Source organism: Canis lupus, chromosome 8, assembly GCF_011100685.1.
Source record: "Canis lupus familiaris isolate Mischka breed German Shepherd chromosome 8, alternate assembly UU_Cfam_GSD_1.0, whole genome shotgun sequence".
NCBI classification, from domain to species: domain Eukaryota; kingdom Metazoa; phylum Chordata; class Mammalia; order Carnivora; family Canidae; genus Canis; species Canis lupus.
Genome location: NC_049229.1, coordinates 53,893,230 through 54,141,910, shown reverse-complemented (window position 1 = coordinate 54,141,910; position 248,681 = coordinate 53,893,230). Strand labels below are relative to the sequence as shown.

General features: G+C 41.2%; 2 protein-coding genes, 3 long non-coding RNA genes and 1 other non-coding gene across 10 annotated transcripts in view; 4 read left to right on the top strand and 2 right to left on the bottom strand.

Annotated features, from left to right (window-relative positions):
- LOC102153790 overlaps nt 1-9,554 on the bottom strand; it is a 16,507-nt gene extending 6,953 nt beyond the window's left edge. The window contains exons 1-2 of the long non-coding RNA XR_005362907.1: nt 9,363-9,554; nt 8,995-9,218 (exon numbers count right to left, since the gene is read on the bottom strand). This is a non-coding gene — a long non-coding RNA (uncharacterized LOC102153790). The remainder of the gene's footprint in view (nt 1-8,994; nt 9,219-9,362) is intronic.
- Nucleotides 9,555-9,751: 197 nt separating this feature from the next.
- Nucleotides 9,752-66,609, top strand: SEL1L (SEL1L adaptor subunit of ERAD E3 ubiquitin ligase). Of its 2 annotated transcripts, XM_038545485.1 has the most exons (22): nt 9,752-9,939; nt 15,473-15,510; nt 16,338-16,569; nt 33,252-33,419; nt 35,405-35,510; nt 36,497-36,659; nt 39,348-39,401; nt 39,492-39,551; nt 41,271-41,352; nt 41,710-41,864; nt 45,631-45,687; nt 48,311-48,379; nt 49,785-49,862; nt 50,946-51,008; nt 52,570-52,657; nt 52,982-53,130; nt 54,105-54,270; nt 54,843-54,917; nt 55,859-56,031; nt 59,755-59,883; nt 62,001-62,075; nt 62,444-66,609. In XM_038545485.1, exons 1-22 carry the CDS (start codon nt 9,870-9,872, stop codon nt 62,651-62,653), a joined length of 2,460 nt encoding a protein of 819 aa, XP_038401413.1. In that variant the 5' UTR covers nt 9,752-9,869; the 3' UTR covers nt 62,654-66,609. The 2 variants fall into 2 exon arrangements, with proteins under 2 accessions (XP_038401413.1, XP_038401414.1); XM_038545486.1 differs by lacking the exon at nt 62,001-62,075 and having other exon boundaries at nt 9,754-9,939.
- Nucleotides 10,336-10,464, top strand: MIR8884 (microRNA mir-8884). Its single transcript, NR_128843.1, has one exon. It is a non-coding gene; the product is annotated as a microRNA mir-8884 (primary transcript).
- An 8,205-nt stretch (nt 66,610-74,814) lies between the features above and the next one.
- On the top strand, nt 74,815-84,604 carry LOC102153667. Its single transcript, XR_005363636.1, has 4 exons — nt 74,815-75,014; nt 75,136-75,259; nt 77,577-77,696; nt 83,861-84,604. It is a non-coding gene; the product is annotated as an uncharacterized LOC102153667 (long non-coding RNA).
- A 2,163-nt stretch (nt 84,605-86,767) lies between these two features.
- Nucleotides 86,768-99,205, bottom strand: LOC102153608. Of its 2 annotated transcripts, none has more exons than XR_005363638.1 (3): nt 98,989-99,205; nt 87,593-87,770; nt 86,768-87,256 (listed from the first exon to the last, which is right to left on the bottom strand). It is a non-coding gene; the product is annotated as an uncharacterized LOC102153608 (long non-coding RNA). The 2 variants fall into 2 exon arrangements; XR_005363637.1 differs by lacking the exon at nt 98,989-99,205 and adding an exon at nt 97,808-97,962.
- Nucleotides 98,388-243,263, top strand: STON2 (stonin 2). 3 transcript variants are annotated; one of them, XM_038545480.1, is made up of 9 exons: nt 98,396-98,515; nt 108,323-108,411; nt 131,903-132,174; nt 133,952-134,227; nt 151,456-151,653; nt 182,127-182,297; nt 227,423-229,261; nt 234,625-234,827; nt 236,435-243,263. In XM_038545480.1, exons 3-9 carry the CDS (start codon nt 132,087-132,089, stop codon nt 236,516-236,518), a joined length of 2,859 nt encoding a protein of 952 aa, XP_038401408.1. In that variant the 5' UTR covers nt 98,396-98,515; nt 108,323-108,411; nt 131,903-132,086; the 3' UTR covers nt 236,519-243,263. The 3 variants fall into 3 exon arrangements, with proteins under 3 accessions (XP_038401409.1, XP_038401408.1, XP_038401410.1); XM_038545481.1 differs by lacking the exon at nt 108,323-108,411 and having other exon boundaries at nt 98,388-98,515; XM_038545482.1 differs by lacking the exon at nt 182,127-182,297.
- The last annotated feature ends 5,418 nt before the right edge of the window (nt 243,264-248,681 follow it).

Sequence of the window (248,681 nt, the reverse complement as noted above, 5' to 3'; positions counted from 1 at the left end):
CTGGCAGATGGCATAATCCAAAGTCGGGCCCAGGTCTGTTCCACAACATGGCTTTTTTTTTTCTTGTAACACATGGGACTGCTCACTTAAGTGCATTTTTTAATTTTTTTTTTTTCAAAATGAAGTACAGGCTTATTCCAGTTTCAGTTCCAGAACACTGCAATAAAGGGAATATCACAATAAAGCAAATATTGCAATAAAGTGAAGTCAAACGAATTTTTTAGTTTCCCAGTGCCTATAAATTATGTTTACACTACACTGCAGTCTATAAGTGTGCAACAGCATATGTTGTAAAAAATCTACATATTACCTTAATTTAAAAATCCTTCATTGCTAAAAGATGCTAGCCATCCCTGAGCTTTCAGTGAGATGTAGTCACTGATCACGATCACCGCATCAAATGTAACAGGCACATTGTGAGTGCACGACGAAAAAGTTTGAAATGTTGTGAAAATTACCAAAATGTGGCGCAGAGACACAAAGTGAGCAAATGCTGTTGGAAAAATGGTGCTGATAAATTTGAACCATGCTGGGTTGCCACAAGCATTCACCTTGTAAAAAAAATATGCGATATGTGTGAAATGCAATGAAATGGGATATGCCCATATAGCTTAGTTTCCTATTGCTGTTTATTACAAACTTAGCGACTTAAAGCTACACAAATTTATCATCTTACAGTTTGAATGTCAGAAGTCCAAAAATGGACTTTACAGGGCTAAAAATCAAGAAGTTGGCAGGGCTGTGTTCCTTCTGGAGGCTCCAGGGGATAATCTATTCTTTGCTGTTCCTAGCTTCTAGAGGCTGTCTCCGTTCTTTGGCTTATGAGCCAGGCACTCTAACCCTGGCCTCTGTGATCATATCTTCTTTTTCTGATTTTGACCTTCCTGCCTCCCTCTTGTAAGAATGCTTATGATCACATTTAGGTAGGACTCGTCTGGAAAATCCAGGAGAATCTTCCCAACTCAAGATCCGTAACTTACTTACATCAGCAGAGTCCTATGCCTTCAAAGGTACCACCCACACAAGTTTGGGGATTAGGAGCATCTTGGGTGGGGGGAAGGGAGGTGCATTATTCTGCCTGCCAAGAGGTATAATTTACATACATTAAAATGCATGGATCTTGAGGGCATGGTTCTTTGAATTTTGACAGATATGTACCTGTCACTCATGTGACCCACATGTTAATTGGACTACAAAAGATTTCCCCTTACCCAAAAGTTCCCTCCTGCCGCATCCAAAATAGCAACTGCTAATTCTGCTATTCTGAATGCTATCACTACAGGTTGGTTGCAACCGTTTTTGAGCTCCATAGAAATGGAATCATAAAGGATTCTGGTTTCTTTCACTCAGCATAATGTTTTTGAGATTCATCCATGATATGTGCGTATCAGTAATTTTTTCCTTTTTGTGGCCAAGTGGTACTCCATTGTTTGTTTATCCATTCACCACAACACACACACACACACACACACACACACACACACACACATATTTCCCAGCTCTGTCTGCTAAGAGAGTTCAGATACGTTAACACCCCAGTAGTAATGAGTACTCCTGGAACATGAACACCATTATCCACTGAAAGAAAGCAAGCCTGCTCAGAAAAATGGTTAATTCAGGGCTGGATCAGGGAAAGCAGAAAAAAATATAAATAGTGCAAAAGTGTAAGGATGTGCTCAAAAAGATACAGGAGTCAGTTTGAAGGGGTACCTCCTGGCTAAATCTGAGATAATCTGAGCATCAAAATAATAATGATAGTAAGGATTTTTATAACTTACCAGGTAAAGAACGAATGAGTCTATAACAATGTAAAGTAATCAGTTAAATGAACAATAAATAAATAAGAAAAAAGCTAATCATAAATGTAGAAGAAATGATAGAATTAGAAAATCACCATTTGGCAGCTGTCATAGTAATTATTGATTCAGGCAAAAATCATGAATATACATGATAAAACTACTGGGTAAATGTTTAAGGAATAATGAGGTATTTACATAATCTCACAATATCCTCTTCAAGATACACATTAATTACTAAAGTCAATGCAGTGGAAACACCTTTTTAACCAATTGACCAATATTATCATTGCCAAGATTTGGAATAACCAATAGCATTAGGCTCCTGACATGATCCACTAAGAAGAATTCAACATCATTTCAGTGATAGTCTCACCAAATGTGCATAACCTGAATCTAATTATGACACAAATTGATATTAGGGTACATTCTATGAAATAACTTGCTTATATACTTAAAAGCTGTTAGTATCAAGAGGTTCAGGAACACACACACACACACACACACACACACACTCCTTCAGGAACTGTCCCAGATTAAAGGACACTAATGAGATATGACAAACTAGATGTACTCAATGATCTTGGATTTTCTACTGTTAGAGAGGACATCATTGGGGATCCCTGGGTGGCGCAGCGGTTTGGCACCTGCCTTTGGCCCAGGGCGCGATCCTGGAGACCTGGGATCGAGTCCCACATCAGGCTCCCGGTACATGGAGCCTGCTTCTCCCTCTGCCTATGTCTCTGCCTCTCTCTCTCTCTCTCTGTGACTATCATCAATAAATAAAAAAAAAAAGAAAGAAAGAAAGGACATCATTGTGGCAAATTGGCAAAATATGAATAAAGTCTTTGGATTAGATGAGAGTATGGAATCAGTGTTAACTTTGTAACTCTGACAACAGCTCTGTGGATACGTTAGAGAATTCCTTGTTTTCAGGAAATACTAACATTTAGGGATAAAGAAGCATCGCACCTGCAACTTATTCTCAATTGTTTAATTATACACACATTTTTATGCATATATGAAATATGTACCTACTAATATGTGTATATTAAAATAGATAGTAATTATTATTAATTTATATTATATTATATATTATTAATAATATTAATTATTATTAATACATATTAATTATATATTAAGATACATAACACATACATTTCTTTTTTGTCAATGCAGCCCTTCAAGTTAGATTTACGTGACATCAACGTGGCATAGCTGGGAGTCTATTCCAGAATAGGTAATGATCAAAACCCCTATTTTGCATCATAAATGTTTTCTAAACTTACATCCAGTGACTTGTATTTATGATAATATTGTTCAAATATTTTAAGGATCCTTATTTGAAGACCCTTCTCGTAGGATCTTACCAACTCAATTTTGCACTTACCACCTCAATTTCTAACCAGTGTGTGAACTTCCACTGAATAAAACTTTTGAGTACAATTGTCTTAATTGGTTACCTTAGCATTATATCTAAACCATTAATAAAGAGGTTTATGCAATTATTTGTTCATTCTCATGCAAGGGAGGGGAAGGCCATTATCTAAGCCACACTTCAACAGAGCCAGTCTCAGAGTCATAAAAAGTAGCATTCTGACTACCACTTAATGTTGACCTAAAATCTCTAAAAGTAGCATTCTGACTACCACTTAATGTTGACCTAAAATCTCAGATCTCTAAACCATCTGGCCCCAGACACTTCTCTGACTTGTCCTGCTCCCTTTCTCCTGCCATCTCCTTCCTCATCTGCTTCAGCATCCAAAGGGCTCCTTGCTGTTCCTGAAGCATAACAGACATGCTCTTGCCTTAGAACTTTTATTGGGGCTGCTTCTTATGCTTGGAAGGCTCTTCACACCCACATTTTTTTATTTTTTATTTTTTAATTGAAGTGTAATTAACATATAGTGTTATATTTCTTTCAGATGTTATGCAAATCAAAACCACAAAAAGATATCCCCTTACACCTGTCAAAAAGACCAGATCCACTCCCACACCTTCATGGCTCATTCCTAAGTCTCTGCTTGAATGTGAGCTTTACAAGGAAGCCTTCCCTTACCTTCCTGCTTTCAATTTAAATGGTAGTCCCCACCTTACCCCTCAATACCCTATCCCCCTTCCTTGATTGTTTTTTCTCTACAGTACTTATCACCTAATAAATGATAATTTACTTATTTATTTTATTATTTTTCTCCTCTGGCTGGAATGAACACTCTATGATTTTTGTCTGTTTTATTGATTGGTGAATGCCCAGCACGAAGAACCCCATGTGCCTCCCAGTAGCTGCTGAGAAAAAAAAAACAAGGAGTAGCCCCTGACAATAGGAGCTGGCTTGGCACTAGCAACCAGGCCATGTTACTCTCCTCTTGGACATAAATGATCTCAGAATACCAACCACCGACTGGTTACTCTGAAACGAACCAAATCATTTCACAATTTTGTTTAAGCACAAACAAGTTCCCTATGCCACCCACAAAGTAACAAACACTTCTTCTTCTCTGGGCTAAAATAACTACTGCTTCTTCACCAGTGATATTTTTTTTTTTTCCATTCTTGTCTCCTCTCCTTTAAGGTGAGGTTTACTGGTTGATTTCTACCAAATCATAGAAATCAGGGGTACCTCCTCAACAGAATCCCATCTAGAGCAAATGCAGCTTTCCTGGATCCTCCTGCCAACTACCCAATCAAAGCCCAAATCCTATAATAGGTTCTTTCTAAAGCCTCCTTCCTGAGACATGCCATGCTGTGTTCTTCCTTATTGCAGAAAGTACTAAACCTAATGTGTTCAACTATGGGTGTGTCCCTGGTGGCCTTTGGCTAAATGGTGTTGACAGTGCCCAGAAAATATTTGTTGAAGGAAGGAAGGAAGAAGTTTGGGCTATCCTATGACTATGTTTTTAACCCAACATTCACTGATTGAATCCATTGCCATCTACTCAAGACTTAAGTATTCCAAATTTAATGGGAGCTGTAAGCTATTTATCTCTACCTTATAAGGTTCACTTAATCAAGTTCTTATTGAAATTTAGTTTTAATCCAGTCTCTCTCCAGAACTGGTAGTTACAAATCTATGAAAAAAAAAATAGATCAAAAGTTGCCTGTCCACTTATTCAGGGTATAAAGGTATCCTGGCCTTTCCTTTATCTGACATGAGTTCACACTGCTTAGAAAAGATAGCACCAAAATAAATGTCCCCCAAAGTAAATGGTAGAGATTGAGCACACACACACACACACACACACACACACACACACACACACACGCTGCACATATTCATTCTATCAGCTTCAAAGTTTAGGTATTCTGAATCCTGTGCTCTGCAGTTGGGATCTACACTCTGACCGTTATGACAATTATAATTATAGGAAGTTACATATATATTCAAAGCTTATTTAATTACTAATTATGTACCTGCTATTTACAATACAGGAATTATTGTTAACACAATGAAGTATAAAGCCATTGTCCATTTACTCAAGGAGCTCAGAATGTACATGAGGAGATGCCAGGTCCTATCCTATGATACGGTGAAAGGATTTCAATTTTCATTTATCCATGACATATGAACACAAAAATAAGGGCTTTAATTCACCTCATCCGCATCAAAGAAAGTACATTCTTCTCTAAGCTCTAAGGGGGAAAATATCCTGCTCCTTGTCTCTCCTTAATCCTGCCCTGGCAGATATGTTGGTACAAGTGTTGACAGCCTGTGCACATGGTCAACCAAACATATGCCTAAGAATAGCACAGGAAAGGATATTCTTGACTAGAGTTAGTGACAATCACTGCATTCTCAAGAAAAGGCTCTGGGGGCTTGTCTTACCATACTTATGCAAAGAGCAGACTGGATTTATGTCCTCAAAATTTTCAAGAGGTTCTCAATATGTGCTGATTGCTTGATTCATGTCAATGGGATAAGGTCATCTCAGGGTCATCTGGATGAAAAGGCACTTATTATCTATCTCCATTAAGTTCCTATGCTGTATTATAATGCAGAGCAAACAGGTTTTCTGCAACTTGGAAATCTATGACAGTAACCCAGAACACTGATATGGACAAGTTAAACAGAATACAGACAGCTGAGCAAATATTAAAGAAGTCTGTGAATTAATAAATAATATTAACATTTTGTACAAGTAGAGTGAGTACATAAGTTTAACTGGGAATGTTGGCAGGAGACCATAAGGAATGTACACTTGGCCTAGATAAGGCCATGGAGAATTCACAACTTTTTCACTAATTAATCATCATGCAATCTAGCAGGCTGAAAAATAAATCTGATTTTCCCACACAATGTTCTAGACCTGGTTTGGAGACTTGGAATTTCCCCAAACAGTCAAGGTCCTAGGAGCATTCTCAGAAGATGTCAATTATTCGTTCATTGGCTAAGGACAATAACTCTAGCAGCTCTAAACTCTTTCTAGTTTAAGGGAATAAAATTAATTTTATTCATCTATGTACCAACTAATATTTCAATTTTCTTCTTTGCTTCAATCAAGCAATCAATAAGAAATAATATTTGCAGAGCACGCTATAATTAAAGAAGTACTTTTTCCCTGCATATCCCTTTTGAGATATGAACTTCACAACACATATGGTGAAGAGAATATTATTAATGTACTCATTTTACAGAGGTACAGAGGACTGAAGTAAATTTCCTATATACTAGAGGTACAAATGCTTCATAATATTTCCTTGTAAGATATTTTAAGATTAAACTTATAACTTGGGGTGTCTGGATGACTCAAGTCAGTGAAGCATCTGACTCTTGATTTCATCTCAGGTAATGATATCATGGTCTTAGGGTCTGCTTGAGTAACTCTCTCCCTCTTCCTCTGCTCTTTCCTCTGTTCTTTCTCTCTCCATAAATAAATAAAATCTTAAAAAAAAAAAAAAAAAGACTAGGGATGCCTGGGTGGCTCAGTGGTTGAGCATCTCTGCCTTTGGCTCAGGGTTTGATCCCACAGTTCCAGGACTGAGTCTCACATTGGGCTTCCTGCATGGAGCCTGCTTCTCCCTCTGCCTATGTCTCTGCCTCTCTCTCTGTGTGTGTCTCTCATGAATAAATAAATAAAAATCTTAAAAATAAATAAATAAAATTTTAAAAAGATTAAACTTATAACAAATAGCAAGTACTTTAAAAATCTTATTAAAATATAAGTAAGACATATCTATCAATCAACATAAATTATCTAGTGTTAGTAGATGGTAAGTCCAATGCTAAATACCTATATACTGAATTATGTAATTGTCTCTGGCTGCAAAGAGTCTACATCCCACTTAAAAGGCAAGTTTGTGAGTATCCTGTAAACACGTAGAGAAATAAAGAATAATGAGAACTGGCCTAGTCAGGAAAGAGGCTCAGCCAAGATGAAACACAAGTGAAAATGGGAAGGATGCCATGGTTGTGGCTCAGAAGAAGCAAGGGCAGTGGGGAGAGGGTAAAGGAGCCTGTGACAAAGCAAGAGTGTATTCATGTGGAAATCAGGAAAGTAGTCAGAGATGTGGGAAATTTGTTTATCTACCATCCAGCAGAGGGTCTTAAATATATGAAGTGCTTAGGAAAGAAAAAGATGGAAAGAGAAGCTGAGTCTCAAGCAGTGAACATTCTCTAGTCTGTCAATCAAATAATCACTGCTTTTCTTGTAGAAGGCAGAAATTTCTTCCCAGTACTTCCCCAAGAAAGTAGAACTGTCAGCACAAGTTCCTATTTTGTCAGTTCAAACATTTTTTGATTCTATGACAAAGGCAGTCATTGAAAATTTTGAATAGGAATTTTAATCTAATTTGAATTGAATTGAAATTTAATTTTAAAAGCAAAATCATTCTGGCTGTTATATGGCTTTAGCAAGAATGAAGAGAAAGTGATGTTGGTGAATATAGCTAGAACTCAGGTGCATGGGGAAGGTAAAGGAAAGTGAGACCCAGTAGGGAAGTTTCCAATGAGAAGAGCAAAATGTTCACAATTACAGGGGTGGGTACCTAGCTGGCTCAGTCAGTAGAGCATGCAAATTGTGATCTTGGGGTTGTGAATTCGAGTCCCACATTGGGTGTAGAGATTGCTTAAAAAATAAAACCCTAAAAAAATAATAAAAGAGTAATTACATAGCTCAAATTGTGAGCACGTGATGATTGATAAGATGAAAAAGGGAAGGAAGATGAAAAAGGGAGAAAATTATGTCATATTTTACTCCATGATTTAAAATCAGAGGGACTCTGAGGACACATTATTAGTGACAGAAATAGAGATGAGGGGCGCCTGGGTGGCTCAGGGGTTGAGTGCCTGCCTTTGGCTCAGGTCTGATCCTAGGGTCCTGGGATCGAGTTCCACTTCAGGCTCCCCGTAGTGAGCCTGCTTCTCCCTCTGCCTATGTCTCTGCCTCTCTGTCTCTCATGAATAAATAAATAAATAAAATCCTAAAAAAAAGAAATAGAAATGGGTGTCAACAAGGTAATAGAATAATAGGACAATATTTTTCCTTCATCCCCTCTGATGTGAATGTGGAACAGCAGTTGATGTTTGTTTTTTTTTTTTTTAAGATTTTATTTATTTATTCATGAGAGACACACACACACACAGAGAGAGAGAGAAAGAGTCACAGAAACAGGCGAAGGGAGAAGCAGGTTCCATGGAGGGAAACAGATGTGGGACTCGATCTGTGGGACTCCAGGATCAAGCCCTGGGCAGAAGGCAGGCTCTAAACCGCTGAGCCACTCAGGCGTCCCGGGTCTTTTTTGATTTTTTTTTCTAAGCAGTTTTTTATCCTTGTCCTTTTTTGGAAAAGAGGACTTTCTAGCAAAGAAGATGGAAGAAAATGCCTGGAGGTTAGATTATGTGGGCAGTGTGGACTTTTCCAGAACCCTGACCTCAAACTGAGCTGAGGATTGAATTCAACTCAGTTCCAGAAATGAGCTGAGGGTGGGTGGACGCTAGGGGAAACAGAATGGCACAATTTGATGAAGGGGCAGGAACATGAAGCCACTTCCCTGCTACCCAGTGGGAGCATGCCTGGGGTTGGTACTTAATACACAGGACCTTTTCCTTCTCTGCAATGCAATCACCATCACCTCTACCTCCAAATACATCAATCCAGCATTCCTAAAGTCAGTCATAGAGAAAGAGAACAGTGTAACTTAGAAAAAGAGAGGGATGTTTCAAAGTGTTTTTGCAAAGGCACGTTTCCCAGCAGATTATTACCTGGTGGCCCTGCCTAAAAACGAATACTAGCATTGAGATGATCTGCCCTGGATGGGGTTTCTTTCCTTTTGCTTTGTCAGGAAAAGAAAAAGGGAGAGCGAGTTCCACTCCGGTTTCCACGAATATGGCCCTGTTCCATCTAAGTTCCAAAAAAATACTTGGAACGCAGTCCAGCTGTTGTATTTTCCCTCCATGCTGATATCACTGTGTTCAATTCAAATTTTCTAAATAAAACAAAGAGCGAGAAAGAGCTTTAACACATTACAAACTCTTAAATGTGTGTTCTTCGATACATATTTTGGCTCCATAAAAGGGGGAGGAGGGACGCGGGTTCGTAGCCTTGACTTAACGTCCAGCCCAGGTGTTACCTAAGTTCTCTTAACTTCAACAGCCACCTGCACATTTAAATCTTGCTCCACAGCGAACTACGTTTCCCGAGAGCACACGTCGAAAGAGGCCCTTGAAGTGCATGCTGGGAACTGTAGTCCGGAGGTGACTTTCTTGTCTTCCCGGCCCTGGACTCACGCCCCGATTCCGGGACGGTCGAACCCAGGATCTACCAATTAGCTGGGGCCATGTCGGTGAGGCCGTGGTCCAATCGGGAAAGCCGGTGTGGGAACCTCGCAAAGCGATTGGTCAATGCTTGACCCCGGGGGCGGGGCAACGAAGTGGGCGGGAAGACTGCGGCGATTGGGCACAGCGCCCGGGGCGGCGGGCGGGGATTGGCTCCGCACTAGGGCAGGGAGGCCTGGGAAGGGGCGGAGGAAGGCGACCAGAGCAGGAAGAGCAGCGGCGAGGCGGCGGCGGTGCCTGAGTCGGTGGTGGCAGAGGCGAAGGCGACAGCTCCAAGGGGTGGCAGCGGCCGCGCGAGCAGGATGCGGGTCCGAGTTGGGCTGACGCTGCTGCTCTGTGCGGTGCTGCTGGGCTCGGCCTCGGCGTCCTCGGGTCAGTATCCGCCCCCTCGGACTGGAGAGGCCGGGAGCCACCGCCCCCCCCCCCCGCCCCGCCCGGCCTCCATCCCGGGGCAGGGCCGCGGGGGCTCGGGCTGGAGACTCACTCTCTCTGGTCACACCTCGCACTGGCCCGTCAGTCGCTGTCGTCCCTCGGGCTTTGGCTGGCCTGGGCGAGAGGGGGTGTTGAGGGAGCTAGAGAGGGGCGGCAGGGAAGGGCGGCCACCCCGCCCACACCTCTCCTCTCTTAACAAACTTTACGCGACTCCCCGCGAATGGGGACCGGACTCTGGGAACGAATCCCGACAGCTGGCCGAGATCCACAGGGACACCCAAGCCGTGCTGGAACTTCCTCAACTCTCGGACCGCTTCTGTGCTTGGGATTTGTAAGTGAACTGATGGACACACCTGGGGTCATCCCTGAGCGGAGCCAGGTCCATCAAAACCAGGATGTTGACAGTGGTTTGATGGATTTGCTTAGCACCCGAGGTGGCCCCTTGCCTCTTTGTTTAAAAAAATGAAGACTTCTGATGTGATTGTGTCCACTCTCTACCCCCTTTTGAGCAAATATCCCCGAGGAAGTGGTGTTTATCGCTGTCACGGGGTTTCTGAGTTGCCCCATGCTTGTTGACAGAAACTTTGTGATTTTTTTTTTTTTTTGAGAAAATCTGGGTCCGTATACATTCTTAAAATGGATAGCAGCTGATTTTCTCTTTTTTTTTTCTTTTTCTTTTTTTTTTTTTTTTTTTTTTTGGTATATGCGTGTGCTTTTGAATTGATTTTCCCAGGTAGATTAATACTATGGTTCTGAAATGTATTTTTTTCCTTTTTTAAGAGTTCAGTCTGCCGACCTCTGAAAACTTCTATTTTGAAAGTGTTGATAAAAAAAAAAAAATTTAAAAAAGCACTTAGTGTTTTTAAGTGTTGGTAAAGAAACAATTAGTACAATAAAGCTTTTGAATTTTAATCAGTTTGGTTAACAAGACAGCTGTTCTGTGGCTTTAAATTTTTTTGGAACAAGGCAGGGTATAAATGTCAACTCCTTTTTTTTTTTTTTTTTTTTTTTTTTCCCTTCAACAGAAAATTTCCCAGATGGTTATTTGAATCCCCAAATTATCTGTCCTAGTTGTAAGTCAATGCTATAACGTCATTCTGTTTCTAAAATAAGAGGTCTAAACCTAAAATTCTATCCATATTGTGGTTTGAGATACCATTTCAAAAGCAACAAGCATATGCTAGTTACTTTACTGCCAACATCATGCTTTGGTCTGCCTTCCCCCTTTTTAGTGATGGTTTGTGTTCATGACCACATCTTCAAAGCTCTCCATAACTCTTGAAGCACCGCTACCAATTATTTGACCAAAGGAAGTATGAAAGGAAACTGTTGAGTGTAACGGATAGAGTACCTGATGGACCATAGACCACTTGCATCAGAATTCCTTAGGAATTTGTTAAACACGCAGCTTTAGGTCGGGAACAGGTCAGGGTATCTCTAGTTCAACAAGCATCACAAGTAATTCTTCACACTATAGTGTGAAACTAAAATATAATTCAATTTGCATAATTTAAAGAAAATTAAAGCCCTCAACACTTTCCTGCATCTTCTGTTAACTAGATTTCATATACCAAAGAACTTCATGTCGGTGTAGATGGTACTTGAAGAAGTCATTTAATCAACAGTTGGACTCTCTCAGCATGTTATAATAGAAGATTATTCATACCAAAGTGTTAAATCTTTGGATTGTGTTGATGTTAGCAGAGGACTGGGTTCGAGAAATGTCTGCTCTGATTTCCACTGTAGTTCACCTGTGCTGAAGCCTTTCTCTGGCAGAGGCAGGACCCATACTTAGCCTGAACGAAAAACAGTAGAGATGTGCCTGCTGACAGGTGATAAAGGCACTACTGTGCTCACATGAAGTGCAATTACGGTAAAGCACCTACGTGAGGTAAAGCTTTAGAAACTGAGTACATGGATTTTCAGTGGACTTTTTTTACTCATTAAATTGCATATTTATACAGAAAGTCAGCCTGATTATTAGTTTAGATTTAAAGATTTGCTCCTATTTAAAAATCAAGTCCTGGGCCATAATTTTGCTTTGACTTAAAGTTTAAATATTAATGGTTACCCAAGGGAAGTTGTATTTATTACCAGGTGTGCATTTATTACCAGGTATAATTCCCAGCCAATGAAGGGAATCTTGACTCCATCACTGTTAGTAGCTATTATTTCATACCTTGCTTTAGAGGCATATAAAAATATGACACTTTTATTGGAAAAGTTTTCTTTTTCCTGTGCATAAAGAAGACTAAAAGTATATTTCTCCATTTTCTCAGTAATGAAAGATGTTATAGTTTTTCTTTTTTATTCTTTATATATTTTTAAAATTTTTTATTTAAATACAATTTGCCAACATATAGTATAACACCCAGTGCTCATCCCATCAGGTGCCCTCCTTAGTGCCCATCACTTAGTCACCCCAACCCTCCCACCCTTTTCCCCTTCCTCAACCCTTTGTTTGTTTCCCAGAGTTTGGAGTCTCTCATGGTTTGTGTCTCTCTCTAATTTTTCCCCACTCAGTTTCCCTCCTTTCCCTTATAGCCCCCTTCACTATTTCTTATATTCCACATATGTATAATTTTTCTCACTTAGAAATATATGTTGTCTTATTTTCAGCAGGAGGAGACAAATGGTTTGCTTTTTTTTCTTTATGCCAAACAGTGTTACAGAATCTTTTAAATTAGGTTCTCTGCTAAGTATTTCAGGTAATAGTTCTATTATCAGATATTCAAAGAGTAAATTTCAGATTGCAGACAGTATTTAATTTATTGTCCTTTTGTTCCTTAAAACATTATTGTGAGTCAATAGGGAAGATGGTGGTATTCTCTTTTGGCAGGTTGAGAAACAGGAGGCTGACCAACCTTGCTATATTGAACCACGTGTATACAATTAATATGTAATGAAGCCAAGGTTTGAACTTAGCTCTCCAGGCTTCGATTTTGGAGTAATTAAAAATCAGTATTTTAGGATCTGCACAGATTCAGTGGTAAAGCATAGAACGGGATGTCTGCTCTCTTCAAACTCTTAGGACTTCTGTGTTTGAAGGTCTGTCAGTCTGGTTTACGTGACAAATTGGAAAATGAATTTGTGTTGATTACTTTTCCCTGAAAGAATATCCCTGGTACTTTTTTGCAGTTGAGCTGATATAATAAAAATGAAAGTTGATCTTTTTCAAAGGAAGTTTTACAATTACTAAAGTAATATAAACCGTTATAATTTGGATGTGATGCTGTTGAATGAGAATTCTTTTGCATTTTTTCTTTGTGTCTATTCTGCTAAAAGCATTATTTTTATTTACACATAACTATTTATACATGACTTTTATTTACATATATACATACATGAATTTTTCTTCACGTCTGTATTCTGCTAAAAGCATTATTATTTTCTTTATATATATATATGACTTCCTATCGGAAGTTTCTTGATTATAAGCAACTTCTATAAAAGTGTTCTTGTGAATGAATATATCAGTTTGAAAGAGAAAATAGCTTATGCTTTAAGACTACCATCTGGAGTAGACTTTCCCAGTTTAGTAAATGAGAAAGAATTCTCTTATTTACCAGTAACATTAGTATATATTCCTAGTTTGAAGAGAGAAGAGACAGAAGCATGATGCAATTCATGTGAAATAACCCTGTTGCAGGTTTCCAGGTCTCTTGGAGTTCAAAAACACATTTTGCTACTTGAATGTCTAATAGCTTGTAACATCTCAAATGTACATGTTTTAAAATTTATTTATAGGTACTGCTTTATATACCTATTAGCTACATGTGTAATCTGTTGTGAGAGACAAGGTACTAAATTTCATGATTTAAGTGATTAGTAATTTAAGAGTTCTGGCTCATCTAAAGTTTGGGGATATACTGTATACATTTATACATTTAATGTCTGCTCTTGATAGACTAGTTAATGTTTGTGATTATTTAAACACATCCACACATAAAACTTTGATATATAATAGAGATGAATTTTTTTCCTGTATCCAAAGATTTACTGAGAATGGAATTTGAACTGTCTGTAAGAATTTGGGCTTTTGGTAAAACTTGTGAAGAAATCAGCACTATGAATGATTGTTAATTAACTGCCATCACTACTTAAATGTTATGGGTTCCGTGGGACTAATACCTGCTGTACCCTTGATTCCCCACCCATCAGAAATAAACATATTTGGAAGGTAGCTTAAAAGTAGTAAATGTGAAAGCAGCTTAAGTGTTCTTTGAATTGACAGCACTTTTCTTATATGGCAAAACCTCACTGGTAGACTAGTTTTCTCAAATATTCAAAAGAAACAAATGCTGTGAAATAGTGTTGTGTTATTTTACACATAATGAGTTGGTTATACTTCTTAAAGTTAGCTCACTACTTTGATAATACAAATTCCAAAGGGTGTTTTTCTTATGCTTGAAAGAGTTACAAGTTATGAATAATATTTAGGATGTAGCCATATGAAGTAAAGTTAAATGGCAACTCAACACCAAGTTTTCTGGCAAAAAGCACATGGTTTTATAGCATTTTGTCTACTGGTTAATTTCTCATATAGCTGATGAGCTTATAACTGAAGCCCACTCCTGTATAAAATCAGATAATTTTAAGAATAAGAAGGAAACCTAGAGATCATTTGGCAGTTGTTGTTTTAAACTGGCCAGGAATACAATGACCAAGCATTTACACATGGACATTATGTTCAATGTATTTGTATAAGATCAGGAAAAAGAATAACAAGTCCAGAATAGAAGTAATAGCAGAAAAACAGAATAGTAGAAGGACTATTAACATAACTTGGACAAAGCCAAAGCAGCAGATATGAATTTGGAAGAAAGGTGTAACCAGGGGCTGAAGTTATTATTCATTGAATATGAGATATTGATTACTTAATAGGTCTCATATGAGTGAGTACATGATGGTATGGTGCTGCTTTTTACTTTTATCTGGTTAACTCTTCAGTAGAGTAGAACACAAATCCTAAATATCTTAGTCTAGCAACTCTCTCACATGATAGTAATTGTTAGTGTCTATCTTTCATAAACAATAAAATGCTAATCACTAAAATAAGCTAAGTGACTCCAGATTCTAAGCAAAGGAAAAGAATAGGTGGAACCCTGAACCACAAAATCAGATATTTATTTTTATAAGTTTAGTAACTCAGTAGTAGACTAAATGTGAACAGTTTTGGATGGTATCTGAAGAAGTGTCTGGTGGTAGTGGTAGTGGTGGGTCTTCCTATACATAAGACAGGTGAAGTTAGTGTTTTCCCTGGGAAAAGAGGAAGAACCACCCCACATAGCCCCTTGTTTTCCTTTTACCTAATCTTTTCTGAACAGTTGTTGAATACAACCAATTTTTAGATAATTCTAGATATATTTATCAAGTGTCTAATTATTATTTGTTGTATTTATCAAGTGTTTTAACAATATCTGTGATTTCCTAACAAGAAGGATGACAAAATTGTCTTAAAATCTCTTTACAGATGAAGAAGGCAGTCAGGATGAATCCTTAGATTCCAAGGTGTGTACTAAAATTTGCCTTGACCAGTATTTGATGCCCAATTTAAAAGCATGAATTATTTGGCTTAGAATAGGAAATCCTATTCCCCTGTTCCCCTTTTGGGCAACAGAATTGGATTAAGAGAAAAAAAAAAAGAAAAGAAAAATGTAGCTGGTATCAATACACTAGTTCTTCTGGGGGTGGGGGGAAATAACTGACCTGTAGGAAAATAATAACTATTTTTATTCAGAATGTTAGTTGTTAGGTTTAGTTTTAACTTGAATGTGCTGCGTATGTAGGAGCCTAAAGGCAATAACATTTTTACTGCCTAGTGAGAGATCAATTTTATTCCTATGTTTTTAGTTTAATTTTGAAGACTTAACCTCTGCCATTTGTTTTCACTTATATCAATTTTTATAAATCTGTTGAGCTAATGCATTTAAATTGGTTGATTCAGTGAATAACACTTTTTTATCCAAGGAGACCATTCAGTTATGATTTCTGATCTCTAGATTTGAGGGAATATAGATAAGAAACAAAGTTGTAGCACAGGGCTTTCATAGTGGAAGTATAAGCTATGTTGGGAGTTTATAGGGGACCCTAATCCAGGCCTCCGGAGTTAAGGAATGCCTCCTGGGGGAAATAACATCTACGTTGAAATTGGAAGAAAGAATCAGGTTAGGCAAGTGATGAAGGCATGTGATAAACACATACCAGAGTTTAGAGAGATGAGCAAGTATGGCACATTCACAGCTGAAGGAGATCTATCTGGATTAGTAAAAGTAATCAGATTAGGTTGGAGACAGTCCTGATACTATTTGAAAACTAAAAATACTTTATATTCTCAGACTCCTTTGCCATCAGATGAGTCGGTAAAGGACCACAGCACAGCGGGCAGAGTAGTTGCTGGGCAAATATTTCTTGATTCAGAAGAATCAGAATTAGAATCACCTATTCAAGAAGAGGAAGATAGCCTCAGGAGCCAAGAAGGGGAAAGTGTCACAGAAGAAATCAGCTTTCTAGAATCTCCGAATTCAGAAAACAAGGACTACGAAGAGCCAACAAAAGTACGGAAACAAGGTAGTCTGGACATTTTCCTTGCTTTTGCCTAACTTAGGAAGGAGACAACTGAAATCTTAAACTAGCATACAAAGATGCAGAAGTCTGGTCTTATTGATTATGAAGCACATGTAATGTGTAGAATATAGTATGACTTCCTAGAAAGTTTTTTTAAGATACTATTTATTCATAAGAGACAGAGAGAGGCAGAGACCCAGACAGAGGGAGAAGCAGGCTCCATGCGGGGAGCCTGACATGGGACTCGATCCCAGGTCTCCAGGATCACGCCCAGGGCTAAAGGCAGCGCTAAACCTCTGAGCCACCTGGGCTGCCCACTAGATTTTTATATGCCAGTTATTCACTTAACAGATTTGACCCAAGTTATGTAAGCTGAATTTAATCATCAAAATTGCATTTGTACTATAGTAATATCCTAACATCCTCTTTTCATACTCTAGTATGTAATTATCTGCCCAAGTGGTACACAAAATGTAAACTCAAGAATGATAGTCTAATATGCTACCCTGGTTATTTTCAGAATTATGTTAGGATTTTTACTGCTTTAACCTTCTCAATCTCCCTAGGAAATTGATGTAGTTGTTTATCTAACATAAACTTTGATCCCCTTTCTAACTTTTTACCTTCTTGACACTCTCTGTTTTTAAATTTAAAATTTCTCTTTCTCACAATAGAGTGTGCTAAATACCTATCCTTCTAAAAATTAATTATTAATCCACTCCGCCCTGTTTCACCAACCTTCTGTCCTTTGTTTATTATTTCAAAGATCACCCACTTAGTATTCTGTTACTGCCACTTTTGGAAATTGATTAAGATTTTACCTTTCAAAAATACAATTTTTTTCAAAAGTAGAGTTTTTTTATTACAAATATCCATGCCCATGAATAGATAAATCATGTCTAAAAAAATTTAAAGTATCTTAATCCCATCAACTAGACATCAGAGATATTAACATCATGAAGAAAACTCTTTCAGGCTCTTTTCTAAATGTATAGTTTTAAGAAGACTAAATTGGATATATTTATATATATCTTTTTACAGCCCGCATTTTGTGCTTAACAGTTTATCTTGAACATTTTCCCAATCATTAGTATTATTTTACAATTTGATAGTTAACGGCTATCAAAAATTTTACAGGTGGGGCAGCTGGCTGCTTCATTTGGAGAAGCACGTGACTCTTGATCTTAGGGTCATGAGTCCAAGCCCCATGGTAGGCATAGAGATTACTTAAATAAATAAAACTTTTTTGAAATTTACATATAAATATACCATAAGTTAGAAATAGATTGCTTACTATTTTTTTTCTGTGATATCATTTTAGATGTACCTTTGTGCATACCTATGAAAATTTTCTCAGTTTTTTAAAGTAAATTTGCTGGACTGAATGTAAAATTTTAAAAGACATTTGATCCCATACTGTTAAATTATTCTTCAGAAAAGTAATTCTGTTTACTTCATTTGAAACAACTCCTTTTCCTGTGCCTCAGCCAATTATGTATTACCATTTTTAAATTTTTGCCAAATACTATAGTTTAATTCATTCTTTTTAATTTTTTATGAAGGAGACTTCAAAACAGAGAAGGGTATAATGACCCTCTGTGCCCATCATCCAGGGTCAGTAGCCATTCACATTCTCTCTTGCTGCATCTCTGCCACCCCATACACATCTTTTTGCTTTCCTAGAGTATTTATAGCAGATTCCACATTATTTCACCTGTGCACATATCTCTAAAAGTGTCTTTTCTTTTCCCCAACGAAATGACAATGGTATTTTAACACCCAGCAAAATTAGCTATGATTCCTTAATCATCCAGTCTCTCTGCAGTGTTCCCTGTGTTTCAAATATCTTTTTAGAATTGATTTGTTTAAACCAGTATCCACACTAAGATCTTTGGTTTCTCTTTATCTGTAAAAGTTCTCTTTTGTTTTTTATTTCATTTTATTTGTTAAAATAATGTCCCTTGTACTATACAATCTCCCACATTCTGGATCGAGCTGGTCATATCCTTGTCATTGGACTTCTTCCACCATCTGCTATTTAGTCTGTATGCTGGAAGTTAACTCTAGAGGCTGAGGTATGGATGTAGCTGTTTTTTTGTTTTTGTTTTTAAGATTTTATTTATTTATGCATGAGAGGCATAGGGAGAGAGAAAGAGGCAGAGACACAGGCAGAGGGAGAAGCAGGCTTCTTGCAGGGATCCTGGCATGGGACTCAATCCTGGGTCTCCAGGATTCCACCCTGGGCTGAAGGCGGCGCCAAACCACTGAGCCACCGGGGCTGCCCTGTCGCTCTGTTTTTTTATTGAGACTATCTCATAGAGTGCTGTGTACTTTCTATGACATTACATCCAGAAGCATAAAGGATCTGGTTTGTCCCACTTCTGGTAATTGATCAGTGAGGCTGGGTCCTGTCAGCCTGATCCAGCCATTCAGAGTACCCTCACTGATCTTTCACCTAGAGGTTTTGACAACCATTTGTTGGCTGGGTCCATTATTTCTTTAGGAATTGCAAAGTGATGGCTTTCTAGTGTATAATTCCTCCAGCACGTGTTACCTAGGATTCTTTTATAAAGACAAACTTTGCCTTATCAATTATTTGCTTGTTCTGAAACACAGTCCTTACAGGCAGGATAAATGCTTGGTTCTTTCCCTTGAAATATTTTCAAATAATTTGATGCCCTAGCAACCTCCAAAGGAGGCCAGTAAGTACATGTTTGTTTGTTTGTTTGTTTCTGTTTGCTTCTGAGCATCATTCCAGATCCATGGGTTTCACGTATATTTGCTTCACACAGTTGCAGTCCTTCTTTTTCATTGCTCAGTTATCCCATTATTGCATACTGAGAGTCCCTTCAAGTCCATACTTTTGTTCTTTTGACTAATCATAGGTGACTTTTTAACTTTTTTCTCTTTAGGCAAGATGGGACATCTTAAATTCATCTCTTTACATTTCCTAATCCAGAAATGAATCAGCCATTTCTAAAAAAAACAAAAACAAAAACAAAAAACAAAACAAACACCCAGATTCCTTTAAGTGTGAAATTGTATTTAGACACTACAATCTAGGCATCAGTCTAGACATCAGGGACATGCATTGACAACTGAGTTGTCAGTACTGGTAGCTCTTAAAGTATCATTCATCCTAGTTCTTCCAGTTCAAATGAAATACTGTGAGAAAACCCAATGGGTCAGATTGACAAACTGTGGACTCTAAAGAATCAGAGATCTGGGCAGCCTGGGTGGCTCAGCGGTTTAGCACTGCCTTCAGCCCAGGGCCTGATCCTGGAGACCTGGGAGTGAGTCCCATGTCAGGCTCCCTGCATGGAGCCTGCTTCTCCCTCTGCCTGTGTCTCTGCCTGCCTCTCTCTCTCTCTCTCTCTCTCTCTCTCTCTCTGTGTCTCTCATGAGTAATTAAATAAAATCTTAAAAAAAAAAAATCAGAGATCTTAGTACCAAACTTGACTAATATTTTTAGAGATATAGGTGAAGTGTTAAGAAGTCTGTGACTGCCAGCACTACTCCCAGGTCCTGCTTACCTCAATGAGGATGTACCCTGGCCCAGATTTTAACATATGAGGCTTCTAAACGATGCATATGGAATGTCACTTCGTGAAAGGGAGCTGTTTCCATTATGAAACCTCTCCATTTTATTCTCTGATAACTGCATAGTTTGTGTGATATTTTCTAGGAAGTCATTTGTCATAAATATATACCTCCCGGGTTTATGTATAATGAGCATTCTAGACACACAACATACATCCTGCTAAAGGATTCCATAGGTAAGGAGGACCCTCCTGGTAGTAAATACCTTTAGTGTGTCTGCCAGAAAGTCTTTGGTCAGCATGTTTCTAACATGATTCTAACACATCACCTCTCTGTTTATGTATAACATAAATTACATAGGCATGGCTTTGTGTGCAGTCCCAACTACATTAGAACTGGGCAGTATGAAATTTAACTTCTAAACTTGCTTCCTTTGTTGGCCTTTCATCCATATCTCTGCCAAATTGATCTTCCTAAAACCCAAAATCCATAGCTTCCCTATATGCAACCCTTTATTATCTCCCCATTTGCCTGTGAAATGAAACTCCTTAGTATGATTCCCAAAAGCTTCCACGTGCAGTATGCCTGCTGTCCTCTGTACCTTCATCTCCTGCATCTCTGCCCAGGACCCTCTTGCAGCTATATCAGACCCTTCACCAATCTTCAAATACACCATGCAGTTTATGCCTCTAAGTCTTTGTACAAGTTCTTCCTACTGCTTGAATTACCTTCCTCACCCCCTTGCCCAAGTTAATTGTATTTCTACTTATCTTTAAAGATGAACATAAGTTTCTCCTTTTTGAAGCAGATCTGAACCACCCAAGGGCAGTTGAAGAGTCTCATGTCTGTAAGAACTTCCTGCTTGGTGTCCCTGCTCTCCTCCTTTCCCCCTTATGTCAGTTCTCTTAGCAGCCAGACAACTTTTCCTTTCTGTTTACAGCCTCCAGTGGCTTCCTATCACATTCAGAATGAAGTCCAAAAACGCCTTACATGATCAAGCCCCTCTGACTTCATCATCTGCCACTTCCTTTCACTCACATGGCTTCAGCCACACTTGCCTTCTTGCTGTTTGTTGACTATTTCAGACTTAATTCCACTTGTGTCTGGGATTCCCAGGACCACACCTCCAGCTTGATGATTCTCTCTGAGACTCACAGGACTGAGCATGTAGTCATACGTACAGCTATGAGTTATTACAGCAAAAGAACACAAAGCAAAATCAGTAAAGAGAAAGGTGCATGGGTGAAGTCTTGGGAAAACCGGATACAAGCCTCCAAAGGTCCACTTCCTGGGGAGTCACACAGAAGATATTTAATTTACCCAGCAACAAGTTGTGACAACATGTGTGACATCCTACCTACCAGGAGCACTGATTAGAGACCTAATATCTGGAGTCGTTTTAGGGGCCTAGTCATGCTTATTAGCACATACCAAAATTTCAGACTTACAGAAGGAAAGCAGGTGTTCACCATAAACCATATTGTTTGTACAGTTGGGATGAGTCACTCATAACAGGGTAGTGGGAACTCTTCCAAAATCTTAAGTTCCCAGTCTCTAGCCAAGGGCTAACCTAATACACCTTTTCAAGGACAGAAGTTTAAGCCTGCTATGTGAACTCTTCTCTGCACAGTCTACCCCCTGGTCATTGGCCATCTTGTCTTTACAGCACAGTTACTCTCAGTAAGACCCAGACAATAAAGAGTGGCCAATCTGCAATACTGATTTCAATTATGAGTCCTGGACTTAGCCAATTAACAAATCCCATTAATCATAAAGGCCTGCCTTAGCCAGATGGCTTCTTCCTTAAATATCTATATTAATTTTTTTACCTAGGCATAAGCCATCATTTCTATCCCAGCACAACTGGCCAGTAAGTTGAAACTGAGGTGGTGGTGTGATAGTCAGGGAGCACGTTAAAAATACAGTCCCAGAGGGCACATGTGATAGCCCTAGAAACAAAGAGTTTACCATCATTGGGGCACCCCAAGCAAGACATATGTTAGGCAGGATAATGTGGCCTTCTACCATGGCTATCTTGTCCTTGAGTTTCCAGTCCAAGTAATTTAGTTCAGTTTTTAGTTTCAGAGAGACTGCCACATAGTTCCAAGCAGTTTTGTTGTCCATAACACCAGTTCATCCACCTCATGAGTGTGGACAACAAACATCTGGAGGTTTTCTGCATGGTAAGTGCAGAGGCTGAGCCACCTCCTGCTGCCTCATAGCCCTGTCTGGTATGAGCACAGGCTCCTCAATCTGAATCACTCTCAATAGCTTCGAAAGGTACATGGAGAGTTTTCCTTTGGGAACGGGAAGAAGCTTCCAGAAATAGTTTCAAAAACCAAACATCATAATTCCTTTTTCCTTCACTGGTGCCTCTCCAGGTGCAGGGGGCTTCAGTTTCTTTCCCTTGGTTGTTACAAAATCAGTGTTTCTATTCAGTAATCATAATTTTATATTTTCTCAGTCATCCCCTACCCTCATCCAATCCTTTTGCTTGAAGGGATGCTGTATGAGGGGCAAAATATCTTCACAGAAAAGTATTTTTATACAGCTGAGCCAGAAAAACATCATGTTCAAAAATTGGTCAGGACAAAAATCCCGAATTTTCAAAAAATTTCAAAGTGGGGTTATGTAACCTCGCACCCCTTTCACCCTGATCACTTATCCAGTAAGCAGTCTGGAAAAGATCATTCCCTCTCTAAGGACAACTGCATTGAATAATCAGATGGCACTAAGATGTATGCAGGAGAGAGAGAGATGAGGGAAGCAGTCAGGTAATCAGTCCCTTGTTGGAGATGGCAGCTCATGAGGAGAGCCAGACACAAGTTAAGACCTGTTCCATGGGGGCCAGTAGTCCCTCTGTCGTTCGAACTGTCAGGAGCAAATAGAGGGTCACAGTCCCTGTGATGTATCTTCTCCCAAATTACAGCTTCAGACAATAGTTAAGAATATGGTTAGCCTCTGTAGCAGAAATACAGAGCCAGTCAGCAGCTTGACTTCAGACGGTCCCATCAAAGAACAGCCCTGTCCTGTGACCATTTGTGTGTGACTCAGACAGTCCAGCCAGGCAGGCATTCACAATTTTTCTCACAGTATGGGGCCCCCCAGAGAGGTGGCGTAATGTACGGAGGTCAGAGTCTGAGATCTGTTTGTTGAGCCTGTGCCTGCTCTCGGTTTGGTCCAGCTCACATGGAGGCAGGAAGCCTATGCCAGACAGCATCACGTTTTACCTTAAAATCAAGTCCAAGCAAATACGATCTATGAATTCAGGATTTTTAGAAAGCCAGGGGCTTTTTTTTTTTTTTTCCAGCAGCAAAGGCAAGATGCTGGAGGGCCATAACATCCAAGTGGTATGTGAGGCTGTGCCACGCCTTTGTCTCGTCAGCCTTTGGGCTCCCACTTGCGTATGCAAGCTTGCCCTGTCTCTCTCTCTGTTTCTCTCTCCCTGCCTCCACACACATATATGCCCATCAGGCTCTAAGGTCAGTACTCTACCTTCAGAAGCCAACTAAAACCTCTGTAGGACTCCAAAAGTGTGTTTCCATCTGTAGATTACATCTGTCCTCTTGTCTCCTTTTCTACAGGGCTGCACTAAGCAAACATCCATATCTTCCATAGCAAAACCCAGCAATTACAGAGGCTTGTTCTGTACTCAAGAGTTTCAATTCTAACCCGCCCACTGGCGGCAAAAAGCAAGGAAGTTTGTCCCACTAACACATTTCTTTTTTGCAGCTTCCCCTGATCAGGATGATTCCTCAGGCATGTAAGCATTTAACATTATCAATTTTTATCATGCATGCATTTGCAATAACCAGGAAATACAAAGCCACTAAAAGAATTACTTTTTTTTTTCTTATTGCAAATTTACTGGAACTGCCAGGAAGTAAATTCAGTATTTACATGTTAACTTTACAGCTGCCAGGGAAGATCCTGGCTGGAATGCAGGGGAGGAAGGGGGAGTGGGGGAGGCCATTGCAGCAACAGCTAGACTAAAAAAAAAAAAAAAAAAAAAACCTCCTGGAGAGCAGGCTTCTTCTCTTTTCTTTCTGCTTTATCTAAAATTTTACTCCAGCCCTAGTGATGTGGGAAACAAAAGCAAAAGAAAAATTAAATTTCCTTACTACTTATAGCCCATTGACAAGTCCTTGAAACAGGCAGAGTGACATTCTTCTAGGAACTCAGCTGCCTCAATGTTCATACTTTGCTAAGGGCAAAAGGCAATCTTAGCCCGACCCCCAGAACCCTGTAAGTCTACTTAACATACAAAAATGCCTTTGGAAACTTCCTTTATCTCTACTTCTCAAGATATATGTTGGCAATCATCCCCCAACTAGATGACCCACTGATATACATCTGAAAGATCTCATGACTCAGATTTTATTAGACAGTAATAAATGACCTTCTCCCCCCACCCCCACAACAGCTAGCCCCCTCCAGGTCTTGGAAACCTTGCTTCCAAAATTCCTGAGAGACTTATGCTCTCCCTAACCCCCTCCCAACTTGAAAGTCTATCATGGGCCACTCCTGGTGACCCTGGTGCAGTTCTTTCTGCTCATGGTCCTGTCCTCTTGCTTTAAAAAACCACCTTTTTGCACCAAAGACATCTCAAGAATTCTTTCTTGGCCATCGGCTCCAAATCCCAACATCATTCCTACATCATTAGGACCTGGTTTTACTCCCTCTTAACCCCGTCTTCCCTCTACCCCACTTGGAGGAGAGAGCACTGTAAACTTTTAACATTTTTGGCCCACTTACCTTTGGGAATTTGGGAGCCCTTTCTCCTATCTGGCGGATAAAATAAAACCCAAAGGCATCACTTTAGCCACCATGGCCAAAAGCAACTAGCCTACTCTCAAGCAGAGAGTAGGATCTATCATTTTCAGGTTCCACCATTAACTTTTACCTCTCACAGCACACAGCTCAGCTGCTGCTGCTGCTGCTGCTGTGTACCATGGATAGCCCTGTAACCACCTGACCACCAGAGATTCATCATACCCTGTCCCCTACCCTTCCTTTCCCAAACACTGCTTTCATCATGTTTCAGTGAGTGAGTGTCAGCCTAGCAAATCCTACTTCTGATGCTAGCTGACTTCAGAGGTCCCCAAGACCTCCCCAGAATCCATGATTCTCTGGGAGGACTCAGCGTACTGCTGTACTCACAGCTTTAGGTTGTTGTAGCAAAAGGATACATACAAAGCAAAATTAGCATGGGACAAAGTCCAAAGGACACAAGGTTTCCAGCAGTACTCTTCCAGGGGAGTCATAAAGGAAGTACTTGATTCCCTTGATTCCGGTAGCACATGTGACATCATAGGTGAAATGTAACCTTCTAGGGAAGCTCATTAGAGATCCAGTGCTTGGAGTTTTTAATGGAGACCAGTCATGTACCCAGTCTCTGCCTGGCATGTATCAAAATTACAGGCTCCCAGGAGGAAAACACATGTTGAGCATAAACCACATTGTACAGACAGTTTAGGCACAATGAGTCGCTTCTCTCAGGGCAGTGGGAACCCTTCCAAAATCTAACCCAGATTCTAGCCAAGGACCCACTTTTCAAAGGATAACAGCTATGCCTAGGGTAACTGTTTTCTGCACATCATCCCAATAAACATTTTTTGAAAATGAATGACTATCAAGAGGGGAAATGATTATGTGGTAGTGTTTCCTACTGTAGAATACTCATAGTTTGGTTTTTTTTTTTAAGATTTTATTTATTCATGAAAGAGACACAGAGAGGCAGAGACCTAGGTAGAGAGAGAAGCAGGCTCCATGCAGGGAGCCCGATGTGGGACTCGATCCCAAGACTCCAGGATCATGCCCTGGGCTGAAAGCAGACGCTCAAACACTGAGCCACCCAGACATCCCCTCATAGTTATTTTTAAAGGAACATTTTTATTGCAGATAACAAAATCCATCAAATGGTGGCAAAAGCAAAGGTTTCTTTTGGTTTCATAGTTCAGGGCTTGTGCCATCAAGGACTCGAGCTCCTTTCTCTCCTATTCAGTCTCCTTGGTAAATTAGCTTGATCTTCACGTTTGTTCCATGTGGTCACACCTGGTGATGGCTATCCCTCCAGGTCCTGGGTCCTCAGGAAGAAGTGATACCTGCATCAGAAGGGCAGGAGACTCCCCTAGGAGCCATCAGTAAAACTTCCAAGACAGTCACTTGACCATCCCTACAAAATCCATGATTCTCTGGGAGGACTCAGCATACAGCTGTACTCACAGCTTTAGGTTGTTGTAGCAAAAGGATACATATAAAGCAAAATCAGCATGGGACAAAGTCCAAAGGACACAAGGTTTCCAGCAGTACTCTTCTAGGGGAGTCATAAAGGAAGTACTTGATTCCCTTGATTTCCGTAGCACATGTCTACACAAGATGAGGAAAAGGCTAAGAATGGACAATCTGCAGTCTGCCACCTGGAACAATGGTAGTGTTAAGTGAAAGTCACATTGCACATAATTCACTTAGAATGACCCTTGTGTTGGTCAGGGTTCTCCAGAGAAATAGAACCAAAGGCTATCTGCTGGCATGATTACTTCTTGGTCTTTGTTCTGTTAGACCTTCAACTAATTGAATGAGGCCCACCCACATGGAGGGTAGTCTGTTTTACTCAAAGTCCATTGATTTAAATGCCAATCTCCTCCACAAACACCTCATCCAGAAACATCCCAAAATAATGTTTAACCTACTATCAGGGCACTGAGGCCTAGCCATGGTAATGCACACAATTAACTATCACAGTTCCCTTTTGTGAAAGAAAGGCCTTTTTTCCCCCATGAATTAGCAAGTGAGAAGAAAAATTAACTACTTTTCTACTAACAGCGGTTACCTCGGGAGAAAAGAGGGAAATAAGCAGAGGTGTCTAATGATGACTGTGATTTTTCTTTAATTTTGTATACTTTGCTAGCTTGGATTATCTTTGTTACAATAAACACATTATCCAGATAGTCTTAAAAATAAAAAAAGAATTAAGTCAAATAATGAGCCTCTTGGCGCTGTTTCGAATGACTAAATCCTGCTTAAATTGGGTTCTGAAATAAGCAAGTTGGTGGAGTAATAAGATGGCATTGCTGCATCATTGTTACTTGCATGGGGGTGGCTGGGAATAAACCAACCTTACTTTAGTGATCAGATTTAACAGGAAGATAGATGGTTAAGGACACAGACCATTCCCTACAACGGGTGCCAACTTTAATGAATAAAGGTTTTGTTATTGTTGTTTCCTTTATTTTGTTTTGTACAGTTGTGTAAGAAATTATTTTTGCATTTAAGAGACCATCTTTGTGGAAAAGTGCACGAACGGGGGCCTTTGAAACTCTAAGGACTATCTTTGAAGCCATTATTTAGAGAAGCTCACTCTTCTAAATTGCAGTTTTCCTGAGCAAGTTTCTATCTGTATGGTTTCTGATAGTGCCTGTCATTTAAGTGTCATGAAGCTTGTCACTTTTTTCTGGGCACACGGGCCAGTGCTTGCTTCTATTTCTACTTTAAAATGATTAATTTCTCACAGAGAGAAGTGAGCTCGTAAACTCTGATTTTAACTTTTTGTTCATTCTCCATGTTTACATTTCATTCTTCTGAAAATTCTGTTTTAATCCTTAAGCAGGGCCTCCCTGCATATAGTCCACTTGTCTTTCCTTTGTTCCTTAACATATGTAATTTCTCAACTGTAGTTAATAATTCTCAGCATTGAGTAAAAGCAAGCTCTTGTAGCAAATTATATAACATTGGTATTTTCCCTAAGAGATTGTTATCCCATATTTCCATAATAAATACCTCTTTATTTGCTTTGTCTCAAATATGGTTTTTACTTTTTTTTTTTTAAGATTTATTTATTCATGAAAGACACACAGAGGCAGAGACAAAGGCATCTTTCCTGATGGTTGAGTTTTTATCTTGGTGTTTACTAAAATTGATGAACACTATATGACAGTTGAGGTTGATCGCTTTTTAACATTAAATGATTGTATTATAACTATTTTCTACTGTAAGTGTGTTTTACTAAAATGCTACTTACCGGGCAGCCCTGGTGGCTTGGCAGTTTAGTGCTGCCTTCGGCCCAGGATGTGATCTTGGAGACCCAGGGATGAAGTCCCACGTCAGGCTCCCTGCATGGAGCCTGCTTCTCCCTCTGCCTGTGTCTGTCAGTCTGCCTCTCTCTCTCTCTGTGTGTGTGTGCGTGTGTCTCTCCTGAATGAATGAATGAATGAATGAACAAATAAATAAATAAATAAATAAATAAATAAATAAATAAATCTTTTTAAAAAATTAAAATTTAAATAATGCTCCTTACCTTTTATGTTTGGAAGTACAAAATTGCTTCAAACAAGCAGCATGATTAAGTAGTTTTCTTATTAACAGACCATTCATATGAACTTACAGATACAATATCAGTCTTTATTGGCAGTGTAAATCCCCCCAAGATGAGAGAAAATTGCAAAGCTAAATCCCTTACTTTTGTTTTTATGGATCAAGAAGTTGATATTTTTGGGTTTTGTTTTGATCTTACCATTAGAAATGAGGAAAAGATAGTGTCTATTCCCAGGACATTTAACTCAGTTCATATAGCAACATTCTAACCACTGTTGCATTGCTTCCTCTCTCTTGGGATTCCTTCCATCAGCGTTCATATATGCTGTAATAGTTTATATTTTAAAAACCAGAACCCCTTCCAGTAACCACCTTACTCCCCTTTGTAGCATCATTCTTTGAAAGATTTGTCTGTATTCACTGATTTCACTTCCTCTCTTCTCATTCTGTCATCTGACTCCCATGATGCTCAGGTCCCCTCAAGACCTGTAAATCCACTTGATGCCAGTCATAATTTTCATTGCTGGATAGTTGGCCAGTTCTTGGTCCTCATCTTACCCCTCACATTTTTTTCCTACTCTGAAGATGCTCTCATCACTTACCTGTTGGTTTTCTGGAATCTATCTGATCTTGAAATACAAGGTTACCCTGACACCCAGCCTTTGATCCTCTGCTCCTGTCTATGCCAGGTTTTTAGGTAATGGCTGCACTAAAGCTGATTTAATCAATCTCCTATTGTTAGACTTTTGAGTTCTTGGTTTTGTATCTTTATACACAAATACATTCTTACACACATCTCTTTGTATCCTTATGGGAGCATTTCTACAAGTAAACATCCTAGAAGTAGAAAAATGTGATCCAAAGTATGGGCTGTATAAATTCTAATAGGTATTCCTAAAAGTCCCTTTTTAAGAGGTTGTACTGATTGACACACTCCTACCAGCAGTATGAAAGTCCCCATTAACCTGTACCCTGGCAACACTGAATGACTTCAGGTTTCGGATTATTGTTTGGGATTTCGTCTTTCTTTTTTTTTTTTTTTTTTTAACTTTTCCTAGTTTTCTTGAATGATTTTTTTTTAAGATTTTATTTATTTATTCATGAGAGACAAAGACTGAGAGAGAGAGGCAGAGACACAGGCAGAGGGAGAAGCAGGCTCCATGCAGGGAGCCCGATGAAGGACTCGATCCCGGGACTCCAGGATCACGCCCTGGGCTGAAGGCGGATGCTAAACCACTGAGCCACTCAGGGATCCCCTGATTTTTTTTTTTTTTTAAACTGGCTTTGCAAGAGCAATTTTTAAAATATAAACAAGAATAAATATAAAATTTTTAAAAATAAAAGGCGGGGGGATGTCTGGATGGCTCAGCGGGTAAGCATCTGCCTTTGGCTCAGGGTGTGATCCTGGAGTGCTGGGATAGAATCCCACATCAGGCTCCCAGCATGGAGCCTGCTTCTCTCTCTGCCTATGTCTCTGCCTCTCTCTCTCTCTCTGTCTCTGTCTCTGTCTCTCATGAATAAATAAAATCTTTTAAAAAAAAGTTATAAAAATCTTACTGTCAAGGTTTAAATGGATTGTGGTACTGTGTCATTATTATAGAGTCAAAACATGATTCCTTATCTAGAACTGTGATCTTTTTTACAGGAAGGTGCAAAATTGGCTTAATGACAGATTTTTTCCCCCTTTCATTTTTAGAGTCAGGTTTGACTACTGGCTGTCATTAACTTAAATTGCATAATCAGTCAGCTTCATTGTGCCAGAGCAGTAATTACCATTGTTTTTTAAACTAGTACTATTTTTGTGGCAGTTTTTAAAATGATAGCTTTGAAATTCTTGCAGAATCTCTCCATGGAAAGAAAATTAACTGAAATTAACACTATTGTGAGGACTTGAGATAATTGACTTGGAACTTGCAAGTCCCAGTCAGTAACTTTGAGAAGAATTTAAAACAAGTTTAAAAGGTAGTAGCAACTTCCGGGTTGTGATTTTGCTTTGAGAAGGTAACTGAGAGATACAAGTTTTCTTCTGATTACATACTAATAAACATATTTAGACCAAGTTTCACTCTAAATTGGTGAAGCACATGCACCCTGGGGATTCTTTCTACTTAAGTTAGTGCTGAATCAGCAGTAGGTTAAAACCTTTTGTTGCCAAAAACCTTTGGGTTCTTTCCAGTTTCTTCTGGTATATACTTGTATCACATGAAAGAATTCTTGCGTATACTTGCATCACTTAGGACACTGGCAAACTAGGATCTTATGGCAAGCTATTTGTTTTTAAAACAAAAATGTCTATTATAGAAAAAAACAAATATTTTTTTAAACTATTATATTATTTTAATTTGAAATTCAGATTTACAAACTGCTATTTTACAGGTACTATTTTTTTTCAAGCAAATTTGAATCTAATAGCAGTCCATAGGAGTGCCTTTTTTCAAACTCTGTACTTAAAATGACCCCTCTGAGGTCATTGCTAAAGGGTACTTTGCTTATAAATGGTACTAAAGATCATTTCTTATAAACACAGATCAAAGTATTTGCCTCTGGTTAGTGATTACCAGGATGGTGAATGACACTTACCTGGTGGTAAACCGTTTCATAACTTACTGAAAATAGCTTTCATAACATATCTTAGTATGAATTCTTCTTTGCAGTGGCGAGAAAGAGCATCCATTTCCTAGCCTTTCAGAGCTGGAGAACCTGTGATAGTAACAGTACCAACTCTTAAACACTTATTACCTTAAGTGGTAGGCACCATGATGGGTCCTTTATATATATTATTTACGTGCATCTTTATGAGTAACTATGCAGCAAGGATTGTTACCCCTATTGTAGATAAGTTATCTGCAAATGATTTTATAGATAAGAGGAGAGGTTAAGGTATGCCTTGGTAGCTCAGTGGTTGAGCATCTGCCCTTAGCTCAGGGTGTGGTCCCAGAGTCCTGGGATCGAGTCCCGCATCAGGCTCTCTACGGAGAGCCTGCTTCTCCCTCTGCCTAGGTCTCTGCCTTTCTCTCAGTGTCTCTCATGAATACATAAATAAAATCCTTTAAAAAAAAAAAAAAAGGAGCAATTAACTACTTTGCTCAAAGTGTACAGCTAATAAGTGGTAGGGTTTGAATCAGGCATTCTGAATCCAGAGCTATGCTCTTAATCACTAAGTGATGATGCCTAATTAAATTCTCCATGTAAAAGCAACCCTTGGAAGTTGATGTATACTCACACCTGTTTATGGTTCTGGGCTCAACCCTGGCCCTCTGGTCTTCTCATGAACTACTCACTTGGCGCTCTCAAGCTTACTCTTGGCTTCCAGTCTATGAACCAGAGACCTTTCTCTTTGACTACAGCTGAAAAGATGTCTAAGAGTCTTGTTTTTTGGCTATGTTTTTTGTAGCCACTTTGAATGTAGCAGGATCAAAGCTTCACGTTTCTCTGCCCTGATCCATTTCATCCGTACCCAGTAACCTACTCTTTCTTTAGTGTTCTCCTAGTGAGGACAGCCATCCCCTCACTTCCTGAAGCCTAATACCTGGGAGGCTTCCATACTCTTCCCCTCTCACCTGCACATCTAGTCAGTAAGTGGGGCTGTATCTACTTCCTTAGCATCACTTGAGTACATCCACTTCTTTCATTCCATCATCCTCTTCAGGCTACCATGACCTCTCGATTAGACTAGTCTCACAACTTTTAAACTGGTCGCCTTTGCACCTAGCCTTGCTTTTCTCCAGTCCATTGTCCCCTCTCTTAATAAAAGTGAAAGTATGAGCATGTCACTCCTGTTTAAAACTCTTAAGTGAGTTTCCAGTGTTCTCAAGATAAAGCCCAAACTCCCTAATTAGATTTATCAAAATCTTTTTAGTCTAGCTTCTTTGTGCTGCTCTAAGTGTAACCTCTTGTGCACTTGGGCCTGCACACTGCATGTTCTAACATGCTGAACTTTTTGTATGTTTTCTAAAGTGCCATGCTGTCATTCATTTGCTTCTTAGCGCACATAATTCCCTCTGTTTACGGTACCTCTGCCACGCCACCCTGAAGCAGTTCATTCACCCTCTGCTCCTACATATCTGTGAAGTCCAGTGATAAACCTCAGTTCCTGACAGGGGAGGCTTTCCTTTCCGTAACACGAGTCACATTTTTGTTTAATGTCTCTCTTCCTTGCTAGGCACTAAGTTGTGTAGAGCAGAGACCTGTGCTCCACCTCATTTCCAGCACCTGACACAATTCCCAGTGCCCAAAAGATACTCAGAGCTTAAGAACAGATTAGAGATATGATCTCTACTTTTAAGAAGCTCAGGGTGTTGTGAGAGCAAGAGTATGGTTAAAAAAAAAAAAAAGAACCTCAGATATGGTAAGTGCTCTGAAAAAATGCTGTGGGATCACAGAGGCGTACATGAATGATGAACTTTATCTGGGGGAGCATTTTCCCTGAATGACTTTTTACTATTAAAGAAACTGACTTATTACATTCAGATAGAAAAAGGGGGATTTGTGCTGAGCAGTGGAGTTGATTTGGTGGCATTTGCCTTATATTTTGCTTGCTAGTTGGTCAAGAGTTTTATAGTAGACTTCTAACATTATAAGGTTATCAGATCTCAAGACCTTCAGAAATTCTAAAGCTGGATACAAAGCTGTCATGTACATGAAGCCAGCCATGTTCACTAAGTTGACCCGCCCTTAAGTCATCCTAAAGAAAATTGATGCTGACCCTTTCATGTTCCCCATTTCAAATCATGTAGTTTTGTCTTCAAAATCTAATGATTGAAATTCACGGTATTAAATCCATAGATACCAGAGGTGCTATTCATGTTTAGAGGTTTTTCTTATCTTTTCAGCTCTGACCGCCATTGAAGGCACAGCACATGGGGAGCCCTGCCACTTCCCTTTTCTGTTTCTGGATAAGGAATATGACGAATGTACATCAGATGGGAGGGAAGATGGCAGATTGTGGTGTGCTACAACCTATGACTACAAGGCAGATGAAAAGTGGGGCTTTTGTGAAAGTAAGTATTGCTCAGTAGGAGGCGTGTCCACATTGCTTTATGACTCATACAATTTTAAGCCTTTTCCTAGCCATCCTTTTCCCACCTTCATCAAAAATGGTCAGCATCGACATAGTTATAGTCTTACAGAATGTACTTAAGAACAGGAAGCATGCAGTATACTGCCTCCCAGGCTGTCACTTGGGCAGCTTATCACATTCATGTTTTATTTAGAGATGATTTTCTTTTGGTGTGCATACGTTGTTCTGGAAACCCTCAGGCAGGCTGCTAAATAAATCAATGTAAAACATTTTTTGGCAATAAGGAAAAACAGAACATTATGCTAAAGGTTAATTAATAGTGCATAGATGAAAAATAGATAATACTTTTTTTTAAATACTTTGAATGTGCTGTGCTAAGGTAATTTGACAGATATAGTATATTTATAAGATAATTTGATGGATATAGTATATTTCACTGCCCTAAATGTTAGTATTGCCTCTAAAGGCAAGCTGAGTTTTTGGGAAAAACTTAATTTTTTTTTTTTAAGATTTTATTTTTTCATTCATGAGACACACACACACACAGAGGGAAAGGCAGAGACACAGGCAGGGGGAGAAGGAGGCTCCATACAGGGAGCCTGACGTAGGACTTGATCCCAGGACCCCAGGATCAGGCCCTGGGCTGAAGGCGGCACTAAACCACTGAGCCACCTGGGCTGCCCAACTTTCTAACTATTAAAGAACAACAGAAAACTTTGAACATACCTCTTTTGATACCAGATAACATTTTCAAAATAATAGCTCTGATAGAATATTTAGGCATTCCTTAGAATAGCATCAAATATAGTCCATCTTTGGATGTGGGCCGGTACGATTAGGTACTCTTGTTTAATATACCAAATTTTGCTTTTCTATTACAAGAAGAAGTCACTTCTATTTCTATAAAACTCCTAACAAAATATTCAAATGTCTCGTTTTGTTTTTGGTTTTGTTTTTAAGATTTTATTTATTTATTCACAAGAGACACAGAGAGAGAGATAGAGGCAGAGACATAGGCAGAGGGAGAAGCAGGCTCCATGCAGGGAGCCCGATGTGAGACTCGATCTGGGTCTCCAGGATCACACCCTGGGCTGAAGGTGGTGCTAAACCGCTGAGCCACCAGGGCTGCCCTCAAATGTCTCTTGAAGAGTTTTAGATATCTGTTAAAATGCTTTATTACAGTAGCAAAATAATATAGGGGAAATCTATACCAATGCTATGATTTTCTATGTCGTATCAGTACTTAGGGAAAAAAGAGAACTTGAATATTAAATCAAGTTCTATATTTAATAAAAATCATTTTTTTTCAACTAATTTTCTGTTGTGTAATAAATCAAGTATTTCCTTCTTGTAAAGATGGCGCCTTTCAGGTGAGGCTAAAGTGTCCTTTGACTACAATGGTCCTTCAGTTTTAGCTCACCTTGCTATATAATTAGAAGGCTCTGCTGGAATTTTGGTTGACTTAGATGAAAAATTTAGAGTTACTAGCAGAAAAGCAACTTCCGAAAAATAGGTTGATACCCCCTTTCTTAAAAGAAAGTTGTTTTAATGAGTTTTATTTAGTTTTTTTTTAAGTCTTAACTTTAGTCAGATATAGGCCACACATAAAAGCAAATGTCCTTAAAATCATTGGGGGGATCCCTGGATGGCTCAGCGGTTTAGCACCACCTTCAGCCCAGGGCGTGATCCTGGAGACCTGGGATCGAGTCCCAAGTCGGGCTCCCTGCATGGAGCCTGCTTCTCCCCCCTGCCTGTGTCTCTGCCTCTCTCTGGGTGTCTCTTATGAAGAAATAAAATCTTTTAAAAACATAAAAATAAAAATCAGACTGGGAAATAGTGAAAAATCATTGTGTTGGTATCAGTATCTGGTATCTTTCACCAGAAGAAAGAATATATACTGAGTTTTGACAAATAATTGGTATAAGATTAAACTCCATTTAAAAGCATCTGACTTTTTGTTTTTAGCTGAAGAAGAGGCTGCTAAACGGCGGCAAATGCAGGAAGCAGAAATGATGTACCAGACAGGAATGAAAATCCTCAACGGAAGCAACAAGAAAAGCCAAAAAAGAGAGTAGGTAGCACTGGTCCGTCCATTCTGCTTCTGACATAGGCCACTACTCAGATAAAAAAAAGTGCGAAGTACTTGTTTTAATACACTGCCAAAGACAGAGGATTTCTCTTAGTTTGTAATTTCAGAAGACCTAATATGACCTATGGACATTAGGGCATTACTTTTATCAGATTTCAGCTCATTGGGCTAAAAAGATTATAAATATTCATCACAAGAATGAACAATAAGCAAAATGGAAATAATTAAAGCTGTAATAGTTTCTAAGAGACAAGAATATGTATACTCTTCAGAATTCAAAATGACATAGAACAAAAGGAATTGTTGTCAGGTGTTTTTTCTGTTTTTTTTTTTTTATTTTTACTTTGTAATTGTCTTGCAGACAAAAACTAGAATTTAGGAATTTGGAAAGAATATAAAATAAGTTGTCTGTCTTTTAACATTTTATGTCCTTAATTTCAGCTGACTCTTGTTATAGTCTGTACAACGATTTTAAAAGGAAATTGCAGTGTTTATCATTGGATTATGTACTGGATACCACAGTATTATAATTCTTTAGACTATTCTAAAATATTGAAATAACAGAGCTGGTACCCTATGTAAAAACAAAAGTAGCCCAGAATGTTTTCTGCATATTATAAGTAACACAGGTTAATGGAAATCAAATATCACAGGGAATTCTATAGAATGAGGAATTGTTTATTCTGTGTTTTAATAGATTTTGTTAAAATTTTTTTAATTTAAAAAAGTCTTTTTCAATTTAAGTTAAATTTTTTTTAAAAAAGTGTTTTTTGTTTTTTGTTTTTTTGTTTTTTTTTAATTTAAGTAATCTCTACGCCCAGCGTGCCATTCCAACTCATGACCTCGAGATCAAGAATCCCATACTCTTCCAACTGAGCCAGCCAGGTGCCCCAGATTCTGTAAAAATGTTAATAGCAGTCCCAAAATATTTCTAATTTGTTTTTTTTTTTAATTGCTTATGTTTAAAGAGCATATCGGTATCTTCAAAAGGCAGCGGGCATGAATCATACCAAGGCCCTGGAGAGAGTGTCATATGCTCTTTTGTTTGGTGATTACCTGACACAGAATATCCAGGCAGCCAAGGAGATGTTTGAGAAACTGACTGAGGAAGGCTCTCCTAAGGGACAAACTGTAAGTGTACTTTCACTGCAGAATCTCTTGGCATACAGCACTTGTTTATTTTCATAGCAGCTTACTCTTTATGCTCTGCCTTTCCTTAATAAATAAGGCTAGAAGGTAAAATACCTTTAAATACTAATTCTGTGGCAGACCATTTTATCAATCTTGGACAGTCTTCTTCCTCGGTGTGAGAACACTGTGGTCACCTAAGGCACTTTTGCAGCTGTATCTTACCACAATTATATTTGTAGTTTTCCAAATTCAGTCTGTAAAGAATGAAACATAAAGGTAATTCTAATTTTATCTGAACTCACTCCCCATTGCCTTTCTTCCAAAGTTCAGATGCTCCAGCTTTTGGTAATCTTGGTATTTAAAAAAAAAAAAAAAATATATATATATATATATATTATTACATATGTAGTACATGTTCATTACAGAAAACTAAAAAAAAAAAAAAAACCTAAGAAAAATATCATATCTATACCACCCAGACCTGAACATTGGTTACATGGTAATACATGCACATCTTTCTTGACCTTTCTCTTTGTGTTTTTATACATGTAAATTTTTTATTAAAATAAGATGTCCCTGTCTGCTATTCCATTACTTGCTTTTTCGATGAATAGCCCTCACCATTCCATCCCAGTAAATGGAATACCCATATAATCTTCATAGGGCATTGAACCAAAACATTTCCTTTATACCTATTTCATCCAAAGCAGTATTCAATCCAGGACTAGACATTCTGTTTGGTTATTATTGCTAGCATAGTCCCTGCCTTTCTTTCTTTCTTGTCTGTGTTAGAGAGAGGGCCAGTTTTTCTGCAGAATGTCTGACTTCAGTTTGCCTGTTTGCTTCTTCCTTTTGTCCTTTTGTTTGGTACTTCATCATCTATACTTCCTATAGAGGATATCACAGCTAAAAGCTAATGAACTCAAGTCAAGTATTTTTGGTCTAGACTGCCTTATGCATTCCATATCACATCACACCGGTTGATAAATAATATCTGCTTGATTCCACATTGGTAATAGTAAGATTGACACCTGGGTTTAGAGGGCCACCACATTTATTTTAAATGCTCTCAGTAATTCAGGTTTATTGATGGTGTGGATTTTGCTTAAATATAAAATTTCTAGTCATAGTTAGAGGAAGGCTGTTTTCAGACTATTTAAACAGTACTATAGGAATTATAACCATTGTTTTCTGTAGGTCTGAATACCTAACCAGTCTAACTCTTAATTTAACACAGTCTTTGGGGATCCCTGGGTGGCGCAGCGGTTTGGCGCCTGCCTTTGGCCCAGGGCGCGATCCTGGAGACCCGGGATCGAATCCCACGTCAGGCTCCTGGTGCATGGAGCCTGCTTCTCCCTCTGCCTGTGTCTCTGCCTCTCTCTCTCTCACTGTGTGCCTATCATAAATAAATAAAAAATTTAAAAAAAAAAAAATATTTTTAACACAGTCTTTGTTTAATTTATAAACAGGTTATATCTTAATTGCCCCCTTTGCAGAATTTTTTTCCTTTTCAGTATAACTCAATTTATACAAATTCACACATACATTCTTTATTCTGTAGACACATTTGGCCCTAAAGAATGGTGGTACTTCTTAAGCATCTTTTCCCTCTAGTAATAGCACCCTACAATGCCGGTGCTTTATATTGCATATTGCAAGCACTCTCTCCATGGTAATTACTTCTAGCTGATGTAACAGAGACAGCCCCAAAGTCACAGTGGCTCAACACTACAAAGAAGTTATTACTTGTTCATACCAGGGTTGATGCAGTTCCCCTGCCTGTGGCACTCTTCCCAATGGTGACTCAGCCCAAGGCTGCTCCTGTCATATAACTGCACTATTTCAAACCTGGGACTTTCAAGCCTTTGGGAAGAGAGAAGTGAGGGCTGGAGCATTTCTGGAAAGTTTTTAATGGCCAGGCCTAAAAATAGCTTGCATTTCTCTTTGCCACATCCTCGACACATGACCCTACCCAAGGACAAGGTACTGGGAAATGTAGGGGAGCTTATAGATTTTGATGAATGCTGGCATGTGCCACACCTGCCTTTCTGACTTCAGCTTATGCTTTCCTGTCATCAAGGGCCATCCTCAATAGGCAAAGGGTTGAACCTTATCGATTCAGTTTGATTGGTTGGAGTTCTTTTATTTGGGCGGGGTGGGGATTGTAATGCAAAATTGGGTGTGCTTCCGTATTATCAAGTGACTTTTCTCTGTTGACCCTTTTGAGGTCACCTTTGCCGCCACTTGTTATTCTAGGATGTTTATCTTAGCATTGTGTCTTCTCCTTTGACAGGTCATGTGTTGATATAATGATAAAGAGTTTGGTTCTCATAATAGCTGTTGATCAAGATAAAGTAAAAGCCAAAAAAAAAAAAAAGTTAAAGCCATATTTCAGTGTGCTTCAGCTTTGTTGTTCTAGTTAATATTTTATTAAACTATCTTTAATCTTCAAGCTAAACTTTTTGATTTACTTAAAGTTGTATTTTATTGTGTCATTTGTAAAACCTTGAATGCTTTTTTTTTTCTTGAATGCTTTTCTAAGGTTCTTTAATTCCACATTTGTGCATACTTAGTTCAAGTCTTTCAGTAGCTAAAGACTCTTGAATCTTTTCATCATTCATAAAACTATGTCTGTGCTGGATAAACCTCCACTAGGGAAGAATTCTTACTTTTATCATTTTATTTCAGGCTCTTGGCTTTCTGTATGCCTCTGGACTTGGTGTTAATTCAAGTCAGGCAAAGGTAATATTATTAAAACTTTATTGTATACTACCATTTGAACTGGGTCAGTGTGTTCCTGTGTTCAGTTAAGCATATTTTGTTCTTTCACAGGCCCTAGTATATTATACTTTTGGAGCTCTTGGGGGCAACCTCATAGCACACATGGTTTTGGTAAGTAAGACTTTGGTAATGTTGAGTGGCAGAATTTTTGGTTCATGAAGGACCACAACTTTTCTAGCTTTCATGAAGGAGGTGTACTTATATTCCTTAAGATCTAGTATTCAGTTGAACATTCTTCAGATTCTTGTTAATGGGTATAACACTTGGATCTACATGCGGATGAAAATTTGTACACTCCACAATTTTTCTTTAAAATGATATATTTGAGGGACGCCTGGGTGTCTCAGCGGTTGAGCGTCTGCCTTCAGCTCAGGGCATGATCCTAGAGTCCTGGGATCGAGTCCCACATCAGGGTCCCTGCACGGAGCCTGCTTCTCTCTCTGCCTATGTCTCTGCCTCTCTCTGTGTATCTCTCATGAATAAATAAATAAAAATCTTTAAAAAATAAATAAAATGATGTATTTGACTGATTACCCTTAAAATAGAGATGTGATAAATGGCTCATTTATTTTCTGTAAGTTGGAATTGTTTGTCAAAATCATTTCTCCATCTGAGTTATCAACAGATGTTACATTTAAATTGATTTTACATTGAAAATTGATTAACGTCTTACATTTAAATTTACACAAGTCAGGAGATCATTACAGTATAGGAATTACTTAGAAAGGCACTTACCCGTATTGGTGTTAGAAGGAGAGTTTAAAGGAGATACTACTGAGGGAACTAAAGCAGTTCTTGGAGGATAAAGAGCAGGGAGTGAATACGAGTGGATGGGCATTCAGACAGCAGGGAGCAATACATACAGAGGGACAGTGATGAAGGAATATAGTACCTGCAAGAAAATACAAGCTTTTTAGTGTGGTGAGAGAGTAGAATGCCAGGAAATTCATCAGGAATCACGTAAATGGGCTGTACATCATGCCAAGGAGCTTGGACCCCATCTATGTCAGACATAAACTGCTAAAGTAGTTTAAGCCAGTGAAAAACAAAGATGTTGCTCTAACTTTCTGAAACATTCCTCATTAATTTTGAAGGTTTTTTTTTTTCATCTGTGGTAGCATTTATTCCTCAATTAATAATTGGAAAGTTCTTTTTAGATGAATTTTCCAGAAGTTTAAAGCATATTTTTATATGGCAAAAGTATGTTCTATATTTTTTACAGGGATTTTTTTTAATTTACCAATTCACTTAAATAGTGGCTACAGAATATGAACATTAAATATTATACACATTATACAGTAGTGCCCTAAGGATTGTTAAAATTTATAAAGCTAAATGACTCAAGAGATCCACTTTTTGTTTTCTGTTCTTTATAGTTAGCTATCTTTCCCCCTCATTCTGAAATCATTTTTTGCTCATGTTACTGTGTCTGCTCCTAGTAGTTTCTCATCTTCCTTGTTTTGCTAAGTTTTTGCTGCTTTGCTGGTTTGATGGGTTACCCATATTTGTTAAAATCATGTCTAAAATAAGATTAGAATGTAGTCTAAGCAAGAACCTAAGTAATTTTCTTTTACTTCACCTATGAAGTTCCTAGCATCTATTTTGATTTCTGTGGGAGCATCATTATTTCCTAGTTCTTAGCTATAGTCTGATTTTTGGAGTTAAATAAGTTACCTCAGAACCTAAAACTCAGGATAAAAGAAGTGGTAATGTACTGGGATCAAGGGACTGTGGAATTACATTCTGAGTGCGGGTGGCTTTATTCCTTCCAACAAGAATGCCAGTGGAATGTGTGAACCTGCAGTCTTCTCACTAGAACTTGTCTCACAGGGTTACCGGTACTGGGCTGGCATCGGAGTCCTCCAGAGTTGTGAATCGGCCCTGACTCATTATCGTCTTGTTGCCAATCATGGTATCTATTTATTTTGCCTTTCACCTTATCAAAAGAAACAAAAAACAAAATGGAATTAACTTTAAATACGTCTACTGTTGTACTACTTGAAATAATCATGACGAACTCTCTTAAGTGGAATGATCTTTACGCTAATTGACTAAGAACTCCTTTGTGTGTGTGTGTGTACACGCACACCAGTGCATGTGCACTTTGGATTTCACTTCTTAAATATTTTGTAGAAAAGACTGGGCTTGTATAGATTACTATTTTATAATCTATAATTTCTATTAGCATAGTGTCTGTCAACATTTGGCAGCTGAAATTCTACTTCCTTCTTAACTTCCTCTGTGTTATTACTTCATCCCCCTGTTTCAGTTGCTAGTGATATCTCGCTGACAGGAGGCTCAGTAGTACAGAGAATACGGCTGCCTGATGAGGTGGAAAATCCAGGAATGAATAGTGGAATGCTGGAAGAAGATTTGATTCAATACTATCAGTTTCTAGCAGAAAAAGGTGATGTACAAGCACAGGTATGTGTTTTTTTTGTTTGTTTGTTTTTTTCACAGGTATGTGTTTAAACATCTCATGGCATCTCTCACTGCATTATATATTACAGTCTTGGGGCAAGCACTTGCACTTACGTCCATAAGAAACATTTCCATTGCTCTGAGCCATTATTAATTGTGTATTAGAATCACCTGAGTAGCATTTTCCTAAAAGTACCAAGAGTCCCATAATATCAGGACATTTCTATTTGGATTCATCTAGGATGTAGCCTAGGCCTTGAGTTCATAGAAGCTGACCAGGTGATTGCACCACAGTTGAAAACTGCTGCTTGAACAGAGCAGTGTCCTACTGATGATGAAGGCTCTTACTGGAGTCACCAATGATGAAAACTGTCACTTTCAACAAAAAGTCTCTGGAATATTTGGAATTTCAGATACCCATCAGTGCCATTTACTGTTCATGTTCCTTTGCTCATCTTAGACCATAATTTCCTCAAGGTGTCAAGGACAGAAGTAGCCTTGATTAATGTAAATTGTATAGTATATCCATGAAAGTACCATGTATAATTTGTTATTTCATGGGTTATTTGCTGATCTTGAAATAAAAAGGAGGACTTCAACATTTACATTTTTTTCTATGCAGTTTACGGATCTTTTCTGATATAGAAATATAGAAAGATAAGCATTAGATACTTTTTGAGAACAATTGATTTTAAGACTTAAGGGAATCTTAGATTTAAAAAAAAAAATTATAGCGAAAGATCCAAATCCTAGTTTGTGGAGATTATAATAAAGTTATCTATCTAATTAAACATCTTCCTTTTATATCAAAGGCCAGTTAAAATTGAAAACCATCTAAATGCCCCAAAATAGGGATTTACTTCAACTGTAGCACTTCCATGTAATGGAATTTTATGCAACCATCAAAAATTATGTAGAACACTACTTACTGTGGAAAGCTGACTTCAGTGTATTTGGTGGAAAACTCAAACTAAAAACTCCATCCGTAGGTATAGTATATCATTTTGTCCTTTTCACTACTCGAATTACAACCTTAATACAAAAAAGTACATAAATCTGAATCATACAGCCCCCTGAATTATCACCAGATGAACCTTCTCTGAAGCATAGCTAGCATCCAAGAAGCCCCCCCTCCTCCCCATGGGTTGCCCACTAAGCTGACTTCTAATACTATGGATTGGTTTGGCCTGGTTTTGAATTTTATGATAAAAAAAAAAAAAATCAGGGATGCCTAGGTGGCTCAGCAGGTTGAGTGTCTGCCTTTGGCTCAGGTCATGATCCCACGTCTGGGGATCAAGTCCCACATCAGGCTCTCTGTAAGGAACCTGCTTCTCCCTCTATGTCTCTGCCTTTCTCTCTGTGTCTCTCATGAATAAATAAATAAAATAAATAAAAATAAATTTATTCTCATGAATAAATAAAATCTTTTTAAAAAATTATACAGCATTTTTTTATATCAGCTTCTTTTGCTCAGCATTATGTTTATGAAATCAGCCCATGTGTTTTCATGTAGCTGAAATTCATTCACATACATTACCCTATAGTATTTCATTGTGTAAAAATCCCACAACTTATTTACCTATTTTACTCTTCCCAGATTTAGGCTATTCCAAATAATGTTCTGTGCATATTCTCTTGCATGTCTTGTGCATCGGTACTATCTGGAACTTCTATAACTTCATAGTTCTTTTTTTTTTTTTTTAATAACTTTATAGTTCTTGATATGTGATAGAATATGTTCTGCTGTCATAGTTTCATTATATTTAGCTCTAATTTTCAGTGTGATTTCTTCTGACCCATGTGTAATTTTAGAAGTGAATTGATTAGTATTCAAATAAATGGAATTTACTACTTACCCTTTATGTTGATATCTAGCTTAATCCACTGTGTTCAGAATATGCTCTGTATGGGTGCCTGGGTGGCATAATCGGTTAAGCATCCAATCCTTGGTTTTGGCTCAGGTTGTGAGATCTAGCTCTATGTCAGGCTTCACACTCAGCACACAGTTTGCTTAAGGTTCTCTCTCCCCCTGCTCCCCTCCCCCGCAACGGGCTCACTCACACAATCTCTCTCTTTCTCTTTCAAATAGATAAATCTAAATTTGAAAAAAAAAAAAAGAGAATATAAGAATATGCATTATATGATTTCATTTGTTTGGGATTTCCTGAGACTAGCTTTATGATCCATCACTTGGTCAGTTTGGCCAAATATTGTGTGCTAAAGAGAATACAAATTTTTCAGTTGTTGGGTATAGTATTCTTAATGTGTCAATTGAGTTATGTTTTTAATCCTGTTGCTCAAATCTTGTGGATCCTTACTGAGTTTGTCTGCTTTTTCTTTCCAGTGCTGAGACAGTATTGTTTAAATTGCCCACTGTGGTGTGGCTTTGTCTCCATCTTCTTGTATTTCTGTCAATTTTGATTTATGTATTTTTAGGCCATGTGGAATGTATATAGACTTAATATTGTTATCTTTTTGTTAAACTAACTTGCATATCATGAAACTTTTTTTTTTTTTTTAAGAGTTTATTTATTGGGCAGCCCCGGTGGCTCAGTGGTTTAGCACCGCATTCAGCCCAGGACGTGGTCCTAGAGACCTGGGATTGAGTCCCACGTCAGGGTCCCTGCATGGAGCCTGCTTCTCCCTCTACCTGTGTCTCTGCCCCCCACCCTTTCTCTCTCTCTCATGAATAAATAAAATCTTTTAAAAGAAAGATTTTATTTATTTATTCATAGAGACACAGAGAGGCAGAGAGAGAAGGAGTCTCCCTGCAGGGAACCCAATGCAAGACTTAATCCGAGGAACCTGGGATCACACCCTGAGCAAAAGGCAGACACTCAGCCACTGAGCTACCAGGTGACCCATGAAACATCCTCTTTTATCTCCAGAAATGTTTTTTGCTTTAAATTGTATTTTGCCCGATACTAGCTAGCTACTCCACTCTCCACTTTCTTTTCGTTAGTATTTACATAGAGTGTCTTTTCCATCTTTTGTATTCAACCTCTTATGTTTAAGATATGTCTCTTGGGAACATTATTGGCCTACTTTTATTTTTTTATCCTTTCTGACAGGCTTTTAATTAAAAGTAATGAATGATATATTTATATTTTCTATGTTGCTTGCTTTCTTTCATTTTGATTTTTCATGCTCTTTTATGTCTCCTTTCTTACCTTCTTTTGGTTTTAGTATTTCTGCTATTGTACCTCCTCCCTTCTACTAAGGTAATAGCTGGACTTTGTTTTTACTACTCTTATCAAAGTCTAGTATGAATGATCACTTTTACCATTTCTTAGACAATGTAAACCTTAGAGTACTCCGTATGTGTTTTAATTCTATATATTTTTGAATCCCACAAGATATTCTTCTTTTATATAGTCCATATAATTTAGATTTACTCAGAAATTTAACTTTCCATTGTTCTTTAGTTCTTACTGCATCTTCAGACTTGCCAAGATAACTTTCCTTCCTCCTAAAGAACATCCTTTAGTAATTTCTTCAGTGGGTTCATTGGTGACAAATTTAATTTTAGCTTGCCTGAAATTGCCTTTATTTCATCTTTATTTCAGAACTATACCTTGTAAATAAAAGCAAGCATTTTCAGTTTTTAAAAAAATGTAGGTTAAAGTAATATCTTCAGGAGTTTAAACTAAGTCTTCACTTTTTTGGATTATGAAGAAAAACCTTTTTATGACCAAATAATTTCTTGTTGTTCTAACTTAATGACACTGGATGGTACCATTTACTTTTGCTCTTTTTTGTTAATTTTCAGGTTGGTCTGGGACAACTGCACCTGCATGGAGGTCGTGGAGTAGAACAAAACCATCAGGTAACTTTTTTGTTCCCAGGACTTCGCACTCCATGTTGTAGAAAGAAATGAAACTCTAGATGTAGTTCTTGTTAGTCAGTGGTAGCATCAAGTTTGTGTTATTTAGACAATCATCACAAATGATCTTTCAAGATCCGACCCCTGAGAAAGCTGAAGACTAAAAATGTGATTATACCTCATGGTGGAGGGAAGGGTTTTTTAAATTCTGAAACCTATTTCTCAGTATTGCCAAAAATATATACACAGTGTCTTGGTTTCCTGTAGGTATATGGTTTGAAATAGGTCTTAAAACTCCCACTGGAAAATATTCCATAGAACTAAGGAAAAGTCATTGTTGCGTTTGTGACAAGTTAGAAGTATTACAACCATAGCAGTTACATCTCTATCTTGTCACTGACCTTTGTGTGCTTTATGCCCTAAATCTCCCTCATCTCTTCCCTTGATTCCATCAGTATGCCTACCACTTGTGTGAGTCATCTCCTGCTTGCATTTCCTAAGCAGGAGCCTATGCAAACCACACACCTGATCCTATGGTTCCCATGCTTCAAGCTCTTGGTCCACGATTTCCAATTGCTTAAAGACCAAAACCTTTAACATGATTTCTAAGATCTTGTACCAGTCTGTTTACTTCACCAGACCCTTTCACAGGCACATGGACCTTTTTTCAGGTCTTTGTAAATATGAAGAACCTATCTGAGGACTTCTGGAATGCGAGTCCTTCTGTCTAGAGTAAATATTATCCCATCTCCTTAACATAGCTAATTCCTACTCTTCCTCCAGAATTCAACTCCAGTATATCTTCCCCTAAAATGTTCCTCTGGACTCCTAACTCCACTCCAGGACCAATAGGTCACGTACCACAGTTACAGTTTCTGAAAATCTGTACTGCCCTTACCCGTTGTAAATTCACTAATTATGTAATTAATTATTATTATTTTTTCTCTGCTAGAACTTAAGTTGCAAAAAAGCATGGACTTTACCACTTTATTCCCAGCACCTGACAGTGCCTGACACATAATGAGTTCTTGATAAATGTTTGTAGACTAATAAAAGTGTTACTGTGCTATAAGTTAAATATTCTAATTAAGGTTATTTCATTTCCATATCCCATCCACTTTAAGAATTAGATCATAACAAAATACACTTATCACTTAAAACTATACCAAATATCGGGACACCTGGGTGGCTCAGCAGTTGAGCATCTGCCTTTGGCTCAGGGCATGATCCCATGGTCCCAGGATCAAGCCCCACATCGGGCTCCCAGAGGGGAGCCTGCTTCTCCCTCTGCCTATGTCTCTGCCTCTCTTAGTGTGTCTCTCATAAATAAATAAATAAAATCTTTAAAAAAAAATTATACATGGGCAGCCTGGGTGGCTCAGCGGTTTAGTGCTGCTTTCAGCCCAGGGTGTGATCCTGAAGACCCGGGACCGAGTCCCACGTCAGGCTCCCTGCATGGAGCCTGCTACTCCCTCTGCCTGTGTCTCTGCCTCTCTCTGTGTGTATCTTTCATGAATAAATAAATAAAATCTTTTAAAAAATACTATACCAAATATCTATATGCATATTTTTTAATTCAGATGGCATTTTGACTGCTTTCATTGTCTTTAGGTCATTAAGATCTATCTCATTAGGCCAGATGAACTGGTTAATAAAAATGTCAGATGAGAGAACAATTCTGGATGGCGAGTTTGCTACATATCTTTTATACAAGTTTTGGGATATTCTTGGTGTATGCTGCCTACTTGTGAAACACCTACACAAGGATAAATTTTTTCACCAGCTTCTCAGAAGGAATAAAAGGAGTTCCTAGTACATAACTGCATTGATTCAACAATAATTTGAGTGCCTGCTATGTGCCTCTTTACTGCTAGGCATTCAGGATATAATGCTAGACAAAATAGCTTTGGTCTCTTTGTCCTTACAGAGCTTCAAGTTTAATAGAACTAGAATATTATATATTTTTTAAGTGATCACACACCAGCAAATATGTAATTGTGATTGTTGTTACTAAGGAGAATGAAAGGGTCCAGTAACAGGTTCATCAGTGGAAGGTAGCAGTTGTCTCTGAGGAGAAATGGGTGACATTTAAGTCAAGGGTGGAGGTAAGATCATTCCAGGCCAAAAAGAGTGGTATGTGTGTAGGTCCTGAGGTGGGAAGAACCAGAGTGCAGAGAGCAAGCTGAGCGGTACTGAAATAAGCTGTGTCTGATCCTGTCACTATATCCCCTGCAGAACTTCAAGGATCTGTAAGGACCAGCATGTTAAGTTTTTTGAACTGTTGCTTTGGGTCACTAAAGACTAAAGGCAGGAAGACCAAGGAGGGGAGTGTCCCAGAAGTTCGGGTGTGAGATAATGTAGCTTAGCCTAGAATTGTGGCAGTAGAAGATCATAGGTAGATTCAAGAGGAATTTGGTGATGAAAGTTACAGGACCCCAGTGATGGATTGGATATGGGCCTGAAGAGAGGTGGATACCTAAAGCACCCAAGAGATATAGCATGTTGCTATTTAAACTGAGATACTGGAATATTACAAGATTTTGTAAATGTTCCTGAAATGATTGTTTTGGTGAAAAGCCAAAGGCAGATTCTATAAAAATTAATTATTTTAATTCTTTTCTCACAGAGAGCATTCGACTACTTCAATTTAGCAGCTAATGCTGGCAATTCACATGCTATGGCCTTCTTGGGAAAGGTACTGTACATCCTGTGAACGTATTATGCAATAGCAAGAGGTGTTTGCATAATAAGCACATGTTTTAGTTAGGACCTACAGTTTACTAAAAATAAACTGAAGTAAAACTTCCAATACAAGGATAATTGTCTCTTGTGGTAAGATAAGTGTTATTTTGAGGTGTTTTCTCAGGTAACATGAGAAAAACAGCATTTCCTCATCAGTATGGTTGAAATTAGCTTTCACTGAGCTCCTACTTTGTGTGTATTTTATGCAGTAATGAGGAATTTATTCTTCATGCTGTACAGGTTTTTTGCTAAGTCAGTCATAATTGCTTGTTTTCTTCCATGCTGAATAGAGGCAACTAGAGTTTATTGGAGTTTGTCTGCAGACTTTAATTATCTTAGTGTAATGGCTGTCACCTACTGGTCAATGCAGTTCATTTCTAAGCAAGGAAACACGGAAGTCTAGAGACCTAGCAAATAGATTCTATATGACATGGTACAGTCTCAGAACTTCCTTTTTCATTATTTTGAAAACAAATACAGTATAAATCAGTGGATATTTTCATCCATAACCAAATCCTAAGGTTAGGATGCTCAGGTAGAGTAAATCTGTCACAAAGATTCTTGGAAATAGAAAAATTTCATTAGTATTTGCCACATAATCACAACCAGTTATTTCGGGCCTGAGAACTGTATATGTAGACAGCTGAACCATTATAGCATTGAAATTGGTATATTCCCCATTTATTTTTGTTAATCCTTTAAGAACTGTCCATTCTAGCCCTTTTGGTTCTTGCTCTGAATTCCTAATTAACCCTATCTCAAAAAAAGATGTCCATTGTTGTTTTCTTAATGTAGATTTGGATGAAAGCAGTCTTGGTCATTCTGTTCTTCTTTCTCTTGGCCCTTTTATCATGTTCCGTACCTGGTACTCTGATCATCAGTGCTTGAAACCTTTTAAAATAACCTTTTAGTTATTTTCCTGAACTTAAGATCTACCCTGTATCTTACCCTGAGGGAAATAGTGATAGAAGAGAAAGGGGACATGGGCATTGCCAAAAGCACTCCTTTCTCTTGTATAATCAGTGACCCCAGGCAGATCATCACCCATTTGACTACCCTGGCATAGAGAGAAAAGATTCACCTTGAGTTAAAGGTTTCTTCCTCCTGAGATTGATCTGTGACATGATTTTACGATATTCATGTTTATGGAGAAGTCCTAAATTTGTTATGACAAAGAGTATATAATAATAATGTTTACTTTTAAGGTTTTGCTTTTAAATCAAAAATATCCTATGGGGAATTTTAAATTATGTTGAAAGATTTCATGATACCTAACAAAAACCAGAATGAGATGACCTAGAAATACATTATAGGCAAAAGGAGTATAGTTCTTAATAAAATTAGGCTCTGTTTTCCAGATGTATTCAGAGGGAAGTGATATTGTACCGCAGAGCAATGAGACAGCTCTTCACTACTTTAAGAAAGCTGCTGACATGGTAAGACCTCATGACTCAGTGTATTGAAATGTGTGCCATGTTATTATTATTTTAATAAATAGGTTTATTATACAGAAGGATTAGTCATAACCAACTCATGGCCTCAGATTATTTAAAGCACTTATGTAAATGTGATTTTTGTGGGAATGGAGTGGTTAGGAATAAAACCTTCCTGATAAAAAGCAATTTATTTGGCATGGGGGAACCACATTATTGAATATTAAGCCTCTGTTTCAATTTCATTGAGAAGTTTCTTCACTGGGGAAATACTGATTTTAGCAATGCAGTTGAGATTTACCATAATTTGCCCCATTTGTATTGCAACTTGAGGTTTAAAACTTATGTAACTGGGTACTTTCAGTAATCATAAATATAAAATTCAGGCTTTCTTTGGCCCAGAGAAGACTATGTATGAATATTTAAGACCTGTATGCCTCCAATGTGTACGCTTATCTCCTTGCCAACTGCTTTAGTTCCAAATGTCAGTTGAGTATTTCCCAAAGGAGTGCTGTGAGACTTTTGAAAAAATGCCTCTGTCCCCTCTGAGTTTAGGTTGAATTTTAGACTTTTCTCTTTCAGGTCTCAAAACAATGATTGTCTTTGTTCTGTGCCACTCCAGTAATCTTAAGTGTATCTTTTCCACCTGATTCCAATATTGCTGTCTTACATGGTTGTTGACTTTACACCATGGCATCTTCCATCTTTATCGGGGAGGGAGGTTACCAATGAAAACCTACCCCAGGAGTGACCTACTTTTAATTTTAAGAAGAAGAAATACATTAGTCATGTTTTCTATCATAAGCTCATGGAACAGATGGTCATAAGGTAAAGTCACTAAAATTTAATTCTAGGTAAATGTGTTATTTCCTCTTTTTCAGCAAATTATTGAAGACCTCCAAAGCTCTAAAAGTCAGTATTACATTTAGCCTGATGGGAAAGAAAAGTTTGAATTGAAAACTACAAAGACATTTTTTGAATATGCTTGTAAATTATTTCTTTGGTAGTCATTTAGTCTTTCCTTTTATTTTATTTATTTATTTATATTTTAATGAATCCTTTCACTCTTTTGTCTCTGGTTTTCAGGGCAACCCGGTCGGACAGAGTGGACTTGGAATGGCTTACCTGTACGGGAGAGGAGTTCAAGTTGTAAGTTTTGAGGCTAGCATTCTGACTTAAACAAGCAATCAGCTAGTGAGGTAGGGAAGTGTAACTTGCTTCCAGCCTGGATGAAATCCTTCCTTTATAACCAGAGCTAAACCTTTTCCTGTTCTCTGGGCTTGACTCCCTACTACCCTTCACCTGGTACCCACCATAGTAACTGCTTTCTTTGAATGGCTCTGTCTCTGGCACTTTCTCTAAAGAGATGAAGGTGTTTCTCATTCTTCTGTTATGTTCTCTACCCTACCTGTGCTTCCACTTCTCCAGGACTTATCCCTCCCTACTTCTCTCTTTTTTTTTTTTTTTTTTTTTTAAGATTTTTTATTTATTCAATTGAGAGAAAGCAAGTGAGAGCCTGAGTAGTGGGGAGGGGCAGAGGGAGAGGAGAAGCAGACTGCCTGCTGAGCAGACTCAGGACCCTGGGATCATGACCTGAGCTGAAGGCAGATGCTTGACCTACTGAGCCACCCAGACACCCCTCTCCCTGCTTCTTCACTCAAGCCTGAGAAAGTGCTTGTCCCTCCCATTTAGGAGAAGAAAAACTTTCTGTTCTATTCTTTGCCCTTCTAGCTATTACCTCTCTTCTCTCCAGTCCTCTACAAAGCCAGATTTCTCCAAAGAATGAACTATATGAGTGGCTACTACGCATTATTTATCTCTCAACAGTCAGGCTTTTGCCTTGTGTAACTGCTCTATGCCGGTCACCAGTAACCTTCTAAAAGTCAACTCCTGTTGACATTTTTGGTTCTATGTCACTTGAACTTTCCTGGAATTCTACAAGTTCTCTTGGTTTTCCTAAGCCATTGCTTCTCATTCTGTACTACTTCCTCATGTTGGATGCTCCTAGATTCTCATTGCTGCCCTCTTCTCTTCTCTGTATGATCTCTCCAGGTAAAATGTTTTTGATTCAGGCGTGAAACGAAGAATTAGGTTTAGGTTCCTAATCTGTAGGTGTTCACCAGCTCAGAAGAAAGTAGTATGTTCTTATTTTGATTCCTTCTAGTCATTTTAGGACACTAAAATTCAGTAGTGATCTTTGTTTTAATTTTTTTCTATGGATACATATGATATTTGAAGTCTAATAATCATATAGTGCTTGATAAGCTACATAGGGAAAGAATGAATAAGAAGAGAATTTTCCTTATTTAATGTTAGAAAAATTGAGGTTCAAAAAAGATTTGTTGATTATAGGAAAGATTACAACTTTCTTAAGTCCTGGTCTTGTGTTCCACTAGTGTGGTGTAGCCTTTCTGACAGTGAATATATTATTTCACAAAAACTCTGCTTTTCTTCACAGTTAAGACCATATAACTATATAGTTAACTATATAAATAACTACTTAACTATAGTTATAGTCTTAACTATTTTAATTCCTCTGTGACTTAGACTACCATCTATATATTATTTAAAAATTATGATAGTCTTTTTAATGATTCTTTGAGAATGCCTTCTATGTGTTTTGTTAACTCTTTTAAATGAATGACTCTCCTGAGTATATCAACCTTTTGAGCTCTCTCATCATGTGATCATGTAACCTCTTTTCCTGCAGAATTATGATCTGGCACTAAAGTATTTCCAGAAAGCTGCTGAACAAGGCTGGGTGGATGGGCAACTGCAGCTTGGCTCTATGTACTATAGTAAGTAACGTTGGAATTAAACACTGTATATACCAAGATCTAAATTATTTATTTTCAACTAGATGCCACTATGACATGAAATGAGAACTATTACATTCTGGCTGATTAATATTCTTCTAATTCTATGCTTTGTGCATCTTGTTTTTCATTATAAATTATGTTAATCTGTATTAATATGCTAATCTATATTAGTAAGATTCGCATCTTTCCTGATTAAGAATTCTCAATTTCATTTCATTTTACTCATTATGTAAGGCTTCTCTGATGCTTCAACTAAATCTTATTTAAGGCTATTTCTGACCTTTCGTGTGATTTTCCTTACAGATGGCATTGGAGTCAAGAGGGATTATAAACAAGCCTTGAAGTATTTTAATTTAGCTTCTCAGGGAGGCCATATCTTGGCTTTCTATAACCTAGCACAGATGCATGCCAGCGGCACAGGTGTGATGCGATCATGTCATACTGCAGTGGAGGTAAGGGCTTTCCTACCAGCTTGTACACAGGAAATTAATTTTCCCAGATTAATTTTAATTCTGGTTTTCTTTGCATGATTTCTTCTTGAGTAGAAACACACTCAACCTATTAGTTTTGATACACTGAGGGAAGATTCTGAAGGCCTGTATGTCATATGTCACTATCATGCTTATTCATTTCATTTGTCTCTTCCCACTAGAATCTGCATTTATAAGGACAGGTGGTGTTGTTTGCTGTCTCTTTAGCACCTAGACAGTATCTGAAACAGCACCAAAAAATCTGTGTTGAATGAATGTTACAAAGGGGAATGCTGATGTCTCCCAAAGGGAACTTTTCCTCTTTAGCTGTCTCATAAATGGCACTTCAGAGTGGCATTTGATGAATGCCTGGCACAGTTTCTAAACCTCTCTGTGCTTCATTTTCTTTGGTTGTAAAATGGGGCAGCTAATAGAACTTACCTCATAGAGTGTCCTCCATGACCTCATGGGAGCCTTAAAAGAAGCTCTGTACAGGGATCCCTGGGTGGCGCAGCGGTTTAGCGCCTGCCTTTGGCCCAGGGTGCGATCCTGGAGACCCGGGATCGAATCCCACATCGGGCTCCCAGTGCATGGAGCCTGCTTCTCCCTCTGCCTGTGTCTCTGCCTCTCTCTCTCACTGTGTGCCTATCATACATAAATATTAAAAAAATTAAAAAAAAAAAAAGCTTTATACATACTGGACATAAAGCACTAGAACAGTGCCTGGCAAGGGTAATGGTATGTAACTGTTCACAATTATTTTTATAAACCTCGTCTAAAGACTAACTGAAAGCTTCAAATAAATATCGCAGACTTCGTATATGTTTAATAAAGCTGCCAAAGATTCAGAAAGGTAGCTTAATAGTCACTTGTAGCCAAAGTGCAGAACTGATTTTCTGGCAGATGTTCCTTATTTTCTTACCGGGTTCTTTTTTTTTTCTTTCCTATTCTCGCAGTTGTTTAAGAATGTGTGTGAACGAGGCCGTTGGTCCGAGAGGCTTATGACGGCCTATAATAGCTATAAAGATGGCGACTACAACGCCGCAGTGATCCAGTACCTCCTGCTGGCCGAACAAGGCTATGAAGTGGCACAGAGCAATGCAGCCTTCATTCTCGATCAGAGTAAGGTTCAGTGTGGGCCTGCCTTGGCTGTAGAATATCTCGGGTAACCTGTTTGTGCTTAAAGAGAAAAGCCACAAAGAAACTTCTTTATTGTTGTAAATAGACCATAACAACACAGGTGCTCAAGTAATTTCCCTCAGCTCCCTAAGCCAACCAAGTTAGTTTAATATGTTAGAGTTGACAGTAGAAATGGATTTGCCATTTGTCACAAAATTAACTGCTTTCAGTAAGTCCATTTTTCAAAATACAGCAGGTAGAAGAACATTGCTTCTCCAGTGGTACGTAGATCCTTAGAAGTGGCTCAGTAGTTAGTCTCCTAATTAGTTCTGTGGATACAGCATTTTGCAGCAAGTAGTGTTGTCCTGGATGGAGGCAGTGATTCCTTTAAACTCAGTATTTTATTCTCATACTAGTTTAACGTCAATACAATGTTTTCTTCATTTAACTTTTGTCATATCACAATTCTTGTTTAAATTATGTTCTACATAGCCACCCTGACTTATAAATGAAGCCTAAAAGTCTAGTGCCTGTCCTTAATTGCCTGGTATGTATTTACTTCATCTCCCCCATAGGGGAAGCAACCATCGTGGGGGAGAACGAGACTTACCCTAGAGCTTTGCTGCATTGGAACAGGGCTGCCTCTCAGGGTGAGTGGCCACTGCATTGTAGAGAAGAGTTCCACCCATGGACTTTTCTTTACTGTTTCCATTTTGTTTTCTTATCTCAAAAAAAAATTAAATAATGTCATTCATCAACTTAAAATTAAGCAGACAGACCAACTATTGCTTAACTTGTTTGCATCAGGACTGATTTATTCTTTTTTTTTTTTTTTTAATTTATTTATTCAGAGGCAGAGAGAGAGAGAGGCAGGCAAAGAGGCAGAGACACAGGCAGAGGGAGAAGCAGGCTCCATGCGGGGAGCCCGATGTGGGACTTGATCCCGGGTCTCCAGGATCACACCCCAGGCTGCAGGCGGTGCTAAACTGCTGCGCCACCGGGGCTGCCCAGGACTGATTTATTCTTAAAACAGAAGTTCCAGTCCCTGGGTTTCTGAATTGAATTGCCAGGTCTTTGTACTGGACATTGATATCATGTTATGGCTTATTCTTTGGTTTTTAGCTTGAGACCAGTATTCTGTGTAAAATGAGAATTGAATAGAACGTATAACAAAATACTAGCCTAAAACCCCAAAAGATTTTAACCTTTCTCACATACTCCTTTCAACATTGCTTGGCTGTCCCTTCTTCAAACCCAAACAGTGGTCCAGTTGAACCACTTCACAATGTAAATGGCATGACAGACTAGAATATGTTCACTTGAAGAATATTATCATGAAATAGGGATTACCACCTACTTTGTTTTACCCTTCCCTGACTATTACAAAGCCTTCTTCAGAAGAGCAACACCTCTAGTTTAAATCTTTATTGAATTTATAGCTTGGCTGAAGGATTTGTTGTAAAGTTTAATGTACTGCAAATTAGAATTCTGTTTTATGTATGCATGTTAACAGGAGGAGAAATAATAGTAGTTTGGTCTGTTTTAAACACCCTTTATTTATTGGCAGTTTTGCATTTAATTTTTGTTTAAGGCTATACCGTGGCTAGAATTAAGCTTGGAGACTACCATTTCTATGGCTTTGGCACTGACGTAGACTACGAGACTGCATTTATTCATTATCGCCTAGCATCTGAGCAGCAACACAGTGCACAAGCTATGTTTAATCTGGGATATATGCATGAGAAAGGACTAGGCATTAAACAGGTGAGCGGGGATTCAAAATAAATGTCTGAATGATATAATTGTGATTTGGGGGAATCGTCTACATTTTTATTAGAATATAGGCTTTCTTTGGAATGTGCTCAGATGTTAAGCACTAAGTAATGAGACAGTTTTGTAATTTTTCAGAAGCTGATCCTTACATCTCTCTTGTCATTGGACACATGCCTGTTGCTGTCAGATACACACTGCTAGCTATATTTAGGATAGTAAGCCAAAAACAGATTCATTTAAATGGAACTCCTTGTTTGAAAAACTGTCCATCTCCAGCCAAATTCTGTTGTTTCTAAATTATTGAGAAATAAATTAAGATGTTTGCATTGATAAACATATTTCTAAGTCTATGCCTTCTTAATGAATTATAACTTTCTTTAGACCCCATGGCCTTAAGTTTTTGCCTGTATACCCTAAGGGAATTTTGAAAAACTGTGTTTAAAAGCTGTGCTTTTTAATTTGACATTGAAAACTTTTCATTGTAAGCTCCACAGGATATAAATTCTAGCTATTCTAAGCACCAGTAGTTTTTTTTTTTTTAATATTTTATTTATTTATTCATGAGAAACAGAAAGGAGAGAGAGAGAGGCAGAGACACAGAGGGAGAAGCAGGCTCCGTGCAGGGAGCCTGACGTGGACTCGATCCCGAGTCTCCAGGATCACACCCTAGGCTAAAGGCGGTGCTAAACTACTGAGCCACCTGGGCTGCCCACACGAGTACTTTTTAAAATAAAATGACTAAATTACTCTAAATAACAAAATTTTGATACCTTCATTTTTTTAAATACACAGCAAGCTCAGCAAGCTCATTAAAATGGTATCTTTTTTTCTTCCTGAGTTTATATTTTCAGTCCATTATTCCCCTAGCATTGCATACTAATGCAGTGTTTTTAATGCTTAGCTCCTTTATTGATCACTGGATCATACTTATTTGAAACAAAGTATGTTAAAAAAAAAGTATGTTAAACTTTAAATTTTATTTCCTATATACTCTAAGTGATAAGAAAAATTCATGAGATATTATTAGTCATAAGTTGGTTAATTATCAATACAGTATTGAATGAATCAACAGAATATAAATTTCACTAAAATTTTACTTTTTGCGGTAGTTATTGAAAACATCTTTTAATGAGATGAATGGAGCATCTTCTAAAAATTAGTTTAAGAATCACTGAGTAGATTAGGCATTAATTTCATGTATCATTTTTATAAATGTATGACTGGAATCTTGTTCATATAAACAAATTTATGGAATGGGAAGAATCTTCCTATAGCAAGTTCGCTTAATTCCTTAAACTGCTTTACGAGTATGTGCTGTCTTCTTTTGGGCTGCAATAACAGAATACCGTAGATTAGGTGGCTTAAACAACATAATTTCTCACAGTTTTAGAGGCTGAGAAGTTGAAGTGCAGGGTGGCTGTGGATTTGGTGTCTGGTGAGGCCCTGCTTCCTGGGCCAGAGACAGCTGTCTTCTAGCTTTTGTCCTTACCTAAGGAAAGAGCAAGAAGGAAGCAGCAAGCACTTAAAGACTCTTAAGGATGCTGATTCCATTCATGAGAGCTCTGCCCTAATAACCTCATCTAATGGTGGTAACTCTCAGAGACCTCACCTTCTAATCCCAGCCATCACCTGAGGGAGTAGAATTTCCACCTAAAAATTTAGGGAGGACACAAACATTTAGTCTATAACATATGCCCCAAATCAGAGTGATTCACATTATTTTCAATGATCTATCATTGACAGTTTGGTTAAGTCCCCCTTCAATCTTATTGAAAGCAAAGAATTGGAAACTAGAGGGTTGCAAAAGATGTATTCATCCCCTAGTTACTGGAGTTGTTCGCTTTCTCAGTTTCTGGGTGGAGTGCCGAAAGACTTGACCAAGGTTGATCAAATAACTGATTCTGTTATAACTCTGTCACTTAGAGACACTCTATTGACCTAATATACTTAAGGGCAAGTTGTTCATTTTCATTTTGCTAATGCACTAAGTTTTTGTCCAAGTGCCTTTTGTTTTACCACATTTGCATATTAATGTTTTTAATTCCAGTATGTATAGTTTTTTATTTTACACTTATATTAATATTAGATACTTGAATGTAGTTTTATCAGGACTCTGGAACTGCAGGCAAAGTGCATTCAGCTTGTAGGTGATCTCTACCATATTATTGAGTTACCGAACGAAGCCTCTCTTAATTGTCAGACCAGTCAGTCAGATCAGATTTCGCTTCTGTCAGCAAGTCTGACTTCATTTTTTTTAATTCCAATAAAATTAATGTGTTTGATGACTAATATAAAGATTGCACATACGTTATGGTTTTTATGGAATACACTTCATAATTTACGGAAAGCAATCAAAATTAAAGTAATAGAACTCTTAACAGTGTGTTTTTATAATAGATCAGAAGCCAAGAAAATTAATCAGTGTGCATTCTCATAATTTAATTTGTAATATGTATAGCTTATATAAATTCTTGAATAGATGACAATGATAAAAAGCACAGTATTTCTTTTATAAGAATGCGAGTAGGGAACTATGGAATGCAACTTTAAAGAATAATTAATCATGTATTAAAATCAGAATGATTCCATTAGTTTTTACAACATTATGATCTCCTTTTCCTATTTTTTCCCATTTTTTAAATAAGCATTCATACTACTGAAAACTACTCAGTCCAGCGTCTAGTACAGCTAAAAGAATATTAAGGATTAAATGATTATTGTTTATATAGAATAATTTGGGATGTAATTAATAAGATTTAGTTACCCTGTTAAATCACTTACACAAAAGTTGATGTTATCACATAAAGTTTGATCCATGATCTTAAAAAATGTGATAGTCCAAAAAAAGAAAAGCTTGTTACATTTTTTGAAAAATCAAACTATACTGTTATTGTTAGTACAGAAGAAATCCTTCTTTTTAAGTAATGACACACTCTAGTGACAGTTTAGGGAATCGTTGAAAGTAACTGCTTATATTGAACTATGTTGGGAAAGTTCTTAATGTTTAGCCTTTCTTTCCCATGTTTCATGGAATTCTTTCCTTGGAGTTTGGTCTTCTTTGACAATAGGGCATGGAAAAAGTGAGGTTGTAAAATGAAAATTTCACAATGTCCTACTGTGCCATTCTGCATTTATCTGTATGCAGAACACTCTAGTCTGGGCCAGAATCCATATGACTTGTTTCACCTTTTACAGAAATATGTCTAAGGCAGGGAAATGCAGAATGCAAGTTCCTTAACACTCTCCATGCAAGTACCCTTTGAAAAATTGTGAGCATGTTACCAAGTTTGAAAGATCACTGCTCCAAACTGAAACCAGAAATCGCTTATAGTGACTGAAATTTTAAGTAGGAAAAATTAACTTGAGACTTATAGGTCACCCCGGGAATCTTCAGATAAACCTGTTATACATAGGTAGGTAGCTGTATGCAGCACATATACACAGCAAAGAGGGTGTCAGACAGGAGGAACATGAGTTAAACTTTAATACTTTTCAGCTAAATTTTTCAAAATTAAGCAGTTAGATAATTAAAGAAATATTACCCAATTATAGGTTGAGTTTTTCCATTAGGTAAGGGAAATTTTAAAATGAAAACTTGAAAGGTGAAATAAATGTTCTAAATACATAAATTGATAACTGAATATATAAACTAAATAATATTATTTTTACTTATTTTAACAAAAGATGAATTTTGGTTTATTACCTATATTATAGGATATTCACCTTGCAAAACGTTTTTATGACATGGCAGCTGAAGCCAGCCCAGACGCCCAAGTACCAGTCTTCCTAGCACTATGCAAACTGGGTGTGGTATATTTCTTGCAGTACATACGGGAAACAAATGTAAGTGTTCCATGCCCTTTTTTTTTTTTTTTTTAAGATTTATCTATTTATTTTAGAGGGCCATAGAGCATACATGAATGGCGTGAGGGGGAGAGAGATAATCCTCAAGCAGAGCTCCCACTGAGCGAGGAGCCTGATGTGGGGCTCAATCCCAGGACTCTGAGATCATGACCTGAGCTGAAACTGAGTTGGCTACTTAACTGACTGAGCCATCTAGGCACCCCTCCGTGCCTCTTAATTAAAATATAAATGATATAAGCTGCTCAGTCTAGAGGTTTGTATTTTAAAAGTTCAGGGAGAGGGGAGGAATGTCCTGCAAGTGTCTGGTCCTTTCCCTTCTTCCCCCAAGTGAAGTACGAGGGGACTGCATCAAGTGTGGGGTGAATGTAGCCATAGAGCAGTATGTTTGGAGGTAGGTTCCAGGTGCTAAAGCAGTTTTCATTGATGCATGTGTCTTCTGGGCTAGAGAAAATGGGACTAACCCTTGGCAATTTGAAACAGTAGCTAACTAAATTCAGTAAACAATAAATCAGATGACTGCCTCCAGTGACTTAGACCAGTCCCTTAAAAAGAGAATTTTTAAAAAGGGAAAGAAGTAGAACCTGAAAACCTGCCCAGGCTGTTGGACTTCAAATTCTTCTGATAGTGTGAAACTTGTTTAAAACAGCACCAGAACTTTCTTCTGTACAAATACCTTGAACTACTTAAATAGCTAATGTTAGAACCCGAATAAGAGGTGGGTTCCCCATCCCTTTCAAAACTACTGAGCTTCGTTATCCGTATTTACAGGTAAGTGCCCGTGGGGTCTCCAGTTTTACATTTGGTTTACCTATACTGCCTTATAATGGATTGACTGGTATGGGATTTAACTCTGAAAGTCCTAAAATGTCTGCAGAAACAAGGGCTATTTAAGTTTAATTCACTCCAGACCAGAACAAGATGATATTTTAACTACTTGTTATCATTGTTCAGGATTGGTTGATACACCATTTCAGCATTAGGTTCCAGAACAGGCTTTTCATCCTGTGCGATACAGATATAATTGGGATCCATAGTGCTCCTTTTTGCAACTCTGTCCTGCACTACCTGAGGTCCTCCATGCATGGCGCCCCAGAGGACTGGAGGTGTGGGGCTCCGCCCTCCCAAGTGCTTATACATTTGTAATGGTAAATTTAAATTTATAATCACTTGATAGCATGAGCCGAGTGCTGTACCCTCCACTAATGGAAACAATCATTGTTCCTTTAACTGAAAAGCTAACAACAGTGTAGCAGCCTGTGCTCGCCCTCTCTCTCTCTCCCCCTCTCGCTCACTTTCTCTCATGCTTGTTTCAGTCCCTTGTCTCTCACAGTTTGTAGGACTAAGAAACTGCTGATGATCTAGGATTGGGTCATGCGATATGCCATACTAAGTGCATTGTCTTGTTTTTTTTTTTTTAATAAAGAAGTATAAAAAAGAGAATAAAATGCTCCAAAATCTTACCACATAGCTATTCCAACTAAAAAAAAAGAGAGAGTAAATAAGTATTGATGGTGAGAAAGTCAGACGGTACAGAAAACACCGAATCTCCTATCACAGGTCCCACTCCAGGAAACACAGTTAATAATTTCTTATAATCTTTTCCCCAAAAAATTTAGCACCTGCACCTGCAAATATATATTATGAGGACCTTTTATTTATTTTTTTTAAGTTTGTTTTTGGTTTTTTGTTTTGTTTTTTGAGAGAGAGAGCATGAGCAGGGGAAGGGCAAAGGAAGAAACACACTCCCCACTTAGCAGGAAGCCAGACATGGGACTTGATCCCAGGACTCCAGGATCATGACCTGAGCCAAAAGCAGATGTTTTACTGCCTGAGCCATCCAGGTGCCCTTATGGGGACCTTTTTAAATATAACTTTACTTAAATATAAAGAATTATATCTTATGTTTATTTCCTTTGGAGGTAGGTAGCAGTCCACAGATACCAGAAATGACTTAAGTGACACTAAAATGAAGTCTCCTAGACTAAGAACATAACTATCTTTTGAGTTTAAATTCAGATGTTAAATATTTAGTGAAATCCTATTTAAAAAGCATTAGTCATGCAGCTCTTAAACGTTGGAATTCCTGCCATCTCCAGTTACATGAGAGAAGTGAAGTGCTTTGCTGTCATCAGAACAGGACTCTTCAGCTGGTGTGCTGTCAGAACAGACAGGTAACAGGCGGCCAAGGTACTGATTGTTGTCCCCCCTCGGCTCTCCACTGTTTAGTATCCCGTGCAAGTATTTTCTGTGAGAAATGGTAGAAAATGAGTAGATTGGACTACTGATGGAAAGGAACCCTGTCAGACACTTTGTAGCACCTACTATGACAAAATAATAACTCTGTTCCTGAGGCATATTATTATAAAAGTTCCTGAAGGCTTTTTAAAGCTTTTTTGTTTAATCACATTGCAAAATGTTCCTAAAACCAATTACTTTAATAAGTTCCGTATTCATGTATAATTTGTGATGTTACTTTTTTCCTAGTTCCTTCCCTGACATTTTAGTGATCACAGTGTTTTTTATTCTTATTCTCATTAAGATTCGAGATATGTTCACCCAGCTTGACATGGACCAGCTTTTGGGACCTGAGTGGGACCTTTACCTCATGACCATCATCGCGTTGCTCTTGGGAACAGTTATAGCTTACAGGCAGAGGCAGCACCAGGACATGCCTCTCCCCAGGCCTCCAGGACCACGGCCGGGGCCGCCACAGCAGGAGGGGCCACCAGAGCAGCAGCCACCCCAGTAACAGCCACCATGTCCAGCCTTGATCAGTGACAACCAAGGATATTGTCTGCTGAGAACACTTGCATTTGATTTAGAACTTCGGATCAGCGGTCACCTCCTGGAAGAGGCACAAGAAGCATTGAATTCCTAAAGCTGCTTAGAATCTGATGCCTTTATTTTCAGGGATAAGTAACTCTTACCTACACTGAGTTGAATGTTTGTTTCAGTGCCGTGTGGAATAACAACTCTCAATGGCTTCCTCTCCCGTCCCCTTTTTTTTTCTGGAAACATGTGAGACACTCAAATGTCTGCTGCACCCAGCTGTCTCTCTCGGGTCCTTTTCAGTCATTCTCTCAATGTGCATAAGTTCTTCTATCAACCACCTCTAAGGTCTTGTGCATCAACACTAAAAACTGATCACTGTAAAAAGGAAAAACCAGTTAGTTGCAAGTTTAACCTTAACATGTTTGAAAGTCTGAAAATAGAACTTGCCTTTTAAGTAAAAAAAAAAAAAAAAAAAAAAAATCAAAGTGTTTCAGAACTGCAATAACTGAGAAACTTTTACCAATCCACATGCAAGTATACATATTGAACATATTTGTTATTTTAAAAGGGAAGGCGGGGAGGTTTCTTATTGATGATTGTCACACTTTATCCCATACTTCTCTCCTTCACAGACTGAAAGGCGTGTTAAAGAGTTTTATGTGAACCTCACTTCTCTGGAATGGAATATATAAAACATTGTGAACTGACTCCTTGAGCTAACATGTGACATTGCCCCCACTTACTCAATGTAATTTGCTTGTTTGTTTTGAGTATACAGAGCCTTGATCCAGAAGCCAGAGGATGGACTAAGTGGGAGAAACTAGAAAACAGTGGTAAAGAACTCTAGGTAGGGTACCAAGATGATAGACACTTTTCCCCCAAAGATGAAGCATTTGTTCCCAGGATCTCACTTTGTATTTCTACCACAAAAGAACAGATCTCACCCCCCTGAAGTCTTTAGATCTGAAATGATATTGCCAGGATGTGGCATCGAGTGACTCCCAGTATAAAACAAGCTCAGAGACTCTAAGATGCATTAAACTCAGTGGTTGAGGAAAGCCAAAGCCTGTTCATACTGTTCAGGGTGATTTTTACTTCAGCAGTTTTCTATTCCGGTAGAAAGTCAGCCACGTCCTTAGCTGTCATATTCACCAGCTTCCAACTGGTAACTTGAGGAAGATCAAGGCTGTGCCCCTTGAGAATTGCCTGGTTAAATAGTGTGGAGCACAGCAACAACAAAGAAAAGCGAGGACATCACATATCATACAAAGGAAGAAATTTAAACTTAAGCCGAATTTGTATTTCTTTTTATTGTCAGATGGTGGCATTCACCAGCCTACATCTAGTCTGAGACTACGTTCTTATCTGAGCAGGCTTTCTATGCCTCCTGACCTCAACCTGTTTATAACAACCTTTCTACTCTTGCTCCATAATCCCTCACCTGCCAGAAAACTTGAAGAGTGTATTACCTGTAGAGTTGCAAGACTTTGGTTTTTGAAGTCGGCATTGTATTTAGAACTAGAGTTAATTAGTCTGTGATGAACATGAAGGCTTTGAATGTGAAGTCGTAGGCTTTCTGTGTGTGTTTTGGAGGATTACGAGAAACCTGGTAAGCAAACTTGACTCCTGTTTAATTGCTTCCAAATTTGAAGAGGTGGCCACAGAACCATGTGTGTAAAAGCTTATCTGAGAGGTAGCAAGTCTGAGCCTCGAGAGCATCGTGTTGTTTTGGGCAGCTCTTAGTTAGACAGCTTTGACCTCTTACCCTGAGATTCGAGTGCAGTTGACCTTTCCCCGCCACCCTTCATAGATGAGGATAGTTCACAGGAGCGGCCACATTTCATTTCCAAGGAACCGTTTTAATGTATTTAAATGTGTTAAGACCCTCCAAGATGACTGAACTTCCCTTTCTCCCCCTCTAGCCATCCATCTGATTTTTTTTAATCTCTACCTTTACTTCCCTCCACTCGTGCTTTGAAAAGACATTTCCTAAAGCAGTGTGCACTACCTGAAGCCAGATGGGAAAGCGCCGTCGTGCTCTTCATGCAATAACAAACTCCCTGTTCGTTTACCACTACTTGCCGTGTCCTTTTTATTACTGATATTCCAAGCAGCCTCTTTGTGGCTTGTTTCCACTTCCTGCTTGACCCCCCACCCCACCCCCGGGTCACTTGCTCCTGGAAATTTGAACAGTATATTTACAAATACCTTGCTTCCTCCTCGTTTTCTGTTCATGGGACATAATACCTAGGCAAGTAGGAACTGGGTTTGGTGTTTCTCCTAAAATAATGCTCAATACTTACCTAATCAAATGGCATCCATTTGAATCAAATGACAGTAACTAAAGCTAGTTAATGTCAGTGACATTAAATTAACTCCGGGATTCAGGAGTTTTAATGTTAGAATTTAGAGTTAGCAGATTGAGTGCAGCTTCTCTTTCTCCGTGGTAGCCTGTCTCCTGACCCCTCTAGCCTGTCTTCCTGCCTTCGAAGGTGAGGACAGTAGTACTTAGCTTATATTCTCCTCTGCGTTCGGTTTGTGGTTAGTCAACTATTTCAGTCTTGAGACCATCCCTTTGCTTCTGTTTTATGTTACAAAGGTAGCATTGGTGTTTGGGATTTTGTTTTGTTTTGTTTTCTTTCTGTGTTTGAAGTTTTTGTTTTCTGAATAAGGCTTATTTTATTTTTGGTTAATATTCAATGGCACAGAAAAAGGAAAAGCCTTTTTTTCCGAACTTCCTTATTTTAACACTTAAATGAGATTTACTTTGAATCATTTACTGTAGTACGCTTGAGGATTTACCTTGTGCATATAAGGTTAATTAATTTGTGGAAGTTTTACTGCTAAGCTGAGCTAGCTCTGTACCATTGAGAAGTTGTCGAAACTTCTGTGATGATCTGGCCATGATCTGATGCTTTATTTAATTAAGGAGCTGCTGTTGCCTCCAGGAAACTTAAGTATTTTGTATAGGATTTTTTTTTTCTTTTGCTTCATTTTTCCCTCCTTTCTTTGGTTCTCATATTTGTTCTTCAAACCAGTGTTTTGGAAGTATGCATGCAAGCCTGTGAGTGGAGACCACAACTCTTCATGTGTGTAGTATATGTATTACTGACTAGTTCCATCTGCAAAAAAACTTCCTTTACAGAGGTTTGGACTAACGTTTCACATGCACATTTCAGAACAGTGTCAGATAAACAGCCCCTATACCTGCCAAGAAGAGCAGTGTGGGCTTCTTTTGCCCTGACGACAGCTAGTATTTGTTCTAGAAGTGAATTTAATATGTGTTGCACAATATTGTGACCAGAAGAATGCAAGCAATAAGGCAAAAGAAACTTCTGTTTTCATGAAAATCTTCATCCTCAGTCATTGCTCTCCAATATAAGTGAAAATACAAAATTTTTGAACACCACATTATCTAAGACACTACCTGATTTTTCAGGTATAGTAGTTCTTGATGCTAAATTTCTCCTTTCACTTGGTATTTCAAGAAAGTCTAAAATATCCTGAGTAAAAATGATTTGTATTTTAAAGTGACTATTTGCAGAAGCAAAACTCTGTTTGTGTGTGCATGAGGATGTCCTGATTATGTGCAGGAAGTCATCTCACATGCACTGTTTTTCCTGTCTGAATGACAGACAAGCTGACACTAGTCTCTTTGATTTAAGAAAAGAAATCATAATGTCAAATACGATCAAGGTATAACCACTATCAATATTTAGGAGAAGTTTAAAAGACCATAAGCTGGCATTGGAAGGAACACCATGGTAGACTTTTTTGTAAATTTATTTTGTATTTAATTAAATACGGTATAAAGGCTGGTGAAGTGTAATATAATTGTGTAAACAAATCCTGTTAATAGAGAGATGTACAGATTCGTTTTGTACTGTATCTTGAAACTTGTGAAATAAAGAATCCACCTCTGGTTATCCTGTATGCCATAATGTGCCATGACCAAGCATCTTTCCAGTCAGATTCTTTTTTTAAATCTGAATGACTCAGTTTTTGATGGACCTTTCTGAAATTTTAGAAGCTTCTGGGGACATTCATTTGGGGCAGCTTGAATCGATCTTTCATTTACTTTTAACTCCAAATTCAGATTTTTATAAGTTGAATTTTGCCCTAGGGACAAATGGATTTGATAAGAAATGTTACTTTTTTTTTAACCTTATAAAATCCCCACAGTAAGTCTAGTTGCCATCTATCATTATTATTATTGGCTATATTATTGGCTATATTTCCCACGCTGTACATTATATCCTCGTGACTTTTTTATAAGTGGAAGTTTGTACCTCTTAATCCCCTTAACCTATTTCACCCTGTTACCACATTTTAAGTAATCTCTGTACCCATCATGGGGCTCAGATTCATTAGACCTAGAGTCATACGTGCTCTACCAGCTAAGCTAACCAGGTATCTATCCCTCATACAACTTTTTAAATCTCAGGTCTTTGACCTGAATCAACCTGTGATATATGAAACGTATCTAAAGTTGGTTTTATTCTCTGCCTTCTCAAAAAGTTTTGAAGAGAGGATTTACAGAGCCACACACAATAAAATTTACATGGATTAAGTAAGCCAATCAAGGTAAGGTGGAAGTGAAAAACATCAAACCAGGAGTGAATTTAGCACACAAAGTGAATGTTAGAAATAGGCTACAAATCTGGCCCTAACTTCCTAGCAGCCAACTCAAAGTATATGAGCTAAAATTTTCCAGCTTAGAAGCATCAGATTCTTGGATAAAATGTCTGGATGATGCAGATTGTGGCAAATGAGAAATTGGATCTCAAATTTTGCTTCTGGGAGCACAGCCACCCCGCATGACCTTGACTGACCTTGAATATAATTAATGTTGTGGGGAAATTGGACATCAGAGCTGTAACATCAGCAGTATTACCACTTTGGTTGGTTAGATGAGCCTTGACATTTACTAATACTATGTAACAGCATATATGTGAATGAATATATGCAAGTAAATAATTAGAAGCAAATTCTGTAGTAGAAACCATAAAAAAAAAACTTTTTGAGCAAGGAAAACGAGCTTTAGAATCTACCAGTTCAAAAGGAGGTACTATTGTGTTATGGGTCCTGTATATTTCTTTCCATGCCATTTTTCTACCACTTAGAACGTCATTAGTTTTAACCTTATGATTGGATCCTGAAAAATCTACCAACCTTGTAATTTATTGTTAGTATTACATTTATTGTTACTATTACATCAAACTCTTGATTCTCATAGTGGCCAAGTGTTTTTGGTCTGGATTAATTTCTCTTATGCATTACCTAGTAATGCTGGATTATTCATTAAACTATTAAAACCCCACATTTTTTCTCATAGAAAAAAAATTTTCTTCATATAGAATATGGTCAGTTGGCTTCAGAACATTCATATAAATATCTTCTGTTGTTGCTCAGTGAAGTTTTCCTTTGCCTTCTCTCTACCTCTCAGTAGATCTCTGTTAACCTGTCAGGATCGAAAAGAATGTCTCAGGAGTCTTGTGAGTGCTGGATATGAGGTTCAACTATCCTAAATAAGGATTTGAACTTGGAACATAAAAACGTCATTGACGTTTTTCTGTGATTCAAGATTTAAATGTGAACAACAGAAACCTCCATTCTCGGAAACAGATTTATTTCAAGATCTGAAAGCACAGCTGTGAGTTTCAGAGGTGGCACATCTGGGTTTCCCCGCTCATCCCCCAAGCCCTTGTCTGTAGTTTTTATACTCAGAAAAATGTCATTAATTGAATCTTGTTTGTTCTAAATGAAATCTTAAAACAAATAGAAACCAATCCTGATTGGGAAGAGGGACAAGAGGTAGGGAAATCATTCAGCTGGTCTTCTTACCCTTATGTCCTAGTAAAGAATTGACTTGAATTTTTCCAACCTACACAAGTATGTTATTTTCTTTTCCATACCATGTGGACAATGCTCTTTGGCTGGCGACATCTTACATGATGCACAGAAACTGCCAGAAAGAGGTGAAAACAGTGCACGATTTTCCTATAGTCTCTATTTTTTACTCTAAATTTAAAAAGTGCCACACTGGATCTGTGAACAGCAGCTCTGAATTCAAAGGCAAGAAAAAAAAGGAACTGAAGAAGGCTTCAGTTTGCTTACTTGCTATCTATAGAAATTTAAAAGCAATTAAAACTACATAACAGACTTGACTGCTACTTTGTGTCGTCAGGTTTGGTAAACCAAAGAAGATCCTACAGGTCTCACCAGACACAGTAAAGTAAGCTGGGAAAAGACATTGATGCCTTAAAGCAGGGAAATCGAAGAAAGGCCTAAGAACTAGGATGAAACCCCAACATTAATTACAGAAAATTTAAACTGCATCCCAGCAATGCAAAAAAGGGGCTTTTTCATGATGAGTCACCGTTCCAGTGCAAGAGTTATGATGACAGGTGACACAGATGCATAAAGGAAGGGTCCCCACATACAGCCTGCGTGGCCTACAGGTGCTTCCTGCATCCCCGGCGGGTTCTCCCATTGCCTCTCCAAAAGGTGCACGATCCCTTCGTAGAAGAGATTAGTGATCAGTCCTGACCACACCGAATGGCCCTGGGGTGTGCAAGAAGAGGGTAAGGGCGCCATCACCTTCATAAGGGAAGAGTTCTGCTCTTGTCCCCACAGCGGGTGGGTGGCCTGGAGCAAGCCACTCGCTTTACACATGCACCATGAGACAGGTTGCAAGGGATGCTCGTGACGGTGCCGTCCAGCCCTTTGGAGGCCTTAAGATGCCAAAAGCAATTGAACTGGCTTATTTTCCCACTGACATCTGATTCTTACAGAACTTCATGGTAGAAATGACATATTCCATTGACCTAAAGTGCTTAGCTCCAAATAATGTACGGGCAAAGTCATCCTTCATGTTAAAATGTCGATCTTAAAGTTTATAACATAGGGTCTCATTCTGTCATTCATGTAACAGCCTTTATTAATCACTATGGCCCAGGCACTGAAATATACATTGAATTTAAAGATAAGATCAGGCCCTTGGGACGCCTGGGTGGCTCAGTGGTTGAGCACCTGCCCCGGGCTCAGGGCATGATCCGCGGTCTCAGGATCGAGTCCCACATCGTGCTCCCTGCCTGGAGCCTGCTTCTCTCCCTTTCTCTCTGTGTCTTTCATGAATAAATGAATAAAATCTTAAAAAAAAAAAAAGGCTCTTGTGCTCTGGGGATCACCACCAAACACCATTCTGACCACAAAATGTGAATATATGACAGGCGCTGAATACTTCACATGCATTAATGAACTTAATCTGTATTATTCATGTCATTCCCTTTTAACAGATGAGGAAACTGAGGTCTAGGCTAAGCCATTCGCTTGAGGCCACTGGAATTCAAATAAGAGACTTTCTTAACTCTAAAACCCAAGTTCTTAAGTAGAGTGCTACACTGTCTCCTAAGCGCAGCTAGGGAGGTTTATAGTGGAGGTATGAATCATAGCACTATAGGCAACAGGAAAAAGAAACCACCAAATTTTGCAATGTTCTCCAGTTCACGTGTCAGCCTAGTTCTGGTCCCTGTTAACAAGCTGCTCTATTTTCAGCACGTGTTGTTTAAAGCAGTGTCTGCAGGCATCTACTGCTGCTTACAAATGTAAAGGCATGAAGAAACATCTAGAGCACATTGAGGTTGGCTCAACTCTGTTCCTCTGTGTCTGGGACTTCTGCTGGTGTGGCTTGAATAGCCTGTTTGACATCTTCCAGGCCCAGAATATCTAAGACAGCTCCTTCACACCTTGTGCCTGGGCTGGGCTGGCTAGAACAGCTGAGCACTGGCTAGTGTCACCCTCTCCAGGCACAGGGGTCTCAGGGCCCAGAACATCCCGAGAGCCAAGATGGAGCTGCAGGACTTCTTAGGACCTGGCCTCAGAAGTCCCCAACATCACGTCCACTGCATCTTATGGGTCAATGAGTCACCTAGGCCAGCTCAGATCCATGGGATGTGGGGCTGAGGGATAGATGCCACCTCCCACTGGAGAATCAGATGGGTGGACAGAGTGGGAAGGACCTGATGGTGACCATCTTGGAGACAGGCTGCCATAATCACACATTTGTTCTCCTTCCTGACATCAGCAACCTTTGAATTTAATAAATAATCTGCTGGTTATGGAAATATCAGTGTCTGACTTGCTTTGGATTAACTTCTCTGTATACAACTCCTGCTATTAATTGTGAGGAAACAGGGTGACACAATCAGACATCAGACTCATCCTCAAGGACTTCATTTAAAAATGGCCTCCAATGGGCGTTTGGGTGGCTCCATCGGTTAAGTGTCTGCCTTTGGCTTGGGTCACGATCCCAGGGTCTGGGGATCAAGCCCCATATTGAACTCCCTGCTCAGCAAAGAGCCTGCTTCTCTCTCTGCCTGTGCTGTTCCCCCTGCTTGTGCGCACTCTCTCTGTGTCAAATAAACAAATAAAATCTTTAAAAATAAAACTAAAAAAATAAAAATGGCCTCCAAGAGCTCACAACCAAAGCTGTTCTTCCTGATTTTAATTTTTAAGAGCTTCTATCACCGTGGATGGTCCTACCTGATTTGTCTACAAATTTAGGATAAAATGTCTGGATTTTATTTATTTAGGATGTCTCCCACATCCACTTTCCTGAAATAGCTGAACTGGTGAACAAGATCAACAGAGCCAGGAGAGGAGTGTGTGCTCGTGCAGTGTCCATACCCAGCTTTGTTCAATTCCTTGCCCATCCCCGCATTAAGCCTGGCCCACCTCTTGTGCATCCCTCCATATTTTCCCTCCACAGCAATTCTTATCATTGATTTTTCGCAGCAGTTGTTCGATCTTGGTCTCCCTGTTAGTAAATTTGAGGAAGACAGACATGCGTCCTGTCTTACCAGCCTGTGCCCTGAGCCTGGCCTGATGCCGAACACACAAATCAATTGGGCTAATGTTTGCATTTGTGGATGGACTTTAAAATAACATTATAAAAATCTGTTAAGATCCAGAGTCAGCTCTTGAGAAAACCTGCTTCAATGCAGATGTACTTGAAGGGTTTATTACTTGGGTGATTTCTCCACTTGGACTAAGAGTCCCCTGCACCCCCCCACCCACCCATCCCCATTCCCCTGCTCTCTTCTCCCCCACTGCCACACAGGGAGGAGGAACCCCTGCTAGGAAACGGCTGTTAGGGGAGGGAGAGCAAGTGGGTGCTTTCACGGCCTGTGGAGGCCCCACCAGGGGCAGCTGCTCTCCAGACACAGGGTGGGAGGAGGCCACATGGAAGGTGGCCCCCCGAAGTGACGGAGCCCTTTGCGAGTTGAGAAGCAGGAAGCATTAATACAGAAGCCACACCGCTTCTCGGACGGTGGACAGTAAGTTGTGCTGGGTTAGAGCGCAGCTGCTCCAAGCCCCTTCTGGGGTTGTTTAATTGCTATTCTGGGGACCCCTGGGTGGCTCGGCGGTTGAGCACCTGCCTTGGGCTCAGGGCGTGATCCTGGGGTCCTGGGATCGAGTCCTGCTCAGGCTCCCTGCATGGAGGCTGCTTCTCCCCCTGCCTGCGTCTCTATCTTCCTAATATCTTTTCTTTTTTTTCTTTTTTTTTTTTCCTAATATCTTTTCAATTCCTTGAACCAGTCAGATTTACTGTAGCTCCCTAGAGCTAAGGCACTAATCCCTCTCAGGCCTTTTTTTTTTTTTTTTTTTTTTAGTGTAATTTTCACAGGAGGTTTTATTATTGTTTCTATGTTGGTCCTAAGTATTTTTGCAAATGCACAGAGAAAATAAAACTAAACTCCTTGTTTAAATAAATAGATAGATAAATAAATAAATAAATAAATAATAAATAAATAAATAAATAAATCTCTTTTTTTTAGAAAATTGCTCTTCTGTGGCTCTCATAGCTAACCATTTAAAAACCTGAAGATTTTCCTCGCAAAATTACGACTTTGTAGTTACCACTAGAGGGCGCCAAAGGGCTACATCTGAGGAAAGGGAGAGGAAGGGGAAAAAAAAATTAAGTTTTTTTCTGGGTTTAGGAGAAATTGGAGAGGCTTATCCTCCTCGGCTTCTCCCAACAGAATCCTTGTAACTGCTGGAAGCACCGCAGAACTTTAATCACCACACCTGACCAGCATTGTGAGTTATGACATGTTCACAGAGTTTTCTTTTTCTTTTTTTTTTTAATATTTTATTTATTTATTCATGAGAGACACAGAGAGAGAGAGGGAGAGACACAGGCAGAGGGAGAAGCAGGCCCCACGCAGGCAGCCCGACGTGGGACTCCATCCTGGGTCTCCAGGATCACGCCCCGAGCCAAAGGCAGGAGTTTAACCCCTGAGCCACCCGGGTGTCCCTTCACAGAGCTTTCTTGCTTGTATCACCGACACAAGGCCGCTGTGGCAGGTTCAGTGGTGGCTCCCAAAAAGACATTTTCATGTCTTAACCCTGGCACCTGTGAAAGTGGCCTTTTTTTTTTTTTAAAGTTAAGGATCTCCAGATGAGATATTCTGGATTATCAGAGCAAGCCCGAAATTCCATGACAGGTGTCCTTTTGAGACTTGACACAACCCGAAGAGGAGAAGACAGGAGAGAGCCTGGGTGAGGACAAAGCAGAGATTGGAGGGATGCAGACACAAGCCAGCAAGTGCCCAGAGCCATCAAAAGCTAGAAGAGGCCAAGGAACAATTCTCCCCTAGGGCCTTGCGGGGAGCCTGGCCCTGCTGACACCTTGATTTTGGACCTCTGGGCTCCAGAACTCTCAGACAATAAATTTCTGCTGTTTTTTTGTTTTGTTTTGTTTTGTTTTGTTTTTTAAGATTTTATTTATTTACTCATGAGAGACACAGAGAGAGAGGCAGAGACATAGGCAGAGAGAGAAGCAGGCTCCTTGCGGGGCCCAATGTCGGACCGGATCCCAGGACCTGGAGATCAGGACTTGAGCCGAGGGCAGATGCTCAACCCCTGAGCCACCCAGGTGCCCCACATTTCTCCTGTTGTAAGCCACCATGTTTGTAGTAACTTGTAACAGTCCAGAGAAACAAATAGTCACCCCACACCACGTATTCCATGTAGGAGTGACCTGGTCCCTCCTACATGGGGCAAAATTTTGTGGTTGTTGGGGAAGGGAGAATGTAAAAAAAAGTGTCAGATATTACAATGAATTGTCACCCTCCACAGGAGCACAGCACATACACCGATACACAGGGTGTGTGTCGCATTAAGATTTTCATGGGGAGCTGGGAGGGAGACAATTAGGAAAAAAATACTCTTTAAAAAGCTCCAACAAGGAATGATAGTTTTTGAAAAGTTGAAAATCACTGCCCTACCCCGATGCTGCACATACATCAGCACTACTTTTACGTGTGGGGATGACGCCTGGAAAAATTAAAATGTCACAAAAACAAAAAGAAAGTAAAAAAAAAAAACAAAAACCCTAGAACCTATGAGGCATTTTAGACTCTTTTCTAGCCCCGTAAGTACACATAACGTACGTGTTAGGCACACAATAAAACACTGAAAAATCAAGCTCACTGCCCTTAATAGAGACACAGTCCCAGAAGGGACAGACCAGGCCGCACTGCCAACCCAGGGGCTCAGGGGCTTGAGGGAGGTGCGGCCCCGCCCCTCCTGCCTGGGGGAGGGGATGAGGGAGGTGAGGCCCCGCCCCTCCTGACTGGGGGAGGGGATGATGGAGGTGAGGCCCCGCCCCTCCTGCCTGGGGGAGGGGGTGAGGGAGGTGAGGTCCCGCCCCTCCTGGCCTGGGGTAGGGGATGAGGGAGGTGAGGTCCCGCCCCTCCTGACTGGGGGAGGGGATGAGGGAGGTGAGGCCCCGCCCCTCCTGCCTGGGGTAGGGGATGATGGAGGTGAGGCCCCGCCCCTCCTGCCTGGGGGAGGGGATGAGGGAGGTGAGGTCCCGCCCCTCCTGGCCTGGGGGAGGGGATGAGGGAGGTGCGGCCCCGCCCATCCTGGCTGGGGGAGGGGATGAGGGAGGTGAGGCCCCGCCCCTCCTGCCTGGGGGAGGGGATGAGGGAGGTGCGGCCCCGCCCCTCCTGCCTGGGGGAGGGGATGAGGGAGGTGAGGCCCCGCCCCTCCCGGCTGGGGGAGGGGATCAGGGAGGTGAGGCCCCGCCCCTCCTGGCTTGGGGGAGGGGACGAGGGAGGTGAGGCCCCGCCCCTCCTGGCTGGGGGAGGGAGGTGGTAACCAGGTGACCCGCCCTGATAGAGGAGCTGGAGCCTAGAGGACACGTCGGAGTCGGCCAGGAAGGGGAGGCGGGAGCTGGAGGCCGAGGGGACACCCCCCATCTGAAACCAGACGCTTCCTCTGTGCTCCGTCACCTCCTCCACCCTCTTCACTCCTGCTTTTAACCACGCGGGGTAAGGTCTTCCCGTCGTGCCATTCAGCATCCCCCTGCCGTCTCGGCTCCCCCACGTCCCCGAGTACCAGGCTAATCTTCCTCCCACGGTTTGCCGCCAACACGCCTTTCCTCTGCTCCAGAACCCTCCAGAGCTCGCCCGCGCAGGGCCCGCCCTCCCCCCGCCTGCCGCCTGACCGCCCACGACCCCGCCCTTACTCCACCGTCTACCCGTCCTGTGTTTTCACACACACGGTCACACCGCAGGTAAAAATATGATCACACGGACACCCTTTCTGTGACTCCAGCGCCCCCCTCCACCCCGCCCCAGGGAGAACCCTACACCCATCCCAAATTCCTTCGCTCAGATTCTCCAAGGGGGTGAGGTCCTTGCCTTGGGGGAAGAGACCATTGAAGTTTCATTGTCCCAGGGTCTGCGAAGCTTTTCCAGTGTGTGTGTGTGTGTGTGTGTGTGTGTGTGTGTGTGAGAGAGAGAGAGAGAGAGAGAGAGAGAGAGAGAGAGAGAGAGAGAGGGAGAGGGAGGCGGGGGGAGAGGGAGCTTCATTCCCAGGGCGCTTGCAGCCAGATGGGCAGTGCTTGCTTCCACCTGCATGATGGCAGGGGTTAGAGGTTCAGAGAGAGGGAGGAGGCACCCCAGAGATTGAGATTGGCAGAGACACTTGAGAATCCCAGAATCGCAAATCCAGAGAGGGTGAGTGACTCACCCAAGGTCACACACCCAGGGAGGCAGCTTTAGGAACCAGATCTCTTGTCCGGAGCGGACTCGGACGCGGCCTTAGAAGGTCCTGCTAACTAAGGCGGCGTCTCCTGTCTCCTCCAGTGAGGGATGGTGCTTCCGTGGGCTGGGGGCCCCTGCCCCAAAGTGCTCGGAGCCACTCCCCGTGGAAAATGGGGCCCTGGGCTCCCTAACACTCCCTGGCTCCCGAGCTGCTGGCCGTGCGCCCCCCACCCAAGGACATGTCCCCGAGTCAGCTCCTCCAGCCGGCGCACAGGGACACAGGCTAGGGGTCGGACCCCAGGCGGTACTTCAATTGGTCCCCTCATCATCCCTATCTAGTCCCTTGTCCCTGGTACTTGTCCTCCTGCTTTGACTGCTCTCCATGAGTCATCTCCTGAGAAGCCCCCGAGCCAAGGCTGGATCCTCTGCAAATACAGCTTAGGTTCTCCAACCGAGGCCCCCGGGCCCTCGAGGGGCGCAGGAGGGTGTCCCTTCACCCTCACCCACAGTCATCGTTCCACCGTCCAGATTCACCAAGATGACCATCAGGGCTGTCTCCTTGTCCCTCCTGTGCCAGTGCGTGGTTTTTTGTTTTTTGTTTTTGTTTTTTTTTTAAACACTGAGACACAGAAGCAGGCACTTGGTGTGGGTTGTAAAACAATTTCAATCGAAAATACAACTGGAAGAAACAAAATGGGAAATCTCACGCATGTGCCCTCGGGAAGACAAAGCTTAGGGAGGAAGAGACAGATTTCCCCCAAGTGCCTGATTTACAGGAAAGTGATAGAATTGGAACTTTCTCAGATGAGAAGTTGATCAGAGTTTGTCCCATCTCAAGCCTGGGAAGTTTGACCAGAGGCGTGAGCAGGAGGTGACTAAGGGGGGGGCTGTCTTGAGCTGTGTGTGTGACTGGACTAGATTTGCCGGCTCAGGAAGCTTTCAAAGCTGGTCTCCAATTTTTTTTTTAAACAGACTTCAACTGAGCTCTCCCCTCTATTTCCTGCCCACGGACACAGCTACCCACCCCAAACCCCAATGCGCTCACCTACAGCTTGCCACAGTTTGCTTGTCCCGAATTGAGATTCTTCTGCTATTCCCAAATAAACTCATCTTTTTAAGCTTGCCTCAGTTTACCTCTTTGTACACAGGAAGTATCTGTCACTACAGTCAATTCAGAATGGGAGAGAATGTCTGCCATATAAGATGATCCCATTTTCCCAGTAGGAATCTTCAGAGCTTCTGTGTTGTTAGCTTGCATTTCTTCTGAGTGCTGGTGACCATCTCTGGGAGCCATATGCAGTTCTTTGCTCTTGTTCATCATGTCGTTTGCTCAATTTTCCAATTGGGATTGTTCATCCTTATTGATTTTTATGAGTTTTCCATCTATTTAGGAAATTAACCTCTTGCTGTGAAATGAATCGCAGTCTTTTTCCCACTTTGATATCTGTTGTTTGTGGCCATGGTGGTTCTGGTCATCAAACTTTTTGTTGTGGAGTCAAATGTACCAATCTTTTCCTTTATGGCTTTGGGGACTTGAGTGATTATTAGAAAACCTTTTTCTTCTTTTTAAATGTATATTTCCAATGAATAAAGACAGAACGTCTTAGAAAATATGAGCACTGATTAGGACTAGACCAAGACCCTTGGGCACCCTGGGTAGGCTAATCATTGACATAGATCAAGCTAATCTTCTTTAAATGTTTGTTCAAATTTATTTATAGAATAGGGTGGAAGGTGGAGAGGGCAAAGGTGGGAGCCAGGTCAGCCTTCCCCCCACCATCTTGAGCTGTCCAGTTCACACTGAATGTGCATAATTCATATGGGAAGTATGCTCTACGTCAACAGGACCCTCTTTCCTGGAAGGCAGCTGGTGGCCCCCAGGACTCCGGGACCAGGTACTATGGATGGGTGAGGGGTCCTGACCCTCTCTCCAGACATTCCTCAAGCAACCCTTCCAGCCCCATGGTAAGCCCTCCCTGAGAGGAATTCTTAGAAACACAGTGTGCTTCATCTGGTTGCATTTCACGGATGATTTTTAGCCTTTTGGTGACATTTTCTTGCCCCTTGGGACTTGAGGGATATGCCCCCCAGCCAACCCTCCAACCTGGTTGAATGGAAAGAATAGATGTAGGTCAGAAGCAGGAAGCCGATTCAGCCCAGGAGGGTCGGGCAAGGGTTGGCAATGGTCTGCGAGGAGGAAAATGAGTCTTACGGACTGAGAAAGGAAACAGCTGGGTGTGGTGAGGGAAATAGCTCCCTCCTCTGTCTGTGCCCCAGAAAGAAGATCCAAAAGAAACAAGGAGACTCACATATGTGTGAGTCCCGTATGTCTTCAGGGGATAAATGCTATCGTGTGTTATCCAGCCCTAAACTGGAGAAGGACCCACCCCCAAAAACTTTTTTTTGTTGGTTTTTCTTTCTTTTTTTTTTTTTTTCAATTTCAGCTTTATTGATCCCTAATTGCCATATAAAATTCTAAGATATTGGAGCACTTGGGTGGCTCAGTGGTTGAGCACCGGCCTCTGGCTCAGGTAGTGATCCCGGGGTCCTGGGATTGAGCCCCACATCAGGCTCCCTACATGGAGCCTGCTTCTCCCTCTGCCTATGTCTCTGCCTCTCTCATGAATAAATAAATAAAATCTTTTAAAAATCTGAGATATTTAAAGTGTACATGGTGGTGATTTGATATTCGTATTCATTGGGAATAGACTCCACACACATCTCATTAATTAATATATCCATCACCTTGCAAATGGATCTCTATTTTTGTGTGTGTGCAAGAACATTTAAGTTCTTCTCTTAGCAAATTCACGACCCCTTCATGCCTCTTTTCCTCAAAGAATGCCAGAGAGGTTAAGAGTTATCCTAAACTGTTATTGGTGCCAAATTAGCAGGGAGGAATAGGCTTTGACTGAGTGACATTTGTGAGGACTTTTTATAAAATCTAGATACTCTAAAATCAAGAGAAAATTGTGCTAATATTTCCAATGTTTCTGCATCAGTAAAGAAAGAGGCAAGATTGTCACTGGAAAGCTATGTTCATTCATGCATCCCATGTCCCAAGCCACACACCGACAGTAGAGCCTGAGGGAGGCTCCCGGGGTCCTCATGCTCCAAGGAGAGTAGGATGCTCCTGGTCCAGACACCAGCAGCCTCAAGACTAATCTCAGACAGTCACACTCGTCCTCCTGCCACTAACATCCCAACTTTGCTCCAGCATCAATATGCTGAGTTCCAGAAGATGTTCCACGTCAGGCCTAAGCCAGTCATGGCAATCCTGTGGCCTGTTGACAACAGGGATTGGAATAAGACAGTGGTAGTGTTTCTCCAACTCTTTTTCATTGTTGGTATCCTAAGGAACCATTGTAGATTTGTTCTTCTCCTAATCACCTGTCTCCACCCTCATAAAATGTTAATACCACCCATGTACTGAATATGTGCTTCTGTACTCTATGTATACCTGCGCTTTATAAGTTGAGGAAGATTTCTTTTCCCCTGCCAAGAACACATTGTCACCTCTTTAGGGTGAGAATGTGTGGTGTAAGGGATTACAACAAATATTAGTGATAGCAGAAGATGAGAAATCACTTAAACGTCCGTTGGTAAGAACTGGTTGTACAAATTATGCTACACCTGAGAAATATGGTGCCGTGTAACCACAGAAAAATTAGGAATCCTTCTAGATATTAATACATCAAGATCTCCAAAATATATTAAGTGAAAAAATGCAAGGAGCAGAATGTTTACCAATGGTGCCATTCTTGTAACAATGGAGAGGAAGAATGCATGTGGGTGTATGTGTGCCTAAAGGAGCACAGGAAAGAAATATATGTGGCACTAGTGACATTGGTGTGCTTAGAGGAAGAAAAAGGAGTGATGACAGGATACAGATGGGAGATAAACTTTTGACTGTACACCCACCCAGAGCCATGTGATTATGCTGCCTCTTCAAGCATTCCATTAAAAGTTGAAAAAAAAAAAAAAAAAAAAGGAGGCGCCTGGGTGGCTCAATTGGTTAAGCATTCCACTCTTGGTTTTGGCTCAGGTGGTGATCTCAGGGTCCTGGGGATGGAGCCCCATGTGGGCTCGGCACTGGGTGGGGAGTCTCTCCCTCTGCCCCTCCCCCGATTCATGCTTGAGCTTGTACTCCCTCCCTCTTTCCCTAAAATAAATAAATAAATAAATCTTTTTTTAAAAAAGTAGAAAACACCTGGATTTAAGTTTTGGGTACCTCTTCTTTAAGCATTAGTGCTAGCACCCCACTTTTACTTCACCAAACGAAGGATTGTCGATTGTCCAAGTAGCTGGATTTAAGGATCTGCTAGAACAGCAGGTGGCTTTTGTCTCCATATTCTGTTGCTACAACACCAGAGTCAGATTTTGTCCCCATGGGGTTTTCCATGACGCCTCCACAATTGGAAGAAAACTCTGTGTTGAGCTCCAGAACGGAGCTTCCTGGACTTGCCATTTTCATCCCTCTGCTCAAGCACAGAGGTAACTCCTGCATGGCCAGGTGTTAATCCCCACTGTGGCCTTACACACTGACTCTTCACACTCATCACAGCAACTTCTGCTCTTGGGCAAAGAGTCCCTGCCTGATTTAGTGAATAGTCTGCGGCCAAAATTTCCCCTAAGCACTCTTGCCTTCAATGACCCATTTCCTAGGCATGGAATATCATAAACCAGTGAGGAGCTCTTTACATATTCACGTTGCTGTCATCAAGGTGCAATTGGAGGACACCCTGTGAGGTTCTTGTCTGAATTTAGTCATCAGGGTGCCATCAACAGGTGTTAAGTGAATGTTAAGTATGGATTCATGCACTCAGCGCTGATTCCATTCTTTTTCTTTTTTTTTTATTTTTATTTATTTTATGATAGTCACAGAGAGAGAGAGAGAGAGGCAGAGACATAGGCAGAGGGAGAAGCAGGCTCCATGCACCGGGAGCCTGATGTGGGATTCGATCCCGGGTCTCCAGGATCGTGCCCTGGGCCAAAGGCAGGCGCCAAACTGCTGCGCCACCCAGGGATCCCTCCATTCTTGATAAAACCCATGGCCTAGTCCAAAAGCCACTTCTAGGGCATTTTGTTGATAATTAACTTGTTTAAAACCATGAGCAAAATCCAAAAAAACATAGAGTAACTGATTCTTTTCACAGTATGTGGATTCCCTATGAATATGGTAGTTTGTCCACAGTCAACAGTGGTGACATCACTGTGTTATTATTGTTGTCATATCACTTTGAATTGGTCAATATTTTATTTTTTAAAGATTTCGTTAGAAATATTTTTAGAAAGAGAGAGAGCATGGGGTGGAGACAGAGGGAGAGGAAGAAAATCTCCAGCAGACTCCCCGCTAAGCAAGGAGCCCAACCTGGGGCTTGAGCCTACAACCCTGAGATCATGACCTAAGCCCAAAGCAAGAGTAGAACATTTAACCTACTGAGCCACCCAAGTGCCCCAATATTTGATTTTTTAATGCTTGCAAATATGGTCTTCAAAAATAACTCAGTGCTGCCACCATAGATTTGGTGTAAGGACCTAGATCTTTCTCTAGTCAATGTAGTCTGGCCAAGAGTAGGGATACAGTCTGAGGATCTGCAGGTGGAAGTCAGGATGTGGCCCCTCTTATTGGGGGGGTGGGTTAGTGGGGTTGTGGTAGGTCAGAAGCACAGGGCTGGTAGGGAGGGAGAGGTCATAAGGGGTGTGTAGTTAGCAGCAGGGCAGCCGACCTCAATAGGTCTCTCTTGGGTGATGGAAGACCTAGTTCCCCATGTCAGCCTCTGCGGTCATGGTTAATGACTAAATGGGGTGCAGTGTGTCTCCAGCACACTGCAATAGGCACCAGTCTGAAGCCAATCCACTTGCTTCACAAAGGGTTGCTCTTTGTCCTCACCTAACAGCTCTTGCTGGTGTCCAGAACCCCTAGAGATTACCAAATTGTAGCATAACACTTTTATTTTTAAACATTTTTAAGAGTTTATTTATTTACTCATAGACACACATACACAGAGAGGCAGAGACACAGGCAGAGGGAGAAGCAGGCTCCGTGCAGGAGCCCGATGTGGGACTCGATCCCGGGTCTCCAGGATCCCACCCCCGGCTGCAGGCGGCACCAAACCGCTGCACCACCGGGGCTGCCCGGCATAACACTTTTAAAAGACAATTCTTATCAAATTAGCTGTTCATTGTCATTTTGATCCCTGGAGGAGAATAGTTGTATGTTTGATAACAGGAAGTCTCCCATTCCTTTGATGCTTATGAGATCTTGTTCAAACTTCCAAATGGAAGCAGATTTAAATGAAAAGGTAATATAGCTTAGATTTGTTCTGGAAATAATGAAAAAGGAATTCATCATTAGGCTCGGTGGGTGGGGGGGTCTCAGAATCATACCAGAAAAGGCTGAAGCATTAGAGAGCCTAAAGGTCTAGCTAATTGAGATTGTAAGTGCAGCTGTTGAAGATGAAGCATTAGCCCTGTCATTCTATAAAAAGACAAATCTCTAGGCCAACCGTAGCCGGGAGAAGCAGGATATTTGATTGACAGCCTCACTAGGGCTGTGTGGTTTGAGGGGGAAAGAAAAGGATTCAGGGCAGGCAAAAATCAATAGATTCCATTACAAACACCATATTTATTTTGTGCTCTTAAACTTTTTTTCCCCCGGGCAATCAACAATATTCATTCAAGTACCCAGAATGTCCAGAGCCTTCAATTAAGGGTTCAGATCTTTCCCCTTTGAGGAGCTGACAACCTAGCCAAAGAATAGACACACTCACACACCCACTAGTAAACTCAGAAACTGAGATATGACCAAGTACAATCATACACACTTTAAAAATAATAATAAAAAAAGAAGACATATCTGAAGCAGAACCTGCAACTATTCAGTTTGTGACTGTCCCTCTGACAGTCTGAGATAAAAATATCTACCTCAATGAAGCCCAACATTTTGCACTATGAGGAATCCATTTTTTTTAATTTCAATGGCCTTTATGTAAATAGTTTCATATTTCTGTATATTCAATTCGAGAACTAGGTAGGCCCACCTACGCATTTACAATAATGGGTGGCTTGCAATAACCCTGACTTCCACCAGGAGGCGTCAGCACACATGTTTTTAACCACGAGTCTACAGGATGGCACACTACTTAGATGGATGATGTGGCTTCTAATAATGCTCTTAATTTGCTGCCAGGTCTCTCTTCACCATTCACATAAGAAATAAGGGGTGGATGGGGCACCTGGGTAGCTCAGTGGTTGAGCGTCTGTCTTTGGCCCAGGGCGTGATCCCAGGGTCCTGGGATTGATATCCCCTTTCCGGCTCCCTGTATGGAGCCTGCTTCTCCCTCTGCCTGTCTCTCTTTCTCTGTGTCTCTCATGAGTGAATAAATACAATATTTAAAAAGAAAGAAAGAACAAGTCATGGAGAGATCAGTGGGATAAAAAAATATGTATATAATAGGCTCTGAAATCTAAAGACATGATTCTGGTTCCTCCTCTCTGTTTGGGGCTCTGTGATCTACACAAATTATCGACCTCAGATTGAAACAATGGGCATCATAATAACCCATGCCCTGCCTTGTTCCTAGGGTTGTTCTGAAGAAACAATGTCTTTAACCTGAAATATTATTCAGTTTAACCTTCTGCAAAAATCTCACGCCTCAGTTAACAATAATGAACGCTAAGTTCCCCTTTAGGGACAAATACGTTGTAGGTGCTACACAATTGTTTGTTTCCTGTCCCCTACAATGACCTCCCCAGGAAAATCAAAGATCTAGATCTGCACTGTCCAGTGCAATAGCCATTTGCCTCATGTGACTACTGAACATTTGGAATGTGGCTAGTTTGAGGTGATGTGTGCTGTCAAGTGTAAAATTCACCCCAATTTTCAAAGATTTAACATGAAAAATAGATGTGAAATAGTTTAGTAATAATTTTCATTTGATTATATGTTGAGATAATATTTTTGATATATCAGCTTAAATAAAATGTTATTAAAATGATACTTGATGAGATGAGCACTAGGTGTTATATGTTGGTAAATTGAATTTAAGTAAAATATATTTTTAAATAACAAAAAAATGAATGTGATTACTGAAAATTTTATTTTATTTTTTATTTATTTATGATAGTCACAGAGAGAGAGGCAGAGACACAGGCAGAGGGAGAAGCAGGCTCCATGCACCGGGAGCCCGACGTGGGATTCGATCCCGGGTCTCCAGGATCGCACCCTGGGCCAAAGGCAGGCGCTAAACCGCTGCACCACCCAGGGATCCCCTGAAAATTTTAAATAAGGTATGTGACTCATGATATTTTCGGTTGATGGTCTTGACTATGCAGGTTTTTCAGCTTCTATCCTGCTATGAGGTTCCATGTTTCAAACATAAACACTGTGAGGTGGGGAAAGAAGTTTCAGGGAAGCTTGGGATTTAGCTATTCTACTCCTTGGAAACTACCCTTCAGAAACACATGCATGGGTACCTGTACAATGAGCATATGTTGTAGTATTATATATAATTTGAAGAAAATACTGGAAACAGCCTAAATGTTCAACCACTGGGGGCTGATTAAATAAACAGTGGTACATCCTTGTATTGGACATGGGCAACTATTAAAAAGGCAAGACATTTTCCATAAGAACCACCTGCGATGTTGTACCTAAAGCTAACACACTGTTATATGTCAACTGTATCTCAACTTTTAAAAATTTAGTTATCTCTATACCCATCGTGGGACTCAAACTCATGACTCTGAGATCAAGAGTTCAGTGCTCTTCCAACCGAGCCGAGCAGGTGCCCCTAAAACTTTAAAAATAAAAATAAAATAAAATAAAATTTAAAAAACTACCCAAGACACTTATTAAAAATACAAATCCCCTAGGGCAGCCCTGGTGGCGCAGCAGTTTAGCACCGCCTTCAGCTCAGGGCCTGATCCTGGAGACCCAGGGATCAAGTCCGGCGTCAAGCTCCCTGCATGGAGCCTGCTTTTCCCTCTGCCTGTGGCTCTGCCTTTGTGTCTCTCATAAATAAAATTTAAAAAAAAAACTACAAGTCCCCAAAAACTTCTCAGGCCTCTCTGGGGAGTTCTTTCTTTCTTTCTTTCTTTTTTTTTTTTAAGAGTTTATGTATTCACGAGAAACACACACAGAGAGACCCAGGCAGAGAGAGAAGCAGGCTCCATGCAGGGAGCCTGATGCGGGACTCGATCCCGGGACCCCAGGATCACACCCCGGGCCGAAGGCAGATGCTCAACCGCTGAGCCACCGGGGGCCCTTCTCTGAGGAACTCTGACTCAGCAGGTCCGGGGTGAGACTCTGTGCTTGAAAAGTTCCCCCAAGAAATCCTGATTTCCAGACACATTTGCAGACGCACTAAAATATCTTGCTCGTGCGTGATGGAAAAGATAATCCAAGGCAGCGTCTAGAAAAACATTACGTGAGCATCTTTGTTTAGGAGACAGTGACAGCACGGACACGTGTAAGCGTGCGTGTGAACCCTCGCGTTCGTGCACAGCTAGGGTCCGCGCGGGCCGAGCGCGGGGCCGGGGCCGGTGCAGGTGCAGGTGCAGGTGCCGGGCCTGCCCCCGCGGCGGGAGGCGGGCTGGAGGGAGGGGACTTAGTCTCCGGCCTCGGCGTCCAGGCGTCGTCTCCAGGGAGGAGGACCCCAAGCGCTGGGGCGAGGCCGGGCGAGGCCTGCAGGCGCGCTCCCGCCTGGGCCCCGGGGTGCCCCGAGGTGCCCCGAGGTCCCCGGGCCCTTCCGCCTCGCAGCCTCTCCTCCCTCCGCCGCCCGGCCGCGCGGGGGCGCTCGAAGCCGGCCTGGGCTCGCGACCCGGGCGAGGGCTCCGCGCAGCGCCGCTTGGCCGAGGGGAGCCGGGGCGCCGAGGTCACCGCACAGCTGCGGACTATTTCAAGGAAACAGGTGGCCGCTCTGGCCTCGTCCGAGGCTGGGAGTTTGCTGAGAACAGGCCATGGCAAGGGCGGCCTCGGGGCCCGGCCGCAGAGCCTCTGTCTGGGAAAGGGGAGCGCAGGGTGACCCCTCAGGAGCCTGCAGATCTTCCCCCCCCCACCCCGACCCACCGCCCCCCACGAAGGGCGGTCTCGGCCCCGGTGACGCAAGCAGTCAAGGCTGGGGAGGGATTTCGCGGTCCTCTGCAGGGCTGGAATCTCTGGGGCGAGGCCTAGGCATCAGCATTTTGAAAGCTCCCAGGTGATTCCAATGTGCAGCGAAGCTGGGAGACAAAGGTCCTACCCTTGCAATTAAAGTCCCTGGAGCCTATGAAGAGAAAGGAAGGAAGGGAGAGAGAGAGAAAGGAAAGAAGAAAGAAAGAAGAAAGAAAGAAGAGAAGGAAGAAAGAAAGAGAAGAAAGAAAGAAGAGAGAAAAGAAAGAAAAGAAAGAAGAAAGAAAGAAAGAAAGAAGACAAAAAGAAAAAAGAAGCCAGAACAGAAGCAGCAAATCCCCACTCCAATGCATAAAAACACGAAAGTAACGACAAGAAAAAAGAAAAGAAAAGAAAGAAAAGAAAAAAGAAAAGAAAACAAAGAAAAAATAAAATCCCTGGAGCGGGGCCCCTGGGTGGCTCAGTGGTTGGGCACCTGCCTTCAGCTCAGGTCGTGATCCCAGGGTCCGGGATGGAACCCCACATCCGGCTCCTTGCAGGGAGCCTGCCTTTCCCTCTGTCTATGTCTTTGTCCCTGTATGTGTGTTTCTCGTGAATAAATAAATAAAATCTTTAACAAAAAAAGTCCCTGGAGTTGCAGCATCCCCTGGAAGACTGATAGGCAGAGTCTCAGGCCCTATCCTGGACCTAGTGATTCAGAACTTGCATTTCCCCCCTGAGATCCCAGGAGATCTGTGGGCTCTTTAGGGTTTGGTAGGGCCGGGGGATAACACTCAGGCTCTGGGGGCTTGTAAAAGGTGCACAACGCTAGCAAAACCCTTGAGTCGTGTGGGTTCCTCAGAGGCCCGTCTCTGAGCTTCCTTCTCCTCACCCATAGAATGAAGATAATAAACACTCCTTTTAGACTGTTGTGATGATTAAGTTTGACAACACCTGTAAAGTGCCTGGTCCTCAGCACTCAGTAAATACGAGCTCCTAGCTGGGTTTGTACTGTTTTTAATCCTGAAACAGAACCTGTTCAGTTGGCCGCCCTGGTATGAGCATATGCCGGTCATGCTTCTTGTCCAGCTCATCCCCCATCCCACCAGCATCAAATGTCTTTTCCCTCCAGGGACTCAGACCTGGAGACCAGAAAGTCTGTGGCTCAGTTCAGACAGTCTCTGATTCCAGAGTTGTTTTTCCTGTTGAAATCATGTGATTGCTCCATCATCGGGAAAAGAAAAACAATAAGAGGGAGTAGGTTCTTGTAATTGCCATGGAAGCTGCAAATGTGAAGCTTTTCTGAGCCAGCTGGAGAGGAGAAGGGTTTGGGGAAGGGGGTTGCCAAATCTCCACCCTCCTGGGCTTCTTGATTGCAGATTAACCCCAGATGGAGTGTCTGGGAAGCTGTGTGAAGGCTCTCCCGCAGGATCTGGGGAACGATATGCCGATAAGGACAAGTCATGTACAACATTAAGCAATCCTGTGCTTTCAAGGCTAGTGCAGCTTCATCCAATAACGGTACTGCTTTGTTTTTTTAAAAAGGACCGTTCATTCGCTTAATTAATTAAGCATTTTCTATGTACCAGGCATTGCACTATGTCATTTCATCATCAAGGTTACCCCTTGAAGCTGGTACTACCTTCATTTTATAGGTAAGAAACCAGGCTCAGCTGTTTGATTCAAAGGTCACCCAGTCACTGAATAACAGACTTGGAATTGAGATGAAAACTTTCCTGGACCCTCAGCCCACTCTGGTTCACTTTACCTGACTGTTGCAGCCATGAGAGCTGGAACTCTATCAAGTTAAATGGAATTGTTTGTTATCCTTGGTGTGTTTTCCTCCAGGGGTCTCAAGGCACCACCTCCTCAAGTCCTCTGCAAGTCCCTTCATCCTCTGTGGGGAAGGATGTCAGTTCCACTATGAGCCACAATTCTGTATTTGTCTGCAAAATATAAGAGTTTAAAATCATGTACCTGACTCTCTTTCAACTTTCTGTTGAAGAAACATTTATCAGGAATGTCAAGAAATAGATAACTCAAAAGGAGACAGCAGTCCCATTTGAAAGATGGGAGCATGAGAGAATAAGCCCTGGCCCTGGGGGAGTGGAGAATATGTAGTGGTTTTATGGGTCAAAGGGAGGGATTTCAGGCAAAGGGGACGGCATAGGCAATGGCACAAAGACATGGGGTGTATGTCTGTTTTTTTTCCCCAGTTACTAAAAGAAGAAAAAGAGGCCCCTTGAATAAAAGCCAATTCAAATCTTGCTTTGATTTTTTAAAAAAAATTTTATTTATTTATTCATGAGATACAGAGAGAGAGAGAGAGAGAGATAGGCAGAGACACAGGCAAAGGGAGAGGCAGGTTCCATACAGGGAACCCAACGTGGGACTTGATCCTGGGTCTCTAGGATCATGCTCTGGGCTGAAGGCGGCACTAAACCGCTGAGCCACCCAGACTGCCCTGCTTTGAATTTTAAATGAATTCAAAATTATAATACTAATAGTATTGAATAATTTCTTCTTCTTCTTCTTCTCTCTCTCTTTTTTTTTTTTTTTTAGATGGAGCAAGGCAGGAGAGGTGCAGAGGGACAGGGAGACAGAGAATCTTAAGCCCACTTGGGGCTTGATCTGATGACCCTGAGATCATGACCTGAGCCAAAATCAAGAGTCAGATGCTTAACCAACTGAGCCACCTACGTGCCCCAGTACTGAATAATTTCTAACACCATATGCCAGCTGCCATTTTAAACACTTAATGTACCTTAACTTATTTATCCCTCGAAAGGACTCATTTTACAGATGAAGAAACTGAGGCACAGAGAGGCTAAGCAACTTGCCAAGGGTCTTAAAACCATTACCTGACTGACCCAGGATTCCAACCCAAGTCTCCTGGCTCTCAAGTCTGTGCTCCTACCCACCTGCCATGTTGTCTCTCAAATGTTAGGTACCCTAACATATCAGTGTAGCCTCTGTCAATCTCATTTTTTTTTTTGTCAATCTCATTTTTAAAAAGATTTTATTTATTAATAATTTATTTATTTATTTATTTAAGAGAGAGAGCATGCACACACGCACAAGTGGGGGGAGGGGAAGGAGGAGGGAATCTCAAGCAGGCCCTGCACTGAGCACAGAGCCCTCAGGGCTCCATCTCACAACCCTGAGGTTATGACCTGAGCTAAAACCAAAAGGTGGATGTTCAATCGAGAGTCACCCAGGTACCCCTCTACCGATCTCATTTTGAAAATGCCTTCTTGTTATTTCTAGTGTAGAGCAGGGCTGTATACCAGGAGATCTGTAGGTCTGCTACAAATATCTGTGTAGTAAAATAAGAATAATAGCTAATATTTATCAAGTACCTACTATATGTTAGGAACAGTGCTAAGATCTTTTTTTCTTTTTAAGATTTTATTTATTTATTCATGACAGACACAGAGAGAGAAAGAGAGGCAGAGACACAGGCAGAGGGAGAAGCAGACTCCATGCAGGGAACCCAATGTGGGACTCGATCCCAGGTCTCCAGGATCACACCCTGGGCCAAAGGCGGCACTAAAACACTGAACCACCGGGGTTGCCCGTGCTAAGTTCTTAATAAGTATCTCCTCATCTAATGATCACCCAAATCCTCTAATGTATATTATTATTATTATTATTATTATTATTATTATTATTACCACTTTATAAATATGGAACTGGGGCTCAGAAACCAAACTAGCATCCTACAGTTGGGAGGTGTCAGAGCTGGGTGTCAATCCCAGGCTTGGTGAAACCAGAGTTCTCCCTTCCAAAAATATTCCCATGGTGCCTCTTTATCTTGGGACAGGGGTTATTTAGCTTTCCTCCTTTTTCAGTTTTCTTATATTTCAAGTGAAATTAATAAAAAATAACAAATATCTGTGTGCGGTTGTATATACCACAAACAGTTCTCAGCAGTCCAATCTCATTTGACTCTCACAGCAACCTTATCAAGGTAGAAAACACATCTTCCAGCCAGGTCTTCTCTTGAACTCCATAGATCTAATTACTGAATTCCTAGAATGCTATCTCTTTCAGTGTTGACTCCTGCCTGCACACACCACCCACAGTGGGGAGAAGAGGATGGATGAGAAGAGCACAAGGAACATCCATCCCTCTTCTATGTGGCTGAAGACTGACCAAGGAAAGCATGATGTCACTACACTGGCCAGAAGTAACCCCAACCAGAAGGGCCTCTGGCATAGTGGAGCTGGAAATCCCTGGGAGGGACTCACCAACCCTGAAAACCTGGTGGGCAACCCATGGAGAGGATGGGGTAACTGCTCTGAGTGCCAGCACAGAATGGAGAATGCCTGCCCCCACTCCAGCTGCTCTCAGGTAGACTAGAGGCAGCACTGAGGCTAGAATATGGCCAGTCAAGACCAATGCATGGGCCTAACATGAAATTCAAGCCAAAATTTGGCAGAGAAGTGTCAGTAACCCAGAGCCCTAAATTCATCCTGTGTATGATGTGAGAGTCACCCCAAATCAGCATGCCAGCACCATTCTGGCAGCCCAATTTTGTGCAATCCTGCAAAGGAGGTAACACAGAGACCAGTGAAGCAATCTATGGTTCAGGTCACTCTCCTGGATGGAGAATCCAGCCATAGGCAACTAATGAGATCACATAGTTATGAATCTCAGAACTTTTCCTGGCCTCTGATAAATTCCATGTGCAGAACAGAGGGCCCAAGGGTGCCCAAAGCAAGAAATGGTAATGTGTGAAGAGGTACCACATTTGGGTCCTTGCCTAGGCTTGGGATATCCCACCTAGAAAATCCTGTTAGCCCAGTCAGTCTCCAGCAAAAATAGGAAAATTATGGGGAAAGCCAGTGATCCATTTGCTTGTCTTAGGGCAATAATACAAGCAATATAAGTACTTTTCACAATTATGGAGAAGTCCTAGATTGCCCTTGTTTTACTAGCCTCTCTTGAAGCTAGGGATGGTCATGTGGCTCAGTTCTAGCCAATGGGATATAAGGGGAAGATTACCAGATGGGGAGAAAGGGATGTTTGAGGAAAATTTTCCTCCCTGATAAAGGAAAACTTCTTTCCCAGTGCAATCCACTTTCTTCCTTTCTTGTATGTGCTCTTCTGAAGATGAGATACCTGGAGTTGTGGCAACCATATTGTGTTCACAAGCCAACAAGCCAAGATAAAGCCAAAAAGCCAAAGGTGGAAGAGCAGAAAGAGCCTAGGTCCTTTAGATGTCACGGAGCATCATTCCTTGGGGCTGCCATCACTGAGGCTGTTCATGTCAGATATTACCCGTTTTTACTGCTTGAACCATTATAACTGGTTATTCTGATACTTGCAGCTAGAAAGCATTCATAAGTTAAATACTGGCTATAAGCATCAAAGTCCAATTCAAGAATGGGCTAGACATTGATGTCCAGCATGCCAAGATTGAAAGAATCTCTTTTGAAAAGGAGCTTCCAGGTCTAGAAATGAGATGAATATGCAGATATGATCCCATGATGCATAGTAACATTAGAAAAAGTGCATACGTTCAATCAATTACCTAAAAGAATTCAATCTTATTTAGCCAAGTATGATTCCAGTTGGGCATTCATGGATGGTGTAAAACCTTCCCTTATGGATCTACCTTCTCACTCACAGCGATTCAATGACAGATAAGACTCCTAAAGTCCCTTCCCTCCCAGATCTCCTTTTTTTCTCTGAATATCCCTTCCCAGTGTTCCTCAGTGTTGTCTTCTGCATATCCAGGTGTGACCTCCTCCTTGGTGGTTGCTGTTTATGGGGTCCATTTCTGGCTGGGCAGCAGAAGGGAGTTCTTGTAGTTGGCAGAATTTTAAAGTTCTTAGGATTCAACTTGGTTAAAAAAAAATTCTCCATAGTGGAGAAGCTGAAAAATAAAAGCCTTTTTTTTAAGTCCCACTCAATATTGACTTTACTTAGGGCATTCTGTCAATAGGTTGTTATGTTCTAAGTTTCCCTTCCCTTCAGGTGGTAAATGGGATAATCAAAACAGGCAAAGAGGACAGAACCGTATTTCTCACACAAAAATGTCAAGATGGCAAAGATACTTGCTGGAAATGGGGTCCAGTGTTACAAGATGCAGGAAGGCATAAAAGAAGGGGCACCTTTGTTGGCTTGGGAAGTCAGGGAAGGCTTCACAAAAGAGTAACATTTGTGTTGGGACTTCAAGGATGATTAGGAATATATTAGGACACTGGGTTGTAAATAAACTCAACTCGAAGTAATTTAGGAAAAAGATTTAACTGTAAAGATGTTGCATCTCTTTCACAAAATAACAGGAAAAGATGAATGACTTGAAAGAAGGAGGGGCAAGGAAATAGCTGGTCTGCAGCACAAATAGAGTGGAGAATCCCTCTCTGTTTTGCTTGCTTCTGTTTCTCTCTGCATCTTAAAGCAGGGAAAGAATGGCTCCAATGTTTTGCTCTTCATAGGAAATTCTCAGGAACTCTGGCTGGTTCACCTTGGTTTAGCTGCCCACCTGTAAACCAATCAGCTGTGACAAGAGGTGTGGAGTCCTGTGAGAACTTGTTAGTGCCTGCCAGAGACACATGGGTGAGGCAATGGAGGAAGATCCCCCAGAAGAAAGAGGCGTGTGTTTCGGAGGGAATTCTGTTGTAGTTTGGAGCTGGTACGTCATGTGTTGGGGGTGGGGGGCGGATGGGGTATCTGTAGGGTACCAGGCAGATAAATAGAAATGAGCAGAGACAGGAATGAAAGTTGACAAGATGGGTGTAGTTGGGGAGCATGCCATGTAGAGGGAACAGCACACAGACATGAGAGTCTATGGTGCATTCTGAGAACTGCAAATAGTTCAGTATTAGTGGAATAAAGTTCGAGGAGGATGACAAAAGTTGAACGTGGAGAGGTAGGCTAAGCCTGATCCAGGAGGATCTTGTATCCTATGGTAAGGAAGTAAGATTTCTTCCCTTTGGTAATGAAGAGCTATCGAAGGATTTTTGAATAGGGGAGAGAAAGAATTACATTGAGTTAGATCATTCTGATAGCTCTGAGAGGGATGGATCAGAACAGTGTTTACAAATATGTTGTACCCAGCATAAGTAGACTTTATTTGGTGCAGAAGCTGTTGTAAGTAGAATGGAAAAGAGACATTAAATTTCATTGGCTGTTGTCCTAAGTTACTCTTTTTGCAATACTTTTTCAATCTGTTTGATTTAGCCAAGGAGAAAGGATCAGTTTGGTGCTGGTATGTCTTTAATTACTCTCTAAGTCTTGATAATCTTTCTCTTTATGAAAGAAAGAGCAGGGCCTCAAACTCAGAACTTTGAGAGCCAACAATAGCTAGCTAAGATTAGATAATGTAGTTTTACTTTCATTGTACTATTTTTGTGATTAACATTCTATTTATGGCAAGTGATACTAGTTTTACATGGATGATAATGAGATAAAAACTCCTTTTCAATGAAGTTGAGCAAGAGGAGAGTCAATGTAAGGAAACAAGGACATAATAGTGCAGATGATGCATGGATATGGAAAGATTGGTGACAGTAAGGCACAAATGACTGAGATTTGGGATACACTGAGAAAGAAGAGAAAATCAAACACAAGAGACTGGTAAGAAGGATATTGCAATAGTAGAGGTGAGAGACTTTAAATGCCTTCAGATCTGAGAGCCTGATCTTATATTTATTTTGGTTTGCACTCAGGAATAAACCTGGAGGGCAGCAAGAAGACTGTCCAGTTAGTACCCTTGTCAGCAATGCAAAACATTGTCACAGATGTTGAGCTGGATCTTGATGTTAATTCCTTCTTTCAAACTCTGGTCCCCAAAACTTCTCCTGATATACTACCCAAAATCCAATTTTGGAAGGTGGGTGGTATAAATGAGTACATTTTTAAAAATGTTTTTTAAAAGACCTTTACTCTTCCTTCAAGTTCCTTTAGCTTAAATGTCACCTCCTCTGAGAAACCTTCCCTGATTTCTCTGTATACATCCAGCTGCTCCTTGCACTGTGCTTCCAGTGAACCTTCCTATGCATTTAGGTCAAACTTTGCAGAACAATTTCTTTGTGTGCCTCTTCATTAGGCTCTAATCTGTCCAGTGACCCTGTCTTTTTTTTTTTTAAGATTTTATTTATTTATTTATTCATGAAAGACACACACACATACAGAGAAGGACACACACACACACACACACAGAGAGAGAGAGAGAGAGAGGCAGAGACACAGGCAGAGGGAGAAGCAGGCTCCATGCAGGGAGCCTGATCCCAGGACCCCAGGATCACACTCTGGGCCAAAGGCAGGTGCTAAACCGTTGAGCCACCCAGGTGTCCCCCATCTTTCTTTTTATCCACAGCTCCTAGGACTGTTCTGGCACAAAAATAAGCAGGAGATCAATAAACATTTGTGCAACAAATGAATCTTGCTGTGTGGACACCACATTAAGGAAGAACACTTAGTCATTACATTCTATCGATTTCAAATTCAATGAAAGTTCAAAGAAGTGAAAGATCAATATGAACTGGAAAGAGTATTGAAGGAGTTAAAGATGTTACAAGGCTTGGGTTGGAAACAGGAAATCTAAATAAAGATTCCTCAACATCACTTCAGCATCTTAATAGCAAGATTTCCCACTCCAAAGAGTGTGTGTGTGTGTGTGTGTGTGTGTGTGTGAGAGATTGGGGGGAAATGCAGGCAAGGAAGTAAGGAGCCAGGTCCTTGTGAGGGATTTCTCTTGTCTCTTCTCCCTGTCTGCCTTCTCAAGACCAACCCTTTGGAATTTGGCTGACGTTGTCCATGATCCGTCCTCTTTACAGAATTCCACAGAGTGCTTGGTCCATAAATATTTGTGGAATGGAAGCACCTCGCCATAAAGACAAAACTAAATGCTGTATTACTGGCTGAAGTTCATTAAGAGTTCATGGAAGGGGCAGCCCCGGTGGCGCAGTGGTTTAGCGCTGCCTGCAGCCCTGGGCGTGATCCTGGAGACCCTGTATCGAGTCCCATGTCGGGCTCTCTGCATGGAGCCTGCTTCTCCCTCTGCCTGTGTCTCTCCCTCTCTCTGTGTCTCTATGAATAAATAAATAAAATCTTTAAAAAAAAAGAGTTCATAGAAGGGAGAAGGGTGGGAACAGTGAGATCTTATTGAAGGATTTCTAGTGGATACAGGCTTGAGTCGGGCTATGGAACATAAAGCCATGGACTCTCCCACTCTCATACCCTCCAGTATTTTTCCACACTCCCAGTTAAGATGACCTCAGTCCTCTACATCAACAAAAGCCACACTGCCAGTAGAGTAGCCACTAGCCACATGTGGCTATTTAAATTTAAATGCAGTTAGAATTCAGCTCTTCAGTTGTCCTAACCACATTTCACATGTCCATTAGCCACATGGGCATAGCGGCTTCCATACGGAATAGCTCAGACAAGGAACATTTCCATCAGTATAGAATGTTTGATTGGACAATGCAGGTCTAAGGAGTAAATCCCCTCTGGGTTGCTGAAGGTGAGAGCATGAGAGAGAGAGAGAGAGAGAGAGAGAGAGAAGAGAGAGAGAGAGAGAGAGAGAAGTCAACTTTTAACTGTGTTTTGCAGACTTTTCTGCTCCTCCACACTTTTACACTGTTAGCTACTAACCTTTTAGGATAATTATTTCCTTCATTGACGGTTTCCTTGAGTGCCTGCCATGCACATGTTTTGTTTTGCTTTTTACAACTCAGTGGTTTATAATACATTTACAAAGTTGTGAGCTCATAACCACTATTTAATTCCAGAACATTGTCATCAACCTGAAGGTAAACTCCATATTCACTAAGCAGTCGCTCTCCAGTTCTCCTTCCCCTGACCCCTTGGCAACCATGAATCCGCTTTCAATCTATATAGATTTGCTTATTCTGGATAATTCATCTAGATGCAAACATATAATATGGGGCCTTCTGTGTCTGACTTCTTTCCCTTAGCATAATGTTTCCCAGGTTCACCCACAATGTAGCATGTGTTAGGGCTTCATTCATTTTTTATGGCTGAGTAATATTCCATTGTACAGATGTGCCACATTTTGTTTACCTATTCATCAGCTAGTGGATATTTGGGTTGTTTTGATTTTATAGCTATTATAATATTGCTAAGAATATTCATGTACAAGTTTATGTATGGTCATATGTTTGAAATTCTCTTGAATCTGTACCTAGGAGTAGAATTACTGGGTCCTGTGGTAACTGTCTAACTCTTTGAGGAACGGCCAAACTATTTTCTAAATCAGCTGTATCATTCCATCTTGTGCACATTTGAGACCTTATTCTTCTCTTTACCTGATGATGCCTAATATACAGAAACTGCCTATTCACTATCAGACTGAAGGATGATCACTTTGACTCACATCAAACATCCAGCCAGCCTGGAATTGGAGGATGCCCTGTTGAACGGCAGAGGGGTGTGACCCCGGTTTTCTTAATGCCCCTCTATTACTTGTATTACCTATAACTGAACCATCAGTTCAAGTTTACTGAGTACTTACTACTGAGTTCCAAGAACTAGGCCAGGTATTGCTATTAATTAGTTGGAAGGAGGGCCATGTAAATGGATCACTAGAATACTGTTGCTTTGTGCTGTAGTGAGACTATATAACAGGGGTGAGGAGATCACTACCTCTGCCTGGGAGAGTTAGTGAAAGCCTCACAGAGGAAAGGACATTTTAGTTGAGTCTTGAGTGCTAAATAGAAGTCACCAGAGAAGAAATGCAATGCAGAAGGCACAACGTAGCAAAGCATTTTGCGAGATGAGATAGGGGACAGACAGATCCGAATGGTTCCTGCCCACAAGAAGACTCCAGAGTGAACATAGTGGAATCCACATTCTTCTTTTGATTCTCATCCTTCAGGAGGCCAAGTTTAGTGGAATGCAACCAGGTCTATCAATTTAAGAAATTATCTTGGGTCAACCTAGTTCTCCAGCTAAAATAGCTTTGCTTCTTTGGAGTGATAGGGTAACCAATCCAAATGGAAATTCTGCTTTGGCAAAAGCACAGCTATGAAAAGTGAGCAACTGGAATGATGATGGGTTGATGTCTCCATGTGCTCCTGCAGCTTGGAGAGGGATGTTGGTATAAGAACCTTCCTCACACAGTCTATTTTGCTCTGTTGTTCCTATTGGGTGGGGCTCCCCCCATGCCAGGTCCATCTTTTCAATATAGAGTGAACTGATCATTCGTCCATTGATATAAACTGGGAAAACGAAGCTAATTTCCTCCTAGGGTCTTGAGCTCCTTAAGCTTACTCTAGGGTAAAAATCAAGCTGTACAAAGTAGGTCAAACTGGTCTTGTCTCCAGTCTTTCTCTCCAACCCAAATTTCTCACTCTAGAGTTCTGCCAACATAGAAGAATAGAACTAGAGGAAGTACTTGTGGGACAGTGGTTACATATTTGTTTCAAGGCACCCATGCAACCAACGTCAAAGGTGCTAAAATATAAACTGTGCTACTTGTTTCTACTCACTGTGGCCTACGGATGCTTAGAGGGGGCTCCTTTTATGGGTGGTAAAACAAAGTTCTGGCAGCACCCTGATTGAGACTGGTTGTTCTTATTCTTTAGAAAGCCCCAGTTCAGGTGAGACAAAGTGTTGGGAGGTAAAGAACTACGGGAGAAGAAACGGAAGAGGAGAACAATTTTAATTCCCGATGCTCTCTCTCCATTCTAACTTGTGCCTCTTAACTGCAGCGTGGAATGACTGCTGGTGTGTCTTCCAAGATGCAAATGTCTCACACTCCAGACCGACGGCACTTGGCCACACGTTTCACAGGACATGGGACATCCCTAGGTCGGCTGTTTCCTGTTTTTCTGTGTTAATAGATGCAAAGCATTTAGGAAAGTGCTAGGCAAATAATATGTGCCATGGGAAAAGTTAGGATGACTATTATTATTATTATTATTATTATTATTACTATCAGCTTTATTATTCAGCCTTATCTCCCTAGGTGGGTATTAAGGTCCTTGTAAAGGAAGATCTGACTCACCATCTTTCTCGCTTCTCCTTAATTTAATGCGATTAGGACCTCGCACAAGTTGCTTCCTTCTTTTGCTGAGTCTGGCTGGACCACCTGGAGATAGATCGTGCGTCCACACACACAATTTGGCGCCCGCTGTTTACAAGCCACTGTCCTACGCCTTTTTTTTTTCTTTTACAGCAAAAAGCATAAAAATGAACACGAAGTCAAAATCCCACGTAGGAGTGAGGCCCGAGGAGCAAGGACCCCCCCCCCCCGCCCCTAACCCCGCCAGCCCCGGTATGGGGTATGGGAGGGGTCCCAAGGCGATCCCCACTCTCCGCCACCCGCAGGCTCCTCGCGCTACTGCTCGGCGCGGGGCGGCAGGGGCCCGGCTCGGCGCCTGGGTCTCCGCGGGGCGGTGCAGCCGGGACGCGGGGCTACGGCGCCGCGGGCACCGGGAGCGGGTCCAGGCGGCGCCCCGCCCATCTCCCCGCCCCGGCTCCCGGCCGTCCAATCAGGGCGCGGCTCGGGCGCGCGCGGCGGCCAATCAGGGGCGGCGGGAGCGGCGCCGGGAGCCGGCGGGCGCGGAGCGAGCCTAGAGAGCCGGGAGCAGGCGGCGGCGCTGCGGCGCGAGGGAGGGCAGCGGGAGCGGCGGGGCCCGCCGAGGATCGCTCCCCGGGCCGGCCCGGCTGCTCTCCCGCGGCGGCCCTCCGGACGGTGCAGGCGGTGTCGCAGGTAACGGCGCCCGCGCTCCGCGCTAGCGGGCGAGCGTGCCCCGCCGGTGGGGCCCCGCAGGTGGAGCGGGCGGGGGCGGGGGCGGGGGCGGGCCGCCGCGGGGTCCTAGCGCCGCGGGTGCCGCCCCTCGCCCCGCGGGCCCCCACCCCTCCGCGCGTGCCTCGGTCGGAGCCCGGGGGTGGGGGGGGCGCGACATTTCCACCAGCCGCTGGCGTGCAGGGGCGGGAGGGGGTGAAGTGAGCCCGGCCGAGGCGGGCGAGGTGGGGGGGTCGTCGGGGAAGACACCTGCGACTCCCTCACCCACACGCGGACGCTGTTTGCCGACGGGTGTCTTCTCGGAGGTGTGAGTCCCCGCGGCATCTCTATCGGCCCGAGTGGGGAGGCGGCAACAGGTGTCCCCGGGGACAGTGCCTTCCCCCTCCCCCCTTCCAGCCCTCCCCGCGCGAAATCCCGGCCCTGGCGTTGCGCCTCACCTTCGGGGTGTCCGGAGACAGGACCCCTGCCTGGCCTCTCAGGCGCTCTGCCCGCTGGACAGCGCCCAGAGGCGGCTGGACCCGGCAGACCCGGGCTTTGGATGGAGTTTCCTCCGCGCGTTGCCAAGCAATTTGTTGGACACCCGCCTCTTGCTGGGTAAAGAAGAGTTGAAGATGAAAGAGAGAAAGAGAGAGAGAGAGAATGTGTAAGTGCATCTGTTGCCCCTGCTGAAAGGAGCTCCCTGAGGGCTGTGGGTGAATCATTAACCATCGTCTTGTGCAGCAGCTCCTGGCCTCTGTAAGGGACAGACTCTCTCTCTCAGGCAGGTCCTTCATGCTCCATGTGCCTCACTCTACTAATCTGTAAAAGGTGCAGATAGATGATTGCATTTGCTCCATAGCCTTGTTTTGAGGATTAAATAAACCACTGCGGGGGACAGGGGTGTGGGGGGTGGGGGAGGGGGGAGGGACATCCAACACAAAGCTAAGTACCCAGTAACTGCTGGCTCTTACATCAGATGTATCCTAACTGGCCCGGTGACCATTTGGAGCTCTGAACTCACAGGGGAAAAATGCAATCATTAATGTTACCTTTAAAGGATCCATCCTTTGAGGGATTAAAAAAAAAAAAAAACCTGTTGGAACGGTGGAAGAGATAAATGGACTCCAATTAGTAACCGAGAAAAGCGTTGTAAAGCTTGAAAAATTTTGTTTTGGATTGTTATGAATGTTGCATGAGGAGAATATCTTGGTAACTTTGTTGAATGCTCATCTTTGATTGGTATGACTGATGGGGGAGGACTTGAAGGTTCTTCTACTTTCCAGTCCTCGGTTAAAAGAGTTTAAAGAGAAGGGAAGGAGGAGAAAAACAAATAAAAAACCCAACCACACGACAAAATGCCAGCAGCTCTTAGAAACCTAAAATTGTAGTTCTCATGTTAGGCAGTAATTCCAGTGTCTGACTTGGGTGGTCTACTTCAGTTCTTTGCCACTATGTCACTTTTCTACGCTTTTCTTGTTCGTTTACCTAAAATATCAATGTGTGGCTGACTTCCTTGGAATTCTGAACTTAGCATCCTACTTTATGACAAACCTGAAAGGACCCATCCAAATGTTCCATAGGGCAGTGTCAGTGGGACTCTGCCTGTCTTATCACACCACACTACCTGGGAAAGGTACAAAATGCACATTTGCCAGGAGCCTTCGAATAAATCCATCCACTTAGAGAAAGTGATTATCTTCTCAGGGGGTAAGAAGCCCACTTCCAGATGCAAGTCTTTCAAGTGTCAAATTAATTCCACATCCTTTTAAGTTGTTGATAGGGAGACTTTTACTGGCTCAGAATGGGAGGATCTGAAAGCTTGCTGATGGAGGAGTGAGGGGGGTGTGTGGGGCACAGGAAGGATTGCTGAGCTCAGAGCCAGACCCACACTCTGTGAAAACTCTGTTTCTGTGGCCCATGATTAGGAAACCTGGACAAGTTGCCTTGCTTTTCTGAGCCAAAGTCTCTCACTCTGTAAAATGAGGGCTCAGTTTTTTTTCTTTTCCTTTTTTTTTGAGAGGAGTTGTTCTAAGGATAGTACTAATGAATGGAAAGTCCCCAGCAAAGTTCCAAGGACATAGTTACAGGCCTGTAGCATCCAAAGGGGATCCTGCAGGTGGGAGTCGATCTGTTATACCTAGGAACAAAAAAAGACTTGATTGAGAGGATAACACCTGAGCTGAATATAGAATGATAAGCAAGTTTCTTATGAAGATAGGATTGAGGTAGGATTGGAAGGAAAGAGCAGAGGAGAGAGACATTCCAGACAGAGAGGCAATGGGAGACCAAGTGTGCTGTAATGATCAGCTTAGGCAAAATAACAACCCCCGTATCTCAATGGCTTACAAGGTTTATTTCTCACTTATGCTGTATGTCCAGTGCAGGTCAGTGGTTCTGCTCCTTATCTCTTTTCATTCTGAGTCTCCCAGAGGCTTAAGAAACAGCCTCTTTCTGGGACAATACCGATCTCATTTATGGGAATGGGAAAAAAGAGAACATGATAAAACAAAAATGTGGCATTTAATACCTGCTCAGAAGTAGCAGATTACTTCAATTCTTATGCCATTGGCCAAGGTAAGTCACATAGCCCAACCCAGTGTCAGTGGTATGGGGAATGGTTTGTTTTGAATTGCAGACAGTGAGGCATGGCTGAGTAGAAGGGACAGTGCAGAAGTGACAGGACCAGGGAGGTGGCCCAGAGCAGATGATGAAGGGCCCTGGAACATGTGCCAGGGGTTTGGAACTTTATCTTATGGGCAAAAGAGCAGCCACTGAAGGGTTTTAAGTTCGGATTTGACACTCTCAGATTTTTCGGGCCAAGCACATGTCTCTAGAGACAATGTGGGTCGAAAACGAAAATAGGTAAAATTAAAAGTGAGAGATGGTGGGGCCCTGAATGAATTCAGCAGCCTCAAATCTCCCTATCTGTGATGTGCCTTGAGATTCCACTGATATGAAAATTATTCCCTTCTTTGTAAGTCCTCTTCTCCTAAAATGCAAATGCTCTCATCCTAAAGTCATTAGTTCATAATGTCACCTAAAGCAGTGTTTCTCAAACTTCAGTGTGCCTCAGAATCACCCAGAGCCCTTGAGAAAAACAGATTTGTGGGTCCCACACCTAGGATTTCTTAGTCAATACGTCTGGGGTGGCACCTGGGAATTAACATTTCTGACAAGTGCTCAGGTGAGGCTGATGCTGTCGGCCCAAAGTCCACACTTCAAAAACCATGGAACTAAAGGGAGAAATTAAAGATGTGATTGAGGGAAAGGCCTGAATAGAAGGGCCTAATGGAAGGAGGAAGAGTCTGGAAGATTGTAGCATTCTCCATTTGACGGATTTGCTGAAGGCTGGTAGTGGCAGTGGGGTCTGTAAGAGTGACAGAGTCTCTGGGTTTATATAAAATTGCAGATATAATTCTCATCCTAAGGAAATGAAAGAAGCTCGGATTCACAGAAGAAACACATGTGCTACTTTATCCCCTCCCTTTGTAATCCTGCCCTGACTCGCCTCCCCCATCCCCCCCCATCAGGGAGCACACACCCTTTTGTTTGGCTCCAGACCTCTCACTCAAGTCTGTCAGCGAACTCCAGTCCTGATCCATCACAATTCTTGTCATCTCAGTTTTAATTTCTTCTGGAACCAGGGTTTGCCCACTGGGTGGACATCTGGCTGAATTTTAAAATAATCGGACCAAGAAATTTCTTGCTTCACTTGAGGTCATCTTCATGAATAAACATCTGTACCATATGATCATGCAAACTGTGATCAGCCCTCCCAAGATAAATAACCCCTTGAGAACTCAAGATGTCCATAGTTTAGCTTATACTAATGGGTGGAACAAGTCGCAACAATTCCTTTAGCTGTGACTCACCACTCCTGTAATGAGAGAGCATTCCAAGAATGGACGTGAAGGAGAAAATATGTTGGCATGTACAATATGACACAAGAAATAAAACATAGTGAGGGTTTGTTTTCTTTTCACTATGTTTTTCTCAATTCTGGGTGTAGAAAAAGTCTAAGCTCTGCCCGGGTTCAGATAATCAGTGATATGCCTGCTCACACCATGTGAATACATGAAATACTTTCAGAGTCAGCATTTTGAATGCTAGCCAGCAGGTTACAGTGTTTGTTTCAAGGTGGTATGACAGTAAGAGGGTCCACTGGGGTGTGGGTAGACTGTACTAGAAATTATATGTGTATGAAATTTGTATAAAATAAGAAATGTCAGGGTGAGCCCAAACTATAAAATGAAGTAATATTTGAAAAGACCCTTTTCCTAATTGAGATTTGACAAACCACATCTAGAAGAGGTGCTTTCTGAAACAGGAGAATTCCCTAGGATTCTGCATACCTCCCGAGGTGGGTGAGAAAGTTTGGAACCATGACCTCTGACCAGGAGGCCTTAGGCCATCTCTGTTGGTCTGATCTGTTTCCCTCTTCAGGTAATTTTGGAAAGCCAGCTGTTTCACTTCCTCCTGCAGACTTGGCCTTCCCCTGGTCAGCTCTACAGTGAAACCCTATAGCTCCCTCAATCTCACGTCTCCAGGAAACTTGGGTCTAAAGTTGCAAAAGATGTAGCAGACAAAACCCCAGGCCTGAGTGAGAGTCAGTGAAGGAAGGGACATTTAAACTAGCCAGTAGGGATCTAAAATACTGAACATATTCATTAGAAAATGTTTTTTCCCCATTCAATAGCATTTATGAGGTAATTTGATATTAAGAAAAATGCACATCAAACCACGACATAAATAGCATCCTCTCTGTGTTTATGTTGAATAAATGTTCATTGTGTCATATATATATATTTTTTCACATCTCTAGCAGTTTCAAGAGGTAGGTTTCTTGTGCTCTCACTGGTTTTTGGAAATGGGATTAATGAGAAACAGTTGGGGCAGCCCAGGGGGCTCAGCGGTTTAGCGGTGCCTTCAGCCCAGGGCCTGATCCTAGAGACTCCGGATTGAGTCCCATATCGGGCTCCCTGCATGGAGCCTGCTTCTCCCTCTGCCTGTGTCTCTGCCTCTCTCTTTCTCTCTCTCTCTCTCTGTGTCTCTCATGAATAAATAAATAAATAAAAATCTTAAAATAATGAGAAACAGTTGGTCAGAGTTCTAGAGCCAGATAAGAGGAGGGCAAGGTTGAAAACTCAAAAAGCCCTTTGAATTTTTTATTCATTGTGTATACCTCCACCTTCCCAGCTGGCCTCAAGCTAACCCCGCCTTGTGCTCTGAGGTGGCTTTACTAACAGGTACGAGAAGGTTAATGTTCTTTGTGCAATATCCTCCTCATGAGTGTAAAGCTACTTTGCAGATTGCTGATGGCCCAGTAAAATCTTTGAAAGGTGGCTTCTTGGGAATGGCATTGGACATCTTCTGGGTGCAAGGCTCTGGGGAAAATGTGAGGAATTCAGAGAAGTGTGATGCTTATTCTTTTGACAAAGCCTCTAATCTGAAAGAGAAAGGGCATAATATTTCTACAGAATTAATACTAGTTAGATAACAGGTTAACAGTATAATCAAAGGGGGCACCACATGCTGTGAATTCAGAGACAGGAAATCTTTTTGGGGTTGTGCTGGGCTGGGAAGGTTCATGGAGGAGCAGTTGTGCTGGATTGGAAGAAGAAATAGAGTTTAGGTGCACACAATGGGTTTTAGAGAATGGGCCCCAGCAGGGTCCATTGGGTCTAATGGATCTGCTCAAACTTACTTGTTCCAGGTCTGTAGCTAGACTTCTGTGTCTGGAATGAAGAAGCCAAGTAGGAGAGGACAGGGAAGTCTGAGGTTAGACCACTTCTTAAAGTCTTCCTTTCTTGACTGTCATGTGATTGTCTAATTTTAATATTCTGATGGTTTGTAAGCACATCCTGAAAAATGGAGCCACTTGGTGATTTGTGAGCAGATGAGTAACTCTGGACTCTAACTTGACCTCTTGACACATTCATTTTATTAATAGGGAAGCACTTTGGAGCTAAGGATGTCAAACCTCTTTATAAATAAAACCTAATCCTATCATAAACTCTTTCGAACTGGCAGGCAGTTGGTCTCGCTCTGCTTACGGAATGACCTAGGAAGGTCAAGCAGCTTGTTCAAAGTCACACAGGAATCCCCTGGCACTTCTGTGCTCACTGGTCCCGCCTCCCCTGACATTTGGTGGTGTCTCACTTAGGTTGCTTTACAGATATTCACAGGGATGGGGGCATGAAGCCCTTGGGGCCCCTTCTATTTAATGAGGGCTTTCTCCATCTACTCTCATATCCCATGGAGGTCCTCAGCTGTAACCCCAAAAGACCCTTGTTAATTTTAATTTGGGGGTGGGGTAATTATACCCTTTTCTTTCAGGCTTAACCCTGGCTCTCACTGAAAGAGGTACCATTTTCATGCTGTGGGTCTGTGCGCGCGCGCGCACACACACACACACACACACACACCATCTGAATGAACTGGCATTCTCAGCACTTTTTGTGCCAAAAGCCAGCCAGTATAGCAGGATTATCGGTGGCTTTCAATCTGCCTGAACTTTGAAGTGAGACACCAGACCCTTGCCAGCTTGATAAAATCACTCCATTGGTTGCCCTTTGAAGTTAGCTAATTGCTTAAAAAAAAAAGTGAGATACTTAAAATGAAAACAGATTTTATTCCTTTGTTTGCTTTAGAAACTGAATATGTTTGTCTGTCTTTCTTGAGTTTTTAAAGGAGAAAGATTATAATACCATAGTTAAGTGGATAAGGCTAGGGGGATCCATAGCTGGTGGTGACCAGCCTTTTCACTTATACATTATTTAAATGCATGAGACAGAGCCATCAAAAATACAGTTTTGCTTGTGTATTTCCCAGTCGTGGCCAAACATAAAGTATTAATTTTTTCTACAACCTTCCTTGTCCCTACATTTCCTTCTACGTAAGACTCTACACGATTGAAAGGTATGAACAACTTTTGTTATTGAAATTATCAAAATCACTCTCCGTAGCCGCCATTCATCGAGTTTTACTGTGTCCCAGGTCTTCTGCTAGCATTTGACTCCACATGATCTTACTTCATTTCCTCCTCAACTCTGTGAGGTCTGGAATTAGTAGTATTGACAGGGTTAAGTAATCTGTCAGAGGTTGTAATGGAGATAGGGCCCCACCTGAACCTCTTAGTTCTAGAAGCTGTGGCTTTAGTCACTATTGTATCTGGAAACAAAAGGAAAAGTGCTCTAGAGAGTTAACGGGGGCTACCCATGCACAGAGATCCTGCTAGAAGGAAAACTGTCCTTGTTTTTGCTCTGTTGGTTCACATTGTCAGCAGGGCTGTTGAAGTTTGCTTATACCTCTCTTTTCTTCTCTCAACTTCACTTGCTTCTCTTCTTTTTACCTATTTCTTTCTCAATATTTTTGGTATTAGAGTATCATCTAAACTGGGGGGGAGGGGGGCTGTTGGGAGGATCCATTTGAGTAAATTCAGCATATCCCAGTCACTCACCAGCAGCCTCATTGGCCCAGGTGGGCAGAATCATCCACAGCAACCCCTCCAGCTGTACCATCCCTTGCCTTTTGGGGCCCTGGAGCTCTCCTGCTCTGCTGTCAGTTGGGGTTCAGTTCCTGATTCCCGAGCAGGCCTTGCGGAGGCAGTTCCAAGGAGGCAGAGTCATTTGCTGTCATTTGCTGTCACTTGGCTGTCACTTGAGACTTGGCTGAATGACTTGGCTTATCACAGCACCGTGCCCATGGGATAAGGGGCTTTGGTCTCTTGTCATTTGGTTACCAGCTTCCTGTGAAGAGGACAGAGAATGTGCAGTCAGTCCCAGCCCTGAGAAAGCAAAGTGCATTTCTGTACTTACAGAGGGAAAAGTATGTTTCATAGATGGAGCGTGGTGAAGTGGTTAAGAGCATGGTCTCCAGAGCCAGACAGACCAGGTTTGAATTGTGGTCTGTTTAACTTCCCTGTGTCTTAGTTTCCTATCTATAGAGTGGCAATAATAATGGTGCTTCCTTCAGAGAGTTCTTACTGAGGATCAGATGAATTCTTTAGATGTAAAGCCCTTTGAGACCAGTGTCTGGGAGATAGGAAGCATTGCACAAGTGTTTTATCAAGTAGTACGTAAAAAGTGGTAGGGGAACATCATTGTACATTGGTAGACAGTGCTCTGATGGATGAAGCTCACCGAACTGCTTTTGGAACGATGTTCCTGACAGGGGAGCTTGCCATTTTAAAGAAGCATAGGAGAAATCTATTTGTATACTTGTCTTTCTGTAAAACGAACATGAGAGAAAACTGTGTAGGAGGAAGAAGGAGGCCTGGGGTGCCTTGAGGTTTTTGACCAGTCCTACTGCAAAGACAGAGCTGCCATCATGTTGGGTGGGGAAGGCTTCTGGTAGAGCAGCTGTGGAGGGAACGTAGCTGTTCAGTTGTGGATATGGACCTTTGAGAGGCTTATTAAACATGGAAGGGAAGGTGCTCAGTGGGCGCCAGAGTCAAAGGAGAAGCCAGGGCTGGACACATCTGCAAAGGAGAAGGCAGGGCTGGACACATCTGGACAGGGCCCTGGGGGGTATTCTAGCTCCAGTGGAAAAGGCAAACCAGCTCTGCTTTTCCAGTGTGTTCTTTTCTTCATTCACTAGTGTAAATGAACTATCATGCTAGTGTGTCCTTTGGAGAGATTATCATTTGAGCTCTATAATGCTTGGACTTCAGAGTCCATAGACCAGGGTCAGATATAACTTGACCTCTTCCTACCTTGGTGCCATTCGGCAGGCTACTTAGACTTAATCGTCTTGAGTCTCAGTTTCCTGGAGATGGGAACTGGTAGTAAAAATGCCCATCTCAGAAATTTGAGAGCTCAGTGAGTGCAGCTTTATCAATGCTATGAGGCTGTTAATTGCTTTATCACTGTAAAATTCTCCTGTTCAGGCTGGCATGTTGGAAGTGAGGAGTGGTGACAGCTCATACAGTTTTAAAACCCTTTGCATTTCCCCTGAACCGAAAGCCACATTTTAATTTAACCCATACTGCTGTGGTTTTTTGGTTCTTCCTGAAGGTAAAAGAGGTCAACAAGGTACTGCAATAAATTTTGCACACATATGTCAGCCATGTATGCTTTCTCTGTAATTGAAACTGCACCCAGAAATCAAGTCTGGCCTGTGTGTGTGTGGCAGTTGGTTACGTGAATCGCAGATACATAAGCATTCAGAGACCTGAAAACTGAAATACAGAGAAAATGGATATCTTGGCCTTGACAGCATTTCAATATTGTACACTATACATACACTAACCTCATATATGCCCTTCGTCCTGTGAGCCGGGTAAGAAGGCTCTCGCTTTTTTCTAGTAAACTAACTGATCCTTCCCTCACTGTTCTATTTATTTTTTATTTTTATTTTCCCTCACTGTTTTAAACTCTAACTGGACACTTGATTGGAAAATGCATCCAAGACACTTGACTTCACTCAAATAGTAAAAAGGCTCCCTGTCAGACCTAAATAAGAATCCAGAGGCAGGGAGAATCAGATTCTGCAGTCTTTCTCTAGATTCTCTAATTAGCATGTCTGCTATGTTTGCATTTATGGTTTATATGCTTTGAACTTGTGGCTTTTCTCTTTTGCAAGAGTTACCGTCAGTGAGACATCCACCAAGAGAAATATAACTATTAGTGGTGGCAGGACCAAATACACATCACGATGTGGTTGGTTTCTAAATCCCTGCTAGAAATTTTTGAGAAAACTTCTCCAGATGGAGGTGGGTGGTGTGAGGACTGAAGCAGAAAAAATAATAGGAAAGAGCTTCCAGTGATTAAATTTTTCTTTCTGGTCTTTCAGGTTGAGGAAGTGAAGAGAATAGCCGTAAACGGTGGGAAATTTCCATCAACTTGGAAAAAACAATAGAATAAATAATTCTTGGCCACGAGGTGAGAGCCCAGAGAGTCACAAGGTCAAAGGATCCTGTCCCATTTGTCTGTGGTGACAACCTCCCTCCCCCCCTCCAAAAGGAACGCCTCACCCTTAAACAATGAAGTGTCCCTGGGAAGCTGAGCAAGATACATGCAAAGGGAATTTTTTTTTGTAATAATAAATTTATTTTTTATTGGTGTTCAATTTGCCAACATACAGAATAACACCCAGTGCTCATCCCGTCAAGTGCCCCCCTCAGTGCCCGCCACCCAGTCACCCCCACCCCCCGCCCTCCTCCCCTTCCACCACCCCTAGTTCGTTTCCCAGAGTTAGGAGTCTTCCATGTTCTGTCTCCCTTTCTGATATTTCCTACCCATTTCTTCTCTCTTCCCCTCTATTCCCTTTCACTATTATTTATATTCCCCAAATGATTGAGACCATATAATGTTTGTCCTTCTCCGATTGACTTATTTCACTCAGCATAATACCCTCCAGTTCCATCCACATCAAAGCAAATGGTGGGTGTTTGTCGTTTCTAATGGCTGAGTAATATTCCATTGTATACATAGACCACAGCTTCTTTATCCATCATCTTTCGATGGACACTGAGGCTCCTTCCACAGTTTGGCTATTGTGGCCATTGCTGCTAGAAACATCGGGGTGCAGGTGTCCCGGCGTTTCATTGCATCTGTATCTTTGGGGTAAATGCCCAGCAGTGCAATTGCTGGGTCGTAGGGCAGATCTATTTTTAACTCTTTGAGGAACCTCCACATAGTTTTCCAGAGTGGCTGCACCAGTTCACATTCCCACCAACAGTGCAACATTCCCACCAACAGTGCAAGCAAAGGGAATTTTTATAAATCACATCATTTCAGAAGTTCAGCAGTAGTTATACTTTTTTTGTATTTCCCAAGTTGTCTTTAGTGAGAGTGTGCTCCTTTTACTATAAAATATATACGTTAGAAAAAGAGATGCAAAAAAGGGAAATTCATGAGGAGCGTGTAGGTGGGTGAGTTGTCACGGTTTAAAAGTGCTGAGTTGCTTGCATTTTATGACAAGGATTATTCAGTTGTATAAGTGGCAACACTTCCTAACTTATTTGCTCTCTTAATTTACGATCTTCAAAAAAGTGTGGGTGTCAACAGTACCTGTCACCCATCAGGACCCAAGACCCTGCTCTAGGAGAGCAGAGTCAGCCCTCAGTCAACAGATGGTTACTTGACTCTTGCACTGTGCCAAGCCCATCCAGTGTGGCTGCATTCCTGGCCGCAGTCCCCAGCAGTTGGAGACACTCTTGTGCCCCTGCCTCCCCTGCCTTCATCCACAAACACGAACTAGGCATGTTTCTTGTTGGTAAGGGGCCTGCAGCATGAGGACAATGTCACCATCAGCCTGGGGCTCTGCTGTAGTTGCTCCCCGAGAGGCCTGAGTTTAGCATTAAGCTGGCTTGTTTTGGTTTATATGCCTGCGGTCTGTTTGTTGGAGGAAGAGAAAGGGGAGGGATTCTTAGAAAAGGGAAGGAGATATCCTTTGCGTTACTGAAAACGGAAATAAGGAATTATCAGTTCAGGGTCAGTGGAAGCCACAGTGCCTGGCTTCCTTCTGCTGTGCTCTTCTGGAATGATTTGGTTTTGTTTTGAACACTCTGCAAGTGACATGAGCTAGATAGATTGTTCTAGGGTGGAGCTTTCAGCAGGGAGTCCAGGGAACCCTAGGGGATTCATGGAGGGAACTTTGCCTGTGAAGTACCCAAAATTATAAATGCATTGCATGTATATTTATTGGAGATGAGGGTCTGTGGCTAAAATTATACACCCAACAGGTCCAGAGAGCCATACTTTCTTTTTTTTTTTTTTTTTAAGACCAGTTCTAGAGGGGCGATGGTCAAGTTTGAGTTGTACATCTTGGCCTTGATCCTAACTAGAGAACTGTTTCTAATGGATGACATGTGCATACAGTGGAAGTATTGGTGTAAATGTAAAACCATCGGAGGTACCCATGGGAGCCCTTGCTGCAAAAAGGTGAGGGAGGTTTCATTTCTTCAAGTGCTGGAAAACTGGAAATCTAAAAATGCACAATCCCTGCAATTCTGTCTAATGCTTCCCATCCTCCTCTTTCTGTTGTCCTTGAGCTCACATTGAGCTGCCTTAACTCTGCATTAACTGAAGAGTTCGCCTGTTGAAGTGAACACCAATATCTCTTTTACTTGGTCTTCCTCTGGGTTCTAAGCAAATTAGGTTGATATTGTGATGGTAGGTTGGATTTGGTGCAGGCCTTCATGATGGTGACGAGGGCAAGCATGGACAGTGACCTTCCGAGTAGCTGTTTATCTGGTGCCCTGCACACAAATGTTGACTTTCCCACCCTTGCTTCTTGTCTATCCTCACATTGTACATTCTCTTTAGGTGACCTACTCCAAACCCATGGCTATCAATGACCTTTCCGTCTGTGTTATTAATACTTATTTTTCATCCGAGTTCTTGGTCACTTTAACAGGCCCTAAGACATCTCAGTGTGCTTGTCCCAAAGGCCCATCAAAATCACTGGGTTTAAAACTGATGTCATCATATCCCTACCACCCCCCAATCATTCTTCCCCATGAAGTCCTTCTGAAGGATGGTGGATGGCCAGAAATATACCTAGTTTTCTAGAGATCTTTTTTCATCCACCTAGCACATCACTACTCCCTCAACCTAAGTAAGCTTCAAATAGACTTCATCCCATGTCTTGATGAGCTTACATTTTAAATGGCTCATAAAAAAATCCCTCCTTTTTATCCTTTGTCTTGCAATGCCTGCTCACTGTAATTATTAGCCAGTCTTCCCACCCTCCAGTCTGTCTCCCTCATTGCTTCCAGAATGATCTTTTTGAAATACGATTGAATCATATCATTTTCTCATTTAGAATTGTTTAATTGATCTTTGTTGCCCTCATGACAAAACCCAGCCTTCTTGGTGTAGCTTACAAGGCCCTGTGTGACCTGATTCCTAATCTTTCCAGCCTCTTGTCTTACTACCCTCCCGGCTGATTTCTTCAGTTAAACTGAGCTGCTTGTATTTCAGAAAACGCAGCACGCTTTCATTTATCTCCTAGACTGTATGAACATACCACATTTTATTATAGCTGTTTTAAGTGAGGAAACTTATAAGAACTATTACACATCAAGGTTCTAAGTCATGTACAAAACACTCTAGCTCTGCATCACCCCATCCTTGCCTCCTGCCCTATTCCTAACACCACCCGTGAATCTCAGGCCATCCCTGAACTTAAACCTCATTTCTTAGCCTCATCTTCATCTCAGGCCGTGTCTTACTCTTATCTCCAGATCCAGCCCCATCTCTGATATATACATACTCAAGGGTTTGGGATCAGTGATGAATGACGATTCAAGAATGGGGCTGGGTGGGAGGGAGGTGTGGGGATGAACATAAGAGACAGGGATGTCTGTTGCACATATTTTTGGTACCTAACTGGTTTTGCATGGTAATGCACCTATTTAAACATGGTTAAGTAAAATGGCACCTTCTAATTAACCATGTTGCATTGTTCTGTTGTTATAGATGCCATGTTGCCATCTTGAGATCTCCTTTTTCCTTGCCCCCAAGTAATTTCTGTTCATCTTTCAAGCCTCTGCCCAGGTATCACCTTCCCTCAGTTATTCTTCATGAACCCTAAGATTGGGCTAGGTGCCACTCCTCTGTGTGCTTATGGTGCTGTTGAATTCTTCTGGAGTAAGCTGATCATATTGTATTGTGATTATCTTTTTATTTGCCTGTCTGCCTCTCCAAGGCAAGGTCTGAGTCTTAGTCCTCTCTCTATCTCTAGAATTTCACTAGAATATGGCTAGCAATAGGAGATGATGAAGAAATCTTACTGAATGAATGAAGAATGTATGAATGGATGATGTCCTATGGCAGTCAGAATTCTAAGAACCTGCAAAATCTCAGTGAGCACAAATAACCCACAGTCCAAAAATATTTATTAGGTCACCTCTTCCATTTTCTCTGTATGTGGGAGAACATACCAGTACTAGTTCCTAGCTAGGTTTAGCCTTCCTCTGTTGGCTACCTCTTAGGCACCACCTCAGATTCTCTTAGCTCCACTTGCTTCTGGGTTTCTTTGCTGACCAGCCCTGCTGGACTATACCATTTTACCATCCAAGGCCATGTTGGGCTTACTCCCACCACTTTTGGACTCAGATAAAGCATCATCCTGCAGGGTATGGGATCTAGCTTTCCTGTCTGATGCTGAAGGAGCCAGACAGTATACCCCAAAAATATGGGAGAAGTTAGGTCACCACAGAATGTACTGTGGCCCAGTGGGGAACAAGAAATAGGCAGGAGATAGCAGATATTTTCCCTCTTAGAGCACTGCTCCCTTTGATGGAAACTTCTGGGAGGCTACAGTCTCTACCAGCCTCTCTGGGGGTATCCAGTGTGACCAAGTGAGAAGTTTTGTTTCTTGTGAAGGTGTGACTGGTCCTACTCCACTTCATATTTGATTTCAGTGTCTCATTTCCTTTTCTAACTCCAGCTTCCCTGGGATTGCCATTAAGCACTGGTCTAGAAGCTTAGTTTCAGGCTCTGATGTCTAAGGAACCCAGCCTAAGACACATTCAAACCTACCATTATTTTCCTAGAGAAATAGGGGCCACTGTAGGTGGAAGAAGAGGGAGGAGCACTATAGATCAGATAGTCTCCAGTGTATGGATCTGACAGGGCTTAGCTGGGAATCTGAGCCTTCAACCATGCATCCCCTGCCCTCCCTTCCCATGCAGCATTGGCTGCCCTCATTTAGGGGAACTGGACAGATGAATCCATTAGTAGTAAAAGACCCATCATTTGAAGCATGTGGATCTGGTCCCTGTGTAGGCTGGCCATCTGTTCCATGATTTCCTGTTTTTAAAAATCTTTCTAACAAAAAAAAAAAATTGGGGATCCCTGGGTGGCTCAGTGGTTTAGCGCCTGCCTTCAGCCCAGGGCGTGATCTTGGAGTCCCAGGATCAAGTCCCTCATCGGGCTCCCTGCATGGAGCCTGCTTCTCCCTCTGCCGGTGTCTCTGCCTCTCTCTGTGTGTTTCTCATGAATAAATAAATAAAATCTTAAAAAAATAAAATAAATTAAAAAATTAAATATATCTTTGGATGTCAGTGATGCAGCAGAATATTATACAGCTGAGAAAATTGATCCAGTGAGGATGTATGTTATATTCTGAGTTTAAAGCCGAGCTTCACCACTTACTGCTTGTGTGGCTTTGAGAAAGCTGATGCAAGTTTCAGTTTCCTTGTCCGGACGTAGGCATTAACAGGAGCACTCTCCCGGAGTGGCTGCAAAGATCAGATGAGATAATGCACAGAGGCCCTCAGCACAGAGCCCTGTAGGGTAAGCTGCCAGAAGCTATTTGCTAGAGTTATTACTATTCTGTCTTTAAAGTACAGCTTGAGAGTGATAGTTAATTTCTGTATAGGAAACAAATTTAAGGGGATATTTTTTAGCCCTTCAAGGTTTTATTTGGTTTCCAAGAGGTGTTTTCTTGGTAAATCTCAGGCCAGTTGTAATCTTGCTAAAACAGGTGGGAAGACACGCTAAAATCCTTCCACAGAAGCAGTGTTTACCTGTTACATATTTTATTTTGTTGGACGTGTGAGAATCACATATGGTGTGAGACAAGTTGAATCTATTTCTGGTCTTTCAGGTATTTTCAAGGTTGCAAATAAGTTTCTATTAATCCCAAATTAATGAATTTGTGGAAACAAAAGCAGAAAGGTTTTACAACTGTGCTGTGTTCGTTCAGAGAATTTGCGGCAGGGAAGATCCCAGGAAATAGCCTGTTGTTCCTTACTTATCTGGGGTGAGTTTCAGTTTGTGCCAGGTGAAAAGAAACGTGCTTCTTTCATTGAAGCTGGTAATGGGGATTAACAGTGTGTACACTGGTGATTTTTTGCCTTCCTGTACAAAGTTGTATGAAGAGTCATTAAACTTTAAACTGTAATCACGGTTTATTATTAACTATTTACAATGGGGCTTCGAGTCTAGCTGCTTTTTTCTGTTCCACAAACACTTGTCGCTTTCCTTGCATGTACCTGGCCTTGAGCTTTGGGAATAAGGTTGACAAAGGACAGAGACCATCCCTCCAGGAGCTGACACTCCAGTTAATCTTCTTAGGGTCAGCAGTGACCATGCAAGCACCCATAATGTCTCTCCACAACATTAGACACTAGAGAAACCTACCTTCTGGAGAGTTCTCTTGCTTTCATGAACCCAGAGGCCTCTGGTTTTCCTCTTAGTTCTCTTGCTGTCCAGCTCTCTCACTTTGAGCATCTCCATTTTTTCTTCTCACCTCCCTGTTTCCCCATAGGTTGGCCCTTTCCAAGACTCAGCCATCTTCTTTTGTCTTTTTCCTCCTCTGTTGATAACCTGTTCCCTCGCTTGGCTTCATGTATCATTGTGTGTGTATGTGTGTTTGTGTGTGTGTGTGTGTGTGTCAAATCTAACTTTTTACCCCTGATTTTTTTCTAGGCCCCAGATCTCCATTTTCTGTACTCACCCTTTTGTTTCACAATCCTTGAATGTTAGCACATTCCCGAAGAAAACTCACTGCCCACCTCCACTCCCAATTAATTGCATGTTCCTCCTTTCCTTAGGGTATTTCTCAGGCCCATCTCTGCCCTCAGTTTGGCTACCATCCTCCTCATCACCCAGGCGTCATTGTATTTCCTTTCACTGTGGTTTCTTTTGTTCTGCTGAATGGAGAATAAGCTCAAGGATTCCTATAGCTGTAGGCATGTACTTCCGTCTTCTTTCCCAGTCAGGGTTTTCTCCTGAGCATTTGACATTTCCCTGCTTTTTGTTAAGTGTGGATGAGTGCTGGAAAGATGTGTGTGGAGCTGCTGGATTGCATGGCTCTAAGGGCAGCATTCCCATAAAGAGGCACCATTGCCATTGCATTGCACGTACGTGAATGGTGCCTCCCAGAGCTGTGCAGCGCAGTGCTGCAGGGGTGTTAGAGCGCCAGGGGATGGAGAACTGGTTAGGGTTTCTGGGCAGGGGGAGGGATGCTGACAGGTAGAGTGGCAGGGAAAGAGTTAAGGGGAGTTGGCAGTGCAGCCAGGAGGAAAGTCGTATTTCTATGAAAGAGGGGATATATGGGGAAATAGTTTTTCTCTCCGTCCTTTACCTGAAAGAATAAATCTCTGTTTTTCTCGGCAAATCTGCACTGAGCTGACTTCATTTAGAACCATTCACCAAGCTTGAGATCTGTGGTTTAGAGCTTAATTTTCCTCTAATTCTTGTTATTCTTGATAGAGGGAACATTTGTAGGAATTTCTGAAATGAAGGTTCCACGTTGCTACCACTGTCCCGATAAATTGGGATAAACCTAGATTCTCTTGGCACAACTGGACTCTTTTAGGTAAGGTCTCCTCCATATGGCCCAAAGGGATTGGTGACAGTGCTGGTCACACTGCTGCCCCATTTGCTGAAACAGTCGGGATGATTTGGACACACCAGAAGTGGGAGGAAACAGGTAGCAGCACTGTCCACTGTTCAGGGACCATCGGAGCATCTGTCCAGGCAAGTTGCTGTCTTCACTTGCACAAGTTGTGCCATGCATCCTTCACAGACACTGCTCACATGGGTGAACATGTGGATGGAGTCCTAGAGTTGACCTGTGTGATGTCCCTGCCTCCCTACCTTCTCTTGGTAGGCATTTCCAGGCCAACTAATGCCTCATATCCAGCTGGCCAGGCCATTTCCTATGTCAGGCTGAAGCTCACAGCACTACTTCCTTTCCCCCCCTAAATTTCTAAGGTCTCCCCCTTCCTTCCACTTTCACTTCCTGAGTGCCATGACCACAGGAATGAAATCAGCAAGTTCTTGCCGTGTCTCTGCCAGGCTAACTCCTACTCACCCTTAGTAGAAATAATGATGGTAATAGATAACATTAATGGAATGCCTTTTTTTTTTTTTAAAAGATTTATTTATTTATTTTAGAGAGACAGAGGACACACGTGTGAGCAAGCCAGGGGGTTGGGGCAGAGGGAGAGGGAGAGAGAGAGAATCTCTAGCAGATTCCCTGCTGAGCGGGGAGCCCTACTTGGGGATGAATCTCATGACCTCGAGGTCCTGACCCGAGCTGAAATTGAGAGTCAACACCCAACTGACTGAGCTGCCCAGGCGCCCCAATGGGATGCTTATTATTCCCTGAACTGAAAGTCTCACATACAGTATCTTTTTTCATTGTCATAGGACTCTCTGAAACTATTAGGTAAAATTCATATTTAGAGAGTTTGAACCATGATTCTCCTGATTATAATTAACAACGAGGGGCGTGGCCTGCCTGACTGCAAACAGAGCTTGTGCTCTGAATCAGTGTGCAGTTCATCTTCCTAAGACCCATGCTTGATATAGCCTTTTCTAGGAAGCCTCCCTAGGCTCCTTTGCCCCTGTGACCCTTGGTCATCCTCCATAGTAACCCATGCTGTCATTCAAGTTCAGAGCCTCTCAGAGGTAGTGGAGAGAGACCTAAGTTCCTTCCTTTTTCTGAGGTTCCCAATATTTTAAAGACTGAAGAAGTCCCAAGACAGAGTCAGAAAATATGACTTTTCTTGTATATTTGCATTTAACCAAATTAAAGCTTTTGATGCATATTCATACACAGAAACCCACAATGAAACGTAATTTTGCTACGCATGAGCTAACTATAGGAATTATAAATGCTGGCCATTAAACCCTCTAGGCAGAATGGTTTGGTCATGGGGCATGAATTGAAGATTGTAGGAGGCACCTCTTTCAATCCTTTCAGTATAGTCCCATGACTAAATGTGCCTAAATATGTGCTTCTCCTTTTAATAATATTAAAGTCCTTGGGGCACCTGGGTGGCTCAATCAGTTAAGCATCCAACTCTTGATTTCAGCTCAGGTCTTGATCTCAAAGTCGTGAGTTCAAGCCCCGCATTGAACTCCCACTTAAAAAATATACATACGGGATCCCTGGGTGGTGCAGCGGTTTGGCGCCTGCCTTTGGCCCGGGGTGCGGACCTGGAGACCCAGGATCGAATCCCACATCGGGCTCTCAGTGCATGGAGCCTGCTTCTCCCTCTGCCTGTGTCTCTGCCTCTCTCTCTCTCTCTCTCTGTGACTATCATAAAAAAAAAAAAAAAAAGAAAAAATATACATACATTCAAGTCATGAGTATGAGGTTGTTGACTAAGTGGCCTTTCTGGTTTCTGTAATGTGTATTTTTCTATCCCTAAAACTATCACAGAGTCAGGGGCTGGCATTACATTGTAGGCTCTCAATTCTTGTTGGGTGACTGAATGAGTCCATGATTGCTAAAGAACAGTCTGAGAATTTAGAATGATTTTGGAGTCCTAGCACTACCATTTACTAGCGCTGTGACTTTGAGCAAGTTACTTAATCTCTCTGTTCTCAGCTTTTGTCATCTCTCAAGTGGTGATATTACTAATAGTACCTACTGCGGAAGGCTGGTCGGAAGAACAAAGGAGGTGGGTGTGCCTCATCAGATGATGGAAGTGAGCTTGCCCCCGAAGAGTGCTTGGGGCAGGGTGGGGGTGGGGTAGGAGTAGGTCTGCGGGCACCATAGTTAATAAAGGGAGAGCTCCTGCAGCTGCTGCCCTGCCCTGCCCTGCCCTGTGCTGAGCCTCCCCAGCCGGCCATGCAGAAGACTGATTGGTGGCTCCAGGGGAGCTGCCAAAGCATCTGACTGTTGTCAGGGCCCTCACCCTTTCCTCATTCTGCTGCTTGATTGACAGCACCGTGCAGACCTTACTTTTGGAATAATGCTGCAATCTACTGACTACTCTCACCCACATTGTCTCACATAATAATTATTCAGAATTGTAAAATTGCCTGTGGTTTCAGGAAATTCCTGCCTTTGTTATAACATGCCTGGTACCTGCCCCTCTCCTGCTGACAGAGTTAGCACTGAGGCTATTTGCTCCTGGAATTGCTGAATTCTTTAGCAGCATTTTCTTCCCTTCCTTTTTTCCCCCTCCAAACCTGGGATTCCAAGCATCTCATGAAGAACATTCTATTCTAAACTTTTTCTGTTACCACGTGGCCAGGTATAGAATGGCCTGGCTTGTCCAGAACCTCTACCTCTTGCATGCCCACGTGTAGAAGAGCAGAGCACAGCAGCACTCCCTAACTTGGGCTCTCTCCTCTTTGCTATGTGGTTGGAGTCACATAGTCCTGGGATCTGAGTGGAGCTTTATGGTGTGCCTCCACACTGCCAACACATATGAGGATATCGGCCACCTTCATCTTTGGCTACATTTCTCTCTAGATGATCCAATCCATTCCGTGTACTGACAACTTTCTAGTTTACATCTCTATCCCTGAGCTCCAGATTTGCATGTTTACGCAGTTGGCATCTTTCTTGGATGTCTAATAAGCATCCCACATGCATCACATTTAAAAATAAATATTTATTTTACCTCTAAAATCTGATTCTTTCCCTCAACCCAGTCAATAGCAGTATACCATCCAACCCAGTCCTCAACCAGAATCCATGAGTTACTACTCCACCTTTGTTCTCCCTACATATGGCATCCATCAGAAACCTGTAGTCTCTACCTCCAGTATCTATCTCAGATATACTGCATTGTCTCCATCTTCATTGCCCTCACCCAGATTCTGGCTATTGATTTTTTTTTTTCAGGATAAAAGAAATTACTTTTGTTTTCAATTACAGTGTACTAAGTGACATTAGTTTTATGGTATCTTTATTACCCTATACACTTATAATCAGTAGTAAGTTCTTAATGCTTTGACAAAAAGCTTTAAAGATCACAAAGCAATCATATTTTTCCTTTTTTTAAAGATTTTATTTATTTATTCATGAGAGACACACACACAGAGAGAGAGAGAGAGAGAGAGAGAGAGAAAGAGACACAGGCAGAGGGAGAAGCAGGCCCCATGCAGGGAGCCTGACATGGGACTCGATCCCAGGTCTCCAGGATCAGGCCCTGGGCTGAAGGCGGCGCTAAACCACTGAGCCACCCAGGCTGCCCATATTTTTCCTTTTGATTATGAAAATTGCTTTGCATAGCTTCAGCTTACATGGTCATTTTTTAAGAAAAAAATAATTTAAAAAATTGTGTTCTAATACATATAAAATTTACCCTCTTAACCATTTTTAAGTGTATGATTCAGTGGCCTTAAGTCCAGGCACGTTTTAGGGCAAGCAACCTTACCATCTATTTCCATAACTCTCATCTTTCAGAACTGAAATTCTGTACCCATTAAATGCTACCTTTCCACTCTCCCCACCCCACTCACTTCATCCTCTAGCAGCCACCATTCTGCTGTCTATTTCTGTGAATGTAACTACTCTAGGGACCTCATATAAGTGGAATCATATGGTATTTATCCTTTTGTGAATAGGCTTATTTCACTTAGCATAGGTCCTCAAGGTTCATTCACATTGTAGCGGAATTTCCTTCCTTTTGAAAGCTGAATAATATTCCATTATATCTAGATACCACATTTTGGTTATGCATAACTCCACGGATGGGCACTGAAGTTGTTTCAGGCTCCCATTACCTACCCACTTTCTTTCTTTCTTTCCTTCCTTCCTTCCTTCCTTCCTTCCTTCCTTCCTTCCTTCCTTCCTTCCTTCCTTCCTTCCTTCCTTCCTTCCTTCCTTCTTATTAAAAAGATGCATTTGTTTTAGAGAGTGTGCAAGTATGAGTGGAAGGAAGGGAAGTGAAAGAGAATCCCAAGCAGACAGCCCATTGAGCACAGAGTCCGTTGACATAGGGCTTGATCTCATGACCCTGAGATCACGACCTGAGCTGGAACCAAGAGTTGGACATTCAACTGACTCTGCCACCCAGGTGCACCTTCAGGTTGCCATCATCTTTCATCTCAACTATATGAAAGATTCCTAATTGTTCTTTCCACTTTCACTCTTTCCCCTTCTAAACTGTTCTCCACTCAGTTTCTGCAAAGGTGAATTAAATTTTGTTGTTCTTTAAATCCTACATTGACTTCTCATTGTGCTCAGCATAAAATCTGAACATCTTGGCTTGGCTTGCAAGACCCTGTGTTCCTAAAACAAATTGCCTTTACAACCTGTTCTTAGGCTTCTGTCCTCCTTGCTCTCACTCTGCTCCCAGTTCAAGATTTTTCTTGTTTGTTGGTTTGTTTCTATCTCAGACTCTGCCTTTGGTTCCCTTTACCTTGAATACTTTCTACTTCTTGTCCAGTCATGCTTGGCTTCTTCTCATCCTTGAAGTAGTAATTAAATATCACTTCTTTAGAGAGATACTCTCCTGTCATCCTAATAACTAGGATCCCTTGTTATTCCTTGTCTTAACCCTGTATTAATTTGTAGGTATTTTACTTAGAGTAGACTTGTTCCATTCTTTTTTTTCCCCCTCTTGAAGGCAGGGTCTGTATTTAAAAGTCATTTACTTTTGTATCCTGAACATCTAGCAGGTCTTTGCTAATAACAATTTGGTGGATGAATTAATAAATATCCTATTTTAAAAAAAGTTTTAGGGACACCTGCTTGGCTTAAGGTGTGATCTTGGGGTCCCAGGATCAAGTCCCACGTTAGGCTCCTTGTAGTAAGCCTGCTTCTCCCTCTGCCTATGCCTCTCTCTCTCTCTCTCTCTCTCTGTGTCTCTCATGGATAACAAATAAAATCTTAAAAAAAAAATAACTTTTTGGAGAGAGAAATCCTATGTAGTATGTGCCAAAGTGCTACATGAATAAATTTGTGTTCTTTTGGTATTATATTATTTTTTATTTATTCCCTACTGGGGATAACAGTTGATGTCATTTGAAGTTCAGTCCCTTATCCATACTGGGAAGTTATTTTTAAAAAAGGTTTTGTCCCTCAAGATTTGGAGCTCTTGAATAATTCTCCTCCCATTTTAAGCCCACAAGATGAGTGGGTTCTCCATCCAGAGCATCACAAAGTTGAAATTAAGGGTCAGCTCACTGTATGCTCATTTGGAACTCAGTCTTCTTCAAGCATATGCTTGTTGTTGGTAGGATTCAGTTCCTTGTGGTTTTAGGATTGTAGTCACCCTGTGGTCATCTTTGTGTCAGCAATGGAGAAACCTTCCTCTCACACTTTGAATCTAACTACTTCTTTTGCTTGCAGTGAGAGAAAACTCTGCTTTTAGTTATCCTAAGGTTAGCTGTTTAGCAACCGTAACTGCTAAAGTTACAGATCTGCAAAATTTCTTTTACTGTGCCGTATGACATAATCTTGTGAGTCGAACAAGGTAGTGGAGATCTTGGGGGTCATCTTAGAATTTAGCTTGCCACATTTAATCTAGAATTGCATCCATCTGCATGTATCAGAAAACCTGATTATAGTAGTTTAAATACAAACATTTTTTTCACATAATAAATATAGAGATGAATGATTATAGATACTGGATCAGTCTCAATAATGTCAGGGCCAATGACTATAGTTTTCTTGTCCTTTCATTTGCAGTTGCAGTGTGATTATCATAGTTCCCCTCATCATGACCATATTCAAGATAGGAAAAAAGAGAAAGGGAGAAGGATTGGGGCTGCATGAGCATTGTCTGTTTACTGCATGGAGATGTGTAATGCAAAGCAAGAAAAAGTGAAGACAAAAAACACTCTCAGAACTTCAGTTCTCCCCATACCTCCCTCTATATCTCATTGACCAGAACTTGGTTAAATGGCCACCCCTTGGTGCAAGGGAGATGGGAAGGCAGGAATAGAAACTTTTTTGCTTGGCTTAACCAATAACAACCCATCCCCTGGTGCTGGATCAGGAGAAGAAATGGATGTTGGGGATCCAGCTAACACATTTGTTATACCTATTTTCTGAAAGGCAGAATGTGGTGTTGTGGGAAGAGTACAGAAGTTAGAGTCATGAGACTTGTGATCCTTTACCAAATCTGTCATGGTTCACTGTGCGACCTTAGGTTAGTCAAGCAACCTCCCTGAGTCAGTTCATGTCTCTATCAAATGAGAAAAATATGTTTTACTTATCTCGAGGTTATTGTAAAAATGAATTGAAATCAACCACGAAGTTTTTTGCATCCTGGGAATATATGTTAATTGTAATTTTTTGGTCAATATTTGGTATAAAAATAAGAGTATATTTCTTTGATTCCAAGAAATGTGTGTATGTGTATTTGTACATATGTATGTATAGACACATATACATGTAAACATACATATTTAAAAATATTTTATGATCTCTAAAATGAGATGAGATGCATTTTATAATCAATGGTATCTTAGTTTCAGTGATGTATAATAATATTTTGCTTAGCTTTTTGTAGAGTCTTAGGTTATGCCAAGGAAATATGACCACCATTGGGACTCTAAAGATTCCTATAGACTCCTTGGCAACTGTCAGTCTTTTTTTTTTATTCAAGATTTTATTTATTCATTTGAGAGAGAGAGAGAGCATGAGTGGAGGAGAGAGGCTGAGGGAGAGGGAGAACCAAACTCCCTGCTGAATAGGGAACCTGACACGAGGTTTGATCCCAGCACCTGGAGATTATGACCTGAGCCAAAGGCAGACACTTAACCTTCTGAGCCATCCAGGTGCCCTGGCAACTGACAGTCTTATGATGGAACATGTCAAGTGATTGACTTATGGCTCTAAAATACAGATGGAGAGAAATTACACCAACTCCCTACCTTCATTCAGGATTCTTCATACAGTATTCCTATTCCAAATATGAAACTAAAGTAAGCCAAGATGAGTTTACCAAGATGGAGTAAGCCAGGACCTCCTAAGAGTTTGAGGTACTAGAAAGTGTTCTGCAAACCCTAAAGGGTGACCTTCTGCTGAGGTTATTCATTACATTCTGAATGTAACATACTGTTCAGGCACCTGGGAATGTCCTTTAGGGTCACTGCCTCAGGAATGTACCAAAGATCAGATACAACCTGTGTTTCAGGCCAAGTGTGACATAGATCCTTGACTCTGAATGTGGAGCCATGGAGTTCTTTAATAACACAGCTATCAGAATTGTTTATTTTGAAGAAAAATCACATCATAGAATATTTGTAATTATAACTTTGGGATATATGTATTTATATATGTGTGTATGTGTATAATATAATAATGTGACTTTAGAGAGGACAAAAACAGATATCTAGGGATGGGAAATTATGGTGTATACGATTGAAAGAGAAATAGGGGTGAGTTAGTTCATGGAGAATCACGGATACATACCGATGTTAATTAAAATATGATTTATGTTCCTTTTGGAGTTCTTATGTATGGTTTACTTGAGGCTGGGGTGTTTATTTTATTTGCCAATTTGCAGTGGACGAGGAGTAATCAGGTTTTTTGTTTTTGGTAATTTTTAAAGATTTATTTATTTATTTAAAAGAGCTTTTATTTATTTATTTGATATAGAGCCAGAGAGCATTAGCAGGGAGAATGGCAGAGACGGAGAGAGAGGGAGAAGCAGACTCCCCATTGAGCTTCCCAGATGCCTCAAGAATAATATATTTAAATGGAAGAAGAGATGGTAAAAAGATAGTAGCGCATACAACCAAAGCTACTTACCTTTTCCTTTTGGGAACGTCAAAGCACCTGTTAATTAAAGAGTGTGTATGTGTGTTTGTGTGTGTGTGTTCTGATTCTGTTAAAATGAACTCTCTTCTCTCCTAAAGGAAAAGACTTAAGAAGAAGGAAGAAAAGCAGTGTTCCAAGTCTTGAATCTGATATAGGTCTTTGTCATAGGGTAATTGTGCCTTCCGGGCTTCTGTTTATTCTGAGAAATTACGAAACAAGTGGCATGGTTACTTTAACTTCATGATTAAATCTTTGTGATTTCTTTAGTCCACTGTGACAGAAGTCTCCGAGCACAAAACCATGCTTGATATTATTTTGTATCATACATTACACATTCTGAGTGCAGAATAGATGTTCAGGAAGTTGGTTGAATGTCTTGCTTTAGAAAAAAACCTTTGCAGAAATACATACAATCTATGCAGTCTTAGTTTTTCATTCTTACTTTCTTCCCAGTTTTCTTTTTGACCTTGAGATACTTGTCTTTGATCAGAAAAAGGCTGAGGCCTTACTTTAGGGTTTGGAATTGGCACGAGGATCTAGTTTGAGATGTTTCTGCATAAACCCCAAACAGATGGCTGGATAGTGTTTGCCAGTAGCCTCAAAACCCAACAAGCGGATGCAGAAATGTCCAAAGTAGCTATCTAGTTGAATACATATGGCAAAGAGATATAAGGGGGAGATGGCTAAATTCTCAGATTTAAATAACCTTTTGGATCACTAACCAAACAAGAATTTGTTACACTATTATGAAGCATAGCTAACCAAACCAAACATTTTCTCAGCTCTGAAGGGATGGAATTAATCCATACAGCTATATGAAACCCTCCTTTCCTTTACATATGATTTATGAAAGTTTTCTAAAACTTTTAACTAACATTTCCAGGACATCACTATACAGTCACCCTAATTTAGATGATCTGAACTGGACTCTTTCTCTTTTTAAAAATGATTGTCAGAGGGAATGTTTCCCGGGAAGATTTCCAATTTGGGCCATAACTGGTAACAAACTAGTCCTTGTGCATTGTACTACCATAAAACTACTGGACAATGTATGAGGCAACTATTTTCAAGTATTGGTCAATGGAAAGCACAGTATTTCAATCCTGAGAGAAGGAAAGCTCATGAGATGAGCCTGATGATCACTTTGGCTCTCTTCCAGGGGAGAGTTTCCTGATGTAGCATTGTATGCTGAAGTCTGCACTGAGCACAGCAGTCCTGCTGAGCTAAGGAAACAGATCAGAGTCTGGGGCAGTTGAAGCAGCTGGTATCTGCTGGGCAGGGCATTAGAATATAGAGAGTAGCAAGAGGAAGGGGGGAGCAGAAGTGTGTCTGGGTATACCCAGGGAATCCTTGGCCTGCCTGGAGTGCGCATGTACAGACAAAACCATAGGAGATTTACTAAAAGTGGTGGCTTCTAGGTTGAGAATGGAACAGAAATAGTAGAGATCAAGCAATACTAGGAGATGTTGGCAGTGTAGCCCAGCCACATTGGAAAGACCTTCTTAACACATTATTAACATTCTAAGCATTCAGAAGAGACACAAAAATTTTATGTCTTAGGGGTAAGGAACATGCTTTCAAGCAGGATTGATAAAAATATTTTGTAGAGTTAGGTAATTATTTTAGGTCCTGTGAGCTATACAGTATCTGTTTTAACTGCTCAACTTTCTATTGTAGAGCAAAAGCAGCCATAGACAGTATGTAAATGAATTTGCATGGTTTTGTCTCAATATAACTTTATTTGTGAAAAAAGGCAGAGGGCCAGCCTGTGTCATGGCTGTAGTTTGCCAGCTGCTCTAGAGTAAGACCTACTCTAAACCCACCCTAATTTCACCCTGTTGAAATCTGCCGTGGATATTGAGTTTGGAAGTTGAGTTCTGCTGCTGTCAGAGGGGCTTAGGAGACATCTTCTTTGGCTTTTTACCAATCCATCCAACAAAGTGGAGACCAAGCCCATACAGGATGAGTGTGAGCAAGCAGGTTAACTTCTGACAAAAATCAACTCTGCAGAGGAAGATCAAATCCAGAATATGTTCAGTGTATCATCAACAATTAGTAGGTATGCAAAGAAATAGGAAAATATTAATTTTAATATTAAAATAATTTTAAAAAGTCAACAGAAACTAATCCCTAAATGGCCCAGATGTTGGATATGGCAGACAAAACCTGTAATACAGCTATTATAAATATGTATAAAGAACTAAAGGAAAATATTGTTATAAGGAGTAAACATATAGGGCATCTCAACAGAGAAATAGAAACTGTAAAAGAGTCTAATAAAAATTTTAGAATAGAAAAGTTGAATCATTAAGATGAAAAATTCACAGGATGAGATTAACAGGAAATGAAGATGATAGAAGAGTCAGCGAACTTGAAGAGAGATCAGTAGGAGAGGAGATAAAGCCAACTCCTTATCAGAAACAATAGAAACCAAAAGTCAAAATATGAAAGGAAAGGAAAAGTCAACCTTAAATTCTATGTCTACTGAAAAATATCCTTCAAAAACAAAGATGAAATAAAGAGTGGAGTATTATAGAGCCATGCTGTTCAGTAGAAATAGAGTACAAACCACATACATATTATTTTAAATTTCCTGGTTGCCCCATTTAAAAAATGTTAAAGGAAACAGGTGAAATTAACAGTATGTTCTATTGGGCCCAATAAATCTAATATATTATCTTTCAACATGTAATCAATGTAAAAATTATTAAGTAGATATTTTACACATTTTTGTACTCTCTGAAATCTGGTATATATTTTATACTTAAAGAACAACTCAGTTTGGACTAGCTACATCTTAATATTACTTGGTGTCTTGTGGCTACTGTGTTGGAATTGGATAGCAGAGTTTTAGATCAGAAAGAAAAGGAAATGAACATGTTGCCTATGTCTAGAATGTTCCTCAAGCTATCTTATATACAGCGTGTAAATTAACCTTAGCAAAACATTGCCTGCTCGAAACCCTGAGGAGTGGTAAAACAAGTTAATTTGCTCATTCACTAATTCAGCCATTTACTCAATATTTACAAAATGCAAGACCCTATTCTAAGAGTAGAAGACATCGACAAGAAAACAATCTAATCCCCTTTCTCAGGGAGCTTACATGCTAATTAGCATGAGAGCTACATTGGCAAATAATGTCATTATAATTTGATAAACTAATGTAAGTGAGACACTGTAAGTACACAGAAGATATGGGGGATAAGGGGCAAGTGGGATGAAGGAGAGTCCAGGAAGGGTACCATGTATCAGAGTTCTTGGTTGTAAGCAACAGAAACTGACTCTGCCTAACACAAGGAGGAAAGGAGTCTATGGCTCTGAGGGGCCATTCAGGGGTTTTTAAGCAGAGCTGTGGCATGGGCATTTCAGCTTTTAGGAACAACACTCTGGCACAGTAGATTGGGTAGTACTTTGGAGGGATGTGACCAAGAAGGCAAGGAGAAAGGTAAAACGCTGGTGCTTATCTAGGTGAGAGACAGTGAGCGGCTGAATCAAGGCCCTTGGGAATGGAAAAGGTAGTTTCAAGAGGTCAAACTCATTCTGGAATGTAGAGCTGTCACTGTTCTAACGCCTCCTTTTCCAGTGCACTCAACACCACGCCTACCATCTCCTCCCATAAACACAACATAACTCACTGACATCTAAACATGCCAGTCCTGCTCCCCCTTCCTAAAATGGCTTTGCCCCTCCACTGTTTTGCTCAGAGCCCTCCCTTCCAATTTAAGGGGTAGCTCATGACTGCCTGCTGCTCAGTAGTCTCTTAATTAATTCCTTGATGCTCTGCAGTTATTGTTTTGATGGATAACCTGTCAAAATAGGTTAGAGAACCGACTGTGTTATTGTTTTATGTGGCTGCCATACCCCTCTGCCATCTGCTGTAAGCTGCTTGAGGCCAGTGATGCTGTCTTGTTCTCCCTTGTGCCATCTGGCCCTAAAATGGGCCCAGTACAGAGAGCTCAGTACACATTCCTGATAATGCTGGCCCCTGACATCGCCCAAGACACTGGGGTCCTATTGTGGCCGATGGTTTCCATCTCTAAGCTTCTTGTCAGTGCAGTCTGAGGAACATTAATCTCGCATAGGCACATTTCTTCAGTCACTCTCCACTCTTCAACCTTAGGTAGCTCCATTTCCAACGGAACTGTTCTCAGCTGGTAAGGCTACCAATCCTCTCTCCCCACATTTCCTCCGTAAGCACCTCAGCTTTCATCAGACTGACCTCTTCACTGGCCTAGAAACAAGCCCACTTATGATGATCCTCTGTCCCGAGTTGTGCTCAGATATTCTTTCTCTTCCCTTCTGCTGGTCCAGATGTGAGGATATCCTTCAAATCCTAGAAGTCTGCTCAGTTCTTTACGGTTCCAGCCCTTGCAGATCTCTCTATGGCTAAACAGCATTTCTGGTGTGTCCTGCAGCAGGATGATTTCCAGATTTGTTGTTTGCTCTTCTTTGTCCCCAGCTAGATTGCAAGCTGCTTGAGGGTCACTATCTCAAAGGGTGCTTAGTATATTTCCAAACACATAGGGCTCTTGAATGTGTATCAGGATTGGCACAAAATAGATCCATTTCTAAGTGACTCCCATTTTATTAGCCAACTGTGTTTTCCATCCCCAGATTTTAGTGTGTAAGGGATGCTGAGAAAGAAGCTGCTCTCTGAAGTGGCAACCCAGAGACTTCAATGAAACTTGTAGTGCCTCTTGGTCAATCCTGCTGCTGATACTGAGTCACTCCCCATTTGTGGTGATTTTAAACCTCACTTTATGATTCACATTCTAAAAATGGGGTGAGGTTTTCACAGCGAACCCAATTCCAGTGTGAACTTAGCCTCACAATTATTGGGTTCCTCTGTGGTTTCCAGCTGCTAGCATAGCACTCTGCATGGTCAAGCATCTTGTGGCTTATTGGATATGGCTGTTGTCATGGCAAGTACCCAGAATCCATTTCACAGAATTATGATAGAGGGATCCCTGTAATAAATTTGTTCCACTAGGCTTTTTTGGGAATGCTTATTATCTGTAACCAGTCCATCTCTGGACCTGGGATGGACAAGCTAAGGAAGTGTAGGTAAAGCTTTGGGGCTCTTCTTTCATTCATGCTTTGAGTAGTAGTCTCTGTTCCTCAGCTAGACTGTGACCTTGTCTGTAAAGAGGAGGTCAAGTGCTTGACTCCATATAACATCTGGGAGAATTGCTCTAAAAATGATTGAAAAGAGAAATCCCTAATGCCAGCATATGTAAATGACAGAAATGGGGTAGTTTTATGAAATTTGTATTCTAGTCCCAAGACTTCCACTAATGCGCTGTGTGACTTCTCGCATGTAATTTAACAACAGCAGCGACTGCTATTGCTGACATTCATAAGGAGTTTGGACTGGGGCCTGGCACATAGTAAGACCTCTATGTTACAGAGGGTTCATTACTCCCAGTACTAAGCACCCTGTGTATATCCTCTCTCTTAATCCTTAAAATTATGAAGTGAGTCTTGTTGTTCCTACTGTACAGGGGTGAAATGAGGCTTAAAGGCTGTATAGGATTCAAGTCCCAGGCCCATGCTCTCATCCTGTGTTGCTATGTTTGATTTCCTTGGGTCTCCGTTTACTCATCTGTGAACTTGAGAGTTGGACCTTTGGTCTTTAAAATCTTTGAGCTCTAAAATTTCTCAGTATTTGTCCCATTGCCTTCACCCTTTTCCTTCTCCTCTCGTCCCCTCCCCCACCCACACTCATCTGTGAATTTTGCTGGATTCATCATCACGGGGTCAGGAGGATGTTTTTCCCATTGAGCTATGACGCTTCATGTGTCAGCACATGGACTTGTGTTGTGGCTTTTTGTTGTTGCTGGACTTGGCTTACATGCTGCTGTTGTAGGGAGAGGAGGAGCCTGACTCTACTATTCTGCTGTCTTATCTTGGCCTGCAGCCACCAGCACACTGAGCGACCTTGATGTTTGATGGGACTTGAGAACAGCTTGAAGGGAGAAGTCCGCTGGAGTCAGCTTTAGGGTCTTTGAGCTCTGTGTGGTTCTCTGATGAGGTCTGGTTTTGGAGCACTGTATTCTCCAGGCTGTTTGCATACGTCTGGTCCTATGGTTGGTAAGAATCTTAGGAGACGGACTTGGAAGAGAGATTTCCAGGCTTTCCATTCTCTGCACAGCTGGAGTATCCTGGCAGATTTCCACATGGGGAATTTCGCAGATTGTTTCATTATGGTTCTGTTGTAATTGGTGTTTGTAAAGTACTTTAGTTGGGGGAGTTTGCATATATTCTAGTGGTTTGTTTTGTTTTGTTTTTGTGTGTGTGTGTTTGTGTGTGTCTGTGTTCCAAAGATCAGAGTGTTTTGGCACTAGAAGACCTAGGTTTTAGGGTTGTATTGATCACTTCTTAGCTTGGTGCATCTAACACACCTGATGTTATGGCCTCTAGTTGATGATTCTGTGGATAAGGTCTTAATCATGGAGGAAGAAGAGTCCTATTTGTCACTATCCTGGAATGTGTGAATTCTTCCAGTTATAAGCCAGGAGGAAACATCTTAGGGCATCAAACAAGGGTCTCAAAACAATGAAGGTGATGGATAAATCACTCCTCTCACCCCAAATTTCTTCATCTGTGAAAGATTATAGTTATATCTGCCTTACTTAACTAAAATGGCTATCAAATCAAATGAAGTATGGTATGAAAATATGTTTCTGGGGGTGCCTTGGTGGCTCAGTTGATTAAATGTCCAACTCTTGGTTTCAACTCAAGCCATGATCTCACAGTTGTGGAATTAAACCCTGAGTTGGGCCATGCTTAGTGAGGAGTCTACTTCAGATTCTCTCTCCCTCTCCCTCTTATTCACTCTCTCTCTCTCTCAAATAAATAAAATATTTTAAGAAATATTTTTAAAATATGTTTCTAAAAATTATAAATGTATGAAAGCAGTTATTTTTAGGCAGTATTATACAGGGGAACTGTTTTAACAACCAAAAAAGACAAAAACTATTAAATATTTCTATTCTGATTAACCCCAGCATAGATTATTTATAGCAGGTGATAACCTATACTAAAATTTCCTCAACATTTTATTTTATTATGCACCAGTCAGAAGGATATGGGTTAAATTATTCTAGACCAAAATGAATATTGTAAGTATTCCATTAATAAGAACTGATATTATTCAGGGCAAATAGTAGCTCTTTTGTGGAAACATTAATTTTTAATTGATTCAGATTTTATTAATTTATCATAAGACCAAGAGCTAGGTTCAAACTGTAAATGGACATTAATAGTACAAACAGAATTATGAGTCTATTAAGTATCTTTCTATATACATAGAACATAATTGTAATGTGAGTAAAGGCTAGACTTTTATGTACTAATTCAAATTGGCCTAGATTGAAAACGTGTTTTTTTGACTCACATTTTATAAAGCAAATATTCCCTTCCCCTTTACTCCAAATGAACAAGATGATTCCATTTCTATTTCTCTTGATTGGTAAACCATGCTTGGAGGTACCATCTGGAGATAGTTGGGTTTCTGCCAGGGATTTAAATCAAGCTTGCAAAGAGCTACCTGCCTAAGGCAAAAAGTGCTATGATTTAAGAGGAAAGAACATGCTTTTATTTTACCATCTAGTAAAAGAGAGTGAAAGTACTTTGAAAAGTTTTTTGTTTTGCAACAATAGCCTTATATTATAAATGAAAGTATTTCCAAAATATAATAATTGGGGAAATTTGGGAATCTGATTACTAAAATTTGCGTGATTATTTACAAGTCTGATATGAAGTCATATGCAGAGATCTTGATGCTAAAGGCAGATATTTCTGTATAAGAAGCGGCAACAAGACAGGGCAGAGACGAGTAATACAAGTTGAAAACACCCAGACCTCCTCGTGGGCAGTGTTGAAAACCCTGGACCTGTGTGGATTGGAGATAATGTGATAGTTGTCCTTTTTCATTTTTATTATTTTTTTACACAGATTTCTGCTTGGCAGATTAGCCAAAGGCAAGAGGAGCTAATCTATGTTCTAAGTCTGCCCTCTGCAAGACCCTTATAATAGAGCCGAGGCCCGAAGTCCACTGCGCCACCATACCTCCACCCCAGACATTACTCTGGGGTCTGCCTGAGACTGTCGGTGTGAAGATGACCAGTGCCTTCCTAGCATGACGACCTTGGACCATGTGATCGCTACCCACCAGTCAGAGTGGGTCTCCTTCAATGAGGAGCCACTCTTTCCTGTCCCATCTGAGGGTAAGAAGTGCAGCAAAGAGCCACAACTGTTTATAATGACTTCTACTTGATCATTCTTTGGGTGGGATCTTAATACGTAAAAAAGAGCCAGTTTGTCACTTTCCTCAAGTGCAGATTTTTCCACTTTTGAAGCCTGGGGTAAGTATTTTAGGAAACTTAGAGTCCCAAACAAGAGGGCCTGGAAATACCAAAAGTATTGGTGCTTTCTTCCAAGGAGCATAAACTTTGTATTTACAAAGTACGTCATACTCAACCTTATAGGGTCCTACTCAACCTTATAGGGTGTTACTCCCAGCAGCAATTTGGATTTCCTCAGTTTTTAAAGCATAGTTGTGAAGCGTGACAGGTGCTAGAGCCAGATTGCTTGGGCTTGGATGCTGGCTCTGTCACAGCTAAGTGATGTGCCCTTGGGTAGATGGTTTATTTAACCTCTCTGTGAAGTAGCTTATCTGTGTAGTAGGGGTAATTACAGTACCTTTCTCAGGAGGGCTGTGAGGATTAAATGAATTAATATATGTAAAGTGCTTAGAACAGTGCCTGGCACATGGAAAGAACTCAGTTAATTGCCATCCATGATTATGGTGAAGCTGGCTAAATTGACTTCTAGGGACCTGCTGCTCAGGGATGAAGGTCAAGGTAGGGGACAGGAGATATTTGCAGAGCCTTGTCAGGTGAACCTGCTCCACTGCAGCTAGCACTGCTCAGCTTCATTTACAGCACCTGGAAAGTGTGAGTTGACAGGTGAGCTGTCCAGTATGGTGGCCATGTGGCTATTGAGTCCTTGAAATGCAGCTAGTCTGAATTGAGATGTGTTTTAAGTATAAAATACATCGAATTTCAAAGACCTAGTGAAAGTAAGATAATTCATTAGTAACTTTTATATTAATTATATGTTAGAATTACAACTTTTCAACATGCTGAGTTGAAATTTATATTACTAAAAATAATTCACCTCTTTTACTTTTTTCTTAATCTGGCTACTAAAAAAATTAAAATTACATATGTGGTTCAGCTTTTATTTCTGTTGGGCAGTGCTAGTCTAAAGCGTTTGGTTACGTGCAGGTAGACTAGTTTGTTTGGCTAATGATGGCAGAAAAAAGTTTTATGTTAGTACCTTTATTTTTAAAAAGTTTTCATATAATAAAATTGACCTCTTTTGGCATGCAGTGGTGAAACTTTAATCGATTTGTGTAACCACCGCCACAATTAGAATATAATTATTTAAAAAAAATTTTTTTTGAAGGCTGTTAAGTATCCTAGGACCAATAAAGTGCTAGAAAGGTAGGGGAAGAGCCTCTGGGCCTCATTCAGCTGGATCGTCAGTACAGAGTTTGCACCTGGCAGTCCACAGACATGTATAGTTTGGACTGCATGGAGTTTGAAGTGTGAATTTGAATGTGAATGTATTTAGTCCAGACAGAAGCTCTCCTGTTCAGCCAAAGTCTCCATCAGTCCCTGTTGCCTTTTGCTTTTCTCCTCTAAGCATTTTTGTGACCGCCTATCAGTGGAGTAGATGCTAGGATAATAGTGAATAAGGCTTCCAGTCTCAGCCTGCCTGGGTGCTGTTTGTAGGCATGCTGAGGTTATCCTTCGTATATACAATGTTAGGAAAACACTCCGTCAGCGTAGAGACAGGTGGGCGTGAGTGTTTCTGCACTCACCAGAATGGTACGTCTTGTGGTCACCCCTTACCTATCCTTGGATTTTCCTTCATGAGACAGTTTTGAAGAGTGGGCTTCCTCACATCATTGATGGTGGTGTCCGGTATCTGTTTCAGGGGGCACCGAAGAGCATCTCCCAGCACTGTCATCCTATTCAGACCAGTCTGAGAGCTCCTCCGGGGAGAACCATGTGGCGGATGGAGGCTCCCAGGAGCTTTCCCACTCAGAGCAGGATGACTCCTCCGAAAAGCTGGGCCTCATTTCTGAAGCAACCTCCCCTCCTGGGAGCCCTGAGCAGCCCCCACCTGACCTGGCCTCAGCCATCAGCAACTGGGTTCAGTTTGAAGACGACACCCCCTGGGCTAGCACATCACCGTCTCAGAAGGAAACAGGTGAGACAGGTGGGAGGTTGAGAAGGGTTTTGGCTTAGGTCTGTGCTCACCAGGGGTGCTTTTCCAGGAGAGATCTACAGGGTTGCCAGGATTCTACTTTTACCAGAACCCTTTGGTGGCGGCCCTACAGGAGAGCTGGTGGAGATCTCATCTGGCTTAATTCTACAACTAGGGTTTGTTATTCAAGCATATAGAAGGATTTATGTGTTCTGGACCATTTCTAGCCTTCTGTACTTGTGCCTGGATGTTGACCTGTCTTTGGAAGTATGCATATTTATTATCTATTAGGTATTGGAATTATGTTTGCTCAGCACCTAAATTATAAGCTCCTTATGAGCAGAAATGAATGTCTTTCAGAACGTGGACCACCATCAATTTCTAGAGTCACTAGGTAAACATGGATATTCTTGTGTCCCAGACCCGTTAGATCTAAATTTTCAAGAGTGGGGACTGTCCTTAATGATAATTCTCTTATATTGTGGCACTTAAATAGCCAGAAGCTACCCTGGGGAGCTTAACAAAGCCAGAGAATTGTTCGTCCCCACCCTGCTCACCTGGCTGCTGATTCTGTTGTGTACCAAAGCATGCCAATGCTGACTGGATCACTTTTGTGACCATCTTAGTTCCCTATGTCCTGCATAACAAATTACCACAAACTTAATGGTTTAAACAGCATAACTTTATTTTCTTACAGTTCAAAAGTCTGTAGTTCGAAAGTCCATGTATTGGACTTGGTGTCACTGGGCTAATTCAGAGTGTTGGCAAGGCTGCATTCCTTCCAGAAGGCTCTAGGGAAGAATCTGTTTTCCTTGCCCTTTCTAGCTTTTGGATGCTGCCCACATTCCGTGGCACATGTCCCCTTCCTCTGTCTCTAAAGCCAACATTGTTGCATCTCTCTGCCTTTCTTCTGTAATCACAGCTCCCTCTGATTTCTGCCTACCTCTTCCACTTTTAAGGACCTTGTGATTACATTGGGCTCACCAAGATAATCCAAGATAATCATTCTAAGGTCCTATACTCTTTCATATTTTTAAAAGATTTTATATTATATTTTAAAAGATTTTATTTATTTGATAGAGAAAGAGAGAGCACGAGCTAGAGGAGCGGCAAAAGGAGAGGGAGAGGGGCAAGCCGACTCCCCACTGAGTGTGGAGCCCAACACAGGGCTCAATCTCAGGACACTGAGATCATGACCTGAACCAAAGTCAAACACTTAACTGACTGAGCCACCCAGGCGTTCCTATATTTCTTCATATTTAAACATCATTTTCCCTTGTTATTTATCATTTGGTTGTGGTCTTCCTCAGAGCTTTTGTTCAGTAGTGCCCTAGATCAGTGGTGTCCACTTGGAGAAATCTGTGTGTTGGCTGGATGGCTAGTTCTACGAAATGAGTGGTCATCTGATTCTTTTTAGTTTTTAGTCTAATCTGACAATATAGAAATGATTTGTCCATCAATGTCTCATTCGTCCACTCTAAAAAATGCTTCTCTTAGTTTATTAATTTCTAGCAAGAAGACTCTGGACCTCTTTTGGGCTACAGCTTCACCCTGTGTGTATTAAGTAAACTTTTTCTAATGGACAGCCCATGAATGAATTAGAATTGGAGCAAGGGAGGTTCCCTGGGTGGCTCAGCGGTTAAGCGCCTGCCTTCGGCCCAGGGAGTGATCCTGGAGTCCCGGGATTGAGTCCCACATCAGGCTCCCTGCTTGGAGCCTGCTTCTCCCTCTGCCTGTGTCTCTGCCTCTCTCTCTCTCTCTCTCTCTCTCTCTGTCTCTCATAAACAAACAAATAAATAAACAAACCTTTAAAAAAATAATTGGGGCAAGGGAGATACTTGATGTGCTGTATTTAAATGTGCTGAAATCAGGAATCTGTTGGTGAGCTGTGAAATATATCGGTGTGTCTCAATGCATGTAGGTGGCGAAGTTCAGCCAGAAATAAGGAAAATCTGTAGAAACTGTTCATGGCTTCTGCTGTCTTTCTAGCCATGTCAGTATCACCAGAACAAACCGATTCTCGTTCCTATAATGTAGTTGCAGTTTCTTTGTTTCTTCCTATTCTATTCCCGTGTCCTGTTTGCTTCTGTTACGTGCCTAGCACTTTCTAGTCAGACATCTCTATGTCAGGAGAAAGAGGAAAATATCTATTTTAGACTTGGGGGAAGGGAAGTTTCCTCTACCCTCCAAAATTTCTTCTGGCTGGTCTAAGACTTCAGTTGACATGAGACAGATTCATAGGAGAAAAGAAAATATAATTTTGTACTTTGGGAACCCCATGTATAAAAAAGGTTCATAGGCTGGTAAAATGAGGTGTATGTGCCATCCTGAGCTAAGGAGTGGGATAGGGGCCTGAGGCTTCAAAGGAGAGGAGGGCAGTTCCCAGGACAGTAAGAAGAGCAGATGTTTGGATGTTTGCCCTGCCATGCAGATGGGTCACTCAGATAAAATTTATCTGGTAATAACCCTTATTCTGGGAAAGATACTCCAGTTAGACTCTAACTAGGTAGTTAAAGGAGGGACAGTAGTTTCTCTCCAGCCTGCAGGATCTCCGTTGCCTTCAGCTCAAAATAGTCCCCATGCCAAGGTGGTTTTGGGGAGACCTATTTTGAACCCCTTCAGCCCTGTCCCATGCAGCTTCTTTGTGAATATTTTTTGATGAGACGATCATGATCTTGACCTAAAAAAAAGAGGGAAAATGGGATGGATTAATGCTATTCCTCATCTGGATTTCTGGAAGCAGACAGTGGAACCTTCCATGGCCAGCTATTCCATACCTTCACATCTAGGCGTGCAGGGAGAAGCTGGGAAAGATAGCAGATGTGTGCACACACGTGGAGTAGTTAGGTGGAAAACTGTTTTCTGGGATACTCCTTTTCCATCCCCCCGGGTCCCATTCCTGCACTGTTCACAGTTTTTCTGGCAGATGAAGAGCAAAAGAAGAAAAAAAAAAACCAACCAACCAAATAATCAAAAGAATTTATTTTTTAAGCTGTGCCACCTACAAATAAAACCAAGGGAGTGTTGGATTTTAGCCTGGAATGGCGTTGTACTACTTGCCCAAATTAAAATGCAAGGAGGCTGGAGGCACAGTTGAGTAAGGGACTCAAAGAGACTGTCATTTGTAGTAAATCTCTTATTTTTATAGCATCTAATCATCAGAAGCTACACTGGGGAACTTAAATAAGCCAGGAAGTCGTTACCCCCTACCTTGGTGACCTGGCTACTTATTTTATCTTGCACTGAAGCATACCCAGGTTGATTGGATAACAAGGAGCAACAGCTGAAGGGGAAGACTACTCCAGAAATGTTTTAAATCCATCAGGGCAGCAACTTTGTTTTGGATTTTGAGTAAGTGCCATTGTGGTTGGTCTGGAGAAAAGGAGACACATCATCTCTCTCAGAAAAATATGAATAAAATCAGTCAATGGAGTGACAAAGTCTTTTTGTAACCACACTTAGAAGAACAATGGCTGGCGTCAATTATTTGGACCTGAGGATGCTAGGAATGAGGAGCAGATAAAATCATGCCCTCTTTGTAAATATTATTTCCTCCATTAAAACCTCTGAAATTTGGTGGAGACCAAATGTGAAATTTGTATCTCTTTGATTTAACAAGAACACTTTGGCTCAGACTATGTTGATAAATATTCTCTTTAAAAAGATTTTTATTAGAATCTTAACTGCCAAATACTCAAATTTAAGACTTAAAGTAGCCACAAGAATACTGTTCCCATCTTGGTCTGAAAATGCCGTGTGATTAAACTGGGTTACCCAGTGAAAAATGTCAAAAAATTTAACTGAAAACGTGTTTGCTGAACCTCAAACCTTAATGCATAGATATTCTGCTAAACCTTTAGAACAGCAGCAGAACCCAGCAGATCTAAAGTATTGAAACAAGCAAAGGGAAAAAAAACCTACTAAACTTCTGGTGAATCTTTTCAAATCAAAATTGGATCTTTATATTGTTAAGAAGTATTTTTGAGGGCAGCCCAGGTGGCTCAGCGGTTTAGTGCCGCCTTCAGCCCAGAGCCTGATCCTGGAGACCCAGGATCAAGTCCCACATCTGGCTCCCTGCATGGAGCCTGCTTCTTCCTCTGCCTGTGTCTCTGCCTCTCTCTCTCTCTGTGTCTATCATGAATAAATAATAAAATAAAATAAAATAAAATAAAATAAAATAAAATAAAATAAAATAAAATAAAATAAAATAAAATAAAATAAAATAAAATAAAATAAAAATGTTTGAAAATGAGCCTAATCCCAGGTGGTATTTTATTCACATTGGATCTCTTAGCAGTCAGTAGTGTTTCTGAGTTTCCCTGGTGGCAAAAAGTTTTCCTAATTTAGTATTTTTGTCTCCTCTGTTTTAAAATTCCACCATGTAACAGGAAGAATGTAGCAGTCAGCTTATATATCACCTAAAATCTTTTTTTAAATAATACATTTATTTTTTATTGGTGTTCAATTTGCCAACATACAGAATAACACCCAGTGCTCATCCCGTCAAGTGCCCCCCTCAGTGCCCATCACCCATTCACCCCCACCCCTAAAATCTTTATAAAGATCCTCTCAAGGCAAAGGCTGATTCCATATATGTGCATTTTACAAGTATATGTGTGTGCTTAGAATATGTTTGCAAATACATGCAGATAAATTGACTTGAAAGAGGAAAGTTCATTTCCAAAATTAAAAAAAAAAAAATTATGGCACTATTTTCAGCATGAAGCTTCCTGTTCACTCATGGTGTTATGTGCTGACCTTCCTCCACAGACATGGATGGCAGTTTTGCAGCAAGGCCAAGGCTGAATTTGACCCATTATGCAGATGCTGCAGGATATGCATAATTACAAACAAAAAAATTTTCATTTCCGGAACATTTGTTCCACAGCCCAAGCAAAACACTAATATTCCCTTGTGCTTCAAATGTCTTCCCCAAAAGCTTGGGCTAAGGCCTTCCCATTGTATCTGGAGAAGCTCATTATCTGGGACCAGAGAAAGAGCCACTTGTTTGGGGGAAGACCAGAGATGATGTCAGCCATTTAAGAGGGAGGCAGGGGTGACAGCTGAGAGACTTAATCCTGAAGAAGGCTAGCCCAGTGGTTACTTTCTATGATACTTTTTATTCTGGCAACTGAGGGTGAATTGGTGGGTGGGAGTGGAATAAGAGTCCAACCATTTGGTGAATATGTAGCAAGGCGCATTGCATTTGGCATGCATATGTATTTCCCTGTTCAACAGAGGAGGTTTTATTTTCTTTTAATACCTTGAATTGTTCTCTGCTTTTAAGAGTAATTAATGACCTTTCCGGAATCCATCTCAGCCGCTGATGTACTGGGGGAAGGATTCTAACAAAGCCCTTCTTCCTTGGGGCCTGATGCCCTCTGCCCCTGTCCACTGGGCACCACTCTGCTCCCATCACTATCTCCTGCTGTTCCTGACAAGTCCATTTCTGCTCTTGCTGTTTCCTTGGCCCCTAACTCTTCCTCTACATGTTTACTCAGAGCTCTGCTCAAGCATCATTTCTACCTGCCCCAACCCCCTAGCTTTTTCCTGCATTAAATGTCTTTATAGCCCATGTTTTGACCTGCAATTACGGTTATATATTTGTTTGCTTATAGTCTCTCTTCCCCACTAGAAGAGAGAGATGTTGTCTGTCTCATTTATTTTCTGCCCAGAATGTGGAGCATGGAACTTAGTAGATACTCACTTAGTATTTGTTGGATTAATGAATGAATAATGAATGAATGAGTGAAAGATGAGCTGTTAGGGAGAACTTGAGGCATGGCATCCTCAGTGAAATGGCTTTTTTTTTTTTTTTTCCAAAAAATAGGCAAAGAAACTAGCCTAGCCTCTGCCCCATCATGCCCTTTGCTTAACAGCTATCATCAATTTTGATTTCCCATTATTATACACACAGTGTGCACACACAAACGTGCATATGCATAGCACAGAGATACACATATGCACATAATATACACACATAGTATATGTGTATAACATGTGCTTACATATACATGTATAAGTAATATATGCATAACATAGAATTATGATACATATACAAACATACATATTTCTCTCCCTGCCGGGAGCTGTCTTAAAAAAAGCACAATTAAAATTGTCTTATATTTTTGTCATATTTGAAGCTACCATTATGCCATCTGGGCAGGGGAGAGGATCTCTTGAAAATGATTTCTTTCAGTTATCTAAAAGGGACTTTAAAGCATTTTTATCAGAACCCTAATATTTTCCTCTTCCAGAATGTGCTAGCTCATCCAGGGGGGTCCTTGTGACCTATCTTACCCTCAGCACAGGACACAAAACACAATAAACTGCCAAGCATGCATTAATTAACTAGTTCATTCATGCAAAAAATACTTAGGTGCTGGGAATGCAATTATGAGAAAATTGGCCATAGTCCCTGCTCTCCCCACGCTGAGATTACCTAACGGTTGGGCAGTCTGTTGCTAGTGAAGCTTTCTGGGGCTTCCTCTGAACCGGTCCCGAGACAGCCGCTTGGTATTGCCAACTGTGAGCAAGCAGGTAGCCACAAACGAAGAATGGAATTAGATCTATTTTATATTAATGGATGAGCATGTTTACAGCATTGGAAAAATCATATAGCCCTAGTGATTAGACATCAAAGTTAAATAAAGGATATGGCATCAATGCATATAAATATTTAAATTTTAGTCTATTTAAGATCTCAAAGAATAAAGAAAAATATTGTGTTTGTTGTATTAATTGTTTTAGGTGACAGCTTGTCACTTTATTATTCATTTAACCAATGGTGCTTTGTGGTAGTCATTGTTCAGGGCACCTGGGATACAGTCGAATATTCTGGCCCCATGGAGCATACTTTCTACTGGAGAAGCCATACCAGAAACACAATAAAACTGTAGATATAGTGTGTTAGTGTGGTTTGGTTAGGAAGGAGAGAAACATGAGGAAAAGAAAGAATGGAGTGAGGGAAGATGTGAAGTTTTACATAAGATCGGGAGTGAGTCTCTGAGTGTTAACTTTTGAGTGAAAGCATGAGGGAAGTGAGGAGTGCTCCTTGCAGAAATTGGGGAAGGAGTTGTCCAGATGAAAGGAACTGCAAATGGCAAGCCTCTGAGGGGCTGCAGTGTCTGTGTTGGTGGTATGTGACTGGAGTGGAGTGACATGGGGAGAAGGGAAGGGGATGAGGCCTTAGGTCATGAGGACTTGAACCATGTAGGTGCTTGGAGGGCACAGGTAGGACCTTGGCTCATACTCTGGATGGTGGGAAGCCATTGGAGGGTTTTGAGCACAGACATGGTAAGGTCTGACTTTGATTTGAGCGGGTAATTGTGTGAAAGCTGTATGGCTGCTCTGTTGAGAACAGACTGGGAGGAGCAGGACACTTGGGGAAACAGGGTGACCCAGTGGGAAGCCTTTGTAACCATCCAGAAGGAATGGTTGTTCCATGAAAGGGCTATGCAAAAATGACCTCCAAAGGCCAAAGGAGCCCTAAGGCCCGAGAGAAAGGCCAACAGGTCCACCTTGACAGGAAATGGTTTATTAAAGGAATTTAGAAACAGAAGCATATCTTGGGCAACTGCAGGTGTAGATCTCTGTGACCTCACTTCCCATAAGACCTCCTTTTGTAGCCCTAAGAGGTTAGGGAATAATGTGGGTAGGACCACCCCAGAGGGAATGTTTGAGAGTAGCTGTGTGTCACAGTCATTTCTCCTGTGCTGATTGGGGACGTTTTGCCTCAAGGGTGAGGTTAGACGGGAAAGAATGTTGGGGGTTGGGGCTGTGCTTAAGAAGGCTTCAGGTCATCAGGCAGATATGTCCACAGATTTATCTGAGATGGCGTTAGTCTGGGTCATACAGCAGTGTCTTGAGTCAAGGTGGTAGCTTGGAGAAGGTGGGAAGTGATTGGAGGTCATTTATCCATTGTATTACTGTTGGATATTTGCCTTGTTTCTACTTTTTGGCATTTAAGAACATGTTTCTATGAGCATCCCTCCCACCCCCCCTTTTTTTCCTGTGAGCATTCTTTTTTTTTTTTTTAAGATTTTATTTATTCATGAGAGACACAGAGACAGAGAGAGGCAGAGATACAGGCAGAGGGAGAAGCAGGCTTCATGCAGGGAGCCTGTGGGACTCAATCTTGGGACTCCAGGATCACACCCTGGGCTGAAGGTGGCACTAAACTGCTGAGCCACCCAGGCTGCCCACCTGTGAGCATTCTAAACACCTGGTGACCAAGAGCTAGTGGTTTTCTTGTATAAGAGTCAGAAGGGACTTGCTAGACTGTAGGCTGTTTATCCTCAACTCGATCAGATAATACCAACCTATTTTCTAAGATGGTTCTAGTTTACTCTATCAGCCACATATAAGAGATATTGTGTCACCACTTCCATGTTTACACTTGAGATTGTCATACTTTTCTTTTTTCCTTTCTTTTTTAATATTTTTTCTATTTTAGTCATGAAGCGGCATGGAGAAAGGGAAGGGGAAAAGTAATGATGTTTCATGCGGTTTTAATTTGTATTTTCCAGATTGACTTTTTTTTTGCCATTTGGATTTTTTTTCTTTCATAAAAGTCCTATTTGGGTATGTATTTTTTGGCATCTTTCCCTTTTTCTTGCTGACTTCTAGGAGTTCCTTGTGGATATGATATCTGGCAGGATCTCCTACACATGGATGTAGAATAAAGTGGATGATCTTTTCACTCTCTTTATGGTTCCTTTTGTAAAAAGAAGTTCTTAATTATAATGATAAAAATTTTGTTTGTTTTTATGCTTAGTGCTTTCTTTGTCTTGATAAAGGAAATCTTTCCCTACCCTGAAGTCATAAGCATATTTCGGTATGTGTCTTTTTTTTTTTTTTTTTAAGATTTATATATTTATTTGAGAGAGAACACACTTGAATGTGGGGGGAGAGGGGCAGAGGGAGAGAGACAGAGAATCTTAAGCAGACTCCACACCAAGCTCGGAGCCTGACGCAAGGTTTGATTTCACTCATGACCCTGAGATCATGACCTGAGCCAAAAGCAAAAGTTGAACTTTAACCGACTGTGCCAGCCAGGTTCCCCTAAAATATTGCTAGTGGAGCCTTTTATACTTTGATATTCAATCCACCTAGAATTGATTTTTCCATTTGGTGTTTTGTAGGAGTCTAATTTCATTTCTCTCTATATCATATTTTATTATTTCTATTATTTTATTCATTTTAACATATATTATTAAAATTCTACTTTGTTTATATCTAAATGGTATGATTCTGCTTATTAATAGGAAAAATATGCAAGGATTTTGATTTAGAATGCAGTAAAATCTATAAACCAATTTGTGGAGAATTAACATCTTGACAACATTAACTTTCGTAAACCCTAATTATATCTCTCCATTTATTTTGATCTTCTGTACAATCTGTTAATAAACTTTAAGAGTGTCTCCTCTGAGGACTTTTGTTACATTCATTACTATATGTGATTGATATTTTTTGTTGGTTTTATAAATACTATCTTGTTTTAAGTTTAATTTTCTATATATTTCTTGTTTTCATAAATGCAATTATTTTTATATATTTATTTAAAAAAACACAAGTACTGGACACCTGGGTGGCTCAATGGTTGAGTGTCTGCCTTTGGCTCAGGTTGTGATCCCGGGGTCCTGGGATTGAGTCCCACATCTCCCCATGGGGAGCCTGCTCCTCCCGCAGCCTCTGTCCCTGCCTCTCTCTCTGAGTCTCTCATGAGTAAATGAATAAAATATTTTTTAGAAACCCATACAAGTACTGTGCTAAAATTATTAATTTGGTAATTTATTAGGGTTTCCTGGTTATTTTCTGTACATAAAAACATCATCTACAAAGATAAGTTTTGTTTTTTTTTCACTCCTTTTTACTTCCTGCGTTACTGTGTAGGTTTTGACCACAAATAGGATGTTGAGTAGAAGTGGGAGAAGTAGGCACCTGTCATCTTGATCAGGATCTCCAAGGGAAGGCTCTCCAGCATTGCACGATGTTTACCATAGGGTTTTAGGATGAGCTCTACTAGGTTTAGGGAGCTCCTTCTGTTTCTAGTCTTCCAAAAGTTACTACCATGAATAAATACTAAAATGTATTCAGTGCTTTATCTATATGTATTATGATGATAATATGGTCTTTTATTCCTTTAATGTGTTATTATGGTGAATTATATTAATTGTTTTAGTAATGTTAGCCCACACATTATCAACAAGGTGATACTACCTCCAATGAGGCTAAAAATAGTTTTGGGGGACAAAGAAATCTTACTCTTTTTATGTTTACAGCATAGTTATTTATATAGTAACATGGTAGATATACAGTATATCTGTTCTATTAAAATTTAAAAGGGAATTGATAAACTAGACCTCATCAAAATGGAAACTTTTGCTTTATAAAAGACCCTGTTAAGCGGATAAAGAAAGAACCTACAGACCCAGAGAAGATATTTATAAACCACATATCCAACAAAGGACTAGTATCTAAGATATACAAAGCAACTTCAAAACTCAACAGTGAAGAACCAAGCAATCTAATTAGAAAATGGGCAAGAGACATACCCATATGTTTCACCAAAAAGGATATACAGATGGCAAATAAGCACCTGGAAATATGTTCAATGTCATTACCAATAGGGAAATCCAAATAAAATGAGTTGTTACTACACCTGTATTAGATGACTTAAAATAAAAATAGTGGTAATCCTAAATGCTAGTGAGGATGCAGAGAAAGTAATTGCATGTTCAGTTTTATTTATTTATTTATTTTTAAAATTTTTATTTATTTATGATAGTCACACACACACACAGAGAGAGAGAGAGAGAGAGAGGCAGAGACACAGGCAGAGGGAGAAGCAGGCTCCATGCACCGGGAGCCTGATGTGGGATTCGATCCCGGGTCTCCAGGATCGCGCCCTGGGCCAAAGGCAGGCGCCAAACCGCTGCGCCACCCAGGGATCCCTGCATGTTCAGTTTTATAAGGAACTGCCAAACTATTTTCCAGAGTCATTGTTACAGTTTACATTCTCACCAGCAATACATGAATGATCCGTCGTATGATCCAGCATTTATCCTAGAGAAATGGAAACTTCGGTTCATACAAAAACCATACATGAATATTCAAAGCACCTTTATTCATAATAGCTAAGAACCAGAAACAGCCCAGATGTTCTATGACAGGTGAATGGTTAAACACTAACTGTGGTTAGTCCATACTGTGGAACACTACTCAGCAATCAAAAGGACTGGAGTATTGATACGTTCAACACCTTGAGTGAATCTCAGAGGCATTATGATGAATAATAAAAGCCAATCCTAAAAGGTCACATACTGCTTGATTCCATTTTTATAGCATTCTTGAAATGACAAAATTATAGAAATGAAAAACAAATTAGTGGTTGCCCTGGGTTAGGAACAGGGCATGAGCGGAAGAAGTAGAAATGAATATAATAGGTCAGCATTCCTTGAGGTGATGGAACTTTCCTACATCCTATGATGGATACACAACCTACACACTGATAACATTACATACGACTAAATACATGCTTAAGTACATGTAAAACTAGGGAAATATGAGTAAGATTGGTAGATTATATTAATATCAATTTCCTGGTCATGGTTTTCTTTTCTTTTTTTTTTTTTTTTTTTTCTGGTCATGGTTTTCTACTGGAGAGGGGAGACTTGAAGGAAGAGGATGATTGGCAAAAACAAAACAAAACAAAACAAAAAACACATTAGTGGGGCAGTAGTGAAAAAAAGTCGAGAAATACTGTGTTAAACCAATCTTGCATTCACTGGATAAGTCCAATTTTGTCATGATGTAATTTTCCTTTTCATCAAGCTCTAGATTCTCTTTGATAACAATTTATTTGGGATTCTTGTATCTATGTCCATGATTGAAGTTGACCTGCATTTTGGAGAATATATGTATAAATCAGATATACTTTGTCAGGGTTTGATGTCAGGAAATGCTAACCTCACAAAACAAGGTGATGAGTGGTCTCTCTTTTTTGTACTCTGAAAGATCGAAATTTTTTTTTTCTTGAAAGTTTGATAGAACTTTTCAGTAAAACCACCGGACCTGACATTTCCTTATGACAGTTTAAGGATTGATTCACTTTACTTGATGATTATTGGACAAGTTAGATTTTTAACTTTCTTCTTGAATCAGTTTCGAAGTTATAATTTCCTAGAACTTCTACAGTTTAATCTTTTTTCAAATGTATTGGTGTAAAGACTTTCATTATTTCTCCTCATTGCCTTCTAAATGTATATGGCATTTGTAATTATGTATCTTTTTTCATTAGTGCTTTTTTTCTTGATTTTTCTTGACAATTTTTCAATTCTATTACAAAGTCATCTTAAAGAATTTTTTAATCTATGTACTTTTTAATTTTAATAACTTCTTTTATGTTTATTATTTCCTTTCTAATATTCTTTATTTTGCAGCTCCTTTTGTAACTTGGTAAGTTGGAAGCTTATTGCATTAAATTTCAGTTCTTTTTTAATATAAGCAATACCACTGTCCCTGATGGTACTGCTTACTTGCATTCTTAAAGTTTTCACATATACTATTTTCATTATTGTTGTTATGAATATTTTCTAATATTCATTAATTTTTCTTCTTTGACCAACAGATCATTTGAAAGTATGTTTCTTAGTTTCTAAATTTTTCCAATTGTCTTCTATCTAGTTTATTTTTTTATTTTTTATTTTTTTTGTCTTCTATCTAGTTTAGATAAATAGATGCTAGTTATATCTAGGTAAGTGGTTTGGATGACTAGAGACTTCATTGTATTGTGATCAGTGTTCATGGTCTGTTTGATACTTGTTTTTGTTATTTGTTAAAACCTGCTTTTTGGGCAGCCTGGGTAGCTCAGCAGTTTAGCGCCTCCTTCAGCCCAGGGCCTGATCCTTAGAGGCCTGAGATCGAGTCCCACATCAGGCTCCCTGCATGAAGCCTGCTTCTCCCTCTGCCTGTGTCTCTGCCTCTCTCTCTCTCTCTGTCTCATGAATAAATGAATAAAATCTTAAAAAAAAAAACACCTGCTTTATATCATAGCATGTGGTCAATTGCCATAAGAGTTCTAGATGTGGGTGATGAAGAATATGTATTCTTCATCTGTTGGTCCATGTATGACCATTAGATCAGCTTGTGCATTTGTAGTTTATATCTTGTTTCCTTGCTGACTTTTCTCCCTGATTGATCTATCAATTATGAGAGAAGTGTATTTTAAAACCTCCCATTATGGTGAACATTTCTTGCTTTCTGAAGTTCTGTCAGTTTTTGTATTAATAATTGTGAGACTAAGTTATTAAATATATGCCAATTTAGAATTATTATCATATATTTCTGATGAATTAAAATATGTAATTTTGTTGTGATCCTTCCTAGTTAGTGCTTTTTGCTTTAAAGTCTATAGGCTGGGCAGCCCGGGTGGCTCAGCGGTTTGGCACCGCCTTCAGCCCAGGGCCTGATCCTGGAGACCTGGGATCGAGTCCTGCATCAGGCTCCCTGCATGGAGCCTGCTTCTCCCACTGCCTGTGTCTCTGCCTCTCTCTCTCTCTCTCTCTCTCTCTCTGTGTCATGAATAAATAAATAAAATCTTAAAAAAAAATAAAGTCTATAGGCTACAATATATCAGGTTTCTTTTCATTAATATTTTGTCTTGTATAGCTTTCTCATCCCTTTACTTTCATCTTTGACAAATCCTTGTATTTTACATTTGGCTTTTATGAACAGCATATTGGATTTCATTTGTTTATTATAGGTTGATAGTCTTTTACCTTTAACTGGAACTTTTAGTCCATTTACATTTATTATCAAGGACTGATACAGTTTATTTCTATAATCTTATGTTTCTTTTTCTCATTTTTCTTTCCTTTAGATTAACTGTAGTTTTTGTTTGTCTAAATTATTTTTATTATTCCCTTGATCTCTGAAGATCTTCTCACTGAGTATATAATCCTATTTAAGTTATATTTTCTGTTAGCTCATTGGAGTGTTCATTTGGCTTCTCTTATTGAGAAGGTGGTACTCAGTCTAATAATCATTCCTTTGAAATTAATCTTACTTAAGGTCTTCTGTCTTTGGTTTTGTATAGTTTTGTCTACTTGGACAGTTATTTTTGGTTACCCTGCTTGAGATACCGTGGGATTTCTAATCTGACAAACAAAATCTTTCATAAATCTGGGAAATTCTCAGCCAGAGTTTTTTTTTTTTTTTTTTTTTTAATTTTGTTTTAAATACTGCCTCTCAGTCTCTCACTTTTCTCCTTGGGAACTCAGGTTATATAAATACCTACAAGACCTTCCCACTCTGTCTCCAATGTATTTTTTTTTTTCCAATGTGTTTTAAAGATTTTATTTTTAAGTAAGCTCTATACTCAGCATGGGGTTCAAACTTTACAACCCTGAGATCAAGAGTTGCATGTCTATGGATTGAGGCAGCCAGGGACTGCTCCCATGTGTTTTAATCTATCTTTCATGGTTTTATCTTTGTTTTTCTATGCTGTCTGGACAATTTTATATTTACAGGAAGTAGTATGTTTCTTCTCCAGAAGCTGATTTTTGTCTATGTGTTCTTTTCTAATATTTTCATTTTTCTTTCTTCTTTTCTTGTTTCCACAAACATAGTAAACAACTTACATTTTCTGCTTAATAATTCTAGTGTCTGAATTCTTTGCAGGTCTGATTCTGTTTGCTCCCCTGCCAGCCTTCCTGGCTATCTGGATTGTGATTATGGCAACTTAATTTCTTATATATTTCATGATTTATTTTATTTATTTATTTGTTTATTTTTACCATGTGGAACTGAGGAACATTCTATCTGGGAAGGCTGGCTTTGAGGTATCTTCCTCCAGAAAGGATTAGTATTTGCTTTTCCCAGGTCCCGGGGGCCACTACCAACCTAGGAATACTTCATCTGTGTTCTCAGACTGGAAAGTTTTCAGACCACACAAGTAGTTTTAGCTGTAAGCCCCTATGTGGGACACCTTATAGTTATAAATTCTCAGGAGATTTCTTTTCTTTGCTCTGTACCCAGGCTTAAGGCAGACAATTTTCTTTGCTATCCTTAGCTTGGGGGTGGGGTTTATTCCTAATTTACCTTTTAAGTGATCCCTTTGGATAATCAGGCTTCATGCATCACATGTTCTGTTAGATTTCCCATCTTGAGGTAGCCCTAGGTTTCCCTCCCCCTTTTGCCTTTTTTACAAGACATTTAAAAACCTCAAACTCAAGAGTCTTCCTGGTTTGCTCAAAAGCCTCAGAGTCTGAAAATCAGGTTGTGTGCTCTGTTTACCATTCTGGGTTGCAACTTGAACTTGGTCTCTGATAATTCTTTACTTTCTTGCTCACCCTGGAATGTATTTTAAATAATGTTATTACATTTTACCTAATATTTTAATTTTGTTTTCCCAGTGTTTGAAGTGTCTAATCCATTATACTGTAGGTAATAGCAGTCCTATAAAAAGGCTTTACAAATTCAGCTTTGCTTTTGGCTTTTTGGTTGTTTATTTTACTTTTTCTTCTTTAGCCTTTTGAGTTTTATAGGTACAAGTTTAGTCTTCACTGTCTATACTTAGCATAGAGTGTTATGAGTGATTTCTAGTGCTTCTATTGACATAACCAGTAAATATTTGTTAAGCATCTATTTATACCAAGCATTATTCTAGGAATGGGGGTGCATAGAAGTCAACAAAATGGACCGAAATCCCTGCCTTCCCCCAAGGGGCTTGAATTCTAGCGGGGATATATAGTACATTATGTAGCAATAATGCTAAGGAGAAATGAAGCAGAGGAGGAACTTTGCATCTTTGGAGAGAACAGCCTCAGGATACTTTACTGAAAGGGTAACGTTTTTAGCTAAAACAGCAGGGGTGAGCTGTGAGCACTCTAGAAAGAGAAGATCTGTATGTCTTATCAATTTCTAAGAGAATACAGAATGAAAATTTTCTGTGGTTTCATATTTGTTCCATGTCACATATATTGCTTATTCTTTTCCCTTAATTTTCTTTTAACCCAAATTTTGCTAAAGCCAACTCTACAATTTTGGTTCTCCAGCTAGGAGAACTAACACTTTTTTTTTTTTTAAAGATTCCACCTATTTTATTTATTTCTGAGGGAAGGAGGAGGAGCAGAGAGAGAAGGACAAGCAGACTCTGTGCCTAGCAGCGGGCCCGACCCGGCTCAATCCCAGGGCCCTGAGATCATGACCTGGGCAGCAATTGAACACTCAACTGATGAGCCACCCAGGCACCCCCGAGAACTGACCCTTCTTGAACAAGCTACTTAACCTCCAGTGTCAGTTTTCCCTTGTGTCAAATAAGACCACTGCCTGTGTCTTAGGATTAATGGTGAAATGAGGTAACATTTGTAAAAGTGTTTGAATTTCATGAGGACTCAAGAAATGCTAGTTCTTTCTCTTCTATTCTTCCTTCCCTATCCACACTCCTTTCAGCACTTGTTTTTAGTACTTCTCAATAAATTTGCAATAAGCTCCTTATGCAACACCATGGAGAAACCATGTGGCAGGTTATTAACTGAAGACAAATGAGGAACATTAGAAAACTTCATTTAAAAAAAGAAACTTTCCAAAGTGGTTTCGAAAGGCTGAGTTTGATGGTCAGGGTTCAGGGGAGAAAGTCAGGGCCTGTGCATTTTCCCCTGGAAGTTCTTATTTACTGTATCCTAGATCAGCAGCTCCAGGAAATCTCAATTTGTGTATGTAGCAGCCCACAGACTCTCCATTTATAGTCAACTCAAGCAGGGGGCAAGTCACATTCCTAGGCAAACATTTATATACTCACCTATACCCTCTTTCTGATTTTGCAGTGTAATTTGATGAGTTTTCTTGTGATTGTTGGCATGCCACTAAAAATGGAGGCAGGGTAAGGGTGAAACTGTAGGATTCATGAAGTTTTGGTTTGGATGAAGTGGAAATCGCAGTTTAGAAATAGAAGTAGAGCTGAAAATCACTACTTTTCGTTAGATTTTCTTCCATTTGAGCATCGTGAAACCCCTTTTTTTGTGGCACTGGTTTTAATACTGACTCCCCGTGAGCTCTCAGTGATTTTTCCCTGTCTGTCGTAAGTGATATTTCCATCATTTCCTTGCCTTGCATGGCTGTTGAGATTTCATAGGATCTGAGCACCATCAAGATAAGACAAGCGCTAAAGATAAAGAGAGCACAACTATTTATATGACATGCTTTTGTTTTTGGTCTGTCCCCAGCCCTGTCACTGACCATGCCCTGCTGGACGTGCCCTTCCTTCGACTCCCTGAGGAGATGCCCTCTGACCTCTGAGAGCAGCTGGACCACACATTCTGAAGACACCAGTAGTCCTAGTTTTGATCCCTCATACACAGACCTGCAGCTCATCAGTACTGAGGAGCAGATGAGTGGAAAGGCTTCCCAGGCTGACTCAACTGGTAAGATGGAGCCCAGAAAGCTTTGCATATCACTTTTGGTGACCTGTTGCCACTCTTAAAATCTCTGCTGCCAGCTTTGTTCACAGAATGAGTTCAGGTGTGGTAGTCAAAAATTAGAATATAGAGTGGTTCAATATTGCATTAGGAAAGAACACGTAAAAAAAAAAAAGGAAAGAACACGTACACAGATGGACGGGTTGGTTGGCAGGGTGTTAATATTGGGAAAACATTTGATATTATATCCTAATGTGCTGTTTTCTATTCAGTACAAATACTGTTCCTTGTCAATTTGCTTTCTCCTTGGATGACTGAACTATACATAATATGCACAAGGCTGAATCTTTCATTCACTTACCTGTGCACCTTCCCTTTTTAGCAAGAGGGAGGTAGATTTAAGCAAAGAAAAAGCAAATGTTATATGAAGCAGAATGAGAGTCAGGACTCAGCCACTGTGTCCAGACTACAGATCTTTTGGCAGTTATGTTTATTCTGTTGTGCTTGATTCGAGCTATGTGTCAGTCTGAAACATCCCCTGGTCTCCTTCATTAAATTTTTAGTATGTGTAAGAAGGAGGCTGCCTGGCTTTGCACGTAGACTACGGGCCTGCTAACAAGCACTGTACGGGGTTAGATTTAGGATGGCATTGGATAGTGTGTTCTTGGGGTTTTGTTTATTTGGCCCAAGGGATTATTTTCCTTTGAAAGTGATAGAGTTACAGATAATTGCTCTGTGGATGAATGTGCCAGGTGTGTCCAGCAATATTTGTTTTTCTTTCTCAAAAACATTGTTTAGGAATTTGTCTCAGGATCGTTTTTCATATTTGGGTAACATTTGCTATTTTGCTGTGTGTTATTGGAGGGGTCTACACATAGAGAAGGGGATTTCTTGCAGAGTAACAGGTTCAGACAGGATTTGGGTTGGTATTTGATAATACTGCAAAAAATCCTAGTTTATCACAGTCTCTCTTCACAAGCCTCAGTTCCTTATAGCATTTTGTTTTCACACACTCTCCATTCTGGTTACTTTCTGTGGCTTATGATCATGGTCAGTGGCTGAAATGTGCCCCTACAATCCCATCTCCACTGTGGGGAGCATTTCATGGTGGGAGGGCACCATCAGAAGCCAAGGCAGTTAGGAATGGACTCACCGTCTTCTTCCCTCTCCTCATTCTCAAGCACCTTTCCCGGCCCTTCCGTGGGGGATGCATGTAACACACTGGTTAGGAGCATGCAGGCTCGGGTTAGACTGCTCAGATCCTCAGTCTTCCATTTAGCTGTGTGACTTTGGGCAAGATCCTTAATAGCTTTGTAACTCAGTTTTCTCACCTGGGAAGTGGAGATAACAACCTACCAAGTTGTTGTCAGTTCCAAGTGAGGCAGTTTATGTAGAACAACTTACACGATGCCAGACACAGGATCTGCGTGGTTGTGGTTTCTTCCCTCTCCCGCCCTGGGGTTCATATTGCTTGAGAGAGTTGTAGGTGGGCTCCTCGCTGTGAAAAAGTCAGGATCTCTAGGCTCAGCCTTTTTTTTCCCCATGACCTCTCTACTTAGATGAAAATTGCTCCAATTTCTAGAGGTTTCAGTGATGAACATCAGAGTCCTACTCTGAGCTGGACATGGTTAATCTGTCTCCAATGCTTATAATTATTTTCAGTAATTTCCTGAAGCCATACTAACAGTATTACATTTCCCAGTGAGTAAATCTCTTCCCTCATTGTTTTTGGTCAGGGTCCTGGCAGGAGGCAAATGGCATCTTCAAAAAGGTTTATCAGAAGAGGGTTTAATGAAAGGACTACTTACAGAGGCAGCACAAGCTAGAATCATGGAAGAGGCACTGCCTGACAGGTGCTGTGTCTATAGGAAGGATAGAAATTTGGCAAAGTGGGGAGTGAGGGGAGAATGAGTGCCCAGATCTTGTGCTAGTGTTTCCCACTGGCAGATCCCAGCTGACAGTCAAAGGACACGGGGCCCTGGTAAGGCAACCCACTGAGGTCAGCCCACAGGCCATAGAGCTGGTGGAGAAGAAGGGGAGAATGGATTTGGGGTGAGGGTAGGGATGAAGCAAATGGAGAATAGCCAACACACTTTCGTCTCCACCAGGACCTCAATGGCCTGTAGCCCAGGGTGTCTCTGGAGAAGCAGAGGTAAGACTAGGACTGTGGAACAATGAGTGATGCTTGTAGTTCTCTCCTTCAGTAGGACACAGTTCTGTAGCTACGGGAGGCTAGAGGTGTGGCCTTTTGGCAACCGTCCTTTTTTACAGAAGTAATAATAATCGCAGCCAGCACTTTCTGAGGGTGTGCTATGTGCCAGTAAATGATGTGTATCATCTCTGGCCTTTACAACAATCCTGTATGACAGGTGTCTCTCTCCCCATCTCCTAGTTGATCCTGCCTGGAAGGTTAAGATGCTTGTCTCAGACAATATCACTAAGAAATGGATGAATGTAGATTTCAACCAAAGTTCCAAAGCCTTTTCTCATGATTCCCAAACCTGGAGGTGCCCCCAGAGTCATCATGTTTATCATTTTCCTGCCTTACCTTCCAGACCTTCTGTACAGATAGGTGTAGAGGATGCATATAATTATATACACATATTTTGCCACCGAGTTTATGTTTTTTTTAAAGATTTATTTATTTATTTTGAGAGAGAGAGAAAGCACGCATACACGAGAGGCAGAGGGAGAGAATCTTCAAGCAGACTCCCTGCTGAGTGTGGAGCCTGACTCACCACCCATGAGATCATGACCTGAGCTGAAGCCAAGAGGCAGACGCTTAACTGACAGAGCCACCCAGACACCCCGACCATGGGGTTCATTTTTGACATAAATAGAATCAAAAGGTTTTTAAATAAGGTATATTGTAAGTGGAATATGAGGAATAAGTTCATGTTTAGCAGATACGAATGCTTCTAGAGGACTCCTGTGTGCCTACAGTATTGTGTGATGTAAACAAGTTTCTGGACACTCCACTCTGTAAAGAAAACTCCTTATTTTTAAGTAATCAGACAAAGGCCCAGGTTGGCCCAGAGGAATGCCTCCATCTCCTTCCCACCTCACCTCCACCCACTCTTCCAGGCCTGGAAGTGGCAAGTGGCATGCCTTGGGGCCCTGCAAAAATGAGAGTGAGGTGAGTGGCCCAGGCTGTGTGAACAGTGTCTGGATGCAGCTTCAGATACAGAAACGCCATGAGCCTCTTTCTGAACATCTTGACTATGTAGTTAAGGCGGAATTCTGGCTTTGAAAAGCCTCTAACTCATCCTGGACAAGGAAAAAAGAAAAAAAAAAAAGCTTAGGAGAATGATCAATTATTTCTAAACTTGTGGCATTTATTTTTTATTTCAGTAGTAGGGAATTTATAAATGCTTTCATTTGAGCTAGTGAGAGCTTCAAAGCAATCTAGACACCCTTGAAAGCCGCCCAGTCAGGTGGCTGCCTGTCTACCACCTGGCACCAGGCTGTGCCAGTGGCCTACCTCCTGGAAGGGTCTGCCTGGAGGCTGGATGATTCAGTCAGGGTAAACTAAATCCTCATGAGGGTATGGGGCGGAGTCTGGTCTGTCTCTCTCTCTGGGCATGTCCTTTCCCTGGGACCACCATTCCTCATCTGTGAACTTGGGCTGAGTACCCCTCCCAGACTGGGCGACAGGATGTGTGTGAGGGTGCTTCATGCAGTGCAAAGTGTGGCAGGAATTTTTTAAAAATCCTAATTTGATAGCTCTGGGCCTCATTTCCCTTTGACATGGGAAATAAGGATAATCACTGGGCCAAAGAGGACGCTAAACCATACACCTGAGAAGGGTTTTACGTTTTTTGGAAGCGAGCCATGGGGACACGCAGAGAGGTGCTGCCGGAAAAGTTCAGTGTGGGTGCTTTGTGTAGTAAGGGCTTGAGGGGCCTGGGGAGGAGCTGCCTCGGGGAGACTTTTGGTGTTTATCCCCCCCCTACCCCACACCTTTTAGCCTTGCAGAGGGAGGTGGAAGGTGAAGAATGGCAGCCTTCATCAGGAGCTCCAGCTGGCCTGGGCTTTCCCTGGAGGCACGCTGTGCGAGCATGTGGCTGGGGCAGAAGCTGTGATTCACTGCCTGCGTGCAGAGGGTTATGGGGGCCCGGGCCCAGCCTGTTTACCTTGGCCTTGTTGCTCTGCACTGGGTTGTGGCAAGCCGCAGACTCCTCCCTGTCATCTGCGGCAGGACTTCTGCAGAGATTTGGCAATCCTGATCCCCAGCATATTTGTGGGAGGGAAGGACTCTGTGATCATCCCACACTTTCTTCTCCTTTTCTCACCAAGGGAGTAAATTAGGAGGAGGAAGGCAAACAAATCCCCTCACCCTGGTCACATCACAGATGGTATGGGGCAGTGCTGGAGAGCCTGTTGGTATTTGCTCTGGGATTCAGCTCTCCAGAGCACATGGCAGGAGAACTGGGAACAGGCAAGATCTTTAATAACACGTGTTTCCTCTCTCATCCCTTCCTCCCCCAGGGGCCCCCTTTCCCTGAACGACAGGCATCCCCTGTCATCTTCACCAGACAGCATAGCTCTGTAACACCACTAGTTTTACATGGGATGATAAACAGGAAGAGTATCGAGGGAGTAAAAATAAGCCTCTGAAAGTCCATGGAAGCAGGAAAGGGAAAACACAGAAATGTTTGCAGGAGCACAAGCTGTTGTTAAGTGGTGGGCTTCCATTTTGGTTTTCTTTTACATACAAGATAAGTGGAGAGTTTAAGTGTAGGATTAACATGCTCAGGCATACGTGTACACCGAGGAATGTCAAGCCTGGGTGAAGCACATAGCAGGTGTTTAATAATTGTTTGTTGAATGGATTCTTGAATGAAAGGAGTGAGACTGCAAGGGGTGGGGGAGAGTCATGTGCATCCCAGATATCTGAGTCCCATTTGGGTTTTTTTTTTTTTTTAAGATTTTATTTATTTATTCACAAGAGACACAGAGAGGGAGGCCGAGACAGGCAGAGGGAAAAGCAGGCTCCCTGCAGGGATCTGGAGGCAGGACTTGATTCCAGCACTCCGGGATCATGACCTGAGCCAAAGGCAGATGCTCAACCACTGAGCTATCCAAGTATTCCCCCCCAAAATGGGTTTAAGAGCCCAGCCTTTTCCCCAAGTGTATCCCATTTAGCAGTTCAAGAAAAACCAGGATGCCAGGGACCAATATGTTAGGTCATGCTGTGCCCCCTCTGTGGGAGATTCATAGTGAGTGTTAGATTATTAAAGACTTCAGAAAGTTCCGAAATTGGTGTGCCTGGGTGGCTCAGTCACTTAAGTGTCTGGCTTCAGCTCAGGTCATGATCTCAGGGTCTTGGAATCAAGCTTCCACATCAGGCTCCCTGCTCACTGGGAAGTCTTCTTTCTCTTACTCTCTTTCTGTGATCTCTTGCTCTCTCTCAAAGAAATAAAATCTTTAGGAAAAAAAAAAGAAAGAAAAAAAGTTCTGAAATTGTGTGTGGGTATGTGTATGAATCATTCCTATGTATGCATAAATGCACATAATTTCTGTGTGTACATATACACATGTATATTTATGTACATATGAAAATACTTTAGCTTTCCATTAGCCCATACTACCTACCTACCTGGTCAGATCTCAATGTTCAGAAACCCAAACATACATAAACTGACAAATTTGACTTGGGAGTTCATGCCATTGCTAAAGTGTTGGGAAACCAGAGAAACCAGAAAAAAAAAATTCGTTGAATTGGCCCAGATTTACAAAGTTAGCCTTATTGTGTCTCATGCTCTGCTACAACTCTTGTCCTTTTTTTTTTTTTTTTTTAAATTCTAGGTTCAGCAGACCCAAGGCTACACTTTGCCAGACTTTCTTTGTACTTAAACTCTTGTGGGCTTTAAAACAAATGTAGACCATATGTTCTTGATTCATTTACATTTAACTGATCACCGTAGAATTTTGCCACAGGAGTAGGATATCCCCAGGGATTTTGGACTCTTTTTATTTATTTATTTTTTTCCCCTCAGAAACAAGTGTTTATAGTAGGTAGAAAATGATGGACAATTTTTGGGACAAGAACTTTTTCAATGCTCAGGAAGTGTCTCTGGTCATTGTTAGTTAATGACGGCGGGGGAGCATCATCAGGGCTGCATGACTATAAGATGTGACATGTTTCTCTATTGTTGGTTTTGTCTTGGTCCTCTGCAGCGGGTAGAGCACCAGACAGGAATCAGGGGCCGAGATTCCCAGTAAACGGTAATTATCATTGTGCATGATGGGGTCATAGTGGGGGGCTTTTGTTGTTCTCAAGACACATGCATAGTTCATGACTTTTTTTTTTTTACCTTGAATATATTTTCTTGGAAGACAAGAATAAAGTGAATCTGTTTATAAAATTCTTTTGCCTGGCTACAAATTTCAGCAGTAGTCATCATCTTGCTACACAGTAGTCCCCTTTTCAAAATCAAAGAACAGTAGAACATTTTTAAAGGAACACATTATATCCTTTTCCTCTTTCATTAATATATATAAATCTGGCCTCATTTCTGTCCTTAGGGAGCTTCAGGATCCTTGATACTCTTATCTCCATTAAGTTGTGCATTTTGGAATTTAATCAGTGCTAAAAAAAACAAACAAAACCTCCAATGACTAGTTTCTTTTCTTTTTTTTTTTAAAGGTTTTTTTTTAAAATTTTTTAATTAATTAATTAATTAATTAATTAATTTATGATAGTCACAGAGAGAGAGAGAAAGAGGCAGAGACACAGGCAGAGGGAGAAGCAGGCTCCATGCACCGGGAGCCCGATGTGGGACTCGATCCCGGGTCTCCAGGATCGCGCCCTGGGCCAAAGGCAGGCACCAAACTGCTGCGCCACCCAGGGATCCCCAATGACTAGTTTCTTTGAAAGTTTCTCCAGAGAGGTTCAGAAGTTTCTCAGAAACACAAATGTTTATTGAGTAAAGCTGGTAGTTTACCAGTTGTTATGAATACAAAAATGAGTAAGTTATATGATAACTGCCTACAAAGAACTGGTAATCTGCAAACAGATTTTTTGCCATTAAAAGGATTTTCACACAAGGGTGCCTGGATGGCTCAGTCAGTTAAGTGTTGGACTCTTGGTTTCAGCTTGGGTTGTGATCTCAGGGTCATGAGATCGAGCCCTGAGTCGGGATCTTTGCTCAGCCTGGAGTCTGCTTGAGATTCTTTGCCTGCCCTTCTCCCTCTATACCTTCCCCTGCTTGTGCGCTCTCTCTCTCTCTCTCTCAAATAATTTTTTAAACAAAGATTTTCGTATATAATTTTAAAAATAGTTTCTATTTATAGAATATTATGTGCCAGGAATGTGCTACACACACACACACACACACACACACATCATCTCATTTAATCTTCACAATCAAAAGTAGATATTGCTACCCCCACTTTATGGATGCAGAAATAATAGCTAAAGAGGTTAAATGGCTTGGCTAAAGCCATGCAACTTAAAAGGTTAGTGTTGGGCTTCAGTCCAGCTCTCCCTTCTCTGCTCACCCACCTGGTGCCCGGAACCATGAGAGGTGGTGTTTATGACCTAGGAAGCTGTGCAAAGCCATTACAGAGAGCCCTTTGCAGACTGACTCCTGCCTCTTATGTGCTCCCAGGAGCTGAGTACGAACCTGCCCTGTCCACACATCTTGTGGGCCAGGAATGACTTGTTCAGGGGTCCCACCTGACCAACGCCTTCTTGGAAGCAGGAACCACATCGTGATCATGTTAGATTCCCAGCACGCTGCCTGGCACATTGAAATTCTACAGTGGATCTTTGTGGAAGAAGTGAACTATCCTGGTATAGAGCTGCAAGACCGTTCTTCCCAAAGCTGTTCTCTGGTTACCGAGGCCGAAGTATGTTTGCTGATTGAAAGGTGACTTCATGGTGGAAAGGAATGAAAAGAGAATAAGTAGGAGCAGCTAGTGTGGAAGGACACCTCTTTTCCTGTGTTTTCAGATGTTAGGCAACTCTCCACTTGTCTCATTTTGTTTTTCCTGTTCTGTTTAGGGGGTTACTATAACCTTTTGAATGTTTTTTAAAAATTGATGTGCATGGATGTGCGTGGGTATGGTGAGGGGCGCTCCCTAAGTTGGGGGTCTCAGATTCTCACCTACTGTATGTTTTCTGCATGTCCCTTCCCTAGTTAGCCCCCTCAAACACTGCAAAGATGGTGAAATGAGGAAGGCTTTTCTGTAGTAGCAAAATAGGTTCTTGGACTGTTAAACTAACTGTGTGGAGCAAAATCTGAGAAAGAGAGGTAGTGTTTAGATGCTGTGTTCCAAGGGGAGTCTGGGGGCTCAGTCAGTTGAGTCTGTTTTCAGCTCAGGTCATGATCCCAGGGTCCTGGGATGGAGCCCAGGTGCTCTGCTCAGTGGGGAGTCTGGCTCTCGCTCTCCGTCTGCCCCTGCCCCCACTCATGCACACACGCACGCACTCTCATTCTCTCTCTCTGTCAAATAAAATCTTTAAAAAAAGATGCTATGTTCTAAACAGGGATTCTAAACTAGATAGATATCGTGGGACTACTTAATTAAAAACTTGTGGCCTCCAACCAGAGATTCTGCAAGTCCCTTCTAGACTTGCTAAAGCACTAATCCTAAAGATGAGGTGACAGCTGAAATGCTTTTTATTGATTACCTTCTGTGGTGTTCTTTTTGGTCTTATGATCCTCCTTTTATAGATGAGGACACCAATGCCCAGAACTACATGTTAGTTAAGTGACAAAATTGAGATTGACACCCAGGCTTGTCAACATTCTATAGCTCTGCCTCTCTTATGGCTGAGCTCACTGGAAGAAGTACTTCATTCACGTCAACCAGTCCTATAGGGCAGAGTTTAAGATGTTGTGTTTCTTCAGTTCCAAACAGGTGATCAAAACTGGATCTTTGCAACCATGTAGGATCCAGAGGGTCCATGAATTTGGATGATAGGTCTTTATTGTCTCTCACCTCTAGGGAAGTTAGTGAAATGAGCATTTCCATCAATTATGGATGCAGGCCACAAACCGCAGTGGTATTAGCAATACCTCCCACTTAATCATCAGCAGAAATCACAAGTGTTTCCATAGTACATTTAAGTTGCGACAGATATCACAAAGGATTGCTTATTTCATTGTTCCTTGGAAAGCATGGTAGGTATTAGTTGTATTACTGGTAGGGTTAACATGTTGCAGTAATCTAGGTAACATATCTGGTGGCCTGGTCTAGGGCACTGGATTAGGGTAGAAGAAATGGAACAAATGCAAAAGACATTGAATATTTAGAACAGATGGAAGGAATCCCAGTCATGCTGTTTCCCCCATTATGCTTCACAATGTTCCATTTCTATGTCTTTACTTACTCTTGCTTTTTACTCTGAATAACTCCTTTTTTCCCCCGCATATGACAAAATCCTACTGATTGTTTAAGATGAAATTCATGTGAGGTTTTCTCATGTGAAGTCCTTACTTTGTATCTTGTATGGTCCTAAAGCCTGGGCATTGCTGAGTGAACTACCTGGAGTGAGTTCTGTCCTGAGCTTTACTCCAGGCCACAGTCCCTGTTCCACCTCTTCTTTCTGGTCTTAGTGGTGTGGTTCTTTCATCTCCTGACCAAATTCAGGTCCTTGAGGCCAACAATGACATTTTCATTCTTGGATTGTCCCAACAGTCTGGCCTCTAGCACAAATGCCTGGAACATCCACCTGGAGGTGTGCAGGGGATGCTTTTAATCATCTCTCTCTTTGCTATGTTGCATCTGCATGATACGCTTGCCTCTGACCTCAGAAAAAAAGAAAGGATGTTATCTCCCACTTTAAGTAGTTTTCCAGGTGAGGGATAAACATCACTGATTTAAAGTGCTTGTGTTGGCAGCCCAGGTGGCTCAGTGGTTTAGCGCCGCCTTCAGCCCAGGGCATGATCCTGGAATCCCGGGGTCGAGTCCCACGTCAGGCTCCCTGCACGGAGCCTGCTTCTCCCTCTGCCTGTGTCTCTTCCTCTCTCTCTCTCTCTCTCTCTCTCTCTCTCTTTCTCTGTGTCTCTCCTGAATAAATAAGTAAAATCTTAAAAAAAATAAATGAAGTGCTTGTGCAAATCACTCGACAGGCTTTGGAAAGAATTATGAGCTATGCTTTTTTCAGGTAATAAAACTCGAGCACAACGAAGTATCAGTGGACACAAAATGTTCAGACCATGGAGGCTGGTATGCCATGCCCTTTTCATGTGTTCACTGTCATTAATCCTGAAGCTTTCTGGAAATGGATGTCTTTGTATTTGTCTAGGCTTGTAATAATTGGTTTCTTTATCACAGACCTTAACAGAAGAACTTTAAGAGATTACTTAGTAAAATTTCTTCATTTTATGGGGGAGAAAGCCAAGGCCTAAGTATTAGCAGCAGGCCTTATAATTCCTTGTCCCTCACCTACCATTTGAATTATTATTTTTAAAAGATATTTATTTGAGAGAGTAAGCGGGTTGGGAGGTAGAGGCAGAGGGAGGGAGAGAGAGAACCCCAAGCAGACTCTTCTTTGAGCGCAGAGGACCTGAGCCAAAACCAAGTCAGATGCTTAACTGATTGAGCCACTCAGGTGCCCCCTTAAAAAGAGATTGGCCAGGTACAACTGGCTATTTTTTATTTCATTCCTCTCTGAACGTTTCATCTTATTTTTTTTCTTTTTCCTGAATTAAACAATGGATCCTCTTTCATGAGGGTGCAGCTCACTCATGTAAAAGTTCAAAGCAGTGGAGCTAGTAGAGATAAAAGCCCTCAGATCCAAGGAACTGGTTTTGTTTTGGGTTTTTTTTTTCTTCTTAATAATTTTGGTATGAGACGTGACCATGGCAAGTCTTTTGACTTCCAAGCCAATGTGTTTTAGATCACACAACTCTTTTCTTGGTCCCGAAGTCTGGGTGGGACAAGGTCTGGGTCTTTGTGGTTCTCTTTGGGGGCTCTTCTGCAGTGAAGATGTGCTGAAGTGCTTCTCTCTTTACACATCTGTTCTCACCCACCTGACTTTACTGCAGGGGCATCTCTTCCTTCCATTTGCAAATTCCTCAGAGCTTAGAACAGCTCCTTATTAATGTTTTATTAACATAGGCTTTCTTGGAAAATGGGAGTTAGCTTTTCATGCTTGTTTCAAGGGAGAGAATGAATTCTCAGCTTAAGTGACGGAACAGATTATGGGTTAAGTGAGGAGACAGATGATGCTACTTCCTATAAAAGGGCAATTGCCTTAGGTAGAATTCACATCTGCCATGAGCCTCAAGAACAAATTCATGTCACCACCTTGTGGTTCATCTAGAAACAGAAGTGCTAAACACAAGGTTATAAACATCAACAAGATGTCAGCACTTCCCCCAAAATAAAATAAGATAAAAACTGAGAGAGAGGCAAACCAATAAGACATGCTAAACTCTAGGAAACAAACTGAGGGTTGCTGGAAGGGAGGGAAGAGGGGGGATGGGGTAACTGGGTGATGGGCATTAAGGAGAGGGCACATAATATAATGAGCACTGGGTGTTATATGCAAATGATGAATCACTAAATTCTATGTCTGAAACTAATTAAAAAAAAAAAAAAAAAGACGTTAGCCCTCCCCGGTGGCAGCACCAAGGGTTGCTCATGGGCTCTTTTGCTGTGAAATGGACAAATTTTTTTTTTTTAAAGTCTTATGTGGAGCACTATGTGTATTAGTTTACTAGGGCTGCCATAGCAAAGTACCATAGACTGGATGGCTTAAGCAACAGAAATTAATTTCCTCATAATTCCAGAGGCCAAAATTCCAAGATCAAGGCATCAACAGAGTTGGTTTCTTCTGAAGCCTCTGTCCTGTTTGTTCAATGTGGTATTATCTCTGAGTGTGTCTGTGTCCTGATCTCTTCTTTTAAGAATGGTCATACTGGTTTAGGGCCCACCCTTAAGACCGCATTTTAATTTAACTACCTTTTAAAAGACCCTATCTCCAAATAGAGTCACATACTGAGGTTCTAGGGGTTAAGATTTCAATATAGACATTTTGGGACACACAGTGCAGCCCATAACACTATGCAAACATGACTTAGAAGTCTTCTCCTTTCCCTATAGCAAGATACACAGATGGACACTATAAACCTGTCCTCTCTGGTCTTTGTGGGGCTACCATTAATTAGCAGGGCCACTTGCTATAGAAACTGGAGTTTGCATCTGATGCTCCACTTAGAGCTACATCTCTCAGCTGTAGTAAGGAAAAAGGAGTTGGTTATGCTTAATAAATCCCTCATGGGGTGCCTGGGAGGCTCATTTGGTTTGGCATACGACTCTTTAATTTTGGCTCAGGTCATGATTTTCAGGGTCATGGGATTGAGCTCAGTGCAGGTCTGCTTGAGACTCTCTCTCTCTCTCTCTCTCTTTCTATAAATAAAATCTTTTAAAAAAGCCATCCAGGGGCCCCTAAATAAAGTCTTTTAAAAAATTGCTCACTCACCTATTTCACCTGCTTATCTATGGAATGGCTCAGTGGGTCACCAAGGAGCAGTTTGTTCTTCTGGACTCATTGGCCTGCACGCCAGTTCAAAAGTAAATGTGTTAGTTCACAAAAGAAGAAATGCAAAGAAGTAATATGAAGAGATGATTGATCCCCATTCATACAGATTAAACAAGAATGTCGCCTTGATAGGATTTAAGTGATTGAAAGCATCTCATCTTGGGAGTGGAGAGTTGGGACTTTGCATGCCAGGAGTGTGGAAAGACCTTCCTAGCCCTTGGTGTCAGTTTATTTATTTATTTATTTATTTTAAAGATTTTATTTATTTATTCATGAGAAACACAGGGAGAGAGAGAGACGCAGAGACACAGCAGAGGGAGAAGCAGGCTCCATGCAGGGATCCTGACGTGAGACTCCGATCCCAGGTCTCCGGGATCACACGCCGGGCTGCAGGCGATGCTAAACCGCTGCGCCACCTGGGCTGCCCCTTGGTGTCAGTTTAAATGTCACACTCTGTAACTCTTAGTTTATCCCTAGGAAATAGCTAAGCATGTGCCTGGCTGTGCCATGCAGCACTGTTTACGTTAGTAAAAGCAAACAAAACCCAAATAGCCAGCCAAATAATCAAAGTGGGAGCACCTGTGTGGCTCAGTTGGCAGTGTACCTGCCTTCGGCTCAGGTCATGATCCTGGGGTTCTGGGATCGAGTCCCAGATCAGGGGGGGTTTGCTGCTCCTTCTACCCTTCTCCCCTGCTTGCAATCTCTCTCATGGTCTCTCACTCTCAAATAAATAAATACAATATTTTTTTAAAAAGCAAATAAAGTGGAATGCTATGCAGTCATGGAAAGTGTCTCAATTATATCGTTAATTGAAAAAGATGGGTTGGAGAATAGAATGTATAATCATTTTGCTATGTTGGCCTATATATAGTTGTTTGCTGTATTAGTGTGTGTACATATGTATAAGTGTGTGTGTGTGGGTGTGGGTGTATTTCTGTTTCTAAGTATATAGAAAAAAGTTTAATGAGATATATCCCAAACTGCTAATATTGATTATTTCAGGGACTTTTCTTACTATGTTTATTTCTGTAGGATCTGAATTGTGTATAATATTCATAGATCACTCTAAAAAATGAGAAAAAATAAGAACGAAAATATTTCCATTTAAAAGATTACATATGTTACTGGAGCTATTTAAATTTTTTTTATGATTTGTCTATTTGGGGGCAGGCTTATTTGTGGGGGGCTGTTGAGGGCTGGTCTCTTTGCTTTGGGGTTGAGGGTAGGGAGCTAGTATTTTAGATATTGCCGTCATGTACTTTTCACCAACATAATGTTAGTTGCTTATTCTTGGCAGGAGGTAGATATAATGTAATGGAAAGCTATAGTTCTCTGGGTTTGATAGAGCAGAATCAAACACCATCTCTCCTACTCTCCTGTTCTGTGATATTCAGCAAATTATTTAATCACATTGACTTTTAGTTTTTCAACTACACAATGGAAATAATAATGGTAATACTGAGCTTGCAGGTTTGTTCTGAGGGTTAAATGAGACCAGGTACATGAAGTTCCTGGAAGATAATAAGGAGTGGCCATTATGAGATAGCAATATAATGTAGTTTTCAGAATTCCCCATGTTTAAGAGCGAAGATTCAGTCTGTGGGAAGAAAATTTCTTAAAGTTGTGAAAAAAACAGCTAAATCAAACCCCAAATAAGTTCTTCTTAATGTCCTTGGCTAGTTTTTATAAAATGCCTTTACAGAAAGGCAGTTTTCTTTTATTCTTTTAGATCCCATTGACTGAAGGGTGGGCTCATTCAACATGCTTTTGTGCAACCACTTGGGTCTTTGGCTTTTTTTTTTTTTTTTTTTGGTAGAATTTAAATCAGGAAGAAAAGCCCCCCTCCCCCCAAGGGATGGGAGGGAAGGTGGGGAGGAAGAGGGGAGTTAGGGAGCAATCACCAGGTTTACTTTCATGAGTTGTTCCCCCTGCCCCTTCAGGATTGGCTTGTTTGTACAAATTGGTTGCCTCAAGCAACACGTTATTAGTTTGAGCCAGAATGTATCCCGGGAGACTTACTGCTTTCCCTTTGCCAAGTAATTGTCCGTTTCCCGCAGAGGATGCTGGGATTGTGGGAGCATTTTCCACTTTGGCATATTTCAATCCAATTCCCCCCCCCCGCCTTCACTGCTCTTTGCAAGGCACTGTGTCATTTCACTGCATTCAGAAAGCAACCATTTGTGAGCTTTTAATGTTTTTTTCAACTCCTAGATTTTTTTCCTCCTCCCTTAAACACATCAATACTGGTGTCAGATTATATTACTGGTCAAATATTCACTGTCTCTCTATGATGTAGTTCCCTGCCCACCTGCCCCCAGCAGGATGTTCCTGCCGGACTGACATCACGCTTGGGCAGTGAAATGCAGGTGGAAGTGACACTTCCGGCATCGAGTTCTATATGCTTCCACCACCAATCCTTTTTCCTTTGTCAGACTCATCCACATGCTACCCTTAGACCCTGGCTTGGCTCCTGTTTTGGTGCTCCTCTGGCTTCATGTGTCTTCAGTCCCCATCTTCTAGAGCACAGTCCCTGTACCCAGGACTCCAGAACCCTCTTCCTAAAACAGCCACGAGCCTGTGTCCCAGCTTCTTCCTGGACGTGTGCCCCTAAGTACAGCCCACACGGCAGATCGGTGCAGCCCCAGGTCTACAGGGGCTGGGAATAGAGCTTGAGTGTGGGGACAGGGGTGGCCTTCACAGTGCAAGCTGGGATGGACAGGAGGAGGAGGAGGAAGGCAGTAGGCCTCAGGCAGCGCCACTTCCTCCTGCATGATGATGCTTCTGTGTCGAAACCCCACGGGGTCTAACGAGTTATCATTCCATCTTGGCCTCCTGGGGTTGTTATGAACATATATTTGTCAAGGAGGATAGGACATACTTCATTTAACAGCTTTTACATTGGGCTGTACTCTTAAATACTGAGACATATGTTCTGTTAGCCAGCATCTGAGTTCTTAGGGCAGTGCCTGCCAATGCTTGGGATGAGTCTGATGTTCTTTCTAGACAGGGCCTGCTCTTTTGGCTTGGTCCTTGGAATGATGTGCAGCAGAACTGAAGCTAATTCTCAATGGATGTAATTGGAGAGAGAAATCCTTGTAATTGTAAGCCACTGAGGTTCTGGGGTTATCTATTAAGCATCTAATTTAGACTAAGGTCACTACCTCCAAAATGAAGAGGTGACGTTCGTTGAAGGTGCCTGACTTCACCCACTTTAAATATGGTATTGGCACAACTTTTTGTTACTATATGCATCGTAGTGCTACCCACGAGAGTCTGGAGGAAATCCCAGGAGTTGAGTGGGCACATAGCAGCCTCATACTTGCCCATTACTCTCATTGGTGCTGCTGAATTACTAGCATTTGATGAAATTTGAGGCCCTTTTTTCTAGTAGTGATGGTTTGTGTTATCGATACATCTGTCTTGCATCACTTCCCTCATGACCCTCCAGATACTGAATTCAGGGCCAGACCTTGGGAAAAAACTTATAAAATGAGAACATACAAATGGAGCCCCTAACATAAAGAATAGTGGATAGTATTTTTATTTTTTAAAAATGTGTCCATTATCAATGAGTTTACATTTGAATGTACTTACCTGTCTCCCATCTTGTACCAAGAAGAGTGATCCCAATGAATGGTTTCTAGAAGATATCTACTCAGATTGTATCAAGTATGAGGCACTTGCCGAAGCTAAGAATTAGGTCTTTTTTTTTTTAATTTTATTAATTTATTAATGAGAGACAGAGAGAAGGAGCCTGATGTGGGACTCGATCCCAGGTCTCCAGGATAACGACCTGGGCTGAAGGTGGCGCTAAACTGCTGAGCCACCTGGGCTGCCCCAGAATTAGGTCTTTCTGAATCAGAACAAAGAAAAGTCACCTGGACCTCACTAGATAAGTAAAACCATGAACTTGGCCTTAGGAAATCAAATAGAGACATTCGTAATAGCAGTTATGATAATTATATTGTTGTAGGTAAAAGACACACTTGTTTTCAAAAAGCTTTCAAATACATAATTTTATTCTTTATTACAGCCTGTGAGATAAGCAGAAAAATCTCCTTTTTCACAGAGGAGGAAACTAAGGCCTATTAATTTTCAATGATTTGCTCTCTGTTCTGCTACCAATATTAATATTGGTATTAGGAATACTAACACTCCCATTGATTTATTAATATGTATTATATAACATATTAATAGTACACTTTACATTATACTTTATATGTTTTTTTTTTTAAAGATTTTATTTATTCACAAGAGACACAGAGAGAGAGAGGCAAAGACATAGGTAGAGGGAGGAGAAGCAGGCCCCATGCAAGGGAACATGATGTAGGACTTGATCCGGGGACTCTGGGATCAGGACCTGAGCTGAAGGCAGATACTCAACACTGAGCCACCCAGGCGTCCCTACACTTTATATGTTTAATATATATTATATGTTGATGTATATTAATAATTAAATTCTATAATATCCTTGTCCAGGAGACTAACTGCTTTAACAAGCCGAAGACTTCAGTGGTTCTGCACAGTTTCAAGTTTATTTCTCTGACACCACTGTGAATGCAGGGTGGGGACCGACTTCAACGACCCAAGCTATTCTGTGTCCTCAGAGTCTCCTCCAGTCAGGTGGTGGGTGGGAGGTGGAGATGCACGTTCTGTTGGCAGAACTCAGGGCCTGGCCACACCTTACAGCCAGAGAGGCTGGAAAACGTGGCCCATGTGGCCAGAAAACAGAGAACAGCAATATTCATGAACACAAGAAGTCTCTGCCGCAGAAGTTACAGAAATGCATATAATTATAGGGCCCCTGTTTAAGATCTATATAGCATTACACTTTCCCTCCAGCTTTCCTGAGAAATAATAGACAGACTGCACTAACCATACTTACAGTGTACAGCATGATGAGCTTTGACACACGTAGACATCTGCGAAGTCATCACCATAATGAGGATAATGAGGATAATCCACCATGCCCAGTAGTTCCTCGTGTCCATTTGTGATCCTCCCTTTCTCACTGTCTCCCCACCTCTTTCCCCAGGACACCTACTCTCTGCTTATGCAGATTTGTTTCCGCTTTCAAGAATTTTGTAGCAATGGAATCATACAATAGGCTCTTCAATTTGGCTTCTGTCACTCAGCATAATTATTTTGGGATTCATCCATGGTTCATGTATCAGTAATTCATTCTTTTCTATCAATGAATAGTGTTCCATTACATTGATATACTACAGTCTGTTTTCAGACAAACACATGAATGCAACTTTTCAGTGTTGAAAGACCTATAAGTCATTCCATCTTGAGACTTTGCCTGACAGTCTGAAAAGGCTAAAGATGCCCAGCCTTCGTTGGGTAGGTCAGAAAGATTAGCCCCAAGTGTCTCAGACCTAACCTTAGTCTCAAGAAAAGGAGGAGTAGATTGAACAGGTGCTGTGCTGTGCTGTTCTTTCTTTCTTTTTTCTTTTTTTATTAAGATTTTATTTATTTATTCATGAGAGACACAGAGATAGAGAGGCAGAGACACAGGTAGAAGGAGAAGCAGGCTCCACGCAGGGAGCCTGACGCGGGACTCAATCCCAGGTCTCCAGGATCAGGCCCTGGGCTGAAGGCAGTGCTAAACCTCTGAGCCAACCGGGCTGCCCTGCTTTTCTTATTTTTGAACTTCAGGTTGAGTAGACTGTTAATCAAGGACTGAAAACCTAAAGTAGACCTAGCACTGTGCCCTGTGGCCTGTAGCCTGGGGAAGAGCAGAGAAACAAGACGGCTAATCCCAGAATCTGATAGTCTGAGACCGGGACTGTCATTTGCTTGTCCCCTGGTCCTGGAGCTGCCATCCATGCTGTGTTCCTGGTTCATCCCGACGTGGCACGGTGCTGCCGGTGTCCCTCATGTGTCCACAGACCTTCTGTGATTCCCCTGCCCAAACTTTGACTTCCTTACCCCAACATCCATGACTCACTCACACTGGGGTTTAACCTTTCCTAGCCTCAGCATCTCACCTATAACACGAGGTTCACAATGTGCATCAGGAGCCGTTTACTAAATGAAGTATTTCTTTCATTGAAAGAAAAATAAATTATTATTATTATTGAAATAAAAATTAGGTGAAATATTACAAAATACTTAACCCCATGCCTAGTGGATGGTTCTTGTTAAAAAATTAGATATTTCCTTTCCTCCTGCCCTTCCTCCTCTCCACTTCTGCTTCTGGTCTTGTCTTCTTATCTTCCCTTTCCAGTCTGTTTTTTAACCGTTTCCCTCTATCAAATGTACTGTCCATCCAACCCAGACTTTTTTTGTTCCCTAGGCATATACCCTTTGTTTATCTCCCTTTGGACCTTAGTTTACAGTGTTCCTTTGCCGTGGGTTCAGATAGTGTTCCTCTGTCAAGGTCCAGCCCGAGGGTACCTCTGAGAAGCCACGTTTGATTCCTCTTCATGCTCCCCACAGATATCAACACCCAAAGTGGGAGTCCCTTGTCTGCCACAGCAGCTCCACTGTGTTCCTTACCACTTTCTGCTTTATCATATTCATCCCAGACTGGCCCACTTGCTGTGCCTCAGGGCTCCTCAGGCAAAGTCGATGTCTGATTCATTATTAGATCACCCCAAACACATTGCCTGTAATAGTATCAGTAAATATTTGACTGAAAGACAAAAGTCAATAGTGAGGAGACAGTTCCCCAAGGCCCACATGACTCAAGTTCAGGTTCAGCCAAAGCTCATTGAGCATCTGCTGTTTACTAGGCACCATCAGATACTTCTACATACATTGTCTCATCTGAAGCTCATTACAGTTCTCCCCTCCTCACACTAACTTCTAGTTAAAACCTTCCCAAGGGAGCAGCCTGGGTGGCTCAGCGGTTTAGCGCCACCTTCAGCCCAGGCCGTGATCCTGGAGACCCAGGATTGAATCCCACATCAGGCTCCCTGCATGGAGCCTGCTTCTCCCTCTGCCTCTCATGAATGAATAAATAAATAGAATCTAAAAAAAAAAAAAAAAACCTTCCAAAGGTTCCATGACTTCTTCAACAGCTGCCTGCCTCCCTTCCTGTCACTGATGGAGCTCCACCACCTCTTGGTCTGATGTCTCACTCAGCCCTGCTGTTGCTGATGATCCATCGATGGTCAGAGCTTTCTACCCTGCTCCTTTGGCTTTCATTCATTCACTCGCTAGCTAATGCATTCATACCCTCCACCCTGAGCCGTCTTACAGTTTTCAGCCCTTGCTGCTGGTGACGAAATAGTCCTGGCTTCTCTATCTGTATAGTGTGCTCCTTATAATTCCTTATCCTGAGGGATTCTGATTGCCCTGCTCTCTCTGTAGCTCTAATTTCCTGAACCTTGGGAAGACTGGCACAACCCCCATTCCCCTGCATTACTTTCATGTCCCTTTTGAGCTGCTGTCATTCAATACTTTTAGATGAACCTCCAGGGCCTAATTGTACCACTGTCTCCCATTCATGCACATCACACAGCTGACTTTGGCCCTTGACTTATATCCTCTCCAAGCCTGTCTTTCCCTTAATAATATTTCCAGTCTTCTGGAGTCATGGTATAGTGAATGAGCATGGACTAGGAGTCAGAAGAGCTCATTTGGAGTCCTTGCTCTCCAGTTTAGCAGTGCTAAGACTTTGGGAAGTCACCTTGCCCCTGTAAGCCTCCGAGAACATCTAGCACACGGTGATAGCGATACACACTCTACCTGACTACCTCAAAGGGTTTATTGAGAAATAAAGTGAAGTATGCAATGTCAAGTTACCTTACAAACCATGAACATTTTGTAGATATCAGCTATTACTGGAAATTGCCCTATTAGCTATCCTACGGCATGCCAACCTTTGGATTTCATTTGCAGCTGGAACTTCTCTGGGTGATTTTCTGACCTCACTTGCTTTCCAACCCATGCTGGACCCCAAAGGCAGTTTTTTTCTTCAATACTCTACCAGTAGCCTTAGAATTCTTTGACTCCTTGACCTTCCATCATACCCCTTGGACAGTTGTCAGTCCTGGGTGACACCTTCCAGATCTTCCTGTGCTGCTGAGCTCTGCTAAAAACCAGTCTTGAATTGACTCTATTGCTCATCAAGAACCTTGCTTCTTCAAGTACCACTTCCTTGCATATTGTAATCTCTTTCCCCTATCCCTAAATTCTCTCTCCTAAATATACTTCATTAATTCCTACTTTTTTTTTTTAAGATTTTTATTTATTTATTCATGAGAGACACAGAGAGAGAGGTAGAGACACAGGCAGAGGGAGAAGCAGGCTCCATGCAGGGAGCCTGATGTGGGACTCGATCCCGGGTCTCCAGGATCATGCCCTGGGCTGAAGGCGGCACTAAACCGCTGAGCCACCAGGGCTGCCCAGTTCTTACTCTTAACAAAAGTTTGTTCAGTCTCATGTTGACATTTTTTGAAGGACCTGCTTTGATTAAGTTTCAAGTCCTAGTATAAATTTTGGCAGGACTGACTCCATAGTAAGTCCAAGAATATTATTTATGAAGCTTGTGAAACCCATATGCGTGGTCTGAAATCCTGGTCTTCCTCCAATTTACATCTTCCCCCTCCCTCTAGCATCTCCTTTGTAGATGCAGGATTTTTCATGTGGCAACAGGACTGACAGTCCAGCTATGTCCACAGTACCAAGAGAAAGAAGAGCTCTTGAGAAGTGAAACGGGCTGTTCTTCATGCAGAATCTTCTCCCATCTCTCCAGACCATCCCTGCACATCTCATTAGATGGAGACAATAGGAAACATTGGGGTAGAAAGGGGCATACTTGGTCAACTTTTAGGACTTTCTTTCTTCCAGTTCTTATTCTCTTTTTCCTTGCCTTTCCATTGCTACAGAGACTTGGTTCTTGGATTGTGTCTTAGAGAGTGTCTCTAGTCAGTCTTCATACGGGGAAAGGCTCACCATTTTTAGTGCTGACTTGTAGTTAAAATTGGCAGCAAGTCCTTTAGGGGAGGGGAGAAAGACATTTTTTTCCCCTAGTTTTATTGAAAAATAGTTAACATACATCACCGTGTAAGTGTAAGAAGTACCGCATGATGGTTTGATGTACATAAATTGTGAAATGCATACTACAGTAAGTTCAGCTAACATCCATCTTCTCGTATAAAAGGAAGAAGAAAGAAGATTTTCTCTTTGTGATCAGAACTCTTGGGATCTGCTCTCTCAGTAACTTCCCTGTATGAGTGGTGTTAGTTCTTCTCACCGTGTTGTGCATTACATCCCTACCACTTACTGTAGCAGTGAGATACATGGCTTGGAAGTGGCAGCACGTCTTTGTTAGAAGAGCAGCCTGGCTCCCTGTGGCGGCACACGGTTGCTGTCGGGTGTTTCCAGACTCCTGGTGTGTTTGTTCTTCACCAGTCCTCCCTCTGCTCTGTCTCTGCCTTCTGCCTGCCACTACTTCCTTGCACTGCCTCCCTTGTGGAAGTAACAACAGCCCCCGTGCTTCAGATCTCTGCAAGACACCTCCTGCTTTCCTTCCAGATGCCCACAAAAGGCATTTGCTGGAAGATGGCGTCAGGCAGCTAAGCCTTCGAGCCCAAGGAGGTCCAGGGCCTAAAAAAAGCACCATCTGTATTAGTAGCACAGTGAGAGCCATGACCTGCCAACCTTCCCCTTCTGCCCATTGGGGACCTTGAGGAACTTCTCTCGGAAGTTTGGTTTTGTTAGGCCCAAGGGCTGGGAGAAATCTGGTCACCTTCCCTAAGGGCTTATAGCCTCATATAAGGCTATGGCCCATATGGGCCTCATATATGTTTATGGCCCATTTTATTGCTGACTTTTGGGTTCAAAGGAGGATCTGCTGTGTTGTTTGAGAATAAAAATCAGTCTTTTTCAGACTGCCTTGGAGTTTCTTCCCAGGGAACATGACAGGCCAAATCTTCATTAAGCTGTTGAGGAATGAAGGAGGGATGGGCTCCATTTCTCCCTTCCACAGTGGCTGGCAGATGTCAGGCTAGGCTGTGTGGGCTCCTGGGAGCCTTTTGTTTGGTTTCTATGGCTGTCACCTCAATTAGCTGCCTGTGCATGTAGAGGAGGGACGATGCAGCTTTTCAACTTACTTTAGGTGGCTGCAGCAGGGCTCTCTTTTTCTCCTCTGTCCAAGGCTGGAGATACGCAAAGAGACCAACTTGGTAGGATCATTTGAGTCTCCATTCAAAAATCATTGCTTCACTGGTGAGCAGTGATGGCTTCGGTGTGGAAGAAACATGGCTACGGCCTATCGGTTTTGCTTGCTCCTGGTTCTGTCAGCATATCCCGCAGAAAGTCTTTGCTGGACTCACTAAAGGCATGAGATCCAATCCTAGCTGTGCCCTTTCTGGGGAGTTCCCCAACCACTGAAACAGGTGTGGGGTGACCTGGGAGGGCCTCTGAATGTAATAAACAAGAGTAGATGTAAAGAGCCCAGCACAGTGTCTGGCACGTAATAACTCCAACCCACATTTCCAAAGGTGTGTGGGGCCGAATCCTCCCCGTTGCTTCCAGCAAGTATTCGAAGCATCTGTGGCTGCCACAATGGAACAATAAAATTCTAAACTCACTGAGAAGGCTTTTATCTGCTTCAGGCATCAGTTGTACACATGCGCGCACTTACACACACAGGCTCACATCTGTCTCCTGGGCACCGATGCCTCTGATGCCTCGTAGGTGGATCCTTTCGTCCCACTTGCATGTTTTGCTCTATGGTCTAGGTGGTGCCATTTCAGGGTGGACCAATAGGAAATGATTAAGCAGACCCTAACAATGAGCAGGACGCTAAGTCACAGTCTCTTCTGCCTCTCTCTTTGCCCTAACATAACCCCCGGGCAACTTGTCATGGCTTGTTTTCCAGAAAGGTGGAGAGAAGTCAGTTGCATAGTTCCATCTGCAAGGCCAGCTAATCCTGGGGCATGGTGGGCTTTTGAGTGGGTGCTAACAGATGGTATAAAGGGAAATAATTCCTGCCCTGGGGGAGCTAATCTGGGAAAATAAAACTAGTGCATCTGAAATAATTAGTTACCAGTTAAGTGTGAAATCATGTGTTACTGACCCTGTGTTAGTGTGCAGTGTGGTGGGGATAAATTAGAGAGCAGGGCTTTCTCCCCAGGTGCCTAGCACATTGCCTTGTGGAAGGATTGAGCAGAGTTGCAAATATATACACATGTGCTCATTAAGTAAGTAATAACAAAACAGCTGCGTGTGACAGCATTCCCAACATCTTTTCAAAAAAAATTAGATCTGAGGGCACCTCATTGGCTCAGTGGTTGAGCATCTGCCTTTGGCTCAGGTCGTGATCCTGGTGTCCTGGGACTGAGTTCCGCATCAGGCTCCCTGCAAGGAGCTGGCTTCTCCCTAGCCTATGTCTCTGCCTCTCTCTGTGTGTGTCTTATGAATAAATAAATAAAGTCTTTAAAAAAAAATTAGATCTGAGTTTTAATCTTAAGCATTTTACCGTAAAACATTATAACGTTAAAAGACATTTTGAGGAAATAGAAGAAGCCGTCCCTAATTCCACATCCCTAATGCAGTTAACTTATCAAAGACTGGAGCTCATTTTTAGTTTCTCCAGTGTCTAGCCCAGTGCCCAGCACACAAAGGGGGCTCAGTGAATGTTTGTGAATGCTGCCCCCCACCACACACACCACTATTTTGTATCCTAGATATCCAGCCAGCGGTTTTGTAAAGGGTACCAAGCCAGGCTCTCTACTCCATCATTGCACTGACTTCTCACAGTGTGAGGGATGGTATGCTGAGGCTCGGCTTGGTTAGGCGAGTAGGGTAGGTGCTTGGGGGCATCACTGTTAGACCGTAGAGCCTTCCTAAGATACAGTAAGGAGAGAAAGGCAGGTGCCTAGGCTGGAGTGCTTCCCCCGCCATGCCTGCCCGGACAGCATTGCGTCCCCTTCCTCCCACTGCCAGACTCCACAAGGAGCATGCTTATTCCCAAAGTATCATTGTCAACAAGTTCCATGACTTCTGCCTCCCTGCTTTTCAGGTAAAGCAGGCTTACCTGTTGGTACTTGTATAGCTTTGAAGAGTCAGTCATAGATTCAGTTGATGTAAGATGAATTAAAACAGATCAGGTTCTTATGTTTAGGATCTCCCCCCTCCTTTGCTGTCTTTCTCACTAGACAGTTGAAGCCACACGGAGGGTGATGGGTCTATAGCATTGGTCTCAGTTCACCGGACGTATTGGTTTCCTAGGGCTGCCATAACAACTTATCACAAACTGGGTGGCCTACAACAAGAGAAATTTATTCATAGTTCTGGGGGCTACAAATCCTAAACAATGTGTCAGTAGGGCCATGTTCCCCCAGACAGCTATAGGAAAGAGTCCTTCTTGCCTCTTCCAGCTTCTAAAGTGGTTACTGGCAATCCTTGCTATTTCTTGGTTTATGGCTTCACCCTGTCTTTTTCCCCTGTGTATCTTGATGACTTTGGTCCCTTCCTAAAAGGACACCAGTCATTGGATTTAGAGCCCACTCTAATGCAGTAAAATCTCATCTTAACTTGACTACATTCTCAAAGACTTATTTCCAGATAAAGTTACATTCACAGATCTGGGGCTTAGGACTTCAGCTCACATTTTTGTGGGACACAGGTGAACCCATTCCACTGAATGAGCCCTTAATGCACTTCATGTCATGTCAAATATGACAGTACTGGTATATTTTTATTTTGGTAAAAATCAACGTCTTCTTGTAGTTGAGGTCATGCTCACCTCTCTTGTCCTAACCCCGTGGGTTACTAATGGTACTTATTTTTAAAAGAGCCAAATGGAATAATTACCCTGGGAGCAAATAATTCCCTTTTCCATTCCTGCATAAATTCATGAGAGAACTTTTTGTATCCCCAGCATCTTGAAATATTGAAGCATCATCAGCTGGGGACACAGTAAAGTCAATCAAGACTATATTTATTCACTCCGCATTTATTGAGCTACTGCTGTTTGCCAGGCACCGTGCTAATTATGGAGGAGACAATAGTGCAGTTAGTAGTAACTGTAATTTCTTGAGCATCTACTATTTTTCAGACACTGGAACAGGCTCTTTGCATACTTTATCATGCATCCTCACAGAAGTCATACGGTAGGAGTTATTATCCCTACTTTAGAGATGAGAATATTGAGGCTAAGAATGCCAAAATCCTTGAGCAGAATCCTAGAGCTCACAATTGAAAGAATCACATTTGAATATGAATGATGTACTGTGGACCAGTCCTTCTCTACCCTTTTTTTTTTTTCTTCTCTACCCTTTGAAGGTTTCTGAATACTGTTTCCCAGTTGCTTCCTCCAGAAATCTAATTGGGCCATTTTTTAAAAATTAAACTTTAAAATTCTCTTTTCAAGATTAGTGAGATATGTAGAATAGAAAGGAACTGATACATTGTCCCACACTTTATGGACAAAAATAGAAGTAGGAAGTACATGCTTTCATTTCTATCAATATAAACTTTTAATAATAATAATAATAATAATAATAATAGCATCCTAATTAATCAATGGGGAAATAATGGGAGAAAATCATCGTTTTCTAGTCCTCATGAAATAATATCTAGACACTGATTCTCAACAGCTGCTAAGTGCCCAAAACCAGAGGTTATCAAATATGAGTTACTTCCTGATGGAAGTACATAAGAACGCCTATCAACTATTCTATCTAAAAATCAAATAATGAATTTGATCAAGTCCCTAGATCTAATTGTGAATTCACAAGAAATATAGGGGCAGAGGAACATATTAAATCACACCAAATCAAAATGTGATTGTGGGACAATCTGTATGATAAAAGAATTTTATCCAATAAATTGCATGGAAAAACATAAAGGTGGAAAAGAAGCTTTAGATGAAAAAAAGACAATATTTATAAATCAGTTGCCTAATTGTTTGAACAAAGTACCAAAAAAAAAAAAAAACAATCTTTAACAGATTTGGAGAAATTTAAATACTGACAGGATATTGGATATTAAGTAATTATAGTTCCCTTTTGGATGTCATAATATTTTGGTTATGTTTAACACACAGAATCCTTACCTTTTAGAGATAGATGCAAAAACGTTTATAGATAAAATGATATGATCCTGGGAATTTGCCTCAAGATAATCCAGAGCAGGTAAAAAAATAGGTGAAACAAGATTTGAATGACTTGGTAATTATCGAAGCTGGTGATGTATATGTGGAGGTTTGTTTCACCTTTGTCTCCACTTTTATCTATGTTTCAAATTTTTTATAATAAAAAGTTTAAAAATAGTTTTTATAATTATGCTAAAAGTAAGTAGTTCAGAAGGTCTGATAAAGCAGGAAGAATGGAGGAAATTAAGGAAAATGTTTTCCCCTGAAAATAAGCTGGTCCATTTTATGCTAGCATTGCGCTCACCTGCTAGTTAGTATCCTGATGGACCTACCTTGGAAACAGCTGCTGAGTAGGCCATGGATCATGAACAGCAGAAACAACTTGGTTCCACTTTTAAAGCAATTACCACGCTCCACCACCAACACATTTAGAGAGCCAGATGCAGTGATGGTCACTACCTGATATTTATGTGGTGCTCAGCTGTTTACAAAATGTTTTACAGTTAATCTTCAATCACAGCCTTACGAGGTAGATGATATTTTCCTCATTCAAGAGACCAGGAAACTGGAATTCTGACCTAGGACTTCATCAGAACATAAGTAGACTGACCCAAGCCCTGTCTTGGATACAGTCGAGCACTGTTGTTCCCTCCCAGCTCCTAATGGCTGAGTAGCCAAAGCAAGCATTTAATGTCTTTTTTTTTTTTTTAAAGATTTTATTTATTTATTCATGAGAGACACACAGAGAGAAAGGCAGAGACACAGGCAGAGGGAGAAGCAGGCTCCATGCAGGGAGCCTGATGTGGGACTCGATCCCCGGTCTCCAGGATCACACCCTGGGCCGCAGGCGTCGCCAAACCACAGCACCACCAGGGCTGCCCCATTTAATGTCTTTTAAATGTGCGTGTATGTCAGAGCAGGGCTGCACTATCTGTACCTGCTGTAGACTTCTTTCTGCAAGGATGGTCACTGCTGAATGTAGTTGAGAATAAGAAATAATGCATTGGACATTAACAGGATAAGGGGACAAATACCCCCAAATGAATAAGCTCCTCCTGTATTCTCGGTAGAGAGGTATAGTCTAAGCTGGGTGTGAGAGTCAGAGCTGGAGGAAAAAGAGTTAGGTCCATGCCTTTTTTTTTTTTTTTTAAACCCTTAGCATAAAATGCATAGTGTCCACTCAGCTAAATCCACAGTAAAGAAATATGAATCTCTCTTCTTCTCTCAGTCTGCCCCTCTCACCTTCCAGGCTTTCCTTACTTAAGAAGGTAGATGAGGAGGGGGAAAAAAATGAGAGAGAGAGAGAGAGAGAGAGAGAGAATGAGTTTGGCAGGAGGATCACATCAAAGCATAGGCATCCTGAATCAAAGCTAAGGAGGCCTGGAATGATGTCTCAAACTATAAAGATGCTTCTGCTACCGTGTTAAGGGGAAAAGTGCCCAGTGGACTAATTTTGAAGACTTATGGTTTTTACAGAAAAATATATTGAGAGAATAAGCTAGTATCGATTCATATTATCCCTAGAGAGTTTTTATAAGAGAAATGAGTCAGTCAAACCATTCCTCAAATGACCTTTTAAATTCTAAGGCAAGGAAAGCTACTTCTAATTAAATGTTCAGTGCTTGTTCTAACTTGTATATTATGTCAGATTTGTGATATAGTATCTTTTGCGTATACATATAGAGATGTTGGAGTCCCTTAAGCAATCGTATGGGGTTGAAATGTATGCACCTTTAAAAATTATTTCATGGGTGAGACAGTGTGACAATCCTACAAGGTATGTACTGTTAGAGAAGACCCACATATTTTCTCGATTTGATTTCCTTGATAGTAAAAAGGAGGGGTTGTAGGAGCCAATCTCTCAAAATCTTTGAGCGATGGAACCTCATTTTTTTTTTGAATGATTATAAGATTTGTTGTAGTTTTGTTGTAGTTCTGTATTTATAAGATTTTAGCCAAGGTGAGGTTTTGGAACAGAATGCCTAATAATGACATTATTCTTAAGGGAAAAATGTGATCCATTTTATAATGCCAATTTGAGAAGTACATTGTGGCAACGATCAGGGTTGCTGACATCACGTTTACTTAATACAACTTCAAGCATTTGTTGTGAACTTATGTGCAGGATATGCAGGTTGAGATGGCTCTTTCAATCTCCAAGTGGGCTAATGAGTAATACCTACTTCACAGGATCGTTGGGAGCAAGGCTTAGTCAAATTAATACACAGAAAGCATTAAGAAAAGTGCCTGACACAGAGTAGCTGCTCAATAAATGGTGGCTGGAGTGTCATTGTCATCATTGTTATTGATCCTTATAACAACCTGTGATATTTTAGATCCTTCCCATTATAAACATGAATATCAAGTGTGGAGGTTACTACACAGAGCTAGAAGGGGGGGCTGGGCATTCTGATGGATTGTGACTCACATAGGGGACCCTTTTATAAAGCACTAATTCCTTATTATAGATCTACCTTTTACTTTTCGTGGCTCTGATTTATCAGTAGCAATTCTCTATTCTGATATGGAAAATTTCAACTACATTAAGATTTTTTAAGTACCAAATAACATATCATGGATATGCTTTAATCTAGATGTGTTATTTTTAAAAGGGTGTTCATGTATGCTTCATATGTATAAAAATTTCTAAAGCAGATTCCTAAGAAATTCCTGACAGTCCCATTCTGAATTCAAAAAAGGCTTTGGGAAAGGATACATGGCACAAGGGGACATGGCACAATAAGTCCTAGGCTTGGAGAGTCACAATATATGTTAGTATGCTAAAGATTGTGAAAAGCTACCAAAAAGAAACCTATACAGAATATTCTTCTTAACCATTGTTATACCTGTTAATATCCTGCAGAATTATATTTCATGGCATATCAGTATTGGAACTGATATAAAAATGTAAGAAAAGGTAACCTAGCCTTAGGGGTCAACTACAAGTGGAAAAAAAGATGACTAGTTCTTCAGGAATTGTGGGTGACATACCTGGTGGTGTGGTGTGATGAGTCTGGGTCTTAGATTCAGGCAGACCTGGATCTTTCACTCCCCAGCTGGCTGAGCCCTAGTCAGGTTACCTAACCCCCTAGTCTCAGTATGCTCACATGTGAAAGAAGAAGAAGGATACCGCCCTCATAAAGGCATTTGCAGGATTAAATGAGAGAAGCACCTGGTCTATAGGAGTTAGTTCCCTCCTCCTCAGCCTTGGCTCCATCTCTCCATCTCCTTCTGCTGAAATACAGACACATTGCTGAAGGATCCCGCCATTTATAAAAGCCTTCATTTCAGGATTTAGCAGAGGCTAGGCTATCAGGTAACAAGTTCTTGCATCTTCATTGGGAATCTTTTTCTAAAATCGTGATCTCTGGATACCTCTTTCAAGAATGTGTCTTGTGTCCAAGAGAAGGTTCACCAACTCTGGGAGACTGTTGAGAATCCTGTTTTCTAAAAGTTAGAGCCAAAAAAAAAAAAAAAAAAAAAAAGAGAAATTCTTTGTCTAAATCATACCCAGGGTTACCTGCTCTGGGCCTTTCCAGGATCTGCACTGAGGTTGCTTGCCCCTTGCTCTTATTTCCTATGCCAGTGTTAATGCTCAGCCACGGTGGAAACAAATTTCAGGGTTAAATTTAAAAGCATGTGCAGCACTAAAGCATTGCCTTTTCAAAGTAACCTTTGCACAAAGCTCTTGGAATCTAATTACCCGAGTGTTATTTGCCTCCCCCAAAATACCCGTGCTTGTGCAGATTGAGTTTAAAGTTCAGGAAGTATTAACAAAAGGAATCAGAAGCAAGATCTCAGGCACAGCCTCTGAAGAATCTCCCTGTCTGTGCCTGGCCTCTCCCTCCTCCTGGGTGTGCCCGCCTGGGAAGGCCAGTGAGTAACCTGCACATTTTTTTTTCCATCTTGGCCCTTCCCACCCAGACGAGAGGACGGAGTGGCAGACAGGCAGGCAGACGGCGGTGAGTCCTGTTCAAGCATGCACGGAGCATACCTCTACCTGCACCCAGGGCCTGGACCCCTCGCCACCCTTACCCCACCCCAGGAAGAGCCAGAGCCCCTGCGAGGGTCCGGAGGGGGCCTCTGCTCCCAATGGTAAGGGCTGCCAGCAGCAGGTCCACTTCATTCATTTTATTTGCTTTGGTGTTGGCTTTTCTTTTCAGTTGTGTTTAGATGGGAGACTTTCTGATGGGATTAAAGGTGTTTTGTTTTGTTTTTTTTCTTTGGTTGATTGGTTAGTTCTCAGTAGTCCCAAGACAAAGGGTTGTCTTCCCCCAGCAGGGTTTATTAGAACTTGTAACCTGATAGCCTGGCCTTGAAACAAAACTTAACATACTAATTACTTCTGGTTAGTGTAGTTTACCCTTTTGGCCCTCTTAAAAAAAAAAAAAAAAAAAAAAAGAAAAAAGAAAAAAAGACTTTACCATATAGGTTTTGAAGGAGGAAAGTGCTAAGTATTGTGGCCATTTTAATACATGGGCACTTGTACTAATTGAAAAGTAGCTTGTTACTATAGCTTTAAAATAGACCAAGATGACGTTTTGTCTCAAAAGGGGCAAACGGAAAAGCTTTTTAGAAGGATTTCAGTGCTGAATGAAAGATGCTAGCAGAGGGGTTTGAATAAGAGAGTTACAAGATAAGTTGGTCTAATTAAATATATATGAACATAGAAGTATTGAAGTCAATCTGTGGTGCTCTGAGAAGAAGAAAGTCAAATTTTCAATGTGGGATTCATGTGGTATTTAAGGGAGAAAACTGAGAGCTTTGTACAGTGTGTTGAGACTTCTTTGAGGGGAGTGTTGGAAGGCAAATGGAGCACGCTGGGAAGCAGGTTTTTTTGCATGGGGCTGGTGCCAAAGACTTCTCCCTCAATTGCTGTGGGTGAGAGTAATTCAAAGTAATCAAGCACTGCATTGTTAACAGGCTTCTGAGTTTCAAATATTTATTCTAAACACAAGCCGTTGATTGCACTGGTATTTGAGGGACTAGAGCGCTGCCTCTGGTTCCTGGCCTAGCCTAGACTTTAGTACCTGGGGAGATTTCAGGAAAAAGGTTGTAGGAAAGATAAAGCTATGTATAATGTGAATTTGATACCACACTATTATAGTGTATTTGAGATGGCCCCGTTTCTTTAGCAGCCACGAGGAATTACACTGTGGTTACGTGAGAGTGTGAGGATGCTGAGCTAAGGGGTTTTATAGGAGAATGGTGCAGAAACTGCAGTAGAAATTGCCCAAAGCTGAGGCACTCCCATGATACATGGGGAAGTTTGCCCTGTGCCCGGGTGTCCCTGCAAATGCAGCATGGCTTCATCCCTGGCACCACTCTGCAGGCAACGTAGGGATTTTCTATGAGAACAACCTGTACTTCACATAGCTAGGTTTTTAGAGCGGCAGTAAAAAATAGCCCTAAAAAGTAGTGTACCAAGGAAGATATGAAGTTGGAGGGACTGTGTGTGCGTGTGTGTATGTATGTTGAAGTGGGGGGAAGGAGCACAAGCAGGATGAAAATCCCCTTCTTAGATTGCATACCCTTTGGGGCACCTGGATGGCTCAGTCAGTCAGGCATCTGCTTTCTGCTTACGTCACCATCCCGGGGTCCTGGTATCGAGCCCCACATCGGGCTCCATGCTCTTTGGGGAGTATGCTTCTCCCTCTCTCCTGCTCCCCTCCTCCACCACTCGTGTTCTCCCTCTATCTCTTGCTCTGTCTCAAATAAATAAATAAAATCTTTAAAAAAATTGCATACTCTTCTTCTGGCATTATATCTTTTTCTGAAAAGAAATCAGTAATTCTTCATCGTCATTATCCGCATTTCTGTGCTGATAATGCCAGTAGTTTGCTTTCTTACAATTTTACTTCCCCTTAGCTAATTAATCAAAAAGCACAGTCTGACTGTAGCCCCATCAGCCAGCTCATTAAAAAACCAAGAATGCCACTTACTTTTTTGCTGAGTGAGCAGAAGATGGGGGTGGGAACCTTTCTGGTGATTTTTACCTGGCGATGTGAGATTTATATTTGTGACTCTGTTCAGTTGTGATTGAAAAACAAGCAGATGCCACTCCAAGCGCCCATGGAGTTAACAGCACTGATAGCAGTTCTAGCCTTTGTGAGCGTTTACAGTTTGGTTACTACACGTTCAGGTATAAAGCATCACTATCCCATGGGGCGCCTGAGTTGGCACAGTTGTTTAGTGTCTGACTCAGGTCATGATCTCAGGGTCATGGGTTGGAACCCTGTGTCAGGCTTCTCACCCAGCAGGGAGTCTGCTAGTGATTCTCCATCTGCCTCTGCCACTTGTGCCCTCTCTCTCTCTCAAATAAATAAATCTTTAAAACAAACAAAGAAAAACATCACTGGCCCTGCCATACCTGCTTGACCCCCGGATCCAGTGCCTGGGAGCAGAAGACAGTTTAGAAGAGAGTGGGCAGTGTTTCCTCCTATTGATAGCCTGTTCTGCACATTTTCAGAGCTTTGTAGAGTTTCTTCTCAAACTAAATTAAATGCAATATCTTCTTGAATTTGGCTTTTCTGAGGCATCTGTATGGTGAATTTAGCATTACTTTTCATTTCGTTGTGTTTTTCATGCACTCCTGTGGCTTAGTCTCTTGATCAGTGATATCAAGCAGAGTGAAAATTGGCCATATAAATGGGAACCAAATAGGCACTTAAGACAACCTTGTGTGTGAGCAGCACGTGCTTTCTCCTTGCATTTGACACATTGCTTCAAAGAGCCTCTGGGCATTACCCAGCCCTGGCCACTTCTCTGCCATCCTATGTTTTCTGGTGCTGTGATTCTTTTCCCTACCACCCCCTGCTGTCCCAAACTACACAAATAGGTGTTTAGAGAATTTAAGTAGAAATAACCAAAAAAATAAATAAATAAAAAATAGAAAGCAACACCTTAGTTGTAAGGATGCTGTAATAACTCCTGCTGCATTCCAGCCAGGCTACATACATCTTAGGGTGTGAGTAGAGGACAAAGTCGTGGATTCAGGCACTGTCCTTTCTGAGCACTTTCTAAGTAGGTACAGTGAAGCATGGTGAGTGAAATGGGGGAGTGGAGGGAGTGAAGCAGCTGGAGGCTAGAATATAATTAGCCTCAGCCTATAATCTTCAGTAAGCGCCAGTTTCCTGCTCCTCGGGGCTAGTGTGTTATTTTTTTCCTGCAATATTCCTTACGCATTGGTCCTCCTATTAATGCTGTGGAGTCCTTTGCAGGATGTAGCTCAGATCATTTAGTCACATTCATCTGTAGGCACATCCTATAAAAGAGGAGACATGGCAGAGAGACTCGCCCTGAACAAGTCCTCCTAAGGATTGCATGTCATCCACATCATCTTTAAGAACCTCAAAGGATGAGTGAAATAAGTCCATCGGAGAAGGACAAACATTGTATGATCTCATTCATTTGGGGAATATAAATAATAGTGAAAGGGAATAAAGGAGAAAGGAGAAAAAGTAAGTGGGAAATATCAGAAAGGGAGACAGAACATGGAAGACTCCTAACTCTGGGAAACAAACTAGGGGTGGTGGAAGGGGAGGAGGGCGGGGGGTGGGGGTGACTGGGTGGCGGGCACTGAAGTGGGCACTTGACAGGATGAGCACTGGGTATTATTCTGTATGTTAGGAAATTGAACACCAATAAAAAATTTATTATTAAAAAGAACCTCAAAGGATGATAAATAGTGCAGAGAAGAAATAGATATCTTTTGCTTTCCTTTGAGGCTGAGGTCTTGAGGAATAAGTTAGGTATGTGTATGCAGGCAGGAATAGAAATGAGGAATATCAGATGAAACTTCACCTTAAGGATTGTATAAATTTTTGAGATTAGGTGAAAACTTTGGCCTATACTTAGAAATCGTATTTGGCTTAAGGCAACCTTCTCTCCCTTCAGTTGTATGATAGACTTTGAAGCTAGTCTCTTGTGATAATGACTTTGTAGCTCCTCTTATCAAGAGATAGAGTCTGTTTACCCTGCCCCTGAATCTGGGCTAGGCATTGTAACTTACTCTGGCCAGTAGATTATGCAGAAGTGAAAGTGTGCATAGGTACCAGTCAGTCCCCAGTGTAGGGTCTTAAGCGGCCTCATACATTTCTGCTTGCTTACCTAGAATCTAGCCTGGTTACCCTGTGGACACTCCTAGACTCCGTTGCTGTGGCCCAGAGACCCTTGTCTCCCCAGCTGATGGTGATCTTATACCAGATATGTGATTGAGGATATCCTAGACCAGCCAGCTGACCTGACACAAGAGTGGGCCCAGCAGAGATCACATGAGCTGATCCAGAGACTCAGGAGCAATCCTTGAGTGCCTCTTGTTTCAAGCTACTGAGTTTTGGAATGGTTTCTTAGGCTAACAACAGCTAATGAATTCATGTGGTTACCTGGAGATGGTGCATCTATGTTCACATTCTGGTCTGTGTTTGTTTTTTTTTTTTAAGATTTTATTTATTTATTCATGAGAGACACAGAGAGAAGCAGAGACACAGGCAGAGGGAGGAGAAGCAGGCTCCATGTATGAGCTGGATGTGGGACTCGACCCTGTAACTCCAGTATCACGTCCTGAGCCGAAGGCAGATGCTCAACCCCTGAGCCACCCAGGCGTTCCACACATTTTGATCTGTTAACGTCCTTACAAATGCTTAGTGCAACTCAGCCTAAGAAATTCAGTAGTGCTTGGAGGGGTTCTATAAGATGGGGGGCATTTCCAATTCTTGTGATCATCAGCTTTACTTTTTTTTTTTTTTTTTAAAGATTTTATTTATTTATTCATGATAATCACAGAGAGAGAGAGGCAGAGACATAGGCAGAGGGAGAAGCAGGCTCCATGCACCGGGAGCCCAACGTGGGATTCGATCCCGGGTCTCCAGGATCCCGCCCTGAGCCAAAGGCAGGCGCCAAACCGCTGCGCCACCCAGGGATCCCCATCAGCTTTACTTTGAGGCCTTTTTAACAACACATGTCTGGGCCTTATGTCAGGTTATTCGAATCTGTAATGTAGAAAGCTCTAGTAATTGCCTAGGATTGAAAACCAATAAGCCATTGATCTTGTTGCTCCCTTCCATTACTAAAAGATGCAGAGATTCCAGTTCCTCTGTACTTAGGCAAACAGCACTCCAGTGGTTCAGAGTTCATTACTGATTTGATCTCCTTCGAGCCACATAAGTAAACTTTGTAATCATCTTGGGCAATCTACATTGACCTGATCCTAGATGGGGAAAGTTCACAGGTGCAGATTGATGGCTGCGCTTGTATGTTGTTTACTATGGTATCCTCTGAGATTTAGAACATGGTATAAGTCCATGAATAAGTCTTTGGCATTAAGGATGTAATAGGACCCTGCTTTGAGGACTTTAGAGTCTAATGGGGGAGGAAATATCAGAAATCTACTTGTTACTTAAGAAAGCAAAACAAACAATGTTTTGAACATCAAACTACAGGTGAATTTTTACTCTGGTGCCTGTATCAGTTGTTGCAACAATAATGCTACATTGCAAACAACCACAAAATCTCAGTAGCATACAGTAGTATGTTTTTATTAACCCATCTGTCTGCAGGTTAAGATGGGAAGAATTCCCAGATCTTGGCTTAGTTGGGGGTGGCTTTATTCAACATGTCCCTCAACCTTTCCCTAGGATTGGCTGTTAGCTTAGCTACATTCTCCTCATGGTGATGGCAGGCATAAAAAAGCATAAGCCACAATGAAAAAGCTCATTTCAGGCCTCCGGGTATGTCATTGATCTGTTAACATCTGTTGGTCAAAGGAAGTCACATGGTCAAATCCGTTGTCCAAGGCCAGGGAGATAGAGATTTGCAGAGAGAAACTGCAAAGTCAGGGTGAAGTTATTTCTTTAGATCATACAACATGTTTGCTACCATCATTTCTTTCTCAGGCAAAAAGAAACTAGTTTCCATCTAGTCGGATCATTTGAGACCTTTTCCTAAATCTTAGCCCAGTGTTGCAGTGGTTAAAAGAGATTTGGGTGAAAATCCCTTTCTGATGGCCCATCTGTCCCAGATTGCTTGGTGAAAAACCTTTAGCCTGTGCTCTGGTTGAGATGGGAAACTAGTGTTCTTTTTTTTTTTTTTTTTTTTTTTAAAGATTTTATTTATCTATTCATGAGAGAGACAGAGAGAGGCAGAGACACAGACAGAGGGAGAGGTAGGCTACCTGCAGGGAGCCCAATGTGGGACTCAATCCTGGGACCAGGATCATGCCCTGAGCCAAAGGCAGACGCTCAACCGCTGAGCCACCCAGGCATCCCTCTAGTGTTCTTAATAGATTGAGCTCCTTAAGTATTCTCCAGGGCAGAAACTGTTTTATAGTGTTACTAAGAATAACAACAGAGTACAGTTAACATTAAACAATAGGAGTTTGAACTGTACAAGTCCACATGTACATGGATTTTTTTACAGTACTATACATGTTTTTTCTCTTCTTTAAAAAAAAAAAACAAGATTTTATTTATTTGAGAAAGAGAGTAAGCACAATCAGGAGGAGGGGCAGAGGGAGAAGCAGACTCCACACTAAAAAGGGAGCCCAACATGGGGCTTGATCTCAGGACCCCAGAGTCACAACCTGAGCCAAAGGCAGACGCTCAACCACTGAGCCACCCAGGTGCTCCTCTTCCTTGTGGTTTTTCTTAAGGAAGGATTTCTTACTCTTAAAGTTCTCAGTAAGGCTTCTGATCAACAGGTTAGGTTACATGATGTGGGGTGTTGGCTCCCCTAACTCCCAGGTTGTTCAAAGGTCGACTGTACTTTATTTCAGGCCACTGATGTATAGGCATTGCTATTGATCATTCTGTGCCTTTGGATCTCCAGAGTGTATCAGATTTACCTCTGAAGAAACTGAGGTACAAAAGATGATGTAACTTCAATGGAACCACATCTTTTAGCTGTCAGAGATTAGTAACCTGTCCTGTTGGTTTTTCTGCTTTTGCTTGGCAATCTGATCGATGCTGCCTTGTTTTACAAAAAGCATATGAGGATATCATTACTTAATGGGTTTATCTTCCTAAGAAACCCTTCCCTCCTAGTACTTATGTTCCATGGGAAATAAAGAAGTCCAACAAGGAAGTGTTCAATACTATAAGATTTCTGCAATACAGTGTTTGGGAAATTAGCTGGATTATAAGTCCTTTCTAAATTCTCTTTGTTACTGTCTTGACCACAGAAATAAATTGGGGTGGGGACTGTTTAGATAGACGTCCTTGCAGGGTTCTTGTGACTACGCTTCTTACGTGTATTCTCTGAGCCCTCACCTGCCACTTCTGTTGCCTAGTGACTGTTCAGCGATTGCTTGCCGCGGTTCTCTGACAAACAATGTGATTTCTATTTTATGTGGAAGGCTGATGTGATTAAACAACTCATTTAAACAGATGCTTTGTAGGAGGCATGATATGATTGGAATAGGCATTTTTAGTGGAATTCTTGTCAAATTAGCCATGCAAACAATCAAATAATGACAGTGGCCCTGAATATGTAATCTGCTACAATTAATGTATAAACTGGTTATCTTTGATAAGTTGTTTCCATTCTGATGATGGCTTTGCTGAAAACCTCATGTGTCTCCCATACAGCATGAATGCTGCATTATATGTTGTTATTTGAGCAATGGTTTAATATCCTACCCCTCCTCTTGCTCAGTGCCAAGGGCCATATCTGCATTGTTTACCACTGAAAACCTAGGAGCCAGCATAAAAATCTACATAAATAGATAATGGGTGAATGCACAGGTGAGTGGATGCTAAGACCACAATATCCAGCGCCTGAGACAAGTGTAAGGTTCTTCCCAGGTGATTCTGCCCCCAGCAAGGGGCAATGAAGGGTTAATGTTCTCTTTGGGAGCTGGAGGGATTTGGATATGGATCTCAGCAGAGCGGCTTGAATCACATTCTTTCTGCTACTATAGCAACAGGTTGAGAATTCTGCAGGCTTTATCCCTGCCTCCTGCCTACGTTGGAAATGCCTGTGTGCAGGCGACTTCATTGTCTGGGGGACAATGGTTTTTTTTTGTTGTTGTTGTTTTTTGTTTTGTTCTATGATGTTTCAATGAAGCAGCTCCTTTGCAGAGACAAAGAGGCCAACACAAAGGGCTAAGAATCTTGGAGAGGCCGAGAGAGATCTTGTTTTGATTGGAGGGACATTTCCACTCTTTTGTCCCTGGAAGAGGTGTGAAGTGGGGGAGGATTTGAGGTTTAGTGGTAGTCTGTAGTATCTTTTCCTCCCTACTTCAGGAGACCTGCGCTTCAGAGAGACACCCTCTGGCAGCTTTTGGAAACCTTTCTCTTTCTATCTTTGCTTAATAAATAGGGTGGTAGTGAAGCTCTTGGATGATTGCCCATGTTGTGTTCACTTCAAAGTTTGAGAAGCCAGAGTAGCCCAGAATGTAGGTTTCTCCTTCTGTATTCAAGCAGTCCTTCCAGTCAACTCTGCATCTTTGTTGTGTGCTGAGAAGGAAGGGCAAACCGAGTCTGAGGAATGGAAGTGTTAGTCTTCACTTGGCGTAGCAGTGTTGTAAAGAGAGGAATGAAGATGGGGAAGCTGCTGAGGAGAAGTGCTTAGGCCGTATTAGCTTGCCAGGAGGTGTCGCGGGCATTCAGAAACTGCTCTGCCTGTGAACTCTGGGCTGCTTCTCACGTGGGGTTAAGCTTAGAGTTTAAGGCTAATTGTAGTTCCTGTTGGGCTAATGGCTCAAGTCATAGACCTTAAATATCACCTTGGATTGATTGGGCCGCATTGCCACAGTACTGTTTTCACTTTGCACACAGATGGGGAAATCTGCCTGGTTCCCTCTTTGTCCCTGGGTTACAAAAACATTTTGGTTGGAAGTACCCAAACCTATCCAGCCATTCTGCAGAAGCAGAACGAGTTCTTTTATTAAAACTTTGATTTCAGGGGTGACTGGATGGCTCAGTGGGTTAAACTGACTCTTGGTTTCGGCTCAGGTGGTGATCTCAAGGTGGTGAGATTGAGGCATTGGGCTCTGGGCTCCAGGCTGAGCTTGGATTCTCCCTCTCCCTTGCACCTGATTCCTCTCCCCACCCCCATCACCCCTACTTCTCTTGTTTGTGTGCACATGTGTTCTCTCTCTCTCTCAGATAAAACCTTAGACAACTAAAATTTAAAAGTTCGCTTTTAAAAATCTTTTATCACCAACCTACTACATACCATTTGAATATGGGATAAGCTCTTGCTCTTTAAGTCTCAGAGTTCCCTCGGCCCTGCTACTTAAGTCTGGCATGGGCACTGAAACTGCCGTTCTTGTGATATAATCCTGAGGGTTTTAGGCTGGGAGCCAGCAGCCCCTGGGGTCTAGTCCTAGTCCCAGTGGCCTTGAGAAGCTCCTGTGGGGATTTCAGTCCATTGTGTGTGGAATGAAAGATGTGGATAACAATGCTAGCATGTCCTTCACATCTCTCCTACATATAAAAAAAGTGGTACTCCAATTGTTTGACAAGTAGAAAAAAGCCTTTGCTTTGTTGAAGATCTTATAATTTGCAGCTCCCTTTACTCCTCCTCATGCTTCAGGTCTCTTCTTAAGTGTTGCTTCCTCAGGGAAGCCTTTTCCAGACCTATCCCAGGCTAGAGCAGGACTCCAGGCATATGCTCCCTGCTAAGGGTGTTCTCTTATTTCATCACACTTAGCACAGTTTGTAATGATGCATTTCTTTGAGGGGCTGTTTTTTTGTTTTTATCAATTTTCTTTCTCATTCTGAGACTCAGGATTCTGGGAGGCAAGCTCCCAGTCTGGTTTGTTCACCATTGACTTTGCATAGGAGCCACTCAGTAAACATTTGCTGAAGACTCAACAATGCTGCATTAGCCTTTCCGGAGGATACAAAGATGATTCCATGACAGTCTCTGCCCTTAAGGATCTTCAGATTTACTTTTCCTGTTTCTCTATCATCCCACTGCATACCCAAAATAGGCTGCAAGAAATTGAAACAAAAATCCCTGAGCTCTTGTCATTAATCTGATCACGAGATAGGCTTTAGTTTTCCTTGATTGGACTGGTTAGTTTTTTTTGAGACAGAATTCATGAACTGAAGCAAGGTCCTGGACAGAGGTTCTAGGATGGAAGGTGGACTGGATAAAAAAAAAAAGAGAGAGAAAGAGGGATGGAGAAATAAGGAAGAGAATAAGACAGCAAGAAGAGCATTGAAATCCTAGGGTTCTGTCTTTTAATTAACTTGCCTGTGAGTGTCTTTTTTGACTGATAAGCTTTATAAGGAAGGACATGTTTCTTAAACAGAATTCCCACCTAAAGTGTTGAGTAATGGAAACACAGAGTTTGCAACCGAAAGGTGATCATCAGCACACAAAAAGTTGACCGGGCTCCAGAAATCTCTTTGCATTTTAAAACCAGAAGGATACTGATTTCTAAGAGGATTGGCGGGTTCCTGTAAACCAGTACAGTTATGATCAATACAGGTGTTTGCACCATGAAACTAGAGCTAGCCATTGCACATTTAAGCAGCAAGCCTAGACTAGATGCTGCCGGGAGCGAAAAACAGGAATTCCTTAGGTTGGAGGATGATGGGTATTCATCAACCAGGTACAGGAGGCGTGAAGGGAAGTTGATTGAATTAGAAAATACAATTGCTTTTGGCCTGAGTTTGCAGTTTGTAGGGGGATGACTTAGGGGAGTTTTACTGATTAAGTTTCTACAGAAAGCATGAAATCTCTAGCTTCAAAAAGCCAAATAGCTTCAATTTATCTTGAGAACGGGTATAGGTGGAAAGTATGGACAGTTGAGAGAAGGTAAAATTTCTCTTCTGGCTCCTCTTCTTAGAGAGTTCCACTTTCATGGCAGAGGACAGCCTTTGCCTGCATAGTTGTCCCAGCTTCTGTTTCTCACCAAAACCCTTTGCCTGCCTTTATGCTTGGTCCACTCGGGAGCTTAGATCCCAGTCAGACCATATCCCTCCCAAAGCCATTCCAGGAAGAAAAGAATGACTCAAACAATCACATAATCTCTCTTCTTTATGAGGAGGAAGGAATTTTAGCCAAGAATGCAAGGTGTGCCTGTGGGCTTTGCGCCTACACACCCCCACCCCCACACATGTCCATTCTGCTTTTTCACTTACTTGGACGGAGACAGTATGGTATACCATGTTGGCCAAAGGCCAGGAAATAACTGCGTGAGGTTGACAAGTAGCCAAGACATCAGGCTTATGGGTCTCACTAGGCAATGTTAATTGGCTCCTCCTTCATTTACAAAAATATACTCAACAAAGATAGTATGTGGGAACGTGGTGCTTTCCTATCTGATGTCCCTCTGCGAGTTAGTTCCAAAGAAGGTCTGCTCCAAGCAGTCTCTTGGTTTCCCTAGGAATTTGCCCCTTTCTAAAAGCACTTTCACACAGTTCTTTACAAAGCAAATCCCTTTGTTTTCAGTGGCAAAGCTTCTCTTAAATCTCCACTCTACCACTTCCTACCTGTACAGCTTGGGCATGTTATCCAACCTCTCTGTTGCCTCATTTACTTCATCTTTATGTGGAGTCAATAATGTCTCTCTCATGGGAGACTTGTGGGAAGCAAATAAGATCATCTAAGGAAAGTTTTTGCACAGTGCCTGGCACACAGTGTGCATTTAAAAGTTGTCACTGTTTTTAATCTGACAATGAGATTTCAGCCTATTCTCTTCTTCTTTGCTCCTTCAGGGTTAGAAACACCCCCTTGACATTTGGTAACCCTCAATATCTGGGTTCTATTCTGGTGTGGGGAGAGAAGAGCAGAGCGAGAGAGATGGTTGGGCAGGAGTGAGGTGATGGAGACCTGTGCCCCTGTTCTTCTACTCTTCTTGCATTGCTCTTTCCATTATACCATACTGATTCTTTACCTGTTGATGGCCGGATACAAAGGTAGGTGTTGTGCAGAAAGGAATGTGGATTCAGCTGTGTCTTCTAGGAGGTGGTAATCTGAGTTCTAGATTCTAGTTCTAGGTAATCTAAGTTCTAGTTCTAGGTCTTTTACCTGTTCTCTGAGTATGCAACATGTCTTGCTGTTTAGCTAAAATCCTAGCTCAAACCCACCCCAGGAACTAATGTCTAATACAAACAAGCACTGTAGGGATACCAGTGGTACTAGTATGATGATCATGGTCATGGAAGACAGGAGTAGTCATTGAAGCATTTGGCATTTAGAGAGAAACACTTTTAAAAAGCCAAAGAGCAGGTCGAGTATCAAGCTTTCTGAGCTGTCCAATCTTTCTAGACTCAGGCTCAACAGGAAGGAATATGAACTGCTGGACCTGGAAAGAAGGCCCAGGAGAAAGGAAACAGGAACTCCCCTGTCCAGCTCCTCTATGAGACAGCGGTCATTAGAGTGCAGCTGAGTAGCATGGCCAGGGCCCTGAGCTTCTGTAGCTCTCGTCTTCCTGACCCACAAAGTACAGGTGATGATCAGACGTTTGCTAACATATATAAAGCACATGGCTTTAGGTGCTGGCATAAATTAAATACTCAGGAAATATTAGCCATGATTGGCTTAAGAATACCTCCTGGCTCTTCTGCAGTTTGGATGCCAGTTGTGCTCCCCAGTTCAACATAACTTCAACTTCCCCACTTGTTTAATGCTGCCTACTGCTCACATGTTGACCACAGTTAGCAGGGAGGAGGTGCCCTGTCTGTGGCTCTGGGTAGTCTTGACAGTTTGTAAGTTGGAATGAAATGAGCCTTCTCAAGTGTTCAGAGATACTGTCGTGTCGTTACCATAGATGGTGAGGCTGAGCCTATGGCCAGCAGGCTCATCACGCAATGAGCAGGAAGCTCTCTGGTAATGACTGCAGAATGGCACTGTATATATTTTTATTTTTAACATGAATTCATATTTTATTATTTCTTGCATTTGTCTCATCAAAGCAATGTTTTATTCTTCATTCTGGGGAAAGTGGGGTCACTTCCATTGCTATCTCTCACAATAAAAAAGTGGAAGAGTGGGTATAGATTATACAGTTTTAACACTAGACAAATTCAGGGTTATCTAATCCAAGCCCCCCAGTGGTACAGATGTGGAAATTGAGCCCCAATGATATATTTTTTTAAAGATTTTATTTATTTATTCATGAGAGACAGAGAGAGAGAGGGAGAGACACAGGCAGAGGGAGAAAGCAGGCTCCATGCAGGGAGCCCGATGTGGGATTCGATCCCGGGACTCCAGGATCATGCCCTGGGCCTAAGGCAGACGCCAAACCGCTGAGCCACCCAGGGATCCCCGAGCCCCAAGGATATTAAATGAATTCTCTGCTGGCAGAAGGACTGGTCTTCCAACCCTAGTTCAGGGTCCTCTATGTGTGCTTTTTGGTTTATTGCTCTTCCAAAGTGACCATGGACATCAAACGATATGAGAGCCATTGTTTTTGGGATGTAAAGGTGCTCATCTCTGTGGAGGATTCTCAAACAAGATAATAACACCTTTGACCCAGTCTCTTCCTGTCTTTGGCACATTATCCCTGACTAGCCATGAAAATACACATCTATTACACGAAAGAGGCAGTGGTGACAGAATGAACAGTTCCTGTTTTTCTCGTCTGAAGGAGAACTTGGCCACTAAATCTGTGCTCTTACAGAGTCATGATCAAAACAGATTCAGATCCCTAAACTGTAAACATGGTCCAGAGGATTGATTGAAGGATATCCATCTATTGAATATCCATCCTCTATGGAACCTCATCCTCTAGCTCTGTAATTCAAAGAAAAGGTCAGATCTACAGAGCATAAGACATGGATATTTATGAATAGATTTTCTCGAGGATGATTGGTTATGTGATTTTTAAGTCTTTTAACTAAGGAAAATTTTAAGATATATAGATAAACAAAATAGAGAAGGTATTTGGAGAAAATACACACACACTCAAGATAGCAATTATTCAAAACCAAGATACAACAAATTATAGAATTATCTAGACTAGACTTAATTTTTCTCTTGATCTATATAGATTATCTTCTTAGTGGTTTAGATGCAACATTTGACATTTCCTTCTTCATTTAAAGCCAATAATTACTTACCTATCAAGGAGCTGCTATGCATCAAACACCATAATGATGCTTTTTGTGAGATCTCATTTAATTTGCATAGTACTGTGAGGTAGGTGTGATTTTTCTCATTTTATTGATAAGGACGCTAAGGGGTCAAGGTAGATTTTTTAGGTGGTTGATGACCTATTTCTGTTCCTATGGAAGTAGAGCACAGTAAGGTTTTAGGCAACTACCAAGGAAAGGTTGTTAATCAGGTTCCTGAACTAAATAAAGCTTGACTATCAGAAGACCAGTCTGTTCTATCTGACTAGCACCACCCTAGAAACTGCCCTCTGAATTTTGAAGATGCAGCCTATTAAAGCAGCCATTGTGCCCCTGATCTTCCCATAGTCCCTTAGTGTATATGACTATGGGTAAAAGAAGACTTCTGGGTGAGTCTGGTTTCCTTGGAGAACTTCTTTTTCCTCTTTCAGTTCTTTCAATTTTCCCTGCACCAGTAGCTCCCCTTTCTTCATGGGCTCCTTCATGGGCATTGCTAGGGATGGATTCAGAGTTAGAGCATGAGGATCTAGGTTCTCCAACACCAAGAGGCACAGCTGTGAGTAAATGCTCCAACTTTAGTACTTGGACTCTATAATTGTGTTTTGTTCTTAGAGTCTTTTTAAAAATAATTTCTAGGTCTTAAAAATAAATAATTTTTAAAAAACAATTTCTGGGTCTGAGCTGGATTACATAATTCCAGAGACATTGCAAGTCTTATCACTCCCTAATGGTGATGCCTAAAATTGGTAAACTTTTTTTGTGAAGTCCTTTCAGAACCAATTTACATTCAGCAGACAAAAGTCATTCTCTTTCTTTAGTCACAGTAATAAAAGCTAAAGATATAATAGCTTCAGATACGGTATCTCATTTACCAACCACACCCATCAGAAAGACTATTAGTCCCTCCTAATGTATAAGGAAATTGAGACTCAAGTAAACTGTCATGTGTTCCAGGAAGTATCTAGAATACAGATTTCTCTAACTCCAAAGCTCACACTGGGTTGTGTTGTCCCTTTTTTTAAAAAAGGAAATATATTTATAGAAATTTACACACCAGCTTTGACTCTGAGTCTTGAATGTTTTTGAGAAATCAAACCCAGTTAACCTCAAGGAAGGAAGATTTGCCACCACTAAGGTCATGCTGAAGAAAACACCATAGTTTCTAGAAACATTTCCAAAAGCTACAATCCAGAAAGGCCTAATGTTAAAATTGCATGAATGCAATGTGTGTATAACTTGCCAGGTCAGATTCATTTGGAGGTGTAATTTCTGTTTGTTTTTTAAAAATCTCCCTTGTTAATGTTGACCCATGTTCTTATTTTGTGAAACGTAAGGGTCTGAGCACCTGATTATTGAGATGATTCCCCAAACACCCTTCCAGCTATAACAGTATTTCTATAGATTGTCACTACCTTCTGCCATGCTGTCTATTCAGGATAATTTAATTTTTAGAAGTGTTCCTTATTTAAATAATATTCTACACAAAGTATTGTTTGCTCTCCCACTTATCAGTACTCCTTATTATAGCCATCAGCCAAAAAAGATAGTAATTATCATTCTTAGGCACAGCTGCAGAGCTGTCTTTGCTGGATACCTTAAGGAGATAATGCTCTATTGTACCTTTTTATTGTCTGCTTTATTGGAGAATGTGCAGTTGTAGCTAGATTTCCCCTTCTTCATTTTCGTGGGACCCAATGATTTGAAATGCTGTTGTTTTTCCTAATGTGAGAGTCATTGCAGAACCAACCCTGGGATGTTAGAAAGGTCATCGTTTCTAAAAATCATACTTCAGTCTTGAAAGGATGAAGACTAAGTTTCAAGAAGGTGAAAGTTCTTGTTTGCACAGTGTGACTAGTCAAGCTTTACTTTTGTGCTTAGTGACATACATAAAAATGTATGGTTGTCAATATAGAGAGAGTGAATGAAGGAATCAGTAGGATCCTTTGGTTGTAAGCAACAGGAATAGACTCTGGCTAATTAGGAATTTTTATATTTTTTTTATTTTAAGATTTTGTTTATTCATGAGAGACAGGCAGAGACACAGGCGGAGGGAGAAGCAGGCTCTCTGCAGGAAACCCGATGCAGAACTCCACGGGGGCGGGGAGGGGAGATCCCTGGGTGGCTCAGCGGTTTAGTGCCTGCCTTCGGCCCAGGGTGTGATCCTGGAGTCCCGGGATCAAGTCCCATATCGGGCTCCCTACATGGAACCTGCTTCTCCCTCTGCCTGTGTCTCTGCTTCTCTGTGTGTCTCTCATGAATAATGAATAAATAAATAAAATCTTTAAAAAAACAAAAAAACAGAACTTGATCCAAGGACCCTGGGATCACGCCTTGAGCCAAAGTATCTCTTCTCACAACATAGCTTGCTTTTAACTACCTGAATAGTACCTACTGGTAAACAGATAGTCTTAATTTCAATGTACTCTAATTTATCAAATTTTTCCTTTATAGTTAGAACTTTTTGAGTCTTGTTTGAACTGCATGTTTTAGGAGCTGCCTTCTTAGAGACTGACTGGTGGGGCTGCCAGGCAAGGCCCTAACCTCCCCAAAGCCACACAAGCTAATAAGCTAAGCCACCACAAAGCTCTTTCTTTGGAATTTTACTCTTTAGGAAAGGAAATGAAACTGAAAATGGTAGACAGCACTAGAAGAAACCATCTGAGAGTCCTTGCCAGAGACCCAGATTCTGTTCTTCCCCACTTGCTGAGTATGGCTTTTTAGCTTGATTTCTGCTTTTCTTTCAGTTCTTTGAGCACACTCTTCCCCTGGCCCTCCATATCCTTCCAATAAACTCTCCTTCTAAAAAAAATTTCTAGGGGCATCTGGGTGGCTCAGTGGTTGAGCATCTACCTTTGGCTCAAGGTGTGATACAATAGATTTATCTGACAGAGAACTCCCATCTGGAATATATAAGGAGCTCCTACACATCAACTCCAAAACAGCAGACCACCCAGTGGAAAGGTACTCGCAAAAGAAGATATCCAAATACCTAGCAGGTGTACAACTTCATAGGCATGAGTGAAAGCCCAAATAAAACCACAATATGACACTACTATACACCTACCATCATAGCTAGAATGACATGGGGACACCTGGGTGGCTCATTTGGTTAAGCATCTGGCACTTGGTTTTGGCTCAAGTCATGATCTCATGGGTTGTGAGATGGAGCCCTATGTTGGGCTCCACACTCGTCAGAGAGTCTGCTTGAAGATTCTCTCCCTTTACCTTCTCCCCAACTCATAGGCATGTGCATGTGCATGTGTCCACGTACACACACACTCTCAAATAATCTTAAATAAATAAATAAAATGAAAATGACAGACAATATTAGGTGTTGGCAAGGATTTACAGTGAGCAGAACTCTCAAACACTGCAGATGGGAATGTAAGTTGGTATGGTTAACTTTGTATACTACTGACATAACAATTTCATACCTGGTTACGTACTCAAGAAAAATGCATGCATATTATGTACCAAAAGGCACATATAAGAATGTTCACAGAACACTAGCTATAGTTAATGAAATCTGGAGTTTATCAACTGTCCATCCACACCAGAATGGGGAAATCATATCACATCCATACACATCAACACAGAAAATTCAATATGATATAGAAATGCAAATTAACACACCACATGCAGTAAGGTGACTCCTATGACTATGAAGAAGACATACAATTTCATTTATATAAAGTTCAGTAATAAATAAATTAATACATGATGTGAAGAGTCAGGATAGCCAATACCCTGAGGGAGTTAGGGGTGCAGTTAGTGACTAGAAGGGGGCAGTAAGGGGTTTTCTGGATGCTGATCATGTTCTGTTTCTTGATCTGTGTATGAGTTATCCAGGTGTCTTCATTTTGTAAAAATCCATTCAGCTTAATTAAAATTTTTTTTCTCATGCTGTCTACATTGATGCTTTGAGATAGTTCTTCTGAGTTTGAGGGTTCCTTCTTGCATCAAATGAGTGAGGACTCAAAGTAGGGAGGAAATATAAAAGGTATTTGTCAGTTAGAAAGTCACAAACAGGTTACTTTCCTATAATCAGGAGAAAGAAAAACCTACTGATAGCAGGAAGAAGCAAGAGTCTTCTAGGGTCTGGCATTTGATGAGATAGATATTTAGTTACTGGCATTTTCATTGTTTTTCCATGGCAGGAACATATAGCAGAGACTTGGGAACACACATGCCTGCAGCCAAGTTACTCTTATGTCCCATAACTATGTTGCTTGCATGACTGTTGTTGCCACAGTAGTTGGCTATGCCCCCAGACAAATGGGGGTGCTGGTCCCCAGACAAATGGGCGTGCTGGTCTCTTCCCACATATCTTTATCCCAGTCTTCCTTGCCAGGAGGGTACTGCCATGTGTTCTCAGCCAGCATCTCTTGTCCAAGGTTCCTGGTTTGGTTGACAACAAACATCCTGCTCAATATAACTTTTATCTTCACAGCTTGAGATATCATGACCGATTTTGGCCCAGGGAACCTAGTGGTGTGAGTGTTGAAGGGACAAATAACCAATTTGTTTGTGACATCAGGATGATTCTTTCTCCTCTTGATAAAATAACAAGGAAGCCTGCAGACCCTGATCTGGTGGTTTTTACCATACAGGGGAATTGTAATAGCTTTTCAGGGTCCAGGGAATTGATGTTAAGTTTCTTCAGTGTTGGAAATAAAGGAGCTGAGTCCAAGTGCATGGTTGAGACACGCTCTCCCCATAGTCGCTTTTTTCCCTATGTCCAAAATGCATTAAACTTTAAATATGTGGTTTATGTTGTCTTTTCTCTGTGTGTGTCTTATCTTGAATAAAAAATATCTGAAAAGAGAACAGGGTAATGAAAGACCTCCCGATTCATGCATGCCTTGGAGTAACAATGCTTGGGTTGAATCCTGACTCTCTCTCCCTAACTATATGACCTTGGGCCTCAGTTTTGTCACTTATAGAAGGAAGAAAGTAGCAGTACCTACCTCTCTGGGTTGTTGGCTGGATTAAATGAGTTAATCCAGGTAAAGTGCTTATTACAGCACCAGGTAGACAGAAAACAGAAAGTAACTGTTAGGTACATATATTGTAGAGTCATCTTTCCATGCTAAGTGTGCTGGGGGATATAAAGAAGTGTAAAACCCAGGCCTCAAAGAGCTTATAACAATCATAATTAGACAGACAAGATATGGGGCAGCCTGGGTGGCTCAGTGGTGTAGTGCAGCCTTCAGCCCAGGGCCTGATCCTGGAGACCCGGGATCGAGTCCCATGTCAGGCTATGTGGAGCCTGCTTCTCCCTCTGCCTGTGTCTCTGCATCTCTCTCTCTCTCTCTCTCTGTGTGTCTCTCATGAATAAATAAATAAAATCTTTAAAAAAAAAAAAAAAAGACGGACAAGATCCGTAACAGAACAAATAATTGACACTCCAAGAGGGTATCAGGAAATTACAGAGAAGGAAAACCTAAGAATTCAGTGGAAGAAGAAATTACTGTAGGTTAGAGTGTTCCCAGCAAAACTCAGAGTTGTGAGAAGTCAGAAGAGGGGCTGCCTTTGGAGGGGGCGTGACAAAGGAGTACCAGGGGATTTATTTCTTCCTCTGGTAGTGGTTAGGTGAATGTACTCGGTATGTGAAAACTTTTGATATGTACGCCCTTCTGCATGTGTGTTGTACCATTTGATTTTGAAGCCTGGTTAATATTTGACCTTAGGCAAGTTACTTTACCTCTATGAGTTGCATTTTCTTCACCTACAACTATACTTAATATCTTATATAGTGTTGTCATGAGGGTTAATGATCAAAGTATATGTAGAACAGCAGGTCCAGGACGGGACAGCACAGCAAAACATTTCATGTACCAGATGTTCTAACTGGAATAGAAGGTGACAGACTGGGAAGGACCTTTCTTTCCCTTGTTAAGATTTGGAGCCTCTATCTGGGGCTTATTGCTTTGTTGAGGGAATGACCTCATGTCATTATTGGTGTTGTGAATGGAACCTGTCACAGTTTGTCAGTGTGATGGCGCAGTGACTCAATTGCTGGGACAAAGGGCACTTCTGCTTATCAGAACCACAGCTTGACAATTGTCCCACACCACCACTGTCTATTTCCTTTTCCTGTTTAGTCACAGCCACATCTGGGAGTGAGAGTCAGTACCCGATCCAGGTGTGCATCAGTAAACATTTACCGAGTGTCTGCTGGGTGTCAGGTATTGTGTTAGAACCATAGAGCTTGTGATAATGAATAAAAACAGAATAAAAAGTAACATAAGATAAGACATGGACCTTGCCTTCAAATAGCTATAGTCTAGTAGCGAGATACACGTGCTTCTTCTGAAAGCTATTTATTTTCCTTCCTTTCCCCTTTTTGTCTCTCCTATTGTCCCTCCACTCACCCACCGCTTCCCTGAACTCCCCTCCATGTAAGCGAGCTGAAAGCCATAACATGGCCTCTCTCCAACAAAAGCAATCAATTTGTAGCATATATCTTCTCCTTGGCTCCCCCAGAATTATAGATGGCCATGCCTTACATTAATTATGATCATAGAAGCAACCACTTATTAGGTGTCTGGTACATACATGCAAGGCATTATGCCAGGCTCTTGCCTACATTATCTGTAACTCTCTCAGTATCCTGCAGGGCATCGTTATCCCACTTTATAGGTGAGGGACCTGAGGCTTGGAGAACTGAAATAATTTGCCCAACATTGCCCCCAGCCTATTTGTAGTACAGTGCAAGCCTGCTCTCTCCCATGTGCCGTGTTCCTCGTAGAGCTGTTTGCAGTGTTTGCTCTGATGATTAAATAATGTAAACACCCTTCTGCGTCAGTTCATCAGTCAACTGTGTACATATAAAAACCTATGTGGTTAGGAGAAGTTGGTGCCAGGGCTACTCTTGCTGTAGTTATTCTGGCTGCCTGGAAATGTCCATAAAAGAGCCACTCAGCCTCACAAACAACTTCTGACCTCCTGTTTTGTAAATGCCTTAACATTCAGCAGCACTAACTTGCTCTGCCATCAGAAGGGAATCTGAACCTATTTCATTATCTATATTAAAATCTTGGATGCAAGCGCCATAAGAAGAGCCTCTACATATTGAGAAAATTCTGCCATTCTGGTCCTCCTTTACCAGGCTGTCTCTCTCAGATTAATTTAATGCTTACCTCTAGCCTCTGTTCTAGGAATCCGTAGGCTGATAGGGATACCAGATGCAGATTAAAGTGAGTATTGCTCTGAGCTGGGCACAGAGGAGGCAGCGATAAAGTGCATTTTCTGAGTGGTTTCGTGTGTAAAGGAACAAGGCGGAGTGACTGCTATTGCCACTAGCCCAAGGGTTTTTGGGTCCTGGCTTCTAACCGTGTATAAGCCACTCAAACTGAGATAATAGTCAGCTCTACTTAACATAGTCCCACGGTGTATATTGGGCACAAGTCATGTTCAGGTGAGGAGGGAGATCAAAAGCTAGCAAATCACTATGGGTTTAGGGTCCGTTCTTAAGCTTTTCAGCCTTAGAAAGGCAATCATATTCTTGTTTTGAGAGGTAAGCCTTTCTGGAGATTGACACACCATCTACAATAAGAGATGTCTGTTGGCAGTATGACTAACAACAGTTATTTGTTCAAAAACGAAAAGCTACTATAAATTGAGCTTCTTCTGCAGGTGCTTAGCTCTCTAGGTATTATTTCCAGTTCCCACAACCATTCGTCAAGTTGTTGGATGGTTACTCACATTTCATAAATGGTAATACTGAGCTAGCATCCCAACCAGGTGGACTGAGTTCCAAATCTTGAACTCTTTCCACTCTTTCTCAGCCCTGAAAGCATTCTGTCTTCTGTTGTATTACCGATGGAAATGTCTGCCCCTTTGCCAGTTTGGCTTCAACCAACTCAGGCAGAATTATCCATCATTTCCCTTTTTGGGTTCACATAGCACATTGCATATACATATAAGAACACTCTCTTGTATCATAATTGCAATGATAGTGTCTTACTCATTTTTTTTATGTAGGGCCTGTCACAGGATCTGGCTGTGTTGTGTAGGGGAAGGACTGGATTTAAATCTTGTGTCTAGTTTCGCTAACATTTTAGCCTCAGCATGCAACACAACCACCTGTTAGCGAACAGTATATCCTCAGTAAATTTGAATGAACTAATGAATGAGTAAATATAATAATCTTGGATATTATTTTTCCTCTGTGCATCTTTTTCATTATTAAAACTGATGGATAATAGTATTTATAGGGTTGATATGAGATTAAATGAACTGATGAAGCCAGGGTTAAGTGATGGTGTAGTAGTGACTTTTGAGATTCATGTAGTGGTTTTAAGGTTTGTCACGTTGCTGCATGTCTAAATAGTACACTTAGGTTTATCGCCACAGTAGTACTCTATTATATGAATATGATAGAGTTCGTTTATCCATTCTCTTGTTGATGGGTATTTGGAGTGTTTCCAGTTTTTTACTATAATGAATAAAGCTGCTGTGAACATTTTTGAACAAATCTATTTTGGACATATCTTTCACTTCTCTTGCATATAAACAGGGTAGTGGAATTGCTGGGTCATAAGCTGGATGAATGTGTAAGTTTATTAGAGGCTGCTAAATCATTTTTCAAAGTGATTTTACCTCTTTATATTCCTAACCAACAATATGAGAGAGTTCTAGTTGTAACTAGATATTAGTTGTAACTAGATATTATTGTAACACTTGATATTATCATGCTTTACAACTTTAGCCTTTCCAGTGGATATATAGTATCTCATTGTAGTTCAATTTACACTTCCTTAGTGTCCATTGATGTTGAACATCTTATCATGTGCTCTGTGGGCATTCATATAGCTTCTTTAATGAAGGGCCTGGTTTTTTTTTTTGTTTGTTTTGTTTTTACTGGGTTATTCTTTCTATTATTGATTTGTGGGAATTCTTTATGTATTCTGGATGTAAGTCATTTTTCGGTAGCTTGCCTTTTAACTGTTTAAGTGATATCTTGATAAATAAATTGATAAAATGCAATTTATTAAAATTCTTTTTCTTTCATGGTAATGCTTTTAGTGTCCTAAGAAATCATTGCCTACTGCAAGGTCATGAGATTTTTTTTTTTTTTAATGTTTTCTTGTAGAAGTGTTATAGTTTTTTTTTTTTTTTTTAAGATTTTATTTATTTATTCATGAGAGACACAGAGAGAGGCAGAGACACAGGCAGAGGGAGAAGCAGGCTCCATGCAGGAAGCTGGATGTGGGACTTGATCCTGGAACCCCAGGATCACACCCCGGGCCAAAGGCAGGCACTAAACCGCTGAGCCACGCAGGAGTCCCAAAGTGTTATAGTTTTAGCTTTCATATAGATGTATGATCTTTCTCAGTTTAATTCCAAAATATATAGAGAGAGATAGAGAGGAAAAGGTTAAGGTCGATTTTTTTCCATATGTATGTTTAGTTGTTCCAGCACACTTATTGAAAAGAACTTTCCTCCCCCCCATTGAATTCTACGGCACCTTTGTCAGAACCTAAATAATTATATATGTTATGTATGGGTCTACTCCTAGATTCTCTATTCTCTTCTATTAATCTGTCATTCCTATTATACTGTCTTAATTACTAAGTCTTTATAGTAAATCTTAAAATTTAGTAATGTATGCCCTCCAACATTTTTCTTCTCCCAGATTATCCTATTAACAGGATTTAATAAAAATTGGCAGTTAACCAGTTTCTACTGAAGGAGGGGAAAAGTATAGGGATTTTGCTTGGAATTGTATTGACTCTATAGTTCAATTTCAGAAAATTTTTCATCTTTACATTTTGAGTTTTCAAATCCATTAACATGAACTCTCTCCATTGTTTAGGTCTTCTTTAATTTCTCTCAGTAGAGTTCTATAGCTTTCAAGCATAGAGGTCTTACATATCTTATTAAATTTATATCTGTGTATTTGAAATTTTTATGATATTTTAATTTTTTAAATTTCATTTTCCAGTTATTTGTTATTAGCGTTCATTCATTTATTTTTAAATATTTTATTCATTTATTTGAGAGAGAGAGCACAAGTAGGGGGAGCTGCAAAGGGAAAGGGAGAAGCAGGCTCCCTGCTCAGCAGAGAACCCGACACATAGCTCTATCCCAGGACCCTGGGATCACAGCCTGAGCCAAAGACACACACTTAACTAGCATTTAGATATACAATTAGTTTTTAAGTAATGACTTTGTATCCTGACACCTTACTGCATTTGCTCATTGCTCCTATGATTTTGTCGATATTTTTGGACTTACCGAGTACACAGTCATGCCACCAACAGAGAGCTTTACCTCATTCCTTTGCTTTTCCTTCCCCTTCCTTACCTTTTTGCCGTATGTGTGGACTCCATTACAATAGTGAATAGATGTGATGAGATTGGGGGAAAGCATTTGATATTTCACCATTATGATATTAGCTGGAGTGGGTTTTTTGTTTGTTTGTTTGTGTATACATGCTCTTTATCAGATTGAGGAAATGGTCTTCCATTTCTTTATACTGAGAGTTTTTATTGCTAATGGCTGTTAAATTTTACTTTTTCTTCATTTATTGCAATGGGCTCACAAGGTACTTGTACAACACATTATTCTATGCATGTGTGAATAACTTCAGTAATATTCTGGGGAGGTTCAGAGAGTTGCCTAAGAGGATAGAAGCCTGGGCACGTATTTTAAAGTGACCACCAGATCCTAGTGCCATGCACAGTTTTGTGTCCCATGAATCCCAGTTGAGTCCTACATTTAATTTGTGGACACTTTCTGGGTATTGTTATTTTCAATTTCTCCTTCATCAACCCTTATATATATATATATATATATATATTTTAAAGATTTTATTTATTTATTCATGAGAGACACAGGGGGGGCAGGAAGAGAGAGAGAGAGAGAGAGAGAGAGAGAGAGAGAGGCAGAGACACAGGCAGAGGGAGAAGCAGGATCCATGCAGAGAGCCTGACATGAGACTCCATCCCAGGTCTCCAGAATCACACCCTGGGCTGAAAGCAGCGCTAAACCGCTGAGCCACCCAGGCTGCCCCATCAACCTTTATAATAGCAGAGATGTCTCTTACTGTGGCAGTAAAAGTGGGACTTTGGGTCCTCCCCCCCCCCCGCCCCCATTGCTTGCCTGTATCTTCTAAATCTCCTTCAGTGAACATGCACTGCTTGTGTTAAAAGAAAGTTTTTAACCTTCTGTGTAATTAATGAGATTACAGATTAGACTTTAGACCCATTCCTATCAATTCTTACTGAAAACTTAAACTTTTCTCTATACTCCAGGTTATTTTTTTTTTTTTTAGAAGATTTTATTTACTTATTCATGAGAGGCACAGAGGGAGAGATAGGCAGAGACACAGGCAGAGGGAGAAGCAGGCTCCAAGCAGGGAGCCCTGATGTGGGACTCGATCCTGGCACTCCAGGATCACGCCCTGGGTCAAAGGCAGACGCTCAACCGCTGAGCCACCCAAGCATCCCTGTACTCTAGGTTTTATGGTACTCTCTGGTCAGGTAGAGAGGAAGCTGTCCCCTTGCAGAACTGTACTGTCACTATTTTTCTTTTTAAAATATTATTATCACAAGACCGATTGTACACAGGGCTTTAATAAAATGTTAACACTGTGCTGTGAAACCACAATGCTAAATCTCCATTGAAGGCTACTTCAAAGGCACCTGAAAGAGGAGTGTTACATCTGTGACTTCATTTCTTGCCTCCTGAGTACATTAAACGTAATTTTCACCCTTTCATTCTGTGTCAGCCTCCTATATAAGAAGTACTGTATTTTCTGTCCATCATACTTTGTCATAAAACTTGAACATGTATAGATTGGCTGAAAAAAATTAATGTCATAGTAGATGACTAAACTCTTCCTTGGTTGACCCTTCTATATCACTTCATTTCTGGAGATGTTCATTTTTTCCTCTTTCCCAACTTTGGGCTCCTAGACGAAGTTCCCAGCACAATTCAGTTCGAAAGGCTGTTATGTAGTGGCCAGAGTGGGAAAGTAAACACAAGGAGATCATGCCTGGGTGTGCTGTGATAGAAGTATAGATCAAAGACTTCAGCCCTGCTTGAGAGTTTAATGACTTCCAGCTGATTGGTCTGGGTCCAGGGTGATTTTGCTCAAAGGTAACTTTTCCTAACCGTGGCTTTAAATTCTGGCATTTTTTGTCCATCCGATTAACAGTGGAGGATTTAGAGGACTGGAGGTGGAGAATCCTCTTTCAGCCTGGACTGAGAATGATAGCTCTAAAATGTGGACTAGGGACCAGAGATAGGTTGTGATTTCCAGCTGCTGTGCTTTGTTTTTGTGGAACAGGAAGTCATTATCTGGAGGGCCACAAATCCTTGAAGAGTTCATTTCCACTTCCAGAAAAGGAAGTGTCACTTGCCTGCCAGCTGGAGCAGGCTTTATCCCTGGAGCTTCAGAGCCCCCCCAGAGAGCCACTCTAAGTCACTGCCTTGTCAAATAATCAGTTTTTTTTTCTTTCTGATCACAGATTCCTGATATAGGGAATGTTTTCTGCTTTTTCTTAATACTTAATGTGGCTACTAATGAATACCAGTTACTTCCTTTGCCTTATATTGATTATTAAAATTAAAATGTTGCTACGAAGCAAAGAACAAACCTCAAAATGAATAAATGCCCTCTTTCTCTTCTTTTATGAGTACTAATGAAAGTAATTTAAAGTGGATAGCATGCCATATTTTACAAGTGGCATTCACATGTCTCATTTGGTTGTCACAACCATGTTGTGGTGGGTAGTCCAGATTGTTTTTATTATCTCTTTTTTTTTTTTTTTAAGATTCTATTTATTTGAGAGAGAGAGAGAGAGAGAGTACAAGAGATCATAGAGGGAGAGGGAGAAGCAGACTTGTTGCTGAGCAAGGAGCCTGGTGTGGGACTCAATTCCAGGACCCTGAAATCATGACCTGAGTCAAAGGCAGATGATTTAACCTACTGAGCCACCCAGGTGCCCCTTATTATCCTTTTTGAAAGTGAAGAAACTGAGACTTGGAAATTGAGTAACTTGGTCAAGATTAGGTAGTTTTACAGAAATTAGCTGCAGTCAGTGCTGGAGTACATCAGGGTGGTCAAGCTGAGGGTCGTAAGTTCCAACTTCCTGGGTTCAAATTCTGGCCCACCCAACCTCCATGCTTCAGTGTCCCCAAGGGAGGACCTACCTTATGTCAGTGTTCCAGGGTCAAATCAAGAGTTTCAGTATAGTTCTAGCAGAGTACCTGGCATATGGTACATGATTGGTGAGCGTTAGCCAAGCCACTGCTGTTGTCTTGAACATGGAGATGGGGGTAGGTTATTATTATCCCTCTCTCCTTCCAGCTCCCTCGCCTGCCCTAAAACCTCAAGTCTACTCCTCAAGTCACCAGAGAACTCCAGACACACTCCAGAAGTCACTGAGGGCTGTGTGGGTTTAGGCAATCTAATCCCAAATTAAATCCTTTGAAGAAAAACAACACCATAAAGATCTCTTTCCTCGGCTCAGTTTTGCCCTGATTCTAAAGATGTTTGTGCTTCTCTCCACTGACACACGCCTTGCCCCTTCTTAATCTTAAATGGAAATCTTAAGGTTTTAGATTAAGATTAATTTAGGTCCTCCTAGGTTTTTTTGGGGACTATTTATTCTTTATTTGCTAACAACCTTTATCAAATGCTGACTAGTATTTTTGCCCCAGCCTGCTCTTGAAGATAGAAATCCCTGTGCTGTGCAGTGCATGCTCTTGGAAAGTCTTTGAGGAAGCAGACCTGTTTTATATTGTGCAAACTACTCTATAATATAACTGAGGTTCATGCTTTGAGGTGGGCAGATGATTCTACCTTTATGTCCTTCGCTTGACTTACCCCACTTATACAAAGGAGTGGCAACAAATAGCCACACATACCAACTGGCTGTGTGTCCAGCTGCAGAGGAGATTCAGTCTGACCTTAGGAAATGCCCACAGTGTAGGAAACAAAGGTTACTATTTTTAAAGAGTGGAAGGCAGCATGTTTGTCAACATTTCAGCATGTCACAGGCAGGCAAGCTTCAGAATTGAAAATAGAAATCCTGATCCCATTACCTCATCTCTGTCTACTGAAGTCCCTGACTTTAAAGGTCAGTGGGATCACATTTACTTTATGAAACAAATTATCAGCATTGATCATTCTTTATCCACTATCACAGTTTATTACTTTTCACATATCCTGCATGTCCCCACCGAGGCAACCAGACATTGCATATATGTACTGGAATTAATACAAACTACCCTCCAGACTCTCTTAGCATACACAGTGCTTATACCAACAGGTTGGTCAGATACTGCCAACAACTCCTGGCACTTACTGTCTTCCACACTGCCTGTTTAGATATTGTCCCATGAAAACTCTCATCTATAAATACTAAGCAAAAGAAAATAAAGGTTCTAAAACTGTATATGCAAAATTATCCCTCCTTGGTAGATAGGTGTGTATTCATGAATGCATACATGCACACAGTGAGACAGCCTGAAGGAAACACTATCATAGTGACATCAATAATCTCAGGTGGCAGCAAGATTCAGGTGTTTTTTTTTTTTTTTTTTTTTTTTTTTTTATTTTTTTTTTATTGGTGTTCAATTTACTAACATACAGAATACCCAGTGCCCGTCACCCATTCACTTCCACCCCCCGCCCTCCTCCCCTTCTACCACCCCTAGTTCGTTTCCCAGAGTTAGCAGTCTTTACGTTCTGTCTCCCTTTCTGATATTTCCCACACATTTCTTCTCCCTTCCCTTATTTTCCCTTTCACTATTATTTATATTCCCCAAATGAATGAGAACATATAATGTTTGTCCTTCTCTGACTGACTTACTTCACTCAGCGATTCAGGTGTTTTTATTTCATCTTAAGCAGGCTCCATGCCCGGCATGGAACCTGACTCAGGGCTCGATCTCACAACCCTGGATCATGACCTGAGTTGAAATCAAGAGTCAGACACTTAACCAACTGAGCCACCGAGGCATCTCAGCTTTTAATTTTATGTGTTTCTGCATCATCCAAATTTTCTAAAATATAACTTTTTCCTTAAAACTCATATTTAAGGCAGCCCAGGTGGCGCAGCAGTTTAGTGCCGCCTGCAGCCCAGAGCATGATCCTGGAGACATCAGGCTCTCTGCATGGAGCCTGCTTCTCCCTCTGCCTCTCTCTCTCTCTCTCTCTCTCTCTCTCTCTCTCTCTCTCGTCTCTATGAATAAATAAAGTCTCTTAAAAAAAAAAAAGTTCATCTTTAGGCACGTAGGTGGCTTGGTTGGTTGTCTGCCTTCAGCTCAGGTTGTGATCTGGGATTGAGCCCCACACTGGGCTCCCTGCTGAGCGGGAAGTCTGTTTCTTCCTCTCCCTTTGCCTCTCCTCCTGGCTTATGTTCACCGTCTCTCTCAAATAAAGAAATAAAATATTTATAAAAAATAAAGCTCATCTTTATATTACAGAAGCAAATTGTTACTTATTTTAGAACTTGGTGCCTGGAACAATTATAAAAAGCAGTGTGCTTTGGGGCAGCCCAGGTGGCTCAGCGGTTTAGCACTGCCTTCGTCCCAGGACCTGATTCTGGGGACCTGGGATCAAGTCCCTTGTTGGGCTCCCTGCATGGGGCCTGCTTTTCCCTCTGCCTTTGTCTCTGCCTCTCTCTCTCTCTCATGAATAAATAAAATATTTTAAAAAAAAAAGGCAATGTGCTTTAAAATGAATTCACATGTGAATGCATTAGATTCACTAGGCCTTAAATCCCGAGCTATCCCCAGCTGAGGCAAAGGACACTCAACCCTGGTCCCTATGGACAGTTGGGAAACATGTCAATTAAGCGGCACCTGTCAGCTCAGGATACAGAAAGGTATGAGTGTGCTCTTGGCTTTCCACTTTCCCCTAGTCTCTGCTTACTTGATTTTATTTACTCTCTCAGAAATACTAATGGTCTCTGGGAGACTTCTGAAAAGGCTATGACCTCTTTGATCTGATATGTAACTGGGCCTCTCAACACACAGGTTTTGGTTTAATATATCTGTAAATAAATCTTTATTCCAAACTGCTTTTTGTATTTCTGTCTGTCTGTCTCTCTCTCTCAAATGCAATAACTGCCTAGTTAGGACCTACTCAAACAGCATGAGAAATTGTAGGATTTATTGGAACCTAGAACTACCTCAATATCTGGATAGTAATTATAGACCTTACCAAACAGCAGCTAAGCACTTTCAAATGTTTAGAAACATATTCATATGTGTTATTTCATATTTGCTCCAAAACTAGAACCGAGATTATGGTTGTCCCATGCTACAGGTGGGGAAATGGCACAGAGAGACCTGCCCAAGACCATAGCAAGTTTGTGGCAGAGCCAGGACTAGAAATAAAACCTTTTGTTTCAGGGCGCCTGGGTGGCTCAGTTGGTTAAGCCTCTGCCTTTAGCTCAGGTCATGATCCCGGGGCCTGGGGATCAAGCCCCACATTGGGTTCCCTGCTCTGCAGAGAGCCTGCTCCTCCCTCTCTCACTCCCGCTGCTTGTATTCTCTCGCTCACTCTCTCTGTCAAATAAGTAAATAACAGTAATATTTACTTTATTTTTTTTAAAGATTTTATCTCCATTTTACAGTTGAAGAAACTACAGCCCTATTACATTTAAGTAGGTTGCCCAAGGTCACAGTGTTAATAGATGGAGTAGCCAGGATATGAACCAGCCTAGAACCACAGTCCACTGACCACTTGGCAGTGCAGTTAGAGCCTCTCCACTTCCCGCCTGTTTATGCCTAGGGTCACTGAGACTAGAGATGACAGTTCAGTTCATCAGAGAAGAGTCTTAAAATTCCTCCCCTCCAGCCTTACCAGAGTTTGAAATATGTGCCTTGTATTACTTAAGCAATAAAAATATTATTGTTTCCTTGTGAAAAGAATGAGGAAGAGTAGAGAAGAGCACCAAAATAGTTTGAGTCAAAAGCCAGACAAGTGTGGAAGGTTCTAGAAATTTATATCTGCCCACAGTTCCTACAAAGATATTGTCATCTGTCTCCTGCCTGCCTACTAAGTAATTTGGATTGCAAGCAACAGAAGCCAACTTTACTAACTTTAAGCAAAAGGAATTTATTCTAAGGATACAATAGTTTACAGAATCAGAAGAAAAGCTGAAGGGCATCCGGGTTGGTTCAGCGGTTTAGCGCAGCCTTCAGCCCAGGGCGTGATCCTGGAGACCCGGGATCAAGTCCCACGTCAGGTTCCCTGTCTACCTGTGTCTCTGACTCTCTCTTTGTCTCTGTGTCTCTCATGAATAAATAAATAAAAAATATTTTAAAAAAAGAAGAAGAAGAAAAGCTGAAAGTTCGAGCTTCAGGAAGTGGGTATATCAGTTTTTTCTGTTACATAAAAACCACACTGAAAATTAGTACCCTCCCTCAACCTCCAACAATTGTTTATTTAGCTCAAGTTTCTGCATTATGCACAATCTAGGCAAGCTGAGCAGTTCCCAGTGAGTGCTAGACTAAGCTGATGGCCACAGGGGCTCACTCGTGGGCCTGCAGTCAGTTGCCTGGTTGGCTACAATACCTTGCTTCTCTTCCACACGCTTATTTATCCCCCTGCAGGCTTACTTTATCATGGTCTTGGGGTTCTAAGTACAGCAAAGGAGGGGAGGCCCCAGCATACAAGCTGTATACAAGCTGCAAAAACCTTTCAAGTTTTTGCTTGTGATGTATTTGATCCTGACTAAAATCACATGCTCCAGCTCAGAGTCCATGTGGGAAGGGACTGCCCAAGAGTATGGAGAGAGAGGAAGGGAGAATCGGAGGCCATTTTTGCTTTCTCCTACAGATTGCGGGGGGGAGGGGGGGGGGACCTTGACAACATTAAGCCTCAAGTCAGCAAGAATGTGCAGGCTCTTCAGAGTGCCTCTATCTGCATATCCCAGCTCCCACTAATTGCCTGTACTTGAGTCAGTTTATCCGAGATATCCAACAAGTATCTGACTCTGCTTGGGTCCCATGCATCAGGGGTGAGGCACCTTGACTGATGAAGACATGAATGAGTGGCAAAAGGTTCGGTTGTGAAGTGGTTGCCCGATGTTGTAAGGGAGGGATGCAGAATAGGCAGTACATTGTTTCTTCCATCTGTACTGTTTGCTCTATTGACTTTGTCCTTCTGCTCTGAATTATGTGAGTTGAGTTTTCCTCCAAAATTTTATTGAAAGCTGAAGTAATAGTCTCAACCTATTACTTGAAGAATAGATTTAAAACATGTGATTTAAAGATACTTGCTGAGGGGTACCTGGGTCTGCAGTTGGTTTAAGCATCCAACTCTTGGTTTCAGCTCAGGTGCCTGATCTCAGGGTCTGGACATCAAGCCCCATGTTGGGCTCCACTCTCAGCATAGAGTCTGCTTGAGCTTCTTTCTCCATCTCCCGCTCATGATCTCTTTCTCTAAAATAAATAAATAAATCTTTAAAAAATAAACAGATACTTGCTGAGCTAGTGATGACCCTGGCATAGGGCGGAATCTCACAGGCTCACAGACATCCCCTCTTCGGTCATTTCTACATATTCACTGGCCACCAAGAAAATAGGGAAATGAGAAGACTGGTTGCCTTAAACTGATGTCACACAGTTCTTGGCTCTGGCAGCAACTCTGACAGTTATTTATTTAGGTTAATTTCATAATTTCTGCAAAATTGGAAGAATGGTCTTAAAACTTTCTAGAAATTAAGGAGGAGTGGTAATGAAGTCATATTTAGCTAGCTTCTAGGCAACGGGGAAAGCCTCAGATAGGTCATTAGCAGACGACAGGGGAGCTGGGGCATTTCAGATTGAATTATTGTCCAAGTAACAGGAGAGTTTAAGGGAATAATAGATTTCTTCTTTTTCTTTTTAAGATTTTTTTTACTTGAGAGAGAGAGTGAGCATTACGAGAGCAGCAGAGGAAGAGAGAGAAGTAGACTCCTGGCTGAGCAGAGAGCCTGACATGGGGCTTGATCCCAGGACCCTGAGATCATGACCTGAGCCGAAAGCAGATGCTTAACCAACTGAGCCACCCAGGCACCCCAGATTTCTTCTTACTTGGAAAATACTTCTCCCTTTGGACTGACAACAAGATCATTTTTTCTGGTTATAATAGCCCATTTTTACAAAAGAGTGGAAGAAGTGATATCTTTTTATATATGTGAAGTTATGATGTTTGAAACATGCCTAATGTACTATACCACTTTTCTCCAAATGTTTAGTCATGTTTCTCCAAAGATTTGATCATGAGCCTCTAATATTTGTTTGTGTGTATATAATATTATGAATTTATAAATTATGAACATGCTAGGTATTTTAGTGTTTTATAACACATAAACAAAAATTAGAAATGTTTAAAGGATGGGTTAAGAAGTGAACAAAATTAGGGCAGCCCTCGTGGCACGGTGGTTTAGCGCCGCCTGCAGCCCAGGGCGTGATCCTGGAGACCCGGGATCGAGTCCCACATCGGGCTCCCTGCATGGAGCCTGCTTCTCCCTCTGCCTGTGTCTCTGCCTCTCTCTCTAGCTGTGTCTCTATGAATAAATAAATAAAAAATCTTAAAAAAAAAAAAAAAAGAAAAGAAGTGAACAAAATTAGAAGTTCTGATATTTTTCTTCCCACATCCCAGTGGATCATTCTGTGAACCCCCTTGGGTGCATTCCCCCACTTTGAGGACTACTTGTCTGGAATACAAAAACATCTTAGACCTACCCAGCAATTACATAGGCAATTCTTAGTATCAGAGGGATAACAGAGAATTAGATGTTCTGTCTTGACCAGAGTGTGCTCAAGACTTAACACTTTCCTTATGTGGTAGACTAGTGCTGCTTTGTTGTAGTCACAATGACCATGAATGCGGACCCTCATATCTCTTATAATCCCCAAGCCTTTGGGGATTTATCTATGCAATAATTATGGAAAGATTTGGATTCATGGAATCATAACCTGAGACATTCCTCCTTCCTTCTCCATCCCTCTTTCCCTTCCTTCATTTTTCTTCCTGTTTTCCTCCTTCAATCTCCATCACATTAATAATACAACTTCAAAGGCATTCTCTCTCTCCCCCTTTCTTCCCTTTTTTGCTTCCTTGAGAATTCTGAAATAACATTTACACATTTTTATTGTGATAGGTAACATTTATTGAGTTGTGGGCCAGTTAAACTCAGTGTCCATTAATGATCTTATTTACCCTCACAACCCTATGAAATGGGTCCTGTTATTATTTTCTGTGAGAGTTGAGAAATCCTGAAGTTTAGAGAGGGTGAAGTAAGGTGCCCAAGATCTCATCGTTTTCTGATGACAGAGCCAGGTTGATCTGACTCCATAGCCTACAGTGGCACAAAACAGGGAGTAGAGACCAGCACGAAGCCAGGAATTCAATCCATTGTTAGTACAAACCACTTTTAAACTAGCCTTTCCCTTATTAGCCTTGTGTCCACCCAGGAGACACTGGTGTATATATACCAGACAGTGTGGATGCTTTTGTAGCAAGTTAGGAAAAGTACCAAGTGTGTGAACCATCTGCAAATAGCATTTCACTGTTTGCCTGCAAATGATCTACCTCATGAGGGCTTCTGAAAAATTTGAGATGTTCAGAAATACAAATAGATCTCTATCTGCAAGGATAAATCTATTGTCGTGCTAGAAATTAGTTGCTCTCCTATTTTTCTAAGAAATTATCTTGATATGTTTACAGTTCATAAATTTCATCTACTATCAATCAGTCTCCTGGGGCACCTTGGTGCCTCAGTCAGTTAAGCATCTGATGCTGAATTTCAGCTCAGGTCATGATCTCCGGGTCCAGAGATTGAGCCTTATATTGGGCTCCACAGTGAACATGGAGCCTGCTTAAGATTCTCTACTCCTTCCCCTACCCCTCTCCCCACCCTGTGGGTATATTTTCCTACACACTCACTCTCTCTCTCAAAAAAAAAAATATATATATAGAATGTCTCCTTTGATCTTGGTAACTAAACGGGAGCTGGATAAGTACTGAAATGAAATCAAATTACCAACTCCAAATTCAATTGAAAAGAAGCAGCTCACTGCATACAGGAGCTGTTGGTTATTTTGTTATTGTCATTGCTGGAAAGTCCATATAAAAAATAATGAGCTTTGGGCAATATAGGTGAAAGGGAATCATCGATAGAGATCTTTTCAGCTAGTGGAAATTGCCCTTAACCTTTCTATGGATGATCTTAGACCAGCTGATGTTACCCCTGCTACCAGTAGACCTTTTGAATTTCCCCCTGGAAGCTATAGTATAGCCTACTAAAGTTAACACATGGAAGACAGGCTTGTTACGGACTCAGCCAGAATGCCCACTCTTCTCTTCATCCCCAACACACATGTACTCCAAGCATAATGTAATACTGTATGAGAGTCCCCAGCTCCCTGCTGAACTTACAGAGTCAGCCTTGGAGAAACAGTTCCTGTCACTAAGGCTCAAATGGGTTGTTGCTGGGGTTGTCTCCTCAATGTGATAGCCAGAAGAATATAGTGAGTAAGGATATGGGGCCACACATGGGTGAGATTTGCACTGTGGCAGAGGGACAGGCAGTCCTGATGAGTCACCTGTCCTGGCCACAGTAAGGGCATGGTCACTGTCCCAGGGTCCTGCAGGCAGTCCTTGTCTTGGTCCCCACTTCTGGTACTTCCTGGATATAAAAACTGCTCAACTTACAGGATGAACCTTCTTTTCCCTTGCCCCTCCCATGCCTTCTCCCTTATAGTAACTTCTGGATCCTTTCCTTCTCTTTTAAGCTCCTGAGCCAAAAGAACCTTTTCCACCTCTCGTCACACCAGAGATGAGTTGTTATTTTTTTGAATTTCTGTTTGAATATAATTGACACACAATGTTATGTTAGTTTCAGGTGATTCAACTTCTTTGTACCTTATGCTATGCTTACCACAAGTGTAGCTACCATCTCTCACTATACACGCTACTACAATACCATTAACTATATATTCCCTATGCTGTGTTTTTTATTCTTTTATTAAAAAGATTTTATTTATTTATTTGAGAGAGAGCAAGGGAGCACAAGCAGGGAGAGAGGCAGAGGGAGAACAAGAAGCAGGCTGCCCACTTAACAGGGAGCCTGACACGGGGATCGATCCCATGACCCCAGGATCATGACCTGAGCTGAAGGCAAATGCCCAACTGACTGAGCCACCCAGGCGCCCCTGTGTTTTTTATTCTTGTGACTTGCTCATTTCATAAGTGAAAGCCCGTGTGTCTCTCTCCCCTTCATTCATTTTGTCCACCTCCTCCTTTCCCTCTAGCAACTATCAGTTTGTTCTCTGTATTTACAGATCTGATTGTTTTTGTTTCTTCATTTGTTTTTTAGATTCCACATATGCGCAAAATCATATGGTATTTGTCTTTCTCAACCTACTTATTTTACTTACCATAATACTTTCTAGGTCCATCCTCGGTTTTGTTTTTGTTTTTGTTTTTTAGATTTTATTTATTTATTCATGAGAGACAGAGAGAGAGAGAGAGAGAGAGAGAGAGAGAGGCAGAGACACAGGCAGAGGGAAAAGCAGGCTCCGTGCAGGGAGCCTGATGTGGGACTTGATCTCGGGTCTCCGGAATCAAACCCTGGACTGAAGGCGGCGCTAAACCGCTGAGCCACCTGGGCTGCCCTAGGTCCATCCATGTTATTGCAAATGATATGATCTTATCTTTCTTATGGCTGTGTAATATTTCTGTGTGTGTGTGTGTTCTATCTATAGACACTTAGGTTGCTTCCATATCTTAGTTAATGTATATAATATTACAATAAGCATAGAGGTGTATGTTTCTTTTCAAATTAGTGTTTTCACTTTCTTTGGGTAAATACCTAGTAGTGGAATTAATGAGTCATATGGTATTTTTATTTTTAATTTTTTGAGGAGCCACCTTACTGTTTGCTACAGTAGCTATCCCAGTTTATATTCCCAGCAGCAGTGCATGACGGTTGCTTTTTCTCCACATCCTTGTCAACACTTATTTCTTGTCTTTTTTATTTTAGCCATTCTGACTGGTGTAAGGTGATAAATATCTCATTGTGGTTTTGATTTGCATTTTCCGGATGATCAGTGATGCTGAAGATCTTTTCACATGTCTGTGGGCCATTTGTTTTGTTTTGTTTTAATATTTTATTTACTTGTGAGAGAAAGAAAGAGCATGAGCAGAGAGATGCACAAAGGAAGAGTGAGAATCTCAAGCAGACTCCTGCTGAGTGGGGCACCCAACATAGGGCTCTGTACCAGGACTCTGAGGTTAGGAGCCAAAGTCAGATGATTAACCAGCTGAGCTACCCAGACACCCCTGGGTAGCCATTTGTATGTCTTCTTGGGGAAAATGTCTATTTAGGGCACCATAGAAGAATTTTTTGGTCCATTAAACAGAGCTTCACTAAACATCCAAAAAGGCTTAGACCCTAGAAAGTCCTCTTTGTTCACCTCTCTTTGGTGCATTCAAATAGTCAAGGATGGGAGAGAAATACAGGGTTGTTTTTTTGTTTTGTTTTGTTTTTGCTATGACAATAACAAATAAATAGAACACAGGTTCTCAGAGGCCTTATTAATAGTTAAGTCTTTGATACACTCTAATGTATAAAATGTTAGATTAATTTGTAAAGTAGAATGTTGATTTTTCAATTTGTTATAGATACTGGAATCTGTCCCTGCTCCCGCCTATGACCTCTGCTGGGGAACTGGAGTTAAGTTTCCTCAGACAACTGCAAGGTGTTCCAGTAAGATCTCTGCCCTAGTGGGAGTTGAAGAATAGTCTTCATCTAAGACAACATGAGAAACTGGTATCAGAACGGCATATTAAGCCAGTGAACCAGTAAGCCAGTTAAGTGGAGGTTTAGTTGTTAGAGGAAGAAGCCAAAAGCAGGGATCCAAAGGTGGAGTACTAGCAAAGTGGGCAGGGGTAAAACAGAAGCAAGAGTTTAGAACCAGAGAGAACAGATTCATCAGGAACACAGGAACACAGATTCATCAGGAACACACAAGTTCCTGGGACGGTCATCAAACTTAGTCTGATGCTTCTTTTCTGTGAAGAAAAGAGATGAAGTGTGTGGGGTCAGTTCATCTTGATAAACAGGGGGGAGTTGGGAGGTAGAAACTAGAATGTAGTGTCCAATGTCCTGCTAGGGATTCTGTCAAAGAGTAGTTAAGAGGTAGTTCAATGAATCGGCTTCTTTACTTTGAGGATATCTCTGACCAGCATGAAAGCATCCAGTCTCCTGGAGAATGCTAAGGACAGATGAATAGACTCAAACCCTCTGCTCTCTTTATCAGTGTATTGTGAGTGTATTGTGACGACTAAGCAGGTCTCAGCTTCTTTTATCCCAGTTAGAAGTTCCGTTGATAAGGTTCAGAGGACTATTTTCTCACCCTTACACATTCACACATCAGGGGATGACATCACCTGACCTTATGCCTCAAGGCTTCTTTGTATAAATGGATGTAAATCCTTGTTAACTTCTTTTCCCCTACTGAACAATGCTCCTGAAAACCTTGGGTCAAGGTAATTCTTGCCAATCTCAAAGGCAGTGGGAAAAATTAACTGGATTTTAGCTTAACAAACAGGCATTAAGCAAATGCCAGAGTTAGTGAACATAAAAAGTAGGACTTTTTTTTTTTTTTTTAGATTTTTTATTTTATTTTATTTATTTATGCATGAGAGACACACACACACACACAGAGAGAGAGAGAGAGAGAGAGAGGCAGAGACATAGAGGGAGAAGCAGGCTCCGTGCAGGGAGCCCGATGTGGGACTCGATCCCAGGACTCCGGGATCATGCCCTGGGCCAAAGACAGGCGCTAAACCGCTGAGCCACCCAGGCATCCCTGTGTTCCTCTTTTCAACTTTACAGAACAATCCACAAATATGTAAGGGCCTGCCATGCATCTGAGGCTGGTTACAGTTTTAAGTATATGCTCTTATATAACAGTGATTGTTGTCTCATCTTGAGAAAACTGCAAAAATCTCAGAATATGTGTTCTTGCCACTGCAAATAAATTCCAATGGATAGCTCTCAGTAAGTTTTTTGCATTTGTCATTGAATGAACAAATTAGGTCACCAAATGGGGAAAGAAGATGACAAGAGTATCTCTGTTTTCAAACTTAATCTTCCTCCACAGTTCTGACTATTTCTTCATTTGGTGACTTTAACTACCCTCATAATCATTTAATTTAATCGTTGGGGAACTTAAAGTCGATTGTGGTCTGACATTGAAAGAATCCACCATTTCTTTTTTCGTTTGTATCCGTAAAGACATTAGGAAGCTCTGAAGTACTAAGCAGTTCTCCCTGTGGTGTCAAATGAGAGCCTGGTTTTTATACATGGCTTTTGTTTGGCAGCAGCCCAACTCATAATAAAAGTAATTTGGAGGTAGCAAGTGGAAGAGATAGTAATTAAAATTATGCTGGATTTTTGGCTGTGGTTTTATCTTAATAAGTCAATAAAATGGAATTCTGGATGATAGTTAATTTTGTTCTAAAGATAATTAGTTTTAGCCTGTTTCTTACTGGAGAAATTTGCCGGCTCCCCACTCCCCCCAATCCCCAGACCTTCATTGTTTCTGCTATCAGCTAACTCAGTCATAAGTGTCATGGGAAAGATCTAACTACTGCTTTATCAACATGGATTACAGCTAAACTGTTTTCTTTCTCCAAGGTTAATTGATCAGAGTGCTAAAGATGTGTTTTGACCTTCTATTATTTATTTTGTAAGCAAACAGCATTATCGTAATACAGATTTAATATTTTTTAAATCACCTCTTACCCCACAGGAGACCTCTGTTTTCACATCAAAATATTATGAAATATTGTATTCCAAAGCTTTTAAATACATGTATATTCTATATCATGAAAATGTATCATTCTGGTAGTAGTAATAGCAGCTGACATCTAATGAACATTTATTACTTGCCAGGCACAATTCTAACGTCTGTGTTTTCCCAACAACCCTGTCAGGTAGGATTTAATATTTTCTTTTCTATTAAGATTTTATTTATGCATTTAACAGAGAGAGAGAGAGCGAGCACAAGCAGGAGGAACAGCAGGCAGAGGGAGAGGGAGAGGGAGAAGCAGGCTCCCGCCCATCAGGGAGCCTGATGTGGGGCTCTATTCCAGGACCCTGGGATCATGACCTGAGCCGAAGGCAGATGCTTAACTGACTGAGCCACCCAGGCGCCCCAGGATTTAATACTTCCTTAATGTCATATATGGGAAAACTGAGTTGCAGAGAAAATAAACAGCTTGCCCAAAGTCACCTAGCTACTAAGCTGCAGGTACAAGATTGAAACCAAGGCCGTCTGATTCCAGATTGTAGGTTTTTGCTACTATTCACTCAATAATATATATCATGATCAGCTTCTATGTGAATAACATGCATCAATTGCATTGTGATAGCTTCATGGGATTCCATTTTAGAGGTATGATACTTGATATAACCAATCTTTCTTATCAGGCATTTGTTTCCAATTTTTCTATGATACAAACATTACTGTGATAAACATACCGCTATATACTCTTTGCATGCCTGTCTTCTTCTTTCCTCAGAATACACTCCTGTGAATAGAATTTTTGGATCATATTTTTTGAGACTGTCGTACAATTTTTCAGATTGCCCTTCAGAAAGATTTTTTGAACACTTCCATCAGAGTGCAGATTCCCTTGTGTCACAAATAATGATTCTTATTCTTTCTAAATTTTTGTCTCTCTGATATGGAGATAATTGTACTTATTGTTTATAAGGTTAAACTTTTTTTCCAAATAGTTATTACACATTATTTCTTCATTAGCAAATTATCTGCTCCTTACCCTATTTTATTTTATTTAATTTTTTGGTGAGGCTATATCATTTTTCTTTTCAAGAATTTTTTTTTTTTAACTTGAAAGACAGTAGAGCAAGAGCAGGGAGGATTGGAGAAGGGCAGAGGCAGAGGGAGAAGCCGACTCCTCACTGAGCAGAGAGCTTGCTGTGGGATTCCATCTCAGGACTCTGGGATCATGAACTGAGACACCCAAGTGCCCCAGGTGTATCATTTTTATTAAGAATACACTGTATATTACATAAAAAATACCAAGTTTTTGTCATGTATGATACAAATATTTTCCCCCAGAAATTTTACATACAGATTTGCTGTTTTTTATATGTGAAAGTCTCGAATAATATAAGATGTTTTAATAAAAAGAGGCTCAGAGGGGGATCTCTGGGTGGCTCAGCGGTTTGGTGCCTGCCTTTGGCCCAGGGCATGATCCTGGAGTCCCGGGATCGAGTCCCATGTCGGGCTCCCTGCATGGAGCCTGCTTCTGCCTCTGCCTGTGTCTCTGCCTCTCTCTCTCTTTCTCTCTCTCTGTGTCTCTCATTAATAAATAAATAAAATCTTAAAAAAAAAAAAAGAGATAGACTCAGAAAATATATGACCTAATCTTTGCAAAAACAACTGAAGATGTCTTTCAGTCAATGATAAATGATGCAAAGTTAAGAACTTACAAGTAGGGAAGTCAGTGTTAATAAAGGATTATTTTTAAAAGTTGTGTTTGGCAGTCCTTGGGTTCACCCCAAGAAATGCTTTATTTTCATGAGAACTAGAGACCACTTTGATTTTCTTCTGTAAAAGCATCTTTATTAAGACATTTTTTCCTTATAAATGATTTGGTGGGGAGAAAAAAAAATCTCATTTCCAGAAATTTGGCCTATGTCCCACTACTGCCCCAAATAATCTATTTTTAAAACGGATTGTAATCATGGGAGATGAAACTGCCAACAGAGAGAATATTTTGTAACAAAGTCTTTTGATACTTTTTAATGGCTGTCAAAGATAATGTAGAATCTCTAGAAATTGATTTAATTACAAAATTTCCCTCCAGATTTAAAGAAACTTCATTTAAATTGTATTCTAAGTCTGATGCTTCAAAGCTCTCTAGGACTTGGTGTGATTTTAAATAACTTCATTTAAAAAGGAATTTATTGTAAAATTCTGTTCAGTGGAGACAAAAAGCCCCTCGCCCCCCCCCTTTTCTGTTTTGGCTTCATCAAGGAAAATGAAGAATGCTATTTTGGGAACAAGATTCCCAACAGAAGGGAATCCTTTGGCAGCAAGAATAAACCGCTTTGGCAGAAACCACCCTCCAAATAAAAGGACTTTGGCTTGTTCAAACTAGGGAGTGGTGATGAGCCCCAAGGCGAAAAGGATATCCCTGGTACGGGGGCTTGGTCAGTACCAGTCTGTTTGGGTGGGAACACTACCCTTACCAAAGCTCCTTAGAGCAGCTTCATAAGAAATTGATGAGTTTTGAGATGCATTCCTTTTCGAGTTGTCTGGAGAGGATCAGTTACTGTGCCAAGGAAGTGATTATATTTTACTTAGGGCCACATTGTCCCCTTTAGCCTTTGATACAATAATAGTAATAGTAGTGATAATGATAATAAATAAAATAAAATATAAATCCTACGAACCTGGGTTGTTTACTGACCCTTTTCCCTTCATTTTCCAGAAAATCATACATCCACAAAAGTGGATTGATGATGAAATTTTTTTTTTTTTTTTTTAAGGATTTTATTTATTTACTCATGAGAGAGAGACAGAGACACAGGCACAGGGAGAAGCAGGCTCCGTGCAGGGAGCCGGATGTGGGACTGGATCCCTGGTCTCCAGGATCACGCCCTCAGCTGAAGGTGGCGCTAAACCGCTAAGCCCCCCCGGCTGCCCTTAATGATGAATTTGAAGGAAAGTCTTATCCTTAATTTTAAAATGCTTTGAAGTCCTTTTGTGGTTGCTGTACATACAGAAAACACCTTTTTAGTTATATTTGTGGGGTTGATATGGGAGAGCTTGGTTCTTGTCTCACAGAGTTGAAGAATGAATCTCGTGGACACAGGAGAGTGAAGGGATAGAAGTTTATTAAGTAAAGATATAGAGAAAGCTCTCAGGAGTGAGAGGGGTCCTGACAGAGTTGCCACTGACAGCTTGTAGGGTTGGTCTTTTATTGAGAGTCTAATCAGGGAACCTAAATCCTTTTAACAATATCGATTGATATTACCATTGATTAAGGACTATTGATAACATCTTTAATGGCTTACTTCTTCTTTGGGATCTGGTTATTCTTTGTTGGTCACAAGTAGCTGTTATAACAAACACCTTCCCCACCCACACCTAGGGTAGGGTGGTCTGGCCTGTTCCTTTATTTCTGGTTTCCTTACACCTCAGCATTTTGGGGATTTTTGTGAGCCAATTTCCATGGCCCCCTACCTAACCCTGCCTAGCCTTGTTTGTCCCTAACTCAGGGTGAGGGTAGATATGTGTGTATGCTTGCTCATATATTTAGCCTACATTTTCAAAGTGACGTTTTCAGTAGAGGGAATTGCTCTTTGTTTGGAAAAATGAATGACAAGCCGGCCATCCCATCTACATGCAATTCCACTTAAATTACCTGTGGCATTGCTGAATTGGTTTGGTTGGATATGATATTCATGAAAGTTGAGTCAGGTGATCAGAAAACTCAACTAATTAACTCAACCACTGAGCATCCATTTCTCTTTGTTGCAGATTACTGGCAGTAGAACAATGGGTGGAATGGTGGCCATAGGCATTCCTCAGGCACATAGAAAATAGAGCTGCTCCAATGCAAAGTTTCTTTTCTCACTTATTCAATCAATAAACTTTTTACTGAGTATCTACTGTATGCCAGACACAGACTTGTTTTCTGTGCCATTCCTTGTCACACCCACTCTTTGCTAAAGGCTTCACTCTCCCACCCCCTCCCTTTCCACAATCTCAGCAGACACACAAGGTCTTTATGCTAACTGAAAAGTTTGGATCTTCCCCACATGGAAACTCAAGTCCTGTATCTCCTTCTTTGAAGGCCCTGCAAGGGTGGAGTTTTATTTAAAATAACCCTTTTTTATCCCCCATAAAATAAATAAGCCCCAAGATGGAAAAGTATTTTAGAGAAAAAAGAAGAGAGTATATTATGAGTGTTTTCTCAAGTTACTGCATACTTGTAAACATTTAAATGGCTGGGTATTATTGTGTTCTTCAGTTTCTTAACATTTACCCAAAACTTGGTACACAACTTGGATTTATTTCCTTTGGGCAAAATTACAAAGTCATTGTTTATGCACATTTGCAAAACCCTTAATACAAATTGCCAAACCACTTAGAGTTAATAATGACTTACAGTCCCATTATCAGTCTATTTACTGTTCATGTCGTGGTACCTTTACCCTTACTGAAGACTAAAAACTTTAAAAATCTTCACTGATTGTTTTTAATTTACATTTAAAAAAAAATTACTAGTGAAGAAAAAAATAAATAAAAATAAAATAAAATTAAAAAATAAAAATTACTAGTGAGACTGGACTTTTTTTTCATATGCTTATTAGACATTTTTAGTTTCTCTCTCCTTAGCTATCTGTATATGTCCTTTGTCTATATTTATTTCTATTGGAGTTTTTGTAGTCTTCTTATCCACTTGTCCGAACGTATTTCATCTTAAGGGTGTTAACATTTTATCTTTAATATTTATTGATCATATTTGGGCAAAAATCCCTCCAATTACATTATTTGCAATCATATTACCACTTGGAACATATAATTTGTTTTGTTCAATGAGATGAGATCAGCTTTATATAATTTTATGTGGAAGGTGGTTTTCCGTGTCTAAAAATTAAGAATACATACTTTAAGCATGGTAAGGACAACTTCTATCAAAGGGAGAATGTGTAAGAGTTAAACTGCAAGGGAGGATCCCTGGGTGGCTCAGCGGTTTAGCGCCTGCCATCGGCCCAGGGCGTGATCATGGAGTCCTGGGATCAAGTACCACATCGGGCTCCCTGCATGGGGCCTGCTTCTTCCTCTGCCTGTGTCCCTGCCTCTGTGTGTGTATGTGCGTGTGTGTGTGAGATGAATAAATAAAATCTTAAAAAAAAAAAAAAAAAACTGCAAGGGACCTTAGTCCTATCAGTGCTTCTGTATTGAGAGACCCATTTGTATATTCTTAGTGCATTTATTTGATGTGTGGCCCCTGTGGCGTGCTTATTACAAAATTATGAGATTTGAGCCCAGACTAGCACTTGACACAGGTAATGAGGTGCTTTAGAATTTCCCGGGTTCCAGATAAAATTCTAGTCATCGTTCAGTTTCCCATACTCCTAAGAGGCCCTGAATAGCAGCCCTCATATATTCTCCTTTCTCTTTCAGACAGTTCTTCCTCACTGCAGGATGATGAAGAGGTAGAAATGGAGGCCATCAGCTGGCAGGCCAGTAGTCCAGCCATGAACGGACATTCTGACACTCCAGTGACCTCTGCTCGTTTCCCCAGCTGGGTCACTTTTGATGATAATGAGGTCAGCTGCCCTTTGCCGCCAGTCACTTCTCCCCTGAAGCCAAACCCGCCACCTATCGCATCTGTGATCCCAGATGTACCTTATGACTCAACTGGATCATTTAAGAAGAGGGAACGTCCCAAGAGCACGTTGATGAACTTTTCCAAAGTTCAGAAGCTGGACATTTCCTCCTTAAACCATCCACCTTCCATAACCGAAGCTCCACCTTGGAGGGCAACCAATCCTTTCCTGAATGAGACTCTGCAGGATGTCCAGCCCTCCCCTATCAACCCTTTCACTGCTTTCTTTGAGGAGCAGGAGAGGCGCTCCCAAAATAATTCCATTTCCAGTGCCACAGGCAAGAGCCAAAGAGATTCTCTCATTGTCATCTACCAGGATGCCATCAGTTTTGATGACTCAAGCAAAACCCAGTCCCACACTGATGCTGTTGAAAAACTCAAACAACTCCAGATTGATGATCCTGATCGTTTAGGCAGTGAGACACTACCAGATGATGACCCGATAGCCTGGGTTCAGCTAGATGACCACCCACCTTGTTCAGCACTGTCCCAGCCCAGGGATGGGTGGCCAATGATGCTACGGATCCCTGAGAAGAAAAACATCATGTCATCTAGGCACTGGGGACCCATCTACATCAAACTGACAGACAGTGGTTACCTGCAGCTGTATTATGAGCAGGGACTAGAGAAACCATTCCGTGAGTTCAAGCTGGAGATCTGCCATGAAATTTCAGAACCCCGCCTCCAAAACTATGACGAGAATGGCAGGATCCACAGCTTGCGAATAGACCGTGTCACCTACAAGGAGAAGAAGAAATACCAGCCCAAACCTGCTGTGGCCCACACAGCAGAGAGGGAACAGGTGATTAAGCTGGGCACCACCAACTATGATGACTTTCTGAGTTTCATCCGCGCCGTTCAGGACCGGCTCATGAATCTGCCAGTGCTGTCCATGGACTTGAGCACAGTGGGCTTGAACTACCTTGAAGAGGAGATTACTGTGGATGTCAAGGATGAATTCTCTGGCATTGTGAGCAAAGTAGACAACCAGATCCTCCAGCATCACGTCTGGACACGGATCCACATTCTGAGTTTCCTGTCTGGGCTCGCAGAGTGCCGCTTGGGCCTCAACGATGTCCTCGTCAAAGGGAACGAGATAGTTTCCCGGCAAGACATCATGCCCACTACCACCACCAAATGGATCAAGCTCCATCAGTGCCGTTTTCATGGGTGTGTGGATGAGGATGTATTCAACAACTCACGGGTTATCCTGTTCAACCCTTTGGATGCCTGCCGGTTTGAGCTCATGCGATTCAGGACAGTGTTTGCGGAGAAGACCCTGCCTTTCACACTCAGGACGGCAGCAAGCATCAATGGGGCAGAGGTGGAGGTGCAGAGCTGGCTTAGGATGTCAACCGGCTTCTCCTCTAACCGAGACCCTCTCACTCAGGTCCCCTGTGAGAATGTGATGGTTCGTTACCCTGTGCCCAGCGAATGGGTGAAAAACTTCCGCAGGGAAAGTGTCCTGGGGGAAAAGTCTTTAAAAGCCAAAGTGAACCGGGGGGCAAGTTTTGGCTCAACCAGTATATCCGGCTCTGAGCCTGTCATGAGAGTAACTCTGGGAACTGCCAAGTACGAGCATGCCTTCAACTCTATTGTGTGGAGGATAAACCGACTGCCTGACAAAAACTCAGGTAGGTAGAGGTTTCTCTTCTATGAAAACTGCCACATGGTTACACGAGAGCTGGGGTCAAAGTTCCACATTCTGTTCCTCTCCGAAGTGCTGGTTTTTGCCGTGTGACAGAAATATGGTAATGGAGAATTGGGACCAGAGAAGCAAAAATGTAAGTAACAAACATGAATGACCCAGTTCAGCCCCATTTGCTCACTTCCTTATTATCATACTTCTAGAAAACTATGCATTATTCTTCTCTCAGCTGAGCTGCTAAGCAGATTTGCAGGGCACCTCATGAATTTGTATTCTTTTCTGACTCATTTAAGTATTATCTGTGGTGCTGGAAGCTATTTCCAGATCCTAGAAAGCTTCTGGGTTCCAGAGAGGCATCTTTCTCACTCTGCCATGAGTGTAGGTAAAAAGGCCAGTTTATGGCCAGTCATATATACAATACAGCTGAAGAGTCAGACTAATGATTCCAGTCCCCCTCTGTGAGACCTGTCAGTCATAACATCCCTGGCTCAGAGTTGGGATTTGAGGATAGGGAAGAAGAGAAATGGCCTCTGATTAGACTGAAGATCCAGCCAGGATCAGAAGGTCCAAAAGGGCTGAAATTCTATCAGACAAAAAGTAAAGGAAGGTATGTTTCATTTACACAAAGAAGGAAAGCTTACCAGCCCTTGCTGGCTTGCTCATAGCTATCAGGGATGCTTTCGTGCTTGCGTGAGCCCAGAAGGCAATGACTTTCCTCAGGGGTCCAGTGAATTTAAGGAAATGACAAAACTAAGGAGTAATCCAACCAACTCTAATAGCCTTATTTCTTAGAGTAAGTCTGAGTGACCCCAGTGACACGCAGTCAGCCCATGACCCTGTGATCCTTTAAACCAGTTCTCTTCTTGTTTATAGTAAACTTGCCCATTTGTTAACAAAAGTAGACAAGCACAAAGGGTCTAGTTTGGAAGAACTTTTGATGGAAATGTCCTTCTCTTATGCAGATATTCTTCTTCCATTCTCACTATAAAACCCTATAAGGGTATGTTTAGAGTCTTCACTTCCTCTTCTGAGTGTGGAGTGGCTATGTAACCATACCCAAAATGTAACATGATGTGATGGCAAGAGGCAGTATGATCTGGTCACCTCCCCAAGCTAGCCCAGGCAGTGAACACACACCGGGGTATTCTGTGTCAGACACTGGGTGTAGCGGTGCAAAATGAAGAGACAATTGGACCTCTGTGTCTGAGGCTGGATTTGCCAAACACCGCCACTCCCACCTCCCATCCCCCACTTCTAAACTGATGGGATTTTTAAAAACAAAGTCTTCCTCTCTGTGCTTGCTTACTCATTTCTCCTGAAATCGGCACTGTATTCTCCTTGTGATAGCGCCTGATACCTCAGCCACAGGACCCATCTGAATTGACAGGGGAAAGGAGAAGCCCTGAATTCTCCTTTGGCACAGAAGCCCTTGAGAAGAGAAGAGAAGTGGTAGGGGGAAGATTAACCGTCTAACCTGCTGGAGACTTGACATCAGAAAAGACAAGGCCTCAGGTTTATGTTTATTGGAATGTTTGGCTCTTTGGTTTGTTAAGCATGGATTCAGATGACTTCATTATGGAATTACTGAGTTTTCAAGCTGGAAGGGGCCTTGGGGATACCTCAGTCAAACCTCTTCATTCTATCAGATGAGAAAATTAAGGACCAGGAGCCACATGACTTATCTGAAGTCACAAAGCCACATCCCAGGGGGCTTTTCTCAATATCACAGCCATCTCTTAGTAGAGGACACCAAGTAGACACAAACATGAAATAATTTCTTCTAAGAGAAGAGAGATTTGCAGTTTTCTCAGTGTACACACATCTATCTCATTTGTTTCAAAGTTCTTTCTTTCAAATATTTAAAAGTACTGTATGAAGGAGTTTTGGTTATAAGCAGCAAAGACAAAAAGAAAAAAAGATTGTTGGAGGGTAGCTTGGAGAACTAAAGGAAGGTTTGGAAAGGTTGAACAGGCAGGCTTTGAAAGCAGAACTGTGAGATGTCTCCTCAGGCTGCGGCTGTTGGGATAAATCATCACAAGCCATTTTCTGCCCTTGAGCTACTTGGCTCAAGCTTCAAGGAGAGGATAGTGCATTTTGACTGACATGACTACCAAAATGACACGCAGTGCTGGGGAAGATTATTTCCCAAAGCAAGCAGACAAAAAAATCAGTCAATCAATCAGTCCCAAAAGAAAGGGGGGGAATGGGCGCAGGACAAGGGAAAATATAAGTCTTTGGCAAACAGTTGCCTTCATGCTTCCCAGCAGGTTAGTATTCAGTAGGCTCAAGGGCTGAGTAAATGGGACATAGGACAAATTATTTCCTGATTCCTAGAACCTTTATTTGTTAAAGATTTTTGAAATACAGGACAGCATTAGGATATTTGGGAATGTTTCTCACTTAAGGTACTCTTTCCCATCACTGTTTTTGCTGTTTATTGTTATACATTTTTAGTAGCGACCCCTGCAGAAGGAACCTCTTAGACTACTCCTGGCCAATGGCGTATTTCTGTGTAGTTCAGAAAATTGGTAACATCCTTTTCTAGAAACTTAAGATGTCCAGGATCAGAATTCTGGTCAGACGGCATGAACCACTGCATGCGTATGTCTGCCCACAGTGGTCCCTGATCTCTAGCACCCCTAGCAGGCAGGCAGTTAGGCTAGAGCCAGTGGGGGACCACAGGTCAGCTCCCCTAGCTTTGCTGGCATCCCAAGGCTGCAGCCTCAGTGGGCTTGCCCCAATCCTGCCACCAGAAGACTAACAAACTGCCACTGGAGTCCAGCATGGTTTAAACTGGCAGGTGCAGCCCAGCTGTGTGCATGTATAGCTGCCCCTGCCTTCCCATGCTCTTTAATGCCCCCTACCCCTGATCCTGCAAGGTACCAGAACAAGTCCTACTGCTTCCCCACCTTACCCACCAAAACACTCTGTCCTGCATAGGTAGCTTTCTTTGCTGGAGCTCCAGTTCTCTAACATTAGACCAAGAGAAAACAATTTCAATATAGGTTGCCTTTTATGGAAAATAGCAATCTGAATTTTAATGCTAAAATTTCTCACCTTCATCAAAGATGATGGCAAAATGTGTGGGCTCACTTAGCTCATTACCATAAACTAAACTATCCTAGCTCTCAGAATTGCACTTCCCTACCTGTCCACCAGCTCTACACATCCCTTAGTTGATGCTGGGAATCATGAAGGAATGCTGCTTTCATAGAGTTTGCTGTGAATAGCCTTTGGAAGGGTGACCAGAGCAGTCAGCTTTGTGGAAAGTCATGATTTCTCTTATTCAAACAATGTGCAAATCAGGATAAGTAGATAAAAGTATTGTTCAAGTTGCCAATGAATTAAAGTAAGAAACTACTCTATGTAATTTGTAGCATTCTTAATCTATAGCAATATTCAGAGAGTTTAGGACATAATCTCAAGTCAGTCAGATCTGAGTTTTATTCCTACTGCTGCAATTTATTTATTTATTATTATTATTTAAAGATTTTATTTGTTTATTCATGAGACACAGAGAGAGGCAGAGACATAGGCAGAGGGAGAAGCAGGCTCCCTGTGGGGAGCCTGATGCAGGACTTGATCCCAGACCCTGGGGATCACAACCTGAGCCAAAGGCAGACACTCAACCACTGAGCCATCCAGGCGCCCCTATTTCTAGTGCTGCAATTTAGTAGCTATGTGACCTCAGACAATTTACTTAAACCTCTCAAAGAAATCCTATTTTCCTCATTTACAGAAGAGGGTTATTAATACCTAGCTCATTAAGAAAGAAATTGGATAATGCTTTTAAGTGTTTAGCACAGTCTCTGGCCTGTGTAACGGATAGCTATATAATTACGACTGTAATTTTTTCAAAAATCACATGGATTCATTTTTAGATCATGTAATTTTTACTATTATATGTATCCAATTTAAAATTTCTTTCCTTAGAAACCAGTGCAAATTTCTCAGTTTCCCAGAGTGTTACTCTATGGAAATAACCATTGAAATATGTTGTTTGTGAAGTAGAGCAAAACAAATACTTCACTCCGTCATGTTTTCCTTGGAGAACGGGTGTGTATGTCCTCAACTCTCTCAGATTAAAAAGTCTTGCCCAGACCAGTAAAGAAAATTGGAATTGTTTATTTGGGGAAACTCAGATAACTAAGGGCTGTTGCTATTACATAATAGAGGCAAAGCCATGTCATGTTGTTTCTCCACGGCGAGTTGCTACCTGGGGCTTCTTACAGCCCACTTCTCCACTCATGTCACCCTGCAAACCTGGTCTTGAGGTTGGGGACCCCAAGGGAGGCTGTGACTCAGACAAAGTGGTTAAAACACTTCGGAGTCTGTGCCTGGGTTGTCCCTCAGTCTGATACTTTCCAGCTCTGACCTTGGCTAGTTGACTTTACCTCCCAAAGCCTTCATTGCCTCATCTGTAGAATGTAATGACTGACCTCAAGGGATTGTTAGGAAGATGCAGGGAGCAGTGTGTGGGTAGCATTCAAGACTGTACAGAGTGCTCAGAGGTTATAGCCTCAGAACTAAGCTCTCTTCACTCAGATAATCTAGTAACAATCCTCAAATGGAAATCCTTAAGTTTTCTTCCAAGTATGGTAGAACTAGCCGTCGATTTAGAGAATTAAAGAACAGGAAAGGACTATGCCTGGCATTGTGCAGCCCACTCTTTACTACCCATCCCCCATATCTCCACTTTCCAAATCAGGATTTGAGGTGAGGAGAGAACAAAGGACTTGGGTGTGGGATCTGTGTCACTTAGCAGGAGAGCTAGAAGTCACAGTGTCCTGTTGGTCTGTGTAACACGCACTTCCTTAGTGCATATATGGTGTTTATAAGGGCTTCATCATTTGCATATACCATCTACCCACAAAAAAATGTGCCAAAGCATTTTTGTAAAAATATGAAATGCTATTGAGAAAATTCATCTTTCAAAGGGAATCAATTATTTTGCTCCATGTGGCTGTCATTGATGTTTTATTAGGTGCTATGTGGTGTTCCCTTTTCTTCCTTTCTGCCTCCATGGCCTCTATTCCTGGTATTTGTGCTGTGTTCCCATTAACCACCCTGACCTAAGCAGGCCAAATGAACCGTTTTTCAGGCTGTGGGTTTTATTGCTAGGATACAAGGCTATTGTAATCACATAGTTCTATCAAAGGGTCTGAGGCATAGGCAGTGTGATTTCTGTTGAGGTAAATCCTCTGCTTGGCATTGGACCCTCTGAAAGACTGCCCGGTGCTGAGCTGGGAGGCAGTCTTCAGGCCTTCTTTGTTACTGGGGTGACTCTTTTGGCCTCTCCTTTCACATCTTTCCAAAGAACCTAATGTCTAGATTCTTTTCCTTTCATAGCTTCTGGTCACCCACACTGTTTCTTCTGCCACCTTGAACTTGGCTCTGACCGGGAAGTGCCTTCCAGATTTGCCAATCACGTGAATGTTGAATTCAGCATGCCTACAACTTCTGCCTCTAAAGCCTCTGTAAGATCCATCTCCGTGGAAGACAAGACTGACGTCAGGAAGTGGGTCAATTATTCCGCACACTACAGCTACAAGGTAGCCTCGGGAGACATCTGGCTAATGTTTCCAAGACCATTTGTTTACCCCTCCCCCATCTCTTGTTCCCTTTATCAGTGCCTGCCATGGATGCAAGGTGTTCTCTTACTTGGAGAGGTACACCCCACATTGCTATGGATGAGTCTACTCTGATTTGAATGACTGACTAACCTCTCTAGTGAGCAAGAGAAAAGTTGCAAAAAAATATAGAGGCAGATGAAAAGGAGAATAAATTAATGTCTTTCAGTCATCATGAACATCATCAAAAGGGTCATTGGGGTAAAGGGATGATGATTATATAATACATATTATTAATTGCATATTACATATAATATTATGAATATTATGAGTGACTGCATCATAGTATTATATACTCATTCATAATATATGTTGGAGGAGTTGTAAATTTGGAAGTAGTGGGGAGTTTGGGAGAGTGCCAACCCAAAGCATGTATTTCAGCTTCAGAGTTGATGATGTAGATCCAAATAAAGTCAGGACACATATGACCTGGTCACTGGGCTATAACAGGACAAAATTCAAAAGCCAAGCAAGCTTCGGTAATAGTAACAGGATCAGGGCTATGGAAGGAGGAAACAAAGTTGTAGTGTTCTGACATAGAGATTCCATTTTGAGGTGTTAGAAATTCAATAGCAGATTAAAGGTCAGTGATAGAAAGTGGGGGTTACTGAAAACACATTTTGCAAAGTGATTTAATAACTTTTAAAATTCATAATATCCTTTGATTTTTATGGTTATTTATTGTTCTTTAAATATTTCTTTAGTTGCATTATCGAAAATCTTAAACTACCAACAAGAACACATACTCCATCTTGTGGCCAGGGGAAAAAAAAGCACTTTCATCAAGCATGACCCTAGTCAACTGTTTGGTTATTTCCTTTATCATAAATATCCAAAGTGATAAAGAGAGGACCAGCTTTAATTAAGAAACTCTCTTGCCTGACGTATTTCTTTTCTGACTTGTCAAAGGCTTCAGTGTGTGTGTCACTTTCATGGCAAGATGAATTTATTAATCCCTTTATAGTTAAAGCTACAATATTTTGCAGAAAACACAGGTAGAACTGTAAATGGTACAACGCTTACCAATTTGGAGACTTCGTAAAACAATAAAGTAGTAGAGTATGAACAGCCAAGGGAAGGAATTCATTCATTTGATAAACCTTTGTGCTTGCCTGCTGCATGCCTGCTTTATTGGAGTACAGTAGTAGACAAGGGCCTACCCCTGTCCTAGGGAGCCTGCGCTGTGGTGAGCAGGTATACCAGGTACAGGAAATATGCACAAGAGGAGCACCTACCTTCCTAATGACTTGAGAACAGCTTCACAGAAGAGGTGACCTTTGAGCAGCTGTGCAAGGCAAAGAATAAAAATCTTCCAGGTAAACCCTAAAGATGAGGGAATTCCAGACCAAGCAAAGAGAGAATCATGATGTACTCAGGACCAGTAGCTTCACTGTGGCTAAAGCCCAAAATGGTAACAAAATTACAGGGAATCTCAGAGAATCTAGTGAGCTATTCTCTTTGGGATTATTTATTATTAGGATGTTTTTCTCCTCCTTCTGATATTTCTTTCCAACTTCTACTTTTGGCAGGTGGAAATTGAGCAAAAAAAGAGTTTGAAGCCCGACTTTGAAGGAGATGAAATGGAAAATCCCAAGGAGTGTGGGGTCCAGTGACAAAGCCCTACTGCAGGGGGCCCTGACCCAAGAGTCGTGATAGGATGTCTTCCTGAGTAGCTGAAGTACAAGGCAGTACCTACTATGGCTACTCCATGTTGGGAACAGTATCTCAGACTTTCCTGTTTGTAGTTACCTGTATTTTAACAGGAAACCTTAAGGTGATTGCTTTGGAGAGACCCTGATATGCCTGAAGCACCTGGTTCACCCAACTTTTGGAGCTTATTGTCTAATTAAGCCTCCTTCTCCTTTGCTTATATCCTAGCACTTGAGTGGTAGTTTGTTGTGACTATTGGCATCAGGAGAAAAACCTTCCACATCAGTGTTGGCAGGGTTTACTTCCAGTGTTCATCCGTCACTTACATGATTTTCTAGAAAACAGTCTTGAGACTCCACCTCTGTCACTCCCTCTAGGAAAGGTTCAGAAGAGGTACAAAACAAATGTTCTTTTTGGATCTAGTAGGCTTTTTGTACATGTCTCCATTCTTTAAATGTTAACACTATGCAACAGAAGACATTTCTCTCCTGGTTTTGGATTGTTTTAATTGAAATTCTTTTTCCATCTCTCTAGTCCCAGGGTTCACCACCCTGAGTCATAATACACAATGGGGAAAAGGCACAATAGGATACTTTTTTATTCTATGATTGGCCCCACATTCTGCAAAGGGTGGCTCTTGAAGGGAAAGCAAAATTGAGCTTATTTTTCTTCATTCTGGGGAAAAGGGACATTAATTATTAAGTTTATATTCCATTCAGGAAATTCAGTCTCAGTGAATTTCCCAGATTCACATTGAAATGTAGGTCTTTTCTAATTCCTGAAACAAATGAACATATATCTATCTATTATACCTCAGGCATTTGTCAGCAGCATTTGGGAGCTCTTTTTATACCTCAAGCATGTCTCTTTAACTCAGATTTTACAGGAAATATAAATGGAAAAGATCATTTTAAAAGCTGTTTAAAAACAACTTTTCCCCAAAATTCAGAGTTTGATAATCACAGTATTGTAATACGCCTAAAAGGCAGAAGTCTCTAGGATAGAGAAGGGAGAAAAGCCTTGTTTTTCTAATGTTGGGAATCAAGTCCTGATTCCAAGAGTCTGGGACACTCAGTCATCTTTCCCTTCATATGTTCCCGTTTACATTCTGTACCTCCAATTCTTATTTGTATCTTGGTGTTTCCTTACCATGCACGGAACCATATTGGCCATCCCAAAGGGGATAGCTGCTTGACAATTTAAAGGCAGGTTCTATCTGCCTATTTTTCCCATGAAAAATAGAGTAAAGGGACAGAAAGCATGCTTGTCAGATTTCTGATATGTCAGATGACACAGAGAAATAAATGATATATCCAATCTCGACGGGAAAATTTAGGAGTAATTTATTCAGTGAATATTCATTGAATTATAACTATGTACTGACACTAGACTATAGACATCATTACAATTTTTTTTAAATACCTGAACAGAAGACTGAAACTAAAAGGATGAAATTCAGTAGGCATTAATGAGAAACTATATTCTGAGTTGCTCAAATGCAACCCTCTAAATAGAGTGGTATTATCTGTGTGTGTGTTAAGGGTGTTGAGAAGTCCTGGTTTCATAGCAGTCCACGTAGAAACTTGAGTTCAGTTTTGAATCAGGAATGGTTCATGGCTATTTACAAAGGCAGTGCATTCAACCTGTAGTAACAGAAGCCTGGGGAACCCACATGTTACATTGGTCAGTCCACATCTGGATGGAGGGTTGAGTTCAATTCTGGGTACCATGTTGAAAGAGAGGCATTAATAAACTGTGTCCAGAGGCAGGTGACTTGGGTTGTGAAGGGTCTGATTCTGTAAGAAACAAGGGAATAGAATAGGAGAGAATAAAATAATATAGCTGCCTTTAAATTTCCGCTGAGTTATACAAAAGGAGAAGGATTAGATTTACCCTGTGTAACTTCAAAGGACGAAAACAGAAACAAAGAGGAACTTTATAGATGACAGATGTTTGCTTCGATGTAAAGAATTTTGTAATAAGAGTGGTTCTAAAGAGGAATAGACTCAAGCGGTAAAATTTCCTGTTGCGGCAAATGCCCAAAGGCTGAAATAACTGCCCATCCATCCCAGATGCTATGAAAGGGACATTGGATTTGGGCTGGATGGCTACCAAGATCCCTTCTGCATATAGGTTCATCTCAGTAGTAATAGGACTCTCTAGCTCTAGCTGTTTTTTCTTTGATAAGTGGTTTTGTATGTTCTTTCAAATACAGTGAGGTTCCCAGGAGGTCTTTGTCAAGTGAGGCGTAGCCCTTCCCCTGTTGTACGAGAGTCACATGAGATTCTTCAGAGAAACATCAAGATGGGCTGAAGAGCTGGCAAGGTGAAGGTTACTCTGGCACCTTCCTTATCCAGGATTAGCTCTTGTGCACCTTCCCAAGATCTCTGACTCTCCTGCCAGCAGCACATGTGTATTGCTCATTGGACTTTTTCCCCCTCACCTTAGTTAATTCGCATTACCTTTGTGCTTTTACCTGGATTTTTTAACTTTAAACCTAGGGTCAGGAAAATCCCTTCCATGCTATCTACATTCAGCAAGCAAATTGTTAACTTTAAAAAACCTAACACCTTGATTTCATCAAATTTGCTTTCCCACTGCTATTTTTGGGAAACTAATTATGGGTAGCATTTTGGGGTTTGGGGAATATAATACTATATATTTTTAGACCGAGTGTTTTGTTAATAGCCTACATAGAAAACACAGGCAAAGTACCTTTTTGGTGTGCAAATCCTAAGTTTGCCTCTCTGGACCTGGATTGTGTATATGTGGGGGTCACAAATATTCCTTGTCTATGTTATCAATAATGTGAAAATATTAAAAGTAAGTTCATTTTACCAATACATAGTATTACTATTAGAACATAAATTAGATGTCCCATGATATTAAGAGCCATGCTTTCGAGTCTGGTGGCTAGCTTTGTGATTTTGTTGTAAAAGAGAAGAGGAAATGTACTCATTACAAAGGTCAAACAAGAATTTGAGTATTTTGGAGGGAGGGCATTAAACCCCCTTTACCATTCTTGTAAACATAATACTAGTTATTTCTTATCAGAATTTTGCATTTCACTTATATTAAATATTATCTGGACAATTTTTTTTTTCTATTTGGTTCTTTCCCCTCTCTCAGCATTCCTGTAAATATTAGCAGGACTCAGAACCCTTTGGAACTTTTTTATGTAATCTATTTCTTAATTGAAATGGAAATAATTTCTATTCAAGTCCAATGGGTGAGAGCAAGAGTTTATTTCCCTAAAAATTAATGCCCCCAAGAAAAATGATCCATGACAGCAAAGAATGTATCTTATTCTTTGTTTTCAGTACCTAGGATAAAGCTTGGGAATATAACAGGCTTCAGCCACCTTAAATCCTTGTTGATAAGACAAACATATCAATGAAATGAAATTATTAGAGGGCACCTGGCTGGCTCAGTTGGCAGAGCATGCAACTCTTGATCTCAGGGTCCTGAATTCTAGCCCCATGTTGAGTGTAGAGCTTACTTAACAAAAAAGAAATTATTAGGTATTCAATAAGTGTTTGCTGAATGAACACTGACCCTGAAACTCTAAGATACCTAACCTATACTTATCAGATACTTATATTAAAGCAAGCAAGCATGCTTTATTTCCTGAAAGACTTAATTTTTTTTATCATTGCTTCCACCGTCAACTAAAGATAACTGTCAGCACATAAGCACTTAACGTGCAGCTGAATTTAAACCACAGTTTACCTTACTTACATTGAAAAACATTTTTGTGCCCAAAATACAGTAGCACAGATGCTATCCACAGTCAAGATTATTGATTCAGTTTTGTTCCTGCAAGCCAGACAGATCATGCCCATTTGAATAGTCAGCAGAAGAAAAAGGCAGGAGAAGGAAGCATGGCCAGTCTTGGTGTGCTAGGTCTTTGTTTTTTTCCAACATTAACCACTGACCAATGTTACCGGGTCACCAGAGGAAGTTTTTTAAGTAAGCTCTACACTCAACATGGGGCTTACTTTGTCACCAGAGGAAGATGGAGGTCTAAGATCATAAGGATAAAACTCATAAAATGAAATCATGATTTCAGAGCTGCTTTCAATCTCATTGCAAGGTTAGTGGTGAGAAAGCACAGGATGATCTGAAATTTTTTTTCTTAAAAGCCTTGGGAATATGAAATTAATTTGAGTAGGAAGCACTGCCACCTAGCCTACTTTTAGAATTCTCCCAGCTGGGACTGGTAACTTTTAACTCTTCTGCAAATGATGATCATAAGTTAGTTCTAGCATTTGTAGAGTTTAGGTCATGTTAAGAATGCAATTTAACAGAAAACTTAAACAAAACTGGCAAAGAATAACATACACACAAAAATCACCTACTAAATACATCGTCTTTTAACACCTTATACCAAGTTACATCCAAACCATGTCCACTCTTTATATAAAATTAGTCCTGGCATTCTCACCAAGTTTTAAAGATGTTTTCTAAACATTATCAAGGTTTAAGTGTCAATTCCTGATAAATCACCATTTCTTCATCATTTCTTAATTGTGCTATTTGTAAATGAAACTTGCTTTGGATATTATAACTTGTATTTATGTATTTAAGGAATTAAAAGTGAACAAGATGTAGAAAATAAATATCAGTAATATTTTCCCATGTATTAACTAAAAGAAGGACTATGGAATTTTCAAATTTCTTCTAGTGTGCCTTAGCAAATTTGCTTGAGAGTCTAGTCTTTTGTTTGTTTTAAGAATTGGGAAGACAACAATAACAACATCTCTGAACATGCAACTCCAGGTCTGTAAAGACAGAAATTATCCATAGTAAAGTGTTTGGTACCTGGAGAGAGGCAAATAATAATTGTGTGTAATGAAAAGCTATAAAAGTACAGACTTCTTGAAAAATAAGACAAATATAGAACTGGCCATCAAACCTCAAAATACTTGAACTAGAGGCCATCCCTTAAAAGTAAGGAGTTCTAGGAGAAATAAAAGATTATGTAGCAGGGATAACCAGCAGAATGATTTCAGTTCAACAAATGTTTTATCAAGTGTTACTTTGATCAAAGTTTTCAGCTATCAGCCAGCTTCCCTAAAGGGAGGTAAGGTCAAAGCCAAGGACATTGAGAATTGTTGCTGTGAAGTCATTGTAGGGAGTGCAGTTTATCAAGGGAAAATTAGGTTTCTATGAATCTTTGAAGGACATCGTCATGGAGACAATCACCATGTGAGATAACTTGCTATTTTCACAACTAGGCATCAGTAACCTCCGCTTAAAAAGTGAGGAAGTTGGAGTAATGGTCCCTGTTAAGTCCCTTCCAGCTCCAGTTTTATGTATTATTTTATAAAGTATCCTTTGGTGCCATTGTCAGTGATACTTCATGTCAATAGGACTCCTCATATAGTCTTAAGAACCAAGATGAGCTGGCCCATCTTTTTCCTTTTCATGTCTCTATCCTTTACTGTCTGCCCAGACAACAAACACAAAAAACTCTGCAATCCTCTATTTTGTAGTTGGAGAATCAAAAGGATAGTGCACATCAGTTAGCACACTGTTCTGTAGGTTGCACCGGCATCACCCAGCACCACAGTGGTGTGAGTGTAAAGAGGAACAGACCAGACAGGTCTCTGAAATGGATGTTAGGATTTGGGTATCACTTGAAGCAGAAGCAAGTCTAACACTCTGCAGTACTATGGGGCCACATTAGGATGATCTAGGAGTTATAGTTATGTCCTTTTACACAAAAGACTGCAGAAATTGAGGGAGGAAAAAATGTTCTGTAAACATTCTGGGACTATTTGTAAAACAGATATGGCAAAATAAGGGAAAGGGTCAGTTTTCTCTAGCCTCACTGTGTATTAGTAACATAAAACTGTAGTTTAGAAAATTTTTAAACATCCAGAAGCTACAAAATACCTGCATATGGTAAAGTTTTTGTGGTATGTGTTAGTATGGTTTTAGTTTCTTGTACTTAGAATTGGGTCAAATGTAATGGCTTGATTTGAAGTGGAGAGAGCAAGGATTCTAGGGTCTCTTCCTGGTCAGTTCCATGCTGTGCCTCAGATCAAACCCCTAAGGCTAGTCATGGACACCATCTAGCCACCATCGTCTTGCCTCCATGTGCTTCAGGACCAGCAACCTCATGTATCCACTGCGAGGAGTTCTGGGAAAGCAGATGTGCAGTCAGATCACAAGAGCAACCTGCTGGACCAAAGGGTTTAAGGGATTTTGAAGCGTAAAAAGAAGGGAATATTATGAGCTCCTCTGACCCTAAGCCAGTGTTCATTTGACCTCTGTGTCTACCTGCCCACAGAACCTGGAGAAAACTTTACCATATGCAGGAAATTAAACAGAATCAGTGTGTTAGCCAAGGAATAAAAGAAAAAAGAGCACTCCTCCTTTCCCTCCATTTTTGTAAAGTCAATCAATGAATTTCGGTCTGTCAGGATGGGTGGACCCAAGATCCAATGAGTGATTCAGCTGATCCAAAGCTTATATTTTCCTTTATCATCCATCCTCAATTGATGTAACTTCTTGTACTATTATGATTAATTTTATGTAAAACCAGTTTACTTAAAAAAAAATATGTGCCTATGTAATAAAGTCTACACACTGGCTAACTTTATAGAGGTGAGGTTTTATTTGTAATTGTTACGCTGATTATCATCTGTAATACCCCTTTTTGAGCTATGAAAATGAGCTATTAATAAAAATTTTTAAACAAAATCTGTCACTATGGAAAATTTAATGAGGTGAGGCATAAGGAAAAATGTTTATTATAAAGAAGGCCCATCACTCAATTAATATGGTTACTGATCATGGGATGACAAGTTAAAGTGACACATTAATAACTGTTTATCCTACTTTATCATATATATATAATTTAGCTCAAGAGATATTTATTGCATTCCTATTTTGTGCCCAATTCTGTGAGAAAACAAAATTAAGCCTTAAGGTTTTCTTGCTGATAAGTGCATACATGTATAATAAGTGAGAAATAGAATACATAATAAATACCTTATCTGCAATATGTTCCTGGCATATTGCTCAACAAATAACTGCTCAATCAATTGATGAATCCAAATGACTAACGTCAACATAACCTGAGAAGGGGGGAAAAAGTCAGTATGGGCTAGAATACTTGGAAGCTTTTCACAGGAAAGATGACTTTTTAAGTGAGACCTGGAGGTCTCAGTAGCAAGAGGAAGGGAGTTTAGACTGGTAAGAGTCGGTATCTAAGTGACATGTTGGATTAGCGGAAGGTGAGCCTGACCCAAGTGAAGGGCTCGTGCACATCAGAAGGTATGTATACAATGGAATATTACTCAGCTATTAGAAATGACAAATACCCACCATTTGCTTCAACGTGGATGGAACTGGAGGGTATTATGCTGAGTGAAGTAAGTCAGTCGGAGAAGGACGAACATTATATGTTCTCATTCATTTGGGGAATATAAATAATAGTGAAAGGGAGTATAAGGGAAGGGAGAAGAAATGTGTGGGAAGTATCAGAAAGGGAGACAGAATGTAAAGACTGCTAACTCTGGGAAACGAACTAGGGGTGGTGGAAGGGGAGGAGGGCGGGGGGGGGTGAATGGGTGACGGGCACTGAGGGGGGCACTTGAGGGGATGAGCATTGGGTGTTATTCTGTATGTTGGCAAATTGAACACCAATAAAAAAATAAATTTATTATAAAAAAAAAAGAACATCACCAAAAAGAAAAAAGGTAAGGTTGGTAGCAAAGCCAAGCCGAGGGAGCGCTTGTATCTAGCCTGAGGTTGACTCAGACTAGTAAATGCTATGAATAATAATAAAGCATTATTCTAGAAAGACTAATCTGTCTACAATGGGCCTGGTATTTTGGAATAGAGGAAAGCTTAAGGGCAAAGAAAAGGTTTTTTTGAGTAAACAAGAAAACAGCTTTGTGTTTTGTTTAGTTCAAACAGAACCACGGACATCTTAATGCAAAATACAATGATCTATAAGGGGAGAACTGTCATTGACGGAATTCTCATGAGTAGAACACAGAATTGTATAGCCTAGCTACTATGACATTAACTGATACTAGTAACTGATAGCAAATAATAGCATAAAATTTTCTTAGGTTGGGGATTCTGAAGAATAATATACTCCTTTCCACTGTTCTTCCATCCCTATCTGCCCAGAGTCCTCTTGAACAAGTTTTGAGATCTGTCTAGGTCCCACACTGATGCAAGGTTCAGGCTGCTAAGGTCCCCCTGTACTTTAATATTCAAGTGGACGAACTCTGCAAGTAATTGTGTGTGTGTGTGTGTGTGTGTGTGTGTGTATTTTTTTATTGGAGTTCAATTTGCCAACATATAACGCCCAGTGCTCATCCGTCAAGTGCCCCTCTCAGTGCCTGTCACCCGGTCACCCCCCCCCCCCACTACCCTTTGTTTGTTTCCCAGAGTTAGAAGTGCAAGTAACTGTTTGAAGCCAAACGTGTTCCCTAATGTTCTTCGGGATTTGTGGGAGGAAGAGTTGGAAACGAGAGGAAGTGAAGATGAAATTTAAATGTCCTCAGGGTCATCAGTCAGCTCCTCTCCAAACTCCTCCCACCTCTTTTTAAAAAAATTTATTTATTTATTCATGAGAGACAGAGAAAGGCAGAGACACAGGCAGAGGGAGAAGCAGGCTCCCCATGGGGAGCCTGATATCGGACTCGATCCCAGGACCCAGGGATCCCAATCTAAGCAGAAAGCAGACACTCTAACTACTGAGCCACCCAGGTGTCCCTTCCCACCTCTTTCTTAATCACCTCTATTTCCTCTTTATTCTTCCATGCTGGGCAGCTTTCTGTATAGCCAAAACATTAAAGGAGTTAGCATTTCTGTAGCACTTATACTCTGGTATAAGCCCCCCTCTCCATTTTGCAAGATACAAATAATTCAAGCCTAATGTACAACTGATGTTTATCGAAGGTTAGCAAATAGTACAGCATAAAACAGGAAAGAACTTAAACAATACCAGACATCCCTGCTCCCAAAGTTCACTGCTCACATCCCACAGAGGGAATCTTCATTAAACATCTTTCTCCCTCAGCTCTAGCCTGAGTAATTGGAGCCAACACCTCAAGTCCGCAGACTATGGTCTCCCTGACTGCCAAGGGAAAACTGAAAAATTCTTAAAATCTCATGTCAAGTGGGGATTAAGTTCTAAAGTCAACACTCTTGAAAATCAAAGTGCCTGTAAAATAAAGTAGACTAAGGCATAAATCTTCTTTAATGAAAGTTGCTCTATGACCCTCAATTAATTTTTCAGTTTCTTCATTGAGAATACTGACAGAATCATCATAGCCCCAAATCCCAGCCACCTGAACAATGTGTTCCAGTTCATGGTCAATGTGGGGAAGCCATTAAAATGAGTCACAATTATTTCCTGAGTTTTACCAACATGAATTGACTGTTTCAGGCTTGACGGCATCTTTTCTCTGCCTCACAGACCCACTGAGTGGAATGGCACACCAAATAACTTGAATAGAAGTATAATGAGTCTCCATTATACTTTACTTTCTTATGCAAAGCAATTTTTAGTTCCACTTCATTGCATCGTGTCATGGACCCATTGAAGTATCTTTCCAAACCAAAGAGAAATCTATCTTAGATCCCCAAAAAGAACTTATATAAATTCACATTTAAAAAAAAAATTCACATTTTTTTCTTTAGAGGTCTAAAAAATTATAGATACAATTTTTAGAACTCAGAGCCGAAATATGTGTACTTTCCTTCCCTACACAGTCTAGGTCAACAGAAGGAAAGAAGATAACATCCATTCTACACTTGTGGAAAGCAAACCCCAGGGGTTACAGTTTTTTGTTGTTGTTGTCTTTCGTCTCCCTCACCTCTTCCTCTTCTCTCTCTTCTTTCACTACCAGCTATAAAGTTCTAAGAGCCTGGACTAGTGTGATGGCACTGGCAGAAATTAAAAAAAGAAAAAACCTATCTCATAGATTGAAATGGTCTCCAATTATTTCTTCCCATGTTGAACTCTTTTTTGAACCAATTGCACATCTCATTTGCTGCCTCTTAACTGTTGTGTGCTGCCTTTTAATGTTTTATATTTCTTAGGTTTATCCTCCTCGTTAAAAAGCAGTCATTGACTAAAAGAATTGGTCTTCTGGGCACGCAGCTAAAATGCACCAAAAGCATCAAGAATCAGCTGGGAGGAATCAGCAAGCTCTTATCTATGCTACTCTGCCACCTACAGGAAGATTCTGAGTGGGTCACCTCAGTTTCAGGTGGCAGCAACAAATGACTAACCTATCTTCAAAGTACTCTTCTTTAGAATAATTGCTAATCAATACGGTAGTCATTCAAGAATGTCTTGGAACACTGATTCTGTGTTCTATTAGGTTCAAAGGATAGAGAGGTAAGTGAGACATGGTCGAGCCCCTCCAGAAATACCTCATTCAGAAGATGGTTTCGATACCAAATGCATCATCAGGACCAAAGACAGCACATTTGAGTTACAAAAGGGCATCCCACTTTCGGGCTGGTAAAGCCCCATCTCAGAACATATGTTCTGCACTCAGAACATAGACCGCCATCTCAGAACATAGACCTGCACTATCCTTAATCTTGAAACTTTAGGAAAAGGTGATATGTATATTTTAAATGAGCACATGCAGAAATGTTCCTAAGAATGGCTTTGGTGACACATCTACACATGCTATGCAGCAATGTATTTGCAGCAAGAAGTACTTCACATGCACGTATAAAGTTGCATTTGTCATGTGACTAGACTATTCTTGTCCACTCCCTGCACTATCATCATCAACAAAAACAATAAATATTTGAGGAATTCTTAAGATTATCAAAATAACTGGTTTTAGCTAAGTACCTTAAAAATTTTTAGTATTGTTCTTGTCCTCAGAAAGAATTATATATAGGAAGATAACATATAATGCAAGATATATAGAAAGACTGCTAAATAAATGGTGCTAAAATGACGGATTTTAGAAATTGGGGGAGGTGTGATCATCAAGACAGTGTGGTACTGGCACAAAAACAGACACATAGATCAATGGAACAGAATAGAGAACCCAGAAATGGGCCCTCAGCTCTATGGTCAACTAATATTCGACAAAGTAGGAAAGACTATCCACTGGGAAAAGGACAGTCTCTTCAATAAATGGTGCTGAAAAAATTGGACAGCCATGTGCAGAAGAATGAAACTAGACCATTCTCTTACACCAGACACAAAGATAAACTCAAAATGGATGAAACATCTAAATGGGAGACAAGAATCCATCAGAATCCAAGAGGAGAACACAGGCAACATTCTTCTTGAACTTGGCCACAGCAACTTCTTGCAAGATACATCTATGAAGGCAAGGGAAACAAAAGCAAAAATGAACTATTGGGACTTCATCAAGACAAAAAGCTTCTGCACAGCAAAAGAAACAGTCAACAAAACTAAAAGACAACCTACAGAATGGGAGAAGATACTTGCAAATGACCTATCAGATAAAGGGCTAGTATCTGAGATCTATAAAAAACGTGTTAAACTCAACAGCAAAGAAACAAACAATCCAATCATGAAATGGGCAAAAGACATGAACAGAAATTTCACCAAAGAAGACATAGACATGGCCAACAAGCACATGAGAAAATGCTCCACATCACTTGCCATCAGGGAAATACAAATCAAAACCACAATGAGATACCACCTCACACCAGTGAGAATGGGGAAAATGAACAAGACAGAAACACCAAGTGTTGGAGAGGATGTAGAGAAAGGGGAACCCTCTTACACTGTTGGTGGAAATGTGAACTGGTGCAGCCACTCTGGAAAACTGTGTGGAGGTTCCTCAAAGAGTTAAAAATAGACCTGCCCTACGACCCAGCAATTGCACTGTTGGGGATTTACTCCAAAGATACAGATGCAATGAAACGGCAGGACACCTGCACCCCAATGTTTATAGCAGCAATGCCCACAACAACAGATGAATGGATAAAGAAGATGTGGTTTATATACACAATGGAATATTACTCAGCCATTAGAAATTACGAATACACACCATTTGCTTCAATGTGGATGGAACTGGAGGGTATTATGCTGAGTGAAGTAAGTCAACTGGAGAAGGACAATCATTATATGGTTTGACTCATACAAGGAATATA

What these genes read in the sequence shown, in the direction of transcription:
- STON2 (XM_038545481.1), top strand. Translation starts at nt 132,087, where the DNA reads ATGACGACCTTGGACCATGTGATCGCTACCCACCAGTCAGAGTGGGTC. An exon ending in GGGGGCCTCTGCTCCCAATG is followed by an intron (nt 182,298 to 227,422) that starts GTAAGGGCTGCC and finishes TTTCTCTTTCAG; the next exon opens with ACAGTTCTTCCTCACTGCAG. An exon ending in CCGCACACTACAGCTACAAG is followed by an intron (nt 234,828 to 236,434) that starts GTAGCCTCGGGA and finishes TACTTTTGGCAG; the next exon opens with GTGGAAATTGAGCAAAAAAA.
- SEL1L (XM_038545485.1), top strand. Translation starts at nt 9,870, where the DNA reads ATGCGGGTCCGAGTTGGGCTGACGCTGCTGCTCTGTGCGGTGCTGCTG. An exon ending in AACAAAAGTACGGAAACAAG is followed by an intron (nt 16,570 to 33,251) that starts GTAGTCTGGACA and finishes TTATCTTTTCAG; the next exon opens with CTCTGACCGCCATTGAAGGC. An exon ending in ACGGGAGAGGAGTTCAAGTT is followed by an intron (nt 51,009 to 52,569) that starts GTAAGTTTTGAG and finishes CTTTTCCTGCAG; the next exon opens with AATTATGATCTGGCACTAAA.